This window comes from Squalius cephalus, assembly GCF_949319135.1.
Source record: "Squalius cephalus genome assembly, chromosome: 14".
NCBI classification, from domain to species: Eukaryota; Metazoa; Chordata; class Actinopteri; order Cypriniformes; family Leuciscidae; genus Squalius; species Squalius cephalus.
The window spans coordinates 19,198,155-19,481,715 of record NC_137135.1 but is presented as its reverse complement, the minus strand read 5'-3'; the positions used below and the strand labels follow the sequence as shown (position 1 = coordinate 19,481,715).

The following is a 283,561-nucleotide window of genomic DNA, read 5'->3' as shown; positions in this document are numbered from 1 at the left end:
AATCGGATTATTAGGGTATAATGTAAACGTAGCTAATGTAAATGTCTTTACGGTCACTTTTGATCAATGTAATGCAACCATTCTACAAACATTAACATCACAAAAACATGATCATAGACTTCCGCATCCCCACTACCCTATATAGGACAAGTGGTACAGAGGTAACTTACATATTAAAATCATAAAGTTGCACTCATTAACAAAAGTTTTATAAATGAATAGCTCTTTTGAAAAATGTTTACATGATGTACACTCATATGAGACTGACACCAGTCATGCTGATAGTCTAATAAAAGCATGCATGGAGTGGGTCGCTTTATGGGGGCCACCATGTTGAAATCACATGACCAGTTAAATACTACTCACTTAGAAGTTACTCTTGCTAGGCTTTACACCACAAGTCCTAGACAATTGCCATATTGTCCATCGCAACATGAAGAAGTACTGAGTTCACCTTTAAAGGTACAGTAGCAAAAACAGCTTGTTTACTAAAAGGAGGGTAAATTGTATTGAAAAAATGAAATAATGATGTTTTTGGCACAACATATATTGTCTAAGATTGTTGGGGAATATAATCTCTTTTAAAAAATGCTTTTTTAACAAGGAAAATCGCCATCATGAAAAGGTTCAGCGCTCAGATTTTAATTGAGGTTTATTGTGGTATAATCAAATATGCAGTCTGCTTTCTCCATTTGTACAGTCTCTCTTTTTCTTCCTCCCTCTCCCTTTCTTCCTCACTGGCCAATCAGTAGTTAGGAGACAGCATGAGGCAAAACTTACTCTCGGTTGCCGGGTGTGTTACCATGACGACGCAGAGGAGATCCCTGACCTAGTCCATCCTACATGACATGACTTACAGCTTTTCATCTCTGCAATGTTTCTTCTCGTGGGGACACTTGTCAGAGCCCTCTGCACATTTGTTGCATCTCTCTGTGGTGACAACCTGTGTTGTCTTTATCACTGTGTACTATTGAAATGAGCGGCATGTTCTCATTGTCTTCCAGAATGTTAAAGCTTGGCTGTGAGGCTGGTTCTCATGTGTGCTTTGGCAGGATCACCTGTCTGCTCCTTCGAGACGGTCTGCTCATTACCGGCACACTCCCACAACACACGCCGCTGATGCAATTGCTCTCAATGTCAGTGTGTGAAAGCGACGTACAAGTGTCAGGGCACGCAATTAACAATGTTACACAAATCTGTGACTGTGTACATCCTTGCATGTGAGTTTCTTACCTATGATGGTTTTATGGAGAGGAATTGAAGCGGGGTGGTGTTTGGTATCGTATCAGGCTCAGACGGCACGACCTCCGACCGTCCCATTAACCACTAAACCAGATCGTTCATAGACTGACTGATGCATGTTGCACACAAAAGCAATGGTGTAAAGTATTTGAGTAAATGTAATTAGTTCCTGTACTTAAGTATCTTTTTGGCTACTTTGTAGTTTGACTGAGTATCAAAGCTGTTAGCAACCTTTACTCTGCTTTTCATGTACTCTTTACTCCAATATATTTGCGATGAGTTATGCAATTACTCGTTACATTTTGCATGGCACCTAACTTTTTCTGCAGCAGTTTATTTCTGCTACAAAAGAAGTGATATCGCCATCTACAGGGCATTGAAGGTACTATATCTCGTGTGTTTTGCCCATACCCACCTAAAATTATCAACAAGGCTACTTTATGTGAATGCGAGTGCATTAGCAGGTAGTTGCTGAATCGCAGGTGTTTCATATATATATGAAATGAGGGCATGGCTGCAGCCGGTGATGATGAGGCCGAAAGTAACCAGCACGTCCAGTGCAAGTAGGCTTTTACTATTTAAATTTACTCAACATTATTTTATTTATCCGTTATATTGAAAAAACCTTTTTGAAGGATATTGGTTTACTTCTGTTCTTTTTGAGCACTTGAGCTCAACTGAGACTTGAGTGTTTTAGACGTTTAAGAGGCTGTTGTGTCGACCTTGATTTATTGCAATTTTGAGGTGTTCAGTTTTATTTTGATTGCTCTCGTCATAAATCAACTGTTTCCTGTTTTTCATTGGCATATCTCTTAGGTGTTGCGAACTACTGTATTTTTGAGCCTATCTACATTCAGTACTAGTAAAATACTTAAGTACTGTTAAAATCAGATACTCTTTTACTCAAGTCTTTACTACTCAAAAAACTTTTTCTGAGGGAACAGCCATTTGGGTGTACGAAACCATTGTGGACGTTATTGTTTGCACTTATTCAATCTCACATTCATTACTGGAACTGTGTTCTAGAAATAAATTTGATATTGATATGAGGGTGGGTAGGCAGGCATTGATTCAGAGGCATAAGGTACTGTAAGTATTACATACAACAATGCAACACTAATAAAACAATGCATTGACATTTACTTTTTACTTTTGATACTTAAGTACTTTTAAAAACGAGTACTTCTGTACTTTTACTTAAGTAAAAATCGGTCTTTACAACTTTTACTTGTAACGGATTAATATTTCACTCAAGTAAGGAAGTTGTGTACTTTGTCCACCTCTGCAAAAATATGAAATTTTTTCAACGTTGATAAGAAAAATAAGAAATGTTTCTTGCAGCAAATCAGCATATTAGAATGAAAACATTTCGAATTACTGTTTTTACTGTATTTTTGATCAAATAAATGCTGCCTTATGAGCATAAGAGACCTCTTTCAAAAACATTTAAAATCTCACTGGCCCCAAACGTAAACAACAGTAATGTATAAATGTATTTCAGCTCACTATATTTTAATACATTATACTGTGTTTAGTATGAGTTTAGGTTGATTAAATAATTATTTACTTAATTTAATAACAATGTTTGTGTATTGAAAATATTTAAATGTCGTAGTTTAAGTTAAAGAATACCAAATGCCAATTCTTAGGTGATGTATATGCTTACTCTTCCAGCGGGCTCTGATGGGATTCTCAGATGGCATGATGCAGGGAGACCGATGGATGAACATTGCTTGTTGTGATGTACTTTAACACACTATCACAGGGTTTGCAGTGAATGTCATCTTTATTTATAGAGAAACGCTCCAATTCTAATTATATTGAACTCGCTTCATTTACAAGTGAGCCAAGGGCACAGCTCTTGACCAGAACAGGCTGCGATGTGGACATGACTTTATGCCATCTGACTACGTGCGACTAGGTGTCATATGGGGCTGCCTGTGTGGGAGTTGCATTGAATGATGCAGCAGTTGGATGGTGGAACATCTCCAACTCCTCGACAGCACACATAGATTACACTGTCCCTGGCCTGCATGCTGACACTCCAGACACCCACTCTCATCTCCATTAAGTGCACCAGATCACACTGGCCAGCAAAGAGACACCCCCACACTCACTCACTTCAAATTTTGTTAGGACTTCATCACTGTTTAAAGCCGCCCAGAGGCTACTGAAGACACAGACAAGTGTTTAAATTGCTGTTGGTGGTGGACAGTTATACATCTCATTCATATGGAGTGACAGTTTGACATTCCGTCTGAACTGTTAGCCTTGCACAGATGCCATTTGTATTCATTGTTTCCCCAAATTTCATTTGGATTCCATAAGGGTTGCATCAGAATTCCATTCAGATTCCATCCTGTTGGAACCACGTGTTGCATGCTACGCAGCTCAATTCGATTTGTGAGCCCAACAACCCATTAAAAGCTGTGATGACTTGAGTAAAAATAGAGTCTCTTATCTAACCAAAGAAAGAAAAAGAATGAAAAGTTTTTCAGCAAATCAAATCACTGTTGCCTTTGCATGCCTGCTGACGAAGATAGTTGTAACTCTTCAGGCATTCTTGCAGATGATGTTTGTAAAGAGCAACATGAAGCATTAAGATGTGTTTAAACTCTTCCTCCCTCAGATCTGAATGCATTAAAGGAAGAAATGCAGTGCACCAAACCATGTTTTTTGTTAGTTTTTTTAAGCACTGAAGATTTGCGCTGAAGGAGTACAAATCTTCCTTTAGAATAAAATGTCTACATGACATTAGACTCTTTTCTTTTTTTTTTTCTTCATAGAATATTTGCTTTCTTTAATACGGAATTAATTTCTCTGTTAAATGAAATTGACATTTTTCCATAATTTATTCACCAAACAAGCCAAGTAGGCATGTTTTTTTTCTTTCTTTCGTAAACAAAAATAGATGTTTGACAGTCCAATCTGCTCTTTTCCATGCAATTGCAGTGAAAGACTTGTTCTGTCAAGCTCCAGAAATGAATGGCCATATAAGTAGTCTGCATAACTTATTATTCAAAGTCTTTTGAACCCATATGAAAGCTTAAGTTAGGCCTAAATCTAAATATTGTTGATACCATGGTCACCATTCACTTTTATTGTGTGTAAAAGAGCGACACACATTCTTTTATATCAGGTCTTTGGTTTTCTACAGAAGAAAGAAAATCATTATGAGCAACATAAGGTTATAATAATAAATTATAACAGAATTTTCTCTTTTGGATGAACTATCACTTTAAGAAAGAATGATTAATCTGTCGGAAACATTTGTGTTTGTAATATTTCATCAAATTGTATGTCGCTCCACCTCTGAAACAACTTTCTTTTTCAGCCAATTTCAGCAGTATTTTTTAATTAACCTCTTCCCTAGATTAACATTAATAGGGGTAGTTCACCCAAAAATGTCTTACTCTCATGACACTCCTAACCCATAAAAATGTGGATACACATATAAAGATATCACATATTGTAAACGTCGAAGCTTGTTTAAGCCTCTTTGTTTATCATATGTGACTCTTTTAATGTATGTGTGTTTATATGTGAATAAAAACCTAAATTGAATCTGTTCTTCCTATAAAGCAAACTTATCTCTTCCAAAGACTTGGTTTAAACCACTCGAATCATATGGATGCATTCTGTCTGTATGACCTTTTTAGATATTCAAAGTTTTGGTTTCCTGAACTTTCAATGGAGGGATAAAATCCTCCAAAAGGTTCCATCAAAAATATCTTAAATTGTGTTTTTAAGATTAACCAAAGTTTAATATGTTTGGAATGACATGAGGGTGAGTAAATGATGACAGTATTGTCATTTTTTGGAGAAACTGTCCCTTTAAGTTTTAAGTTTAACAGCTCTATTAGTCGACCGTTGTTACCATTTCCTAATTGTTATAGGCTAGCATGCAATTCTCAGTTCTTTTGTACCATAGGTCTCTGCTCCATTTCTCCATCCCCAAGAGCTCCATAACCTGAAAAGGGTAGAAAATTTAAGAAAAGAAATTTATGTTAAGGGAAATAGAGAAGGTTTATCCATAGAACATCAGCCAGAGTGTTTAACTGTCAGACTGATGGAACGACATCTTTCCCTACTGGGTTATTACAGTACCTACGCAGTGCAGAACAAATGGCATTGCTCCATGGGTTCATTGAGTTTGTCTCGCAGCTAATCGACCCCGCTCATGAACGTTTGGTGTGTGTATTTAACCGTGTCTGCTGCTCGCCCATCAACATGTTGCTCGGACAGCTGGGTGATAAGCATCATGCTATGCATCCAATCCATATGTAGTATGAGTGTGTACAACAGCCACAAGGGCTATATAATCTGTCAGCCGCACAGACGGGCAGAAAGGGAAGGCTGTCACTGTCAATTCATTTGGAAGTAGTGAATTTTTTTGCCCAATGCTGTCATTTTGCTGTTTCGTCTGATCGTTTGATATTCAGACCTTCCAGCACTCCTGAGATTATGCTATTTTCTTTTCATTTTATTGGGTTTTGGATGTTTCTATTGTAGTGAAAAGTTGGCAACGGTACTGTCAAATATCTAGGGATTCCTGTTTAATTTATCCTTTCAATCATGGAGTCCTTATCTTCCTGTCACACTGCACGAAGTCTTGGATCTTTTAGTAGCTGAGATTCAGTGCAATTCATCTCTCTGTCTCTCTCTGTGTCTCCCTCTTCAACCCCTCTAAGGGACGCTGTACACGTGATAACTGTAAGTACCTGCATCCTCCGCCTCATCTCAAGACCCAGCTGGAGATAAACGGCAGGAACAACCTGATCCAGCAGAAGACCGCAGCCGCCATGCTGGCCCAGCAGATGCAGTTCATGTTGCCTGGAGCTCAGCTGCAGCCTATCGTGAGATCAGATTTTCATAACCAATAACGTCACGATCATTTCTGTCGGCTTGAAAACATTGGTTTATTATCCCTTGTTGTCTCCTATCCAGACCTCTTTCCCAGTTACGCCTTCCTTGGCCAACAGTCCGAGCATGGCTTTCAGCCCATACCTGAGCCACATGAGCCCGGGCATCAGTCTCATGCCCGAGCTTCTGCCCAGCGCCCCCGTGCTGGTCCCGGGGAGCCCCACCGGCATGGCCATGGGCAACGGAAATTCAACGCAGAAACATGTTCGCACAGACAAACTTGAGGTGTTGAACAGTTAGTGATCTCTAATAATATCACTATAACTGTTGCTAAACATACATATTTGGCATGTAACTCATTCCACACTGCTACAGACATGAAATATATCTCAAATTGCGTTCTGTCACTTTTCCAAAGCCATCACACTTTTAGTTAACAGTTTGGTGATAAAACAATATATATGCATGGTTTGCAATAAATGTAAAATTTTCTATAGATATAATCAACAACTTTAAATGAATCGTTTTTATTTCTATATATATATATGTGATATTTGCAATGCTTTATGGGATTGTAGTTCTGTATTTTTTTATTGTAGTTCTTTCCCTCACTTAAGCCGTTAAGTACACTTTTTGTTATATTGTGATGCACCTCATAGCTGGTTGATTTGGTTCTGTTTAACAAAGATCTTTTTTTTTTTATTCCTGTGGGAAAAAATTAATGAAAAAAATCCAATGATCCAATGTTACTAAAAAAAGTGTGTGGGCTCTAATGCACTCTATAGCAACACCCTGGCAACCACTCACAACACAGAGTTAAACAAAGGCCACTCACATTAAAATTACTGTCACTAAGGTTAATTTTCAGAATAACTAATGGGTGATAGGTAATCTCTGCTGTCCTGCTCCCAGGTGTGTCGAGAATTCCAGCGGGGAAACTGCACGCGTGGGGAGAACGACTGCCGCTACGCCCACCCAATGGAGGCCGCCATGGTGGACGGCAGTGAGAACTCGGTCATTGTTTGCATGGATTACATCAAGGGCCGCTGCACCCGTGACAAATGCAAGTACTTTCACCCTCCGGCTCACTTACAGGCCCGGATAAAGGCGGCGCAGCACCAAGCCAGTCAGAATGCTGCTGCCATGGTGAGTTACTGAGACGATCCCATTACAATGACAATCACACACACTAATTCTCATAATTACGACAATCACACATCATTTATACTGTACAGAAGGTGATGTTCTGTGTAAAAATGCCATCAGTAAAGACAGTAAGGCAACAATATAAAGTAGTAGTCATATTGAATAATTGGGCTAAACATAATTTAATGCACTGTTCAATGAAACTAGTTTAGCAAGTGAAGACCTTGATACATTTATCTAGAACCATTGTGTGGAAAGTGCTTTATTTTATCTATCCATCTGAATTTTGAAATTTATTTTAAAATGAATAAAATAAAGCATACATTTTCAAATAATTTGTAAATAAATTGTGAATTTTCGCGCTTGGGGGATAAATTAATCTAATCTAATAAAATTGTGTTATATCATAAATGCAAAGTCATTGTTATTTATTGAATTTGTTACATATTTAAATAAATTCTGACCATTTAATCATAAGCAGCTTGTTATGGCATAAATCGAAATGAATCAAAACTCAAACCACTTTATTTTAAAAAATGAATAACGTATTCATTATTATTAACATTCATCATTACCATTCATTATGTAAGGGATAATGTATAGCGAGGCGGTTGTTATAGCGAATAACAACCAAGACAAGCTGAACGGGACCCCGACGCGAAGTGGAGGGGTCTTGAATCAGCCTGAAGGGGTTATTCCCTATAACAACCGCCTCGCTCTACATTATCCCGCTTATTACATGGCTTCCTACAAAATAAATAAATAATTTGACGCAAATTATTGATTTAAAAACGATTGAAGAAAATAGTCCGTTCCGCGTCCATAGCAACGCTCTGTTTTTCATGGCAACGGTGTGTTATACTTAGCAGAATCTACATTGGAATTCAACCAAGCCATGTAATAATCAATGGTATTATATCATATACTTTTTGTTTGTTTTCAAACTCGTAAGTATCACATGCAAAAACCAAAATGCACTGTTTATTTGTAGGTAGGCATTTTATGTAGTATTTTAGCAAGTTTCATCATCATTCAGCACCGTTTTGGTGGAATAGGAGGTTTCGGTTAATTATTTTAATACAAGGTTAGTAATTTATCACATCTCATGTCATAACTGGACTGAAATGTCTTGTACTATGCAATTCTTGTAAGCAAATAGCCATTTTAGCATCCGGTTTTATCCAAGGCAACTTTCACTGCACATATTACAGGGACAGTCTCATCCAAGGCAACTTTCACTACACATGTTACAGGGACAGTCTCATCCAAGGCAACTTTCACTACACATGTTACAGGGACAGTCTCACTGGAGTAACCAAGTGACCAGCAACCATAGTTTCAGCCAGTATGCCATTTTCAATAAGCTCTACTAGTGTCAGATGAAGGTGTGTGTATTTATAACTCACTTTCCACACACCTTCAATGTGAGTTTCAGGAGTGTATTAAATAATTCAGATCCCCCACAGGAGGGTGTGTGTGTGTGTGTCTGTAGGTGAGCTCTTTGTCTCTTGTGTGATGTATGAAGACCAGGGCTCCGTGATCGCTTGCAAACAGTGTCTGCAGTGCAGGTGCAGGAGAGAAAAATGATAAGAAAGGAGAAAACAAGCAATTCATTCCCACAGAAACCTCCACTAGTTAGCAGCCTCTCACACGAGAGCGTACTGCAGCCAATTTCCCTTTAATAATGTGTCATCTTTATCCCAGTCCTCCCTAGTCTTATCATGTAACATTTTTGCAGGTTTATTTACAGTGCACAGATGTGGGAACCTTATCCAGATATCCTCCCCTGCTTCTTGCAGTCACCTGGTTTGCCTTAGGCTTTATCACATGTTGGCTTTATTTGACTCCTTCTCAGTTCATGCTGTCATTCTTTTTGAACACTGCTTGATTGTCTTTACATCCTCACAGCTCTCTTTGTTGTCCTACAAGCTTATTACCCAGCTCTCTCTCTCTCTCTCTCTAACCTCTGCTGCATCTGTTCCTTCACGGCTCATTCTCTTGTCTTGTGTTTATGTCCACTGTCGTTGATTGGTTTGCCATCGTCATGTGGTCACTGCTCGCATACCCAGCCCCCAGTGCGTCCTCTGAAGCGCAGCCTACAGCCAACTTTCAACCTGGTACTTTGATCTTTCACCCATTTTTGTGTCTTTTCTTTGCTAATTTGTTCATTTCTAATTGCTCATACTGCATATAGCTCAGATGCATATGAACGTGTCGATACTGTAAGAAACCAGCCACAACCTCTGTAAACTAATCAGTTAGAAGTGAAATGAAACTGAATAAATATGCAGAGATCTTTTTTTAATTTTTTTTATTAGTCTGGGTTCTAGTATATTTCGCATTAGTTTTCTCCACAGGCACTTCAGAAAATTGAAACTTTGAACCAAACCTACTAGCTCAAAGAGGAATCACAAAATTGGATTCACATTTGAAAAAAAAAGAGAGACACAAGAATGTATTTCACATCTTTTGTATGGATGCAGAATATTTCAGTACCATATTGGCTGTTGTCTGATAATATTTTTTTTATGTATTGGTCAATATTAGATATTTCCATTGCCTAACAAAGTTCATCTTTAAAAAACATCTTTAGCAAATCATAAAATAAATATAAATGTTTCACACTGTACATTATTATCTTGTGATGCAAATTCAAATTGCAGCATTTATAATGATTGGTTTTAGTTTTTAATGCTTTATTTAGTTATTTATTTAGACAGAATTTTAATATCAGACTTTTAATGTTTATATATGCCATAACATATATTCTAGTCTCTAGTCATCCCATAATGCACTGGGAAATATTTGTTCTTTGAAGGGGATAGTGTACTCCAAATAAATTTTTTTTAAAATCTGTCATCATTTACTCACCCTCTCTTCTTTGGAACAGAATGTTGGTTACAAAACAGCTTTGTTGACCACTGACATCCATTGTATGGGCAAAAAAATATATCCTACTATTTTATGTTCCACAGAAGAAAGAAAGTCATTTAGATTTGGAATGACCTGAGGGTGGCTTTAAGTCAAGTCAAGTCACATTTATTTATATAGCGCTTTTTACAATACAGCGTTTCAAAGCAGCTTTACAGAGATAACAAGAAAATAATGCAACAAAGTTTGTTTCCAGAAGAAAATAGCGTCACAGTCCAGCTTAAGTAAGTTCGGTGATGTTTCATTCTTCTTCTTTAGAAACATACACCATCATCATAATAACCTTAGAGCTCATTGGTAGTCTTTCTTGAAAGGTTTGTACATTAGTGTTGAAAATCAGAATCACTATGGAGATTTGGATTGATATTTTAACTTTGTGAACCTGACTGTCGAGTGCTATACAGTACAGCACATTATTATTGAGTTACTTGGGATTGAGTTCACATGTAAATCATGAGGTCGGACTGCTCCCCCATCATCCCTCCGTTAGTGAATCACAGATATCCTCTTTCCTGTTGACCTTGCTCTTATCACCTTGGATATCAGTCTTCAGACAGAATTACACAGTGGAAGACAGCCGTACATTCTCCTCATTATGCCTTCATCTGGGCTGAGCATTCTCAGTTTAATTATCAGAGGCAGATAAGGGCGCTTCGCTTCAGTTTCTGTTTCTGATATCACTCTTCCTCGTGCTGCTGACACCCCTTCTAGAGAAATAGAGAAGCAGACCCAGACATTTCCCAGAGATGGAGCCACAGCATAACATGAATAAAAAAAATCTTCAGTTTGTGTCAAAACTACAGTCAACACAATTATAGTCAAATTTGGTCAGTTTTATTTATTTTGATAGAATAAGAGTTGATGAGTATACAAGCTATCACAAACAAGCTGAGAAAATGTCTAAATAGTAATCCTTTAGATTCAGATCTTATTTTTTTTTTAATTATTGAAAATACATCTTTAAACAAATTCAATTATTTAAAAATACTATTAAATAATCCTAGTAACATAATTATTACATTTCTTAGAGAAAATACCTTGCTCACCAAGGCTGCATTTATTTGATTTATTTGGGGGGGAAAACTATTTATATACCTATATATACTTATATAACAATTTATATAACCGTTTTCTATTTTAATGTCTTTTAAAATGTAATTTATTCCTGTGATGGCATGGCATCATTACTCCAGTCTTCAGTGTCACACGATCTTTCAGAAATCATTCTAATATGATAATTTGGTGCTCAAATAACATTTCTTATTATTACCAATGTTGAAATGCTTAATATACTACTAAATGTTTTTAATGGAAAACGTGATATATATACTTTTTTTTTTTTTTTTTTTTTTTTTTACAGTTTATTAATGAAAAGAAAGTTCAGTATTCATTTATTTAAAAAAAGAAAAATCTTACTGACCCCAAACTTTTAAACAGTAGCATATATGCATGATAAAATATAATGCAATAATAACAAACATTTTCTGTTGCATCCTGAAAGAAGTAATCAAATACATCCCCATCAAAGGTTTGATAATATTTCTCTATTATTTATGACGCATGATTTGCAACACTTAGAATGACATATCCACAATATGTCAGATATAACTGTCATGCAAAGACATAAACACACACAGTAGAAAGTTTTCTGTGGCTCAATATCATGGCTGTCACTGACCTCTCCCTCCGCCCACTTTTTTCTTTTTGTTTCTCTCCTCTTTCTTCTTTGTCATCCTGATCACTTCAGGCTCTGCCACCAGGAGCCATGCAACAGCTACCAAAGAGACCGACCCTGGAGAAGACCAACGGCGCGGCTGCCGTCTTCAACCCCAGCATGTTCCACTACCAGCAGGCTTTGGCCAGCATGCAGCTGCAGCAGCCAGCGTTCATTCCCACAGGTGAGCCTACGCAGACAAATGACTGCGCTCTAATATCACCATATTCCTGTAATAGTTTGGCTTGCATACATACAGCACTTTAAAGACAAAGTGCCCGGCTAGACGAGGACTTGAGCACATTTTCTGCTTGCCAACTCTCTCCCTGTAAGCCCACTTGCTCTCTTTATAGTAGTCCTCCCTATGCCAATGTCATTAGTCCCATGATGCATACAGCCTGGCATTGTCTCCTCATGCACCCGAGCATTAGCCACTTTTGTTCTGATTCTGCAGTGCACAATATTTGCTGTTCTCACATTCGGTAAGAGAAACTAGATTGTATTTTGCCGAAATGACTGTAGCAGCAACCCTTCAGCCTTATAAAAAGGCTCTGAGAGGATAGTTACAGTAGGTTTGCTACCCAGCAGAGAGTTTTAATGACCCAGTAATATCAAAATTGGAATTGTGTGGCTTTTAATCGGAGTCTATAAAGCGCTGCAGCGATGACGTATTTTTAAAGGCCTACCCAGAAGTTAGCATCACCCTGGTTCCCTCGATAAAAACTCAGCATGATTTTTTCCTCTGACTTTTGGATTATTACAGAAAAAAAGCCCTTTGACCAACAAACGTTTGCTTCTTACATATTTCGTTCATCAGGATAATTTTCCAAAATGAACACAAACTTTTATGAATTTTAAGCCTAAATGCAATCGCCGTAGGTAAAAAGGTAAATGTAGGTTATGATCAAAATACACCGCAGTCACATGACTTCAGCGACACTTTCATTAAGCTTCTGACAACTCTTCCCACGTCACAAGGGGGTATTACTGATGATACCATTTCATGAGGTCTTTGTAGACTTCATGAAATCAAAATGGGCCCTTTTAACTTTAACTTAATAAATGTTTCATGGTAGGTTATCCAATGCATGTTATTTTAAAGCAAGGCAATAGGTTTATCCACCGGAAAATGACTTTTATTTTCACTTGTATCATAGCCTAATACACTTTGATCAAATCAAATGGATGAAATGAAGCCCCATTCTAGATTTTATCCTGATTAATATTCTATTTAACTCCAATACACAGCATGTTTTAAGCATGTTGATTTTAATATTAAACAACAGTCAAGCTGAACTTGTTAGCACTGGGCTACTGAGATGACGAGACACAACAATGGATTGGCATCCAGGTTAACATCCACCTCCTGATGAGGACCTTTTTTTTTTTGCCAGCGTGATTCATTTCCTTCTGGTTTCCCCCTGCTTTGTGTCCATGTCTCCATCTCGCCACCATGTTGTCCATAATGACGGTCATCGCTCTTTCGCTGTGTGTCACTAACTCTAAAGTGGTTTTGTCTTGTACTCACGCTGCTTTAACTCCCCCTTCTCCCCATCTCTTCCACCCCTCCATCCTCCTCGGTCTCTCTTCTCCTGGGCTCTTTGTGCATGGTGTTGCAGGCTCCGTATTCTGCATGGCTCCATCTGGAGGCATTGGTAGGTCACTTCCCAGTCTATTTGGATCAACATTTACCTTACATCAACATCTCAGATATGTGGCAGACAGGAAGGTCATCCAACTCCAAAGGCCCAGCAGTGTATCATAGGGTTTCTCTCCAGCTGTGGGCACTTTTATGTCCCAGGGGACATGAGTTTTATTTTATTTTTTAAAGTAATAATCATAAACCATTTCCATTTTAATTGTAAATTTTAAATCATTAATTAAAATCAATAATTTATATGAATATTTACACAATAAGATTGCGTTGTTTACAGCTGCCTTTAAAAAAATCAAGGCAAATATCACTTGTGAACAGAATAGTTTTATTGTGTGGCATTTACAGTCTAGCTGCTGTTTATTTAAAGCCATTCTATTTAAAGAATTGTTTAAAGTTCCATTTCCACCAAAGAATGCTAATAAACAATACATAGGATGGGATGGAAACAGACTTTGAGGAGAATAAAAAAAAGTGTTCATAATTAAATGTGAATAGTCATTAAAAAATAATAATCATTTCAAATTTAATTATCAATAATTGAATATAACTGATTATTCAAATAAATGATATATTAATTTTTACCCATTATGATTGTCTTTTACTGCTGCTAATAAAATATCACTTGTGAACAATATTTTCATTGTGTGGTATTTTTAGTCTAGAAATAAGCGTCATGTTACACAGTTTGCCATTTTATTTTGAAAATGATTAAAATGTTATTTCCATCACCTTAATTTCCAACAAAGAATTCTTTTAAACACAGTACATTGTTTGGGACGTGGTGGAAATGCTCATGACTTTCAGGAGAAAAAGACTCATAGTCGAAGAAACACCTAAACACATCAATATGAGACGTATTTAATGGTCTATACTAAAAAAGACGAGGACAGCTTAGCATATTCTCCTTACACTGTCATTTTCCTCTTGAGGCCCCAAACTATAGGCCTAGCCCTGTCCTGTCTGTCACTGTGTTTACACCCAACCTGTGTGCTTCCACTGCTTGTTATTGTTTGCTCATTATTTTGGCTCAGTGTATGACATGTGCATTTGTTCTTGCATGTGTGCGTGTGATTTTGTGTGCAGCTGACGGCACAGTGCGGGCACAAATAAGCAAGGCCTAAGCCTTCAACGCGACTCATTAAGACTGGTTCCTTTTTCTTTGTGCCCTTTCCTCCTCATCCTCTCCTCTCCCTCACCTCCTTAAATCTATTATAGGCCTATTCAAACCCCAAGGCCTAATGACAGATGGCCGCTGGGAGAGGCGGGACTGGACCAACTGCAGGCCCCCCCAAAGTCGTTACCTGTCAGGGCCTGGACATACTGGTGAGGGTAGAGTCTAGGTCCCCTCCCCTCACTAACACACACTCACAACCTTACCATTTACCTGTTTAGAAAGGTAAAAATCACCCCTCCCATTTCTGACCACTATCGGTTTAAATATTCCCGAACAGAATCTAACAGAAACACAATTGTACAATGAACTTTTTTTTTAGCTGGCCTAGTTAAATTTGTCCTTAACAGTCATTTAGCTGGGAAACAACTTCACCAGTCCTGTCAAAACACTAGATCTGCGTTGAACCAGTGAGTGTGCCAGTGTGTGCCTGTGCGCATGTCTCTATTTTTTAGAGACATAGCATTTTCTCTATTTCTTTTATTTTCATTATTTGACATCTGTTATGCACTTGCTGTATACATATCATGCTGTGTTCATTTGCAGTTTTTCATATGATATGACCTTTATCTCTTTATCTTTATTACTAATAGCTGGTTTTATTAGATAGTCCTAAATTCTTACTTCATATTTACAGGTGTTTTAGAATGATTACTGTATGTCAAATATCAGGTTAACTCAAATAAAACCAAAGAAATAAAGTGTCATATTATTTTACGGCAATATTTGGACGGGAATGAGTTGCATATTTACATTCCCTGCTTTTTTCCCCTACTGTATATTTATCCATTCTCCGGCCCCCATCAAAATATGACAGTCAGACGATCCTGTCTGTTCCAAATGTGTGTGATTTTGATTACGGCCATGTTTTTATTTTCCCCATTAGAGGTTTCTCAATAGTTTTATCTAAAAGTAATTGTGATCGGATAAAACTCTCTAAGCTAAAACGTAATGAAAGTGTTTTTGAGTTCTTTTGCATGTTTGTTCTTGAGTGAATACATCATCTTTGCAGTACATAAAGACGTAGTTGCCATGACTCAGCCTATTCCTCTGGCATATTATGTCATGGTACTCATAACATTCCTCCTCCCCTCCACCTTCCCCTTTCCCTTGTTTCTTGTCTGACTCGCCTGAAAAAAGTTCCCATGATGCACGGTGCCACCACTTCCACTGTTTCGTCGGCTACGACCCCAGTCACCAATGTTCCTTTTGCTGAATCAGCCACCTCCAACCAGGTTTGCCCCTTCATTTTGGCCTCTCCTTTTTACAGCTGTAAGGCATCCGACTGGTCCATAGACCATAACGCTTGATTATATATATATACATTACATTTTGATTTTAAGGTGTTTATATATATATATATATATATATATATATATATATATAAACACTTTAAAATCAAAATGTAATGTCTGAGATCTGAGTAAAGAGAGTGGTAATTCATGTTTTCTGATTCAAAAATGGTAGAACATAATGACCTTGAGTCGTTGAGTTTTCTGTGGACCAGTGAGGAGCCTCTACCTCTTTAGCACAATGTCCCAGTTCAACCATGTCTGTGTGTGTTCACATCTCTGTCTGTCTGTGTCTGTGTCTTCACTGTGTGTTAGAGCAAACAACTGCATTTAAAGAGATAGTTCACCAAAAATGAAAATTCTCTCCTTAATTACTCACCTTCGTGTCATTCCAAACCTGAATGGTGCTATTTTTTCCATGGAACATAATATTAGACATTAATGGTGAATTATTTGCCAGCTCTTTCCATACAAAGACAGTTCATAGTGAATATGTAAAGGAAAATACAACAAAAAAGCACCGTAAAAGTAGCCTGTACGATTGTATTCTTGTGAAGTTTATATGATATCGGTTCTGCTATCCAACTGTTTGATTTGATTCCTAAATTACTTGAATAATTCTTGAATTAATAATTTTTTTCTATTGAGCCAGTTCTTTTCAGTGAACTATTTGATCTGATCATCAAAGACTCATCTGTTCAAGTTCAATTCAAGTGGTATGGACTTATTTTATAGCATTGGTTTGGTGATCGTGTGGTGTTCAGTCATTGTTGGAAATGAACAGATTTAGTCACTATGAAGTATTGTTGTATGGATCAAGAAGTGCAATGATTCTTCACAAAATTCTCCTTTTTGCGCTCCACCAAAGAAAGAAAAAATCTTAAATGTTTGAAACAACATGAGGGTGAGTAAATGATGACAGAAGTATCATTTTTGATACTGTTACTTTAAATGTCAAAGCTCAAAAGTTCATTGTCTTTTCCACCCCCTTCACCCTGTTTTGATAATTTTGCACTGGAGCAAGTTGTTTCTGTGGCTCACACTAGAGTGAGATGGTACACGTGTCCTCGTTTTTCTGTAAATTGGATGTGGGTGTCTGTTTTCAGATGACAGTTCTCTGAATTTTTGTTTGTCCTTCCTTCTTCATTGTCTTAATCTTACAGTTAGCTTCAAAGTACATAATGTGAGGAAACAGACAGTTCACCATTTAGTCTGTTTAGTTCATGTGTCCTGCAGAATCATAGATGAGCCACGAGCTTGACACGGCCAACCTTTTGTTTCGCTTGCCTCTTTATTTCCTAAATAGCTACAATGTGGATTGTTTTAGCATTATGTAAGCTGCCGAGATGTTCAGTGTTTTTTTTAGCTCTAGTTTATAATCTAAAAGCAATTTTAAAGTACAGGTATATTCTGCGCAGACCGGAGGTGTCAGCGCTCATTTCCTGCTTGGCTTGCTTTTACGCTGAAATATGTCTTGCAAAATTACAAATGTGGAATTGCAGGTCTGCGCCCACTGTCTCAAGATAACTGATGCATTGTGTGATGATATGGCACGATATTTATTCATTCTCTTGTAATTCTTTTTCTCATTTTCGGAATGAACTGCGGGTTTGATGTTCGAGTAGATAAGATAAGAATTGACTCTATTCTCTTTGCATATTGCTTTTTTAACCGAAAGAGGTTCACTACCTTATCTGTGGGCTGTATTTGTACCTGTCTTCCAGTAGACGCCGCCGAGGTACTGAGCACCGACCCCATGGACCTCCAGTGTGTTCCCATGGAGGCCCATTTCTACCCCGTTCCTAAACTCATGGTGGCCGCACCTATGACGCTGAATCCAGTAAGCCTCTCCCGCAATCCTACAACCTAATCAGGCCCATCACTCATGCAACGTGTGCCCAAACACAACAGAAAAATGAATGCAACAAACGTGTGCCTAATCAGTAAGTCCTTAACGGGCAATACATTCATCCTCATATCAGAGATGCCCACTTCATTTGACGTCAACAGAGGTTTGTTGATATTGAAACAGGCAATACTTAAATTTGGACCTACAACTGTACAAGGAAGCATGCCATCTCAAAGCAAGGAGACTTAAGGAGCGTGCAGATGCTGAATCAGGAGACGGAACGCTCTCGTAACTCACAGCCATACGAATACATGCAAACCAATTAGCTGAGAAAATGAATTCTCTGGAGGTGAACACTAGATTTGAGAGCCGATGTATGGTAAGAGATGGAGCCGATACAGATCATCAGCAGACAGAATGTTTCTCCGTCGTTGAATGTGACAACAGAGTGTGTGAGAGCAACACCTGCTAATGATATTTTACATAGTTGTGGTGGTGGTAATTTCTTTCACATTTAATTAGAATTAATGAACGTGGCACGTTTTATTTCATGTTTACATTTCAAAATGTAGAGAAAAAAAAAAGATTATTTGAAAATGATTGATTCTTTTGTAAGATAATCTGTTCATGATACTGATTTAGGTTTTTCGTTGAGAGGTTTTCAAAATGTCGTTGTTCGTGCCTTTGAGTTACAAGTGTGTGGATGTCTTCTGTACTACAACTGACTTGCATTTTATCATAGACTAAGAAAGTATACCTGTGTAGCCTTTCAGAATCAATGTGTCGTTCTTCCGTCAACTTAGAGATGTGTGTTGTTGTGAGTGACTTGGTTTTTCTTGGTCTCATGAAAGAGTATTATTTATTTAACCACTGTCTAACAGGCTAAAACTGGTCTACTGAGATAAGTGTTAATATTCATGCCTGAAGTATCTCACCTCGCATTTCAAGCTCCACGTCGAGACGGTCAAACACAAGATTGGTTCACATACTAGTACCTCCGTTTTAAAAATAGAACTGCCTTAAGCAGACTAAATATGAGCACTTCTTGTTTCACAGTGTGTTTCACACTGAAATGTGGTCTGATTGCAGGCCTTCTGGATGTATAAGACGTCTCATTGAGAAGATTTTAACTGGACTTTTTTTTAATTCCAGCTGGACTTCAGTGTTTTTTGCAAAACTATCGTCTGATGTCCTGGATATTCAAATGCTATAAAAATAGTCACATTTATTTGCTTTTTAGATTTCTATGGTTATTAGGCTGTATCTTAATGAAACATGTCCATGTCACCCAAAAAGCAGAGGAAATAAGACAATTGAATGACAAAAAAAAGACAATTAAGCGCATTGCCTCCTATCACCATTACCATGATGCAAAAAAAATTATCACTGTAATACGCAATACATAACTATATATAAATAAACTGTATTTATACATCACAGTTGTATTTGTTTAATGCTAATTTTAACCAAATTTTTTTTTTTAAATTAAATCACAAAAAAAATTCTTGATTTACAGTAAAAAATAATAATTTGCTAGTTACAAATAAATAATTGCAAAAAACTCAAAATTACGGAAATGTGGTTTAATTGTCACAAGAATGACGTCGCTAAGCAATCCTAAAATGAGGCTTCATCTTTATGCAAAATCTAGTTTGCATTGTTCTGATTTTGGTGTGAAATTTGACATATTTTCATGAGATTCACCCTATTACCATGTCTATCTTTTGAAGACAACCCCCTTCTGATGGCTGGACTGTCTCTGCCAAAATCTATGCTCTGTCCCACCTGCTGTGTGACAGTCTGTTCGTCTCTCTTTTTGTTCAGCCATGTTTGGTGCATCCCAGAGTACTATAAGATCTGTTTTCAATGGTCGTTAGTTGCCAAAATGAATCTCGCATAATTAGTTCTAACTGATTATCAATGTTTAGCTGTTTACGCTCATTTCAAATCACAAGAAGGAGATATGCAAAAGCATTTCTAGAAGTTACAGACTGGTACCTGATTTGATTATTCTGCGTCTCTCCCATTGGTTTGCTGTATTCAGCACCATGTGCGCCCCCCTGCACAGACATGTCAAGTGCACTGCTTTTGTGCCAATGACTCTCAGACAGGTCACCCTGTGCCAATCACCGGAGAACTCAGACTGCGCAATCGGGCCTTGTCACGCCAAGGTCACGAGCCAGATGGATTTAAATTGCAATATCGCAAATGTGCCCGCCCGAGCAGCAAATGTAATCCCACTTGAGCAAGCTATTATCTCGTGCTTTGTTTTGAAACATCTCAGTTATTGCTACCGTTCATTAGGCGAGTCCTACAGTTGGGAAACTGACAGTAGGGTGGTTTTAGCAGCTGTTTTCATTACTGCATCAGTGGACGCCGTACTAATAGACTTCCAGTCCTTGCCAACCAAGAGCTCTATTAGATTATTGCTGTAATATATTATTGATAGTTTAGTTTGTCCATGGATGGAACATGAAAACTATGTCAGACAGACGATACACAGAGGCCTGCAATCCATTAGGGTCGTACTGGAGTTTTCTTTGCCCATTTTGACTTCGGGAGAGACAGCTGGTTGAATTTTGACTATTTAAGACTATTTGTGTTTGTGTTTGTTGTGTTCATGTTTAGAGTGTGAACAGGTTTAAATCACTGACTGTGTCCTTACTTTCAAAAGTCGGCAGACTCTAAAATGCAAGGGCGTAGATGACCGTGCGACATCAGAATATTATTCTTGTTTGGACTGTGAGCTGAAAGCTGCGGCTCTCGTGTAGACATGTTACCATTAAAGGAAAAAAAGAAAATTAATTATTTTCAGACTGGGTACTTAAGTAAAGGCCCTCATCAGCCAAAGCTTCATTGACAAGACATTACTGCCCCTCACGGGCCTTTACATGCATAAATGAATGTGACATTTAAGACAGAGAGAATGTCACGAGAGGTTTTGGATGCCTGTATCACCATTTCTCTCGAACGAAACTACAACCTTTCTCAACATATCAAGGAAGTGAAAGCCTCCCAATGCCATCCACTGTTGATGTACAAAAAGACAGAAAACTGAGAAAAAAAAGTGTTTATCATCACTTATCTCAAAGACCCTTCTCTAAACTGTTGTCTCCTTTGGGACAGCCATGTTGTTTCAACAGAATAACCCCAAGAGAGAGCCATAAAGCGTTTTTTTCTTTTCTTTTTGTGATAACCAGACCTTAAAAACCATCATTGCACCTTTTTTGCTGATCAGCACACACTATCTAGGCCAAACACAGCTGAAATGATAGCATACAATGGTGGTCTAAAACAACACAAAATCAGAGCAAGATGATACTATACTGTGTTATAACTGAAATATCTGTATTGTAAACATCTCTGTATACTGTTCATGTGTTTTGAGATTGTTTTAAGAAATACTGGGGCAAATACGTGTGGATTTCTTTAGGAAGGATCTCTACTGTTTATTGATGTGTTGGATTGTGTTTTGTAATTGAGTTCCATTGCCCAGCCAAGGTGTAGATGCTCTCTCTTTCTCTCTCTCTCTCTCTTTCTCTCTCTCTCTCTCTCTCTCTCTCTCTCTCTCTCTCTCTCTCTCTCTCTCTCTCTCTCTCTCTTTCTTATATAAAGAATTATGCCTTCTCCAACTGCAATCCAGCTGGAATCAACGAAATACTTGATAAAGAAAAAACAATGTGCCTCATCAGGGGCTTTAGGATTTTAAGATCTCACTTTTTAAGAAGTGTGCATACCTGCATAAAGTAGTTAGCTAGAATAATCTATGTGTATGTATTACAAATTCATCATCGTCATCATTCTAGTTTTTATCGACAGACATTAATGACGGTACCTGTTTTAACTATATCCTCACGACTTCAGTCATGTTACGGTGTGTTTTGACAACGCTGTCAATGGTAGTTTGCGTTTGATCATTAGCGTTACTTGGTTCCTTACCTTACATCGTAAAGTCTGTCATCGCATGAAATTAAAATAATCTAAATAATCTACATCATAGTTTGTGCAGTTAGTGGTTTAAGATTAAAAAATACTTAATCTATATATCTATATATCAATATACACATTTGTATGTATTACAATGATAGATTCATTGTTACCTATGATAGTAAGTTCTTGTTGCTGTGGCAACAAAACTACAACATGGCTACCTTTGTATATCTTAATTGTGAATTTTTTCACACTTCAAGTGAAATAATGTACAACGTTAACTTATTCAGAAAGGGAATGTGTTCTTAAGTTGTCTTGGAAAAAGATATGATTGACTATTTTGTAAAAAAAAAAAAAAAAGATATATATATATATATATAATACATATATATATACAGACTTGTGAGATACTTTATGTCCAGAGGCCCTTTGGAGACATCATATGTTATTTCTGTTTTAATGATTATTATTTTTCTATTGGGGTTGCTGATCACTTTTAGATAAGAACCAGATCTTTACTTAAACAGCATCTGAGCTTTTGAACCAATCTGATGGATCAATTTGGGGGAAAAGACTTTCTTGTCTTATAATTTGATCAAAAAGGGCTGGCAATGCATTCGCTATGGTGCGTTCCGGTTTTTATAAATAACGCAGCCCTGTGATGTCATAACCGTGAGCCCCTGATTTCGGTGTCTGTCCCCCTCTGGCCCGCCCAGACTGCACCCCAGCTGTGCTGGGACCTGGTGACTCACGTCACCCCATTGGTGTACGAATGTGTGTTATTCACCTTGTTTGCACTTATGTACATAAATGAGTCAAAATATTCAGAATTTATTTTGAATATACATAGAAGAATAAATATATATATATATATGTAGAAGAGCAGATTCAAATCAAATGTCTGTATTGTTTGGAATACAGGTAAACTGTTAAAGAGATAGATGCTGTTTTGCCGGGGTGTTGCGGAGAAATGTGTTGTTTGTTCTGTTTGCTAATGCCCTCGTTCTCATCGTTAAGCATGATATTGCATTTTGCGGAAATAATGATGTCAAAAAAGGCTTTGTAGTTTTGCATAGCTTACAAAAGCGCGCCGAGTTTGAGCACTGTGTCCGCTTGCGTCTGATCCCGATGTGCGGTTGTGTCCGGAAACCAAAGAACGGCCAACTTGATTCTCTTTTACCTCTACATCGTGTGAGTTTCAGGCTCACAGTTTTGTTTTCTGTGTAGTCCCACGAGATGCAGTGAAACAGCGGGTGTAGTAACCGGAAGACCTGGAGGGCAGCATGGGGCAGTTTAGCACATAAAGAGCACCTCAGGATCAGACCACAGCTGGAAAGCATTGCTGCAGGTTCTACAAAATACCGAATTTCAGTTTTCCGTTTGGTTTGGTTGTTGACGGACATTTTCCATTCTTGTGCATTCACCAAGAACAACAAACAAACCTGAAAATCTCACAGGATATCCTTCAAAATCCCACGTTAAATCGCCAGACAAAACCCTCTGTTGAAGAAAACTTGTACATTCTGTGCTCTACAGTTGCTTTGGAAGCCAATAATTTTGTTGCCATGGCACTTGCCCTAATAGTGAGGGAGAGACCGAGTCTTTTGTAGGTTCTTGCATATAGACGCACCTTTGGACCAATTGAATATGGTCCTCAGCCTTTTGACTGTAAAGCTGAGGTAGCACTTAGGACTTAGCATAGACTAAGGGTCCCGACTTGCATCCAGAAGCTGAATGCGAACACACGGGACGCTCCTTTTACCACTGTGCTTGACAGAGAAAATCAACAAAAGCTCTTCTGCTGTCCATTATCCTGTGCCTAAACATTCAGTGTGATGTGAAAGGACTGGTCTGTAAAGAAAGCCATTGAGGTTAGACTTCCACCTAACTGTGCCCTACATTCAGTCACGTCGTCATCATCATACCTGTTACTGGAACACTAACGTCATTGGTTTGTGTTTACATGTCACTAAGTCACTGAGACCGGAGCATCACATTAATGTTGTACAAAGCTGTATAGTTTCAAATGAAATTGCTCGTTGATGCAGAGGTTATGTCCCTTTAAAGGCATCTGCTGATGCCTCTGTAAATGCTATTGTGTGTGTGGAACCGTTCGAAGAATGTCTACATTGTTTCAAAGCCATATGAAATAGATTCCTCTCTCTCCCACTGTAGGACAAGATAAAACTGAATGCTTTGACTCTTTATATGAAATGCTTCTCTTTCTATTTAGCTTATTGTGCTTGTATGTGCTTCAAGAACTGTGCTTCTTGTCAATCCCTTTGCAATATATAAATGTATGGAATATATACATACTTAAGACTTCTGTTCTTTTTGTTTGACATTTTAATAAAGCACTTAAAAGGCAATTTTGGGCTGTGTTTGGTGTGTTTTTTTTCTAGTTGTATTCAAATACAAACTGCTCTAAAGAGATGTAAAAAAAACAAAGAATTATATTTAAAGGAACACTCCGACTTTTTGGGGCTTTAGCTTATTCACCGTATCCCCCAGAGTTAGATAAGTCCATACATACCCTTCTCATCTCCGTGCGTGCCGTAACTCTGTCTGACGCACCCACCGCTAGCCTAGCTTAGCACAAATACTGGAGGTAAATGGCTCCAGCTAGCATACTGCTCCCAATAAGTGACAAAATAACGCCAACATTTTCCTATTTACATGTTGTGATTTGTATAGTCACAGCGTGTACAAATAACAAGGTCACATGAGACACAGCCATCTTCTAACCGTATACATACTGGGAACTATATTCTCAGAAGGCGAAGCACTGCTACTTGGGCGGAGTGATTTACTCCAACTCTGAGTGAACTCTGCTCCTCACCACGGGGCTTCTCAGGTGGTGCGAGCAAATCACTCAGCAGAAGTAGCAGTGCTTCGTATATGTATACGGTTAGAAGATGGCTGTGTCTCATGTGCCCTTGTTATTTGTACACGCTGTGACTATACAAATCACAACATGTAAATAGGAAAATGTTGGCGTTATTTTGTCACTTATTGGGAGCAGTAGGCTAGCTGGAGCCGTTTACCTCCAGTATTTGTGCTAAGCTAGGCTAGCGGTGGGTTGGACAGAGTTACGGCACGCACGGAGATGAAAACTTGTATGTATGGACTTATCTAACTCTGGGGGATACGGTGAACAAGCTAAAGTCCCAAAAAGTCGGCGTGTTCCTTTAAGAATCATTTGCTTAACTGTACAAAACTATTCAAAACACTGTACATGCTAAGATAATGCCATCAGTTGTGACTTTTTGTGTGTTGTAAAGGATGTCCAAGGTGTGTCCACTAGCAGAGACAGCTCCTTGACCACTTCATGATTACACATGCTTTAAATTGCCTAGTTTTGACCTTGTTAATATGTTGAAAACACACTGGCCACTGTCAAATAACTATTAGTCTGCTCATTGACTGTGCCTATGCCTCACTTTCTCTTATCTTTTATCTTACTATAATTATTTTATAATATTAGTATTATAAATTATATAATCTGTAAATGTATATAATTGTAAAAATTGTCTCAATATCTGAATACATAGGGTTATTATATATCAGTATTATTATAAATAATATTAATTATTTAACGAGTCATACACTAATTAAGGTTCCAGGTAGGCCTAGGTGTGGCCGTGCTGGTATATAAAGAGTCAGTTCCCCTAAATCCCTGAGCCTGAGATTTCTGCTATACTCATTTTAAGTTTTCATATCTAATTAGCCTGATTGCCATTCAGATTTACAAAAACACAACAAATGTTAATTACTTTAAAATTGCTGTCCTGCGTTAATACTTTTTGTATTGTGAGAGTGATGTGATTTCCGGCGGATGTTTATTGGTCAGTGTGCGGTGTGAGAGAGAAAAGCGCTTCTCTGCGGGGCCCGCCTCATGTCAGCGAATCGGTTCTTTTGAACAGTTCATTTTATAGAACCGGTTCAGAAAAACGAACCCTTTGCTTCAAACGTAACGTAATTGCGTCACAACATCGCCTCTGAGTGGCGAAGTTGTACTAAAAAGAGTATTTATTTCATGTTTGTCATTTAAGTCTGTTGCACTAATTATTCAGTGTATAAAATATAGTCATTTTAAAACAAATTACCAGCTACTAATTTAGTACTACTAAAATTACTACTGCTTATATCTGTTGAAAAACGTTTTCCACGTTTAAAAAATATATTTATTTAGACCAACTATGTATTGATAAAATTACCATGCAATCTAGTACACGTTTTTAATACGTTTTCTCATACATTTCTGCTATTAACTTTAGGTCTGTCGGTCAAATCCTTGGTTCCAAATGCCGTTTCACGAGAACTACTCGGACCCAATTCTTTCAGATTCGCTCAGTCCGTGAACCAATTCAACCGATTCACTGAAAAGATCCGAATCGGAAGAACTGTTCGTTCACGCTTCTGTGTGAGAGGAGCTCCGCTGCGGGGCCGCTGCTGTTGCTGCTGTCTGGGCCGATATGCAGAGGCGGGCCGGGGGAAAGAAACACGAGAAGAGAAGGCAATGCAGGATTCCAAGACGGCATCTATGAGTTGATCCCAGAGCAAGAAACCTGAAACTGGTTATTATATTCGTCGTTCAGACGCGGTATTAAAGCAGGAAAGGGCCGTTTGTGTGTGAATGCAGCCTCGCTCTTTGAGAAGCACTAGCCAGCTAACGCTAGTCATGTAGCGCTCCATTCACACGGACGCCAAACATGGACACGACTACACTCATTACTTGTGTTTTATATCGCCTCTGTGGCTAACAAACTCTCGGATGATCGGATCTCGATGGAGATAGAGTGCAGATGGAGGGGCGTTGTGGATTTAGCTAGATATTCACTCAGAGAAAACACTCCTCTTGAATCGTGGCTTTGATTTCCTCGAACCCGAGAAAAGTGCTCCTCCGGTGTTTGTTTTGATCGTAAAACGTTTAGATTAGAAGTGCTGTGGTATTTTTATGTTTTTATGGCCGTTGCTGAGCAGATAAAGTTAGCTGTAGCTTAAGCCTGGATCAGACCAAATGAAGGAGTATAAGGTGGTTGTGCTGGGCAGCGGCGGCGTGGGCAAGTCCGCACTCACGGTCCAGTTTGTGACCGGGACATTCATAGAAAAATATGACCCGACCATTGAGGACTTCTATAGGAAGGAGATCGAGGTGGATTCGTCCCCCTCGGTGCTGGAGATCCTGGACACCGCTGGGACCGAGCAGTTTGCGTCCATGCGAGATCTGTACATTAAAAATGGGCAAGGCTTCATTTTAGTCTACAGCCTGGTTAATCAGCAGTCATTTCAGGTGAGTGCTGCATCTCATATCTAATCTAATGTCCTAATCTAAACCTCAAGTGAATATTTGCTGAACTTGTGTAGCCAAGTTCAGCAAATATTCACTTGAGGTTTAGATTAGGACATTATTAGTTACCACTGTTACTTGCGTAATAATACCACAAACGAGGTCAGAAATCACTCTATAGCATGGGAACCTCAGTGATTAGAAGTTTACCAAACCTAAACCCCTTCAGTCCAACTGTAGATGACATAAAATCATAAGGTAAAGTAGTGTTGTGTCATATGCAACAGGTTGAGACTTGATCCCAGGTGATCTCTCACACACACCCATTTGTTTCATAACTTTTTATTTATTTATTATCCAACTCAAACATTATATCGTTCACATAGCATTTTGTATTGGATAAAATAGCAACAACATTGGATGAGATCTGAATACACAAAAGCAGACAAAAGTAGTTAGATAAAATGTCTACTTAAAGCCAGATATAATGTGGAAAAAGTTACTTTTAAATCTTAAGTCATCAGGCCTACACCTCAACCAGACCCTCCATTAATATTGGCATAAAATTAATATTCACCCTATATATTTTGTAATGTATGTTATAGATCAAACTCTGAAAGAAAATTCATCTGGGCATGTTTCATTAAAAAAAAGAAAAGAATACTAATAAATTACCTAGTATTGCCGTCATAACTGGATATTCTGGTGAAGCGACTGGTTACGTATGCAGGACTTCTCCAGTCATTTTTCCCATTTAAACCACGCCCTTCAAGCTCGCATTCATCTGTTTCCACTTTTGAGTGCAATGCCCACATCTCAAAATCCAGTCAACAACCTATGGACAGAATCAAGTCCTCACTCTACATTTTTCTTTTTTAATGATCTGTTACACTCTAATGTATTACAATACAGAAGAAAAGATCTGTTGCTACTTCCTGTTAATTTCTCTGTAAACAAAACTAACTTGGGGTCTTAAAGTGTGTTATCTTATACTTTTGTTTGATGAATCATTCCCATGAACACTTATCTCCATGCTCCGCAGGACATCAGACCAATGCGGGACCAGATCGTCCGCGTGAAGCGCTTTGAGAAGGTGCCTCTGATCTTGGTGGGGAATAAGGTGGACCTGGAGTCAGAGCGGGAGGTCGCGGGTTCTGACGGACGTGCCCTTGCACAAGAGTGGGGCTGTCCCTTCATAGAGACCTCGGCCAAGAGCAAGAGCATGGTTGATGAGCTGTTCGCTGAGATTGTAAGGCAGATGAACTACACCACTTTGCCCGAGAAGCAAGAGCAGTGCTGCACCGCCTGCGTTGTGCAGTGAGCGTCGCGTCCCGGCCTTACTTTCACTCCAGGTATGAGAGGCCGAGACCTTGAGTAAACAAACCAACATTCAGGCTATCCAGTGCACTCACATCTCATTGAGTCTGCCCGATTTTAAAAAACAAAACAAAAAAATCTATATATTTTTTTATAAATGTACACTGCTACTTTGAAATATCTTTACATAAATGTTGTGATAATTGTGACCAATGATAAATATGTATATAAATTATCATTGGATCACAACAAGAATGTGGCGTGAAGAACAATACCAGTGAGAAGAAGCATGAAGAGACCGCGCTGTCTGGAAAATCCTTGTGAAGAAAGGGGAAATCCAAACATCCTGAATGGAAAGTGATGTCGCAAAACAGGAAATGGTGTTCCTGAGAGATGTGGCGTTTCAGCGTTGTCTTTATGTAAACAGTTTTTTAGAGTCTCAGGTTTTGCTGATTGAAGATGATCTTACTTCAAACAGAGACGACATTTATTTGAAAGTTAAATTCTAAAGAAAATCCGTTGTATCGTTTATACATATGATGCTATATAATGTTGTTTATATTTCTTGTAACCGCAGCACATTTCTCATTCCTGTGTTCCTTAGACACATGATCCAGACGGACGCTCTTTTGAACCAGTCTCTGATCGGATGACCCTTTGAGCCACACCTGTGCCACTGAGCCCCTTGAACTCTGACACTTAAGACATCTGGCCGAGGCTTGACTTTACTGCCCGGAAATAAATCATCGCAGGGTCTTCAAAACTCAAATCCTCCAGGGTCTGGATTGTAGAGCACATATACAATATCTTCAAGTTATGTTTTGGTTACCTGGAAATAAGTACAGTCTGTGAATTGGAGCACAGAAAACTTTTGGGTTATTAATAGCTATTTTTCGTATATAGGGGAAAGTTATGACGAGCAGGTCAGCTCAGGGCTATAATATCCCTGGAGAAGCTCTGTTGTAAATGTCCCCTGTTTTTTCTTTTAACATATTAAGTTTGATATCTAATTATTAAACTGTAACAGCCATTATGCAGGTTTGAGACCTCAGTATGTAACATTTCTTTTCTTTTTTTTCCCCCTCTTGATTTTTTTTAAACTACTGGTATGTATGCTTTCTCTCCTAATACTCTATTTATTAAAGTCTTTAATTACCGAGATAGGTGAATATTGCGTTTTTATATTCTTTTGGCTGTTTTGGCTTTTTGTGACTACAGTATGCGTTGTTTCTGAAGTGCAGCATTGATGATGCCTTAAATGATTACAGTCTAAAACCTGTGTTGTCTTTCTTTTCTTGTAATCTTTGTTTTTGACACACATTTCCACCACTGCTTCTATAGAAACGTGTAATGTTAAGTCATTCATCACCGTAATGTAAATATAACTCTTAGCTCTTAAAACTGTAAACACATAAAATGGACAAATGCCAAAGCTGGTAATCAATGACATTTTTGAGACATTTAAACCGAAACAACTAAATAAAGAACTTGAAATTGATGCATGCAATACCTCACAATAGGCTTTTGATAATGACCTTTAAGTTGCCTGGAAATCAGTCATTATCAGTTTCCAACAATCTGTCTTATTGTGGCAGGAAACCCAATGTCTGAAATCTGGGGATCTCATGATGAGCTTGAAGTAGGACACTGGTTGCTTGTTGGTTATGTGGGTCTTGAAAGTATTTTAAATGCAGCATTAAATACAAAAAAGAGGAAGCCTTTGAGTAATTGAACATGTGAAGTCACCAAGGTTCACCCTTTTGCTGTCTGCACATTAGGCCTGTGGTCAAGTAGATGGGCAAGAAAGTAATGGCTACTGTAACAGCTCAAACATTCTGTGTGGAGATGGGAAAACCTGTTGGAATGATGACCATGTGCATCGCTTGATTAGATATCTGTGGCAGAATGACAAGAAAAAGGAGTGGCTTGAGGAGTCATTTCAATGTCCTTGGATCACTATTTAAAGGAAAAAATAAAAAAAGACTAGAACCACTTCTCTAAAGGGTGCTAAATAGGTTTTAATATAAAAGGTTTTAATAATTGTATGAGTCTTTGGTGTTAGGCAGTACCTTTTGAGCTCTGTACATTTTATGCGACTTTGTTTTAGGGACATATTTCTATAAAAAATAAATGCCAGAAAATCGTGGAATTATTTAAAATGATCTCCCCTATGTTCAAGTAGTTGTGATACTATGATAACAGAATGATTTTCATATATATATATATATATATATTTTTTTTTTTTTTTTTTAAGTAATATTTTATCTAATATAAAGATAGATGATGAGATGTGCAGTAAATTACTAACAGGAATGGGCCATGCAAATTAAGTGTTTGTTTGCTTTCATCAAACATACTCATATTATATGCTGATATATTTAAAAAAATAATTTTAGAGACAAATCACACCTTTGACAAGGCTAGGTGTAAATACTTTGAGATAACGGATGACTTGTAGTGCACTTATAAACCAGTCGGACTTTTATTTTGAAGGGTGAAGAGAATCCCCATGGATATGTTTTCTTCACGATTTCTGGTTTCATTTTTTTTTTCCCGAGCCTGTTTCTGTTACATTTAGTAAGACCTGTCACACTTATACAATGAAAACTGTATTTGTAACTGTCGGGACAACAAGTTTTGATGATCTGATTGACACTGTGACTTCAGATGAATCTGTAAAGGTAATAATAATACCATTCATAAACAGTGAGCTGTGAGATTCAGAACGACACAAATAAGTTTCGGTACCTGTGCTTCAGTTTTATTAGCAATAATCCGTGAGTTTTAACTGAAAAACACGTATGTCCTGTTTATGTTTCTGAATGAAGGCATTCATTCACCGTGGCTACACAGACATGGTGCTTCAGGTTGGCAGAGGTTCAGTTGTGCCTGATCCGGACAGCTGTCCTGGACTGACCCTACAAGTGTTTCGCTTCAAAGACTCAATCGCTGAGGACATGAGACACTCAGACCTGGTCATCAGTCATGCTGGTGGGTTAAAGCTCCCTGTGCCCCAAACACTACTCTAAAATACAGTTTAGTTAAAACATAAATGAGGTGTATTCTTTTTGGGGCAAGCAAATTAAGGAAACACTTTATAACAACCATCAGATCAGTTGTTTATATTGACGAATATGAATATCAAACTCCCAGAATTTTTCTCAGAGTCTTTATACTTAATTTATAGATGCTTTTACATTTTTTGGGTGGGGGTCCCTCGCACAAGGATGCTCATATTTATCTTAAACCCCTCATCTAATGTAATATAGTTTGTTGTGGACTTTATAATTACCTATATAACAAAAAGTTATACCCCAGATTAGAAATAAGTTTAAGTCTTAATATCGGCTCTATCCCCATTAGGAGCAGGAAGCTGTTTGGAAGCACTCGGAGCGAATAAACCTCTCCTGGTTGTGGTCAATGATAAATTAATGGACAATCATCAGCTGGAGCTCGCAAAGCAGCTGCAGGCAGATTCACATCTTATCTACTGCACTTGCAGGTTTGTTTTATACGGGAAGTCATTCACTTTTTCAACCATTTAAGTGGTTACTATTGTTATGGTTACATTTGATGTGCTGACGGCAAATGTGTTTTTTTGTGTTGTGTTATCACAGTACCCTGCCTCAGACCTTGCGGGACATGGATCTGTCTGCTTTGTCGACCTATGTGCCTGGTCAACCACAGAACTTCGCCAACTTTTTAGATAAAGCCGTCGGACTTGTTTAAGCACCGCCTCTTGAGCCGTGCCAATTTGGGCTGAGGATGAACCTGTTTTAATGGAAATACCTGCACTGGACCCTCAGGAGTCTAATGGTTGAGAAGAACTGTTTTTTTTACCAAACTAATAACTGACCTTTGATGATATATGCACTGAAGGGTTGAATAATAATGACACCATAGTGGTGAGAGTCATATGCAGCTGTATGTTAATGTTCTGTCTTTTTATTTGCTAGTTATGTGTGTTAAAATATAAAAAAAAGTCAATTGTTAAAACTGAAAAGATGTTATTTTGATTAATAAAAAATTATTATTATTATAAAATTTCAGATCACTGTAATTACTAATAAAATATTTAATACATTTTATTATATCTTTTTTATTGACTTCTATTGTCTATCAAGATATTTCTACTTGAAGGACCGGAAGCTGTCAAGGAAACACGCTGTAATGAACATCCTGTGTAGAATCAGACCTTACTCATTTGTTGCTCAGACGCTCAGAGGAGAGCATGACTTACATTCACACATCAAGACTATATTTTGTGCTTCTGTTCTTAATTTTGTCCTTTCAACTATGCTGTTCAGCAGCTGTTCTGAGTAAGTATATAATTACACACAACATTGTGTGTCTGCACAGCGTTTTTGTGGTTAATGGCATTATAAAGGTACACAAACCTTTATGAGTTATTATCACAAGTCTGGGAATATAATCTTCACTGAAAAATACTGTTTGTAAAAAAGGATTCTGATTGTACGTTTGCTTTTAGTTTTTGTCTTCTAAAAGACAAAAAGTTTGAGAGCTATGTTTGGATGGTTTCAGTGGGGATTTCCACGGTTTTTCTTTTGGATGTCATTTTTGTGTGTATGATTATGATGATGCTCTTGAGGTTTGTGATTCTGAGACTGATTAGCATTCTCTCTGTGTGGGTTATGGGAAACTGTTAGACAATAAAAAGTTCAAGACAAAAAAAAAAAAAAGTCATAATTTTTTTTTTAATTTGTGAATTGTTACATGGATATTTTTTGTAACATGTTGGCCCGTGTAGGTGTGCAGTGTAAGATCATCAACCTCGAGTATGTGGAGTGCATCTGGCACCCAAAAACATCAACAGCGAACTACACCTTCAGCAGTGTGTAAGTCTCCCACAACCCATTTTACTCATATTCATGAATACATCTATGTATGTAAATACATTATTGTGACATGCTGTATGTTGAATGTTGTTTTGTGGTAATAATTGATAAGTGAGAAATAATATTAGATTTTATATTTACTTTGTCAGATTTATAAACCACGCCTCCCATGACTGTACAGAATACATCTTGGAGCACAATTACACTGTAGGCTGCAGAATTCCTCTCAATGGATCTGATCATAGGTTTCCAACATTTGAAACAACTGTATTCACTGAAGGAAACCACAGTATTAAAACACTTTTTGAATCCCTCCAGAGAAATGGTAAGAAAACAAACCGATTTGCAATGTCTCAATGGTGTGTCAAAACTACCGTTCAAAAGTGACAATAAAGACATTTATAATGTTATAAAAGATTTCTAAATGCTGATTTTTTTTTTTTTTTTTAGCATTCTCTACAGAAATATTAAGCAGCACAACATTTCTCAACAATGATAATAATAAGAAATGTTTTTTGAGCAGCAAACCAACATTTTAGAATGATTTATGAAGGATCATGTGAAAATTCAGCTTTGCATCACAGGAATAAATTACATTTTAAAATATGTTAAAATAGAAAACAGTTATTTTAAATAATAATATATTAACTTTGGTGAGCATAAGCGACTTCTTTCGAAGACAAAGTACCAACCCCAAACTTTTGAACTGTACTGTATATTATTAATAAATATACATAATTTCTTCACCCTCTAGTAATCTGAAAATCATTTTATTTATCTCTTTATTTCTTGCTTCTGATTGGGAAGCATAGCATTCTTTTGCCAAATATTTTTCCCATTATGACCAACAATCTTTAGGCTCTTGTGCCAGGGAACAGATTTCACCTGTGCTAGTTACTATATCTCTCATATCACTCCACAGTCTCTTTCTTCATATAATTTCAATAATTTAATTTCAACTCAAATCAATATTTCATGTCCACTTTTTTTATTTATTTGGTTAATATCCATGTTATTAGATAGATAGATAGATAGATTTATTTAGTAATAATGACTCTATCCCTTTATGTATTATAGATATATTTAATGAGTCTATTGTGAATTATCTGACATAACTGATTCCCTCCAAACTAACGACTCATTTGTTTGTTATTGTACATATATTTGTTTAGTGCATCTAAATCCACCCTATAACCTGTCAGTGATGTGGAATGAGCACGACAGCACACTTTTACTACAGTGGGACAGCAATGGCCCCCTCAAAGAAAAGTGTGCAGTCTATATGGTGCGCATTCTGTGCAACCAGAAAGACACAATCCAGGTGAGACGATACGATATCATGACCATTTTACATTCATTCTACCAACTGTCTCATCTTCATCTCTCTTTCTCTCCCAGTCGTCAAACATGACAGAAATGTCATACAGTCTCTCTCAGGTGTCACAGAACAAGCACTATGTTTTCCAAGTCCGGAGCTCTGTTGCTGATGTGTGTGGTTCTTCGGATTTCTGGAGTAACTGGAGCGCTCCAGTGGAGTGGGGCAGTGCAGGTGGGCCAGTGAGGGACACGGGAGAGATTTGCTCTCATTTGTCGTCTTATATTTTCCAATCGTGCTTCTCTGTTTTCTAGAGGACATCGGCAGACAAGGCTGGTGGCAGTGGTTGTATGGTATTCTGTCAGTCCTTCTGCTGTTGTTGCTGGGTTTGTTTTTGTGCTATTGTGAGAGGTGAGGGATGTTTAAGACATTTCACTCAGTATATTAATCTTATTATTTTTTAACAATTTATACTAATAATTTATGTCATATTTATATATTAGTAAATGCTTTATTGTATTAAATAATATAATGTAATAAAAAAAAATCCAATCCATATGATATAGGAAAAGAATCATCTTACTTCCAGTTGTGCCTGACCCTAGCAAGAACCTACAGGATTTGTTCCATAAACATGATGGAAATGTTGAGGTATTAAACCTTTTTACTGTCTGTGCTGTATTTCTGTGAGTAAATCAAGAGTAAATGTGCTTTGAAACCCTCTCAATTTCTTCTCAGAGCTGGGTTCACATCTCCAGAGAGCTGAAGGAAGCCTTTGAGCCAGACTACACAGAGCTGTCCTGCGATGTGTGTGAGGTAACGTCCCCTTGTGACGCCGGTCCCACACCTGTGGCCAGTCCCGCTTCTCAAACTGACAAGTGTGATGAACCAAGCACTGCAGAAGAGCCTGCGGAACAGCCGAGCTCATAAGCCATTCACCTGTACTGTCATCTCATTCTTACTGTACATGTTCACAAGCCACATTTTAATGTCGGTTTTCTTTTGCACATTTACTTTTTACCATTGTATTTCATTTTATGTAGAGTTGAAGTATAAGAAAGTTAAACTGCTAAAAATTCTTACTCAATACTACAGTGGCCATAAAAGTTTGGGGTCGTCACACTCACCAAGGCTGAATTTGTTTGATCAAAAATACAGTAAAAACTGTAATATTGTGAAATATTATTGCAATTTAAAATAACTGTTCTCTATTTTTAATATATTTTAAAATAAAATGTATTCTTGTGATGGAAAAGCTGAATTTTCAGCATCAATCCTCCAGTCTTCAGTGTCACATGATCCTTCAGAAATCATGCTGATTTAGTGTTAAAAACAATTGTGCTGCTTAATATTTTTGTGAAAACAGTGATACATTTTTTTTTTTTTTTTTGTGCGAATAAAAACAACATTTATTTGAAATAGAAACTGGGTATTTTTTGTTTTTTCATTCTAAAACTATATGTTTCAAGTTAAGACTACAGGTATTTGCACACTTTCTAACGGTGAACTTGAAGCAAACCGACTTCATAAATCCACTAAGAATTGTGACCAGTTACCTAAATATAATTGCAAAAATGGCACAGAAAAGGTAAGTTAGTTCTGAGAAAAGCAGTTACAAAAAGATATTACAAAATCCATTAAAGGAGAACTCCGGTCAATTTTAACATTGAGCTCATTTTTTTGTAAATTTGGAGTGCTGTCAATACAGAGAACAACGACAAAAATCGGTGTTGCCTACACCGTGTTATCCTCTTTTTAAAATTTGCACCCTGTTGACTTCAATGGGGCAAGTTTTAAACCTGCTTTTAGCCTCTTAACATCCTTGATGTGTCATTACAAGTGCCCAGCCATGTGAGTGATTCCTTCAGCGTGAACGCGGGTGAATCTGACTGCAGTAGATGTGAAAGATATTAATAAAAGTGATGTTAATTCAGCCAGCGCACATACCTGTATTTTCTTCTTGTTTTCGGTCAAAGTCCACAGTAGTCGATTGTCGAGTTCACGCGCATAGGTTATCACGCGCGTGAACTTGAAGAAAATACAGGTATGTGCGCTTTTATGTGACACAGTAAAAGTTATTACTGTGTCATGCGCGTATTTAACGCAATTAACGTAACATCCGTTTTTTCTGTCATCCTTTAGCTAGCATTATATGATCATGCTCTTATTCACGCAAATGCTTTTAAACTATTTTTAAACCTTTCTTTTTAGTAAACTTTGTGTACACAAACAGTCAATGCTCAAGTTCATGTGTAGAGCCCCTGGTGATACTTCGAGCACAGTTTTATGTTGTGTTGAGCCTTCTTAGTGTTTTAAAAATAGTGATTTTGATGCTATCATATAAGTGCCCCATGCACTCCCATTCAAAAGGCATTTTGACCTAAAACGAAAATACGGTCAATCTTAAAAGTGGCGTTTCTATTCTAATTATGCCTTTAAACGAAAGTTTGACTCAGGTAGATTAACAAAAAGAGCCTAGGTTCAATTTTGGCGAGAGTTACCATTTAAATTTTATTTACACACAAAACATTAATGGCTAACATTTTATAAAATGATTCTCTCAAGTCTTGGCTATTAAACAATAAAGAAAGTAAGACATCTTTTTCTTATACACAGTTTAGTAGCCTACTATTATTTTGGGAGAATTTATCATTATAATCAAATCAGGGGCACTTTGCACTAGTCTTACTCTGATTCCAGGTCATTGTGACATCACAGTCTTGATGATTATGTTACTCTCTGTCTGCTGTGTCACTAATTTGTAAGCACAGCTACAGCAGGCAGCATCTTTAAAACTGAACAGCAAACTGAGGTTTCAAGTTATTTTCTGCCGCAATGTTTATTTGCATTAAACATGGAGGTAAGGATCACAATTATTAATCAACTTGTTTAAATATCAATGCAATAAATGCATTGATATTTGTTTTAGATCTATATATTGCTTAGTAACTTACATAATTTGATTTCTATCTACACAAATTGTTTTATTTCTCTATTTGGTCTGTTGTAAATGTCAAAGAACTGATCAGTGTGATGTTTGTGTATAGATAATGAAGAGTTCCTGGTCAACAACAATTGCCCAGTTGTTGTCCTCATGCAGTACATTAAAACCAGGTTGCAACTTGCTGAGTCAGGTACAGCTCTCTCCATGCTTTCTCTCATACATCAAGATTATGTGGATAATCAAAATACACAATCAGTCAAACTATATGTACTTTTTTTCCCCCCAGTTTCAGGCGCTTTCATTGAACAGAATCTTAAAAATGACATGACTGTCTTTTGAAGATACTTTCAGTCATTCCAGAGCTGTGCTTTTGTTGTGAATATTTCACGTCAAAGAAATGCCTTTTGCCCCCTAAGTGTATCTGAGAGTATGTTAAACTGGCTGTGCTTGACATGCTCTAGAGATCCCAGGTCAGAGGAGGTTAGCTGAGCCTAGCGTGCTCTTTCAAACTCGGCGTGACCTCTGTGCAGGAGGTCACGGATCTCAGGCGTTAATATTTCACACTCTCTCTTAGCACATACTCCTACAACGGTGTCCGATTACATCTGTGGCATGTATTAAGGGACATTACCTGGGATCAGCCCATCACTAATGGAGTGCTCATTACCACTGTCATTAACACTGTCCTCCTCCCTAACACGTCTCTGCTCTTCTGTGTGGGCTTAAATGTTGTACAGAGACTGGAAACACGTATTATGTGACAGTTATTACACATGTGTGAAACAAATACCTTAAGAGGGTGTCTGTGTGTGTGTTTCAGAGCTCATAGACCTGTGTGATGAACAAGGAGTGCTGAAATTCCTCTTTATGCTCCAGAATTCACAGGAGAATGGTAGTGGACTGCTAAATGCTAGAGAGGCATTCATTGCTTGCATTATTAAGCGTGAGTTTGAGTTTTTCGCATGATATTTATTGATAATCTGAAGAGAATAGTTTGTGTATTTTTAAAGTAACAGTCAGGGATGTGTGTGTGTGTTTACAGGTACGTCTGATGGGGCTTATACTTCTGTCACATCTCTACTATCAAGTGTTCACTCTGCTCTGATAGGTGCCATTGCATTTTGTACACTGCAAAAATATTTTTTTTTAATCAGTTTTATAATATATATATATATATATATACTGTATATATAACATTATTTAGCTATAAGAAGAAAATTCTTGAAAGATAACTAATATCATTGTTTTCAGAGAATATAGACTAAATTAACTTGCGTTAATACTAACATGTTGGATATGTAGATTCATGTTTAGACAAAAATACTTGTATTAGTCTAAGTTACAATTTTATTATTATTTGAGCTATTTTATGTAGCAGTTGCATTGTATTTTATATTGCTGATACATTTGTTAATGTGTGTGTAATTCCAGAGACTCTGCAGACTCAGATTGACAATCTTGAGAAAACTCGTCTGAAGCAGCTTCAAGTTGTGGAGGCTCTTATGGCTAAATCAATGGAAATCAATTCTCAACCACTGCTTAAAACCGTGAGTATTTTAGAGCCACATCTGAACTTCACCGTTCTCTCATATTTGTTCGCCTGCTGTCACCTCGATTTTGTATTATTCAGCTTTAAATAAAGTATTCAGCTGCACTGTTCAAAAAAATCTTGTTAAATTTACTGTATACTGTGGCCAGATATTCACTGTAAGACATACACAGACGTACCTGTAAAACGACTGGTAATATAACTTTATGTGAACAATAATCTAATCTTGTGTGTTGTTTTCATGTGGCTGTGCAGACTAAAAAGCGCAAGAAAGTTACGCTTGTAAATGATGACGCATGTAAGTGATGAAGTCCAGCGCCACACAGGGGACAGGAAGAGCAGGAACTGAGAAAACACCATCACTTCAGTCTTCATGCTCTTTTTTAATGTTGAGTCTCAGTTTAATTCATTCAAATACAGACGTGTTCATCATACGTGCTGTATTACTTTGAATTTTTTCATTAGGAGATTCAAAGTTACTATATTGATATAAAACTCAGGTACATCCTTCTGCTGGAAGATGAAAGGGAAGGGAAGGAATTTATGTGTGTATATATTATTTTCAATATATATATATATATATATATATATATATATATATATATATATATATATATATATATATATATATATAGGGTGAATTCAGGTTGATTGGGACACTTTTTTCCAGTCATCAGTGGCAAATGGCAAAAAGTGTCCCAATTAACCTGAATATATATATATATGTGTATCTGTCTTTCTGTCCTTATTTCTCTGTTTTCTTTTTTAAAAAATGTTGGAATTTTCCACTGGCCCCTTGCAATTAAGCAACAGATGAGGTCATCCTCTTGCCTGTGATTGGTTAGTATGAATACCTGTTTGTTACCAAGCTTTTCCCAGCTGGGTACAAATTGAGAGAGAATCTAAGAGGGAATATTTATAGGTTGGTGCGTGTAGTTACTGCACAAACTTTAATGCTTGTATCTATATTTGGTAAGCAATCAACCTGTCTGAATGTTGACGGAGTGGGTGTAAACTGTATTTTTGCAATAAGTTTTATGCCAGAGTCATGATGATATCTTGAAATATAATTCAAGATGAGTATCTTGTATGTCTCTCTCATCCATGCAGCTGCAGACTTTCAGCAAAACGTACGTAGGCCCTGCAGGTGCAAGGAACTTTATGATGTGTTACTCAGCACATAGATTTTTCCTTTTCAGCATTTCACCAGAGCACAATGTGGGCGGAATGCAGCCATTAGACAGGAACGAGTGGGTGAAATGCCAGTTAGCGGTTTTACCGTCTGTGGCCATTATAATCTTTTGTGACATCCTTCCCTGATGTTGTACCGCACATATACCTCCTGGCTTTTTTTTTTTTTTTTCTTTAAAGCCCTGGTTGTGAAATTTGGAAATGTCAAATGTCAGTTATTCTGGAAGGTGCATATAAAGGATAGTCATAATGTGTGATGAGATTGAATGTGATTGGCAATGCTGAACTGAAACTGCCTTACTGGCCTATATTACAAAGTGAAGGTTGCAGCTGTCTTGCCTGTGCTCAATACGTAATGCCTCACTTCCCCTTGTGTGAACAACCATGTAGAGTTTCATTGGGCTTCTTTTGTACATTTAAGTTCTCATAATTAGATATCAGCCAGCATTCCTGTGTGTGTGTAAATAGTTTTTATGAGATGTTTGTGTAGGAGGCTGGTATAAAAGATAAGTATATTGTAATGAGCTCAACTTTTCAAAGTAAACTTGTATAAATTGCCCCCTTGTGGCTGTACTTTGAAGAAAGTCATAAAATGACTAGCAGTGGGGGGAAAAGCATCCTAATATATTAAACATGCCATTTTAGATGTTTTACTTTATTATTATTATTATTATTATTTATTTACCAGAATCTTTAGAAAGAACTTTATTTGTTTATTCATTGCATAGTTTTTACATACATCTTATTTTCAATGTTTCTTATTTGTAATTTCAGAATCCTCTCCCTGGGCCATATTTATAAAAAAAAAATTATAAAAAAAAAAGTTTTTTAAGATTTCTTTCCTTTCATTTTCATGATAATTAGTATATTGTAATTAATTGTAAATACATTTGTAAATATTGTTTTTTGCATCAGTTTGTGCCATTGTGAGTTTCTGTCTTTTCAAAAATCTGCTATTCACTGTTAACACAGGAACACAAGTCCCTTCTCCTTGTGGGACAGAGGGTCTTGTTTTTTAAGCATTCGCTGCACTCTGGGTCACCCTCAGTATTATGATGCAGTAACTGGCACTTTTGAGGGATCCAGAAGAGTGAGGCAGCTGAATCGACTGGTTGTTCTGCTTGAGATAGAGTAAAAGAGGCTTGTATTAGTTTACAGTGCACCATTTAGGAGAATGTACTTTGATTAAAACAAAATGTGATTTGTGCAGTGTGCTTTAACACAGACACAGCAAAGAAGTAGTGCATTTGATATTACACAAATGTTTTACTGCTCTTCAGACACGTGGCCCTACATTTCGAAGAGATTTCATAAATTCTGTTTATTACCGTGTAAATTCTATCCTATTTACCATATAGACACATCGTAAACGGCATGTCAGCAAACTCTTTTACAGCATCAGAAAACTCATCACATTCTGTCCCATTTGTTACAGTTTGCTCAGACAATCAAACAGTGATAAATATTTGTTGATATTTCACCCTTCCACCACCCCCCTTAAGACAAACATGGTAAAACATATTTTATTGCAAGATTGCAATGCTCATTTTACAAATATCAATAAAAAAGAATGAGATGACATTTTCAGTGTCTGGGGTCAGGTCTGATGCACTTCCATTGTAGGACCTAATCTGCAGGTATCACATGTATTTATCCAAAGTAAAAAGAAATCATCTTAGTTTAACGGCATAAATTTGACTGTATTCCAAATACTAAGACCTTTACCAAAACAAGAGCCTATTCATATGTAGTAGGAGAGATGATGGATTGAGTCCAGACAATGAGAGCCCAAAGGCTTTTGTTAAGATCACTCTGACTTGAGGTGAACGGAAATAGAGGACATGGCATGCTGAATAAGCACTTTTGTCATATTTGTTATGAGACTCTGTAATAAGGCAAAATTAAACAGATGACTCAACTTCACTTAAACAGCCTCCACTATATATCATAGTGTTGCCTTAAATGATCTCTACATTAAATGTGATAGAGTATATGGTCACACCGATAGAAGTTTGTCCTAGACCTCATGAGGTAATTGACGGGCCTGCTGTATTCACCAACTCCAAGAATTGTACAGTCTCCTTGTGTATTATGGTCCAATTTCCAGTCGAATATATCTGATTGAACTTTTCTAAATGCATGAGTCATGACTAAGCATATTTCAGTTGTTACAAAGTAAAATAAATAAATAAAAAGCCTTTATAGCCCCCCCCCCCCACCATCACTGAAAAGTCACCATAAAATCAAAACCAACAATTCTTGTTTTTATTGAATATTGCTGTAGCCTTTTTATTATAAATGATTTATCCGTTCACATTTTTTTATTATTTTTTTTATGCTATGTGCCCTTGTAGTCTTTAATCAAAATACTGTCCCCTCCCTCTTGCAACAATATCTCTTCTTTGATGACGTGTTTACTGGCGCGAGGGCTGGACAACCTGTCACTCACATGAACCACAAAGATCCAATAATCCAGTCGATTCCCAATGGACAAATCAAATCCCGCTATATTTTTCTTGTTCGAGAAACAGTTTCACTGGTAGCCTATATACGTCACAGCAGGGAAGAGACTCAACTTCCATTTCATATCGACTTCGATGTTCTTATAAATAGAGCTTCAAATGATTTGAATTAAACACTTTCTCTTGAGCAGTAAGACTATGATGTTGTATGTTGACTATGTATGTCTATTACATTTTTGATCCAGTGAAATAACGGCCAAATAATTAATTCACAACAAGATATAAGTTATTCTCACAGACAGCGCGATACTGTAATCAGTTGTCAGGCTGCATTGCGTCATGAAAGTAGGCGGGCTTACGTGCTTGACAGACAGGTAGTTTTCCACCACATGACAGCGCTCATTGGCTCGCATGTCGGACAAACGCAGCCGTCACACACACACACACACACTCAAAATCCAGTACTGAAAGGTGATTGGCCATCGCTCCACTCTTAGACCCACCTTCCCAACTCTCTGATTGGACAACATCACTGGACGTGTCTGTCAACAGCTTTTTTTTCACCCATTGATACTGCAGCTGTATGTCCGGACATGTAGCTCTCATAGCGGCTTGGCCTTTGTTAGCGAGTCGGTGAGAAGAACCAAGAAAGCCAGAGGAGCCGCATTCATGCACTTACAGGGAGGAAAATGATCATCTGCACGAAAATCATGGATTATCGCATTGGAACCCAGTGTCAGTTTGTTCAAAATCAGGTAACATATATCACTGAAGTGAAGATATTGTCTGTAAACCTTAACCGTATCTAGACTCTTGCTGGGAAGTTTCAAAGTTGACAGTTCATCTACTTAGCAAGTTATATCGTTCATTCATTCATGTTCAAAACGCTCCTCAATCGCATAACGTTACTTATGTCATCATTTTAAATTGCATACATATTCAAAAGACCCTCTTTGAAAGAAAAGACTCATCGCCATAAATATTATCCGTTATTTTTAAGCGTAACGTTACATGAATGTCATGAGTCACATATTTGCAGAATCAAGATGTCTTTCTTTCTTCTGTCGGTTTTGTTCTTCTGATCGCTACTTTTCAACCAGTAACTATTCACTTCGAGGTTTAAACGCTAATTCATTGTTATTTATTCATTGTTCCTGAAATAAAGTTGATTTATGACAAGACCAAAGTGCTTACACGGTGTAAAGCTGCAGTTTTACAGTTAATCTGACTTTGAGGACGTTTGTGCTGCCCTGCCATTCATCTGTGTAACCAAAGTGCTCGCTTAACAATACTGATCCTCTGACATTGTTTTGTCGCCTATTTTGCCTTTTTATGTAATTAAAAGAAGCTGTGCAAGTCCTTTTGCATTTATAATCCCCTTTTATCGCGCATATGCTTAGTTCAGATGACCATTGTTTCATATTGCAACTATTATTTGGACTAGGCTACTCGTAAAAGTGTGCAATGTGCATTTGAAAAACCTGAGGTTTTGCTGTTAATGCTGGAGATATTCTACATTTAAGCTTCTTGGGGAATTAAGACTGCAGTCTGGAACAATCTTGGGAGCCTTTGGTGCAGATTAAGTCATGGTTATGGATTTCAAGAAATGATGTAAACCTACATGACAATAAGCTTTTATGCTGGCATGTTGAAGTTTTGTGGGTTTTGACGCTCTCCGTCATGTCTGAGCCATTTGTTGAATCATTTAAAAGGTGAACCTCTTGTTTCATACATGAAGACAATCGATTTAGTATTTTTCTGTTTTCTTTTTTGTCCTCTGGTATTGAGTTTTAATGTTTAACTGCATGCTTTATCATCCAGTCAAAGCTTGTGTATAAGCATTTGTGAAAATGAAAAGCTGTAATTTGTCTGTAGCGCGGCCGTAGTGTTTTTTCGCAGTTCATGTCGCGCGGACACAAAGCCCTTTGTAGTTACAACCATAAAAGACGTGACACGACAATCTGCACGACTCTAAGGGAAGATGTAACATGTATTACCATTTCTTCATGCTTGACTATTTGGTTTTGGGAAGTGTGAGTGTTTTCTCTTTCTCCATTTATGCGTTGTGATGCTGATGTACTGCCAATCAAAGTTGTTTTTCTCCTCAATCGCGTGCAGTACCCTCTGAAACCTGAGGGTGCCGCTGTTGTGACGGCGCTGTTCCGCATACAGGAGAACAATAGAGGAATGTGTCATTTAATCATTTCTCAGAAATATGCTCTTCATTTGCCAGCCCATAAAAATCCCCCTAGCTTGTACTTGGATTGTTAACATCATAAACTCGTTCCCTTTTCCCTTCAACTAACCACTAGTCCTTTTGTAAGAGACACACTTCAGGAAAATATCTGTAGATGAGAAGTGTTTTAAGGGCACAGTATGTGTTTCAAATCTCCCCTGATGTTTTTCACATAAAGAGCATCTTTAATATATATATATATTTATATATCTATTTTGACCTTGTCAGAACATTATGGTAAAATTTGTTGAAAACCATTGTAATGCAATAGTAATCTGTTATGCATCTTACGTAGGAGGAAGGGGATAAAATAAGAGGAATAACTGACACCATGATTCACTTCTGGATTATGAAAAACACATCGCTGGCAAAATAACGTAATTAAGCGATTTCACCAGCAGACCAAAGCTTGGACTTTCCAAACAGAAATGTGATTCATCAATAATCTGCCTTCACTTCACTGACAGTCATGTGCAAGCTGCTCAATGTATGTCACCGTCTGTTTATGTAAATGTCAGTCTTCCTGGTTGTCTGACTGCTTCCATATGTGCCTTGCCATGTTTGTCTGTTTGTGTGTTACTGTGTGTGTGTGTGTGTTTGCTGCAGGGCTTGTTTCAGTCCAACCCCCAGTGAGGTGCAGCTGGCTGTTTTGTTCTTCCTGGCTTCCAGGTTGGCAGGCCAAAATAGTGTTTCCTTTGTAGAGAGGCAGCAGAGCGATGGGGTTTGTGCAACTGCAGTTGGGACATTTGCAGCGTGTCAAGGATGGAGCCCTCCAGGCCTTCTGAGAATGCAGATTAAATATCGCATCTTGCTCTTATTCTGGACTCAGGCCCTGAACTGAAGCCCCCCGCCATTTAGAGCCTCATGTTTAGACAGTGCTCAAATGACAAAAGACGAGCAGTAGGCTTATATTTATCTGTTTTCACTATGTCTGCTGTCTTGGTTATTTTGGTTTAGTGAATGACAAGATGTTGCACATTTAAAGAGATAATTCACCCAAATAATCTGTCATCATTTACCCACCCTCATGCTGTTCCAAACCAAACCTGTATGACTTTTTCTTCTGTGGAGCGCGAAAGAAGATCTTTTGAAGTATGTTTGTAACCAAACTGTTTTGGTGACCATAGTTTGCAAAAAATCTAATTAATTTCTCAGAATGTCTTTTATGTTCCACTGAAGAAAAAGCCATAACAATTTCATTAATACGTATTCATTTTTGAGTGGACTTTCCCTTTTAGCTCTCTATTCCCCTATTACAAAACTTTTTTTTTTTGTGTGTGTGTGTGTGTGGTATTTAGACCTTTTGACCAGCTAGAATAAGCACATTAACTCATTCAAATCTCAATGCAAGGGTACATGCAAATTTATTCAAATCTAAACGCTGTTTTGTTTGTTCATGGAGTGATCATGCACTCCTTTTTTTTTATCTGTGAAACATAGATTCTGCTTTCCTTAGCACATTAACTTGTTTTTATCTAACAAATAATTGATTTATTATGTAAAGACCATACATGGCATCATTATTTTCACAGAAACAGGAATTATGATGGCTGAAAGTGGCACTTTTTTTACCCAATAAATAAGATTTCAGATGAATTTGAGCGACTCACCAAGAGGATATGAGACTGACTTCCTGTTTCGTGTTGACTGTTGGTAAAGACATGTCGGTGCATGTTACTGGTGCTAATGAGGCATACTGTATTAACAAAAATCACCCCAAGTTTCAAAATAGCCCTACACAGTTGACCATGAACTGGGAAGGCGTTATTTCTGAACTGTATACTCTAAATATCAAGTTTAACCTTTGTTGATCACAGTTTTGGTATAAAAAACTCCTCAGTTGACAGCATCTGCAGCAGCGTTTCGTTGAGCCGCATCTGTGTGGGTGTGTGAGCGTCTCTCAGCCTCTCATCTGACTTGCATTAGTCTCTAATTTCCCTCTGAAGTTTCATTAGTAGTTAATTACAAATTGTTTTGTCTCGTTCCAGGTATAGAGACTCCCCTTGTGATTTTTGTGAAGCTGCCGATACAGGCTATGAAACTAACACTCTGTATTGAACCATGATAGCATGTTGAATATATCTGTATTTGCAGTTGCCTGTTTTTCTGGGTCACCGCTGAAAAGTTTTGGGCATTGCGAACAGACTCTGAGACATGTGATCTGTTTACCAGGGAAAGTGCGTCCCAATGGAAACTAGTGTTTGATTCGTTGTTTGAAGCTGACTTCAACATCTTAATCCCATTTAAATGACTTTTCTCTATGGCTTGTGCTATATTGCCAATATGGCCCTTAGTCGACCATATTTTCACTTCATTAGTCTTAAAACTTAGTGCACTATACAGTATCTAAACAAAAGGTGCATCCCAATGTTATGTAGTACTATTTTCTGCCATTTTGTAGTATGAATAGTGTATTCATACTGAAAATTAAACATTAAATACCTGGATGATGCACTTAATTAACTGAAAAAACGAAGTGTGAAATATTGAAAACTTGGTATACACTCATCTGCCACAGTTTTCCTTGCGTACCGGAGGTGGAGGGTCGATCAGACTCTCATGACAAAATAACCTTATAAAGTTCATTCACTTGAAGGTATAGTGTGTCATTTTGGACACAACAAATGTATGGAAGTTATAAAAATAGGCCTTGATAGCCTCTTGATCTGGAACATGTATCAAAATGCCTGACTTTCTAGGTAACTGTAATGTTAGTCCATGGTGCTCGCATGTTTTGCAAGCCTCGACTCTGTTGAATGACAAGACACCTTTTCTCAGGCAGAAACATATCGTACTTTCAGCGCCGACTTGACACAGATATTTTTCTTTGATAGAAGAAGAGTGTCTTTGTTCTTGTTTCATCATTGTGTGATCAAAATCTGTCATCAACCAGCTTTAGTGTCTTTTTTTAAATGGTCTAAATGTTGAGCTTCAGTCATTCAAATACCTCAGTAAACAGGTTATGCCGACACGTTTTCCAAATAGAGAACAAACCACAGTTTGCACCTCAATGCAGAACTCCATTTCAATAAAAATGCACTTTAAATTGGGTTAAGACACAAATATTGACTGAAGGTTTAGTCTAGTGTTTAAGTTCAAGAATGTTTACTCTTAAGAACCTGTCTGGAGAGATGTTTACTATATCTCGCGAAAACGCTGGGATCTTTGTTTCTTCGTGGTGTCCCTTGCGCAGGAATGGCATTTCTATCTTATCTATGCAAGTGCTATCTCAGCTGTCCTCCAGAACTATTTATAACCCTCTCCTTTCTGCCAGCCGCTGTATGAAGAGCTGGGAAGGGAAGGCCAATCTGTAGTCCTAACATAATTTATTACCCACATACTTTCCCTCACAATCAACATTGAAGAAAGTGAGCAGGCTTGCAATAATATCAATTCTTTTTGTTTTTGAAAAGCTTGTACGTTTTGAGCATGACCAAAACATATGTGAAAGACTGGCTTGTTCTGTTCCTCACCTATCACATATTGCATCTACTTTTGTTGTACATTTTGGCCAGCTTCATCTTAGACCAGTGCAATTTATAAACTTTTTTTTGAGCTGAATGATTGTGTGACGCATACTTAATGTATCTTTTCTAAAGCATCTTGCCAAGACGACTCTGGCATTTGCACTTTAAGCGTATCTTTCCAGTGTTTTTTCAATAAGGTCATGAAATCTTGGTTTCAATAATCTTCTCAGCATGTGGTTTGAGTTCTAGTACAGTTTCTAAAGTAGATATAGGTGGTGGTAATGGATATGTTTTTTAGCATGATATAAGACTACTACATGATTGCAAATATCTAAAGAAATGTGAATGAGGGATGTTAAACTAGGTGCCGAGTTGTTCAAAAGAAATAAAATCCTCATCATCATCATACAGATCCTGTTGACAGTCCAGATTTTAAAGGCCCCATCGGTTTGTGAGGGCACGAAGTGAACATGTTGTTGTTATTCTTCAAGTGAAAACGCTCAACGAAATTGTGAAAATGTTAAGAGATTGCTATCAGTGTGAATCTTCAGTAGTGTCAGGAAGAGTTATGATGGCCCAGGGCTGTTTTGGCAATGACCCTCAGTTGTCCCCCGTAGCTATGAACAAGATTTCATTCGTTCTGTCAGAGCTCATCTTTTTCTCCCCCCCACCCCCCCACCCCCCAGAAAGTGTAACCGAACTCCAGCCAGACCCACGGAGCAGCGTTTTACTCGAAGGAATAACTTCTGCCAGTACGGACAGTCGAACACTAGAATTGATCTCCTATCACGCACTTGCAATGATAACTAGCCCACATCTGGACGATTAGGTGCTGTCTATCTCTTTGTGAATGAGCGGCTCAGTTTTGTCATGGTTCTTTTCAGGGTTTGCCGTCTCACTGTATGTGGACCGTACACATGAACTTCATCATCTCCAGAGCTGCTCTGAGAATTCACCTCTGAGCATTTCACCTTTTCGTTTGAGAAAAGCTATTGTCAAATTCACATTGAAACTGAAAGGTCTTCAGGACAAACTGCCTAAATGAGTTCAATTTATCTTGAAGATAATGTCAAATATATCACTGTTTTATTGTAAAATGTACTTATCATACATTAGTTATAATAATGATAATAGAAAATAAAAAGTGTTTTTGCACATGTTGTGCAGCCTTAGCCTAGACCCAATGTAGTTTCACTGCTTAGTTAATCAAAAATCTACCATTTCCACAGAGCTGTTATTGTGTCAAAATGCACTTTCGAAATGTTGAACTTCCATAATGTGACGTATTTCTGTGTGGAATTGTGAAATTGATATTAATTGGTTCATAGTTTTCCCCACCACCAGAAAAAAAAGTAGTTTCAAACTGGAGAATAACTTAATATTAGTGAACGATCTCTCTCTCTCTGTCTGTGAGTCGCAGAAACAGGAGGGGAGTAGGCAGGATTTCCATAATCCCGCAGTCAAACACAAAGCAGGGCAAAGGCAGAGGAACAAGGCCTCGATTGGCCTTCACAGTCAGCATTTAAGAGCATGAAGACATGAGTCAGCAGATCTCCTCAACACCGATTAAACAATGGCATCAAGGGATTACATTTGCTATATTCACATCGATTTCCTTTCCACAAGGTGTCTTAATTGTGTAAATTAGACTCCATATGCTAAATACGGATGATTGAGCCATAGATCTCAAGTTATGTCTGTGGTTATCCATGGGTATGGTGTCCAGTTGCTGTTTTTATCATCTGGATGTATATTAAGCATCTTGGGGCGTGAAAGTGGGAGATTGAGGTCGACAGACGTCTGTCTAGTCTGTATACTAAAGGAGGAACTAAGTGTGGAATGTCTATTGCTGTCCCTCGAAACCCACAGGACCCGTGGCAGAAGCAGTGTTTGTTTGCTAATATTCCTTAACTCGTTTTTTTTTTTGGGAAACTATTTGAGGAATATTACAAGGAATTTTATTTGAAAGTGGTTCCTTTTGAGATTAACAAACTTGACACACAAAAACTGCACTGAATAGGTATGATTTATTCACTAAATGCTCTTTTTACCTTCTCTTTGTATGTAAATTTCTGTTGTTTTTTTTTATTCTGGCAGGTGATGGTGAACTCTGAGAAAGACCGTGCTTCTCTCTTGTGTATGAAGGCTCTGGCCAACAGGGGGCGTCTGGACACGGTGTCTCAGCAGATGGCCTCTCACCCACAATACCTGGAGAGTTTCCTGCGCACACAGCACTACATCCTCTATATGGATGGCCCATTGCCCCTGCCCTACCGCCACTACATTGCCATCATGGTAAGAACAGAATGATCAGGCATTATGGCCTAAGTCTTATTTCACATTACGAGAAATTTTATTTCACAAATTTGGTTTTGTTTGTTTCAAATTTCAAACAATGGGACAAATACAATAGAACTTGTACATAGTGTTTATTTAACGTAGTAAGAACTGCTAAAAAAAAGAAATCAAATGTAAAAATAAAGTTGTTTGATTAACATTAATGACACAGATGGCAGTAGGAATATTAGGCTGCTGTTACTTTAAGACCTAATGTAAAGATACAATATACTGACACGCATCCAACTGTTTATGTTCACTTAAGACACAACTTCTAATTCACTTACATGAATAGTCTGAATTCAGTCTCATCACGATGGGCATTCTGACATAATATGTGTATTTGACCATTTAAGCGTAATAAGCTGCGAAAAAAATGGATGTGAATTCGAGAAGTGGATGTGAAGAAATGAATTCGAGATCGCATGCTGTCTGAGAAAGGCGTCTTTTTATGCGTTTGCTTCAGGTGTGTCAGTCAGCGCGATCACCGCATTGAACTCTTTATTTCACGGCCTATTGCACTCAATAACTTTTTAACATCTTGCATGTGCTATTCTTATTCTCATTCATACATGTTTCTTTATCACTAGCCGCGTTTCCATTACAGATTTGCGCAAATGTTTTGCGCTATTATCTAAATATCGATAAAAAACTATTGCGAAATGACGGCGTTTCCATTAACCGATGTTATGCGACTAAAACATCTTTTTTTCTCTCGCGATAAGTCATTCCAAAAATCACGGCAACGGATGCTGGTTATAATATCACAGCCACCGCATTAGACATTATTATTATTATTAATGGAAGGAGACGTGGCGTGTTATCCAAGCATTAATGGCAGGGAAAGACCCCCGAACGACACATATAAGGAGTTTCTGGGTGTTTCGCCCTAATTTCTGCTCCGATTGTGGCATTTCTTTGAGATTTAGAATCCAGTATTCCTAGGCTAATTATTGTTTCTTTTATGAATTTAATAAAGAATTGTGTCTCGTATTCTGTCCAAACGATCCATGTAGGCTACTTTTGTGTCTATTTGTTTTTCCTTTTTTAACCCCTAATTGAAAAACGAAAAATGAACGGTTGTTGTCTTTTTAAAACGCAAAGTTGAACACCAAAATTTTCATTTGAACTGGCTACACACAACTGCTGTGCTTTGTTTATGACTTTTTGCCCCTTTATTAAACATTTAAAATATTCACAAATTAATATGGAAAACATGTCGATTTTACTGGTTTTCTAAGGCCAAATTAGAAACTGGAATTGATGTCTTTCCTGCAGTGCTGAATGAGAAGAGCCATTAATATAATTAATAAACTATTGTTTTCTAAGTGTCGGCTAAAATCACATCTCCATCTCCGCAGTTAAGCAGATGCGCTTTTAGAGAGAAATGCAACTTTCATACGGATTAGCCTACATAATCAGAAGGTATTAGCTTTCGATTCGAATTTGTTCGTTTTAAAGTGGACATTTCAAGCTTTAGCCTACATAGGCTATATTTTGTTTCAGTTCTCACGCTCCAGTTTACGGAGATCATGAAAGTGCGTCTGATTGTTTCTTTTATTTTACAAAAGCACAGCGTTTTCTTGTTATTGTGAGTTTACACAAATAAAAGTGGTTGAGAATAATGTATTATTATTTTCTGTCTGACCAGAAATGATAGAGTATTTTAAGTTGTTTCCACTGTTGATAGGAAAATGCAAGTGTTCGCGGCCGCGCCTCCGTGTCATGCAGTGCGCGCTCCACACTCAGCTTTGTTCCTTTTTTGCATAAAAGCGTCTTCTAAATATAGCCTATTAAATGTTATAATAAAATAATATAAAATTATTATTATTTGCGTAGCTATACATGGACTTCAAACACACTGCGTCTTCTAAGTCAGGTGACTGTAAATGCGCAAAAACTGTTTCCATTGCAGTTTTGCGAAATATTCCTTTTTCGAATTGCCTGAAAAACCACCTCATGAGAGCGTAAAAACTTTTTTGCGATAAATGGGAGTTTTTGCGAAATTGACGTGTTTCCATTAAGCGTATTTTCAATTCGCAATTTCAATTTGCGCAATTTGAAGGGTAATGGAAACGCGGCTACTCTTAAGTGTCAAGAACTTTAAGTAGTACTGTGCTACGTGGACATATTTGCATACCGCAATATTAACGATATAGCGAAATTTCTAACGATAGGTTTTATATTGTTGTTGCCACGATAAATACGTTATCATACTGCCCAGCCCTACTTGCACGTGCTCTACAGTTGATCACAGGCTCAAGCAATATCTGGATTTTATTGCTTTTACTTGATGACACATATTTGTGTTTCAGGCTGCAGCACGGCATCACTGTAGGTACCTGGTGTCTCTGCACTCAGCTCAGTTTCTGCGTGTGGGTGGAGACCCGTTATGGCTTCAGGGGCTGGAGGCTGCACCCCCACGTCTACAGCACCTTGACCACATCAACAAGGTCCTGGCCCATCAGCCTTGGCTCACGGCACGCTCGCACATACAGGCTCTGCTCAAGACGGGAGAGCAGTGCTGGTCTCTGGCTGAGCTCGTTCAGGCGGTGGTTCTGCTGGCCCACTGTCACTCCCTTTGCAGTTTTGTTTTTGGTTCTGGTTCTGACTCTGATGGCACTCCCACTCCCAGAGTGCATCACGGCACGCCCCCCGGTTACTGTCTCTGTGATGCTGCTAACGGCAACACGGCCTTATCACCGCCCCGTGCCGGACCCACAGAGAAGACATCACGCCGAAGGGTATAAATGATCATTCACAACAGTTTCAGTTGATAAAAGATTAGATTAGATTTGTTCGGGTTTTGAAGCAGCTGGTAAATAACAAAAAGCAGATAAAATATACAGCATAGAGTCATCGCAATATCAAAAAAAGTTCTTCAACCATTAATACACCACTGAGCACTTTTAATTTGTTAATATTATTCAATTAAAGCAATACATCACTGATGTAAATGAAGTAAACAGTGGAACATTTTTGTATTTAACTGCAGTGTCAGTATTACGTTCAGAAATGTAAAAAAGTATCAAATATACACTGTTTTTTTTTATAAAGTTGACAGTTTTATCAAAAGTGCCAGCAAACATTAATATTACAAAATATTTCTATTCCAAATGAAAGCTGTTCTTTTAAACATTTCTTCATCAAATAATCTTGTATAATCTGTATCACGGTGTCCACAAAAATATTAAGCAGCACAACTGTTTTTAACATTGATAATAATTAGAAATGTTACTTGAGCAGCAAATCAGCATTTTTTTTTTTTTATTGTAAAATTTTACAATATTACTGTTTTACTGTATTTTTGATCAAATAAATTGGTGAGGACAAGAGACTACTTCAGTTATATTACAAAAAACTACAAAAACTGAATTCTACAAACATTCATACAGCACCAGTACGATATTTCTACTCATTTTCTGATATTCACAATAGGCACACACATATTTTGATCGTGGCTGGCTTGATCATGGACATACCATTTGGATACTTTGAATTGGCACTATCAACACTGTAGAAATACTGCTATCATTACTTATTTTTAACTATCAGCATGATTCTTAAGTAACAATATTTTTGACAACCCTAGTACAGCAGTGTGCAAGCGTTGTGAAGTCAGTTGTAATTTAGGCAAAACCAGAATGTCTTATTGTTAACAGTGGTCTGTTTTTTTGCAGTCTCTAGACTCCAGCTGTGAAGTTGCTTGCCTTCTAGAACAAATTCAAAAATCACAGGAGGAGATCAAGGAAAGAAAAGGAGACCGACTTCATTCACAGACACTCCTACATTCTGGTAAGATGTTGTTCACCAGTTTAAAAACTGTTGTGTAACCATGTTTCCCAATGCTGCTGTAAACAGGAAGCGTAATTTTGGATTGGGACGAATGTTTCGAGTTATTTTTACACAAGCGCATTTTCTTGTGTGTATATATCTCTCTCTCATGGACCCTCTTTCGTAACCTGCCTTTCTCTTTCTCAAATGCAACTCCATATTAGATGTGGAGGAGGAGGAGGAGGCAGTGTTCTCTGCAGACCCCTCTCGCTTCGTCACAGATCCAGAATTCGGCTACCAGGAATTTGCCAGACGGGAGGAGGACCATTTCCAAGTATTCCGGGTGCAGGTGGGGACGGAGAGTTTGCATTGGGTGTCACCTACCAAAAGTAGTAGCATGAAAGGGTACTAAGGGTCAGAAATACAGCTCATGCCCGCCCTTCTTAAGACTGTCAGAACTTAACGTTACTCTCAAAACCTTAAAAGGAGGCTTTGTGCCTCTCAAATGCCTGTTAGGCTTCCTACATTTGATTTGAATGGGAACTGGATGCAACTCCTGTAGTTACATTTTTTTATGTTAATATAGTTTGTTTTATTCCAACTTACTACTTTCTTACTTTTATCCTAACACTATTATTCAAAAGTTTGGAGTAAGAAATAAGTAAATACTTTTATTCAGCAAGGATGCATGAAATTGATCAAAAGTAATATTATTACTAGAGTTCTTTTTTATTCTATTCATCAAAGAATCCCGAAAAAACTATCACAGTTTCCACAAAAATATTAAGCAGCGCAACTGCTTTCAGCACTGATAATAAGAAAATCAACATATTAAAATGATTTCTAAAGGATCATGTGACACTGAATACTGGAGGAATGATGCTGAAAATTCAGCTTTGCATCACAGGAATAACAAATATTTTAAAATATATTGCAATAGTTATTTTAAATTATAATAATATTTATATATAATATTATATACAGAAATTACCTTTAATAATCTTTAAAATTCTGTGGTAAAGTTGATGTTATGAACTCTATTTATTTGTCTTTCTGTGCAGGACTATTCATGGGAGGATCATGGTTTTTCGTTGGTAAACAGGCTCTACTCTGATATAGGGCACTTGTTAGACGAGCGATTCCGCAATGTGGCCTCCCTCCCTTTCCCTCACAGTCCCGATCTCAAACGGGCCATCTGGAACTACATTCATTGTATCTATGGAATCAGGTACAGTTCTGGAAAAAAATAAATATATATATATATATATATATATTTTTTTTTTTTTACACTTTTGCAATTTGGTTTTAGTTTGCGCTTTTTATGCAAAAGAAACATGAAATGAAATTAGAGTTTATTTCTAGCCTAGCTTTAAACTACACACTCCTACATTAAAATTTTCTTGTGACTCATCAACTTGAACATGCTGAAAAAGGAAAAAAAACAAAACAAAGCACTTACATTGACATGTTTGCCTTCAGATATGATGATTACGATTATGGGGAAGTTAACCGGTTACTGGAGCGTGGACTGAAACTTTACATTAAAGCTGTGGCCTGCTACCCCGACTCCAGCAAGACCCCTATATGTCCGCTGTCCTGGGGCCCTGTCAAAGCTTCAGAGAAGGTAATTTCCTATCAAAATTTGTGCTGCGTACACTTCAGTACCATCTGCTTAACCCTATTAAGTCTACTGTATCATATTTAATATGGAAATCTCTAAGGCCTCTAAATGATCAACATGATCTTTGCTTTGAAACTATTATTTATTTATTTTTAAATCATGTTAAAGGAGAAGTTCACTTTTAAAATGAAAATTCTGTCATCATATACTCACCCTCATGTTGTTTCAAAGCTGTATGAATTTCTTTCTTCTGCTGAACACAAAGGAAGATATTTAGAAGAATATCAGTAACCAGACAGTTTTTGGGTCCCATTGACTTCCATAGTATATTTTTTTCCTACTATGGAAGTCAATGGGACCCAAAAACTGTCTGGTTACTGACATTCTTCTAAATATCTTCCTTTCTGTTCAGCAGAAGAAAGAAATTCATACAGCTTTGAAACAACATGAGGGTGAGTATATGATGACAGAATTTTCATTTTAAAAGTGAACTTCTCCTTTAAAGATAGGCAGGGTGATTTGTTCCATAAACATTTATTGTTATGTTGGTTGAAAGTCTCTTCACATCCTGATTGCAATCACTAAGTTTAGTGGTCTAAATGCATTTACTATATGTGTATTATTGTCTGTGGAAGGTGTAGGACCATAAAATGTCCGTCCAATCATTTGGTTCGAATGCAATGGTACAATGTCCTACCTGCCTGTCAACATATGTATTGCCTGCTCACGCAGCAGACATCACATGTCATCAGCGCGTTTCATGCTATGCAGAGTTAGACAGACGTCAGTCACAGACCACCCCAACCGAAACAGCAGCCACCTTTTATAGTTCCTCCTGAACCAAAACAACAAGCTTACGATGCGTTCACGCCATAACTACTGTGATTTGGAAGAGATGTCACTGAAACTCTGTAAACGTAATTTTTTTTTCTCACGCAGACAGTACTCGCGCTTTCAATGCAGGTTTTCGTTGGATCTCTTACACATACAATCCGTGCACACACAGACTCTCCCTGTGCTTGCTGTGTCCCACCTCTCCCACTATTAATGCACTATACATATAAGAATATACCATCTAAAATGTTTTAAATAATCGTACTTCTACAACTACATGTGATATGGTGATTTAAATGATGTTAACGGAGTGCCGTTTCGGCAGCGTGCACAGTTCTAATCACAGGAAAGCATGTCAAAATGACTATTCCCAAACTGTAAATGGTTAGTTCATCCACAAATTTTTTAATTCTGCATTTACTCACTCATGTTGTTTTCGCTCGCCACGCAAGCATTTGACTGTCCGTGTTTACTACAATATGAGCGTCATTGTAAATCTGTTCATCATATAAAGCCATCGTGTCTCTTCAGAAGACTTGGATTTGGATTAAACCACTCGATTGATTATTTTTACGATGCCTTTATGACATTTTTTGGATCTTTTAAGTTTTAGGGGAATTTACTTTAAATGGAGGGACAAATCTCTCAGGTTTCATAAAAAATCTCTTTAAAAATCTTATAGGTTTGAAACGACATGAAGGTGAGTACATGATGACAGAATTGACATTTTTGGGTTAATTATACCTTATAAATACAGTAAGCTTAGCCTTGGATAAAACTAACTCTATCCTGAATCATATCGTTTACATCGCATTTTCATATCGCGGTATCTTAATATAACAATGTATCGTTTCACGTCTACTTTTTGACCATATAAATATCAGCAACTGCACCAAATTGCATATTATGTTCAGTTTGAACATTAGACATACTTTACTGGACATTGTATTGTAAATGGACAATGTTTTTACTTTGAGATAACATTGTAGTCAAATACATCTGAGATGATTAACTGATGTATTTATAAAAATAAAAAAAAGTATCACCTGAATGTATTTTAGTTATTTACTTTGTTCTCGCCATGAAGATGCTGCTGACTTGGCATTTTATATATATATATCATCTACTTTAAATGGCTGTATGATATTTTATAATAGTGTTTTGATGCAAATCTTTCTGTGGTTTTAGGTTCATGTAAATTTGTTAGTGATGGAGGCCCGTCTGCAGGCGGAGCTGCTGTATGCGCTCAGAGCCATCACCCAATACATGATCGCATAGGACAGCGCCACAGAGGGACGTGGTACAACGGAAATCAAGGCAAAGAAATACAAGCAGAGATCTGTCTCTCCGTCTCTGTATTTGTTGTCTCTGAGTTGATCAGTGTGACGTAAGGTACTGCTGTGAAAAGTTTCTTTGCCAAAGGTGAAACTTCAGAAAGAAAGAAAAAAAGTGCAAAGCAATCGCTCACCCCTACTGTCATTTTGCATGTGTTTCTCCTACGTGAATTTGTTAGATGTTCTTTTGTGTGTGTACAATTTCTTTCTTTTTTCTTTATCCTAGACGGTTAATGTGCAATTCTTTTTATTCACTTGTTGTTGTTGTTGTTAATATTTTCCCATTTGTTTTTTTTGTTTTTTCTGTTGCTATTCAATTGAGAGAAGTGTCCAACTGTCCGTTTCCAAGGTATCAAATTCTGGAAAGGTCACGGTTTACAGGAAATGAGTGACTGGACAAAGGTGCTTGCTTAACATGGCTTCCAGATATTTCATTTGAATGTAGAATAGTGAGACCAGAGCAAAATTTAACGAAGGTTCAACGGCTGCAACTTTCTTTTTTAATGAGCACTTTTAAGACAGTATCCATCTAAATAATATCTCAATAAGCTTTCGGCTGTGGCTTCGTTCGGCACACAGCAGGTCCTCCGAGTACTGATTTCACTTATTCAGGGGTGCGTTTCACAAAAGCATCATTAGCCAACTTTGGTCGCAAGTTCCATCGTTTTCAGCATCAACGAGTCCCGAGTGTTTCCCGAAAACATAGTTCTAACGAACATTCGCAAACAGCATCGCAAAGTTGTGTGGTTGGAACCGTTCTCGACCTGTGGTTAGAAGCAGAGTTTCTTGTTTGCATGACGTGGACTCAATAAATCCGTATCTTGAGCCAAATAAGCAAGCTAACATTCAGTACAATCTATATATTTTATTTAGAATACATAATGTAATTTACGTATTTTAGTTTGTCGAGATTTAAAGCGTTGTTTTTGAAGAGTGCGCATGTGCGTACGAGCTCTACTACGCAAGTACGAGCCTACGATTAAATCTGGAAATGAAGCAAAATAACTGAGAAAAATGAGAAATAGTCCTCAGAAGCCATGTCCATGATTTGTAGCAAAACATCTAGCATTAATTCGATCTCAAACAGATTCATTAAAAGTAGTTATTACTCCACCGCCTGCGTGACATCATTTACCAATGTGGTTGAACGACCAATTTACGACAGTATGGTTTCGGGAAACAGTCGTGACTAGCTAGTTGATTTCTTCAACGATGCATCGTACTATGGTAGTTAAGCAGCGAGTTACATCATTGTACGGGAAACGCACCCCAGATCGATTAGCATTGATGTTTTTTTCCCGAAATCTTCCACATGCTTTCCTCTCTGCATGGGTGCTATAAAGATAGGATCCATAATAATTCATCTCAGTAGTCATCTAAACAGCTTTACAGTGTGCATTTGAAAGGAATTGCATTTTCTAAACTACTTTAAATTGTATGTTTGCTTTGTGGTAGTGTTCTCAGATTTTCTCAGTTTCTTAGGGCAGAAAGTCGGTTTCACCTGCTCTTTACGGACTGGCCAAATTAACACAGTATTTGAAATCCATTATGTTGTATACTAATTTTGAAAACTGTTTAAAAAACATTTAAAAGTCTTCAATTTGAACAGGTCCTAAGTAATTCACACACTGAATGGATTCTGAAAGGAGCAGCGATCAGTGAGAAGCACTGGTTGTCCAGTGTAGACATTTATTCACGAGAAATTAATATCCAATAATTAGGACTTGTTTTAAAATATTTTACCATGTAAAAATGAAGTCACCTTGTGATGTATGTGAGAAGGGGCTCAGAATAAGCTTATAATTTGTGATTTTAGCGTCGACACGTTGGTATAGATCAAATGAAGGCTTCTGACAGGACTATAAGATGCAGAAAGGTTTGCAGTCAGCCTGTCATCACTATCTTTCCCACAACTGACCTGCACACAATTATTATTATTATTATTATTTTGCACTGAACCTTTTGCACAAAACCCTTCAAGTGTGGTTGCAGCTGTCATTGTTACAGGGCGTTGAGCCCTCTGATGCCATGAACATATATATTCAATGTCCAGTTTTGTTGACAAGGCCAAATACCTGTACTGTGTTAAACTCTCATCGCTCTGGTTAACTAATTGCAGTTGGCAGAATGACTTGGGCAACACCTATGGTTGGTTTTGTGTGTTTTTAATATTTATCATTTGCATTACTTTTGTCCTTGTTTTTGAGGGAGGGTGATGTTGTTGTATCAGTTTTGCTCTTTTCTGAACTGTTTTGATTTAATACTAAGATATGTAAATCAGCAGAAATGTGTAAAGTAGTACATGAGCCGCAGTCTGTGTTGGACGCTCTGTGCCTTTTGACTTTTGGCTCTTGGCTCATCAGTATGGCATTAAACTGCATTAAATCTAGCTGAGAATGGAAGACAAGCCAAGAGTGTGCATCATCCGGGCTGACCAACAGCAACAGACAACCGGAGACATTTGTCAGGAGGAGCAGAATACAACTGCAGCACAGCCATTCTTACCTTAAGCAGGACTGTCTTAAATGCTTGTTCTTGAATGGCAGTCTGCCAAATCCCTGAAACGTGGAGACTTCCAGACTGTCTCCACCACCTCCTCAGCTGGAAGACGTGAAGGATGGTTCCTCAGCGATGCTGACTGAACGAGCCTGGCTATTGCCAAAATGTTTATTTACCACGTAAATGTAGGAACTATAAAAATTTAAACTGACCAAAAAGAAAGAAAAAAAAATAAAAGACACTGAAAAACCAAGCAAAAAAAAAAAAGTTTTGAAATGTGAAAGATTATTTTTTCTATAAAGATATGCAATATTATTGATGTGTCTTGTTTTTACTTCGTTTTTAAGTATGAATGTGTATAAGTTTTATCAGCCTAGATTCAGTAAACTAGCGTTATGGTTACAAATAATTTAATCAAAGTAAATGTCTTCAGCATGACCGCGCATTTAAGAATTATTTTTTTTAATAATGGCGTCTGATACTGCTAACTGCAATCCTGCCATCTAGTGGTAGATCTCCCTTCACAATCACTTTGAGAAAATAAAATAAAGCATTACAATATTCCTGGATTAATAAAATAGAGCGTTTAAAATGAGAAATGTGATACTATAAAATGTTATAAAGTAATGTTTATAACTAATGTTATAAAATCACTAACATTAACTGTTCCTTTAAAACGCTTTGTATTGTTTGATCTGTAAAGCTGTTCAAATTTAGAGTTTACTGCGGGTTCTTTTAAATATCCGCTGGCCTGGAGGGCCACTGTTGCGCCCTGAAGCATTGAGTTTAGCTCCAACCCTGATCAAACTCACCAGAACAAGCTAATCAATGTTTTAGGATTATTAGAAAAATTACAGACAGGTGATATTAATAAAGACTGGAGCTCAACTCTGGGGGACTGTTGACCTCCTAGGCCAATTTTGAAGAACCGTGGTGTATATAGCATTGTCAATGTCATGGTGACAGTTGTATATATTTACCTTCTACCTTTACCGTTTACCTTCTTTACACGGAAAAGGCTAAATTTGATTATTATTATTATTTATTTATTTATTTTAAATCATGTTGATATGCGTATTATTTACGTCTTGTGGCTACACTATGGAAACAGTGAGGTGTGGACTAACGCTTAAACTTAAAGGGATAGTTCACCCAAAATTTTTTTTCATTTTTTACTCACCCTTATGTTGTTCCAAACCTGTACGAGTTTCTTCTGTTGAACTAAAAAGAAGATAACCAGACAGTTAACTGCAGCCATTGACTTCCATGGTCATTTTTTCCTATGGAAGACAATGGCTATGGTCAACTGTCTGGTTACCAACATTCTTCAAAATATCTTAAAAAAAATAAATAAAATAAAACTCATACAGGTTTGGAACAACTTGAGGGTTTGACAGAATTTTAATTTTCTAATAAAATTAGAATGATTATTAAAACGTTATAGTTCTCGTTCTTGGTGGGTCTCATTGTAACCAAGGTTTTAGCCAAAGGAGGAACAAGTAGCCTAGAAATTAATTTTCAAACAAATTAATTCACATTATGCCACACTGTCGATTGACTTTAAATTTTACTAAACATGGAATATTCTTTTAAGGTGAGATGCATTATCAGCTCAAGTTTCTGTGCGACCATCATGCCAGCCAGGTCATTTTAGATTTAATATGTTTAATTTCATGTTTAATATGGTTACTCTGAGCCTCAGTTTATCAAACTGCTGTAATGTGAATCATGTTTAGCCTACTACTGCTTAATTAGTCTGGATTTAATGAATGCCCTGCATGTGTGCTAATGTCAAATGAATGGACCAATGACAGAATGAACACATCAAAACAGTCTCCGTTAAACAGATTAGGTTTATTTCTATTGCTTTCAATGGCCTCTGACTAACAAAATATGGGGGGGACAAAAAAAACAAAACAAAATAAGCAATCAAGTACATATACAGTATATTGGCTATGCACAACTCGTCAGTCTTACATCCCGCCATAACCCAAAACAAAAACGGAGGAAAAAACCCAACCCAGACCATAAACTAATGTCCTGTGTTATCAACTGGGATACTTAGCAAACTCTTGGAAAAATTAAAGGAACTAAAAAAATGAATACTAAAGGGAAAAAATGATAATATCAAACAAGGAAAGAGAGATTTTGATTTGGAAAGAGTGTGGAATTCCTGCATTTCATGCAGCAGCCCTGTGACATCTGTCTGATGGGGCACATACAATATTTGTACTTTGAGAAATGAAACTAAGGGTGTTAATCATAAAAATTCAACTTATATCAACACATTTAAATGACAAAAGAAAATGCCAAAGGTGACTGTCAGCCTAAAGCTTTCTGGAAGATGTACCATGCAGGTATAACAACCACATAAAGGTTCTGCATTACAAGTACAAACATAAAAACATGAGAAAAGATGCCCCAAAAGACAAGAACATCAATGTAAACGGTTGATTGGAAATCATCAGTTGCTGTATCAAACGTTACACCACGCTGACACCATTCACAATATGTGGTGAGATGGCAAAGTCCCTCCCTTCCCATTCACAGCTTCTTTTATAATGAAGAGAAAAACTGAGAGTCTGGGAATTAAAACAAAGGTACATTTATCATACTATGTTCTACATTAAGAAATTGTATTCAATATGTGTTGCATAAAATTATTAAAGGCCCTGATATCTACATATGCACCAATAAAATATGGCCCTCTTTAATTGTCATTTAATATCTAGCACCAATGAATAGGATCAAAATTATTCCTTTGTAAGGAGAGAGCATTTAAGTTAATCTAATGTACTCAGACCATTACATTGATGTCATAAGAGTAACTAATATCAAGCTCTCAAACTGAAGCCAATTCATACACTCCTAAAATGAATAAACCTTCAGACTGCTGGTTTTAAACTAATAGAGTAAAAACCATCTGAGACAATTATAAAATAAAAGTTAACCCTTCTATTACAGAAAAGGTAAAAGTTGAAAAGAAAAGGGCATTAAAACTGTATGGTTTGCTCTGGAGCGACATGCTATAGTGTTCATTGGCAGTTTACAAGTTTTTGTAGGAACTCTAAAAAAAAAGCATACATTAAATCTCTCATTATAAACTGCGACATTAGATATATTTCTCCAATGGTAAAATATCTGTGACATTGGCTTGCATAAATGACTCATAATTTAGACAAAGCCGTGAGCATTTAAGTCATAATATGATTATCTCATTACTTCCTTACAGAAGTTGTTTTAATTATTATTGTTCATAACCCTGAGAGTGAAACATTGGATTAATCCTTTTCGGTTGGACCAGTCTAGCATTTTGAGATGATGTTCATTGCCTAGAAAGTTCATGGGCTTTTTTTTATTATTTTTTTAGCACAAACAATTATAGCATATTTCAACTTTTGGAGCATTGTATTCTGATAAACGTAATCATGCAACCAATCAAATTAAGATTTAGTTTACATGTTGATTTTTCGGAAAGGTTTTGTAAAGCTTATTCGCACTGCAATTCGTCCATCCATCCAACATGCAGTCCTTAGTGTTCCTTTGGTTATTGTATAAAATCTACATGCATCTCATCTTTTACAAAAATAAAAGATTACATAGAAAATGACCGTTAAAAAAAGCTAATTAACAGCATGGTTTTTTTTATTAGTCTGTTAAGGATAACTCTCCAATCTAAATTAGAATTATAGTCGTTATATCCAACTGTTTTTGTTCTTTAATAACATTTTTTTAAACAAAATATGAGTAGTGCTGTTTATGAAAAACTGATCAATGAGAAAATAGTTTTTTCTTCTGTGCCTCTGTTGACAAAGTCAAACATGCCAGAGGAACCATAACATCTCATTATCGTAGCCATGTTTCTTCAAGATTCGCTTCAAACTCGCATATAACTCAGAAAACAAACTTTCTTTTGTGCCTTATTGAAATGATTCACCATAACTTTGAATTCTGTTGTCAGTGTGTTGGAATCAAGTTTCTGGAGCATTAAACATATTTGCACACACACAAATGTACACACACACCCTCCAGCACACACAAAAAATCTTCAGATATTGCATTCTGCAAAAGGGCACCGAGTTTCCAACAATAACACTATACCATTTAACCTGTTGGCAGGATTAAAAATGCATCAAAATGCCCTGTGGAAAAGAAAAAAAATCACATTTCTTCATACTGTTGTTATCACTAACAAACACTTAAGAGCAGACAGTTAAATCATCATTCAGTTATCAGCCTCTTCAACACATCACAGGAAAAAACCCTTGAGAGCTGAGGTCATAAAAGTCAAGCTAATTGCACATTGAACCACAATGAACACCTTGAAACTTTCAGCAACGTTTCAGCCCTTTGATGCACAAGTATGCATCATATCGTTGAGAGAGCGTAAAAGTTCAGCCGCTCTGTGTTCAGGGGTTGTTGCGACCATCGCCACTTAATGTTGTTCTCAACTTAACATTCCTGTGGTGCCATGTTGTTTTCATCCTCAAAGGGGGGCTGAGAGCAACAGCAAGTCACTCCATCAATGCAGAATCGCGGCTGCTCAGACTTCTCCACTGCTGTTCAACGAGCAAGAGTTCACATCAAGAAAAGCTGCAGAGTTTGATCCTCCTGGCTGAATGACTTGCATTATCAGTGTGAAGAAGATCAAGGAGTAGTACCATCTCCATCTTATACTACACATCATAGGCCTTAATGCAATAAACATGATTAGCTGTTTATTAGTTGTGCTTCTTTAGTCCAAGATTGGCCGAAAAACAGCACCTTTCAAAAAAAAAAAAAAAGTTCCACATATAAGACAAGTGATAAAACTGTGTTTCAAGACCATGTTCTCTGTGTCCAACAGCACACTCTTCAGTTGACATTGGCACTTGACATGTATGAGGTTTGATTTTGTCATCTAATTGAAAATTCTGACAAAGACTTCTTGGCTAAGTGTGTGTTGTCCTTAGCCAAAGCAGTTTATGTATTTGAGGTACAATGGCAAATGCAGAGGCAAAAATTTGAGAATATTTTCGGGCAATGTGCCACATCTGTTTTCGAAGTTGTTTTAAGGATGAGGGATAAACCTGTAAAAACATAAAAAACACATAGAAAAAACATTAACATATTAGGAGACAAAGAGGAGCAGCTTTATATAAATAATGCAAAACCATACACTCAAAAACAGAACTCAAAAGAAGATATCTGAAGGATGTTTCAACCATTTTTGTTAAATGAATGTCAATGGGGCCAAAACAGCATTTGACCCAACTGACATTTTATATACATACATATACATATATACAGGTGCTGGTCATATAATTAGAATATCATCAAAAAGTTGATTTATTTCAGTAATTCCGTTAAAAAAGTGAAACTTGTACATTATATAGACTCATTACATGCAAAGTGAGATATTTCAAGCCTTTATTTGTTATAATTTTGATGATTATGGCTTACAGCTTGTGAAAACCACAAAATCAAAATCTCAGAAAATTAGAATATTTCATGAAATCACACAGTAATTACACAGTGATACCATGGTCATTGAGCCAGGTTTTGGTTCTTTTGGCAGTGTGGGCAGGTGCAAATCCTGCTGGAGAATGAAGGAAGCATGAAGTGCTCTGGAAATGTCCTGGTAGACGGCTGCGTTGACTCTGGATTTAATAAAGCACAGTGGACCAAAGTCCTCTTTTCTGATGAGAGCAAATTTTGCATCTCATTTGGAAACCAAGGTCTCAGAGTCTGGAGGAAGAATGGGGAGGCACACAATCCAAGATGCTTGAAGTCCAGTGTGAAGTTTCCACATCTGTGTTGGTTTGGGGAGCCATGTCATCGGCTGGTGTTGGTCCACTGTGCTGTCCACTCAACGCAGCCGTCTACCAGGACATTTCCAGAGCACTTCATGCTTCCTTCAGCAGACAAGCTTTATGGAGATGCTGACTTCATTTTCCAGCAGGATTTGCACCTGCCCACACTGCCAAAATAACCAAAACCTGGCTCAATGACCATGGTATCACTGTGTAATTACTGTGTGATTTCATGTAATATTCTAATTTTCTGAGATTTTGATTTTGTGGTTTTCATAAGCTGTAAGCCATAATCATCAAAATTATAACAAATAAAGGCTTGAAATATCTCACTTTGCATGTAATGAGTCTATATAATATACAAGTTTCACTTTTTGAATGGAATAACTGAAATAAATCAACTTTTTGATGATATTCTAATTATATGACCAGCACCTGTATATATATATAAAATGTCTTCTTTTGTGTTCTGAAGAAAAAAGTAAGTGATACAGGTTTGGAACGACATGAAGGTGAGATGTCATTTTGGGTGAGCTATCCCTTAAAGCAAACTAAAATTCTGATACATTACCTGTTCTCATCTTAAAATGGAGTTAGCTGGGCACCCAGTTATGGGAGGAGCTCTGTGTGGTCGCTGGCCCAGAATAGCCCTGCCCACCCTGTATGATGGGGTCAAAGTTGAAGTCAACCAAGTCTCCATCCATTAGATCACTGTTGATAATATATTCCACATCACAGTCCAGGTTTTCAGTGAACATCTCAATATCCAAGTCTGTAGGTAGACGGTCCTGGGAGGGCATGAAGCAGGGTGCTGAAGCAAATTGGCCTAGACCTTGCAGGCCTCCGTTCCCACCAGGTGACGGGATAGCTCCATGCTGCAGAAGCCCAGCGCCTGGCACATGATGCTGGTTCTTTATGGTTGCGAGCTGAGGCGGTTCCTGGTTCATGGGTGAGTGCATCATTCCAAAGCCCATCTGTGAGTGCTGGAGTTGGGATTGAGGTTGAAGGCTCATCTGCCCCACCGTGCTTGTGTCAATGCCTTTGCTCAACATCATCTGACCTGCTTTGCCTTGGCTGCTGGAAATAGATCCTGCAAGCCCCAAAAGGCCACCACCTCCTTGGCTAGGCATGAGAGGATCCATCTGGGTCATCATGACGTCACTTGGTGGGGGCGAATCAGAGGTCAGGAGAGCTTCGAGGCTGGAGGGCACGCGAGCACTGAAACCACTGTGACCCGGACCAGGCAGAGGGCTGAAGAGGGAGTTTCCAAAGCTGGAAGGGCTTGTGCTGGATCTGGCGGTGGGTTGAACCGAGCTCTGCGAACTTGATGGAGTGGATCCCTGCAAAGCATTCGTTGGTTGCAGCTGCCTAAATGAGGGAAAGCTGGACCCTCGAGGCAGCAGAGTGGATGCAGAGGGTAGAGGTTGAGGCGGGGCAGGGGGAGCCGTGCTTGGGCTCGCACCCCCTTGCGAACCCGTCATTAAAGTGAGTCCGTCAATCAAATCCAGTTCTTCCATGAGGGTCTCAGTTAGTGTTGGGGGAAGATTCCCTGTAGAATAGCCACCAAGAAGACCGTCCTCGGGTAGGTCATCCTCGTCCTCCTGCCCCGTGGCAATGGGAGAAAGCCTACCGCTCAGGGTGCTGGCATTGGAGCTTGTACGTGGCCTGAAACTTGTCCACATGTCAGGGTCATCCAGGTTGCCACGAGAGGAAGGGCTGCTGCTGTTCACTCCCCACTTTCCAAACTGACCCGGAGTCCCGGGACTGTCCGCACCGCTGGCGCCGGAAGCACCCTCACCCTGCAGGGCAGCTCCAGAGCCTCCAATCCCAGTTGCTCCAGCTTGCTTTTTAGTCTGCTTTGCTCGCATACGACTTTTAAGCAGTTTGCTGCTGTTGTCCATGGAGGCGGCGCGGCGGCGTGGGGCTTTGCCGGTCTTGCCACCCTCAGGGTTGAGCATCCACCAAGAGCTCTTTCCCGTGGACTCATTGTGGACTCGCAGGAACTTGTTGTGGAGTGATAAATTGTGGCGAATGGAGTTCTAAATAGGACAACAAAAAAAAAAAAATCAAATCTCAAATTTAAAAAACATGAAATAGAAACAATGTTATTGCATAACAAGGTTAGGATCATCAGGGTTTGAAATTAAATCCCACCAATCAACCTTCGCGTGCCACTATACAGACGCCAAAAGTCCCTTCTAGCATCTTTACTGTGAAGCATGAACATTTTAACATTATTTAAAGGGATAGTTCACTTTGAAATTAAATTTTGGTATGTTTTAGCTTACCTCAAGGGCATCCAAGATGTAGGTGTCTTTTTTTCCGCAGTAGTTTCAATTTTGATATTTTTAGGTCAAACCGTTCTTGTCTGTCAGTCATATGCAGGTCTGTGGTCACTGTCTCAAAGAGCATGCACAGAGTCCAAATTAAAACAATTCCCCATCGTAAGTACACATTGATGGCCTAAGACATGAAACGAGCGGTTTGTGTGAGAAAACGAACAGTATTTATATCGTTTTTTTTAGCTCTTATACACAGCCACGTCCAAGTGATCTGAGGGCGCTCGCGCATCCTGGTGTGTGACGTGTACGCAGACTGGTGCATAGAAATATACACTAGATGTCGCCTTGGCTACGGCAGTTCATTGGAACGAATGTCTTTAAGGCGACATCTAGTGTATATATATCTATACTGCGCCCTCAGATCAGATCACTTGGACGTGGCTGTGTATAAGAGGTCAAAACTATATAAATACTGTTCGTTTTCTCACACAAACCGCTCATTTCGTGTCTTAGGCCATCAATGTGTACTTACGATGGGGAATTGTTTTAATTTGGACTCTGTGCATGCTCTTTGAGACAGTGACCACAGACTTGCATTATATGACTGAGAGACAAGAACGGTTTGACCTAAAAATATCAAAATTGAAACTACTGCGGAAAAAAAGACACCTACATCTTGGATGCCCTTGAGGTAAGCTAAAACATACCAAAATTTAATTTCAAAGTGAACTATCCCTTTAAGTAATATTGCTTGGGTATAACTTTGTCATCATGATGATATTTTGGGGCATGATTTTAATGATCATTAACTTTTTTAGTCAGTGGAGGAGAGGCTTCAATGCTCTATAATAAATAGATTTCAATATGATATTTCAATATAAGTTTTGATTTTTGAAAATGTGGTTTATTTCTGATATTTTTGTTTTGGCCGGTAACTTAAAATTTGTGTAGCTAATTAGGTTGGTGAGTGAAAAGGTTCATTTCAAACCCTGATTATTATTACTCAAAATGATCAATCAATACTTTCTTCTACGTACCTTCCACCCAGCAGAACTGTTACTGTCTCCTTTGTCCTTAAAATACGGCACCGTTTTCACCATCCAATCGTAGATCTGCGCCAGAGTAAGTCGTTTTTCTGGCGAGTTTTCAATGGCCTGGCTGATCAGATCTGCGTAGGACTGATTACCCCAAGCATTACGCCGGGAAGTGCCTTTTCGAGGCGTGGCCCCGCCCACTCCAGCGACGACCCCGCCCTCAGAGAGCGCGACTTTCTCAGGCTCGGATATGATTGGCTGAGGCTCGTGTTTATCATCCTCGGCGGGCGGAGTTCCAGCAGCGGACTCTGAGCCGTCTGCCCCCCCGGCTTTGACAGATGAGATGTCGGGTCTAGGCAATGGCCATGTACATGACCTCGGTCTGCTCTGCGGCTCAAAATCTGGGTCAATCGGGGGTACGTTTTCTTCCTCCATTGTGCGATGCAATCCAGATAATTTCAGACGAAGGCTGGGATTTAAGTGAAATAGTTTTGGGGCGATGCTTTTAAAAACACGGTTCAATACACCAACTGGGCGATGAAAGTAAGAGTATGACTATTTATAACTAAATAAGTCAAATAATCTTGATTAGAATTTTTTTCTTTTTGCTTGATATATTACACTACAGAATCCAGACTAAATTTAACCGTGACTGCCTATGGTAACAGCACATTCGTAATAATCTGAACACACCAATATAGCGTCAGTTAATCCTCAGATTGGAGATTAAAGGGGGCAAATAATCTCCTTAATAGTAACTAACATAAACCATCTGATTTACATAGAGCAAACGAGGACAGAATGGGGGTCTCTTTGTTTATGTAGAAAGAACAAAGGAAATTCACTACACATCAAAACAGCTGGATTGTCAAGAGCAACTACTGAAATAAACCTCAGGAAAGAGGACACCCTGGAGTGACGGGATAATCTATGAACTTTTCATGGAAAAATAAACACCTTTTTACAGATAAAAATTATTGCCGAAGCAGTTAAATAAGTGAAATAGCAAAACCAATCATAGCATGCGCCGTAATTGCTAAAATATCAACCTGCAACTGGTTCCTATAATAGCAGCGAATGGTTGATTGGTTTTCGCAATTAGACTTGAACAAGAAAAAAAAAAAACAGAGCAGACAAATTGAGGAACTCTACAAAAAGCGATAAACCACCTTAATACGGGTTTTACAACAACCCCTCTAGTAAACTGAGTATTATATTTCTGTACAATGTAGGAATACTGTACTTGTAAACGAAATCAAGTTAATGGAAATTACTTGTCAGAGCTGCCTGTCAAAGTCAACAAAGCCATATTATTTTTTAATTGGGATCCATTATTAAGTTAAAGCAAATAAATCCAAGGCTTAAAGTACATCCTAACTCAATTGCGTTGAGCAAGAATGTTAAATCGCCAAAAGAAGCACTACGGGGGAAAAGGCTCTTTAACTTAATTAATCACGATCAAAATTTTACATTTAAAAAAATACCAAGATAACATCTTACAGGAGTGCTCGATCATTACGGGTTGTTTTATGTTTTTTTTTTTACCGTACAATAAAAAAATCTGTTACTGTCGTTCAAGTTTGCACGGTCCTCCACGCTGTGTGCTGCTGGCGCGTGTCACCATCTGCCATGTTCCTCGAGACGCAGCTACACACGATGCTTGCGCGGGCACAGCTAAGCCGAACGTGTCCGTCCCGTTGAAGCCTTCCCAAATCACACTACAGTCGATGTGTTCTTCGAAAAGACAAAAAGTTGTAGCCCGTCCGCTTCTTGGCAATCACCGGCACCTCGGCCTCTGGGAGAAAACTCGAAAGCGTAGTTTTACTACAGAGAGAGTAACTAGTTAGCCAACTCCAGTTTTTATGAGTTAAAATCCCTCCGGTAAAAGTCGAAGAAACCTGCTTCTTTTCAATAACTCGGTCGTCTCTTGAAATCAATGCGAAATCGTTTCTCTTCTGCTGTTAATGGAGATAGACAAACAGCCATTCCTCGTAGATCTTACTTGTTTTGTTTTGTTTTGACTCGAGGCGAAGACTCCCTTCTGACGTCTGTTTACCACTGCCAGACAACGCGTCGTGCGCATGCGTCGAAGGGATTGATGGGAATTGAAGTCAGTCATGTGATGAGAGTCGTGTACCGTGTCCGTAAATACACAACCAGAGATAACCGGGATCCCGAAAAAAGACTGAGCACGCAAAATGTTATGTAATAGTTTCTAAATATGTGTGTGCGTGTGAGAGGGAGTCCTGACTGTGGCTAAATGGTTTTGTCATTTAAGAATCTCTGTGTTTTTATGAAGATGAAGATCCTTAATCCCCTAATAGATTTCCAATGGAATGCAATGGAATCCCCTTACCTCATGCTGTCCAAATGGTTCCTGTTGAAATGGCAATCTCATTTTTTAATTAAGATCAATTGGATGGAAGCTATTTTTATGTTAGACGTTTACGCCACAATGTCGTTATCGTTAAGACGCGCCATTATTTGAAATCGCCCCGTGGCTAGATTTCTTACGTAGTTTTGAAATTAAATTCAAGTTTATATACAATACATTTACATTTTGAAGAGCCCCCTCAGTGGTGTAATGTAACCTCCACTGAATGTACTCATTTTAAAACAGACTTTCACTTGTCACTGTGTTGTTGTTCATTCTAGGTCAGCTGTTGCTCGTAAGTTTTTTAATGCATGTGTTTGTCTGGTCACGGATCTACCATGAGAACTACAATACCCACAGGACCTTCCGAGGCATTACCCCTTTTCCCAGAATTGCTGTGCGCAGTATGGACACAGCATGATGCAACTCTTCCTGGTGAAAACCAGTAGGCCTATTAGATATGTGATTAAGTCATTCATTTATTTTGAAAACATTTTAATTGAACAGTCTTTTTGACCAAAAACACATTATATTTTTATTTTTATTAATGTGTTGTTGTTTTTTTAATCAGTAGTTGACACCCCACGGTCCCCACTAGTACTCATTATCAATTAGATATGTATGGAATAAAAAGTGATGTTAACTCTTTTAAATTGAAAATAAACAATAAGATATTTTTTCCTTTTTATGGTTTCATAATTCATACTGAAAACATGTACTGAAGATTGACAAAGAAAAGTAAAATAATTGTTAAAATAAGTAAGTGTTAATAGCAGATCATAGTTTTGTGGTTGAAAAAAATAAATAAATTTACTTTGTAGTTAGGAGTGTAAATCACTACATCGACTCTACCAATAATCAGACAATCACTGACACTATATGGTCCATGTCTGATAACTTGCCTTTGATGTCACATACACATTAAATAGTCAAAGTGATTTATTTCATTATTTACCCACTTCATCCCAGATCCCATGGTTGTCAAGGCTGTAAATAGGCACATGCAGATTTCATAAAGAAAAACGTTAAACGCTTAAACATTTGCAGATACAATAATATAACTTAAATTACATCAAATTGTAGTTTCTCAGGCAAAATGTAATGCATTTTTAACCTGTATGGCAACTCAAAGTCAATGGGAAGGTCATTTGTGCCAAGCAGCAAACTTTCACCACTGTTATAGACACACAATCTCTCACACACATTTACACTGTTTTTTGTTTTGTTAGACTTACATGTTCTTTAGACAGGTACACTGAGTTGAGTGTTCATTACACTGTTAAGGGAGTTTGTTCGAGTAGACTAATTTACACACACCTGGCAAACAGGATTTGATATGGTCAGTCACAGAAAGAGAGACACTGTTTTGTGTTGTTCTCTTGGATCGTTTCAAGCTTATTGCATAATGTGGCCTCTGGTTTTGCATCTTTTGTTTAATTGTTACAACTTACCCCAGCAGTGGGCTAGATTGTAACAAAGGCACAAAATGTATATGACATCAACTCGTAAGGGCTGTGATATTTTTGTAGAGGATTGAATTAGCGTCTTTTGTAGTAACAAATATACTTTGTATAAAAGTTTGAGCAATCTAGTTCAAGAATTCACTGAGTTACAGATGCTGTAACAAAATGTGTTACAACCACGCCCTGGTCTCCCCTTACCTTTTTGATGTCTGGCATTTAATGTTTTTCTAGACATGTTCTAAAAATAAAAATAATAGCCTAATAATGAATTTGTCACATATAATTCTTACTGATGTAAGCACATTACATATGTCAATAAAAGTATAGCCTATGCATAATTTAAATGTTATATGGATAATTTAAGTGTAATATGGAATTTCACATGTAATATGGAATTTTAAATGAAATACGAAATTTAATGTTGCCTAATATTTGACCCTTTTTACCCAGATTTTACAGAAACGAAAGTTAACAAGAAAAGAGTAAACCAATAATGATGTTAATTAGTTAGATATTTTTTTACAGTCTATGGTTAATACTGAAAAGTAGGCCTATTTCTCTTTTTTAACAACCTATAATGTATGCAATCAATCATAACAAAGTTTATAAATTTACATTGTCTATATCGCGAATTCACTGACTACCGTTATCTGTGACAGCCATTTGTTATAAATAAATAGTTCACTTAATATAGCCTATCGAAGGTTGACAAGTATGTAGGCAATTGTTTTAGAGCACAATGAAACTACAAATAGGTGTGTGCGCAGTGCGCATATCTATGTTAAATATGCAAATGTATAAGAAAGAACTGAGGTCTTCGTTCTATATAACTGCCAGCACTGGGGGGCGCTGTGATGTTTCTAAACGCCTCAAAGATCGTCGCTCTGATTGGTCAAGGTCTGAGCGTCCTGTCCAATGACTAGAATGTCGCCGTTTTCAAATCGTCAGACACGGAAGTATCTAACACTCAGAGAGAGTCAGCCTGAGGCTGTTTAGAGACCTGGTAAGAAGATGATAATGCTTCCTAATGATTATGATATGTTTATTTGTTTAGAAATAGTATTGAGTTTGTTAGTTCCTTATCGAAAGTAGGCTCGTTACTAATTTTCCGGGTTATTGTTTCCATAGCAAAACATTCGTTGCAGTTGTCAGTTAACGTTAGTTAGTTCATTCTAGTATTTTTAGTCTGTTGTGTAATGTTATACTTCCTGAACTATTATCAGATGTTTAAATAACACATTTGGGTTTCTTCAATGCGGTACTTTAGTGTTTACTTTTAGATCAGTATTTAAGGAATTTAAACTGGTGCTATATTTTGTATTGTATATTATAATTGTTTCCTCGTGTGTCATCCTCTGTGAGATGTGTGATTGTTAGTAAGTAGGTTTCAGGAAGCCACAAAAGAATTCCCAGACTTTTCAATTTTTTTCAGAGACCTTCCTGCTATTGAAATGGAGAGCTTTCTAAGGCAAAGGCTTGCCCAGGCCGGTGGCAACCTAATGGGTGGATCATCTCTTCAGAAACCCATTTCTTCTTACCAGGCTATCAAATTGCCAGATGTGTGTTCTAGTTTCTATTCAATTGCAGATGAACCTTTTCCCCAAGTGTCTGGATTTCTTGATGACACTGTCGGCCCGTCGTTTCTTTCAAATGAAGCCGGAACTGTGTTGAATTCCCCTGGTTGCACACCATCAGAAAATCAAACAAAAAATAAGGACGAGGAAGTTTTAGCACCAAGTAAAGAGGCTGCCATCAAATCCGGTCTTAGTTGCTCTCTTGTAGCACACTGTCAGTCAGCAGATGGAAGCATGTCTACTAGATCAATACAGAATGAGAAAGACATTAGTGCAACAGCAGATAAAGCAGATGGGCACTGCAATGAACCCGCGGTATCCACTACATCTTTAGAGAAATCAGATTTTGTGAATGAAGTGTTGAAGAACAGCACTTTTAATGTGACTCAAGATTCGAAAGAACGGTCTGACACTGATGTTAATGTGACTGTTGATCTACACAACGCCAGGGAGAAGAACAGCACTTTTGAGTGCCAAGAGTCAAAGGAGAGGTCCGACCCTAGACTTAATTCAACAGTGGATATTGATGTCCCCAATATTAAGACTGAGTCAGGAAATACCACTGTTGACCTGGTCCAGTCACATGACCCTAAAGAGAGTCCTGACACTAGGGTTAATGCAACTGTGGATATTCCTAATCTAGATAGTGCACATTCTAAAACCAATTCATCTGTGAATAGTGCACCCTTAAACACTACAACAGAACAGCTCAATGAAAAGCTTGAAGTAACCGTAGACATTCAGCCACAAGAAAAACCAAGTGGTAATCTTAACTCCACTTTGGATGATAATATAAAAAACACAGAGGAAGCTAATTTAAAAGACAATGTAATGGTTGATATTGTGGAGCAAACAGCCAGTGCACCTCATCTACCTTCTAGCGAGATTGAACAATCGAGCTCAGATATTTTAAAACCAGCTAAGATGATGTTTACTAAACATAATACAACCACTGATCTTCCTATGCCAGAAGTTCCAGTTTTGAAGGACACCACTCTAGAAATTAAGCCCTCAAGCACAGATTTAGCTTTAGAATTAGACCTGGTCAGTGGTGCTTCTAACTCGGTGGGAATCACTAAACCAGTCTCTAACAGCAGCGAAACAAACGTTGAGATAAGCACCTTAGCTTTTGTTTGCTCTGTAGATGCTCCCAATGATGCTCCTGAGCTCAAAGCAGAGGAGCATCACAAAATAAAAGAGAGACCTGGATTAGCTGAAAGTGAGTCCGTTCCCTCCTCTGATATGGGAAACATCAGCAGAAACAGTATTTTTTGTTTGGATGATAGTTTGGACATGAAAACAAGCTTCATGGTTACATCCACACCTATCATTTTTGGCAAAGAACCCAGATTTGAGATACTGAGAGATGCAAAGCCCACACCTATGAGAAAAAGACTGTCTGTGATCCACAGTATGGAGGCCCAATCGAATGATGAGCTTGTTGGTGTGAGTAATCACAATGGAACTGGTGCTGTGCAGGCGACTGAGAGCTCAAGTCAGAAGGTCACATCAAACTGCATTTCAAGTCACAGTACATCAGAACCAGCAAATGAGAACAAGCCTCCCACAAAACTTCCAATTAAAAGACAGCTTCCTCAACTTTCCTCTAAGCTCAGTTATCCCAAATCCAGTCTTCCACCAAGGCCACAGTCGTCCATGCACTCCTCAGTAGCGGACAAACCAAAGACTATCCAAGGGACACAGGTTCCGCAATATCGCGACACAACATCCACCACCCTGCTTGGCAACCGGAAGTCAGTACAGATGAACAAGGGGAAGAACATCGCATCTGTCAAGAACACAGCGTCAGCTAGCACTGTTAAGGTAGGAAATTCTATGCTATGAATCAGTCACTTGGAAACATAAAAATTTGTTGGGTTTAATTGGGTTAAAATGTGATTTATTTATATATATATATTTTTTTTTTGGTAAATAGACCTCTATGGTTTCTTCTGTCACTGGATGTAACTCTACTGCTGGTGAGTGGCTTATACACATTTTTTCATTTTCTTTCTTTTTTTACACATTTTATACATGCACAATTATATTACTGTTCAAATGTTAAAGGTTTTTGTTTTTATTTAAAATACTTTTATTCAGCAAGTTTGGATTTAATTATTTAAAAGTGATACATTTATAATGTTACAAAAGATATAAGAACTATAAATGCTGAACTTTCTTTTTGAACTTTCTATTCATCAAAAATTCCTTTATATATTAAGTTCCCCTCAAAAGCAGCTCAACTGTTTTTAACATTGATGATAAATTCGCAGCTAAGCACCAATCTTGAGCATATTATACTGAATTCTGAAAGATCATGTGACTGCATTACAGGGATAAATTACATTTCAAAATATATTAAAATGGAAAACAGTGAAATTATAATTTTACAATATTATTGTTTTTACTGTATTTCCGACCAAATAAATGCAGCCTCTGTGAGCATTAGACTTTTCAAATTGAATGATAGTGTACATGACAGTACTTTTTTTATTACTATGGTGTATTATATAGTAATTGTGCTTTCTGTAAGCTGTAATGTGGTTGCAGTTGCAAAGCCTTCAAGCTCTGGTATACCGCAAAACAAACCATCAGGACTACAGCCCCCAACCCGTAAAAGACTGGCTCTTAAGACGCCTCAGACTACACGATCCACTGTTGAAACCTTTCTGACTCAGCCCAGTAATAAACCAACAACAGGATTACAAGGTACGATTCATTATTGTTTTTCCATGATAGTTTTTCCTTTGTGTATCTTCAGATTTTGTTGCTGATTTTATACTTTTATGCAACATGGATACATGGTAAATACCTAGACAAAATTATTATGTAAATGAAGGACTCTGGTTTTATGTAATGCTTTGTCATTCCAATCATGTTTCCTCTAATTCTATCTATGAAAGGTATGAGGACGAGGAATTCACTGCTTCCCAGTGTGGGCCAAACGCACTTGAACAATGATGGTTTGCCTTCGGCAAAGAGAAAAAGAATTGGTGCGATCATTTGTCCTTATTTTTTATAATGATTGTTTACTTTTAACAACTATAGGAAATAAGTGCATTAGTGAGACTGGATGAATAACAGGTATATCTCTAATACTTTCAGAAGGTCTACAACACCTTTTAAACACTAAAACACAAAATGTTTTAAACCAATGAAGTTTAGTTGGAAAGCCAACTAAAGTAATAATTTAATGTAATTATGAGTCTCTGGTGTATTTTCACTTGTGGTGGTTGGCAGGGACTGTGGTAAATTTGAGATTTAAAAAAAAAAAAGTTTTTATTATACCCTCTTAAAACTAGTGTTATTGTAATGTTTCCATCAACCTGTTTTTATGCGCATTTTGGGACATTGCATAACAAAAAATGGATGGAAACGCCAGGATGCGCATAAATTATTAACATGCGCAAAAAAACGTGCTCAATTGAGGCAGATAAATGTCTTATTCGATATTAAGACATGCGCGTAAACTATGATTGAAATGTATGGTATTATTTACTGAATAAATCCCTTTATTGTGCAAAAAAAAAAAAAAAAAACTCATGTGACTTTGCATCAGCAGTGGATGTGATAACTGAATTAAAATTTTGAGAAATAACAACTTTGGATGGAAACATATTAGCTACTGACAATATTTTGTGATATTTAAAAATTAAAAGACATTAAGATATTGGGCCAGATTTACTAACAGCTTACACCAGCGCAAACCCTCTTTTGTTGTTAAGAATTACTGTCAGTGAAAAATGAGCACTGAAAAATCATGGACAGGGTTATTTTTGCGGCTGACCTTATTACATATGCATTTGTATGAGTTTCCCTTTCAGATGCAAAATCTATGGGAGGACAGTATTTAAATAGTCAATTTACTGGTATTTGCGCCATTATTACCAGTTGCACCCCAAAAAAAGCATGTTTTAAAACAGACACTAATTTGCGCTGCTCTTGATAGATTTCGTTGGTCATTATGGAAATGACGTGGCTGAGTCTGTGTTCTTACATTTGCGCGTCTTCAGTAGATCACTTTTCATTCCCATCTGCGGTTTTATGGGATTGCGCTCATGCTAATTTGCCCTGTTTAGTAAATCTGGTCCATTATGAACAAAAAAGCATTGGGTGTGTCAAAGCAATGTTCAAGAACATTATAGTGTCTAAAATGTGGAAAATAGCCACCCATTGCCTTAAGCCACACTGACAAATCTCAACAGGACAGCTCCTGATATAGCACTGGAAAATAGAAGCCGCCAGGAATCTGGGCAAGAAAATTGAGTCATTAAATTGACATTTCTTATTTGCAAGGTATTTTCCCTGCTTGATCAGATGTAATCCAGGCGGATTGATATACTTGTGAAGGGCGCAGTAATAGCCTTACTGAATAGATTGGTGCATTTGGGAGCTTGTTGTTGAAAGCTTTTTAATTCATCCATGTGAAGGAGTAGTGTGTGCATGCCTTCCCTTTGAGTGTTTTCATTCTTTTTGAAATGGAGATTTATAGGTCTGTTCAAACTCAATTATAGGATGGTACATTGGCATCCGTGCCACCATAATGCACTGCATTAATTATGAATGTAAAATAGAAAATATATATATATTTTATAAAATGTTGCAAATGACTATTTCTGTTTTAAATAAGTTCTGTGTTCTCCAAACTGTTCATTAAAGGATCACACTAGACACTTTTTATGGATGTTAGGATCAAGCTGTTTTGACCAACTCAAACATGGATTTATTCCCTGGTTAATGAAGCTGCAAAATGAGGACCTCAGAGGAGTGTTTCTCAAACTAGACCCTTTGATGTCCTCTGTTGTCCACTTCTCTCTGTCCTGGTTTGGTCAAGTTTGCTTTCTCCTAAGAACCAATTAAGAGCCACTTTCATCTGTGCTTGTATACGAAGAAAGTGTCCTCTTGTACCAAATTACCACAGAAGTAGGTGACAGTGTTTTCTTAGTAGACTGGGGTAATGGCTGTTGAAAATGGCTTTGGCATCGCTGGTAAAGATACAACTTTTTTTTTTTGAATACTAATAAAATTTGCAGCATTAGAAATGTTTTGATTTATCAATTACATGCTAATATTAAATCCTTTTAAAACAAAATGTCTTTGTCATTCCCAACCTTTTAATGGTAGTGTTCATATGGATGAGCAAGTGTGAATGGTGAGCAAATACTTAAGACAATAAGATATTGGTTGGTATAGTTTGTTACCGTCGTATGTTGTTAAAAAAAAAAAAATCTTGAATGGACAACTGTATAGTAAATGTTTGTGAAATATTCTAACACTTTTTTGTTGTAATGTATTTCTATATTATATATGTGTTTGTTTGTAATGTATTAATGTGTGTTTGTATCCATAGCACATGCTGCTCTTTCTACAGTAGAGAGTGATGCTGTGCATCCAGCTGACGGAGCACATGAATCAGGTGAATTTTGGTGGTTGTTCATGTAGTAAGTTTTCTAATTCACAAATAGTGTCTAATATTTTCAAACCTACCTAATCTTTTTAAACCCCCATCCAGGCTGTGTTAATTGTTTGCAACTTCAAGGCAAACTTGAGAGCGTCCTCCAAGAACTAATGGGTTTGCGTTCAGGTATCTCTATTATTATTTTTTCATAAGTTGAATATTTTTTCTCCAATAATTTTACCCTATTATAATGTCTTATGTTTTGCATACCTTTTTTTTATAGAGTGTAAAAAATGGGGACCATTGCAGGAAAAACTTGAGATGTGTGTAAAGGAAATGAAGAGAATTTAAGTAGGTATTCTGTGTCTCTTCACAATTTATCCCTGGCATTTTGTTCTTTTTACAGATAAATATCAAATGATTGTATTATGCTGATATTAATATAAGCAATATTGTATACCTCTGCCTGATTCTGTCTTTTCTCTCTCCCACACTTAGAGGAGAAAAGAAGAGAAGTGTTGACAAAGAAAGTTTTAACTTTAACCAGTTGTGGAATTTCTATGCAGTTTTATGCATGTTTATGTGCTTCTAAAAATGAGACACTGTTAATAAAATGTAACCCAAATAAAATTGTCTCTAGGCTTTCCCTAATAAATTATGAAATTATTTGAAATATTGAAATATGGTTTATTGTTTGTTTTAAAGGCATGTGAGAAGAGTCATATTTTACATTTTCCACTGTAACACATTGCCTTAGTTAGGTCATCGTGTGGTATTACAAATAAATGCAGCAATAAGCAGAGCAGGACTTATAAAATGCTGGAAAAACCATCGCTCTCTCAAAACAATGATTGTCGTCGATGGCAACCCGTCCTACTACGATTGACGTCAGAAAAGAAAAAAACGACCCTGCCTGGGGGGAAATTACTTTTCCTTAAAAGGCTTGAATTTCCGCCTGAGTTTAGTATTCACGTCCTGCCAGTCAGCCACTCATTCTTCTAGATTAGATCACACACGGTGCATCGTCTCGTCTGGCTTTCCAGTTCATCGTCTCTAGAGAGGGTAACTACCTTTTTAACCTTTATTCTTTATAAAATGTCATTCTTAATCTTCACATGTGTGACGTAGGGAGTATTCGTGAAGTAAAAGATCTGAATTGTGTTTTCTGTCAAGTGTTGAGAGCCTCTTTAACAGTAAAGCGGAAATCCCATATGTTTATCATTGCATTACACATCCTCGTGTAGAAATGGCGCGCGATGTTTAATGTACTCTTCTATATTATTACCGTATTTGTATTTATTTATACTAGCATAATACATTTCAAACAATCCGAGAAAATTATATTTTTGTTATCGTATCACCAAAACGTATTATATTTGTCTAATAATGTGAAAAATATACGTTCATGTATATTTTTTTCAATTTACATCTACATTATTATACTTGCGTGCGACACTATGATAGTTTCCATCATGTAGGCAGTCATTGCACATGTTTCTTGATGTTTATTTTCCCAGGTACAGTTTTACTTCATTTAAACATGGTTTAAATAAAACCTATTCGAATAGTTTTAATAAATCATCCCAAACTGAATGCATCAGTACATGTATATGTAACTCATGTCCTGTGGGTCTAAAACTATAGTATTATTAATGGGATGCTGAGCTGGAGTGTAAGTTAGTTTCATTAAGTCATGATGAAATTCCATGACTGTAAAGGTGTCATACAGGTGCTGCTGGTCTATTCAGTTTGAAAAGTAAAAGATACACCAGTAATTGTGCAGTATTGGACTTCATGTATGTAAGTTAAATCACTGGCTTTATCTTTAAATCAGTGTTTTCAATGTAAATGCTTAAATAAATAAATAATTGTTAAGGCCAAGTGAAATGGCCACTTTGCTTCAAAAACCTGGGCTGCTGTCAGACATCATCTTGAAATATATGAATCTGATTCTAAGACCAGCAAACTCATCAGTAGGGTGAAGCAGGTGCCAGGATAGTCAGATTATAGACAGTGGACCTGTGAATTCACCTTGTCCAAACCTGTTTAAATTGCCTGCTTATTACTTGGAATTAGTTATTTGCTTAATTGCTTAGGGTAGAGGAACGTCTAGGACAGGGCAGTGCATTATGTGAGGTTACTGATAATTATCGCAATTTAACAACCATTTTCATGGGCTAGCTAGATTTATAGTTTGCTTTTTGTTTTGTGTGTGTGTTAGTGGTTTTATGTAAAAACCCTGGAAGGAAGTCAATGATTTCCGTGTAGTGACGTCGTGGAGTTAGCAAAAAGAGTTTAATAGTTTAAAAAAAAAATATATATATATATATATATATATTTGTGTGTGAGTATCACAAAAGAAAATGTGGTAAGAATGCTTAAAGATTAGTGTTAAAAGTTTTTAACTGTTAAATAGTCATGTAAGCAGGTGCAGGTTTACTTCTAGTGTTCCATAGACAGGACCTGATCAAAGATGCATGACTACTCAAAGCTGCTGGTCAGAAACCCACACAAGAAGACCTTCACTGCATGTTCTCTTATTTCCTTATGAAAGTGTGCAACGCTTTGGACTGCCACTGCTTATCATCAGTCGCTACTATTTGTCATATGTAAACATTGTATTCAAATAGCATTTTTAAAATATTCACCAATCTGCATTCAGAGGGTGAGTTACCTCCCTATTCTTTTTTTCTTTTCTTTTTTTAAATGTTTCCTATAATTTTTTATTTCTTTGACTTCCGCCATGATACTATTCCCATTTCACCCAGTCTGCTCTTTTCATCTAGCCAGTAAATTGTGACTAATCAGTTTGGTCTTGCCTGAAAATTGTTTCCGGCCACACCAATGTCAATGCTCTAAAGCTGTTGTACTTTATGAATTATGGCTCAATAATGAAAAGGCAATATAAACCTCTTAGATATTAATCTTATTAATGATGGATCGAACTGCCCTGTGGTGAAATGGGTTGTTCATAAAGTGCTCTGTCTGTGTCTACGGGTGTGGTGTGAAGCAGACACCCTAATATTTATGCCCTTTACATGTAATGACTTGGTTAAAAGGCGTTTACACCAAGGACAAAAACTATAAAGTTTTAATAATCATTCTAATTCAATGAAAATAGAGAATTCCACACCACACCTATAATGATAACCATATAGTTTGAATCACTTTCCGAACAATTTTTTTCCCCAGCTAATGAACGATAAAAACATTGACAGCCAGATTTTAAACATTAAGCAGTACGTACTTATAATAAACATAACAGTATGGTGCGTTGGTGTGGAGGCTAATATAGTTATCATTATAGTTATTGTAATAGCCAATAATAGCCAAAAATAGCCCTAATTAACAAAAAAGACAGTATTTACTGAAAATAATACTTTTTTTGTATTATAAATAAATAAAAAGTGTGTTTGTGTGTGTGTCTATATATATGTGTATATATAAATGTATATGTATGTGTATATATATACTTATATTGTTTCTCTTCTCCTTTAGTGCCTTCAGCTTTATTATCCCAGTCTTCTCAACGTTATCCATCATGATTGAAAATAAACTGGCCTCCTTTGGGAAGATGCTGCTTAGGCGCCGCATGCTGGACACCTCTCAGGACGAAACCCGCTTTGCTCGCTGTCTCACCACTCTGGACCTCATAGCCCTCGGTGTGGGGGCGACACTGGGTGCAGGTGTATACATCCTGGCTGGGCAAGTGGCCAGAGAGAAGGCTGGGCCTGCAATCGTGCTGTCTTTCCTTATTGCGGCCTTGTCCTCTGTCCTCGCTGGCTTGTGCTATGCTGAATTTGGTGCACGTGTTCCCAAGACGGGATCCGCTTACCTGTACAGCTACGTGACAGTTGGGGAAATATGGGCCTTCATCACAGGATGGAACCTCATTCTGTCGTATGTGATTGGTGAGCGTTTTGACTAAAATTACTTTTTCCCTTTTTGAATTCAAATATAACAATTAATTGTCATCTCCCAAGAGTTTATTCTGAATGCAAGCCCAAGAGTTTGACCAATTATATGCGATTACGAATGAGCTGAAGTGGTTTTGAAACTGCATGAAGTGTTTACTTCACTTGAGTGAAGGACTCTTGAGCAGGTGCTTAAGTTTAACTTAACAAGTGGACGTTCTGAAGTCTTTTTCATTTACATATGTGCTCCTCTCTTTGTCACAGGCACAGCTAGTGTGGCACGAGCTTGGAGCTCAACTTTCGACCATCTAGTGCAGAAAAGGATCTCTGTTTTCTTCAATGGCTCCATGTCATTTCCAGACACTGGAAATGTGTTAGCGGAGTATCCAGATCTGTTTGCCCTCATCCTGGTGTTGTTGCTCACTGGTAAGAAACTTTTATCTGACTACTTTTTCTGTCCAACACGATGGTGCCTAGTTAATTCTTAGTTGACTCAAAGTGTTGTTCAAAGTCAAGACTTCCATTATTCCATTAACCCAGTGGATCTTTGTTCCAGAATTAATCTTCTTGACTTCACTTCTTATCCAACACCTGATTTTTATTGGTTCTACTACACAAACTACACTGAAGGAATTAAATCATTTTAAATTATCCACTTAACCAATATATGTTAGTCTTAGGACTGTTGCTCACTCTTTCTTTTCACCATTGCCATGCAAAAGACCATAATGGTGTGAATTCGCTGCCTCTCACCTCCCACACTACAGGATTGTTGGCATTTGGAGTGAGTGAGTCTGCATTTGTCAACAAGATCTTCACAGGAATCAACCTGGTGGTTCTGACATTTGTCATCATATCGGGCTTTGTGAAAGGCGACACTGCCAACTGGAACCTTACTGTGGAGGACTACCTTAATGGCACCAACAAATCTGAAGCACAGTAAGTCACACTTCCTCAACTTTTATATGTTGGCAAAGCAATAGTAATCTGGAAAGTACAGTTTCGAGCATAATTCAAACTTGATCAGTTTGTTCATATTTACTGAATACAGATATGCAACTAAATTCCAAGAAATATAAAATTAATAAATCAGATAAAAATGACAATTAAATGAATGATAATGAAAGGGTAGTAAACAAAACAAAAATACTTAAAAACATTATTTATACTGTGTGTATATAAAAATGTATATGCATTATGTTGTCTGTAAACTTAAAGTTGAAATATCTTTCATGTCTTAGCAACATTGAAAAAGAATTCGGCTCAGGTGGCTTTGCACCGTTTGGCTTTACCGGAGTCCTTTCTGGCGCTGCTACATGCTTCTATGCATTTGTGGGCTTTGACTGCATTGCAACCACAAGTAAGTTCAACAAACTTCTCATGTAAAACCAGAATGTCCTACTTTTAAAACCAAACTCACCCCAGCTTTGTTGATGATGTTGTCATAGGTGAAGAGGCCAAAACCCCCATGCGTTCCATCCCGATCGGCATAGTGGCCTCTCTGCTCATCTGCTTTTTTGCCTACTTCGGAGTCTCTGCAGCACTCACACTCATGATACCCTATTACAAGCTGGACGTCCTGAGTCCACTTCCTGAGGCCTTTGATTATGTGCACTGGGAGCCTGCTCGCTATATTGTGGCTGTGGGGTCTCTGTGTGCCCTTTCCACCAGGTACATTTATGAAGCCGTAATTACATTACTGACATTGACATAAAGTCATCATGAAACAACTAATGTCTTTTTGACTTTTTTGTTTTGTTTTGTTTTTGGTGGGGATGTTCTTTAGCTTGTTGGGCTCCATGTTCCCTATGCCTCGTGTGATTTATGCTATGGCTGAGGACGGTCTGCTCTTTCGCTCCCTCTCCCGCATGCACAAGAAAACCAAGACACCCGTGCTGGCAACCATTGTGTCTGGCATTGTAGCAGGTAAAACTGCCTTCTTATTCATATAATGTCTGTCAATAGATAACTCTTTTAGTAATTTTGTCTAACTCCTATAATCTCCTTTATTTCCTCCCTGTAGCCCTGATGGCCTTCCTGTTTGATCTCGCTGCCTTAGTGGACTTGATGTCAATTGGGACCCTGCTGGCATACACTCTGGTTGCTGTCTGTGTACTCATTCTCCGGTGAGTATTTACTTAAATTACCATTTAAAAGTGAAAGAAATATGGATGCAATTAACATTCAATTCATCAGATGTTCTTGAAAAAAATGTTTCATGGTTTCCACAAAAATATTAAGCAGCACAGCTGTTTTCAACATTGATAATAATAATAAATGTTTCTTGATCACCAAATCAGCATATTATATTGATTTCTGAAGGATCATGTGACACTGTAGACTGGAGTAATGATGCTGAACATTCATATTTGCCATCATCACAGGAATAAATTACATTTAAAAATATATTCAAATAGAAAAGTTATTTTAAGTTGCAATAATATTTCACTCATTTTTTAATCAAATAAATGCAGCCTTGGTGAGCCTGGATTAAGATGCTTTTTTAAAATGTGTCTAATTTATTTTTTAAATCTGCAGGTACCAACCAGGCAGCCTTAGCTCCAGGGCTGTGGATGAGAAGCCAATGGAACTACAGAGGCTGGAGGCTAAAGGAGCCATGGCAGATGTGGATAGTGGGGATGAGTACGGCCAGGAGCTGGAGACAACGCCCCTTAAGGAGAGGTTTTCCTTCAGGATGCTGGTGCAACCTATCCATGACGTACCCACCAAGATTTCGGGCAACATTGTTTACTTTGCCACTGGCACCATATGTAAGCATTTCCTTTGGTCCCGCTTATGATACCGTTTTTGCTGCAACATGTAACTGTAAAGTTAAGCCCAGGGAAATGTAAAATAATACTTTTGTTGTTCATAAAGTGAACAGGCAGATAACCACCTTCTCTTTTGCTCTTCAGCTGTGCTGTTCACTATACTCTGTGTGGTGCTGTCAGTGCAAATTCAGCAGGAGGGGATGGGCAACCCTCTCTATATCACTTTGGTTGTTATCCTGTCTGTTCTGTCTGCTGTCTGCATTGTCGTCATCTGGCGACAGCCCCAGAGTAAAGAGGCTATCAGTTTCAAGGTACAGAGACTTACATTAACAAAGCTGCGTTATTACCCTTGTGCTTGAAAAATTGAGAGTGTCAGATGTTTAGGTACTTATAATACTCCTCTGTCTACATTTCGTAGGTGCCTTTGCTCCCCATTCTGCCTTTGGTCAGTATCTTTGTAAACATTTACCTCATGATGCAATTAGATGGACCTACATGGGCTCGTTTCGCAGTATGGATGGCTTTTGGTAAGTTATGGCATATCAAATCGTTGACTTGGATAATTGATGTAATTGTGTGTTAAATGTGCACTACCATTCAAACGTGTGGAGTCAGTAAGAAAGAAAATAATCCTTTTATTCAGGATGGATGCATTAAATTAATCAAAAGTGACAGTGGAGACATTTATAAATGTAATAAAAGAAGTATTTTTCAAATAAATGCTGTTCTTTTGAACTTTCTATTCATCAAATCCTGAAAAAAAATTTTTTGTTTCCACAAAAATATTAAGCAGCTCTACTGTTTTCAGCATTGATAATAAGAAATTAGAAAATCCAGCTTTGTCATCACAGCAATTAATTACATTTTAAAATATATTCAAATTGAAAACAGTTGTTTTAAATTGTAATGTTTTCAGTATTACTATTTCTTAATAAATAATTGCAGTCTTGTTGAGCATTAGAGACTTCTCTCAAAAACTTAAAAATCTTACAGACCCCAAAATTTTGAATGGTATTGTAATTGAACACTAATATGGATATTTTGCCAGGTTTTCATTCAAAGTTTGACTTCATTACATGTCTCTTTTAGGTTTTCTTATTTATTTTGCGTATGGAATAAGGAACAGCTCAGAGGGTAAAAAATCTGAGCCCATTTTTCAAGGAAAGAAGCCAATCTACCTGTCTGAAGATGACCGTGAACATGAGGGGCCCACTCCTTAAGAAGAACAAACTAGATTGGTATGGCAGCTGCGTAACAACCAGTTTTGTAAAATGCAGTCACTTTCATTTTTGCACCATATCATTTTTCTGAAGTATGCATCAAAAAGCGACCAATTTTATTCAGTAGGTAAACTGTATTCCCTACTAATAGTTTACCTTGTGTCAGTGCATAGTGGTACTGTGACAGTGTTACTTATGTATGTCTAGACTTCATTATGACAAGACGGTCTAGTCCTACATGTACTTTGTATGCACATGTTTTTTTGTTTTTTCTGGTACCAGTTAAGAGATGGACCAGAACTGTTACATTTGTGAACTGGGTGTCTCTGCCTGTGGGTGTTCTCTGGTCATAGGATGACTCATCTCGTTCATAATAAATACGTTATTCAAAGACTTAGTTCAGACAGGCAGCAAACATCTCTTTGGGTGTATCCAACTGAAGTTTTTTTGTAATTCATGATGCAACGTGTGTTTAACTTCATGTCCAAATTCACTCATTTTCTCTTATAGCACACTGACATTCACTAGTGAATGTGACTAATTGCACAATGATGTTCTCTAATGTGCCTCATGAGTTCAGCACTGTGGCAAGATGGCAAAATTTAAACTGGTCTGTCCTCTCTTTCCACCCCAACAGGTGTTGTATGAGCCTGTTTGCATTATGCTGGCGTTTACATCATTACTATAGCAAGTTTAGCAACCAATGTCGGTATTTACTAGCCTATCTACTGTAAGTAAACGGATCAGAATTCATCCCTTGCAAAATCACAGTGAGCACACTCAGTCCTAAATTCACATTTAAAGACGACTCGGATTTGTGTAAACAGAACCAAAATATGTTTACTGGACCAGAGATAATTGGGAAAGTGTAATATATTTAGTAAAATATTATGTGCTTTATTGTTTTGAAATCAAAACGTCCTTGTAGTACTTAAATTTATAAACTTGATATGATTTGAAAAAGTGATACATGAAAAATATTGGATTTTATCAGTAGATTTCTATATGTAAAAGTATATTCTTGTACATTTTTGTAACTTTATGGATGTATTTATGTACCAGTTGGAGGAAAATATATTTATTGTTTATTGTACTGTAAAGTTTTTTTTAAAAGTTGTCACTATTGAGCGTTACATTTTTGGGATGTAAAATAGGAAAACCTCATTGTCTTAAATGTGCTTAATAGCAAAATCAGGCATTACATAATTGTCTTATTTTCTAAAATAGTCTTTTGTTTTTTACTTGTGTGACAAAATTTGTAATTTTTCACATTGAGCGTCAGCCTCTAAGTGCTCTTATTTGTCATGCAGATTTTTGCCATTGTAGTTATCTTCTTAAGATAACATTGTTTATGCTGTTTTCATGTTTTTTGTAAAAACATTGCAATGTAAATGCTTTTTCTTAAAGGAAAAGTAGGTCTGAAAGTGGAGATTATGGAGCTTTGGGAATTTAGTGGCTTTTTCATTTGTTGCTGTGATACTGTATATTTTATTGACATGGACAGAATAGTGTATGGCTCTTTACACTACACAGTTGTTTGTACAGTATATTTTTCAAAAGTTATTACAATTTGCTGCAAGTATTGTGACTTTAAAGCATGTTTTACAGTTAATTTTTACACAATGCTGCTGTGTACTTGAGCTGGGACTGTTTCCTCCAGTTTATTATAAAGTCATATCTGTTACTTGTTTCTACTAGTTATGATGGGTCCGTTGTATTACCTTTGAACAGACACTGCCTTCTTACTTCTGAGGAAATCTACAATAATACCCATAAGGGTCTATCCCTTATGGGTATTATTGTAGATTTCCTCAGAAGTAATGGTTTTACAAATCTCAGTGTTGTGACTTGCTGTTTCTCACTCTTTCAAAGCTGTTTTACATTCAATTTACATCATGACTGAATAGCTGTATTGTATTGCTACTGTAATTGAAAAGACATCACTGTTTACTGTATTGTAAGACTTATGGTTTCATATCCATGTACATACTTTCTCTCTAAAGCTGAAGTGTGAAGTTTCTGTGCCACTAATGCCAGCAAATGAAATTTCAAAAATAGTTACTGTTTTCAAACATGTTTCCAGAACGCACCACCATCTGCCATTGGTCAAAAGTAGCAGACGCAAAGTATCCGTCGTTACCAACACAATTCAGTGGAACTAGCGACCATGCTTTTGGGAAACGCACCCCGGTTGGGATGCTTAAGCAGAGGAATGTGTTGATGGCTACATAGATCTGCAGTATTTACACTTTTTGAGTACATAGGAAAACAAATCCTTACTTTAAATTATCTCTGCATATTAGGACGAGAAAGTATTTTGACGCTGAAAAAAATTACACACTTCAGCTTGAATTATTCCAATGTAAATAGCCTATTCCAATGTAAATAGCCTATTCAATGTGCCTTTATTGTGTGCTATGCTGTCATCAAATAAATATATGAAGTATTGTCATTCAGTTGCTTTCTTTTAAAAATGAAGATTGCAGAATAGAGAGTCTATCTGTGAAAACAATTAAATTCTATAAGGAATTTCATATAGAAGATAAAGTCAGTATTCATGCCAAATGTTGAGTTTGCTTACATAATGTTTAACATAATGGCAAAGACAAGCAAAAGATGAAAAGCTCATTTAGATATAAAAGAGAGAGAGAGAACACCCCACATTCCATCACACAGCATGTGAAATGACTGCCATTCTGCAAGGTGCGAACAAAATGGAGAGCTGCATTAAAACTACAAGTCCCAGAAAGCCTTGTGCTCCGTTTCCTGCATATATGGCCAGCTGACTTCCGGTGTCTTTAAATTCTCAACCATTAATCTGATCGAACGCTGCGAGTGATTTTGGCTACATCTAATCTGATTATAGCGATGGATATACCCATCAGTTAATATATCACGAAAGCACTGGACCATCAAACGACCGCGCCTGATTTGATAGGCGTCTGTAACTCGATCAAAGCGGTCGTTTTAGTTCCTCTTTATTTTGCCGCAGTCAAAATTATTCCAGCTCAAGGCCAGCGGTCGCGCGCACTTTCTCTGCTCATACAACCTTTCACATCTCTCGCATCACAATCGACACATCTCTCTTCTTTAATGGTTCGTGTATCATCGTTTTGATGTGTCTTTAATTTTGGACTATATATTTTTCCTGATCGGCAGTCGAGCTCATCCTGGTTTGGTGTCTGATTCACAGGCAGGGCTGGATTCCTAACACGGATTCAAGCACTCAAGCTGATATATATAATGCTGATCCAGTAATACAAACAACAGTTTGGCTTCACGTCAAGTAGAGCAAAGGTATGTGATGTTTGTTTTTGTTGCATTTCCCTATACCATCTCCGCTGTTAAACGTCTATCTGTTTATAAGCCATATACACTGTATTGTTTATATGGCTGCATATTGTTTAGGTGATTCATTAATCAGTATATCGGATAGTCACTACCTTACTCGCTAAACATTCACCAGGATCTCGTGAATTAGTGTTTGTCTAGTGTTTGTAATGTCTTGTCATCTCACCTGTATTTTGTAATACTTTGCAGTTTTTCTTTGTAAAGTATGTCACTTAAGATAGTAACTAGTTATATCGTGTTATTGCTGGTTTGACCACTAGACTGTGTGTAGTAAACAAATCTGTGTGGCATGTTGTGAATAATTGACTTGGTGTTAGGCTGTGCGAGGCAGTGAAAGGCCTGAGGGAGAAGACACATACTGAGTCTTTGTGCCAGGAGTTGTGCTGCCCTCTCACTGCTGGTCAACCATCGATTCCTGGCTGCCCTCCACCTCTGATCACAGCCATGACCTCTCAGAGAGACCCTGACACAGTGAGTATATCAGGCCAGATCTCTCTTTACATCCTGCACCATTGCACAATATCAATATGATGAGCATCATCAGGTGTCATTTTAGAATGCGTTCAAATATGTACATTTTTGTCATCTATTTTTACCTTGTTGCTCCACAGAACTGATTATATTTTCATTATTTTGTCTGTTAAATGCAATAAAAGTTACTTGGCACAATGTTCATGCTGCTCCTTTCCATGCTATGAAAGTGCATGGTGACCATGGCTGTCAAGTTATAAGACGGGGGAAACAATGATTCTTTAACTATTTGTCAAAACTTCTGAAGCCTTTGATGGCTTTATCTGATGAATAGACTAAAATTTGCATTATTATTCACAAAAATCTACATGCATCTTGCATGTTTTATTCAAACCAAAGACAAACAGATGATGACCGTTTTCATTGTAAACTCTTCCTTTTATCCGCATTTGTGGGGAGACGTCATTGCATTTGTCTGTGAAATCATTTATTAGTTTAAGCCTAAAAATGTTATATTAAAAAAACAGTTAGTGTTATTTGTAAACCACTAAGTTACTATTGTAAACTTAATTTTTGTTTATTGAAACTAATGAAAATGACAAAAGCACATCAATTTTGAGAAGTTGTGAATTTGAAATGAACAAACTAAATGAATCTTGTATGTTACAGTCTCAGTCTAACTGTTGCTTTGAGATTACTTGTTGTTTTCTGAACCTGTTTGTTGTTTTAAAGCCATTATTTGGGGATGGGGCAAATGGTGATGCCTTTAAGCTCTGGATTTGAAAGTGACATGACGTGTAGCCAAGTATGGCGTCCCATACTCGGAATTTTGGGATGAAAGCAACATGAAGTTATTGCAGACAAATATATAAGCCGTGAGATTATAGAGGTGTTTGCGTACTGTTTCTGGGGCATTTAGGCAGATTTGGTGTTTTGTATTTGTCAAGGCTTTAAGAACTGGGGCAGCAGGGAGTGCTTATTTGTTTGTTATGCTCTCATCTATATTATCCATCACAGATTTGCTGATAACACCCTAAATCCACCGGAGCAGGCTGGAGAAGGGCTTTCTGTGCCTTTATCGGGGGTTTGTAAACAGTCTGTTATCATGACGTCATGCATCATGCTTTGACCTCTTTTGTTCTCACTGCTGGTCCCCATAGGTGAAAGCCGAATACTTTCAAGAGTGTCTGAATGGGGGTGGGGTGCCCTACATTGCAAATGCCCTCGGCACAGGAGCCTGATTTCACAGTAGGTTAGGTTAGGGCATTGGGGGGCCCTTAGTAAGGATTTAGCTGGCACGTGGTGCGAGAGGATGAACACATTTTTGTGGCTGGAAGAGGTTGTCCTTTTCCTGTCATGTTATTTGATTGCTTCCACTATTTGGGTCATGACCTGGGCTGCTGTCAAGGTGGGGTGGAAGGAAAACTCGGGCCCCCTATTGCGAGCTGGTGTTAATGCCACGAATATAGTATGTTTGACTCAAATTAAATAATAATGTAAACCGATTTACTCAACTTGTCCTCACACATTTTCAGTTGAAGCTGAGAGGAACTGAATGTCTTCTTTCACTTCCACTTTCTCAGAAACATGTTGAAAGTTGTTCCTGGTCCGCTGACTGGTTGCAGTGTCTCCATGAAGCTAGTTTTCCTTCGTTTTTGTGCTTTGTCGTATGTGGCTTTATACACAGCAGTGCCAGGGCCAACTGGCTCACCTTCTTAGCCCCCCCTCCCTTTCTTCATCTGATTCTGAACGAAAGCATTAATGCCCAGCCAAGCTCTGTACACTGAGTTTGGGTGATGTAATTTAAAGTGCAGTCATTGAAAACCATGAGGCGGCAGGGGGACGTGTAAACCCTGGAAGAAATAAACTGAACAAGAGACTCTTTGGAATCTCAAAGTTCCTGGTCTGATTTTAATTATGGTTTGATATAGTGGCACTCTGTGTCTTTTCTGTGCAGACATTGAGTCTTATGGTGCTTTTTATATTCAAAGAGGATGCTGCCAAATTTATTCAGTTCAATTCCTATATTGGGCAATGTGGCGAAATCACTGTCTTGGGTTGGTTGATCAAGGTCATGTCATCATTGCAAGGCTAAACTTTTTTTTCTTGTTTTTTTTCTGATGTATTGAATATTGTTGCAAACTGATTTAAAATTGAAACCACTGTAAAATTGTTTAGCTGGCTAACATAGGTTAGATTTATTTGTTATTATTGTATTTAAGCATTAATTAGAATGAGTTAAAAATGCTTAACAAATCAGTAATGTTTGGAACTGTATGTTATTGTTTTCCAGCAAAATTATGTCTGAATTTATAGCTGTTGTATCTATTATTGCTGGAATTTATTTAAAATTAATTACAATTATTATAGTACAATCATTATTATTATTATTATTATTATTATAAAATAGTAATTAAATAATAGTAACAATTTTTTTATTATTATTTTTTTTATTCTGAGAAATGTTTTCTAAGGCTTTGAACATATTGGCAATAAAAATCAAATAATCCTTATGTTTTAGGCAGCATGATGGATCTCTTAAACGGATGAACATTGGCCTTTGTGGTGTTAATACTGATTGTAGAGGCATTGTGTCTGTCTGTTGCTTTTTAATAGGACTCATGCATGGGGCAAATTTATTGTGCTAATCCACCGTGCTGCTCCCCTCGTCCTGCTAGGGGTTATGCATGGGCCATGTAAATTTAATAACTCAACCCTGGGTTGTCTGGGACACCTGGGGTTATCGCATTAGGGTGAAGGGGTGTCTAGGAAAGGGGGGGCTGGTATCACTACATGCAAACGAAAAGGCATTAGCACTTCCTTTCTGCCCTACCCTGCGTTTCCCCACTCACCAGACCATTTCACAGGAACCTTTAAAGAGGGTAGCCACTAGTTTCACCCTTAAAGTTGAACATAAATCTAATTAGGAGGGAATGCCCATTTCTGCAAAGGACTCTCCAGGTCGTCTCATGTTTTCTGGGGTGAGCACAGATTAAAGGGTCATTGAGGTCTATTTGGTGGAAATGTCACTGTGTATGAGTTATAGGGCTCTGCTTCACGATTTAAAGATTTAATTAGTTTCCTCTCTCCTTTCACTCGGATACAGGTGAATCTACGGCTGATCCTTGTAAGTGGGAAGACACAGGATTTCACTTTCTCTCCGAATGACTCTGCCACAGACATTGCCCGCCATGTTTTTGAAAACTGGCCAGCAGGTATGTTTTGAGTGTATATTTTAATTGTATTTATAGCTAAAGTATTGTATTTGTGTTTGACACACTTTTTTTGTGCACAGAACTTTTTGTTAAACTCAATAATATATGTGGAACTGCTAAACATCATCCACTGTAAAATGTTAGTTATTTTTGGTGAACAATCACTTTGAAATGGCAACACTATCATTCAAAAGTTTAGGGTCCGTAAGATTTTTTTTGAAAGAAATTAATACATTTATTCAGAAAGGATGCATTATATTGATTAAAAGTGACTAAAGAGTTTTCGATTTCAAATAAATGCTGTTGTTTTGAACTTTCTATTCATTAAAGAATCTTTTCTCAAAAATATTAAACATAACTTATAACTGTTCAACACTGATGGTAAGAAGAAATGTTTCATGGGCACCAAATCAGCATATAAGAATGATTTCTGAAGGATAATGTGACTGAAGACGGGAGTATTAATGCTGAAAATTCAGCTTTGCCATCACAGATAAATGCAGCCTAAGGTGAGCATAATAAAACCTTAACTTTTGAATGGTAGTGTCTATCATAGATGTATATGGAATAAATATATGGATTAGATACTTTTCTTATTGCTGATTTACTTTAACTGGATATCATCTGTGACCACATGCGGTCCAACTATGATCTTGACCATTTTTTTCATAGTGAAGCTTCATACAAGCCTGTTTCAGTAGTGAATGTAATGACTTGCATTGCAGGCTGGGAGGAGGAGAGTGTGAGCAGCCCCAGCATCCTGAGGCTGATCTTCCAGGGCCGCTTCCTGCATGGCAATGTCACACTAGGAGGTGAGCACCAGACCTTGTCTGCGTGTCTGTCACAGTCAACGCACTTTGACAGTCCTGTTGTTTCGCTCTCTTTGTCTGTCTCTACGTTATTGTGAGGACAGTGAAAGTGGATGTTAAAATATGCTGGAGGTCAGAAGCTGTTTGTACTGGGCAAAGCAGCCAAGTTGTTTGCAGATATTCAGAATGCCACTTCTCTGTTGAATAGCTCTGAAGTTGCCCCCTGGCCGAACAACTGTCATGCACTTGGTTGCCAGAGAGACGCTGCCAGAGCCGAACTCCCATGGTAAGTCCTGATATATTCCTCCGGCAAGCTCCTACTGCTCTAAACACGGCTAAATGTCTTTGGCTTGCCTATCCACATCCACTTTTTGTTTTAAGGACAAGGACACAGCAGTAATTGGAGGACTGATGCCAGGTAGCAACTGGCTTAAATCTTCCAGACACATTATAATAATAAAGATGCAAACAGTCACATTAACACTGAACTTTATCCAGTCACACAATGCTGAGTCAAAACTGTAACGTAAGATCTGTAAAGTCTGTAACTTTCTTGGTACTTCCAGTTTAACCAGTTGTGCTGGATTTATTGAAGCAAGCTTCTTGTTCACTATGACTTGTCATTATTATATTTGGAATGAGGAAGCAGGTTGCATGCTTTGATGTATTGATAATCAAAAATAGAAACACTGGCTTCAGAGCAGAGGTTTGTTTTAGCCAGCATTCACACTGTCGCTTCACAATAGATAAAGTTAACATGAACAAATGGCCCATTTGTAGCCCACAGTCTTTGTGGTTTTAAATTCCCTTGATTTCATGCAAAGTCAACATGAAAAGAGGATATATATTGATGAAGTCTTCAAGGCTATATTTATATGATCCAAATACACACAGCTAAAATTTAAAATAACTTTATGCATATTTTAAAATGTAATTGATCAAAGCTGAATTTTCAGCATCATTACTCCAGTCTTCAGTCACATGATCATTCTAATATGCTGTTCAAGAAATATTTCTAATTATTATTATCAGCGTTTTATTTTTGTGGAAACCGTGATACAAATTTTTTTTACAGGATTATTTGATTGAAAGTTCAAAAGAACAGCTTTTATTTTGAAGTCGAATTTGAGGCTGATTATGAACTAGGCCTGGTTCCTATAGAACGCCCACTTTGATCCAATCCATTCCTGATGTATAAAATCAAGTCCTGTATTTGCATTTCTCATCGAATACTCTTTCACTCTGAAATGCATTACATTACCGAAGCAACTCTGTTGATTTTAATTCCACCCTTCACTGTCATTCAAGGAAGAAAATGAGCTATTTCCTTCTCTGTCAAGTCATCATAGTGTCATGCTTTTCCCTCGCATTCTTGTAACTGAAGAGTGTTTCAGAGGAGGACCTGTGATTTCTTTGATTTATTAGGTGTCAATTAATATTTGCTCTCTTCTCGTAGGCCAGAGGAACAGGGAGAAGACTACAGAGAGCAGCTGCTGTCTACTGCTGTAAAACCCAGACAAAGCTTTCCCCACCTCCTCCTGTCCTTCTGCTCCCCGCTCCTGTCTCTGCTCACCAACCCGTGGTGCATTCTGGATGATTACAGAACAGCCCCAGGGACAGTGCGACTAGGTTTTCGTTCAGTGTTTTTGCTCCTTATAGTAGCTGGAGACTCTCTTGTGCCAAGTTTATCAAATCTCATACGTTTGCCTTGGTTTGGTTTTCTCGTTTCGTTTGGTTGCCAAAATTGATTTTTGCTTGGTAAAGTGGCCATTTGTTTATAGGCCGCCTCCTCTGAAAATATTAAACTGTGCAAATATGACATACCTGAATCATTGAAAGGAAATTATGTAAGCGGATGTGCGAACAGGTTTTCAGAGGGACGTCCTGTATTCGAGAGACCTCCTGTTCTCCCAACACCCAAGTGTCAGTTTTCACTTGGCATTACACGCCTGACTCAGATGAAGCTTAATATGCGTCATTATCACAGACTTTGGTTTGCACTTAACACGGATCCTTATCTGAAGTCACTGTGTGTGTTGTAGTCTTAATCCTCCTGCCTGCCTCAAACAGAAGGAGCTTACGGAGAGAGAGGTGTGATGACACAAGCACCAGTCTGTTGCTGTGGACCGAGGGAGTCTGCTATAGCGCTGGTGGATTTGACTGTGCCATGGCCACCTGCGTTTTTTGCCTTTGTCCTAGGACCAATCGAGAGTGGATCTCAAAGTCGCCAGACTCCTCTTACTACCTAGCTACGTCAACATCTGTGCATGACCCTAGTCTAGTGTTTCCTCGCCCTGGGTGTGTACCAGCCGCCTTTGAAAACCATTCACCCTGTGTCTACTTGAATAGAGTTTTTTTTTCTTTTCTTTTCCTCGTCTCTGCTGAAGAAGCATGTGTTTGATGTGAAGTGACACAAACTGTTCTTCTTGCCCAGTCAGGATATATCATCTGTATCCTGTCCCATGCTTGTCTAAAATGCGTCCTGAGGGACACAGTCCAGGTGCAAAGAATAAGGAAATCATCCGAAAGCCTCTGTCTGGAGCGAAGGGCTGGGCTGGTAAAAGCCCCCATTATAAGCGCTATGGATTCATGGACCCCCTGCTATGTTGTTGCATTAGAGGTAAAAATGTGCGTTGGGGATGGCCGGCCCTAATGGCCTCCCACTGGGCCAGAAGAAAGAAACAATTGAGTGTTTTATTTCCTAATGTTTGTAAGCCGTCTGTTTTGTTTGCCTTTTGATTGTGGGAAATTAATATTATTAATAATGGAGTAATAATTGGGACCTTTTTATCTTGTCCATGTATGAGTTTTTATTAGTACACATCAGATGGCTGACTCGTGTTAATTGTGTGTGTGTGTGGGAGTGAGAGTGGATGAGGATTTTTTTGGAAAGATAGTGAGTTTGTTGTGGAAATGTCCACAGAAACTGTCTCCAATCTTCTTTTGTTTGGCCAATTACTGCAAGAGTGTTTTATCATTGTCACTGCTATGAAAATTAGCTACAAATTATTACATGTAAAAAAAAAAATCCCTAAATCTTGTATTATAAATTAATAAAATCTTTCAAATAATACCGTGTCCCTGTGGATTTTAAAATATTGTTATTTATCCTTATTTATTTTTATTATTTTTAGCATATTTATCTCCCCAAGCCTTTACTGGCCAACAATGTTACAGTCATGCAGAAATCACGATATTACTAAATAACATATGACGTAAATCACAATGTGTATGTAACTGCAACACCAATTAATTATTACTGCTTTTAACACTATTTCAGGAACTAAATCTTCTGGCACAGTATTGTATACAATATACATTATTATATACACTTTGGGTCTAGTGATGCATTCTGTGAATAATAACACGTTGAATGTCATTCTCACGTCCTTTATAAATGAATCCGCTGCACCGTGTGTTTATGTTGTGCTGTGGTTCTGCCTCTAGATGGCGATGTGGTTCCGGTTCTCTGGGTGGTTCTGAGACGTTATATCTATCCTTTACGGAGTGCTTTTCCTCATGATTTTGGCCTGTCTGTCTGACCACGGTTTAATATTCGCTAGCTCTTATGTTGAGGCAATTAGCATTCTATTAAACATTTATTAAATAAACGAGCCAACACAAACACGGTTATATCCATGATAGTATTCACTCTGTAAAGTCAGTATCGTCGCTTTGTTTATGACCATCAATTTCCACTGACCTTTCGACAGCAGGCCCAGTCGCGTGACCTATAACATTTCTTTCCTCTTTTTAATGATTGCAACGAGCCTTAATTTATTGTAGACCTTTTCTCGTTTAATAAAATTTTCCTTCTGTTTTTGAAAAGTCCTTTCATGACTTATTGTTGAGACATGTCCAGGTTTCCAGTTGACTTTGGCAGAGAACTGGAGGAAGAGGAATTGTCCAGATCGTGCACTGACTCCAGCACACACACTCTTAATCGCTTTATAGTGAACTTCTCGTGGTGTTTCTTTTTGCACTGACTGGACCACACAATTATAATAACACTAAAGAGTTGCGAAAGACAATTAATTATAAGCTAAATAGCCTATCTGTTGAATATCTAATAATATACATCCAATGTAGCCTAATATACTTGTGTACACTAACGTTCAAAAGTTTGGGGTCGGTAATATTTTTTTTAACGTTTCTTATGCTCACCAATGCTGCATTTGATAAAAAATACAATTAAACCCTGAACTTGTAAACTATTAAGCTATTTAAATTTTAAAATAACTTTTCTTTTTTAATATTTTTAAAATGTAATTTATTCCTTTGATGTCAAATCTGAATTTCCAGCATAGCTGCAGTCTTCTGTGCAGAAATCAGACTATGCTGAATTTGGTGCTCAAGAAACATTTCTTCTTGGTGTTGAAAGCAGTTATGCTGCATATTCACCCAAAAAATAAAAGTCTGTCTTTAATTACTCACTATCAATCTTACTGTCCCAAATCTTTGAACTGTAGTGTACATACTGTCATATTTATTTCCAAAAAAACAATCACAGCCCAAAAGTTAATATATTACAGCATTTTTAGTTATGTTTATTGAATATATACTTGTATAGGCCTATTTGTGACTTGCTCTGCTTTAGTCAGTCTGAATCCTGTCAATCTTCTAAACCTTAGCTGTAATAATATACTTAACCTGTGTGAGTTCAGGTCTCTGTTGCTTGTTATGTGTGAAGGGATGGATCAGATCCAGGGTCGACCTAAACAGAAAGCTCCACTAATGGTTTAGCAGGAAGTCTCGTGGGTGATTTGAAAGAAACGACGAGAGTGACGGAGCAGCTGCCTCAACTTAAACCCCTTTCTTTATCCTTCTGTTTGGTTTTAGGGATTCCCTGAGGTCAAACACAAATATGTATGTGGTCAGTCGAAGTGGTGTGATCTATTTAACCCCTTGAGACCTTTATCCAACAAGCTCTATATATCTCTCACTCTAAAATGCACAATCTTTCATGTGACCTCCATGTTAAATGAGTGGAAAATAATAAACGCACAGAATGATGGATGTGTCACATTCAGCAGCATGGTTCTGTTTTTGCTTTTTCTTCAGGTTCCAATTCTGTCAGTCTGCGAGACTGTCATTATGGCTGATATTAAAACCAGCTGTGAACAAAGCAGGCTACCGTTAGCCTGGACTCTCTGACCGTCCATCCAGATCATTTGCTCTGTGGTATTCCGTCGCTTATCAGAGAAGCAAGTTGTAGTTCATCTGGGAGAGTATTGTGTGTCAAGCCAATTTCCCTGCCACAAAGAGGGCATGAGTGTGTGTGCCAGCGCCGTCATTCTGCACGCATGCTTGCGTCCTCTGCCAAGTTGCTGCTCGAGGCATGAGAGAATCTGTAGCTGGCGGATACACGTCCTGAATGTGCGAAACTCTTTCGTGGCTGCACTAAAGGTCACGCCCCTCACCACTCACTCCAGCTCCTCCAGAAGCCATTTTCTCAATTACAGGAATGACACGAGCGAATACGACTGTGGTTTGACATAGGAAATTCTGTAAAGTAAGACCCGTGAGCTGGAGCTGCCTGACTGGAGTGGGAGGAGAACCGGACACGCTTCTTTATTTTCATGGCAGGGCCGGAGGAGGCAACGGGGCTTTGTTACATCTCCCCTTTTATTTGCCTGTTTATTTTCCCAGGTGGTCCCTTGAGTTTAATAACATGCCACCGTAAAAAAGTAGGAGCGAGAGGGAGGGCTGCAGGGAGGGCCGTTTAATAACAATGTGAGCTCTGTACCTTGTGGCGATGGAAGGAGAGAGAATGAGGGGTATAGAGGGAGGCCAGCTAAAGAGGATTTGCAGACATGTGCCACAAAGCATTCTGGGTGGAGAGTTTCTCACACAGTTTTAGTACAGAAATGTGATAAACATCAGCTGTTGTTGTTCATTCTGTTAGCTGTCATGCAGCCATTTCAGTATTATCGCTTATCCTCTTTAGACAGTGCCCTCATGTGCTGCAATTTCTATTTGATTGATTATTCTTTGCTTTTTTGTGTGGAATTTGCACATAAAATGTGAAGGCTGAATGTTTCAATTGAGCCATTTAGTACAAATTACGAATGTATAATTGTCTTAGCTATAATTTGAAACAGACTTTATATGAGGGTGAAATTCTACCACTTTTTTGTATTAGACTTAAAGGCACTTGTTTTGAAAGCTGGAAAACACCAAATAAGTGTCAAGTTGTTGCATCTAAATCATCAAATTGAGTCTGGAGCCCTTCAAGAGCCCTATTGCCTGGTTTTCTTTACGGCAGGCATTCAGGGGATCTCCAGTACAGGAAGTGCACAATTTCAATTTTTAGGGGGTAAAAGGAATAATGCATTTTTGTGTTCGCTGCTATGGGTTTACAATCCAAACAAACATTATTTTCTCCTTGTTAAAAAGTTGTGAAGAATATAATGAGAACTATAGGTCTTAACGAGAGAAGATCAGCGCACAAGCGCTCTCGTTTTGCTGCCTCGCAAATTACTCACAGATGATGTGTGAACAATAAGCAAGTCTTTTTTGTTGAGGTTTTGGAACATTTTCTTGCGAACTGTCTTTCTTTGTGTAGTGAGTAAGCGTTAAGAGCACTGAGTTCTCTCCTCTTGTTTTTTTTTCTTCTTTGAGGAGATGGTGCTTTAGATGTATGACCCTCAGTATAAAGCTGATGAGAGGGAGCCAAATGCTCAGCGAATAGCCTTTGGGATCACTATGGAGATTTCCAGCTAAGGGGTCAGTCACAAACAAGGAGAAGCACAGACCACAGAAAATCTGTTGACTGCCTATTCCTCTCTTGAGATATTTTTTGCATTTGGCTTCTTTATCGTTTATTCACATACTGCTAAGTTTAGTGGCCACATTTGAAAGCCATTAATTCATTCAGTGGGGCCCAAAGGTCTGAGACCACATTGAAAAAGTTTTAATAATAAAACAATTATGCAATATCACATGAGCAAGACTGCTGGCCATCAAAGTCTGCTGATACTTAGACCAACAGCACGATTGTTAATGTGAACGAGAAATCAATATTGACTTACATTTTAGACCCAAAATAGCCAGTTATTTTGTCCTTAACCACAAAATAAATCACACTACTGGTGTTTAAAGGGATAGTTCACCCAAAAATGAAAATTCTGTCATCATTTACTCACCCTCAAGTTGTTTCAAACCTGTAAGAATTTCTTTTTTCTGCTGAACACAAAAGAAGATATTTTGAAAAATGTCTGTAACCAAACAGTTGATGGACCCCATTGACTTCCATAGTATTTTTTTTTCCTACTATGGAAGTCAATGGGGTCCATCAACTGTTTGGTTACAGACATTTTTCAAAATATCTTCTTTTGTGTTCAGCAGAAAAAAGAAATTCGTACAGGTTTGAAACAACTTGAGGGTGAGTAAATGATGACAGAATTTTCATTTTTGGGTGAACTATCCCTTTAATTCCTGAATGAATCAGTGTTGAGTTCTCGAATCTGTTGAGTGAATAATTCAATGACTCACTCATTAAGACAGAGGCTGCATCTGAAATCGCATATCTCTAAGTACTACTTTTGAGTAAGTAATTAATTTGCATCCATTAATAAAGTATGTTCTACTATATATAATGTGAATGTGTGTACCATGAATGTAATCCAGGCGTACAGCATTCGCCATGTTGTCATTGTATGTGACCTACCAGCAGTAGTTGTTTTTCGCCTACTATACATAGTAGGGAAGTATGGATATTTGGATGCAGCCGGTCACTTGTTTTGTTATAGTGGCCTCAGATTTTTGTATTCTACAGATTTAGAAATGATTAAAACCACAAAATTAAAGCTGTTAAAATCAATGTGAGCTGTTCTTTGTGGCTTTATACTTCATTGCAACTGCACATGTCGGGGGATCCTTTGCATTTATCATCTCTGAGATGTAAACAAAAACATCCCCCATTATCCATAACTCTTCATTAGGCTTCTTCTAAACAAAATATACAGACACATGCCTAAACCAAACATTAGCTCAGTTGCTATGTTTGTCATAAAGATTTTGTTGTGTGTTTGTTTGCGTTCCTCTCTGCTAATCTTTCTCAAGCATTTAAAGTGGATCCATCGAATCTGTGAAAGCAGCTTGCCACACACAAACACACACTTATGACTTAATATGACGTCTTGCTTTTAGATGTGGTATGTGAGGACTAAATCCATCTGTGCGCATGATTTATGGAGGCTTGTTTAGAGTAGTACATTCTGACTTGAGAAAGCTTGCCGAATTATTTCTCACATTGTATAACTATGGGACTTTTTTTTCGGAAACCAAATGGCCTGCCAACCCTCAGGTCACTGGAGTCTGTCATTCCATTTTGTCATCCAGCACTAAAAGTCCATAAGTGCCTTTATGTGACAGTGTATTCAAAAGGCGTATGAAGGATTTTGTTTCTGTATGTTACTTAAGACATTTAATAAATGAAGGATCTGCTGGACAAAACAAGTGTGAACCAGGAGTAGGTCAAAGATTGCTAGTCAATTCTCCATTTGATTTCTGCAGGACAAACAATTGAATCCAAAAACATTATATTTCACAGTGTGAGATTTATTACAAGTCTTTCTGCAAATTCAAAATGATTGTAATCCATAATGGCTGGAATCACTTTTTTTTTTGTTAACAAGGATTAATGTTGCCATGCTGTCCTGCTGTTTTAACAGCACAATATCTCTCACAACACTGACGATTTAAGGTCAGTCATTAGGAAAAGAGCTGAAGGATTACAAAGCGCTGAAAGTTTTTTGGACTCGCTTAGGCATTCTGCGGCTCCACGGATGTGCTGTACCTGCAGCTCCAGCCAAAATGAGAAAAACAGGTCAAAGAGAAACACAGAATGAGAGCTTGCTACATCCATACACTGCCTTTCACTGACCTATAAAGAATAAACATTCTGTATTCAGTTCACTGTGTCTCTCTGGTTTGAAACTTGAGTCATCTGTGCTTCATATGGCCAATAGGCAATTCTGTTCAAAATTCACTATATGGACTCAACAGATGATATTAATTCAACCTCTCCCACTACTTTGTCACAGCAACATCAGTGCTTTCAGCTAGTCTCCTTTTTTTTGTTCCTGGAATTTGTCGTGCTCATCAAAGCCTTAACTGGTTCCTGTTGTGTTTGATTTATATACTAAAGATGTGTACAAAACATATTTGCAATGTTCAGTCAACCTTTCATGCTCTTGAATGCTTGTGGTTAATGTTTTTTAATGTTTGCCTTTGTATATAATGGAATCTCTGCAGTTTGCCCACCATATTAAAGTGAATGTGTAAATTAATTTCATAATAGCCTGTTGTAGTTATCAAATGAATTTATAATGCTATTATAAATTAACCAGTTTAATGCTTTTTAACACTGAAAGTAAACAATCCCAATATACATATATACAAATTGCCTATATGGTTTTATAACATAGATAACAAAACAATTTGTTCCGGTCCTCGAAATTGATTGGCCGCATTCCAAGATTTCTGATTTTCATTGTTTGTATCACTCCGCATGTCTGTGTATTCCAGACAGACTGTGACTATTATTAACGGTGGGGAATCTGGGGATTTTTGGGATCCCTCTGACTCTGTAGGTTAGATTGCTACACACATGTTGCGCCAGGTGACATGATTGAGCCGTTGAATCATTTACTTTATTATAAAACACTTTTATTTATATAGAGTGAAACACTACTGTCTTTCCTCAGACAAGCAGGTCGAGTCTGCTTTGGCTTTGTTTGGAACTTTGTTGAAATGTTCGTTGAGGGAACAAAAAACACAAAGAAACTTACAATATTGTGTCTAAAATGTAAGTCAGTTCAGTTTCAGTCAATGTAAGGTTTATTTCTTGAGCTGTCCTATAAAAGCAATATCAAACTTGCAATTGTTCCATTTTTCAGAATATTAACACACTTGTTAGTGTGATATTGAGTGTTATAGAGATATGAGCAAGGACAGCTTATTCTACATCTGGGGATTACGTTTCGGTGCTGTGAAACGTGTCCAGACCAGCCTCCGGACTGATGTGGAAAATTCAGCTCACTTTATCATTTACTGGCAGACAGTTCATGACTCCTCCACTGAAAGAACATGTCAGAAGTTCATGTTCATCTGCATCCAAGAAGATAGTGTCCATGGTTCAATCTAATGTGTCATGGAAGCTTTTTGGGGGAATTATGAGCTTGAAGTAAAGTGAAGGTCAAGGAAATTCATCTTTCCTTCATAAAGATCCCTTTTTGTACAATGTGCTATAAACCTTCACAGGGATGCCCACAGAAATGTGTGCAACCCCAGACAGGTGGTCAGTTTGTTCTGCTAGGTGTTGGCTTCCATTACGGTTGCCTGTTAAAAAACGCAGAGGAAGCCCTTGTATTATGATCATATAAAGAGCAGAGACGCCCTGCTATAAATCAACTCTGCTGTCGGATCTCCCAAACTCTGCTTCAGGCTCCACTCTGCAATTTTCTTCTTTACAAAATCTACATATTGCTGTGCTGTCAAATTTTTGCCAAGCTTATAATATTGTCAGATTCTATATAGTAGATTCATATCAGCTTGTATTTGGTTATTTTAAACAAGGTTTTTAGATAAATATTTGACTATTTTTGGCTTAGCATTCATACATAATGGTCCCGATGTAAGAAGATCAGTGGAAGCAACTGAATATTCTGGGTTCAATACAAGTTGAACGGGTTGAGCATAATGTTGATAATAATAATCATATTGACTTCCTTTACTAAAAAAAAAAAAAGGCAAAAACAGGGTATGATAAGAAATGTACAATGTACGTAAATCTGGCCCGTTTTTGGAGGATTTAAAAGCATAAATGCAAAGCTTAACATTTTTAAAAACATTTTCATTGTTCTATTAAAAACTGTTTTTGAGGTTTAAAGCAGTTTGAATAATCATTTTACAGTTGTTTTAGGCTTTAAAAGGTTACAGCTTTACATGTTTTTTTTTTTGTATTATTTTTTTTTTGCTGAACTGTTTATACGCCATTGGTATCACTGGTACTCCTTTTGCCTGGTTCACTTCATACCTTTCAAATCGCACATAGTTTGTACAACTAAATAATTTTCAATCTCAACCTATTTCTGTTAGTTGTGGTGTCCCCCAAGGTTCTGTCCAAGGTCCCTTATTGTTCCTAATTTACCTTCTCCCACTTGGTAATTTCTTCTCTAAATTTGGTATTAAATTCCATTGTTACGATGACAATACACAACTTTATGTATATCTACAAATCCTGATTCCTCCGCCTTCCTGTCTTACCAACTGCCTTCATGAAATAAGAGTTTGGTTTTTTGCCAACTTTCTTAAACGTACTCCTTATAGGCACTAAATCTATTCTCTCTAGGTCCTGCAGTTTTTCATTATCCATTGACGGTTCTTCCTTACCGCCAGGTTGGGAACTTGTACAGCACACTTTCATTTGAAGCTCACATCAATAGCATAACCAGGTCTTGTTATTTTCATCTTCGTAGTATTGCTCGCCTCCGTCCATCTCTCACCCCGCGCAGTACCACTATTCTTGTTAATTCGCTTGTCACCTCTCGCATCGACTACAGTAATTCTCTTTTATCTGGTTTCTCTAACAAGTTTCTTCATAAACTCCAGCTGATTCAGAATTCTATACTACTCGTATCATAACCCGGACTCCATCTATATAACATATATTACTACCACATCCCTTCAACAGTTTCACTGGCTCCCTTTTAAATTCCGCTTTGAATTCAAAATTCTTCTCCTCACTTACAAATCTCTTCATAACCTCTCTCCATTTTACCTTTCAGATCTTTTACAGCCCTACACCCCAACTCGAACTCTCCACTCCTCTTCATTGGGTCTCCTCTACTCGTCTAACCAACCACTTGCCTTTGGAATTCTCTCCCAGTTCATCCGTGATTCAGACTCACTATCCCAATTTAAAGTCAAACTCAAAACTCACTTATTAATAATAACTTATCCTTCCTGATTACTGTCTGCACTCAGATCAGGCTTTTTTAACAGTTGTTATGTTTGTAATTGTTGCTTTCCTCTTTTATTGTTTATTGACATTGTTATTTATTGTTATTTATTACTTCGACATTGTTATTGCTATACCTCTTGTTCTTGATGTATAATAACCATGAGTGATTTGAAAGGCACCTTAAATAAAATGCATTATTATTATTATTATGGTATCCAGTTTCTAAAATTGGATATATCTTTACAAAAAAAGGTTACAAAGCTATATTGCATGTCTTTTGGCTAAACTGTTGTAGAAAATGTTTCAGTGTTTACAAACGGCCAGATTTTTTGCTTTTTATTTTTTAAATAAAATGAGGGACATGTGAAAATGAATTTATTTTTATGATAATCAACAACATTATACCACAAATGCTGTCTAATTTATATAGTGAACCCGGAATATTCCTTTATTCTGTCAAAATATTCCGTCTATGCTTCAGCACTGCAGGAAGAAGTTTAGTTTGACAGCTTTCAGTGTCCTCTTCACTTAACACCCCGGAAAACTATGCACATTAATCTGCAACACCTTCCCTGTAGATTGGCTCAGGAAGTCTTCAGATGGGATTGTACCTGTGAGGTCAGTAGTTTACAATCTGCTCAGGTTGTGCCAGCCACCCTGGGGCGATTTCTGTGGGTCATTTAGGAAGTATTGCATAATAACAGCTGCTTCACATTTGGTCCTCACTGACAGTTATTGGCCTTAGAACAGGACTGGCTCTGTGGCTCTGGATCTTCACCATAAATTCAGACACGGCACTGGCAGCAGTACATAATATCTAAACTCCTGGAGATGATTCATTTACCTTCATCATTTCTCATATAGGTGTAGAAGGATGAGCTGGATTTCGTCTTTAAAGATGTTGGAGCTCTTGTTCTCCCGCATGCTGGAGACTGTTGGCTCCGGGAATTCGCTGTTGGGGATGTGCCGGGGAAAATTGTGAAGGAGGATGTATTAGCCTGTGCTTGGCAGAGTATTAGGGAGACTAGGCTTTCTCTTGGGATACTGGATTTTGCGCTCAATCGGACCAAACAGAGAGATAGAGGTTGAACAAGAGGACACGCAGCTGCAGCCCAGTCTCTGCATCATCTCATCTCAGTCTCTCATGCTATTAATTAAGGAGCAGCGGGGCTGATCTTCGAGTCTGAGCGCTGTTTACAGCTGTGCCTGCATGCTCTGAGCTTAAGTTTGATACACAAGAGGATAACAGAAAGTCAGTGCGGGACATTTATTGCACATCTTTGCATCATTTATCTTTAATGTTGCACAACAGAAACTGGATTTGTTATGAGTGGCTCATTTGTGTTGCTGTGAGTCTGCTGTTAATGACATATGGGGCGTTTAAAAATCCAACACCTCATGCACCACAGGCCCAGATCACTGTTAAAATACTAAATCATAGCACTGTTTTCAGATCAAAGCTTCATGCATCAGAGCTGTAGCATGAAAGACTGTTGAGAGCTATAACAGCTCTCAAAAGATTTTTCTTGTATATAATATTGTGGATGACATCCATGTTTTTCATGTTTACTTTTCTATTATTTATTTTAATAATATAATAATTTTGCCAATTTGTCCTGTGTATAGCTATCAAATGAAATATGGCAGCAAGCATCAGGTTTTATGTCCAGCAAGAACAAATATTTTTTATAGTGCTTTTTGTGTTTTTTTGTCCTTTTTTAATCTAATATGGGCCAGACAACAACATAGTGTTGGCCCACATCTGGTATACATGTGGATTCCACACGTACCAGATGTGGGCCGGATCTGGGCTACACAATGTTGCTGTCTGGGTATGAACTGCCAGTAAGAGCTGCATATATATTCTGCAAATTATCCATGCAATATAAAAATATAACAAAATGTCACAAAATGACATGAGGGTCAGTAAATAAAGTAAATGAAAAAAATTCTATATAAAGAGCTTTTTCAACCAAGCATGACCCTCAAAGGCACACTATGCAGTTTCTGTTTTTCTCAAACAGCGACCCCTAGAGTCGCTGTGGCGTACTTGTATTTAACGTTACTGTCGTAAATACCACTCACGCAGAGCCGTCATTTTCTTTTCCTTGACTCTTCCGACCGCGCTTTCTTTGTCGACTCTGCCATGATTCACGTCTGAAATGCGTGCTATAGAGGCTGCTTCATATGTTGTTGATGTATGTGACATCGTGCCGTAAAGCAAGTCGTGATACTCGCGAGATTTGTCAGGGTGCCACCTCTCAGACCTGCATTGCTGGTTTTGCCCAGGGTGGTAATCCATCAGCCGGAAACTGAAGCTTCCCCGGGGGCCGCCATTGATTAGCAGACCATCACCTGCTGTTAGCATTCCATTGACTCCCATTCATTTTGGCGTCACTTTGACAGTGAATAACTTCACATCTGAGATGTTTAAAGACTCCATTTGTCCATTATTTCTAAAGAAACACGAAAATGTATAAAAGGCTCCATTACCTTGTATCTTACGTTATGGCCCCGTAGAAGCAGTTTTTGAAAAATAGGCTAATGATTTTTCTTTGCGTCATAGTAGAGAAATTACCGTATGGACAGGAGGAGAAGCTCGCGGGCAATTGGGGGGGCGTGGAGGCAAAATGACAAAATAATTAATCAGAATACTTAGCAAAAGTTGCTCCTGCTCCTAGCTCATGGACAGCTCCTACTCACGATCTCCGTCTCTGCAAGTTTCGGAAGGGAATGATTCAGATTTCTCTTGGCACAGCTACTAAAGACAGACAGGTTGCTCATGTCACATCTATGTCGTCAAGCTCAGTTTGAGTCTGCGCAGTACGCTCAGCCATCAGGAAGTGAGAGCTTCTAATTGACTTCACTTTTCTCCGTTGAATCGAGTGGGGTCGCTGTGTCCATTTCTTTTACTGGCTATGGTTTTGCCAGCGGCGTATCCCCTCCCCCCCCTATCGGGATGATTCGCCCTACTATGAGTTCGTTTACCATCAAAATGATTTCGAAGATGTTATATTAAGGTACAAATCTTGCATGGTGTGCCTTTAAAATAAAACTTAAAAAAAACCTTACACTTCAGCTAATGTAGTCAGATTGATTTGGCTAAATGAAATATTATAATAAACCAATTATTTTATCACATGAAGTGCGTTTTGAGTCAACCTGACAAAACAGTGAAGAAAAGCTTACTCACTTCAGCTGTGAAGTATGGGAAGGCACTAGAGAGCTTCATTCCCATCGTCTCTTTATGCAAGTGTAACGGTCTTGTAACAAGCTCATTCTCTCTGTACTTTATGTCCTGAATAGAGCACAGAGCTTGTGTCAAATGCGGCTGTTCTGAGCAGATTCATGCGAGGATGGGATGTTGGTTTTGTTGCTGATACAAACCCGCTGTCACAATCCACTCTTTTATAGCACCGTCGCTCTGTTTTTATAAGCTTCTCTCAGATAGATTCCTGCTGTCATGGACAGGGATGATGTTTTCCCCTCATGTTTTCTTTGGCCAGACACTAAATGTTTGAGATCGTGCATGGATCTTCTGCTACACTGACATGCATTAACAGTGCTGATGTGATGAGCCTGGTCTTGCTGGTGCTAATGCCCCAGAGGAGTGATGCTCGCGGTACAGCACTGGAATCCACATCAGAGGGAAAGAAGTGGATAAAAAAACACGTCAGGGCAGGGCTCTTTGAAATATATTGAAATACCAAAGGTGAGATTAGTAAAGAAGATTAAATCAAAATCTCGAAGAGGTCACATGTAATCCTAGAATATTATTTATTAGATGTTTTTATCACCAGGAGTGTGAGGTTGCTTTGACCCAGTCTTATGGCTGTTATTTATGAATAGATGGAGTAGAGAGGTTATATATTGATTTACACTTCAGTGTCCTGCACTGTTATCCCAGCACTCTCCATACAGTCTATCCTTCACCAAGTAAAGCAGATAGACATAAAAGCGTCCTGCCAAAACCTCAGAGAATTCCTGATGAAGGAAAGAATGCAGCAGGAAAAGAAGCCACATTTTCTTCCCTCCATCCGACTCACTGTTTTTTCTCTCTTGATAAAAAAAACATAAAACTGTCCTATCCATTGTCCCCCCTGTTTCACAATTTTGGCAGGAATAAGTACTCCAAATGCTTCAGGCTGGAAGAAAACATTGTGGCAGAACTGAATAGCTTTGCATCATTTTGAATGAAGCCAAAAAATTCTTTCTAATACTCAGTAGTTCAATGTTTTTTACTGATGTGTGGTGTCTACAGCACCTAAAGGGAAAGCAGTTGTGTTTGTATTGTTGTGAAGTGTCAAAGGGGAAATGTCTCATTACGCAGTATCAGAGACGAAACGCAGGCTGCAGTTTGTTTGGCTTGTGAAGTACGTCTGGTAATTAGTTTGAGCTGTGGTGAAGGAAAACTGCCGTCGTGCAGACGAATGCAATGCACTGGGAGGCTCAAACGTGTCTTTGTGGTGGATTAGAAATCCCATTTGAAACACAGGAGATGAAAAAGTCTTTGTTCTGTTTGTCTCTTTGTCATCTTGCTAATTTACGAGCTTATGATGTATATATATAGATATATATTAATTCTGACAGCTTAGAAAATAATGTGGTTGAGAAAGGAATATATTTTTGAAAACTGAAATGTTGGCCTTTCATATTTCAGGCAGACTGCTCTAATCATGAGCTGTGGTTTATATTGTAGTTTTCTTTTATGTGTGTTGCGTTAGTCATTCCAGAACAATCCAGTTGCGGAAGACAGAGATCCACTTGAGTCTCGCTCTCCCTCAAGAGGTTTTCAGCCTGCTACTCGGGTCACTCCCTGTTGTCATGGTTGACGTGTAAATTGTTAGTCATTCTTATCAATTCCCAACTCAACTCAGTTTGCTATTCAGCTTATGTCTCTTTAGAGTGGTGCAGGTATGACATCACTTTGTAGGCCAAAGCGCGGAAGCGAGTTAACGTTTTACCACTTCCGGTTCCATCGTCCCGAAGTCAATTGTTTTTTTGAATAGGGTTTTGGTTAAATGGCTGAAATAATGTTTGTGGTGAACACAAGCTCAAGACACTTTCACGTTTTGTTCTACGACATAAAATACGTCAATATTACCTCACTAGTGATTTTCTGAAGCTAAATGGGACTATAGAGGCTGTCAAGGAGATTAAACGTCATCACGCCGAAAAGGTTCGCTTTTACAACCTCGTTATGGTTATAATTGTGCTCTTACATTTTGGGAAAATGTTTTTACATAAAAACTGAAAGAGTTGTCGGAAGCTTTAAGTGATGGTGACGTTGAATTCTTAGGACCATGGTGTAGTTTTTTTATACCTTTAGCTTTTTACTTCTGGCAACTACATTTAGGCTTAAAAATTCATAATAATTGTGTTCATCTGTTATAATTATCTTGATGGACAAAACGTGCAAGTATCAAAAACTTTTGTTGATCACAGAGCTTGTTTTTAGCGATAATCCAAAAGCCAATGGGAAAATCCTATTGGGTTTTTGTCGAGGGAACCAGCGGGATGCTGACTGCCTGTTGGCCTACAAAGTGACGTCATACCTGCACCACCCTATTGGGTGGGTGGCACTGGCCCACTCAGATTGACGGCTGCTCCACCCAATCAAATGAGACACAAAATCATTTTTTTATCACGCATACTGGACAATAATAATCGCTCAAATACATGGATTTAGCTGATGCCGCTGGTCAAGCATGAAAAACTAAATATTTATCCAAATTCTGGACTTATAAGGCTCTATATCACCTAGGAAGTGCGCAAAGAGCGCTCCCTTTATAATTATAATTATAATTTCATAGCGACAATGCGATCTCACAAAGTTCCTATTATGATCAACGAAGCTGTCTACACTGCACAATGAATCTCTTATTTACATCATGTAAACACGTTGTTATAATGAGAGGATTTGTGAGCATGCAGAGCTCAGCACTGAACAAAAACTCGAAAACTTCTAACTTAAACACCTCTGGTTGGCCATTGTATTCAAGAGATCAATAGATATGTCCGCGATTGGCTACATTGCTCAATGCTGCAAAAACACGTTGCAAATGGAAACCCAGATGTTCTCCAGAGTGCAAACAAAGATCGTTTGGCAAATCGGCAATATGCTATTATGATGGAGCAACTGATTCTAGACCAGCAAATATGAGCAGTTTCTCCCTCTAAAAGCAATCAGAAGCAGCAGCAGGCAGTGATTTGAGTGAGAAATTTCCTTCCGCCTCATGTCCGTGGCCAGGGGAATTAAAGCCTTACACACGCTCATTTAAATGTATTGTTCTTATTCTGTTGTTTGGTTAGTTTATTTATAAATGGATTTAGTGGTTTTCAAGACACTTTTGGCTGACAATAAATAACTAATCCTAATTGTCAAAATTATTTTTATCCCATGTTTTGTAAAATGATGTATTTTGAGAGTAGGCACTGAGGTCCACTCACTTTAACATTTCTGGCCGTGCCACCGCCGGAGACTGGGTGATCCTGGCAGTCAGTGTCTGATAATACAGAGCAAATACACGTGTGAGAGACAAAGAAGCAGTGCAAAGCAGTTCACCGTGAGATCCACCGCAAATATTTTGGATTGTTTATAGAGAGCCTCAGAGCATATTTTTCTCCCTGTTTTTTTAAACAGGGATTTTTCTGAGTCCATTTGTCTGTCATAACTGAATACCGGTTTTGACATCTTGATTTCTGCTCTCTTCCCCAACATGGCCATAATACTGCTGTGTTAAAGCAATAAGCTCAATTGATTGCTTTTCAGTGTGTTATCAGTTTCTGTTGAAGGTATGTGGTCAAGAAGGCAGAAGACTCTGATGTTTACTAAATGTTGAAGATGAAAATGGAGATGATATTTAATGCAGGCATTTCATTCAACGTGGGTAAAAGTGTAATTTCATTGTTTCATTTATGTTCTGTGTGACATGATGTTTTCTTCAGTTATTGCTCTGGGAATCTGAGTGAATTAAAACTGACTCAGAGAACTGAGAAACTGAAATTCCTTTATACTCTTTCTTTTTTCTCTTTTCCTAATAATCCTTCCTCTCATTCTCATAGCATGAACCATAAATTAACCCAAAGTGGAGAACTATTATCCCAAATATGTGCATTAATCTGCCATGATTATGGCAGAATTTTCTATTTGCTCAGCTGTTTGGGAAGTCCTTTTCCCAATCATCTCACTGTCCTTATATAAAAGCTCTCAGTGTTTCAGTGCAATATTTATGACATTTATAAAAGTTCTTGCTCAGAATGACTTGAAAACAGCACGCATTCGTGCAAGGCTGACGTGGATCACTTTAAAGTGGCCAATACTTAAGGAGTCCGTTCACAAGGTCAGGCGTCCAGATGAGTGTTGGAGTGTGTCTGTGGTAACATCTGCACAGCAATCACATCAGACTCTCTACAGCTGTCTCTGTCTACCAGTCCTGACATTATGACTACACTCAAAACACTGCTGGGAATCTTCAACATGGCCAAATCATTTACTCAACTCCTCTCAGATGTGGATCAAGCTTGATGTTCAGCAGAAATCACTTTTATACCAGTTAACAATAGTCATTTGTTTGTTTGTTTTCGTGTATGAATGTATTAGTGTACACTAGTGACAGTAACAAAGTACTTTTACTTGAGTACTGTACTTATAAGTGCACTTTTTGAGTATCTGTACTTTACTTGAGTATATTTTTTTCTGGAAACGTTTTACTTTAACTTCACTACATTTGAAAGACAAAAATCATACTTATTACTCCACTACATTTCTGTCAAGGTCCTTGAGTAGAAAGTAACGTCAGTCAGGGGTTGGATTTTGGTTGGAAATGAAAGTCGGGTTGCCGTCAGAAACCAACATCAGTCGGGTTCTGACGGCAACCTGATTTTCATTTTCAAGCACATGGAAAGAGTGAACAAACATGAAAATGTTCTGTCGTAACTTACTTGCTCTTGTGTCTTTCAGTTTGGTTTAATGTTTAACACAAAGACTGAGACTATGTTTAATGCGGGAATTTCGAACCTGTATGCATTTTTGTCTTTAAAAGACAAAATCTTTCAACTTTGTTTGTCAGTAGAGCTTAGAGAAGAAGAAAGAAAGTCAATTTCGAGATATACAATACTTTCAGGTGCTGCTTTTTTGTTATTTTTAAAGCAACCACCCACTTTTGCTTTTATAGGAAAGAGCAGATTGTACATTCTGCATAACATATTTCTTAATACAGGGTTAGAATGACATTGAAGAGAGTAAATTATGACAAAATGTTCATTTTGGGGTGAACTATAGTTTGAAGTGCTGTTTGAAATGTGTTTCTGTTTCACAGCTACTGTAATTGGAAAAATAAACATTTATGTAAGACTGCAAAAAGCAAGACATTTCTTTTGCAGACAGCCGGTTGGTTCAGTAAAACGTCTCTTTTTCTTGGCTTCATCTCTCACCATGAGAATCATTTTCCAGCATGGTAATAATGCGTTCATTTCCATCATGCCAGCACAGTCGGATGTCACATTGCTGCTCTTTCCTTGTTTTTGTTTCTAAATGGACAAATCAATCAAATAAAGAAACATCATTTTTCTGCATTTATTTAAAAAGTCTGGATCTCATAATGCTAATTATCTTGAATTATTTCTCTAAAGATTTCTAATGACCAAACATAAATTCCAGGTTATCGCTTAGCGGCTTATCATTACAGAGTTGTCCGAAGATTAGGAAAAGTTAGTATTAATAACTTTTTATTTAAACAAAACAGTGTAACTCAGTGCTTGGAGCCAGTTACATGGTCGTTATAAATGTTTTTGCGATAAGACTATTTTGTTCTGCATTCCTCGACTTGTTTTTGCAAACTGTGTGTTTTTGTGTCGATTTTCCCCTTCACTCCTTCGAGCTGCCAAGTTGGGAATGAGCTGATACTGTAGGGAAGCAGAGCTGCATTTATACCCCTCTGGAGCTCCTGGGGAGAACTGGGGAGATGAGGAGGGGGAGTACAGAATGAGAGAGGGAGAGATAGAGTTTGTCAGAAGAGGTTAGAGAAGAAGAAAGAAGAAACTGTGTAGCACAGTAGTGGTCAGAGTCGGTGGACAGCTGTGTTGTGGGAGAGGAGATGTCAGACCCATTGAAGGGGAACAACAGAACAGATGAGGACAGTCAAGAGCTGGTGTTTGACATATTGATGAGGTCCAATAAAATAAAATAAAACTTTGATTAAAAAAAGATATGATGGAAGAGCAAAAAAGCTACATTGTTTAGGTTCATAAAGGTCTGGTGTCATTTATGGAGGCCATGCATGGTTACTGACGGGTATGGTTCTTAGTTCTGATATACTTTTAGCATTTTTGCCATTTTAATTATTACAGTTTTTCTCGATTGCTTAAACACTATAACCAGGCTTTTGAATTAAAATTGCAAAACCATAACGCCATTTATCAAAAAGCACACCCATTTCACTAAACTATAAACACTATTCCCTGTTTTGACACATGAGTCAGATTTGTTGAACTTTCACTGCAAAACTCTACACACAAATCCCTTCATTTCTCATTGCCTACACCATGTTGTCATTTAGAAAGCACTAGCATTCAATATTGTTCACTCAAGTCAGCACAGCTTCAGCTCAGTTAGCACACAATTACCCAGGTGGAAACACTAAGAGTCAAAATTTAACACACATCAACCAGATCCTTCAATAGATAGATAAAAGGGCCCAAATCAGTTTATTGTGTTTTGGAACAATGGATCCAGAAAGACATGAAGGAAGAGATCGAGGATAAGGAGGAGGAGGAGGAGGAGGAGAAGGAGGAGAAGGAAGGGCAAGAAGACAAGCAGTCTCAGATGAAATTCAAGCCACTCTAGTTGCCCATGTCTTTATCAGTGGTATGACTATGAGGGAGGCTGGGCTACGAGTAAGGCCAAATTTGAGTCGCTTTACCGTCGCCTCGAGAACCTTCAGGGAGGAGTGGTGGCAAACAAAATTCACTGAATAAAAGACAAACATTTCCAATAGTCTTTGATGAGGTTTATTTTCTTGCAAGAAAAGGCCAGCAGTCGTACAGTCAGACAGTGTGGCTGCAGAGTGTGACAGTGAAGGGAGTGCATCCTTTCTCCTTTATAGTCTTGACTCCCAGAATGTTATCTTTCTAGGCAAATTATGGTATTTCAACCATGTGTGGAACATTCTTAGACGTGTCCATCATATTGTCTCCTTGAGTGGAGGCCCTCCTGTCACGTCCCAACACTCTTTACCATTCCAATACAATTCCATATTAGAATAAGGTTTGTGTGTGCTCTTTTACTGTCATATGATGGTCACACACATCTTAAGTAAATATAAAAAAAAATTTAGAGGAGAAAAAAAAAAAAGAAAAAAAAAGTAAAACAGGGAAAAAAAGTTTTTTTTTGTTTTGTTGTTGTGTGTGTGTTGTACTGTGTAGAACATGGATGAATAAAAATGTGCCAATGTATCCACTGGTTGTGTCTTTTGTGTTCATCATGTGAAAAGGTTTGTGAGGGGGGGAACCACAAGCAACATAACTTACCAGTTTTGGAAATGTTGTTTTGAATTTATTGCACCAGTGTGTTAGACTATGTTGTAAGTGTGTGTGATTTTGAGGGCTTGTGTGTCCTGTCTGAGGGCAAAGTTTGGTTTTTCAGCAAGAGTGAATGGTTTTGAGTGTAGAGCTTCATTTTGACCTGAAAATAGGATGTTTGGGGAATTGGGTGAGACATTATGGATTTGTGTTTACAGTTTTGAGAATACGAGGCATAGTTTCAAGAAATGTGTTTAAGCAATCGAGAAAAACTGTAATAGTTATTTTACTTCCATACTATTTAAAATATGTATTAATATTTATAAATAATAAGTTGTAAAGACTGATTTTTACTTTAGTAAAAGTACAGAAGTACTCATTTTTAAAAGTATCAAAAGTAAAAAGTAAATGTCAATGCATTGTTTTATTAGTGTTGCATTGATGTATGTAATACTTACAGTACCTTATGCCTCTGAATCAATGCCTGCCTACCCACCCTCATATCAATATCAAATTTATTTCTAGATCACAGTTCCAGTAGTGGGATTGAATGTGAGATTGAATAAGTGCACTCAATAACGTCCACAGTGTCCAAAACCAAATGGCTGTTCCCTCCAATAGTGCCCTATTTAAAGTTTTTTGGCTTTTAGTATTAATGTTAGCCTTACTGTTATCTATAAGCTAGTGGGCTCCAAACAATGACAAAATTCGCATTTAGAAGATCAAACCCAATGTTGAAAATGAAAATCAGTTTGATGTCAGAATCCAACGTCAGATTGGATTCTGCAATGTTGCAATGTTAATCTCCAATGTTGGACAGATGTTGTATTGTGGTTGAAAATGTAGAACAGATTGACGTCAGAAACCAACATCAGTGGGGTTCTGACGTCAACCTGACTTTTCTTTTCAAGCAAAATCCAACGTCTGTCTGATGGATAGTGACGTCAATCCGACGTCGGGTTCAGACTTCAATCTGACTTTCATTTCCAACCAAAATGCAACCCCTGCAACTAAAATCATCCACTGACTGACATTACTACTTTCTACTCAAGGACCTTGACAGAAATGTAGTGGAGTAAAAAGTACGAAATTTGTCTTTCAAATTTAGTGAATTTAAAGAAAAAAGTTTCCAGAAAAAATAGTACAGATACTCAAAAAGTGTACTTACAGTACTCAAGTAAATGTACTTTGTTACTGTCCACCTCTGAAAATTACAGATTAAAATGTTAACTGATCTAATCAAAAATATATACAAGACAAACTAACAAAATTTTTTTTTGATAAAATATAGCCTAATTATTAACTTTTTCATATAAAATAATGGCATTTTTTTAATAATTAAAAATAAACTAATTTTTGAGTCTGACAATAAAGACACCACAAAACACAGCTATACAGCATAGTTCACAACATAATAATTCATCATTTCTGAACAGTGACTCTCAGTCTTTATTCACCTTGTTCTCATGGTTTCTCAATAGAATTCATAAAAGTATAGAATAGAATAGTTCTAATAAGGGCACATTGTAACACAGTGTTACAACATGCCCCACCTGCACAACTGGGATTTAAACCCGGCTAGTATCTTCTGCTGATTAGCGAAGAACCATCTCAACTGTTAAATAACAGATTGGGGATTAAAATAATATCAGATGTGTCTAATTTTAAATAAACACAAAAAACAGATATAAAAAGTTAGAAATTTACTTTTGCTGTGGTTAAATAAATGTTCAGTGATATCTTCCAAATATTTCTGAATTTTTGCACAATTTTTTCTCTATATTGTTGAAATGGCAACTAGTAAATACACTAAGTTTCGTCATCCTTGTATGTGTGGAAGTATTTAAAACAAGTGTGTTACAACTAGCCCCGCGTTAGGTTGTGCCTCGCTCACCCCAGTCCATGCACACATTGTCATGACTCTGATTGGCAGTATGCTGTGGAAACGAGTCAAGCACAATGACTATTGTTATGAAAAGATTTTTCCACTGTTGTGAGTCCAAAGCACTGGGTTGAACCAGAAGTCAATTAATGGATTAAAGAGTACAGAGGGAGTCTCTGATCTTGTTAACAATACTTATTTGCTTGGATGGCTACTGTACACTCAGCCTCAGTGTGATGGGAATTAAGAGCTGGGAAAGAATGGGACTTCTGTACTACACCCTAATGATTTGAAACTGTGCGCTAACCACACCTGTGTATGTAAGACAGAGTTCATACATACATTGAAAGTGCAGTTAACAGGAGTGCCACTGAATAGGTCTGGGTCTTTATTCCTGTATTCCAGAGAAGAAAGCATGGCCCCCTAAAAGGGATTGGATACTATTGAATACTCTTCAAGCTATTGTGGCTTCTCAGCTTACAGTCCAAGACAAAAAGTGTGCTATCATCTATCCCCATACACATTATCTGTCAATCACACATTATCTGTAATCAGGGATAAACAAAAAATGGAGTGATTCTGGTTCCTTAATGGTTCCATTCAATTTTTATTTTTATTTTTAATTTGAGGAAGAAATATGATAGAAACTGAAATGCAAATCTGTTGCAAACTGCGGGAACCATTTCAGTGATCAATCTAAAACAACAAATAACAATGTAATATACCACTAATAAAGTGAATCTTTAAAACAACATGTCAGTAATTACACTGAATTGGTCTCACTGGCCATAAGTACAACAATTTCAGTTCTTGGTTCATGGCGTCGAATAGCCTGGCTAACGTCAGACCTCTTCTCATTGAGACGTGGTCTGGGAACCACATGTTCATTTTCTCGTATTTGAGGCGTGGTTTACGAATGCCCAGAGCCGTTTATTGGGCGCTACGAATGTCTGTCAAATGCGCCTGTACGTAGCTCATAGCCAATCGTTTCAATTATACCAGATGACGTATGTAGAGCGACAGAAATTCAACGAGGAAGAAGACGAAATTAACTTGCGTTCTAAACTACTTAGAACACTATCTAAAGCTGCATCGAAAGGTAACTTCGCGTCTGATGCCATGTTGGATCCATAGATATAAACAAACTGCTTCGGTGTGTCGCATAGACGTCGTCATCGTCTTGCTGCTCCCTCCCCGTTCTGTGATTGGTTCCCTTTTTGAGGGGAAAATCTGGTCCATGGTGTCCAGGCTGCCTAGCAGCGTGAATAAAATCGGGAAACCCAGGCTAGGAGTCGAATATGATGATTCAGATACTCCAACTGATTCAAGTGTTTGTGATTCACTGAAAAGAGTCTTTGCTTGGAGATCAGACTTCACTGGTCTGTCACGATAGGTACTGAAGCGCCCGACAAAGGAAAGTATAGAACAAACAGTCTTTAATTGATAATACATCTGTTCGACTGGGAAAAAAAAGAAATCCACTAGAACATAACCACATCACACGTAAACGATCAACAATGGTAGACAACCCAGACAGCAACATAGTGTCGGCCCAGAAGCGGCCCACATATGGTACATTTGGATTCCACACTGACCGGATCTGGGCCGACACTATGTTGCTGTCTGGGAAAAGACTGACTGAAACAGAGGGCTTGAATGCATGGGCAAACGAAGGAGCAAACGAGATAATTGACAAGATACACCTGAACAGAGTCCAGGGGAAAGGTGAACTGAACTAATTAACAATGAAACTCAGACATGAACTGAACAGAAAAACAGATAAAAAACAAACTCTAAACATGAACAAATAAAGTCAAAACGTGACATGGTCATGCTGTGTTTTTCATTCACTAAAAAGGACCAGAATGTAAGAGTTTTTTGCTTGTGAATCTGAAGTTTTTGAATAAAAAATCACCTTCAGTGGGCACATGCTGTATGTTTTGGATTACAGCAATCAGACTTCACAGGTATGTATTGCGCTGAATAGTAATAAATGGAACACATTTGAATGGAGTCTTCCATCAGCTGTTACATAAATCATTCAGTTATGTTTTTTTTTTTTTTATGTAACCGGTTCTTGGTTCCAAACCCTGCTTAAAATGTATTTAGCTGGAAAAGTGTTGTTTCTTCTCAGCTTTACTTGAATTTGTGTTTATTGACTTTTGAGATATGTCAACACATGCCTCAAAATCTGTGCTTCAGTGGCTTTATACTGAAGGTTGTGTATATGTCTGTGAATTGAAAGAAACCAAGTGTCTTCTTCATTGACTTATTTTGCTTCCTTTGGTGAAAGAATTTCCCCCTTTTCATTTCATAGGAGCTTCAAAGCCTCTGCAAATTATCTGGTGTTGCTGGAGAAAAGGCTTTTCAGTTTGTCTAAAAAACCCAAAGAAGAGAAGACAAGAATCAGTTGTTCTGAAAATAGACAGCCTGGTGAATAGAGAAAAGGCCACAGAGGCACAGGACTGGAGCTGGAGCTGGAGGTGATAAAAGATCAGCTTTGGAGGAATGGACACACTTTCAAAGGCCCCTCCTCATGGCGAACCCCCCGCTCCACCTCCCTCCACGAGGCATGAAGCCAGGACAGGTCAAGAACAAGAGTCCCACTGTAAAGAGATCTGGGGATTGTCCAAGGTAGCAGATTCCTGTCGAGTGAATGAGCTTTAGGCTGCATTTCCTATGTCCTAACCCCTTATCGCTAACTGTGAAAGAGCATAGCAAATATCAGTGGCTTGTCAGCTAGAATGATATCCACTTCAGTCTCTGGTGGCTTGTGATGTTAAATAAGATATATGTCTGGAAGTGTCTGAAAGAAAACCAGGAGAAAGGGGAGCAGGAAACAGACAATGAGAACAGCGTGTCAGTGCCAGCGCACATCAACCAAATCTCGCTCACCCACAGTGACACTCAATGTAGCACTGATACCATCACTGAACAGTGTTTTGCTATGGTATTAGACATTTACAGCCTTCCAGAACCAAGACTTCAAGCATTCCTTAACCTAGTGCGAAACCGCAGGTTGAGAGAACAGCCCTGGGGTATTGTGGGGGAAAAAAATCTTTTGTATTGGAAATGAAGCAGATGTAACATTAACTTTAGTATGGGAGCCTCAAAGTAAAAAGTAAGTGATTGAAACTTATATCTACCAGTTGTGACTATGTATCACAATGTGCCTTTATTTCTTGCAATGTGCCTTAGAATCTCACAATTGTAACTGTATTCCACAATGTGAATTTGTTTCTTATTTTACATATTATCTCACAATTACCCCCTTTTTTTTTTACTCTGAAGCTGCAGGCTTGCATACTTTGGCACTATGTGTTGCTAGTTTAGTCGAGCAAATTTGATATGCTTTTTGCTATGCACTTGAGCAACAAAAGCAATTGAAATGCTTTTCCCCCTGCAACATTCACACGCACGTGTTGGAGACTGTTTAAAGCTGTGTATTTTAGCCATTAAAGTCCCTAGAAATCTTTTGACCAAAGTAAGAAAGGAAGGAAGAACGAAAGTGTTTTGTGCAGGTTAGGGCAAGTGGTGTGAGTGCTTGAGGTAGATCAAGGTCAGAAGGTTATATTCAAGCTTGCACTATGGGTCAGTCAAGACGCCATCACGACTGAAACACACCCAAATATTTCTGGAATGTGTCCTGCCATGAGACCAACCCACAATAATCTGTAATTTGAACCCCTTTAAACCCTAACAGGTAAGATTCGTTACACCTATAGATTTAAGGAGTCACAATAAAAAATACATGCTAAAAGAATTACCTAAACACATGTACATGTGTTCGTACTTGCGTTGAGTGGCATAGTAAATGCAGTGCAATTTAACTGAACTGAGAAGGAATGTATATCCTAAAGACATGCCTGCCTTGACTGTCACCTATGTTTGATAGACAGCTTAAAAACACCTGTAGGAATATTTTAATGTGTGCCAAGACATGCCCAGAATAAATGCTCTGTTAGCGGACAGGTTTGTCATTACATTTAAAGAATCACGAGATAACGACGTGCTGTACTGAACACGTACCAGACTGTTCACACATTGATGTTGGTTTAGGACACACCATCTTCCCCTTTGTCCCTGTGACGGCGGCACTAGGACCCCGCAGGGATGCGCAATATTGCGCCTCGGTTATTGGGCTTGGACGACCTCAGTTTTGCACTACCGCAATCACCATTCAGCGGAGAGTAAGTGTGCTGTCTGCTTTGTTGAAATAAGGACTCTTGAAAAGAAGCCGTTTTTGAATAAAAGCTGGGGGTTAAAAGGATTGTGTATGTTTTTGGTGGACCTGTCACGCGCTCCAGCACTTCACAGTGGAGATGGGAGTAAACCTGGAGAATGGGATACCCGGTGAACTTCCTGGAGACGAATTTGTGATTTGGATTTAAACAAGCCTTGATCATTATTAACACAGCTTGAAGTTAAGTATCCTCCGCTAATTCCGAAACTGTTTTGTGTCATTTTCTCGGTCAGACGCGCGCGTAAAGCTCTGGCGCACGGGTCAAACACTGTTGCTCTTGTTGGCTGTACACAATTAAATTCCCGTTTAATTCGAGATGCCTCTACAAGCTGCAAAAAAAGAGAGTAAAAACCGAAAAATCTATTTTATTTAACCCACTTTTCCATTATAAAATGCTCAGTTTGTGTAGAGGCTGTATCTCCTGGCTTCCATTGGCGCAAGTGCATTGTAGTTGTTGGTTTGTACAGAGCGATGGGAAAGTGAGGGTAGGTAAACACAGTTTGTTTTCCTTGAGTTTAACAACAACGCAAGTTCTTTGGACATTCATTCATGATGTGAAAGACAACAAAAAAGACGAAATGAGGGGCTTTCGGGACAAAGGGATGTTGTATAGGAAACAGGTTGTGTCCAGGGAATTCCTCAGGTGTCACACTGGGTGTCCATGATGAATAGAGCAGATGAGAAGTGCTAGTATAAAGGGACAATATCAAGTAATTTGTATAAGGCCTATGTCTTGACTATTGTGTGCGTCGCGTATTGATTTTTTTTTTTTTATCGATATTTTCCACCAGAAAAATTAATAGGCAAGGCACGTATTTGACAAAACCTAGGGAATAATAAGTACAGCTTTTTTTCCCTATATAAACTTACAGGTGAAGTCAGCTTTTTATTTTATTTAGCTAATTTTACACATTAAGTGATGTACACTCTGAAAAAGCTGATTTATTCTAAATGAAGTGACTTCACTCATATACAATGCATAAAGTAGGCCTACTAAACAAAACAATTAAATACAATATAAAATTACAATTCAAATTACAGAATGTAGCATGAGACAAAATGAAACAAAAAAGATAAACAAGCAGCTTTGGTATGAAGTGACAGTAGCTAGTAAACAAACTTTATTTATCCAGGCAGATGGGTATCAGTATGATAAGTCCAAAACCACTGGTACTATTAGAACGGATAAGAGCCAGCTAAACATGTCAACGCTCTTAAAAAAATAAACGTTGTAAACGGGGGTTTTCACAGCAATGCCTTTTTGGTTTCCTTTCAGTGAAGTTTTTTCTTAAGGCTGAAATACACTCCTACACAACATTTGTGCCCCAATTTACAGCCTGGACAAGTTGACACTCCAACCTTTAGAACATTTTAATAATCTGAAGAACCTTTTTCCACTATAAAGAACCTTTTGTTTCCATGGATGATAAAGGTTCTTCATAGCACCATAGATGCCAAAAAAAAAGAGTGAAGCCATTAAATTTCTATGACCTTATATCTGCAAAATTAAGAACATCTTGAGTTTTATTTCATGCTTGCATATATGTTTGTGTTTGCTTTTAGGTTGCATACATCTTAGCCATGGTGCCTAACCGCGCACTGGGACTGGCCCATCCTTGCTGTGTTGGCCTGCTGTTCTTACTCCTCCTGCCCAGCTCGGTTTCAGTGAGAGAACCTCGACATCAGTCTCCCGCCCACCTCCCCTCGCTGATACCTCATGCCACCCTACCGCTGTCCCGCTCTCGCTTCAGCGCCAAAGCTCAGCTGGACCTCACTACTCACTGCAACGAGAGCTGCTACCACAAAGAAGAAGACATGGATAAAGAGCACCTAGCTTTCGAAACACTTTATGCAGATGGCTCCCGAACATTAACTACTGTTGACCTGGGTGAAAATGAGACTGAACTTCCTTTCAGGCAGCCCAAAGTAACCGCTCCCGGACACAAGCGGCTAAAACGGCAGATTTACGGTTCAGATGGGCGCTTTAACATCCGCGGTGACCACTTCCTTCTGGACTACCCGTTCTCCACAGCTGTTCGTATCTCTACCGGCTGCACTGGAGTCCTGGTGTCCCAGCAGCACGTCCTGACCGCAGCCCACTGCGTGCACGATGGGAAGGATTACGTCAAAGGAGCGAGGAAACTCAGGGTGGGCTTTCTGATCCCTCCGTCTATTAACGGTACAAGGCCGGGTCAGGCTCCTGTGAAGAAACCCTTGGTGCGCTGGGTGAGAGTTAAACGGACCCGAGTTCCTAAAGGTTGGATTCAAGGTCCTCAAGAGGTCAGCATGGACTTTGACTACGCACTTCTAGAGTTACGTTGGCCTCACCGGCGTCCCTTCATGCGGCTGGCTGTGGCACCCACCTCAGATAATTTGGCTGGTAAACGCATCCACTTCTCTGGATTTGACAGTGACCGGCCCGGGGAACTGGTGTACCGCTTTTGTCCGGTGGAGGATGAGTCCAACGATTTGATCTACCAGCACTGTGACGCCCGTCCGGGTGCGAGTGGCTCTGGTGTTTACGGACGTGTGTGGGACGATACTTTAGAGCGATGGGAGCGCAAGGTCATCGGGATCTTCTCGGGCCACCAGTGGCTGGAAATCAATGGAGAGAATCGTGACTACAACGTGGCCGTTCGCTTCACTCCACTGAAGTTTGCTCAGATCTGTTACTGGGTTCATGGAAATAAGGTGGACTGCAATCAGGACTGAAGACATGACACAGAGGAATGGGACAATATAAAATCATAGACAAAATACAACGTGCCTGATTTTGGAACCTGCACTTTACAGTCTTTTACGGGTGTGGCTACTGAATCTGAGACGAAAGAAGGTCCATTGCTGGTAGATCACTACTCACATGGGTTGAGCTGGGACTTTATTTAACCACTACCTTTAGTTTTTGCTCGCCATACTGCCAACGTTACTCAGCTTTAGACTCTGAGGTCGACAACACCAACAGATTTATCTTGTCAAGTCTTTGATCCCCCTTCCCAGACAGCAACATAGTGTCGGCCCAGATCCGGCCCACATCTGGTACACGTGGAATCCACGCGTACCAGATGTGGGCCGGATCTGTGCCGACACTATTTTGCTGTCTCGGTTAAGTGATTCTCTCCACAGCCTTCAGATTCCACATTACAGAAGCTTTAAACTGTTGTTTGCACTTTTAGAAACTAGAATTGGGATGGAGGTTTTATTCTGATCTCATCCCTTGGGTTTTGTGTAACACTAGATTAACATACGCTGAGTTTATTTGGTGACTTAAAGTAGAGGAAAAATGGCTAAGCTTCCTTAATTTCCATCCCTGAACATCACAATAACAAAATCGATGACTGGAGATGTAGTGTGGGTGTTGAGAGTTAATAGAAATTAAAAGCATAGATCCTTAGTTTATTTTAATGCATACATCTGGATCTGTAACCCATGAATTCAATTCACTCTTCTACAGTTACATACTCTTTTTCAAGATAGATAAAGACCTCGTATTGGTAAAATTACAGTATCTGTTTGTAAATTATTTTTCTTATTCTTTTATGTTGAATTAATATAAAGACCAAACAAACACAAACTAAGAGAAAGGTTGTGGGGTAAATGTTGATTATAGGGTAAATGTTGATTATAGTTCTATTTTTAAAAAGCTTTTTATTTTAATAAACTAAAATGTCTCTTGTTTTTGCTTTTTTCATTGCAAATTGGACTTTTTTATGTTGTAAAGAAGTGGTGATAATAGCATATATGATTCTGTGTTGTATATTTCAAGTATGATAAAAAGAAAAAAAAGAGAAAAAAATCTGAATATTATTACTGTATGTAAAATGTGACACTGATACCCTCTGGTGGTAAGCAGAGGAAGACGTAAAAATACTGCCAGAAACCATTGGCAACCTTTAAACAGCAATTACAGTTACACTTTTTGGCTTGTATTGTTTATGGTTAGTTTATATTTCATAGAGAATATATGAGTTCAGTGTTGTAATAGCTACTAATAGCTTGTGGTTTGATTCATAATTGCAAAAATACTGGATTACGAAAGGCAAAGGTGCAGACAGACGATTGTAGTTCAGCACAGGAAGTAGGAAGGTTCATTTTTTTCAGTAAGGTTTTGAAATGAATCTCTACTGCCCTCCAATGGTTGTCGTGTACATCTTTCATTGAGTCTTTCACAACATGGCTGAACAGTCCTCGCGGTTCGGTCAGTCAGTCAGGAGCGATTATACTGACGTGAATACATTACTCAACAGTGTTGCAGGAGCTCAGCGATTTAATATAGCACAAATTGTCCGGTAAGATATGTTTTAAAGAACAAACTGGAGCGTTTCATACTACACACAAACATCATTAATTCATTGAAGTCATTCAAAATTGTTCACAGACATCCCTGTGGTACTTTTAGTGAAATAAATGTTTTAATAACGGTTTATCAGCATGTTCTCAATTACTGATACCCATCCTCAAGCAGTTTACTGGCAATAGCTTCATCCACATTTATATTCTACATTATAGATGTGACATACGGTGAATGCTTTTTCCCCCCCGTCAGTCATCCCATCTACATCTCTCTTCTATGTGGTATCTATTCTAAATGTCAAAAAATGACAGGCATATTGAGATATTGAGGAAACATCTTTATGCCACAAATATCAATTTGTCAGTGAAACAATACTGCTGCCATTTCTCAGAGATTTAACCAATTAGCCTGTTATGGAATTGATTTGATTGTTTAAATGGAATTGCATGTTTAATAGTATCCAATGCAGTTGACATGCCATCATCTTCAAATACTGAATTATTGTACATGATGGATTTGCAATCATAGTTTCAATATAATCAGCAATTTTTATTATTGGCTTGTAGTCTACCGAACGACATTATTAAAAGCCAAGCCACCCATCAAATCTATATGGAGGATGACAAAGCAATCAGAGTCTCTTTGTTTGGATCCATTTGAACTTTATGAATTTTGCAACCATCACATATATCAGTGCATAAACCATGCTGAACACTGATAAAACAGCAACAAATGCAGAATAAGCAAAATGTAAGCACATATATATATATATATAAATATAAACCAATATTAAAGATCAACTCGAGATTCAAAGACTTTAAAAATTAGATTCACCTTGGGGCACAAAAAATAAATAAAGCCAGCCTTCACACTGATGATTTGCCAAACATGAAGAAACAAACCAGTTGTAACAGCAGAGTTGTTTAGTGCTTTTTTTTATTAGAGATAAGGAGACGATACAAAACATCCACTGACCAATATCAATCAAAGCTCTGTACACAGGCTGCCCAAATATATCGCTCCCCATCTAAACTTCATACGTGTCCATCAATACACTCAATCCAATTCATCAACAGACCGCTCACCCACTAGGTCCCAGATTTTACAGGTAGAAGGAATGTGTACAATTTCTTGACACCAGTGCCATGGTTTTGAATTACATTTTGAAATATTTAAATCAGATGGAATCATTAAAACAACATGTGAACTCAAATAAAACAAAAGGGGGGAAGGGGCAAGTAAACTGTTCCCAGAATGGTCCAATAACATTGTGTGATTTTGGAGGAAATTTTGTACTTAACCTAGTCAACACACATACTTAGAAAAACTGAACTATATGTTTGGCAAAACAAAAACAAAAAACCTAAATCTTAAGAACAAAGAGTATGTTGTATAGCTGAATTGTAACGGCTGCTGTCTCAGTCTTTTCTTTCAACAATCCCATGGAACTCAGAAAGAACGAAAACCTGCCAGTACACATTTACAGTTATATTACTTTGTTTTTATAATCATCATCCTTCATTTTTGTCTTTTAAGATCTTTTTTTTTTTCTCTTTAATGTTTTTGTTCTTGTTCATTGTATGTGTGAACTGGAATGACAGCCTACATCTTTCATCAAGTGTGGAGTTTGGAAACTGTCACTTTTGCCCAACCCTCCCCACCCACATTAACCCACCCCGTGGCCCCACAAACAGTCGTGCTGGCCCACCTGCCCCACCCACGTCGGAATGAACGGCTAACCCCTGAAATGTGTCAGCCTCAATCGGACAGAGGCTTCCCCTCGAGAGTCACCACTGATGAACCCCCAAGCTTCTCAGCAAGGGTCTTTCGGTCCTTGATATCATCCAAACCGTTCACTTGCCACTCGTGCTTGATACCTGTGAAACACAAGAGAGCAAAAATGCTTCAGATCTCACATTCATTTATACATTTTATAATTGTACATTATTTTGATTTTCCTTTTTTGATGGACAGCATTACCTGTAAACTTCTTCTTGATGGCATCCTTGGAGCTGGCGTAGATCATCTTGCTTTTAAGTGGGGCACTCTCCGGGGCCCTGGACAACACAACAAGAGATCAGATCATCTGTTTCACACAAGCATTTGACATAAGTCTACATCAGAGATGTCCAATCCGGTTACTGGAGATCCAAGTTCAGCTTCAACCCTAATCAAACACCTGAACCAGCTAATGAAGACCTTCAGGAACACTTGAAAGTTACAGACAGGCCTGGAACTGAACTCTGCAGAAAGCCAGATCTACAGAAACAGGACTAGGAGCCCCTGGTTTAAACGAAGTACATTCGCAGACTTACCAGAAAATGAAAACCAGGTCCTCTTTCTTGGTCTCTTTAGTCTCATATGTGGCATCATAGAGAGCGTAGCGACAGTCGTTGGGAGGAAGCATCTTGACAAACTTGAGGTAGGGATCTCCTTCATCTCCCTGCAGGATCTCCTGGCCCTCCTCCATAATGATTTTCTTCTTATCCTCACTCAGGCAGAAAAGAACAGCCTTCTTCCTCTTGCTCTTCTCCTCCTCATTGCTATGAGCCTTGCGAACCTTCATATCGTTGAAGACCGTCAAGACATTCTCTTCCACTGTAACTCCGGAGGCCTGCGAGAACACAAAACACACACAGGATAAGGTCACATGGGTTTGAATAGAGGGAAGTGAGTGAGCTGATGAGCAAGGAGGCATGAATGTGTGGGTGCAAAACGAGAAGTGAATGAATGGGATTTTGCACCAAACCGTCTTGTCTGATCTAGTTAGACGGGCTGCCCTTTTAACAAAACTGAATACTTGGACCTCATTTGGCTGAATCCAAACTACTGGGCCTGCAGGTTTTGCAACACAAGACAGAAGCGAGTGACTAAACAAAAAACCCAGCCATGGGAGAAACAGGACTGCACACTTCAAGGGCAGTGGAATGAGAGTCATAGCAAAAGAACTTGAATGACATTCTGGGTGCAAATTATCCATTGTTGCAGTGATGTGGTTTCTACTCCCAAAAAAAAACTAAATAGCAAGTTAAAGAAAAAGGGTGGTTTGAACAAGGCACCATTCTTCCCTGGTCACACGACTTCAGACATCCTCCAACACATTTGAACAGAGGGATGGTTGGGCACTTCCTCATAAGAGTTGATTCAATTTATACTGAGCATCTGATTTAAAGCAGGATCATTAAATGTGAATAAAATTGGCCGTAGAGAATTATAAGAGAGCCATGTCATTCAAATCTGGTGTACAGCTTTAGATTGCAAAACAATGATTCTTCTGTGAAAAATCAAAATGGCCTCAGTCACACCAGTCCCATGAACCTACTCAAGTCCTCTGATTTCCATTAGAAACAGGGATCAGTGTAATGCTGCACTGCTATAACCAAACATTCAACAGAAAACATCTCAAAGAAATGAGAAAACCTGAACATTTAGTTCTCTAGAGCAGATCTAGCTTCTGAATAGCACATTAGGACATGTGAAAAGGTGGAAACAAAGAGCCCTGTGGGGTAGATGTTTGAGTGGCCCACTTACAGGAAACGCATGTCTAAAGGGTGGAAACCGGGTCTGCTTAAGGTGTGAGTGTCAGGAATGCATTAAGATGCCTCATTACCTAACAATCACAAATAATGAAAGAAATAGGACATTACAGGCCCAAGGGATAATCAGGATTCCCACACCTTTTGACCAATGAATCACGACTTTCAGTCTTTTATGACTAACTGTATAAATACTTTCCATGATTGTGGGATCCTCGTTTCGGGCGAAAATGCCCTTTAGATACTCATCTAAGAATCATCTACAAATGTTTAAGACAAAAGCTTAAAAAAAATTAAAACATTAAGTTTGTTTTGAACGAGTCACCAAAGATTCTAGATCTTCCGCCAGCATCTTAAGAAAAAACACGCCCTCATCTGTCATCTAGTGTCATAAAAAGAGTAAAAGTCCAAAGTTAAAGCACAAGGACAATAATGCTGCAGGTAAATCATCCACGTTCACTGAGAAGTGAAACCCACAGTAGAAATGAGATACAGGAAATGACATCGTGGGTCCTTAAATGAAAAGAGAGCTTGTACGTTTTAAAAAAGAAACAAGATGTATAACGAGTCATCACTTGCCTCTCACAGAAAGAGATTTTGTTTGTGGCCTATGACGTGTACATTGTCCTAGTGACGAGGCTACCGAGACTGCTCACACCGGAACCGGCATTTCCTTCAGCCTACACGCGACACGAACGCAATTTCCTCTCAATTTCTCAAGTATCTTCCGTGTCTACAGAAACAAGTTGACGAAAGCGACGCAGCAATAAATAATAAAAAAGCAAGCAAAGCATATTCAGCCAAATATCCACAAGCACTGCGCGTCACAGACAAGAAACGTCACGTGCTTAAAGACAAAATGCCGATAAAACGAAATGCATATACATTATGGAAATTAAACGCGTCGAGCAAAGATAAAACGTCCGATACGCTACGATTCACCAAAGTTACGTCCAACCAGGAAGAGTGTAGTCGTGCACACGTTGCCTGCCGATACGCAAACGCACAAGTAACGGTTCTTAAGCTCGGCTTCCTCCCTCCCAGCGCATATATTTTATAATGTTTCATATAAACCCGAGCTGCAATCGACCTAAAACACTTTTCCTAGTCGAGGTATCTTTTTTCGGTCAAAGAAATAAACCTCCACCATCTGTGCATCAAGAATTAGGGTGGGGCCACGGTTGCGGTGTTCCTGCATGCGTTACAAATATCCGCAAAATGAACGCGTTCCGAAGACGAAAAGCGGAGTATAAACACGCGGGGCTTCGACCTCAGCAGGGAATAATCTGCGTTTTCACACACGCCCGCAGTCTCTCTGGTGCGGCAAACGTGAGCGATGGTGTTTTCTGGCCGTGTTCAGACAAAGGACAGACTCAAGAAAGCGCTTCATCTGGCAAACGAAAAACGCAGTTAAACACACACCGGTTTGCGGACATTGATTTATACACATCCTCTCTTAATTTCGCCGTGCGATCTAATGGTGTGTGGAGAGATGGGGCCTGTAGGTAGAGTGTAATGAAAAGCAGCGAGGCCTTTCCTGGGCCTCGACTCACGGAAATAAAGGAAGCTGAGCGGGGAAATGGCGCCAGTAGTTTTTGGGTCTCATTTTTTGCCAATCTCATCGCATCCGAATAGCTGAAGGCCACGCACAACCAAAACATCGAGAGCTGTGAGATTAACTGCAACGTTATATATATATATATAGAAATAAAACTGCTCAAAGAACACTGCCACAAGAGCCAAGGAAACGTTTTTCTAACAATTTACGGCACTTAACGTAGCCTGCAGCTATAGTCGGCGGAGGCGTTAATTGACAGATTTGATTCTCAGATTATTCATTCACCCTAAAAAGCCCACAGCCTAGTCATTAAACTCTTCAAACACGTTGGAAATAGCCGTAAATCGTATAATTATTATTTAAATATAGACATACCATGGTTGTTTCTCTGTGCTAGTCAGCGTCTGGATAGGAATTGAATGAGCTGTGATGCAGTCCTTCGCTCTCACACTTGATACAACGCTCGGGCGCGCCCTTTTGCGCGTGGCCGCGCGGCAGATGGGAGCGAGCATCCATGTCACGCGCTTATTGAGGTGTTATGGGAACTGTAGTTTTGGGCTCCACACAAATGGTCGTGAACACATAAAAATATATTCACTGTTGTCAGTAGTACATTGGCACAAACGTATGGTCGTTGAAAAGCGTTTATACAAGGTTGTACATTTTAAAGTTGCACTTTTTATTAAGCATTTGTTATTAAAAAAAATCAGTTATATTTTACAACATAAATACAATATATAGCACATAATGTGTCGTTTAACAGTACTCTAAAATGTATGTCAACTCTTTTATATATGAATTATATATGAGGAGCTCTTTTCCAAAACGGGATAAATCCATTTCAGTAGTTTTCAGGAAAATTACATTTTTTACCTAGACCCACACATTTTGTGAATATTCAATTTATCCTAATTAAAATGTTTTTTTTGGCTCAGTCTGAACACGTTGAACAATGATTATTAAATCAAACAACAATATTGTTGATGATAAATTCAAAGTTTATTTATTTATTTTTCAAAACGCTATAAATCCATCAATTTTTGAAAAAAAAAAAAATGATGGTTTGTCTTTTAAAAAACAAACAAGAGAACATGCAACATATAATCAGGTACTCATAGTATAAATGAATATAAATTAAATAAGTGCAAATGCATGAAATAAATAAAAGCCAAATAAAATAAATAGTAAAATAAAATAAATAGTAAAAATAAAATACATATTTCCAGTGATATGTTCTAATATTGTCCACCACATAAAACAAATAATTTAAAAATAACACACATACAAATACCAGTCCTTAAATACAACAATGTTAAAAATACATTCAAATCATTTAGTAACACATTTAGGCTATTAGAACTATTCAGTACTTTTAATGTCACGTTAGCAGGCTTCTTTACAGGAAAATATCTTTATCGCGAGGGGGAAAACCTACAAAACAGTATTATACTAGTCAATTCTGAAACGAAAGTTGTACTCACCAAAACACTTTTATGAAGGTCGCCTTGCAAACGGGCACATTCTCCGGATGTCTGTTGCACAAAAGACTGTACTTAACAGATACGTTCCGGTCTTTTTGTTTGTTAATGTCCTGGACTTTCGGACGCTTCCTTGTCACTTGCGTGATGTCCAGGAGATGAAGTATGGCCTGGTCCTGGTCAACCTTGTTTTGTTTTTCATAAAAATAGTTGAAATTTACCATCAGATCGTCCGGCGACAGCCTCTCGGCCTGACAGAAACCTTTGGCGGCAGCTTTGTGTTGACATCCCACTGTTGGTATTAACGCGCCACCCGAGTGACGAACCTTCTTTTTTTGTTGTTTTTTGTGATTTTCTTTGTCCAGTCTGCATTTTCTACCCCCAGGTGTAGGTCTCACTGGCTCATCAAGGCCATCTAAAGTGTTACTACAGTTTAAAGCACTCATTTTGAGGAATGAATGAACATAAACAAAGTAACAAACCTCTGTTCAGATCGCCGCCTATTTGGATTGCGTAGAACGCTCACCGAATTCTGATTGGTTGAGAGGATATATCCCGTTTAGGCTAAAAATAGGTTTGGCGCTTATCTCGTTTTGGAAAGAAACTGCATCTTGCAGTACATTTTAAACAAGTAAATATAGCGATTTGTCATGAAACGTTGATGGAGCAGTGAATAGGTCCAGTACACAGCAAAATGACATGACAAACTCATTTTTTTTTAAAATGGCGTTTATCCCGTTTTGGAAAAGAGCTCTTCATATATATATATATATATTCATATACAACGCTCGGGCGTATTCATATATATATATATATATATATATATATATATATATATATATATATATATATATATATATATATGTGTGTGTGTGTGTGTATGTATGTGTGTGTGTGTGTGTAATTATTATTATTATTTAATCTTAAATCTCAGATCTTAATTATTAAATCTCAATATTTAACACGACTTTTTAATTAGTTACTATATTTAAATGTAAACATGAATATATCTAATATTTAAATAGGTTTGGTAATAGGCGCTGTTGGTCCCACTAATTCTGCGTTGAAAACATACTACACCGATTGCAATATTCGTTAGTGGCTCGTAGGGCACGCTGTGGTCTGAGCCTAACCCTTTGTGCTTGTCTCTGCCCCTTTTTAAGGTTCGCTTAACTCGCTTCCAAATAAGGAAGCAAATGGTGACAGTCGTGAGCGCGCTTCAGCCAAAGCCGCGCACATCAGGCGGCTCGCGACTCCGATCGCCATATAAGGAAACAAGGACATTTCATTTCTATAGACAAAAATTCACACAGTAAGCGCTAGAGGGAGCGGTGTACAGCAGCAAAGAAAGAATGAAACTGCAAAGGGGGAAGAACATATCTCGCAGACCAAATAACACACATTATAATTTATTATCTTCAATTTGCAATCAACCATAATAGTTAATAGTTCCATTTACTCGCTTTTGCTCATTCGTAGACTCTTGCAAATTAACGGCTGTTCAAAACGTGTCCATGAATGAATGCTTACGGTCCTCACTGAAATGTTCTCACAGTTCAAATCAATGCTGACACCTAGTGTACAAAATTGACATTTCTGCTTCCATCTGAATACAAACAAGACCCATGAGTGCATTGCATGCTTAAATCTTTATTTTTGAGGTTTATATATGTAAAGTGTATGTAACAGTAAAAAGTATAAACAGGGACAGAGAATGATCCCTAGTAGGTCAGTTTAGACAGGTCCATTTTTTTACAGTCTATGAATGTGAAGAGATCACAGGACACATTCAAAACCCCACAACCGAGGCTCTGGTGGAATGCAACAAAGAACAATGCCACAAAGACACATTACAGACATGCCTTGGGGGGCAAACACATATTGTCATTGGCTGTAAAAATCTGGAAACTGAATTCTCCAGGTATACTCTTTCACTGCCACATCATACATGAAAGAAGAATGTCATATGACAAAAATGAAAACTAAATGAAAGTAAGACGCAACAGAGCTCAAACCACTAAAAAAACAGAATCAAATCAGGTGTTTACTAATATGATATGCAAATATGAACATGATTACAGAATAGTGCACAATGACTGAGCTTTCCTCAAGGCATTTTTTTATAGTTAATATTGGCTTTTCTATCAATACTATCAAGTCCAACTTAATCAAAGTGTCAGGATGGTTTTGAACACCCAAAAACATGCCAGCAGTTAAAAAGGGGTGTACAGGACCAATCGAGCACTCGAGATAATTGGAATGGAATACAATATGTTTGTTACCCCGATGAAACAAAGTAAAACAAACTCATTGACAGGATTTATCATAGAATTCATAAATGGATGTATACAAGATGGAGAGATGGAATGCACAGAAAGGCCACAATTTGGTACAGAGATAATAAAACAAAGGTCTTGCAAAGATCACATAATATAGTGTACTTACACTTTTAATACTAAACATCATTATCAAGCTCAAGCCTTACTGAAATAATGGCAGTTCATGTGCAAAGATATTCATGGCTAAAGACAACAAACCAACAACGTGTCTACAGAGCGCAATGCAAGTGCAATCCAAAAGTTACACGACCCTGACCTGCTATGGAGGATGTATTTGGCTGTACAGGAATGAACAACTGTAAACGTATCAATGCAGCTCTGTGGAGTTTAGCCCTTGTGCTAAATACATAATTAGTTTGCATTTTACATAATTGTCCCTGAAAAACTGCTGGTTTGTGATATTTGGTTTATATTCATATTTGTGTTGATATTAAAAAATCTGGTTTAAGACATCTTGCAAAAAATCAGTCAACCTGCATTATAAGGAGAGATTTAAGTGCTATATTCGGAGATCAGCGATATTTGGTATCATATCATTGGTCGCGTCTGTGCAGTTTACATCTTGTTCTGGCATCTTCGGTTTGATTGAGAAGCTATCTAGTCTTCTTATGTTGTGCAGCCACCTGACCCTGGCTTCTTGTCTTGTTTACCACATCTGTAGCCTGGAAAAAAAAAAAAAAAATTGAGAAAAAAAACTTTAGAATTAAAAATTTCTAACCATTAAGGACATTTTTTAAGGTGAAGAATGTAAGATTTTTATGTTAAAATACATTCTCCTAATCAAGATAATTGTTCATTGACTATTATTAGTATGTCATTCATGGGTTTATCTCCCCCAAAAGTGTAAATATTGAGCCTACCAGGCACCATACACAGAGCGGTCTGCTTAGATCTGTCAGTCTCTAACCAGCTCAACCTATTGCAGTGTTGCCAGATTGGAAATGTCCAAGTATCATACCAGAAGCTCAAAATTATCATATTTGGGAGAAAATTATCGTACACGAGTCAAACGTACAGAATACAGCTATTTCACGAGTTCACACTTACATACAATTAGAGGGGGTAAAGTTTAATGCGTATTTGGCGTGCTGTCCTTTTTGAAACGACATGAAAATGACTTTATTGCTAAAATATCGACCTCAGCTTGGAAAAACTGACCTAACGTGGAAGGAACGTTAACTTTTTTTTTTTTTTACTTTTTTCTTCTTGCAAAACATACAGATATGACATGTTAATGATATCCAACTTTGTATACAATATACAAAAAGAACATTAACTTGTGCTCATGAGAGAGTCATTCTCCACGATGATTGGCCGAGAAGACATAACGTGAGATGAGACGGAAGACGTGCGTAACACCACGTTCACGTTCTTCTCACGGTAGACGTAGAATCCACAACTAGATCAATAAGTATAGAAGCCCTATGATTACAACGACCATCATTTGAAGTTTCACACAATTCTGAAATTATCGTACATTATGGGATTTTTTTTATTATTGATCGTACATAGGTCAAAATTATCGTACAAATACGATCATTATCGTATGTCTGGCACTATAGCGAGAGTTAGGGGCGTGGCTTCTGTAGCAGGCTTTTTTTTCTGCATTAAGACCTTCAAAGATTAAACAGGTATTGAACTCTTAAAGGGATAGTTCACCCCAAAAAGTAGATTCTGTAATTAATTACTCACCCTCATGTCGTTACAAACAATCTTCGGAATAAAAATTAAGAGAGCTTTCTGACCCCACATAGACTGCAATGTAATTACCCAGAAAGGTAGTAGAAAACTCTTGGATTTTACAAAAAATATCTTCATTTGTATTCTTAAGATGAACGAAGGTCTTACTGGTTTGGAACGACATGAGGGTGAGTAATTAATGACAGAATTTTCATTTTTGGGTGCACTAACCCTTTAAGACAAATGTAACCGACCGTATATAATGTTTATTTAGATGTGTCCAGCGTAGAAAGCCTCAAGTCAAAAATGCGCCCTGTGCAGATACGTTGCATGGGTTTATTATAAGTGAGACGTTAACATTCGCTCAAGACAGTGTTATTAGACAACTCAATTGCTTACTCATGACACACACCAACACCGCTAAAAGTATTCTTAATATTTTGGACCTTTTATTGAATGTAGCTACATTTACCAGTTGAGACATGCCTTCACAAGCACCCGTAAAAGCTGTGATTGTGATGTTCGAGTTGGGGGAGACATGATGCGCAAGGGGGCATTTGCAAGGTTGTTTGAAAATATGCTTTTGTAATTCTGCTAGGTGCCACTAGTGTCGCAGAAACTACATGCTTCACCTTTAAATAAAAACATTTATTAAAGGAATATATTTACCTGCTCTAGTATTACTCCAGCAGCTTGGTCTATGGCTGTGCCTACTTCTCTGTACTGGCCAGAGTACCGGATACAAGCCCAGGTCAGCATCGCAATCATGGCTAGACCAACTACACAGTCACATGCAAAGGAAATAGTTTCCAGGCCAATGAAGTGCAAAATTCCTGACAGCACATACAGGAGGCAGATCAGGACAAACAGCACTGCAGGTGTCCGGAAAGCACTGAAAACATTCTTGGACTGAGAGGAACAAGAGTACAAAAAGAAATTAATAAAATCCTCTAAATATTTTTCTCACATCAATTCTTTTGATTCTTTTCCACAATGCTGCCGTTACCTCATTGTGCTTTCTTAAGGACTCCCACTGCTCCATCAGCTCCCTTTCCAACTGTTCCTGGTATCGGTGACAGAAATCCCGCCCACCCATCTTCTTAGTGCCGGAGAAGAGCTGAAGGGCCTCCTGCAGGAAGAAGCGGTGCTTTTCCTCCAGTGAGTCAGGAGCCACATAAGGCAGATCTCCACCACATACCTAACAGAGAGAGGGAATTTATAAAAAAAGAAATAAAAGGACATAATATCCATTTACCCTTTTATATAATGTTCGAACACCACATGCCAATGCAAATGTCAATAGTTTGCAACACAGAATGTGTAGGGTAACATGGGGTAAGATGCCTTTTGATGAATGGCTGTGCAATTTTTAAATTTGTCATTTCATCTGAATAACAAGTTTGTGAGATTTAGTCAGCCGAAAACAGTTTTGAGGTTAACTGATCTAATTTTGTGTCTCTGGAAAATACTGTTCTATGACATTATATTATGTTGAATATCATATAAGTTTTTGTGTCTATTTGTTAATGAGGGATTTGTGGACACCGACACATTCATGTTTATAGATTTGTGGAGTAAAAGTTATAGTAAAAAGATAAAACGAGACCCTTGGGGAAGGTAAATAGAATAGTTGATTTAGTATTTTACATTAATGACAATTTAAAGCATATATAAATATTAATAATAAATATACATTAACAGTCATTTATACATTCTGTAAAGGTTTATCTGGCAGATTTGATATTTGACATTTTGTGCTATAACAACTAAATTAGCAAATGTTTCTGTTTCTTTCCTATAATAACACTGACCGATGCATAATCATCCTGAACATGCTAAACTTATACCAAAATGTTACAGTTAATACAGTTAATAAACAGTTAAAGGTAGGGTAGGTAGGAATTTTATAAAAAAAAAAATTTTCAAAATTGGTTTAAACTTTCTATATATATCAATACATAATTAAAATGTAAGTACTCTGAAAAAAAAAAAATAAAAAAAAAAAAAAAAAAATAAGAGTATAAAAATCGAGTGACTCTAGACCGTTTAATCTGCATTAAACACAGCTCATTATTTCCATTCGGGACGAAACAAAGGATTGGCTTAGGCGACTGTCACTCTCTCTCGCAACCATGGCAACCACCCTTTAGCTAAAGGATCTGCCCACTTGCGCGCAACCAGCCGTTTGATTTGAGGAATTCAAGAGGCACGGAACCTAGGAATAGGAGATGCAAAACTCGACGCAGGTCCTCTTGTCCAAGAAGTGCTCCTTGCCCTGCACTTCGACCACCCCGTCCTCGGCCTCTACTTCCTCGGACCTAGTTGCACGGCCTCTTGCACGACCTCCTCTGCTTCGCCCTCGACCCCGGACCTGTCCTCGAGCTGACGATGCGGTACTTGTCTCTGGAGTGTAGTCCTCATCAGAGTCAACAATGCTTTCATCATGGAAACTCTTACATGCAGAACAACACCATATATGTTATGAATCTTACACGAAATTCATCTTCATCACAGTGTAACTGATGGTAATGGAAAAACGTGTATCAATGCAACCTGTTTTTAGCTTTGTCTTATAGATATAACTAGCTCGTTAGCGAATCAAATTTTTTTTTTTAAACTTTACCAATATCGATATGCTAGCTTGATAGTGAGTACTAAAATACATCTTATTTGTTTAAATTCATAATGATAAAGTTAGATTTTTTTATTACATGTGATTCTGACATGATGTCACTACATGCATGGTGCTCCTTCCTCTCCGCTCGTCTCAGATAAATAATGCGTCTTCCAGCTCAGCGGTCGGAGTCGCACGTTCATGTGTTTTGGGGGCGTGGCTTTGGAAGGAGCCCAGAAGGGAGGGGGTGGAGTGAATGGAAATAATGAGCTGTCTTTAAAACAGTCGTGAGAGGTCTACAGACACTCGATTTTTATACTTTCTTTTTCAGAGTACTTACATTTTAATTATGTATTGATATATAAATAAAGTTTAAACAAATTTGGAAAATAAGTTTTTTAGACAATTCCTACCTACCCTACCTTTAAGTTGTAAAAGTAAATCCACATTGTTCTTGAAGGGGGCATCTTCCCCCATGTTACCCTAATTTGTGAGAATGACAATTTATCTGTCTCTTGCTTATTATTTAAGACATTTGATTATTTCTCAGAATTTGTAGGAAAATCTTATTGAATCCAAAACACAGATCTTATACTAAGGTGAAAGTTAATGAACATGAATGATTCGTGATTTTCACAAGACACAACATATTCAGCAGTTGCATTATGCATTGACCTTTTGGGAGGGACTGTAATTATTGTACACATAACAAGAGTTCAACACATTCCAGGTAACATACCTTCTCCATATTCCTGTAGTACTGGTCTTTGGCTGACGCCACCGCCGCAAGGTTATTGGCCTCTGCTGTAGCCTGAATGAGTCAAAACATTACATCAAAACCATGAAATCTTGTGATAAAGCAATACCAAATAAATACCAAATATTAGTAAAACTATATTATGTTACCTCTAGCATGGATTTAGGTTGTGGAAGGTCTTCTCCCTGATATATCTTAATATATGCCTAAAAAATTACAAACAAAACTCATGAAAAATTCTGTTCAACCAAATATGGACCAAGATGTTCATAAGCCAGTTGTGTGCTCACTTTAAAGAACTCCAGCAGGCCTCTGCAGGTCACCTTATTCCCATTGATCTCTTTCACAGCCAGCTCGTCAGTCTTGAGCAGGTTGGGAATGAGTTCACGCAACTGTTCCTTAAACTCTGGAGCCACATCTAAGAATCGAAAATGGAATGATTGTTAAAGAGAGTTAGTACATGTAAACACAACAAATAACAAACATGCCAGTATAAAATGAGGCACTGAAAATGCAAATGAAACACAGTAACACACACAATGAGATACGCAAATATCAGTAAATGGAGTGTTGACAAATATACACTACTTTACTACGGTTTGGGGTCAGTAAGATTTTTTTCTGCCTGATATTTTAATTTGGCAACAATGGATTAAACCGATCAAAAGTGAATCAAAAGTTCAGCATAGAATGATTTCTAAATGTTATTTTAAATACTTCACAATATTACGGTTTTTACTGTATTTTGATCAAATAGCCTAAATGCAGCCTTGGTTGGCATAAAACGTTGAAGCATTACAAAATATCCAATCGACCCCAAACTTTTGAATGGTTGTGCATGTCATTTTTGTGTGGATGTGTAACAGCAGAATTAGGAATGGGCACTTTGTTCATTTTGCCCAAACAGATAAATGAAACAAATTTGGGGGTCCGTCACCCAACTTTTAAATTGTGGGTGTTTGTTGCATCCCACCACACTCTAGCATCTCTAATAATTTGTCAAACAAATCTGAACACAAATTACTGTGAAAACGTACTGTAACCAATCACAAAATTGTTGTAAAAATGTTTCAAAGTTAAAAAACAAAAATCAATTATTGTGCTTCCAAGTTGAATCTTTGCTGGCAGTATCAAATGCTCTGGTACTTGTGCCCATCTCTAGGTAGAGTGTTTAGTGTGAGTAATAAAACATGAATGAAGTCTAATACCACACAGCTGTCCCCTGAATGCAGGGCTTGTTGCCACCTTCAGGCCAGGGTGTGGTAAGAGAAAACAGGAAATGGAGGTGAAACAGGAGTGAATGTGCTCTCTCACTGTCTGAAGCTCCTCATGCTGAGACTGCTTCACCTGAACATCACCACACAAACACACAAGAGAGAGATCACTGAAGACAAACACACAACTGAACAAATAGTGAACCTTAAGTCATTCTTAGTCACATACTTGAAGACGTTTGTCCAAGAAATCGCTTCCTCCCTTAAACCCAAATTTATACTCATATGGGAAACTCCAGTCTCTGACCAGGAACATAAGCGACTGTGGGCAAGAAAGAGTTGCACTGAAATTAAGGAAACACACAATAAAACGCACAAGCACAGACATGTCTGTCTAGATGCACTCTGATATGCAGCTTCAAGTTTCTGTCCTGAGCTCTCAAGATATTGTTGTCCATGGTTTCATATTAATGCAGTAATTTTGGATAGGTACCACGGTACTACCACTGTTTTCTCTGAAGAATCTTGGTACGGATATAAATACAATGGGATGTAATTATGATAATCATTCAATATAATATTTTGAATAACATGATATTGGCATCTGATACCATCATTTTAACACAGTGTCAGCAGAGGTGTTTTTAGGTCCTGAGGTTATTCTGCTCACAAAGTTAAATGAGTGCCAAGCAAAAAAAAACCACAAATTTGAAATGCAAATGTGAGCACAGAAGGCATGCATCACTACAGGTACACACAGACACAAACACATTTAAACTAACAGAGATTACTACAATGTCAGTATCAGAAAGGTGTGTTCATACCTGAAAAGGCTTCAGAAAGATTTCGTCCATTGCAAGTCGGCCGTACTCTGTAAACAGCTACACAAACACAAAAAAATGACAGGTGTAATAAAAAAAGTTAGAAAAACCATAAAAAAAAAAAAGACTAATGACTGTGATATACTGTATGGTCGGTAAGGTTAAGAACAGAGATGCATCAGAACAGATGGGCTTTTCAGTTTAACGCATTAAAAATATTTAACGCAATTAACACAGCATCTGTTTTTTCCCCATCATCCTTTGGCTAGCATAACATAGGATCACGCTGTTATTTATGTAAATGTTTTAAATCATTTAAGCGCGATAAGGATTCTTAAAATAATAAGGAAAAATCTTAAAGCACTGTTTACAAGGTTACATGGGTCAAAAAACAATGTAAACAATAACGTTTTGTGCATTTTGACAGGGCAAGTCAAAATCTGAACTGGTCTGACTGGGCCAATAGACAAAAATTAGCCCTGATACAGTGTTATGCATAAGTTTAGACACCCATGCTAAAGTTGACTAAAAAGAGGAATAAAAAAACATCTTTTGGAAATTGAACTTAATGCCTTAATGTTTTTTTTTTTTTTTTTTTTTTTTTTTTGTTTGTTGGCATGGAGTACTTTCCATAAGATCATCTCTCAATGCAAACCAGCTATTAGGCTAACTGAAATAAAACCATGCCAATCTCTAGGTATGGTGAAGGCTATGTGATGATGTGGGGCTATTTTAATTCCAAAGGCCAAGGGAACTTTATCAGGATGCATAGTATCCTGGATCCATGAAGTAACTGGCCTTTAAAAATAAAAATCTGCCTGCCTCTATGGGAATTTAACATAGGGGTGTCCAGACTTATGCACCCTGTATTTTAAGGAAGAACATGTATTTATTTACGATACATTATTCATTCACAAAGAAAATTGGTGTCCTTAAAGGTTGGATTTTTCCTAATTTTTTAAATTAAGGCATTAAGTTCAATTTCCAAAAGATGTTTTTTTATTCCTCTTTTTAGTCAACTTTAGCATGGGTGTCTAAACTTATGCATAGCACTGTATTATTGAAGAGCACAGGTATGTGACGTTTATTACAATGAGTTTATGAGAAGATTGTTGTAAGTCTAATAAATGTTAAAATGTTTACCTTTTAATTATACTGTAATGCTGAATGGCTATAATTAATGGCTAAAATTGAAGAAAAAAAATCAATTTCATAGAGACATCAGTAGCAGTATTGGTATCGATGATACTGACCTTTTTCATAAAAAGATGTCATTAAACAAATATTTAAAATATAGGCTACTGTCTTTATGTTGTTTCTACATTCATTTGGAGATTAAAAATGTGAAGCAATATAAATATATATTACACACGTTAATGTTAGGTGCAATTAATCATGATTAATTACAGAAAAATGTAATGTAAATGTTTTTTAATCGATTGACAGCACTAGTTACAAAAGATTTCTATTCTAAATAAATGACTTTTTACATTTGCATCTCAAGTAAATGTATCTTGATTTAAAGATGTTTTTAGATATTTGTATTGGAAAACAGGACAAAAATAGCAAGATATTCATTATATTCACAGAAATTCATGACTTTATGAATTTAAAACTTTCTGCTCTGATTTAAGACCTTTTAAGGCCTTAATTTGTGTATGGATGACTTAAGACTTTTCAAGACTCGCAGAAACCCTGATTTTAAACCATTAATTGCTCTGTGGTGTAATAAAGACAATGTTTTCCACATCAAAAATGCAGGACAGTCTCAAGACAAAACAGTTGGCTAGTTGTGACTTGACTAACCTGAAGTTGCTGTAGATCATCTTCCTGAATATTTTGTGACAGGTTATAAATCTAGAGGAAGAAAAAAAGTAATTATAATTATGACACATTTCCAGTCGTCTTCTTTCAAGTCATTTGTGGCAAAATTGTTAAGATGCAATGTGGAAACCTGGATAGAACTGGTCATGGTGCTGAGGGCAAAGATGGTGGCGCAATCTCTCACTGTGGACTGATAATCAAAAGCTCCTTGTGTGTCCATTAAAAGCACTGCAACCTACAGAGAAGAACAAAATGCTCCATTTTAGTACTAAGGTTCTCCAAACTCAAGAGAGCAAGTGACCGGAAGTGATCAAAGTGTTTTGACGATTTTTTTTTAAACATTACGCATTAAGCATCACTGACGATAAAATCTTGACAGGAAATGACCACAAACTTACTATGAATCTGATTTCAGGGCTTGTGCAAGTACCGATTGCTGAACAAAAACCACTTAATAACATTTCAGACAGTAATAAAGTTCATAATGCAACCGGCGTCATAATAAATATCTAGGGAACTGAAACTGACTAATGCTAGTCATTTAGTTCTTCATTCAATCTCAGTTCTTTATTCACCCCATTTATCTCAAACATGCAAGACCACTAATGACAGGAATTGTAGGGAATTCCACTTAATGATTTTCAGTATATCTAAGAAAGCAACAAATAATTGATCCAACTATTTTTGGTAATATTTAAAAAAGTTCCATTTATTACAACAAAATCATAAAGTTCCTAACAAAAGTTAAAACTACACAATGTCATATAAAGAACCAGTTAGTAACACTGATCTCACAAGCCTTAAAAATAACCTAACGCCACAACAATTTTGATTTATTTTGATGCAGATATGACCAAAAGTAATGATTTGCAGTTAAAAAAGTCATTCAGATGTAAATTCAGTAACTGCCAAAGCTGATTAGTGAGTGAAAAGGTTTTTGAATGATTAGTTAAAAAAAACCCAGCTTTGAATCATTCAAACACATATCGGACTACACTGGTCATGCTGTAAGTTTGTTTTGTGCAACCAGCAATGGACAACAAAGTAGAAGCAGATTTTAAATATACAGATACAAATAGAAACAACATTTTAATGCACTATTTCTCTTTCACTGACTTCAAGTTCGCAAATCTAATTGACTGCAGTGTTCCCTCTGCATAAGCGAAAGAACTCAAAACACAATCATAAAAATCATTGGGTCTCATTCACTAAGCATGCGTACGCATAAATCTGTGCGTGAAATCTGCGTACAGACGTTTTTTTTTTTCTGAACAAATCATGATTCATCAATAACTATGGAAGTAAAATAATGTCAAATGTTTTTGAAACAAAAAGCCTGTTGAATTGCACTACTTGAAAAAAAATAGGCATTGCATTAACCATGCTTGCATTTTAATGCATTGTATTTTTAGGGCTTGCATTTTTATGGGCTGAAATTCAACATGGTTGAATATTTAAGCTGTGAATATTTCAATTAAAAACATTTCAAACACATTTTCATTATTAAAAATTCAATAATCTATATTCACCTTTCATATTTCACTTCCAAATTATTCAAACTGTTTAAAAATACAACCTATAATATTCAACAGGCAATTTTCGGTCCATTTTATTTCGCTTTGAAAATTCGCTTCCACAAATTCGGTGGTTCAAATTCGACAGAAAATATTACGTTGACATCCATGAACTGCAGGAAGAGCAGTAGATTACCGAGCGTACTCTCCATCTGCTGTTAGTCGGCTTCACCAGCAGGTGGTGCAAAAGCGCGTGTTGTTGACGAAGACAGAGCAACAGTTAGAGCAAGCCATTCATTCATAAAACTCATTTAACAGCAATGCAAGTGTATTTGTGATTATTATGACGGCGGTTTTATGTTAAATTCAGTGTCTTCACAGTTACTTTCCCTGTGTAGCCTACAAGCATCTTTCTCTACCGTGAACAAGATTATAATGTTATTCCCCGATGCGGATACAGATCCAATATTACATTTTTGAGGTTGACATATATTTCTCTTGGTTGTTTAGTTGCCTTAACTTTATATTGTGGCGATGTGCTGCATGCAAGCTATTAGGGTTTCCCTCAATACTTAAGGATTCACCAGCTGGACATATAAAACGCTTAACGTATAGCTTAATGGACTAATTACAGTGATATAAAAGACCAAACTCGTTTAATGCTGAGCGTTTCCCAGTGATCGACTGGCATAAAGTTGGCTTGACGTTGGACATTCGCATATTTAGGGACCGTCTCTAAAGTGTATACGACTTTACACGTTTCTAACTTCAATAGCATTTGAATAGAACGACTTACAGTCAAAAACCAACTATAAAGTGTTCATGTAGTGTCAGGCATAATGCGCACCCTTTGGATTTTTTATATTTATTCAATTAAAGTTTGCTATTGAAGTTAGAAACGTGTATGCCAGTGTTTTATGCAACTTTTGAGACGGTCCCTAAATGTGCGAATGTCCAATGTCAAGCCAATTTTACATTTATTAGGCTACATTTAGTCATTTATTTAGCAGACGCTTTTATCCAAAGCGATTTACAGTTAAACTAACAATAGGAGGACAACAATATGCAAGTGCTATCTCTTCCCAGTTTAAGCTAATGCAATACACGTAGGCATAGCCTACTATACTATAGCCTACTGTGAAGAGAAGAGAAGAGAAGAGAAGAGAAGAGAAGAGAAGAGAAGAGAAGAGAAGAGAAGAGAAGAGAAGAGAAGAGAAGAGAAGAGAAGAGAAGAGAAGAGAAGAGAAGAGAGAAAGTGTTGATTTTATGCCAGTATCACGAAACGCTCTGCATGAAACTTTGCGCGTTACGTTCATATTCTTAGTCCATCGAGCCTATATAGTAGCCTACAGCCTACATCCCCAATAAGGTGCGAGTTTGGTCTTTTATATCACTGTATTAGTCCATAAACTACGTTAAGCGTTTTGTCCCGACAGAAGGGGAATCCTCGAGTGTGAGGTATTGAGGGAAACCGATTATAATCCTGTTCATAGGTTGAGAAAGCTGATGACATGTAACGTTAGGCTACACAGGGAAAGTGACAATGAAGTTATTGAATGAAACATAAACACAGCTTTTGTGTCTTTATCATCTTTTCCGCATATATACTGACACAGATAATCATTTTCATTTTATGAATGAATGGCTTGCTCTAACTGTTGCTGGTCTTCGTCAACAACACGCGCTTTTGCACCACCTGCTGGTGAGGTCGAGTAACAGCAGATGAGGAGTATCTCGGTAATCTACTGCTCTTCCTGCAGTTCATGGATGTCAACGTAATATTTTCTGTCGAATTTGAACCACCGAATTTGTGGAAGCGAATTTTCAAAGTGAAATAAAATGGACCGAAAATTGCCTGTTGAATATTATAGGTTGTATTTTTAAACAGTTTGAATATTTTGGAAGTGAAATATGAAAGGTGAATATGGATTATTGAATTTTTAATAATAAAAATGTGTTTGAAATGTTTTTAATTGAAATATTCACAGCTTAAATATTCAACCATGTTGAATTTCAGCCCATAAAAATGCAAGCCCTAAAATACAATGCATTAAAATGCAAGCATGGTTAATGCAATGCCTATTTTTTTTCAAGTAGTGCAATTCAACAGGCTTTTTGTTTCAAAAACATTTGACATTATTTTACTTCCATAAATAACTTTCATTCTAAAATGTATTCTAAGTCTATGAAAAAATGTAGGAACATCTAAAACACACATACACTTGGCGGCCTTTTAAACACGTTAAGATGAAATTCTAAACAGATATAGGTCTTATATACATTATAATATACCGTATATATATTACTTGCCTCTGGCACGCGGTCGCTCATTTAGAATATTCCGAATTCATCAACATTAGAATGAGGTTGCGAACAAATTCATGTGGCACAATTAGGCAGAACGTTTTTGTGAGAAGTTCAAATGCGTGAATAAATACGAATAGTGTATGCAATTATTAGTGAATAAATAGTTTCTGGTATTTAGTTCTTAATAACACCACATGACCGCAGTGCGCTGGCTGCTGTTGGGTGCTTGTTACCTCACTTCCATCCTTCTTCCGCACAATGAAAACTTCACTCCACAGATGGATGCCGGTGGTCTCTGGTTCGGAGCCTCCTCTCCAGGAGAAACCTGTCAGGGGCTCATTTTCCTGCCCAAGCCAGTCCTGACCAGGCTGCAGGGGACAAAATAAGGAGAGGTGAATATATTGTGGGAACCTGTTCAAGAGTAGCACACCAAGAGGGAGCCAATGATCTTTCAAAGTGTTTAGAATCTAACATCCTAAAACATCCTATCTGGGCAGATTTTTGCCTTAAAATTAAATTATGTGCAGCATTACATGATCTGAATATTGAATGCATTGGCTTTCTTTCTGACCTTCCTATACATGTATCGGAGCATGAAATCCAAAATGAAACTTTTCCCTTTTCGGAAGGCTCCAGCGACAGACACCACCACAACATCCTTATCTCGGACCTCAGGCGCCAACAGAATTCGACTGAGAGCATCTGTATCCAGGTCAAAGGAGTGATCCTCCTTGTTGACTGTCACAATTTGAACTGGCCCCGGTTCACCCCGCATCCTCTGTCCTATATCACAGGCTTTCTGTGGGCGACAATAAATATGTTTCAGCTTAATACCAGCAATACAATAAGGGCACACATTCATATTTGAGTGCATGACTATTTGTTTTGACCTTTAAAGCTAGCTGTTAATATCTGTTTGGACATATCAAAGAGAGTGTATTAAATCCATTTCTGGAAGGCATTATTGAGACAGTACAGGCCCTGTTGGCCAGCAAGGCAGGGTTTGTTGGGAAATTGCGATGTGGCAAGCCAGTTAAAAGGTTCAAGCATGCTCTTCTCCATTGACTGATTCGCCAGCTTGAATGTGACTTATTGTTTCAATCATTCTGACTGCTTTCACTCATGGGCAAATAACAAGAACAATCAACACTGCTGTTGAAACATCTTAAGAAATACACAAATTTACACAAAGCCAATGAGATCTGCATTTGGTGGAAGAGTTTGTGCACAAATATGTGTACAAGCAGAACAACACACCCTGAGGAATAAAATGCACAACTGGAACCGATCAAAAGAGGTGTGGAACAGAAAGACCTGCTGAAAAATGTCAGAAATTCCTGACTGTCTATTAAAAGAATATGTTATACGTACAGACAATTGCAGTACTGCTCAATTTGCTTGTAGTAATTAGAAACGTGGCAGTTGCCACTAAACAACTTCTGCCAAATATGATAAAAACAACCAGTGTTGCTTCAAAATGTGTTCGGGGTCCTATCAAACAATAGTAAATATTTATGAGTAAATCTGAAAAAGTGCAGACACCTCCTCCTCTTCTTGTTCAGACTGGCTGAATTCCAGACCCTTTATGTAATATTTTCCATATATGAACCAGAAGTTGTTTACGTGGTAAGATCTTAAAGGATGCATGAATATTATTGGAATATAAAATCAAACTAGCTGATATTAAACTAACGTTAGCTAGTTACTGTCGCCTCGCCCCAACATTGAGGAGTTTCTTAATCAAAGCGACAACGTATTTGAGAAACGGACGAAACAGCCATCTTAAAAGTGTCTTGAACTAGCGTACATATTACTGACTTTAAAAACAACTAATTCATTCCGGTACCTTATGCTTCGCTTTTCACTGCAGACCTTCCGCGGGTTCTGTTCCAGAGTATGAACGTCCAGTTTTAATAAACACAACTTTGTCAGTCAAAGAACATCCCACCGCGCGTGTTGCCAGGAAATGTAGTTTTTACGGTAATAAATTTGCATACACTCCAACTGTAAACAGGCCACACAAGAACTACAACATCCATGAGGACCCAGAGTAAAACTCGCCTGACTAGCGGGGTTTGTTTTTATGGTCCAATCAGAGGACATCGATATTATTGAGCCTTAACCAATTTTTAAAACTCCGTTTTATTAAAAAGTCTATTGAATATTACCTCTAATATTACATCATTGTACGCACATTCAGACCTGTTTTACTGGTATGTCAATGCATTTAAAATCGTTAGCTCATGCCAACATGGAAAAAAAAAAAGTCAAAAAAGTTTTGCCAGACATCTAGGGAGTGTCTTCTAGTTTTCTCGTAATGAGTCATCATACTAGTATGGCAGCCTTCATAGAGTAGCCAGGACCAAGAACCACTCATGAACACTTATTCACTACATTACACAACAGCTGGTATGCAGAGCTTAACCTAAATCTGTATAGCACATGTTCATGATTAAACATTTCTAAAGGGACATTTTTACCTGCACTTTCAAACTGATTCTATATTGCAAAACTATAACAAAAAAAATATTTATACATTTATATTTATTTACTTTGCTGCTTTTCATATGTACATTTGACAGTACATCAATCCATTAGGATTATATAACTATTACATTTAAAAGGAACACATACAAGGTGTATTGAACATCCAAGCCACCCTCTCAGGATGATTACCCAGACTGCATACATATGAAAAATGCTACCCACTTTTGCAGCACATTTATTACATCAGAAGCACATCTGGACAGTTTTTACTGTCTCGCGCTGTTCAAGGTGTATCTTAAATTATGCATTTAAACCGGTAGGTCATCTTAAGTAGGACGGCTGTCAGAACACTGGTGTTTTTCTCTCAATTACCCACATTAACAGATGAGACCACTGCAGACCAACCAGTATCTAAAGGTTAAGATGTGTAATTTTCATAAATTAAGCCATGCGAGAAATTGTTATCTTCAGTGTTTCACTCCCCAAAGTATTCTTGTTATATCTGTAATATACAAAGAGTTTGCTAATTGAAACTACGGTAAACATAATTTCATGGCAAATCAGGCAAAGATTTCATCATAATATTTCAGTACTTTATTGCTAAATGAGTTGCACATGAAGAGAATGGGTTCAGAGTGTAATTTAGTGTTTAACATACTAAACAAAAGCAAAAAAATAAACGTGAATAAAGAAAAATGTGACATGCATCATACTACACAGAAAACTAATCACTACAGAATGCTGTAGCATAACAATAAGGATAGACAATAGAAATAAGGGTTAGATATTAATCTTTCCATCTACCGAAACTAACAGCTGGCAGTTTGTCTCAATAATACTTGAATATGTTCATAATTTTGAACAATTTCATACAGTAAAAACCTAATTTTCTTTACAAAAAAAAGTACATCAGAACTTTATCCCTCTTATTTGAACCTAGAATACAACAAATCTTTAAATGAATTTTAATAGGAGGGACTTAATGAACAATGGCATGGAAGTGCATTACATATAACTTGTCAACCATGACAATAAACAATAAATATTTTGTTCTTAATGACCGTTCATCATTTTCCAGATGCTTTTTTCAACCAAAGTTACCTGCAATATACTAATACCAAGGATACTCTCACAGTGCTGTTGTCAGTCGCTACAAATGACTTTTCAAATCACTACATTATTTGGGATTGCTTATGTTGCACCTTTTATGACAGTAAGTAAAAGTTCAGGCAGTTATAAAGTGCCAATAATACATCAAGCCTAGAGTTTTCACAGTGGCCCATCTCCCCATTAACCCTCCATGCTTGTACATAGCACACAGGCAACCTCTCAGTGGTTTCCTCCCGCGAGATCAAGCAGTGACCCTGCAGCCTCCTGAGCCTCTGCGTCCAGCTGCAGTATCTCAACCGTCTCCAGGTCCAGCTCTGCGTCTCCTGGAAGAACCAGGTACTGATATTGCTGATACTGATAATAGTGTAACTCAATGTAACCGCTGTCTGCCAATGGATCTTTCTCCGAATCGTCGCCAGCAACCTCTGTAAGCTCCACAGACTCCATGGGGACCAGCTCCTCATGATCTGGTATCAAAGAGCACGGCGGGTTTGAAGACAGAGAATCTAGATCTGAGAAACAGTGAGAAAGTGATGGAATTAAGAGAATTGTACCATACAGAACAGGAATGTGACAGTCACTCTATGTGACTCTTCTATATGAGACTCACAGTTGCATCATTTTAAAAAAAGGGATAGATCACCCAAAAATGAAAATGTTGTCGTTACTTACTCACCCTCAAGTTGTTCCAAATCTGTATGAGTTTCTTTCTTCTGTTGAACTCAAAAGAAGAATGTTTGCAACCAGACAGTTGACGGTAGCCATTGACTGTTATAGTAGAAAAAAAAATACTATGGAAGTCAATGGGGTTACAAAACAATCTTCAAAATATCTTCTTTTGAGTTCAACAGAAGAGAGAAACTCATACAGGCTTGGAACAACTTGAGGGTGAGTAAATGATGACAACATTTTCATTTTTGGGTAAACTATCCCTTTAAATAAATGTCTTTCATTCACACACACACAAAAAAAAACACACACTAACAAATACCAATTACTGTACTGTTGCATTATTGTTTAATTAGTAGTATATGGTAAAAGATGTGTGCAAATGAAGAGTAAACTGTCCATTATGCGAGACATCTTTACTTAAGTGACCCTGTAGTAAAACAGCCTGACGCAGAGAGGACGGCCATTATGTCAGTGGCTATAAGTTGCTAGGGTAATGTCTGGCTGTTACCAAGGCAACAGCTCACAAACATACTGTGTCTGGGAAAAGTGGATAAAGGCTAACACAAAAAAAGAGCATGCGAGAGAAGCTAGCACAATATCATACACTACCATTTAAATTGATCAAAAGGGACAGTAAAGGCATTTATATTGTTACAAAAGATAACCATTTCAAATAAATGCTATTGAACTTTCTATTCATCAAAGAATCCTGAAAAAAAGGGTATATTGCCAGCACAACTGGTTTGATCATTGATAATATGTTTCTTGAGCAGCAAATCAGCATATTAGAATGATTTCTGAAGGATCATGTGACACTGAAGACTGGAATAATGATGCTGACAATTCAGATTTGCCATCACAGGAATAAACTACATATTAAAATATATTCAAATAGAAAACAGTTATTTTAAATTGTAATTATATTTCACAATACAACTGTTTTTACTTTATTTTTTATAGCATTTATACAGCTTTTGAACAGAAGTGTATATACTTGTAAACATTTATTTTACATGTCTGTTTTATGCCACTAGATTATATTTTTATTATTAACCTCTATGGATGATATTCTAGGTGTTTTGGTCTGTTGTGCTGTAATTGATTGTTTGTTAGTATGACAAGCTAAGCAAAGACCAATTTTTAGCCATGACTGGACACTAAACTAAACTATAATAATTGTGATTAAAAGAATAAGTGGTTAGTAGATTTTCATTAGAGTTAAGTTCAAAAGTTGTGTTGTAAACTTGTGACTGACCTGAAATTTCCATGGTCTCACTCAAAATGTTCTGCCCATTATCAGTCGCCTCCAACCTGTTCAAAATGGAGGTCAAATATGCTTGTATCAGTATCATATATAAAAAATGAAAGAGTCATTTGTTCATCACGCATATTAAATCAGATAATTCAATATTATGCATCATACAGGTGGTGTATTAAAAGAAAGCGAATCATACTCACAAAACAGGCTTGTTCAACAAGTTGCTGTTGGTACGATGGCAATAATGTGTTTTCTTAAGAACTTCCAGAAGAGCTGGCCGATATTCTGGACAAACACGCCACAATGAGCCCTTTCCAACAGCCTGTAAAACAATACAGGAATATTTGATTAAACAAATTAAGCCATCTATATGAGAAGAGATCAGAACATTCTGATTAATGTGTTTTGGAAGTAAAGGGGTCTGACGCACCTGACTCTTGTCTCGATGTATTCGTTGGAAGCTCTTGCTCAAGGACAGGTTGTGTCGGACAGAGTTCCTCCATCCACCCGGAGCCTCTCTATAGTAGGGAAAGTTGTCGACAATCCACTCATAAATACTTTTCACAGGGAGTCTCTTCTCAGGCGAGTCTTCTATTGCCATGAAGATGAGACTGCTAAAAGAGTATGGGGGTTTGGCAGGGGAGGGAGGCAGCTGTTGGGCAGGAATGGGCTCGAAAGTCTGAGGCAGTGTCATGATTCTGGGCAGGGGCTGCAAGGGCAACAGGTTCCCTCTTTGATGCAACCAGCTGAGGCAGGTCAGGTCATCCTGGTCAGATACTGTGGAGGGACTGGGGCAGTGTGATCCTCCATATACCTGAGGGGTTGATGAAAAGTGAAGATAGGAGGCTGGGGTGGTTGGGGAGGAAGGGAGGGAGGTAGGCAGAACAGCGGCAGGCTGTGGAAGAGAGGGGGATAGAGAAAGAGCTTCTGAATGATTTTGGGGGGAATGTAGAGGAGAATGGGGTGGCAGTGCTTGTGTGTCTTTCTCCATCTGTTTCCCAGCAGCAAGATACAGGTCCACACATTAACCTGTTGAACTGTAGAAACACACAAACATCTTAATATTAATGCACTGTGCATATTATGTACACACGTGCAAACATGTCCTTTAAAAACAATTCTTTCTCAAAACAAGCACACCGATTTAGAAATTGTTAAATAAATAAGTAAACAAACTTGAAGGTATTAAACTCAGGAAGGAGACTGTAAAAGTCATTGCCCTTCCACAGAAGTATAATTTCTTTTACAGTACTGAGTACACAAGCGAGTAAATCATTGAGCAAGGTAACGTTAGTCAAGCGAGAAATTACATACCATTCAACTGGTGCTAAACAAACACAGCCTAATTAATGCAAAATATGAACAGGCTTTATGAAACAGAAATAAAAATAGTTCGACTATTCTACCACAGAGAGCAAAGCCACATGGCCTATACACCTGAGAAAATGGCGCAAGAATATTAAGTTACATTTAGAATAATTACCCAAGCATTCATGCTCGCGTGAGCGCTTTATGTCAAGACAAAAGAGCGAAAGAAGGGCGAAAACTTACCTAAACAACTGGGTCTGAATTTATAGCATTCAATCTCCTATTATTTTCTCTTATAACTATAAAGTTTCTGTCAAAGAGTTTAAATATCTGCAAAATAAGCTGTTATGCCTCGCACTATCCCGTCCTGTCTGCGCTGTCCTTTCCCACGTTGCCTTGGAAACCAGAAGGACGCTTTGCAGCCGGCGCGCCTCCTGCGCGACCCCTCCTTAAAGAGACAATCAGCTGGATGAAATAAAACGCGTTTGGTTTGATGTTTGCCGTTGGTACTTATCTATGCGATAGAAAAACATCGTTTGTAATTCTAACACGGTTGCAGGATTTTGCCCCCAGAGTGTACAGCACATGATCTGTCACAACAAAAGTCAAGTATTTTAATTTTCAAGATGAAAACAGTTCTACACACCTCAAAGGCCTAAATTATGGACTTTATTTTGCTATAAAGAGGAAAACACTGCTATTCATGCACAGATAACCAGAAAAAGGGCACTTGAGTTGACCATGTGTTCACCAATTACACACCACACAAGAATCACAGCACTGGGCAGATAGATTAGCATGCTTCTTAAAGGGATAGTTCACCCAAAACATTTTTTTTTCCCATTTAATCACCCTAATGTTTTTCCAACCCTGTATGAGTTTCTCTCTTCTGTTGAACAGAAAAGATGATCTAAATAATGTTTGTAACCAGACAGTTGACAGCTCCCATTGACTTCCATAGCATTTCTTTTCTTGGAAAAACATGAGGGTGAGGGTGACAAAATCTTAATTTTTGGCAAACTGTCCCTTTAAAAAGAAGTCTGGATTTTGTGACACTAAAGCAGCATGGCAAAGTCACAAGAGCAGTCGAATGGTCATTTTCCCATTTTCTCCATGTGAAAATGGCAGAAAAACACAATCCCGTAAAACTTTTAGATTATATTTTCAACAACTGATCTGCAGATGAAGCCAATATTGAAGATCAGTCCACATAAATCCTCTGTGAAAAAACGCAATCATGGTAAGTCACTTTTTTTTTTTAACAATGCCAAAGTTTGAAGCCATCCCAGTCCAGCATTGTCATTTTATAAGTTCCTTCATAGTATAAATACTGTAGGTCATCTGACCAAATGAGCGGTGAGCCAGTAAATGATGATTGGCTGAAAGGCAGCAGATGCCACAGTTATGTACAAGCGAAAGCGGGGCTTGACACTCCCTCCTGCACCTATGGAGTCTGCTGAGATTGAAGAAAGGATCTTCATTTTTAGAGAACGAACCTGGAAAAAAAATTTAAAGAATGAAAAACTTAAATGCGTAAGCATCACTTTTAAACAAATTCCTAAACAAAACTCACAATAAAAAACATGAGGGCACAAGAAGACCAAGCAAGAGCAACAAAGTAGCCATCACTGCCAAAGAGCAGTCCACACAACACTGTTAAAATCATCCTGAAAGACAAAGACAAAAATAGTTTTTAATTCTATATAAAAAAACACATAACCCAATTACAAACTAGGCTCTAATACAATATAATATCCAACAGAAACATACCCCACATATTTGTATCCACTGTAGGCAACAAGGTCAAACGTTGAGAGGTCTGTGTGAACGGTGAGCAAGTAAAGACTGAGCAACATGACTAGAACTTCAATAATGATCCACACCAGAGCTGTGCTTGCACACAAACCCAGAACCTCTGGACTGAACCTGAACATGTAGAGAAAACAAACTAATTCATGTCATATGAAACATTTATGAATCCCATTTAATAGGGTCACATCAGTGTTACTGAATGTAATAGGCTAGTTGACTAATTATTGTTATACAAATCCAACAGGATGTCTGTAAAATGACACATCAGTGTGCTTCTCCTATGATAATCACCATTACTCACCGTTTCTGGATTCCTAAAGCCATTCCTGCCAGCAAAATGTAGGTGATAAAAGCCATTGCTAAATGAAAACAAACAAAAAAAAATTGATGAGGAAATCCACACTGAGCAGACAACTCAACTAATAATTGTAATATAATAACTAATAATAACACTACAAATCTATAAATTCACCAATACACTGTTTCTGATCTTACTATTATGCATACTATATGCAAATATGTGACAACAGATGCAAATGCAATGGAAGCATAGTTTTGTTGCGCACTCTTAGGTCCAGTTTCACAAAAAGGGCTTAGATTAAGCCAGGATTACACCTTAGTTCAATTATGGCATTTATGTAGCCACAATGGCACTTACATATTGAAAAAGATATATCAGTGCAAGTTGCTTTCAGTTAAAACAGCTCAAACATGCATTTTAGTCTGGGACTAGGCTGAAGCCTTGTCTGTGAAACAGGGGGAATACATCTTTAACAAAGCCTAGTACTCGCCTAGTACTCAAGGGAGCAGTAGAGTTCCCTTCAAATGTCTGTGCCATCAGGACGTGTAATTATTCGGGTAGCCAGCCAGTTATAAACATGTTTATAAAATCTAACTTACTTACAAAGATTCTCTTCAACTGCTGCTCTGCCATTACCTGAAAAAAGTGACCTGGCTGACTGGAGAGAGAATACTAGCCGTAGGAGGAGACAGTTTATGGAAATGTCCACCACATCGGCACTTGTGGTAATGCTGAGAACGCAGTGCATACTATGAATTCTGCTCTGACACATTTTTAGAGTGACACAAAATTGAGCTTGAGCTTGCATTCAAATACTTGCTTAATGTTTGTTTTGGGCCTTAGAGAAACTCTAAAATTACTTTCAAGATGTTTAATAATTTATGTTGTACGCATAGATCAATGATTTTTCAGGTTGCTCAAAATTAATAATAAACATCAATTACTGGGTATGTAGAGATCTGGAGCATTGACATCATGGCGTGGTGTGAGAGGAGTGTCCCTGTGGTAACGTACTTCCCAGTCCTGATCATATCAGAGTAAACGTACAAAAAAAAAAAAAAAAGCAAAAGATTATATTAAACCCGTTCAAAGAAAGGCAAGACAAACCTTTTGAATAATTTTAGATTTTCTGAATGAATTTGGGTGATGCAAGACAAGTTTGAAATTAATTTATGATAAAGGGACAACATATTAAAACTGATTAAATAAACTTTGTGCTCCATTTAATCATTTTTAGTTTTAAGAATATTAGGAGACAAAAAAATGTCCAGCAAAGTAGTAATTCTGATTCAAATGAGAAAATAATGTTAATAAACATGAATTATCTATTTGATTTAGGAATTAACATTTTACCTGATGTGTGTATGGGAAAATGAGAATCATCAGTTTCTTCATGACATATTTGGTATCAACTGCAAATAAATTCTTCAGCTTGTTCACTGGCATGAATCGGTTAATCTGCAGAAGAGATTACAGGGTGGACAAAAAAAAAATCAATTACACAATTCAAATTAATTAACATTTTTCAGAAGTCAGATGCAATGCATGATTAATATCTATAGTTAGATCAGTTGTTTTCACACATTATCATAACATTTCACTGTGTACCTCCTAAGTCAAACATGGCATCTCACCTCTTTGTTCACAATATCCTTGCCTTGATTGGCAAGTGATGAGCCATACATCATGGCAGCATTGGCCATCGGATCTGCAAAGAGGTTGCCCACTCCAGGCTCTTGACCACCCGCTGACACTTCAGCCATATTATAACCTGAACTGTAGTAGTTCTGATTGTTCATTGGAGGAGGCCCAGAAGAACTGGTGTCATCAAAAAGAAGTGGACCCCCACTGGGTGGAGATGCTCGGGCTCTGGGTTTTGCTGCATGGAGAAAAACAATTGCTTGTTTTTTGTACGATGAGAAATGACGGATAAAGCAACATCCCCTTTGCACAACTCTCACATAAAATGTATGGCTATGCTTCTCAAATAATAGGATCCTAATTTCCATTTAATTTCTTTTTTACTATGACCTGTGGTATAAAAGCAGTCCATACTAATTACATGTGATGTGGCAAGAGTTCACCCAGCACGTCAACAAACTAAGAGATATAATTAGTTTAAGATAACTAATCAGTTACTCTACAGTCTGCATTGTACTTTGGTGCCAAACTGCACGTGATGTATTCATTTCAGACTTTGCTGATTTTAAAGTACAGTATGTAACGTTAGTTGTCCACGTATCATGTCAAAGAACAACAATATTTTGCCACGTTTATTCATACGTACTTGCCCGGTGTCCATGCTGTTGAAAATCCATCTTCTCTCCTGCTTTGAATTCCAAAAAATAATTTGATCAGCTTCACCAGAAAAAAATCTGCAATCTAAGCGATTAAAGTCTCCCCACTAAAATGTTGCATCTGATGTCAGCATCAGACAAGTGATAATATACTAGCTTGCTATGTTGCTAATCTGAAAGATGACTACCAAAACATGTCGGATTAATCTTGAATGTGATACCAAAATGATTACAAATACATGTATCTTCATGCGGATACAAACGACTGGTAGTCACGTATAATATAAGTTTGAAATAATGTTTTTTTTAATAAGTTCTCATGTTAGCTTATACTCACAGATACGCCTTCACCCTAACACCCTCCTCGCTTCGCTTCTCATTGGCTGATGACAAATGTGCCTGCGTGGCAGAGATGAAAAACATCATAATTTCATTGGTTAGAATGACGTTTGCGTGGACTGAAGTTCTTGCATTTTGATTGGCTGCAAACAAAGCAATCAAAAAGGTAGTAGCGCTGCGCAGTACTAGGCAACCGAAAGGAAAATACCCCCCCCCCCTTTTTTTTTTTTTCTTCCAGTCTAGGATTTTAACACAGTAAATCAGTTGCATACATCCCTTTTTATTTCTTACGTTTTCTTATACGTTTAATTAAATGTGGACCATGGCTCAATGAATATTTAAATATAATAAAATAATATTTATTTAAAAAAAATAATAATAATAAAATAATGGTCTAATTAAACTCACTCAGCAGGGGTTAGCTAGAAAGCTGGGACCAAATGTTGGTCTGTAGTTATTGATAAACTAGTTTATATCTAAACATTCTCATAACAAAAACATGTGATTTGTGCTTCTGATGCTTAAAAAGAATCATATGATTTGTAGAGCCACATTGATTAAAAAAAATGAAACTGTTGACATTTAATTGTCAGTATTATCATAAAAGTGTCAAATTACAACTTCATAAAAACACAGCTTCAACTTTTATGCAGGAAAATGGTCCTCAAAAACTCTTTTGTAAGTCTCATGAATGTATCATGATAATAATAAAGCCTATATTGAACAGATATTTAACTGATTTGGACATAAAGAGAGAGATTGTCTTAAAGATTTAACCGCCACAGAGTTGGCCTTTTTCATGATTCACTGTTTTTTGCAGTCATGAAGTTGAGACACCCTAATATATTTGTTGTAATAGGCCAAACAATTGAACAATTTTGAATCTTTTATGGCCTTTCTCTTATGTTGAAATGATGCTTAATTTATGTCTTTAATGTCACAATTAAAGTCAATTACTATGAGAATGAAAAAAAAGAAAAGAAAAAAAGCATTAATACATCATAATATGCAATAATGACACCTAAGTGTGTGAGAAATAATAAGCTATTTATTTTTATATATATATATATTTTAATCTGGTAAACTGTAAATTATCTGGTAATGCTGGTAATATTTTCGTGATAAATGAAAGAATAGCAACATATTTGGTTGTATACGTGTAATAACTGGCATTGGGGAGTGCCCTTAATTTCTTAGTGTCCAGAACTTCAACATACGTAAATAGCTTGCATCAGTACCAAGCCTTGGGTAATAGCACATCCTATCTCACTGGGCAAGAAGCACCTTGCCTGCATGTTGAGGCATGTTGCGGAGAGTTGCAAAAGGGGTGTGTCATCACAGCATTCCATTCTGCTTATGTCATAATACACTTAATGAGGCACTAACACTCTGGATTCAACCAGATTTTGCCAGAAGAAATCTGAAACATATACTTCAAAATACCATTTAATAGGGGTGGGGAGTCAATTTTTCCTCAAACACAGAGAAAGCAGATAAGATATCTCCTGCAGCCTTGCGGTTTCATTTTTACAAACATTTCCTTGGGCACAATCAGATCAGTGTACTGAGTGCATTGTACTGGCCAGTCCAAAATGAGTCATAATGATGCTGAAAATTATGCTCATATGCTTTGAAAAATGGTCATAAACAACAATGACTGTATTTGAATGGTAATAAAAATAAAACTTGAAATAAAAAATAAAAAATTGTGTGTTTTCACAAAAAAACAAGAAAAACATATTTACAGTATGTAGAAATTGGCACTGTAAATTCATGAAGTATGAATGATGTCAGAGGGACCAGGATAAGAACTTAACTAGGTCAAAAATGCCACCAAATGTATACAAATTACCCAAGGAGATATTAAAATGCCCCTGGTAATAATTTTTTACAATTTTAATACTTGGTGATGTTAGTCTTAATTGTTTGGATTTAGAATTATTTCAGATGATTGACTCAGAAGCATTTAACAAATGGTCACATACTGTGTTTTTATATGGTGAGGAAAAAAGTACTCTCATAAGATGCAAAAATATTTTTCTGACACTGATGTGAACATTGTAACAGGAATTGGACTGAGTGAGAGCAACTTACATAAAAAGCACAGGCTTGCTTCAAGTACCTTCTCTGATTGTAAAATGTTTGCGCTCAAAATAAACCAGATTGCAGGTCTACTGTGAACTGCCCAATCATTTGTGGTTTTCAAAAGAGAGAAGGAAAGGTCATGAATCAAGATTTCACTCCCTGACACGATGAATCATTTTCCCTTTCATTGCTGTAAGGATGATTCAGCTAAATTGTGAAAAGCAGTGAAAATTGTTTCATGACCCTTCATTCATTCATAGCATTCATTCAGTGTATAGTGCTTTTAAGTGGTCTCTCCACAGGAACGTGCTGAAACCTCAATGTACACACACGATTTCCCTTGTGGAAGATCAACCACTCTCTTAACATTTACTCATCGGAAGAGTACGTGAGCTGCTGTGTGTGACCAATTAAATGTAGACCACACACTGCTTACTAAGTGTTAACATAAACCCGCATGCTAGTTCAGGGGAAAAAAAATTCTGAATAGATGTATAAACTAAAAACTAAATTATACAAAACAAAAGTAGCTGTAAAAAGCTCAAGTTTCGGTTTAGAGATGAGAGCGCCTATCACTAGCTCAAGCAGGAGTTCCCGGAAAAATCCAAATATGGTCATATACGTAATCTTCCATGTGACTATACGTCATTGAAAAATATCAAATATACCGGCTGCACCATTTCCCGTAAGATGGGAGGGGCGAAAACTGTACGGCTCTCGATCACATATTTATTCTCGTGAACACATGTAACCACCAGTCTGGCAGAAAAACACAACTGCATTATATATATTCTAAAACTTTAATTTTTTACATGTTATCCTATCGCTGTATGCAATATGAACATTTTGAATGTTGACAGAAACTTCTAGACTCCCCCAGGTGTATCGTGTTGGATTCTACCGCTTTCCCGCAATAAGGTGGATTTTTAACTTGCTTTTGAATTTCGCGTGAACTGTCAGTGTTATAAGTAGGAGGAACCTTTTCGGGAAGCAGACCCAGAAAAGAAAGCAGCAACACAGAGTTTCACAGACTTAGACAACAGTTTTCCTTGGATTACTAAAGAGTAAACGGCATACATGTACAACTACGGAAACTTGGGCAGAGGAATTGACCGGACCTTCCCAGATAGTAGCTCTGGATCAGGCTCGAGCTCTGCTTCTCTCACTACAACCACTGTCACAACTCAACAACAACAACACCACCACCATCAACAACAACAGCAACAACAACAACAGGTAAGCGTCTTTTATATCATATCTAACAGGATAATATGTTATACTCTTTCAGGAATTTAAGATTTCAAAACAGTTTCAATTAACATTTAACCAAGTAACGTTAACGTTATATATAATAATTGACAGTTACAGGGCCATTTTCATTGTTCATTAAAGATAAATGACCTCAGTGATATTTTAAAATTAACATATCATTATACTTAAAATGCTTAACATTATGTATTTTAATTAGAAATTAGTTGTAATTCATATTCATGAAGTAGTCTGGCATGTTTGAATTGTCATGAAAAATTAAATTCCATACGTTTTAAATATCTTTGTGGACCCCCTGGAGTACAGTTAGAACCCATGGTTTAAATTGTATTGACCAAATAAGAGCATAGAGTAATGAAGTAATGATATAATAAAAAATGTTATTGTCTTTATAAGTGTGATTGCCTATTCAGGTTGGTGTTTATATCTGGGTGTTTCAGCAAATACAACAACAATGGGTTTTTGCGTCATAGATATAATAAAGTCTCCTCCTTAAATCTCTGATGCCAATGCCTTGGTAACTGATAATATATTATCTGTGTCTCCTGTACTTTAAAGCAGAAGTATTCTGTGGCAGGATCCAGTCAGTTTGTGCCCAGTCTTAATGCTATAACTTCAAACCAGGACCTTCAATGGATGCTTCAGCCCTCCCTTCTGGGCACCCCGGGGCCATCCAGGCCACTTCGACCATCTTACCCACTGCCACCAAGAATCCCATCTATGAATCCTCAACTTACTCTATCACATCTATCCCGGCCAGGTGTTATTAGAGCAGCTACAGCTGTCGGCAGCTCAACAAGAAGCAGAAATAATGAACATGTAAGTTTAATTGTCAGTCTGTCTACGTGATGAGTCATGACGGGAGACTGTGACAGCATGGTTTGTCACCATGTTCACCTGTCATCCTCTCCATTTTTGTCAGTGGTCTTGGCCAAAACCAAACCCAAACCCAGTCATGCGTGTATTCTAAATCAAAGCGTGGAAGACACAGATTGTGTAATATCCTGTTGTGAGTCTTTAGTGTGTATGTGTGATCTGTGAACGTGTTTGCTGATACATACAGGGTGTGAATCTCATTTGGGCTTATTGAAGAGTGTAAACTATGTATTGAGCTGTAAAAGCATGTTTGAATAAGACTCTTAATAATGAGTTTATAATATGCTGGATACTAGACAGCATCTACCGAAGATGAATCGCAGAGATGCTCGTTCAATATTAACTCATGAAATCCTTCTTGACTCATGCATCCAAGTCTTGAGTATGGCAGCGTGAGACTGAAATATTGAGACAGGAAATGGGATATCATGTGATTCACTGGAGTAAAGAAATATGACTCATTCCTGAGTCACTAGGGTGTTTGCAGGTGATTCATCAATACAAGGACAGGAAACTGCAAATGATGCTCACAAAAGAAAGACAGCGAGAAATGAATTAAAGGAATATAAATAGATTCATAATAGAGCATTTACAGAGATGAAAATGGCCATATTGCCTTAGAATGTAAGGTAGTTGATGATTTTTGAAATATAATTAAAAATCTCATCCCCTAGATGGCAGTATTTCCACAAGTTAACAACTTTGAGTTGACAATGGTTCCAATTAGACACTGTTTTATAATTATATTTATTTTTTATGATTTATATATATTTTTTTATTTTATATATTACTATAATCAATTATTATTATTTTTTTTATTATTTTTTTTATTTTTTTTTACATTTCCTACCTGTGTACACAATGTCAAACTACCTCATGAATATGAATTTATTTACATGTTTCTTACATTTGCTTTACTTTCTTACTCCAGCTATCCACTGAGGAACTTGAGCGGCGTAGAATTAGAAGGGAACGTAACAAAATGGCTGCGGCTAAGTGCAGGAATCGTCGACGCGAACTGACTGACACATTGCAAAATGTAAGTTCATTTAGCTTCATTTGACATTTCCTTTCATTTGAAATGTCTTTGTATTTCTTGGACCCAAACACTGAACGTTTCAACTTTTCACAGGAAACTGACCATTTAGAGGATGAAAAATCACGTCTGCAGAAGGAGATTGCAGAGCTTCAGAAGCAAAAAGAAAAGCTTGAGTTGGTCTTCGAGGCCCATAAACCCATCTGCAAAGTCCAGGACTCTGACTCGGACTCTGACTCCAACAATGACCTCCCATCACTGAGTGGAATCAAGATTGAGCCTGCGGATCCTGATCTTCCTGGACCCTCTGGAGAATCAAAGAGTTACACCAAGTCTAAAAAGCCCAAACCCAAACCCAAAATTACCATCCCACCTCCAGCTTCAGCCTCCACTGTTACCAGCGTACCTCTAGAATCAGAGTCTCTTCATACTCCTGTCCTCATCTCCACTCCATCTCTGACTCCCTTTTCTGCCAGCCTGGTCTTCAGCTACCCATCTTCAATGGATACCAGCTCAGCGACTTCATCCCAAGCCCTCAGTCTCGCCCCCTCTCAACACGGTACCAGCCAGCCTTCTCGTAACCCTCAGCCGTGTGGTGTCGCTCATCGCCGCAGCAGCAGCAGCGGGGATCAGTCAGATCATTCTCTCAACTCACCAACCATCCTCACCCTTTGATTTCTCAACGTGTTCATGACTTCCAAAAGTGTCCTTACTACTACACACAAGCATAAGCAAGTACGGCATGTGTTATGCTTTTACCTGTGTATTCTGTTTACCTTTATTTATGGCTATTATCAAGTCACTTAAATGCATTATAAGAATACAGAAGGACAAGTTAAAGGTGATGTGTATAACGGTTTTGACGTTGAAACACTTTCCCCTGTCCCAGCTTAATAGGGCCATTCATTGGCTGATCAGTAATACTGGCTAAACCAGGGGCATCTGTTTGTCCAACCTATGACAGACAGTGTGGTTTGTTTCAGAACACGGTTTGAAAATGGTCTTTATTTTTGCCATTTGAGTTGGTGAAAGAAATAGTGGCGCAGAAATTACACACTTCACCTTTATGCATGTGTAGTGCAAAACGAGAGGTAAAGCATCTTTCATATGAAGTAGACTGAAATAATCACAGCACATACTGCATATATATATATATATATATATATATATATATATATATATATATATATATATATATATATATATATATATATATAATATATAATATATAATATATATATATATATATATATATATATATATCACTGAAAAGAAAACTGACTGACATTAAAGCCCATAACGTTTGACTGTAGTGGCATTAATGATAATATTATTGATATATATTCATTTATTTTAACTACAGATTTAGTATAAAGAGTGTCTATTAAGTTATTTATTAGTATGTTCATTTTAGAAATGTTATGGGTTCAATTGATGGATCTGAATTTGTATTGGTTACTGTCTTGCTGTGCACGTTTGTGGATTTACAAAGCCAGCGTAATGCTATTTCTTTGTCATGTCATTTTATGTTTTTAACCTTGGTTTTAAGAAACATAATGTTATAATAACAGTGTGTGCTGAATAAGCTAGTTTGAAAGAAACTGAAGGGATGTAGCCTACCTGGTTCTTTACATACAATGTCTGCAACACCACATCTCAACACTGAGAATGTACACTTCAATGACCGGTTTACTGTTACACTGGTTAAATTATATCTGAACTTCACTGAACACTTCAGTGGCTACACTACAGTGGGTTTTCCCTACAAGTACAAAAGTGAATGATTCACAGGCCAGTAGAAGTAGGCTAACTTATTAAGATGGACTCTTTATACTGTATTGGATAAACTATGTTAGATTCTACTATTGCTTGACCACATATAGTTTTGTATTTATTTTTGAAAACAAGATATTTTTTTAAATACTTTTTACTGAAAACATGTTGCATGCTGTTTAACATCAAATAAACAATTACTGAAAATATGTGCTGCTATTGGGAATACTACACAATATTATGACTTCTGAGATGTTTTGTAAAATAATAGTGCCTTGAAATTAGGAATTCCATTTATTTCTATTCTGTATGAAAAAACTGTTTAAGTTTTGCCCCTTCAAAAGTCTATTTGTAGCTGTAATGTTATTTCAGGGGGCACACGGATATATGCAATGAAGTAAATGCTTAGTAAGTTACATAATGGAAAGTGAGCAGGGGTGTGAGGAGGGGTTAAGCGCGCAGTTTCCTAATAGGATGTCAAAAAAAGTTCAATGAGTCACAAACACATTTGCCTCTGAACTGGAAACAATTGTTAAACACCCTCCTCTAACAGTGTTGATCTTAATGTGATGTTTTGAAAGAATAAACAAAAATCTAATTTCTACTCAGGACAAAGTTTCCGTGTTTTCTTTTTTCGTGTCATCTGCATGCTTGTGCTTATGGGGGAAAAAAATCATGTGCTCTGCATGACAAGTGTGCGAGGATTATTAAAATAAAAAAATTATCATCACAATTAAAAAGGGGGTTTTCAAAATTTTAAAAATCTGAAGAACCTTTTTCCACTATTAAAGGACCTTTAGTGCAATGGAAAGATTCAATTGATGTTAAAGTTTCTTCTTGGAACAATTAAGAACCTTTATTTTTAAGAGTGCAATTAATAGCCTATGGTGACAAAAAGATGGAAAATACATTAAAAACAATTAAAGATGAATAGTCTGGATAAACAAAAGTGACAAAGTAAAAGAGCGCGTATGAGGTAAAAGAGGCAAAAACATCATAAATATACAGAGAGCATATTAAATAAACATGGCGACCCTATTTCCTCCACACTGCGTCCTCTGTTATCGCTCGGATTTCAAGTGAGTCACTTAGAGGCGACATGAGAACATATGATTGAGATAATGAAGAGTTTGTACTGAATGAACCGGCGAGCACATGTTCTGCTGAAAGGACCTCTTTATGCCAGTCACAGTGAAAGTATTTCTGGCTCCGGTGCTGCTGTGCAAACAGCATGCCAAAAATAAAACAGTGATACATCAATAAATTAAGGCCTGAGCTACAGCATGACTACGGCCTCGTTAAGCCACGACTGGGAAAATTTCATTATATGTTTTTTTTTTTTTTCATGCAAAGTGAATGTATGAGGAAAAAAAGATCAGAACAGAACATGGTGTGTCAGTCAAGTGTATTTAAAGCTATCTCAATTACTATGAGCATAGCCTGAAACAAAGCAATGCTAATCAATCAGAGAGCTGGGTCTTGTAGCTATAAACTGAAGTCATTGAAATAATACTGATCATATATTTGGAATAAAAACATGTACAACAGAACAATCCTAGGTAGGAGGGGTCTTGTAGAATGCAGCAAATATAACAAAAATGACTATAATAATAACAATATATAGCACAATAATTTTAAAACTACATTTCTTTCAATGTTTTCCCCTCCAAACATCAGTGTCAATTCAGCATGTATTAATTAAAGTCTTGTCAAAGCAACAACTGAACACAAAAAGCTTTGTACAGTACAGCTATGGTTAAAGTGGGGTTAATGCAAAAGAAAGTTCATTTTGGATTCAGTGCAGAGCACAGTAACACTGTTTAGTGGAGCACACGTCACTACATCTAGTGAATTATACTGTCCAGTTCAAAATAAACAAGAAATAACAATCTCATACTGTAGAAAAGTGGTCTAGTAACATGTGCATTTCCAGTGAATCATTCTTGGGCCTCCGCAATAGCGAATCAGCCATATTATTTCACAAAAAATCTGATCTGCTTACAATGGAGGCTTTGCTTTGCACAATCATTTGATACTACCAGTTCCTCTCCATTGTTGAAAATGATTCAGTGCTTTTTGTAAATGATCTCAAACAGATCATTATAGTATATGGCTCTAATCAGTAAAAATGTGAATCTCTAAAGATTGAAGATTCATTGCAGCCCTGTCATAGTGCATCGTAGGAGAAACATCAGCCCGTGAACAGATCAGTGCACAGTAAAACCTGGTAAAAGTTATCAGTTTCTCCCAATGTTGTTTAAAATGTCAACCCCAAAACTAAATCCTAATTTGCCCCTATCTACAACCCCTGTAAGAGATGAGAGGAAACATTCCAGCAACACTTGGAAAAACATACATTCAAATAATGCTACTAATACGATAAATAAGCCTGCAGGAAAATTTAAAGATTTTGAAACATGGTGGATGGTTTCTAGAAAGTTCAAGCCGGTAGGCCGTCTTAGACCAGAATTAGACCAGTTTGTCATATCATTTTAAGGTAGTCCAGATGGTTTTCGACTAGCTTAGACCAGCAAGAAACCAGACACCATGTTCAGGAACACAGCTTAAGGGGAAAGTGATGATTTACTCTCATTCATTCCATACCTGTATGACTTTCTTTCTTCAGCAGAAAACAAAAGAAGATATTATGAAAATGCTTAAGTTTCTGTCCAAACATAGGGATTCCCAAACATTTTTGTCAGCTGAAAAACTTTGCCCTAAAATATTTTTTTATTTTGTCTTATTTTAAAATTATTTATTTCAACTTCACATTTTTATAATTTAATTATTAGCTTTTCACCCACTCATGAACCCCTTGCAGTTCCCTCACAAACCTCCAGTTTGTGAAGCCTGTACGTTAAAAGTCAATGGGGTCCAATTCTGTTTTGGACACCTATGAGTTTAGACAGTTCTTCAAAATAAATATCTTCACAATATCTTTATTTGTGTTCTGCAAAAGAAAGACAGTCTACAGGTTTGGAATGACATGAGGGCGAGTAAAGGAACACAGATTTTGCATTTTTGTGTAAACTATTTCTTAAAGATGGATTTTCCAGCAGGAGGACAGGTTTTGAAAGAAAAGGCTGTCACTTTAAAGCTTAAAAATACTTCTATTTTGCCTGGCACCCAATAATTTCCCTCAAGTTTTAAAGGTCTGCCAACTATAAAATGTTAATCAATGAAATATAGAGAAATTGTACTTATGGCATCAAAAGGCCATGAGTAAACTAGCCTACTGAAGTCCTGGTCTATTTTTTTCACTGAAATCTGAGATGTCATTGCCAGAAAATGTAAACTACTTTTGTAGACAAAAAGTCTGTCTCAGCATCAAGAGAGAAGGTTAAGTAATATGGCTCTGCTCCTCTCCTTCAGTCATCTGGTGAACACACCAAGTGCAGCTGGTCTGGACTGCCAACACTCCCGGTGCTGGAGCTCCCGTCACCCACATCCCGGGCCACCATACACGGTATGTTGAGATCCGTGGAGCCACCCGGGCTGGAATCACTTCTGCTCACGCACTCTTCCTCAAGCACCAAACAAAGTTCCTTCAGATCCAGATTCTCCTTCACCAGACCGTCCTGCATCCGCTCCAGGTCGGCGAGTTTCTTGAGGTATCCGCCGAGGTCCTCGCGCATCACTTTGGCCGCGTGATGGCCGAATAGTTGCCACTCACGCGCGAGCTTCTTCACTTTCAGACGGTCGTCGTCCAGAAAGCAGCATAAATCCCGAAGTTCCTGGTTCTCCTCTTGCAGCCGCTGGTTGATGACTTTGAGTTCCCTGATTTCAAGCAGATGTCCCTGCAGTTGTTTATTGACCTCCTTTATTAATCGGCCGCGCTGTATGAGAGCGGACATCTTATCCGATTCTTCTTTGCGGAGTCGATTCACCAGCTCTTCCTTAGAACAAGTCAGCAAGTCTTCATCGGACATCTTTGACAGCTCCCGGTTCAATATTTCACTGTCGCTCCCCATGTTGTACACAAATTCACCATCAATTGATATTACAGCGGTTAAACTACAAAATAAGTCTTACGAGGCACATGAGATGTCTGTCACTGTAAATGAATCGCAACATTCCTCACCCAGGCACGAAGAAAACGGCCATTTCCTCTTCGGTCCGGTATTTATAACCTACAATAAGGGAAAATCACAGTTCTTATATGCAAACAGGCGTGTCTTTGGCCATGTTTAACGATTAAAACAACAAGCTCATCCCGACTGAAACACACTGAACAGGCCTAACGTTACCTCTCTCTCCTCGGTGTTTTAAATCGTATTTGGCAGCATTAATTTCTCAGTAGCAGCTATTTGGCTTCTGGGAAGCACTGAAGCTCAATCGCGTTTGTTCCTGCTCCTCGGGATGGGATGAGAGGTCAACAGAGAGGTTTAAAATAATCCCCGTGGAGCATCTCTTCTCTTCTGTATTATCAGGGATCACAATGTCCGTCCGCATCCGTCTCTCTCTCTCTCTCTCTCTCTCTCTCTCTCTCTGTCTCTCTCTCTCCGCCCTAACTTCCACTCATTCCAGTGCAATCCACGGCATAACCACGTTATTATTTACTGTCTAAATAGGCAAGACATCCAATCGCTAGCGTTCCTAAAACGCGTTATAAATATGAAAAATAAATAAATAAATCAGAGTCAAAATGTAGGACAGGCTGGTTACACTAGTGCTGCATGCGATTGGTCGGTTTTTACAAAAAAAAAAAAACTATGCCGGATAATCCGAATCAACGAGGTTGAAATGTATAGCGGAAGCCTGCGGGTTTACTTCGTGGTGATTCCTGAGGAATTCGCTGAGATGTTCCTTGAGATTACAGTGTTTCCTTTGGCGGTGGTGGTGGTTGGAGGCAGTGATGTCTTCCCTCATCTCCTCCTCTCCTCCCCCTGTTCTCTTCACCCCCTCCCCTCTTCCCTTACCGTAAAATCTGCACTGTATCCTGGCTAGTGAGAGTTTCCCTCTCACAGCTGTTTCTAATGTCTAAAGCTTCATCATACTCCTACCACTGAAGATACACTGTATTTCAAAGGCTATTAATACAAGTTTATGTTGAAATATCTCTGGATGAGGTCTTCCCACTGCGGCGATGAGACTGCATACACACGGGACACACACAAAACTAACGGAAAGGGTGACAAAAGCTTTTTCTCTACTTTAAGCCATGGTATTTAGCCACATCCTTCCTCCCTGCTCTCCAGCACAATTGCTCGCACGAGGACATAACAATGTGGGTGTTAACCAGGGCCAGGGGTGAGAGGGGGGTTGCTGGAGTGAGAATGGAAACAGGCCACACTTTCGGATAAACGAGCGGGAGGGGTGAACAAAGGCATGCAAGACAATAGGGGAGAGGTGCAGAATAATAAGGACATGTCAAAAACACGCTTGCGCTCCTTTGGTGGATTCAGTTAATTAATTGCAGTTTGGGTGCAAGGAAAACATTTAGATTTATGTTGCCTAAACTGCTGTGCAGGGGATTAAAAAGTAGCCTATACATATTTAACATTATTGTAATGAAATATCCAATAATAAGCTAATGATGGAATGGTTATAGGCTACTTGGAAACATATTGAAAGCAGAGAATATGTCTTTGTCAGTCTAATCTTCTTCTTGGAAATGTAAGAAACTATTTGAAACTAAGCACTCCTGTTTTAAAAATGTGTGTTTTTACTATTAATTTCCAAACCTGTTCCAACCATCCACGAAGTGTGTGCTCTTCAGTCTCCTCCAATCACCGGTCATAGTCTCCTCCCAAGCTACCTGGTAAAAGGAAATTACTTTGTTATTCACTATTATCAATCATCAATGACTCTTTATTCACCTCGCTATTCACCTGTGCATTTTATATGTCCAATAAATACCTGTTTGATGATAATCCTGTCTCTGAGTCTGGTTATTTCATTATAATAATAAATCAGATCATGTTCTCATATAAAATCATCTTATAAATGTTATTTCCCTGTCAATTTATGATTCAAAATACATTTTAAAATGTTGAGGGATTTTGGTGAACTAGGGAATGTCAGTAACTTTTTCTTGGTTATCTAGGTTACCTCTACCTGAAATTAAAGCTCTTGTTATTAGAAGGCTACCACTATCACCATGTAATGATGGATTCTTTTAAACCACACATTCCATTTTAACAATCAAATTGTAGGATCTATTCAATGTAGCAAAATCTCTTTTTACTCCTCCTGACATCTATATTTTTTAACTTCAAAGTTTCAGTATTCCTATTCAAGTCACAAATATCACTATTTGTCTATAAGACCAGTTCAGTTGACGGTGGGCTCATATTAATATACAGTTGTTGTGATACCCGAACACTCACTACCCGAAACTACAGTCACGTGAATGTGACGTAAAACGCATGCGGCGCACACCCGGAAGTAATCATAACGGTGTGTGTTGTTGCTATGGATGAAGCGAAGTCGATCGATTTGACAGTTTGTGTTTGGTAAACATAACTGTGATGGTTACTAACCATATCGACTCGTGATAATTATTTCTACGTACGTATCCGATAAGCTTATGTTTTCGAGCGAGTCAATTTTGAAAGGAACAAGAAAGAAACCTAATGTTGTGATATCTGAATGTGATTAAAAACCAGCCGTCGCGTTAATACGCTTGAGTGTCTGGTAAGTCCACTTAGGATATTTGGAAAATACGTCATGTAGCATGTCTGAGATGTGTGGTGTGTTAAATTGTGTTAGGGATTAGTTAAATGGTTAATGATTAGTTAACGGCCGTAGCTTCGGTTACTGTAACTTAGCTAAGTCTTGTTCTTGACTTGCAAAAAGTGCCAAAGAGTGAGACTATCCTTGCAACTCAAAGTCACTGGATGTTAAAAGCATCCGTTTGGTATTAACTTACCATGACCACCATGTGCCTCTGTACAGCTTAAACATACATTGCCGATGTCAAGATGTCTGTGGAGCTGGATGTATTTGTTGGAAACACCACCATTATGGACAAAGAGGTGTATCAACTGTGGTTGAATGGATATACAGGTAAAGTATAGTGCATGAGACTATGAACTACTGTAAAACCTGCTTAGAAATTGATGTTATATTTATAACAATGTGGTTGTCTTCATAGTGAATGATGCAGTGACGGTGCGGATAGAAGGAGGTGTAATGGAGGAGTGTGAGGTGAGTGCAGAGGTGCTGCTCAGTGACACCATGGACCAGTACAGAACTTTCCAGATGTGCGAGAGACTTTTACACCACCCAGCTAAACTAGCCAATCAGCTTCTGTTTCAGATACCGCCAGACCGACAAGCCATGCTCATTGAACGGTATGCACTGATTTGTGCCTTGCCAAATGAAATAGTTTATTTATTGAATAGTTTTGTATTATTGAGTTTAAAGTACATTTATTCACATTTTCTTCTAGGTATTATGCTTTTGATGATTTGTTTGTTCGAGAGGTCCTGGGAAAAAAACTCTCCAAAGGAACAAAAAAAGACCTTGATGATGTTAGCACAAAAACAGGCATTACGCTGAAGAGCTGCAGAAGACAGGTGGGCTGAACTACTCTATTTGAAACTATATATTTCTCATTGATATGATTTATGCTTGGATGCTTTTCTAAGACACTTTTGGGAATTAAATGATTATGATCTATCTCCTCAAATATAGTTTGACAACTTCAAGCGAGTGTTCAAAGTGGTGGAAGAACTCAAGGGCCCCCTTGTGGAAAACATACGGCAGCACTTTCTGTTACCTGATCAATTAGCGAGGTGAGAAAGAAATGAACATTTGCTTAAATTACTCTGCTTAGATCTATTCCTTGAAGTTTCGGTAACACATTACAATAAGGTTTCATTTGTTAACTTTAGTTAATCTTAATGCATTAACTAACATGAACTAACAATGAGCGATATATTCTTAGAGCATTGATTAACCTTTGTTAATGTTGGTTTTCATGTAAATAATAATAACAGATACACTTGATCTTAAACATGTATTGGTAAATGTTGAGTGATATATTCATCCCATGAACAGTTGCTTCAGTGCTGATTTGGTGCTTTTTCACCTTCTCTTGCTAAACGATCTTGCCAATTCCTCCTCCAGAGACTATGCTGCAATAGTGTTCTTTGCCAATAATCGTTTTGAGACGGGGAAGAAAAAGTTGCTGTATCTAACCTTCCAGGACTTTGCCTTCTGTGCTGGGCAGCTCATCAACAACTGGACTCTAGGAGCTGTTGGTAAGACCAGTTACACAGCTCTTACACAGCCAACTGCAATACTTGAAATTGGTCAATCATGCCAATCAGTGGTCAAATATTCTTGTATAATGGCTACTAAACTAAATTTCACAATCTCATTTCCAATTTCGATACCACTGCAAAAACTACTAGTATAACTAGTATAAAGTTCAAACATGTTTAACGTCCCCCTTCCCTTAAAACTCATCTTTGATCACCAAAATTACATATTTAAAAGTTTGTGACGTCAGAAACGCCAGCAATTTCAAAGACTGCGTTTTTGAGACTGTCCTTGGTTCACTGCAGTTTCAAAGAGAAAATACTCAGCGATGGTGTTGACTTATGAATTTGCACATGGTTTGTCTTAAAGCATATTAAAAACACATCATAGACATATAAACAACATTAAAAGCTTGATTTTAAATAAAAGCGAACAGTCAGTAATACAATAAGAACAAATAAACTAATTATGAATGAAATAAACAGTGCTTTTAAGTTTTTCAAGTAGGAAGTAACAGAAGTACTCTGGTACAGAAATTGAATAATCAAATGCAAAACAACACTGTATAGTCTTCACTGTATGAATTGAATATAGATTAATCTATGTTAAAGCTACAAAAGTTATTCAGTCAAGAGCAGTGAGTGATTTTCTTTTTGTCTTTTGTTGTTTGATATAGCGAATTTTTTGCGATAAAGCCTGGCTGACTGCACATTTTCCCTTACATAAATGTCATTCCCCTGGTTTCACAGACAGGGCTTAAGACTAGTCCTAGACTAAAATGTAAGTCTGAGCTGTTTCCACTGAAATAAACTTGCACTGACTGATCTTAAAAATATATCAGTGCCTTTTTAGTTTTAAGATGCACATCGGTAATGTTTTTTTCTAAGCATGTTTATAAAAATTACTTAAATGTCCTAATTGATCTATGGTCTAATCCTGGCTTAGTCTAAGCCCTGTCTGTGAAACCGGGCCCTAATGTTTAATTTTACATCTGTATGTTCTTGAGCATCTAATCTGAGGTTATTAATGGACATCTTCGATCTCTTACTATTAGATAACATGATGGAGGACATGGATGTAGATCTGGATAAGGAATTCCTTCAAGACCTCAAAGACCTCAAAATTCTAATCACAGACAAGGATCTCTTAGACCAACACAAAAGGTGTGTGTTCAGCACTGTGTGTGAGTGAGTGAGTGATTTGGATGGGGAGAATAGAGATTAGAATAGAGTCTGAGGAGGGCTGTTGTAAATGTCCAAATGGTGCATAGTTACTTCCATTTGTCTCAGCCATCTGAATAATGAAACCTCTCATCCACTCAGTTTAGTGTGCACTGCTCTGCGGGGTAAAACTAATGTCTTCATCGAGATGGAAGCCAATTTTAAGGTAAGAGAGTTGGTCATGTGTTTCTTGTGAAATAAATGCTTTACTACATGAGTTTTGATTTCAAAATGTCTTCTGCTGTAGAATCTCTCAAGAGGCCTTGTGAATATCGCTGCCAAATTAATCAACGCAAAAGATGTCCGCGATTTCTTCATTGACCTTGTTGAAAAGGTACTTTTTTAAGTTTAATAATAGCATCTATCATGTCTGAAGCACTCAAATTTTTCACAAAGCATTTATTCTTTTTTCTCTTCACAGTTTATTGAACCTTGCCGATCAGACAAATGGACATCAGTAGATGTGAACCTCTACCTTACTCATTATACTAACTCGGCACATATCCTTGACACCTTCAAGTAAGTGTCACTATGGCTGTTGTATATTTTCTTTTGGTATTTTTCTGGACAATTGCTTTATATGGAGGTCTTAGTTCAGGGGAAATTCTCTTTGCAACCAGTGGGAGTCACTGTATGTATGCACATTGCTTTATCTGTAGTCACCTTTGTTTCCTGTCCAGTCATTTATGTGGTTTAACCACTGTGGAATGTGTTTTTATGTTTATTCAAACCAAATCACAACACCTCAAATCACTTGGAAAATATGTGGGAAAATGTTTTTTCATGCTCACCAAGGCTGCAGTTATTTGATCAAAAATACAGTAAAACAGTAATATTATGAAATATTATTACAATTTAAAATATCTGTTTTCTTATGTTTCTTATATAACTGTGATAGCAAAGCTGAATTTTCAGCATCATTACTCTAGTCTTCAGTGACACACGATCCTTTAGAAATCAGTCTAATATGATGATTTGCTTAATAATAAAACATTTATTATTATATTTATTGTTGAAAACAGTTGTGCTGCCTAATTTTTTATAGAAACTGTGATTATTTAGGATACTTTGATGAATAGAAATTTCAAAACAAGAGCATATATTTGAAACCGTTTTTTTTTTCTTGTAACAGTGTAAAAGTCTTTTGATAATTGTAATGCATCCTTTCCCCAAAAAAGTTTTGATTTCTTAAAAAAAAAAAAATCATACTGACCTCAAACTTTTGATTGGTCAAAGCGAACATCACAAAAACAAGCTCTTATAAGACCAAATAGATAAAAAGTGTATGTTATGACACATTTTTAAATCTCTCTCCGGTTTTTTCCTCAGGCATCATTCTGTCTGGACCAGGTACATGGGAGTTATCAAAAGTTGCATCCTTAAAATGTACCACGAGTAAAGAATCTTCATTTACACATTCTCTCTCTTCATGATAACTCAGTTTAGCATCTGATGAATTTGTGGCCTGGTGTTTAATATCTCCTGTCTATCATCATCTTTCTTTAATCTTTTCTCAAATATACCCAACCCCCCCTACCATCTGTCCATGTCTTCACCTCCCTCTCCCTCTATCCCTGTTTCATTCTTTCACCCCTTGGCCTCCAGAACTGTATGACTTGTAAATAAACACAGCATGATTTCCACAGACACTGTCTGCATTGTGTTTTCATTAACTCTGCATTGTGGGTTTCCCTTTTAGCAAACTCTCTGAAAAAAAATGGTGTATTTGGTAATGATGGATGGAACAAAATTATGCCCTGAACATACTTGATTTGACTGACATAATTTGGGGGTCCTAATGATAATTAACATGCAAACAGTCCAAAGGATGTTGTGGCTTGAGCCCTTATGGTCCTTAAACTCCTGACCCCTCTGGCTTGACCAGAATAAGTGGGCGCATGGCGCACTGATGGGTGTGAGGTCTGTGTGTGGGCCCATTGGGTGGTGGGAAAGCAGTAGGGGGCCACAATTTGTCAGGTCTTGGTGGCACAGTTTACATGTGTGTTTTTGCAATAATGGTGTGTAATGACAGCTGTCAGCCCTACCACATTACTCTAGAGGGTTTTTTTGGTACAAGAGTAATGGCAAACAGATTTGTTTGCCATTTTGTCATTTGCAGAGCAAAACAATGTTTATTTCTTTGTATAATTTGATAAAGCTTGAATGCAATGCGTCCAACATCAACTGATTTCGTGACTTGACAACGGAGTTTGGTCAATGTCTACATGCTTGTATAAATACAAATATATTGTATATCTACTAACATACTATTCTTACTATTTCTGCCAAATTAAGTATGCTTTTCTGAATCCAGCAATAATAATTATTATCGAAATTATTAGTATTAGTGGGCAGGACATTCTCATTCTAGACTGTAAACAAAGAACTGTTGAGAATAGGCACCAATGTATTTATATATTTTTTTGTTTTCAAGTTTTCTTAGTGATTCTTTGTTTTGCCCAAATTTGGGAATTTGTTTATTAAAATGCCTCATTCTGCCAATACATTTGTGAAGGCAACTACAGGTTTAGGTATTCACCTTATAAACCAAAGATATCTAAGTTTTAAAAGGTTGTATACTATATACAAAGACCTCAACACTTGACACATAAACCTAAAGAACGGTGACATTGAATAAAAAGAGGAGCTCTTAACATCACAACACAGTTCATAAGGACAAAAAAAAAAAAAAAAAGTAAGTCGTCAAATAGCAAATTAATAATCATTTAACAGCAGCAGCAATATTTCAAAGATATTACAATTCTAAGTTCAGGCAAGCGTGCTTGAATACATTTGTCAGAATTCTGTTTATGTAGTTACAAATAACTTAGATTTCTTTGGAATTTGTTGCTTTTTTTTTTAGTGAGCTTTTGATTAGACAAAAATTTGTGTAGTGCAGGATGAGTCATCAATATTTTTGTTGGTTTTCCCAGAAGAGAAATTATGTTAAAGAGTGCATTAGATCTGGTCTTCAAGCCACAATCTCAAATTTTTTAAATCATGCTATGTTGTTTGAGTTTGTGAAGTAAAAGTAAAAGTCTTTCCATTGCCTCTCATTTCTAGTAATATCAGCCTGCGAGCACCTCCAGTTTCAATATTTAGACTGCAAAAAAACGAACCAGCTTTTCCAAGTAGGACGTGTGTCCTATCCTCCCTTCTTTCACTCTACCCTTGCCTCCTCTGTCTCTCTCTCTTTCTAGTTTGCTCTCCAATTTTTGTCTACATTCCACTAGCTTCTCCCAAGCTATAAATATCCAGCCGAATGAAAGGAATAGAGAGAGCGAGAGACCGAAAAAGATGGGAGAGATGAAGGGTGACTTGAGGTGGAGGGGAAAAGAGAGAAAGAAAGTTGTAGGCTGTGGGGGGCGAGTTTAAATGAAACCAGGTGGGGTCTTTGCCTTCGTGTTTGTGTGTGTGTGTGCGCGGGGTCTGGTTCATATGTGTGTATGGAGGGGGGTTGGCTGCATGTGTGTGTGAATCTGTATGCTGTTTTTTCTGTCGTTGAGCTGGACACATTTGGAATTTTGGAATTTGGGCCGCAGACCAGGAATTTTCATCCTGGGGGGTCAGACGAGGGGGGCACAGGGGGCGGAGGATGGCCGTGCAGGGGGGCTGTATGGGGGTCGGAATGGGCCGTCCCTCTCTCCTCTCTTCCGTCTTTCCCTCCCTTGCATACATTCACAGTCCAGCTGTCCGTCTCCACACTCACTCTATCAGGCTGAGGAGTGAGGATAGAAGAGAAGACGTGCCACCACTGCACAGAGACAAGCAAGAGAGGGATCCACCGGAACAAAAGAAGATAAACCACTGAATTCAAGAACACAGCAGGAAGAAAGAAAGAAAGCCCGGCCTGTGAGTATAGCGTGTTTACGAGAGAAAATCTAAAATTGCACTGTAATATTATGTCATCTTGTACTGTACTCCAATAGCTGTTGTTTGCATGGAGTCTTTGGGCATTGTGGATCTGCTCATCTGAAAGCAGAAATGTCAGGCTGAATTGAAGTTATGCCACAGACAGTGGGGCACAGGGAGAAAGCGATTAAGGGCAGACTAAGGAAAATTTCAACTAGCCGGGTTGCTCCAGGCTGTTTGAAGGGCTGCACACGTCACGCTCACTCTCCACGACTACAGACACCACACTGCGCTCTATAGAACGAACAATCAATCACATTATTCAGCAGATTCCTCATCTCCTACCATATTGTATCATCTCGTATCTTCCAACTTTCCATGCTCATACATAGTGTTGTATTTTCCTCAGCATTTATTACTCAACCATCATGATGGTTTTACACATCTCTACATGTCCGAAGTGTTGCAAAACTTTCCAATCTCTTTTCCAAGCACTGTTTCACAACCAGACTAATGCCATTGACTGTATGTTGTTACTCGAGCTCTGTGAACGTAAAATGGGGGACGTTGTTTAGATAATGTTTCTATTTTTAAAGACAAAAAGCTGATTCATACTAACTCCCGTCTGTTTGTACGAGCTGGTTTGATGTGAAAGACACAGCAGAATGGGACTATTACGCACAGACTCTCAAAGGTTTCTGAGGACACACAAAGGTTGGGGAATTTGTGGTAACACTTGTGTTTATCTGAAAGCGTTCTAAACTTCTCTGGAAGCACAGGTGTTATTATAAGAACGAAGGCTCAATAAAATGCCTATGTGACATCAGAACAGGGAACACTGCTTTACTGTACTTATATAGGCCACTGCTGTTACATACTTTTTGTTTATGTGTTCTGCTAATTACTTATGTTAGATGTTTTATTTTATATGGCTGGATGCTGACTTGAGCGTTCATTTAAAAGCAGAGAGTGTGACAGAGAGCCGGGATATGCCAGACTGGGGGCCTCTGCTATAGCCACATTAGTTCTCTATTTTTGGAAATATTAATTTGTCATCTCAGGGCAGAACTGCTTAAGTAAGCAACATGAAAGTAGTGAGCATCACTGATGATGGCCAGAAAGAGTCTAGAAGTTGTATAATGTACACACTATCATTCGAAAGTTTGGGGTCAGTAAGATTTTTTTTTTAAAATTTTTTTTTTAAGAAATTAATACTTGTATTCAACAAGGATGCATTAAATTGAACAAAAGTGACAGTAATAACATTTATAATGTTACAAAAGTCTAAAATTAATTAATCTTACTAAGTAAACAAAAAATAATATTAAGCAGCTCACCTGTTTTGAACATTGGTTTCTTCAGCATATCAGCATATTAGAATGATTTCTGAAGGATCATGTGACACTGAAGATGGGTGTGATGATTTGTCATCACAGGAATACATTACATTTTTTTATTAAATTTTTTGAAACAGTTATTTTAAATTGTAATAATATTTCACAATATTACTGTTTTCACTGTATTTTGTTCTTCAAATAAATGCAGCCTTGGTGAGCATAACAAACTTTTGAAAAACAACAGTAGTGTACTTGGCTGGTTTCAAGTTGTCGTAAAACCTAAGACAATCTTTGGTCTTTGTATACAGTAACACTGTAGCAATAAACAAACTATTGGTATCTATGGTTCCTCTGATAGAAGACCAGAATGACACCTGTGAGAACTGACCCTAAAGAAAATTAGCTAAGAAACAACTAATACATGTGTCTCTATGATGTCTTTGTTGACAGTCTGTGTGTTGTTGGGGCCAATAGGGGTCCTGACATAAAAAAAACCCACTTAGGTTTGCACAGGTGGGAGGTAAGGAGGTAGTATTCATAAAATTATAAGTGCACCAACCAGCAAGGTTTCAAATTGGGGACCCTACATGAGTGCTTTGGCCACCATGTCAGATTTGGAGTTTAATGTCCAGCTGAGCACACCGAGCTAACCGTAGACATGACACTGGACTAGTTTATAAGGTTGAGAGAGAGGTAGGAGGAGAGCGTTTGTCATTACATGTGTGTGGTCTCTGCAGTGGTCTGCTCATGAAGTCCGTTCTTTATTACTTGTGTTATTGGCGGTCGTATAATCACTGCAGACTTTACAAAAGTCACGGCACTACCAGCCAGCAAATGTTAAGCAAATAGACGCGCTGCTTCCCATCTAAAAGCACACGGTGCATCTGGAATGCCCCACGTTTAATTTGTAGCCATACTGACTTATCTGCCAAAGAAAATTATTAAATAAATCTAAAAACAGTAGAACAGAGACTGGGACTTATAAAAGGGCATTCTGGGTAATCACTTGACCTTACCAGTGAACCTTGGGGGGTTCCCGGGAATGTGATACTGTGGGAAAAACAGCGAGTGTCTGGCTGACCGTTATTCAGAGTGGTGCCCACATCCTCTCCGCTGGCATTCCAGAAGGTCAAGTGCCACTCAGACAACATGGCAGACGATGTTACCCACGCCTCCACATTGCCCACACTCCGGCCAAGCGACTGAACCGTGCTCTCGCTGGCCTCAAGTTTGTTTATGATGGTTGATTTCAGGTTTTTCCCAGTCCGATGCAACACCACAGAGACAGCCTGATTCCAGATTTTAGCAGGATGCCACTTAACTATAATAGCACGTATAGGTCAGTATAGGAGTGGGTAATTCACAGATGAGGGATTTGTGAGAGTGTTTGGATTTCAGTGTGTTTGCGTGTGAAGTCGCAAGTGTTTCTTGTACGGTGACTCCTGTAAATCGCTTGAATCATTTCTTGTGGTTTGGGAGGAAAAGCACAACAATTCTATCTGGAGGCTGATGCAGCTGAGCTAGAACGTGCAGATTTGCACGTCATCCAGTGGTTTGCGGTTTGTCACACTGAGTCAAAATGACAAATACTTTTAGATTCTCTGAAAAAACAACAACAACACACAACAACTCAAAGAGCTACTGTTGGGCTCTGTGTCATGCTGGAGCAGCTTTTGTGTTTCCATACAGCACCTGCAAACAATGTAAATATGCGTGCATTTACAGAAAACAACGCCAGGAAAATAGTGCTGCATTTAATGTCTGTGTGATATTTTGCTCAGTGTAAACTGAACAACTTTTCACTCCCCTCAAAGAATTACAGTTAATATTTAGATTTTTCTTGTGTTGTGTGAATGAAGAACATTTTACAATAAGGGGTTACATTATTAATGCATTAGGTGTCATGAATTAACAATAAACAATGCTTTTGAAGCATTTATTAATCTAGATTACCATTAGCCTACATGCTAATACAGTGCACACAAATGTATCATTTCATAATAATTAAGAATATTGAATTATTTAGTAGTAGGCTATTAGTTTTAATAAACTAAACATTTAGTATTTAAATAGGTCTAATTTTTATGTTTAGCACATGTACCATTGCTATTGGTACTCTGTGAAGTACCTTGGAGTACTGTGTAAATAACATTAACATGATCAACATTCAGTGCCATGGTATAAATCATCTAATACAATCATTGTACCACAGTATTACAACATTACTTTTGTGCACAGGTAAAGAGCCTCGGTCTTAATCTTTCTGTCTACCTCACATTGTCCACAGCGAAACAGACTAGGATCAAGTCTAGACTATTTGATTTTCCATCACAATGCTACCAAAATTGTTGCATTTTTAATACAACCACTAGAGGGAGTCTGGTTATCAAGCAATTTCAGCGGTCGTGTGCATTGAGTGAGTGAGCAGCACCACTTGGATAAATGAGAGGTCCTTATATTACATTAAAGTCTGATATACTAAATAAAGCCGAAATAAATCACAGACATCCGTTCTGACTTTTAGTTATGATTAATACAGCGGTATAACTTAAATGTGTTCAAACCTGAAAGTTTGTTTCTGAAGTTTTCTGAAGCTGTTTGTTTCTCATCCACAGGTTCCTCAGTGAACTTTATCGCTGCATCATCACTGTACCAGCGCGCGCGCGCGTGCACGTCTGTCTGTTCTCAACACTCTTGGAAGGTGTTTTTGTGTCTGCTCATCAGAGCCTGTTGAAGGTGTGTGTGAGGATGCGGCCCGGGTGTGTTTTGGTCTTTTGTATGTGCATCTCTGTGTTTCTCCGTCGCGCTATTTCACAGCCACCCACAGAAACTGACACCTACACGGTAAGGAGGAACGAAACCTTCCCCTGTCTCTCTCCCTCCTTTTTCTCTCTCTAAATAAATCTTCATATCATAACCTATGTTACATCATTTAATATCATCTTCATATCTTATATTACACATAGGTTACTGTAGCTACTGTATAACTATTCGATTTATAGATCACCTATATAACGTTTAATGAACTAAATCATGTGTTTTTCTATAGGAATGTACAGATGGATATCACTGGGATCCACAGACTCAGCACTGCAAAGGTAAAACATTTTCAATTTCATGCTGTGCTCAATGCTGATTACGGATATTTGTAGAAGTTCACTTAACTTTAATAATAAAAATAATAATAATAAAAACATTCATTTGCAACACCCTGGAAAATCATCAAACACAGACAACATTTAGTTAAATCACACAGATTAAGAGTTTTGGATATGATAGATATATGTAATATACGTCATATATAAGCCTACTTAGTTATTACACATATAATGTGTATTTATATAAAATATACTCTTCCGTTCAAAAGTTTGGGGTCAGAAATATATATATATATTTAAATAAATTATTACTTTTATTCAGTAAGAACATATTAAATGAATCACATGTGACAGTAAAGACATTTATAATGGTACAAAATATTTCTTTTTAACTTTCTATTCATCAAATATTATTAAGCCATATTAAGTTTTTTAAAAATAGAAAACATTTTAAATTGCAATTATATTTCACAATATTACTGTTTTTACAGTATCAAATAAATGCAAAAACCTGATGATTATAAGAGACTTTTGAACTGTAGTGTATATTATTATATCTTTAAATTAATATAATTTGACATTCTGAAAAATGACTGTTCCAATAGTAGTTTACGTCTTCTTAACAGTTTTGTGACCCATGGTCATGGCATTCAAACAGACTGTATATCCTGCTTATCCTGTCTGCAGATATAAATGAATGTGAGACAATCCCAGAGGCCTGTAAGGGAGAGATGAAGTGCTTCAACCACTATGGCGGGTACCTGTGCCTGCCTCGCTCTGCCTCGGTCATCCCCGCCCCTGATCCGCCCAACCAGGTCCATCCCAGCCTAGAGAACATGGCCAGCGAGTCATTCAACCTGTGCCCTTCAGGTTTTGAGCCCCAGGGAGACAGCTGCGTGGGTAAGTGTGTGAAAACGAGTGTGTGTTTTCAGAACAGATGTCAGGTGAGTGTGCAGGAATCAGCTCTTGTAATCAATAGCATGCCTTTGTAGAGAGTCATGTGTGTCCAGGTCAAAATCAGTTATGTGAATGGGATGGTTGTGGTGGGGGTTATTGCATGCAATGTTTTAGTTTTGACTGTTAGCGCTTGAATGACTCAGGCAGAAACAGGTGGTCAGGGGAAGTGGTCAGCTAGTTTTTGCGCCCTGACAACTATGCGAGTCATGCTGAAGTCTTGGCAGGTGGCTGGTCTGCAGGGGGCCGAAGAATTTACTAAGACTGAGGCATCCCAGCTGTCGTCTATCGTCAAGAGGAAGCAAATACAGATAACGTTACTCAAGACCGCAATGTAGTTTTCACTTCCCATGAGCAGTAAACCAATAAATGCTGCAATAACTACATTCCAGAGTTATGCTAGCTCCAATGCCATAAACTGAGAAGACAAAGAAAAGATAAAAACTGAACCAGAGATGTGTCCACAATAAATTTTCATTATTGTCTCACAAAAACAGATGTGGATGAGTGTGAACGGGACAGTCACGACTGCCAGCCCAGTCAGCAGTGTTTCAATACAGAAGGCTCCTTCTCCTGCCAGTGTCCAGATGGGTATCGCAAAGTGGGCACAGAATGCATCGGTGAGAAATTAAACGCCCATCTAATTCTGTAGCAATACAACAACAGAGTTCACGTCTCCAAAAAAAGCAAATCACAAAGATCTGTCTTTATTTATTCATACTCATGCCGTTCTAAGCCTTCACATTGTGAAAAATAAGTTTGCTTCATTGTCCTGAATGTGGACTTGTAGAGTACTTCAAAACTTAATAATTATTTTTTAATTACACTTATTTTGGTGTGTCGACTAACGTATTAAAGCACACATGAAGTACTTGATACATTTTCTAATAACGCCTATAGTTGTTACTAATGATAGTTATTATACTTTAAATGTACTAGATTGTAACTTCATAATTCTAAATGTGTAATTATAATCATATGTAAATGCATTACATACACGTTTCAATAAAAAATACATTTAAGTATATTTCAGACATACATTCGACTGTACACAAGCATATTCTTTTAAAGTGTATTATTTGCACAATAAGTTCTGTTTTGAAAAGTATGCTAAGGTGTACTTTTACCAGAAGGGTTTCTTTGTTTCAAAAACGCTTCAGAAATTACACAAATCACCATACACATTTTTTTAAAGAGTATTACATATGGCTTGTGTACATTGCAAGTCTTCTGAAGCCATACAAAAAAATTTATATGAGGTTCCAGTACCTCAAATGTTATTACTAGCTTGACAAATTAAGAGATATATGATCTTAATTTGGTATATATTATTATCTTGATATTTAATATTTAAAAATATCTATAAATATTAACTTTAAAATACTTTGGAACCTTAGGAATCTTGTATCCACACATATTAATATAATCAGTTCAATTTACTAAGTTGTTCTCATGGTTAAGAGTGGATACCACTGTTTGAGTGAAGTGTGCCTTAACTCACATAAAATGGAGAGGTAATCTGTCATTGTCTGTCCAATCATACCAATGAGGAATATCATTTTTTTAATTTGTAATCTAATTTAATGTTTTCATACTTTTCAGACATTGACGAGTGCCGGTACCGCTATTGCCAACATCGCTGTGTTAATGTCCCTGGCTCATTCTCCTGCCAGTGTGAGCCTGGTTTCCAGCTGGCTGGCAACAATCGCTCCTGTATTGGTAAGCCAACCCACACGCTTACTCCCACGCCCCGTTTTGCCATACCCTGAGTCATAGGCCAACCCACCCCACACACACACACACACACACACACACACACACACACACACACACACACACACACACACACACACACACACACACACACACACACACACACACACACACACACACACACAAGCACTCAGAATCCAAACCCACGTGCTTACACAACTGCATCCTACACCTCATTTTCTTTAAGTAAAAGCCAAAATATAAACCAGTAAAAGAGCACTCTGTGCATGGAGGAAAACGAATAATTGAGTCATTAAAGTCAGTGTGAACAGCTGTTTGCAGCACTTTATTGGATGCATTTCCAAATGAAACAAGCAGAAAAAAAAAAAAAAAAAGCAGAACGTGACTTTATTTTATCCAATTGATTGGCCCAGAATTGAGTCATGCCAGTTTGCTAAAACAATGTCAAAATAGCCATTTTGCTATTTTATAGTATCCAAGTAGCCTGAGAGGCCAAAGTAACTTCAGTAGAAAATGAAAGTTTTTTTATTTTTATTATTAATTTTATATTTTTTTCTATTAAACTTTTATCATGTTGATTAAAGGGATAGTTCACTCAAAAATGAAAATTGTGTCATCACTTACTCAACCTCGTGTTGTTCTAAACCTCTATGGGTTTCTCTGTTCTGTTGAACACAAAAGAAGATATTTTGAAGAATGTCAGTAACCAGACAGTTGATGGACCTCATTGACTTCCATAGTATATTTTTTTTCCCACTATGGAAGTCAATGGGGTCCATCAACTGTTTGGTTACCGACATTCTTCAAAATATCTTCTTTTGTGTTCAGCACAGGTTTAGAACAACACGAGGTTGAGTAAGTGATGACATAATTTTCATTTTTGAGTGAACTATCCCTTTAAGTCTTTTAATTTCAAATAATTATGGTGATATTATTATTAATATTTTTTGTCTGTAGAATAAAATGCCCTACATTTGCGTCTACATTTCTGTAGAATAATGTTGTAACGAGGAGAATAGGATGTGGAACAAAGCCTTTCACCTTTTTTTCTCCTCCCGGGTGATGGGAATGTACAGTTTGCTAATAGCATGTGCCTCGAGCCTCACATGTGTGCGGGAATCGAATGATACATTTTATTTGTGTTGCTTATGAACTACTTTTGTTTAAGTAACACTTGACAGCTGAATGCTTATAGAAGACATCTTGTAGGAGTGTTCCTATTGAAGTAGTGAATAAAATACAAACGGTGAAATGCCAACCTCCTCTTAAGTTTCTACTATACTTTCTTCTGCTGCAACTCACGTTGGCGAGCTATTCCCCCATTACCAACGCAAGACGTGTTACTGTGTGCATTAAGCATCAGTAAATAGGGTCAATTTTGACTTAATAAAATCTCATTGGGTGCTTCAAAATTAAACAGAACATTTCCCTAAAACAAACAATTATGAACTGAGATTTGATTTGCTTAGCCACTTAAAATTATTAGACAAAAATGGTCAGTCCACCTCAGAATGTATTTCTTTTCTTAATTATCTGATTGCCTTTTTGAGTGACTGCAAGTGCCTTTTTGAGTGACTGTTTTCACATATGATCCCGTCTGCTTTGTCATTCTGTTGCACTCAGATGTTGATGAGTGTGGCATGGGGGCCCCCTGCAGTCAGAGGTGTTATAACACGTACGGGACGTTCCTGTGTCGATGTGAGCAGGGTTATGAGCTGGGGCCGGATGGCTTTGCCTGCAATGGTAAGCTGGGAGCAAACATAAACCAAAATAAATACACATATTTGTGAAAAATATTTATGCTACTTACAACTAGAGCAACTGATCAAATTCCTTCTCTGTCTACAGACATAGACGAGTGCAGCTACTCCAGTTACCTGTGCCAGTATCAGTGTGTTAATGAGCACGGCAAGTTCTCCTGTGTCTGTCCTGATGGCTATCAGCTCTTGGGCACACGCCTCTGCCAAGGTTCGCCTCAATTTATCGCTCTCGTTAAACGCTTTGCTTCCCAATTCACTCATAGGAGAAAAGAAACATTCTTTTCCCCACTTTTTCTTTCAATCTAGACATAAACGAATGTGAGACAGGAGCTCATCAGTGCTCTGATGGACAGACTTGTGTGAACATTCATGGAGGTCACAAATGTGTTGACACCAAAAGCTGTCAGGAACCCTATGTGCAAGTGTCCGAAAAGTAAGTTAACAATTTGGTATTACCACAAGCACTTGCAGGCCGTTCAGTTCACGCATTGGAACTTCGGAGAGATTGTCCTCTTCATTAATTGTCCATTGTTTTTCATTACTGCCTATTTGAGACATACCTAACATGGTTTCTCAAATCACCCAGTTTATTTTTCCATATCTCAGGCCAGTTCTTGAGTTTGTGCCTCTGAAAAGGTCTCAAAATAATCTGCAAAGTTCCACAAGCTTTTAATGAAAAACAGGTGGTCAGGCATTTCTGAAGAAATATCTGGTTCGATGGATGGCATCCAAAATTTTAAGCCAATTTGCTGGACATATGGTACACATTCTTTTATAATTTGGTACAGTTGTGGCTAACACAGTCATTAGTCATGCCAAAACCTGACCTAGTGAGTAAAAACAATACTATTTAGTATATATTCAGTCTAAATCAGTCCAATCCTGTACAATTTTGTTGATTCATTTTAGTGCAGATCAGTTCATATCTATTCAATTCACTTTTGTTTAGTGCTGAAACCTTTTACAGTCAATCTTTCCTAACTGATATAATTGTCTCTCTTCATTGCAGTCGCTGTATGTGTCCTGTCACAAAGCCCAGCTGTCGAGACATGCCCTACTCCATTGTGCATCGCTACATGAGCATCACATCCGAGCGCTCCGTCCCCTCAGATATCTTTCAGATCCAGGCCACCAGCGTCTACCCTGGAGCCTATAACACCTTCCGCATCCGTTCTGGAGATGACAATGGAGATTTTTACATCAGGGTATGTTCAGATTTTAATTACTGCAGATTCTGAAACCTTATTTTGGTGGTGTGCTGTATAATATTATTGGTTTTTGCAATTCATTTGGCTTGTTTTCCAGTACAATGATATAAACACCCTCAAAACAAGCTAGATTTATATCTTGAATCAAATTTAATTTCTTACCCCATTGGCAAAATATATTCTTGGATGCACAGTATCATTCTTAGGTTTTGGGACCTTGGAGCTACAAAAAAAAAAAATGTTTTAGAAGTCTCTTATGCTCACCAAGGCTGCATTTATTTAATACAAAATACAGCAAAACCTGTAATATTGTGAAATATTATTACAATTTAAAGTAACTTTTCTATTTTGATGTATTTTAAAATGTAATTCAGCATCACATGATCCTTCAGAAATCATTCTAATATGATGATTTGCTGCTCAAGAAACATGTATTATTATCAGTGTTGAAAGCACTTGTGGGAACTGTGAGACATTTTTTTTAGGATTATTTCAAAAGAAATATTATCAAGTTATTTTTAAAATAGAAATCTTTTGTAACATTATAAATGTCTTTACTGTGACTTTTGTGCATCCTTGCTGAATAAATAAAAGAAAGAAAAAAAAAACAGCAGTGTATATATACATTTTAAAAGTCACAGTGTTTTATCCATGAAATCAAGAAGATTAGTGTCATCACGACTAATACACATCTCACACTGCCAAGTTTTGAAATGATCTTGTGCCTGTCATGTGTCTTTCCTCAGCAAATCAACAACATCAGTGCCATGCTTGTTCTCGCCCGCGCCGTGAACGGCCCCAGAGAGTATGTGCTGGATTTGGAGATGGTTTCTGTCAACCCACTCATGAGCTACCACACCAGTTCTGCCCTGCGCTTAACCATCTATGTTGGGCCTTATGCTTTTTAACTGAAAGAGATGCAGAGATGCCTAGAAAGGTAAACGGGGTGGAAGAGTGGAAGCACTGATTGATTCATCCAACAAGGAGGGCTTATGAGCTGGATATGTCTGCCAAATGAAAGACATCATTTCCAAGATTGTACAGAAGTCATGTACCAACCTATTCAACTTCTACATCGTAAATAATAAAAAAGGCTGGCATTATATTTTAAGGACAACATGTCTACAAGATAACAACTCACTATATTGTGTCTTATGGAAAATGGCGAAGTTACCAGCTGCACTATGATCCCAAACCTGCTGTACAACCTATGTAAACTGTCTTTTGTCATTTCTAAATGCCTGTTTCTCAGGATGAGGGGTGCAGCTCTGTTCCTTTCTTTCCTATGGTTTGCTCTTCCAGTTCAGAAGTCAGCAATAATGATTAATCCCTCCTATTCAAATAGATGTAGCAATAACAAAACCAAGGCTGTAAAAAGTATCTCTGTATGTTCTTAGTGTCAAAAGCCTCTATTAATGTTCCACTATGTATAATCCATCTCTTGAGTTCAGTATTGTTGTTATTCATTATTGTTATTCAGTAACCACTCAGTCATTCCAAACCTCTACCCCACCACCATCAATAATGCTCACATTTCCTTGTGCTGTTTTTTTTTTTATACCACGGTGCCATTGTTGTATTTTCGATCCTGGATTTATTACTGTAATAAATTTGATGAGACCATAAAAATCTGGCTCCAGACCCACATATGTTAGCATTCCCGCTGGGATGTTTTCTTGGCATTTCTCTGCTATGCATCTTCTTCCGCCAAATGGAAAATGCTCACGTGCCCTGCTTAACCCTTCCACCCACCCTTCCTATCTCTTGAGTCATCTAACCATGGGATAGACTGAACCCCATTGAGGAGCTGTCCGCCTCTCTGTAGCCGTATTAGCACAAGCCTGACAGAGAAAGAGATCTGATTTAGAGGTGAGAGAATTATATATATATTCAGTATAATCTACAGCATTTTACCTAAACTATATAGGGAAAACGTTTAAGGTGGAAAACAATGGCGATTTATTATTTATTAAGTCAAAGTCCAAAACTCAATACTATGTTGTTTCCACTGAGTCACAGATCCAGGTTAATAGAACTTTCTGGATCTGATCCGGATCCAACACTAGCAGCAAGAGGGCCCTTTCTCAGAATAGCAGAGAACTTCTCTGAATGGCTTGAATCATAAATGGAGTTACTGTATTTGAGGCTAATGGGGTAATGATGTCACAAGACTTACATGATTTTGTGTAGGAGGTGTTCTTGTTCGTGTTAGGTTGTGCAAAATATTTAATATTTAAATAGCAAAAAAAAAAAAATGTACATGCTAAAATGCATACTTTTTGGAATAAATGTTAAGTACTAATATGTATAATAATATAAATAATATAATATAATACAGAATTAAAATAGTCCTCGTTTGACTGAAATTTCCCTTTTATTTTAAATGTAGACTATTGGTATTATTTATAATAATAATAATTATATATTGTATTTTACATATTGTAATTAAATAAACAAATTCTGCACAACCTAATATGAACAAGAACTTCCATCCATTCTCCAAACTGCTCATCCTCTAGACTAGAGTCTTAGGATACACTATATTGTATTATGTTAATATTATGCTATTATATAGTAATAATAATAATGATAATAATTAGTAATATTATTTGCCTATATATTGTATATTATAGTATATCTGCATTTAAAATGGTCTTATTTTGACTGACATTGCCAGTTTATTTCAAAAGTAGACAAATATATAGTGTTATATTATATTATCTATTGTCTAATACGCTTATCCTCTAGAGGGCCATTACATTATTATGACAATAATATACTACAGATTTTTCTTCTTTGGATTATGCCTTTATTTAAAAAAAAAAAACTTAAAATATGCATAATGTTCGATTTATGCTGCATTACACAATTATAGACTGATCTGGACAGCAAAATCAAGATCATTCCAGCATCCAAGATACATTCAGACTATTTGCAGTAACAAGAATGTAGTTCTAGAACCTTCCACCAGCCATCAACAGCATCACTGCTTACGTTTGTTCTTTAGCAGCTTCTCAGGAGTGACCACTTGCACTGATCAATCACAGCCGAAAAAAGCAATGGGAAAATACCCACTTTTGCGTTTCATCGTCCCCGGCGCTGCTCGCCCATCCCACTACTGTCCTGTCTCCAGTTATCTGTGCCCACAAACACACACAGAGTTCTACTCTCTCTGATACAAACCAGTGATGACTCATTCCCTGCAAAGTCTTACATAATCGCAGGTCTGAAAACTAACTCTAGTCTGCCACTTGGGGGCAGTGCAGCACACAGAGTCTCAGGCCCAAAATAGACATAACTTGAAGTGATGGAATCTTGCAGCTGGTTTTGTAACCTAATTGTCCAGTGAACCAGATTCTTTACCTCCTTCCTGTAAACTGACTGGCTACATGTTCCCGAGCTAGACTGTTCAACTGTGAATGAGTGGCATCTCGTACACGCATGTAGTCGGTCACACACACACAAACATGCACACCTGAGAATCTAGGTGAGTAATACAACGGGCACATTAATTCGGAAACGTAGATGGACACAGATGGCACCAGCAGGTTGCTTCGATCATTACCTCACAGCAGAGATCACAATATAGAGACGTGTTCTTTAGGAAGTGGGTGATGGGGATATACGTGGGTGAGAACATGGCATTCTCGTGCCGTTTCCTGTTGGATGGCAGACAAACGGTAAACCCAACTGTGAGACAAACGCAGGAGCGAGATGTGCTGTACCCACCCAGCAGGCACAGAGAGCGAGGAGGGCTGATGAGCTCTGCCAATATGCCTCCGCATGTGGAGGTGTCCTTCAGAAAAGGTGTGTGTGTGTGTGTGTTTGCATGGGTGTGTGAAAATGTTACTTATACAGACTCATGTGTCATGGTGTCCTATGGAGTGGAGGAACACACCACAGTTCATGCCAAATGTGACCTCATTTATGGGTCAGGAACAGGTGAGTGGGTGGAATGGGAATGGACCAGATGTCCTGGGATTGAACTGTTCTCTTGTTCAAGTGCTCTTTTTATATTGAATCATGTAAACTTTGATTCTTTTGAAACGACTGCTGGCTATGAACGAAGGCCAAATGTGGTTGTAATTCAATCAAAAACAGGCTTTTCAAAACAACGTAACATATAACATGACATATAACGTCATATAACATAAAACATTATAGAACATAAATTAAAATATTTCTGATTATCCATCTTGAATCATGTGGTTCTTTTCCGCTCTCTTCTGAACCAACTGCTGGCGATGAACGAAGGCCAAATGTGTTTGCCATTCAACCAGGCTTTTCAAAATAACATAATGTATAACATATAACACATAACATAGCATAACATAACTTCATATAACATAACATTTAACAACATATGTTATAAATTGTTATGTTGTGTTATATGTAGGGCTGTCAAACGATTAATCGCATCCAAAATAAAAGTTTGTTTTTACATAATACATGTGTGTGTACGGTGTATAATTATTTTCTATATATAAATACGCACACATGCATGTATATATTTAAGAAATATTTGCATGTATATACTGTGTATATATATTTATATTATATATAATTTATATTATATATAAATATTTTACAAATAAATAACACATTTTCTCATATATATATATATATGCATGTGTGTGTATTTATATATAGAAAATAATTATACTCCATACACACACATATATTATGTAAACACAAACTTTTATTTTGGATGCGATTAATCGCGATTAATCGTTTGACAGCCCTATTTTATGTTATGTTATATGTAATGTGATGTTATATAGTATATGTTGTTAAATGTTATATGTTCTGTTATAATATAAACATAACATAAAACATCTCTCTCTCTCTCTCTCTCTCTATATATATATATATATAAAACATAACACAACACAAAACAAAACACACAACACATAACACATATTTCTGATCATCTTGAACCATGTGAACTTAATTCTTTTGAACCGACTGCTGGCTATGAACGAAGGCCAAATGTGTTTGTTATTCGACTTAAAACAGGCAGTACTACTGTATTAATTCATCACTTTCTCGCTGTGAAGGTGATTCTTAATGCTCTGTCTGCAATCTCTCCTTTTGTCCTCACCATAGTGAAACTGTGGCAAAAATTTTTTTGGCAATTCCAAAAAACAAAAAACTGCTGATCAGATTATTTCTTGCACAGCCAGGAACGAATACATTTTTATAGCCAGGAACGAGAGCGTTTTTCCTTCACGCTTGAGTGCGCACATTAATTGAGACACAGGACCCCTCAGGAAATTCCCCACAAACTCTGCTGCTGTCAGTCATTGAGAAAGAACTACTATATTTACCTGGACATCCATGGTTATTTTTGAATGAAAAGAGGAAACACTATTGCCCCCCACCAGCTTTTTCAAACACATTAAGCCATTACAAAACAAGCCCTCACCGTTCGTGACATCCACTGCATTAATGGCATTACAAACAACAGATCAGTATTCATGATATCTATATTCGCTAAGCGTGTGTGGGGAAGCAGTGGGCAAAGCAAACAGGACTTTTACTTTTAGTCCTAAATATAAACAAAATAAACATGCCAACCTCCCGGATAACAATCCAGTTTAAACTAGCTCTAAGTGGTTTATATTATAGCTGGATTTTATTTTCTGTGGAACATAAAATAAGATTTTTTGCCCAAACACGAACACTGGACCTCATTGACTTTCATTGTATGGACAAAAACACATCAGGCATATTCAGAATATAATTTCGTTTCATACAGGTTTTGATGACGGAATTTTCATTTTTGCCTGAACTACACCCTTGAAAATAAAGGTTCTTTATTGACATCAATGTTCCATAAAGAACCTTTAACTTTTTTATGGAACAATTACATTGTACAAAATGGCCTTTGGATTATATGATGTTTTATTAACAAAGTTCAGGAGGAACACGCTCAAATGATCTATCTATCTATCTATCTATCTATCTATCTATCTATCTATCTATCTATCTATCTATCTATCTATCTATCTATCTATCTATCTATCTATCTATCTATCTATCTATCTATCTATATGGCCGACTCACCTATGTTCCTATGTCCTAAGGCACATCAATACAGATTGAACTGGATTTCCCAGCAGAGTTGTCTAATAAAGCTAATATAAGATTAGAAATAGCCTTTATAATCAAAGGTGTCAACTGTGATGTTTTGCGACCCTCGATGGACAGTTGGGTGATTGGGGTTTACACAGTAGCTCTATTAGCAAGTGACATTAGCTTCAGTCCACTGCGTCCTGATTAAAGAAGGATCTCCACAGAAGAGCAGACAGGGGGCTCTTTCACAGATGGAGAGTAAAAAGGGACACATGTTGGTCACTGATAATTGGGCCATTTGTTTAAGGGAATTAAACTGACCTCTGAATATTACCAACACGCCTTGATTAGGGCCTCGTCTGAGCTGGAGTGACTTTGATAACAAGAGTCGTCTACCTCATCTGCCACTGATTGGCTATTCAGATGAGCCTAACGAGGATGGCTAATTACATTATATGGCTCACAACCTGGGAACCAGAATCTGGATTGACAGGTCATTTCATATAAGAAGTTATAGCGAATATGTGGTTTAGTGTGCTACATTTCTTTATACTGTATGCTTTCATAATCTCACCCTTGAATACAAGGAGCCATCATCAAGCTTCATGCTCATTGTGGTCAGTGAAAGATACCTCTACAACCCACCCTAATTTTTTTCTCCCTGCGCAAATGTGGTTACTATGATACGACAACGTGTTGCTATGGGCGCGTGGGCGTGCGAGCAGAGGGGACGGCAATAAAGAGACAATTCCTTCAAAGAAGGGAGCATACGTTTTTAAATCAGTAAAAACATATGAAACGCTAAGCATCCAGAATCATCACTGCACTCTCATAATGAGCAAAACCCTTTATTGCTTAATGTATTTCATGCACTTATGGCCTAAGGATGCACATATAGCCTATTTTGATTTGAGGCCTATTGCTTCAAATTGAATGTCAAGAGAGGGGAACAACGTCTTTTCAGACTAACACTGCTAATCTCTGTCAGAGATGGAGAGAGAGACAGAAAAGCGACTCTATCCTCATGATGAGTGAATGAGTAATGTGTGAGAGACTGTCACCATGAATGAGCCTGCGGGTGAGAGTCTGAATGCTGAGTGTTAACATAGGGTGTTAAAAAACAGCTTCTGTGGCAAAACTAAATAACGCATCAGGCAGATTTAACACCATATTGCAAAAATGCAAATCACACTCACATTCCACTGATCCTCCAGATGACTTAATTCTGTTCATGAAGCATTAAGGCAAATATAATGTACAACTCTTTTCATGGTTATGCTCTTCATCAAACCCCGTAAAAAAAAAAATCCAAACATTAGACATCATCCTGTCACTGGGGAAGTACCCTCAACCCTCAAAGTACCTTTACACGTACATGGTTATATTGAAAAACTGAGACATTTCCCTTCGTTTGTGCCCTTCGTTTACACGCAAATGGAGAATTCGCCTCTGAAAACGATTCTTTCTAAAAACTTCGGCCAGAGTGGAGATTTTGGAAAACTTCGTTTGCACGTTTTAGGCAGCCGACGTCACAGTGTGCGACAAAAGTGCGACCTTGTTCAAAAGAGAAAGAGGAAGTGATTCGTTGCTGTTGTTATTTTCAGGATTCTGATTGGCTAACGTGGGCTTGAGCTTCTCGTTACACTGCCACCTACAGGTTTGGCATGCTCTTGACGGCATATATACACGGGTTCGTGTAAACGAACACTTTTCTGAAAACTGACAGGTGTGCACGATGTTATTTTTGAAAACGGAGAGGGTGAAATGTCCATTTATGAAAATAGTCGGCCACGTGTAAACGTAGCCATATACAGGTGGAGCTAGGGAAGGTGGAGGGTTTCCTCAAATGTTGATCAGCGAGCTGATTGACTACTGATACAGAAGGAACCAATCAGCTGTGTCCTATAGATAATGGTGTAATTGCAAGCAGACTGAGTTAAAGGGATAGTTCACCCAAAAATGAAAATTCTGTCAGTAATTACTCACCCTCATGTTGTTCCAACCCCGTAAGACATTCGTTCATCTTCGGAACACAAATTAAGATAATTTTGATTAAATCTGAGAGTTGTCTCCAGAGGCCCAGAGGGAAGGAAATTAAATAAAGTCGTTATTTTTGTTTGGTTTTGCGCACAAAAAGTATTCTCGTCGCTTTATAAACTTAAGATTGAGCCACTGGAGTCACTTGGACTATATTAACGATGTCTTTAATACATTTTCTGGGCCAGCAAGTTTCAGTCCCTTAGAAGCCTATGGAGGAGTGAGACAACTCTCAGATTTAATCAAAAATATCTTAATTTGTGTTCCGAAGATGAACGAAGGTCTTACGGGGTTGGAACAACATGAGGGTGAGTAATTACTGACAGAATTTTCATTTTTGGGTGAACTATCCCTTTAAGGACATTTCCTCCTGCACCTTCTAGAGTTTCTTTACAGAATTTGTATTTCAGTCTTTCAACATCCAAATTTCACATTTAATTCAGTGAGTTACTTGCCAGTTCATGTAATTATTTGGGAAACTTACAAGCAATTTCTAAGTGAAAATTTTTCAAAGTAAACCTTCACCAAATCTTTTTCATTAAAGGAGTTTGGAACAATCCATTGCGGCTTACTTTCAATAGATTGTCTTTGTTTTTGCTAGGGAGGAAATTTTGGGTTCTGAAAGTTTCTGTGCATTCCATACAGACGCACTAACCTCTTATTTCAGAAGATGAAGGAAAATATGATTCCTTATCATATGACGCTTATAAGCAGATTTGGTGTTCGTTCGGCACAAGTGATTCAGAGCGCGAGTTGAGAAACTGTCAGGTAATGGACTCCCCATTCATAAATTCATACCAATGATTCAGTGAGCCAAAAAAAAACTTTCCATTGTTCAAATCCAGCAATGGTGAATGACACAGGTCATTCTGCTTCTCTACTGCCAACTGTGCGGAAGCGTTCACGCTGCTGAAATGATCACTAATCATGGAGAAAATAGCGGTTCCTAGGGGGAAATACATATTTGCTTGCAAAGAGAGGGAGTCGAGGGGAAATTGAGGATGGATAAAAGCAATAATCGTAACTTTAGCCTGGAGCTAAAAAAAGGCACTGAAGTACCTTACTTTCTCCCTCCCTCCCTGCTTGCGCCTCATTCTCTTCCTCTTTCTAACCATCTCTGCCCACTCTCTTCTCTTCTAATAGTTATGCAATGCTTTATCAAACTTCATGTTCTCTCGTTTTTCCATTGATTTGTCGACCTTGCATTTGCATTTTTCTAATTTAATATATATTCTCTAAGTTGTATTTTAATCAGCATATAACAATTTGAATGATTAGTTGAACTGACAAATTAACACGTACATCGAGATTCCTAGAAATAGTCCACAAGATATTATTCTTATTTAACAATATATTAAAATATATTCTTATGCATTTTAGTCATTTCTTTTAGGATTTTTAAATCCTAGATTTTCAACATGTTTCAAACACACTTCTATGAGAGGGATGAAGAGCAACCCTGGGTACTACAAATATTGTTTTAAAGACAGCTGCACTACACATTGAGAACATTACAGTCAGATTTGAAATGCACAGAGATGGGCAAGGAGAAAGAAGAAGCACACGCTGAATCACTGATCATTTTCTTGCTACTATCAAAGGCAGACCTGAATGGCGAAGAAAAATGATCTCTTATGGTCACTAAGAGCTGCATTATTTTAAAAGGAATTGCATCTTTCTTACTTTTGTGAGGTTTAGATCAGAAGCTCATGGAGGTGTTTTGTAATGCAATGCCTTTGGCGTAATATGAAATGAGATGGGAGAACAGAGAGCGAGCGACAGACTGAAAAGGGAAAAAAATCTGCTGCTTGAGGTCTGTTTTGATGTCACATCTACATCACGTCGCCATGGCAACCTTGCATCAGCAACAACTTATGAAGGGAGAGAGGGAGAGAGAGAGAGAGAGAGAGAGAGAGAGAGAGAGAGAGAGAGGGAGCGAAAAAAGGAGGGTGAGAGCAAAATGTGCTGGCATGTAGCGCTAGAACTGAGTAGTGAGCTTAAACAGTAAGAGGGAGAAAATAGACCGTATGGAATTAAAGAACGCTTTTTCTAGACTATTTATAGACTGGTGGAAATGATTCTTTAAAAAAAAATGGAGAAAGTGATTTAAAGGGAAAGATATGCAAAAACGAAAGAATGTACTGACGTTTGTCAATGAAAATGTACAAAAGAGTCATGAATTAGTACAGTCACCATTCACAGACACTGAAAAAAACAAGAGAGATAGAAATACTTCAGCAGAAGTCATTTTCCCACTGTTCTGAGCCCTGGGTCTAAAAATACACTGCACACAAAAAAAAAAAAAAAACTCACCCGGCTGCAGGCTGGGGAAGTATCTCTGACAGAGATGGGGAAGGGAGGGAGGGAGGGAGTGTGTGGGTGTCTGAGTGTTACATCTGCTCACTCACAGTAGTTTATATGAATCAACCAGCGCTGAACCACGGCTGAACAATGCATTAGATAATTTATTATACTTAAATCTAGATTATTTAAATACCACGACAGGTGCAACTTCACTGGCCTCTCAGTAGGATAGACAACGGAAACATACCGGCACATGATGTGCTGGACTCTCTCGCCTTTAAAGTCAACCCCACACCTTACTCTTTACCTCTATCTCTCTCCTCAGTTTCATAGACTGTTTCAATCCTTCCTCTTCCTCTCTTCTCTTACTCTGGCTTCAGCAGGAGTGGGAGGTGTTGCTAGGCGACAGGTTAGCTCCTTTCTTTCAAGAGGCAGAGTGAAGACCTTGATTCTCTCTGTGTAAAAATAAACAGCAGTGCGGAGAGAAAGAATCTTGAGATAGAGGAACAACGTACTTCAACTGCACAAGAGGCCAATGACATTTTGTTTCTCATTAAAGCATTTTTCCCCCTCAACTCTGTTCTTTAGCGCAGTTTGATTGCACTCACAAAAGTCTTTGACGGAAAAGCAGGATTAAACTTGCACAGATGACTTTAGAATTACCTCAGCTGGGTCCAAACATAATGCATTTGTATTTTAATGCATGACAAGATGGGTAATATAAATTTGCAATAAATCGCATTATCTTTTTATCTTGAAATGTCTTGAAATGAATTAAAAAGTAACCATTCATACTTGAAGAGACTAGAATAATTCATTGTTATTTTTGTCCACTGTGTGTAAAATCATAGGAGGCTTCAAGTAGGCACAGTCAACTCAGTCATGTACTCTGGGCACAGGCATAATGACTTCTTCCTGTTCCCTGGGATATACTGCTAACAGTGGGATATGTATCATGCTGGCCATTATCCATTTACTCACATCCGGCAGTCAAACACTGAACGTTTACCTTCTGCCTTCAAAACCCAGATTGCAACATAACAAGTACAAAAAATTGAACACTTTGAAAAGGCCTAATATGCGTTTTATCCTCACCTTTAACATAGCTTTCCTAGATTTTGTGTGAATGATTCTGAATTAGGAAGGAAATGCATTATTTTGGTATTCTTTTGAGCAGTTCTTCTTATTAAGGTCCGTAAAGAAAGCCGAAGGATTATTAAACTTTATCCTCACAATAGGTCTTCCTTATAAGAATTTGCTCTCAGTGGTGCTCTTGGACTGCATTCAGTTGAACATAAATGGGTGATGAAGGCTGAACACTGGTGTTCCATATTGTACTGTCCCTCTTTTGAAGATGCCAAAGAGCAGAGGCTATTCATACAATCTATACCTTGAGGAAGCCACACAGAAAGCCTGGCACGCTTCAGTGTTTCTGAATCACTCTGTGGGCTGGCTGAACAGAAAAACCTGCCAACTATTTTAAGAGGTGAAATTTGTTAAAGGGTGACCACTGCCAGGGTTTAATCACGGATGGTGCACTGAAGGGTGGATCATTAGGGATCGGGTTGATCTATCTTCAGCATTAGCTAATGCATGATTCTGCCACTGATTTTGAGAGCATCTTAATTAGTCTTAGCAAGTACAAGATGCTTTAGGAACTAAATCAAAACTTAGTCAACTAGGGCCTACCAAACAAGACATTCATTTGGACAATGAGATCCTAAAGGGAAATTAAGAGTCCTGTAGCAACACTCTCTGGATTCTTTTGCTATATCCTCCTGCTAATCCCACTATAAACGCATTTGCACAAGTGATTGTTTTTCATGCTGCATGCAATTTCTGTATTAAATGTGATCCGAGCTTATTGAAAACTTCTCTTATGCTGAAAATAATTTCTTAAACCAACGTAAACCGGTTAGCCGATCTCCCATCCTGCTCTGTTTAAGATGCGTTTAAGATGGAATTTGGGTTGGGAGAATTCTAGCCGAAACCAACAAAAACAGAAATGATAGATTCTCGCATAAATCTTCTTCGAACCTCAATTACTCATTCACAAATATCCACAAATGTATTATTAAAAAGACTAAATGTGTCGCCGAGGACGGTGAATCTCTTTGAGTGCGTTTGTCAGGCACTATCCAAAAGCTAATTTTAGAAAAGCGAAACGGTCATCTCACGCGCGCAACAGGTTTCAGTGATGTGCGCGTGCCTGACTGTTACAAGAGTAATACTTCTAAAATAGCTTTGTATTGATAAATGAATAGATATTCCTATCCAGATGTATATTTTTTAATGATTGGGATTGGTTATTTATCATGAATGAAAATGTAACGTATGATATTGCATCGTTGAACCTCGCCAAGCCACATGGATAACACTGTAACTTTCCTAAAAGCGCTGGAGTTTCTGCATGATGCTAAAAATAGCTCACCTTCAGTGAACAGGCTACCTCGCTTCCTCTTCTGAAAACGAATCGACTCGAATGGTAGGACCGCAGCGAGCGCACGAGACTTTTGTCTATGACACTCTTCTTGTCCACATTACGGATGGAACAAACTGTCCAAAGAGGATGCAAATAGGCGTCAGTCGAGCTTGCGACTTAAACGAGCCATTTTTTGACAGGTATTTGAAGTTAATTAGTGGAGTGGTGCAATACAGAGTGTGCAACCAATTAAAAAGAGCTACAGAGGTGAAATCATACATGACCACCACACTGAGGTGCAGGAGAACTTGAAAGTGAAATTTCAAATGTGGTTTATAATATGATTTGTGATCATAATGGATATTGGATTACAGAAAATATGAGAGTGTAGCCTATATATAGACCACATGACAACTGTGAGAGCGATTAAAAGTCGTTCATCTGTTTTATGCATTTCTATTTGCTTCCAATGTTCAAATGTTTAAAACAAAGCGGGTTATTTAACAAGTAAATTTGATTACAACAATGAGATAGCCTGTACTTTAGCCTAATTCGAAGCAGACAAATATGGGAATAGAGACAGTGCACAAAACAACTGAGTTTATACATTTAAACAAACTGTAGGCTTCCCTTACAGTTACCATTTTCTGAGAAATAAGAATCACAGAATCTATTTAGTCAGTTGTGATGGATAAACCTGATGTCCATTTAATTCGTTTCACTCAGACTGCGCTCGTTCGGGAGCATCTCAAGTTCATAATGAAGCAACCAATTTTGTGTCCCATATTACTGAGTCTGTGACTACATATTGCGCTGATAGATTCTGAGTGAGCCATTGGCTCTTCCCCACAATGTCGCCTTACGCACACAAACTCATAAGACATAACTCAATACAGCTGCTGTCCTTGTCTATGATTGCCCCATGTTTCCCTTATAAGGACAGAGAGAAAGCATTTATGTAACAATAAAGCAGATATTTCAGTGTTCTCGTTTACACCGTCTGGTTCACTGGGGCAAATGCACTGCTGAATTTAAAGCCATCACAAGTACTGCAGTGTCCCGCATGCTGCCAGAGCTACTATAATCTGCCTTTTTTTTTTAATGGAAATCTGTTTAAGGGTTCATTCTGTGGTCACGGAGCTTGTAAAATGTGGAAAATGATGCAAATAACGCAGTGAGACATGAGTTAACAGCAAAAATGTCAGGGATTGCATCCGTGCTTCCATGTAAACCCTTTTTGCATCCATGAACATGCAGTGCAAGACATTGTAATACAATATAGGAATCAGTTTCTGAATCATATCTGAATTCGGTCAGTTGGAGGCAATCAGCAAGAGAATTCGGGTAGAGTGGTCTCGTTCGTATGCAGCTCAGAAACAGCCCCCCCTCCCTTTCTCTACACACGTCTTTACACTGGAGTGCGGTGACTCCGTCTACGTTTCACTCTCTGTCCCCGCCCATTGCTCGGTTTTGTCCAAATCGGGCTTTTTGCGTCGCCGGAGCTCCCGATTTCAAGCCAACGTCATCAATGGAGAGAGGGGATGCTGACGTCGGAGCAGAGTCAGAGCGCAAGGGTTGGGAGGGGTGAGATGAGTGAGTTTCAGCATTGCTTACACTGATATGAGACCTATAAATCCCCCTCCCCTCCCCCCTTTTTACTCCATTCCCCCCTCCCCTCGCGCTCTTTTTTTACGTCGGTGTTGGCGCGTTGGGAGCCCCCCTACACTGGTGGAGTCCCAGCCTATATAAGTTACTGGCTTGCAATGTAACTCTACCAGATTTACGGACTCCTGATATCTGGGCGAGATACGGCTTCAGCAGCAGCCGACTGACTCCATCCATCCTCCGGTCCGCAACCTGAGCCAGGCGCTGTGGCGGATCCGCAGGGGGAAACCCGGGAGAGGCAGGTGAAAGGAGAAGAGCAGCCGTACTCTGGACATGTGCTGAGATGACACACCTGTGAACACGCCTGAACTCTTTTGGGAAAGAGCATCACACTTTCCTCAACTTGCACCATAGTCAACACTTTCAGCGAACCTCAGAAACAGTCCTCTTCCGTTAGTAACCACAATGTATCGGTCCACTAAAGGAGCTTCTAAAGCCCGAAGGGACCAAATAAACGCGGAGATTAGGAACCTGAAGGACTTGTTGCCTATCTCCGATGCGGACAAGTCTCGGCTGTCCTATCTTCACATCATGTCGCTGGCTTGCATGTACACGAGAAAGTCTGTCTTCTTCAGCCAAGGTAAATATCGTTTGTTTTGCAAATATAGTCGAATAAAAGACTGTAATGAAATTAGAATAAAAGCATGAAATTAGAAGAAGCTTTTTAGATTTGAGTTTGTGTTGAGACATTGCTGTGTATTACTCTTTTATTGCCGCGAGTAGATGCAACAGGTGCATCTTACATTTTTTTTTTTTTTTTTTTTTGTAAAAATATCTGCGCTGCTTATCTGTTTGGTAATATGAATTAAGAAATATCTTTAAAGATACAAAAGAACGTAGTGAAAACATCGCTTTAGAACGCAATTTCTCTCCATGGTACTGAAACATAAACGCTGTCCATGGTTCTGAAAATAGTGCTAACTAACTTTTCTTTCGTACTAGACGTTTTATATATGGATGAAGTTTGATAGTTTATTCAGACCTGAAATTACTTCTTTCAGATACAGCTAGCAGTGCTGAAGCAACCACGGGATTCCTCTCATTTCATGAACTGAATGAGTTGGTTCAAGTTATGCCAGGCTTTCTCATGCTATTGACTGGTGAAGGAAAGTTACTGTACCTGTCAGACAGCGTCTCAGAGCACCTCGGACACTCAATGGTGAGTAAAGCAGACATAACAGTTATTCTCATTAAATCTTTATAGCCTTCCTCTCCCTTTCATCTCATGTTATGTCAGTCTTTTTATAAGCAAAATGAATTAAAAAGGACATTCACCTACAGTATATTCTCTTTTGAATATTTAGGTAGATTTGGTCGCTCAAGGGGACAGTGTGTACGACATAATAGACACTGCAGACCACTTTATTATGAGGAGTAACCTGGTGCCTCCAACTTCACCTGACACAGGTAAGATCTTTAAAATTTGACACACATATAGATAATACATGTCAGATATGCAAGGACTCATTATTTTGTGCCTCTCCCCCTTAGATCGTCTGTTCCGCTGCAGATTCAACACCTCCAAATCAGTGCGTAGGCAGAGTGCAGGCAATAAGCTTGTTTTAATCCGAGCCCACTGCCTGTCAGAAACTCCCGATGAGTCTTCCCCAGGATCTTATTGGACTTCCAACCCAGTGTGGGTATGTTTCTGTGCTCCTCTGGAGCCTCACACTTCCCAAGGGGGAATTGCCCCGGACAGAGAACAATCTTCAGCTCCAACACTAGAGAGCAACTTCTTCCTGCCATGTTTCCGTTCTCAGCATAGCCGTGACATGAGACTTCAGGAAGCACAAGACAGGTGAGGTTAAATGACTAGTATTTGTTATAAATAAAATTATAAATGTTATAATAATGTGTTTTTAAAAGATAAAATTTTCCTTACCATTTATCTTTTTCCAACTTTCAGTGTGAATGTTTATTTGGGACTAAATGTGGAGATTCTGCGGTCCCAATCTTGGTACAGCTTCCTGCATCCTCAGGATCTTTCACACGCCTCAGCTCAGCACTGCAGCCTATGTGAGTCTCACTCCTGAATGAATAAACAAAAAAATATTCTCAGCTTCATTTGCTTGGTTAGGCTTAGCATGAGCACTCTCGTGCCTCACAGTTCCCTATCAACATTTGACACTCACAGCGAGCAATACAGAGCAATACGCATCAACAGTGGAAAAGCATTTCTGACTACCCACCAAGACATGACATTAAATCTCACAAGGAGTTGAATATGTTTTGACTCTCCCATCTTTTCTTTTCACCACACAGTGAGAGAGGGAGGAGAGGGCAGAGCTGAGATGGTGGTTCGTGTAGAGACTACAGATCACTCATGGGTCTGGCTTTATATGGTCTTGCAGCTGGAAACTGGGGAAAACCCCATTGTCAGTAACAATTACATCATCAGGTAAGGCTCAGCCTACATCTATCAAGTCAAGTATATAACCCAAGTTGAAGTAGGAATATCACTAATATCACTCTTTTTCTTTGCCACAGTGAGACAGAGGCTTGGTCAATCAGGCAGCAGCTGAGCTCTGAACAGACCCAGCTCTCCTTGGTGCTGGGTTCAAGCACTTCCCAACAAGAAAGCCTAAGCTTACAGAGTCCAGAAACACTCTCAAGCCCTGACCAAGTGTTCACGCCAGGAAGTAGTGGCCTCTCTGGGCAGTCATTTGACTTCAGCACGGCCGCCTGCAGTGCAGGATCTACTGAGGAACAAGGTGGCAGCTCCTCAATGGAGCCTGTACAACTGGAGAGTGGCCCACGTTCCAGTCTCTCCTCTATGGAAGAAGAGAGCTTCTTCCAGCATGAGCCAAGTGAACCTGTGGCCAGTCCATCTTCTGCATCATCTCCCATTCCAGTCACGGTTGCAACAGTGTCTGACTTGGACTTCCTCACTCAGAATATTCTGCTGCCACCGGCATTCCAGATAGATCCTCCTCTACCAGCCTTGCCCCTTCCTCTTCCACCTGTACCTACCTCCGAGACCCAACAGACCAAGGAGTTTGTGTGCACACCCCCATACACACCTCAACTAGGTGGAAGCAATTTTCCCTTCGGGGAGCCTCATTTCAGCTTCGACCCTACCGGTGCCACCTCACCATCTCCTCTTGCTCCAACTGCAACAGCAACAACAACGACGGCTCCATCTCTTTCTCCATCTGAGCCATCAAACCCACAAGGCAGCACACCACCTCCAACGACAACACTCTCGACTCTTTTGCCACTCACTATAACATCTCCAACCACAGATATCCTCTTCCCAGTGGAGCCTTGCAGTGGGTCGCTCTATGAAAAACTCCCTCCTACTCCTGACAGTCCAGGTGATGGCGACTGCACGGTCATGACTTTACCAGAAGTCCGTGGTCCACTGTATGTTGACGTCCCACATGGGCCACTCACTTACCCACCAGACGGTCTCCTCACACCTGAAGCCTCACCTGGAAAACAGCCCAGCCTGTCCTTCTTCTCCTCACTGCGTGAGAGAGAAAAAGAAAGAACGGAGATCTCGCTTTTAGCCCACCACATCAGCACACTAGCAGAGGGCTTCTACTTAGATCCATTCCTGGCCAAGCTGGTTCCTTCCACCATTTCTGAACGCTCTCAGTCTCCGTCTCTGAATTCTGCAGGACTTGATACAGTCCCACTGTTGGGTGAATTCTACACACTCAAGTCCTGGAAAGGCCTGGACCTGCCCATCTTCTCTGATGACGAGTCTCTGTTTGAAGAGAGTATATTAGAGACCCTTCTCCAGGACCTCGCATCCTCCCCTCCCCTCTCACCGACTCACTCTTACTCCTCTCACTCCAGTCCCCCCTCCTCTCCTGAGTGCTGGTGCCCACCCTTGCACTTTGACGGGATCTCTGCTGTGAGTGCCGGTCACTTCTGTAGCGTCCAATCGGCGCACTGTAACAATGAGGCCGGGCGAGGGGCTATGATGTCGCCAGTCAACGCAGACAACATGGCAGATGGGAAGGCGGCAGGCGAAGTTGCGATGGAGACAGAGGTAGCATCATCGCCTCTATTCATGGGCATACCGACATCTCCACCACTGCAGCTGACCGCCTCCCCCGCTTCGGTGCCTGTCTCGTCGCCTGTCAGCCCTGCGCCGCCCGGCCTGCCCTGCGCCCAGTCCCTCCTCGAGGAGCTGGCCGCCCTGGAACCCATATTTGGGGCAGGTGCCTCGATCGCCCCCGGCCTGGGGCAACAACCTGAGTTGTATCAACTCCAATGTCATGCACCGCAACAGTGCTTCCGCAAAGGTGAGAGTTGGTCTTTTTGCTGATCACTCTGCTGCGTTGCCACTTTTGCCAAACTGACATTATTATTATTATTGCTAATAACATTATGTCCTCTGTTCCTTCTTTTTGTCTTACAGATGGGAGTGGAAGTGATCCTCCGTTCTAAAATAAGTCTGTGACTTACTTCATTAAGTATGGCATATTGTCATATTTCATGGAGCTACTTTTGCTGAAAAGTGAATATTAATTAATTGTATAAATATATACATAATGTATATAATGCCAAAAAAGACTTGAACTTTCTCAAATCCAATGAGAGTAAACAGTCATGTTCACAATTGTTCATCTAATTATCCATTCATTTATGTTAATAATAGTGCAACCCTTTGGTAGCAATGCAATATACTAGTGTGTAACAAGTCCTAAGAGGACTAAGAGATCAATTTATGTCTTTCTGCTATAATGTAACATGAGCTTATATGAGTGAGAGTTACAGCTCTGACTATGTAAGTGTAAACCAACTTACAGACTTGCATTTGTATTCACTTGTAGTGAAAACTCAGTTGTGAACTTTGAGGACATGAAAAAAAAGATTCCAGATTCCATTGAGAAACAACAGATAGCTTATATGGCTCAATGCTTGTCATCCAGCATCACACATACACAAAGTCCAATGTGTGGAAAGTATTCACATTATAGATCAATATTTGGTCATTTCAAAAAGTGAACAGTTTGTAAAAGTAATAATATCAGCATGCTTACCACAGCTGATTGACTTTCCAGTCTAATCTTTCAGCTCAGTAACTAATAATATAAATGACAGAATTCAGACTACATTGGGCTTCGAGTTTGTGAATGCAATTCTTGAACATATCATTTCACATGTACAAATGTGAACAAATTCCACTTTGTGTGCAAGACAAGTCAAGTTTTCACATTGTTCTCCTACTGGCCGGTGGACAAAATCTGCAGCGGAAGCCGCCAGGGAGAGGGAGAAAATATTGTGCATGGCTTTGCATGCACGGACATTCCTGGACTTATTTCTAGCTACTACTGAGTGAAGGAGTAACGAATCCATTCGGTCGGCTACTCTGATGGGCATGGCTAGAAGGAATTGCACTGGACTTTTGCAGCATCAATATTTGTAATGCTTGCAATCTGCAGAAGCTCTTATGTGCCTGGCACATCAAGAGGTTGCAGACCTAAAAGAAACAGCACCTTTATTTAGTGAATACCACAGTGACATCGTAACTTTGCTGTCTGCGGTGTGGAGTGGTGACAATGACTGTGTGAATGATTGATTCTTCTTTTTTGAGAGGGGTTATAAAAACGAAGCAAAGTTTTGTTTTAAAAAATGAGCAGGAAAATAGGGATGAAGTTCTATTTCTATTCAGTTACTAATCGACACGGGTTGAGAATGGTTCTATGCCCATGGTGTCGACATGCTAACGTAGAGTTGTCTACGGTCAAGTAAAGGATTGATTCCTATGTTCTAGCTATTTACATGCTACGTTTAAAAACAAAAAGTATTTTATTGTATGTATGCTGATTTACTGGGTGCTTGGTGCACGTGCCTCTAGCTAGGCATGATGCGGAATGGTTAAAGATTGTAATAATTTGTACATTTGTACAAACAACAGTCTGTACATATCAGAGACATTTGTATCATATGAGATGAAAACATACTTGACATATGCTATTTATGAAGAATGGACATTGTGGATCAGTGTTCTTTTGTGTCGCTGATAAGTGTATTTGGTTTGTCAAAACAGAGGCATTTATATTAAAGTGCACTTAAAAGTACTCATGTGTCAGTTTCTAGTTCCTCCTTTCCTTCCCTTTTGCAAACCACTGTCCTTTCCTCGCTCCCATTCCTCCATCATCCCCGTATCCCTTGTTTTAAGAGCATTCTCCTCACTCTTTCCCTGGAGTGCAGACTGCTCAGCAACACCACTGACGCACGCTCGCGATGAGGCGCTATCTGACTCAGACTGACGTACGCACTTGACACAGAGGCGCTCGCACAGACCGTCAGCTTCCCGCTTTGACGCACTCACGTACTGAATGCCACACGCACGTAGCCCCCCCCTCCTCTCTCTATCTCTTTTTCTCTCAGCCCACACTCAATGTACCTGCTATTTTGACGTCGCATGACAGCATTATCAGACTCCATATATGGGCTTTCCTGCTCAGGGGCACCAATATTAGTCCCCTCCTCCCTTTCCTCACAGCATCCTTCCCAAAAAGGAGAGAGAGAGAGAGAGCGAGATGTGAGAGAGAGGAGAGCTGTGTTGCTATGCTAATGAATTTAACGTACAAGAGCCAGTCAGCCAATTAAAGCAACCGATGTTAAGTCACCAAAAGCTGTGATTCAAAGCCTCCTCCCAATTCTAGATCTTTTATGTAAAGCGCAATCTCCTCTAACTCTTTTCTTTCTCTCCCTCTTACCTTCTATTTTTAGGCACAATGCACCTTGGGGAGCTTAGAAATAATCAAGCATCATAAGTATAGTAACCATCTGCCATAAAAGAGTAGAACCAAGCTGTGCGTCAGCATGGGAACATTTTGTTCCAGCCTCTCATCGCTTCTCCATTGCAGCTTATTGAGACAAAACAGTGTCACAGAAACCCAGATTGGCTCTCTTACACCATCTGGTGTCAAATAAAATGCATCTCTGTAGTAATCCTAAAAATGTATCATTGAAAACTACAGTTTGGATGCATGGATGGATAGAGCTTGACCAACTTAAGCTTGTATGACTGGTACATAGTTTGTTGCTGGTCCAAGATGGTTTACCAGCTTGCACCAGCTGAGAAACAGCAAGGAATTTTATTAAGAAAAATTATAATATGTTACCTAGAAAATATTACTTCTTCATTCTGGGGTTTCTGGGTTGGTGGTCCCTGGGTCTATAGCACTCCTGTAAAAAAATGATGGAATAGAAATCATTCAGGAGTCTGAGTGTTTATACATATATCACACAGACAAAATCATTTTTTTAGTCTCTGAACATATATTGTTATCAGTGCTGTTAAGAGATTAGTAAGGATACATATAATACATTATGAAAGATATAAAATATAATATAAAACAAATTAAAACGGATTCCCCCTTGTGGAAACATACAAATACACACACATTAGGAAGTGGAAGCCTGTGGTTTTTACCATGGGTGCTTCTCATTCTCTTGCTTCCTTTCCTTGCGTCTCAGCTCCACCCCCATAGGATGCGAGGGAAGGAAACACCTGTGTATCCTCACTCATGACTCCTTAGGAAGATTTCTCCATATTCCTCGCCTCCTCACGGTGCAATTAGAGAACTGAGATGTCCTTCAAGATGGTCGAGTTCGATCGGTTTCCGGGTCACTGGCTTAAGGACGTAGGAGTGAGGAAACAAGGAAACATCAATATGAGTATTAAGAAGCACCCATGAAGCCGGTTAAGGTGGATAAGCCTAGCCAGGTATGTTTCAGTTTAGTTTGTGCCAACCTTGTGTTTTAGGCACAATGAAAGTGGCTTGGCTTTTCATCGCCATAATAACTTGCACTCCATGGCAAACCTGTTCCAGGGCAGGTTATGTTCTAGGTAAGAGATCTCAAACTGAAATTAGACTTGGTGTGAACAAAGAGAGAGACAACGAAGCCACTCCCCCAGTTTCTACTCTAAATTAAAGTTACTACACATACACAAAAAGAGATTTTAAAAGACAATATTGTCTGTCTTTTAGCGATGACTATTCATAATAATTATTTTGTGTGATTTGGATATTATTAATGTAATTATTAGTCTTAATCTATTACACATTGATTATCATTTTTAAATTATCAATGTCATGGGACCAACAAAGTCTGATTGGTTTTGGAAACTTGAAACTAATCCTGTAACACTGAGCTCATTCAACTACCTCATGGTACAGACCTTTGGACCTTCACACAGACCTTTGGGTTCATCCAAAAATGAAAATTCTGTAATCATTTACTCACCTCATGTCGTTCCAAACCTGTATGAGTTTCTTTCTTCTGTTGAACACAATTGAAGATATTTAGAAGACTGCTGGTAATCAAACCGCTGTAGGGCACCATTGACTACCATAGTGTTTTCCCCCACCACTATGGAAGTCAATGGGTGCCTGTTTAATTACAACATTCTTCAAAATATCTTCTTTTGTGTTCAACAGAGCAAAGAAACTTATACAGGTTTGAAACAACATGAGGTGAGTAAATGATGACAGCATTTTTCTTTTGTTTTACAAACCAGACAGATTAGTATTCTACCTGGTTTCTTTCAAAATTAGATCATCTAAACGTATTGGCGAGTGACTTTTACATGTATATTTGGATTTGGATTGTGACATCGACGTCACATGAAAACATGAATTACAGCACGCCCGTCGCGGGGTGGCATGATTTTCATTTATCATGTAGCATGACACTCCATTTTGTCTCTTTAAAGCAAACTAATTTTTGCATTCGTTATGCAGAAAGAGACTTTTGAAGTTGGTAGAGGCAGCTGACAAAGGTTAGTTCACATCAAAGTAAAGCCACTCACTGGGGCTCGAAGACGATCAGTCAGAAGCCAAGATCAGAAGAGAAGCGTCTGAGAAATTTGTCTCAGGCTTTAGACAAAAGCATCTAGTTACGCATGGCGTGATTATAAATTATATGCACAAAGGGACACAGATCTGACTGGTTTCTCGGGCTTTACAGTAACTGTCGAGGATGTAGTGTAGGGAGTTACTCACCATAGGATGATCACCCGAGTCTGTGAGCAACCTGCAACAGTCTTTAAACATGCAGTGCCATCGTGTGGACATTCAAAGAGCCTTGTGGATTAAATCGCAATTTTAGAAAAAAATAAATAAATAGCCTTTTCAATAAAATTGGCGTTCAGAAGAAGCATGTAACATTTTACAATAAAGATCCATTTATTAATAGCATACACATTAACTAACAGTGAAAAAATACATATAAAAAATGTATTAATAGTTTATATTAATTTCAACATTTATCAATACATCATTAAAATAAAATGTTATATCTATAAATAATTGAATGGACCTGAGCTAACATGAACAAATAATGAACAACTGTATTTTTATTAACTAACGTCAGAGGAGGACAGTAACAAAGTACATTTACTTGAGTACTTGCGTAGGCCTACTTGCGTACACTGTTTGAGTATCTGTACTTTACTTGAGTATTATTTTCTCTGGAAACTTTTTACTTTAACTTCACTACATTTGAAAGACAAATATCATACTTTTTACTCCACTACATTTCTGTCAAGGTCCTTGAGTAGAAAGTAGTAACGTCAGTCAGGGGATGATTTTAGTTGCAGGGGTTGCATTTTGGTTGGAAAATGGTTGAAAGTCGGTGTGACGTCAGAACCGGACATCGGATTGACGTCAGAACCCGACGTCGGATTGAAGTCAGAACCTGACTTCTGACTGATGTCAGGACCCAGCGTCAGATTGACGTAAACATCCGACGTTGGATTTTGGTTGAAATGAAAGTCGGGTTGACGTAAGAACCCGACTGATGTTGGTTTCTGACGTCAACCTGTTTTTCATTTTCAACCAAAATACAACGTCTGTCCAACGTTGGAAATTAACGTCAATCTGACGTTGAATTCTGACATCAACCTGATTTTCATTTTCAACGTTGGGTTTGGTCTTGTAAATGCGAATTTTGTCATTGTTTTGGAGCACACTAGCTTATAGATAACAGTAAGGCTAACATATTCATACTAAAAGCCAAAAAACTTTAAATAGGGCACTATTGGAGGGAACAGCCATTTGGGTGTCCGAAACCATTGTGGACGTTATTGAGTGCATTTATTCAATCTCACATTTAATCCCACTACTGGAACTGTGTTCTAGAAACAAATTTGATATTGATATGAGGGTGGGTAGGCAGGCATTGATTCAGAGGCATAAGGTACTGTAAGTATTACATACAAAACAATGCAACAATAATAAAACAATGCATTGACATTTACTTTTTACTTTTGATACTTAAGTACTTTTAAAAACGAGTACTTCTGTACTTTTACTCTTTACAACTTTTACTTGTAACGGAGTAATATTTGACAAGTAGTATTTTGAACTTTCACTAAAGTAAGGAAGTTGTGTACTTTGTCCACCTCTGACTAACGTTAATTAAAGGAATCTTTTTGTAAAGTATTACCAGAAAGCATAATTTATTCTCCAGTGAGAACTCAGTGGAAACAAAGAGTAGGCTAACTGAAATTAGAAACAACGTGGAAATTCAGGAAAGGAAACCGTTTCCAAGATTCATATTCATGCTGAGATTACAAAAGGGGACTAATGAAAAATGCTGAGAGAAATGCAATAGGTACAGAAGGGGTGAGGTAACACTTTATTTAAAAGTTTCTAGCATGACTGTTCTGTCATATCAACACTCTATGGAGAAAAAAAAACGTTGGAAGATATCGCTGAACGTTCATTTGTATTTTATTGACAGAATATTTTAGTTTGCATATTTTTTAATTATTAGATAACATTTTAAAATATGGTCATGAATTAGTCAAATTACACTTCAATTTTTTTAAGGTAAATAAACAAAAAAAATATACACTAATAATGAAACAAGACCACATATTTGTAGACAAAAGTAAAAATGTGTTAGGTTGTGGCCTGCTCTCCTCTACACAAATAGGTATCAGAACATATTCGGATACCTTAATCGGAAACTTAATCAAATTACCAATTAAAACTAACTAATTAAAGAAAATAACATTTTTATTTTCTTCTGGGTTTTTGTTGTTGTATTGGAACAAATTAATGTATTATGAGTGATGTACATCGATTGAAATATTGACAAAATCTTGACAGACAGACAGACAGACAGATAGATAGATAGATTTAGATTAATTGAGGTTTCATTTTAGCATTCAGCTAACCTGAAAAGCTTTTTCTATGAAGTCTCCACTGCACTGATGTGTATACATATCTTCAAATTGCTGCCTATTTGGAAACACTCCCCCTCTTCAGTAGTTCTTTGAAGTGGAGCAGACATTATCTTTTAGCCCTAATGGCATATCAGCTGATGTTGCTTTTCTGATGTCTGGTATTTCTATGAAAATTGCTGAATACAGATTCAAAAGGCAAATATTTTTTTATAGCAGCATGTACTCTCACTTTTGTACATGCTGTGGCATTCACTGTCACTTTTGCATGGACACGGCCGTTAATATGCACAAGAGTTTCTCTGTTTTTTAGTTTATGCCCCAGGCCATTTTGTATTAATGTGAACTAAAGGATGAGGGCAAAAACTGAATTTTTGATTCCTAAGTGGGGTTCTTCGGTCTACTTTCTGCAATATTCATGAGGTAGTGTAAGTGTGGGGTTCACCACAGGTGTATAATAATGAAGAAGGGTTGGATTACGTAACAGCAAATCTCATTTGTAAAGCGAAAACGCACTGCGGATCTCATATGACCACAAGACCGTGTCTGAGAAAGACTCTTGCCTCTAAATCCCTTCAGGGCTCTTTTGAGATTCTGCACTTTGACAAGCTTCATCTAATGCATAAGATATAGATTCTGATGCCTTTTGCCCTTTATAACCACCAAATATAACAGCCATCATTCTATATTTGGACCATCATTCTATAAGTGGGTGGGGCCATGATGCCACATGAAATCACATCCTCTTCATGTTATTGTCTCTTGTGCTTCCGTTCTTATGAAATTGCAGTCAGCGACATGGAGAACACTCTGTCACTGAAGCCTAGATAGAGCGCAGACACCGCAATCTCGTTTAAATCAAAGAGAGAGCCAAATGGTCTATTGTGATATTCGCAAAGGGGAAAAAAAATCTCTGCCCTTCACTCACTTTAGACAAACGTTTTGGAAAACAATCACGAATGCACTTGACTTTGAGGAAAGTGATTTGGCGGTGCTTGTGGAGTCTCTCACTGTTCAATGGGTCAGTGCCGGGCTAGTCCATTATGGAACAAATTACCATCCATTACACATCTTCTGTTTGCCTGCACAGTCTGGCACTTCAAGGTTTCTTTCCCAAGCTCTATCCCAAAAGTCAAATTTTCTTATATAGTGCTTTTTTTCTTATTATCAATGTTAATAACAGTAGTGCTGCTTAATATTTTTGTGGAATGATTTCTGAAGGATCATGTGACGCTGAAGACTGGAGTAATGATGCTGAAAATTCACAGGAATAAATTACATTTTAATATACATTCAAATAGAAAATATTTTTATAATATTTCACAATATTACTGTCTTTACTGCATTAAAACAGAAAATAGTTATTTTAATTTGTACTATTTCACAATATTACTGTTGAGAGAATCAATTAATCATAAACTGTTTGCTGCCATTTTGTGTGAATATTAAGTAAAAAAAGTAACAGTAGTCTGAGTATTTTAAAATGTAATATAATCTAATTACAAGTAATTAATTTTTGGAATCTGATTACATAACCCAGATAAAATATTATCAGTTATGCAAGATAAACATTAGAAACTATAGCAAAGGCACTGAGACAAACTTTTCTACCAGTTTGGGTGCATACAATTGCTTAAAATAAGTATTAAACGTGTCCTGCTTTGACATTTGCATATCAACCCAAATTTTTGTGTCGTTTTTTTTTTTGTCACCGTGTTGCCAAAGGGCAATCTACTTCAGCACAGGTGTCAAAGACATAGCAGTTATTAAAAAAAAACCTGAATTATTACCCAGAGATGGCTAAAAGAGATGGATGCGAGAGAAAGAGTAGGTGAAAGTGTCTCAGAGGCCTAAAAAAAGGTTGGAGGAGGCAGAGAAAAGAAAAGAGCTAGTGGGAGAGTCAACAATGAGAGAAAAAAAAAAAAATACACTTCAATATATTTGGATGTAAAACAGCAGCATTTTATTCGAAAAACACATCCGGAATAGTGGGACGAATTTGTGTGAATGGGGGTTTTGTAATGATAACTAGCACACAGCAGCTCTTCATTTCTTCTTTACTACCGCAGCCTCGGCAGCGGCTGCCTGCGCTTCTGCCTTCAGTCTCTCCTCACGCTCCCGGAGGAACTCCCCGTACTCCAGCGGTGACAGGCTGACAGAGGGATGACAGAGAAGACGGAGATTAGAGGCATATCAACAGATACATTACATTAGAATTTCAAACATTTCTAGCGATCGAGCGTTGCTCTTCCTTCAAGTATAATGGTGGGTCTGAGCATTTGCACTTAGGTGTCATGGCTCATTTATTAAAAAAGACCAGACTCTGCTAACAGAACAGGCTGTCAAAATGTTGCCAGATTTCAACGGTGCAATGACATTTGACGTCGCAGAGACTCAGGATAGAAAAGGCTCTGGAAGGTGTCAAGCAAACACTTCTCAAACGAATAGTGTCAATAACTAAGCTAGCAGCATCCCGTACAATCTCTCAGTGTTATTAAAGCATTAATTATACATAACATGAATTTTATGATTCATTTTTAAAAGCCTGCAAATCAAGCTCAATTCTCAACTGTGAGAAATGGCATAAATGAGCACAAGAACTGAAGTCATTGGCGAGAGTGTGAAGTAAGACTTGATTTATTCAGCCATTATTTATTCACATCTCTTATTAAGGTCTTTACTAGGTGGTGGGATGTCTGAAATATTTATACAAGGAAAAGACGGATGTTTAAACCTCACAGTAGAGACCAGACATGAAGAAAACATTGCTTTGTATATAAATTATGCCTAAATATAAATGTCTTTATAAAACTAAAATTTGAATTAGATTTTTTAAGAGATACACTACCATTCAATAGTCTGGGTATTGGTGAGATTTGCAGAAAGTCTCTTATGCTTAACAAGGCTGCAATTATTTGATCAAAATACAGTAAAGACAGTAATATTGTAAAATATTATTAAAAATTTTGTATTTTATTGTTTTAAAATGTAATTTATTCCTGTGATGAAAGCTGAATTGTCACTTTTGATCAATTTAATGCATAAATGATGAATAAAAGTATTAATTAAACAAAACATTACTGTCCCTAAACATTTGAATAGTAGTTTATATTTGTTTTAATGTCTTTGGTCATTACATAACGTCCACTTCTGCTATTCTCTAGCTTTGAAGACATTACTATTGTTATAAAATGTGGAAAATGGCAAGAATGAGTTAGTGTATTCAAACCGGTGTTGTATGTTGTGAATAATGTGGTTGAATGAAGTTTGAAGGACTCTCACTCATTGACGATTTTGATGCCGAGGGATCTGGCGGAACCGATGATGCTCTTGACAACGTTCTGCATGGAGGTGTCCTGCAGCTTAAAGCTGTCGTCCTGAGATTTGACCTGTGCAATCTCATATACGGCCCTCACAGTCACCATTCCAGCGATCTCATGCCCTGATAGATACGGGAAAGTGAAGGGACAAGGTGAAAGAGAGAGGTGATGAAACACAGCAGCACAGAAAGAGAAACCAGCAGGAGGTGTGGTTGGTCATGATTGAGCAAATCGGAAGTGGAGATGGGGTGAAGGCGAGAGGTAACAGAAAGAGGGGGAGGGAAAGAGCGGGCGCATAAGAAAGAATAATTGAGGTGAAGTGGAATGTATGAAAATGAAGCAAATCCATAATTCTCCTTTTTTAAAATGCCACCTTCACCACAGTTCCCCTTAGTAATTGCACGGCTCCCTACCAGTGCTGCTCATCATCAATATATCATCAGTCAAAAAATTCAATCTGAACCAAAACACCCCGCGGGGGGAGTCTGTCTATTACTGAAACATAAGGCAGTGGCAAGATATACAAATAGACTGCTGAGAGATGGAAGGAAGGATGTATGGCCACAGCTGCCCTGCTCGTAATAGGGTTCGCTTACCAGTCTTTCCGGCTCCTTTTTCAATGCCGGCGGCCTGTTTCAAGAAGTAAGATACAGTGGGCTGCCCAATTTTCAGGTCATACGTCCTGTCCGACTGAGGAAAAAAAAAAAGAGAGGTATAAGCTCAGCCCATTCAAAATGACCCAGGATCATGCTTTTTCAGAAAAAAAAAAAAAAAAAAAAAAAAATTGTATATGTATTTATATATATATAAAATATAAAAAAAAATGTTTTTATATATATATATATATATTCTAGAAGAAAATTTCAGATGGCACTTAGAGGCTTTTGCATCTGAACTCTTCATATATATATATATATGAAGAGTTCAGATGCAAAAGCCTGTAAGTGCCATCTGAAATTTTCTTCTAGAATGATCATTTTTATCAAGCTCGTATATATAAGTTTAGTAATTTCACTGAAATGGCAATGCAAATTACCTATTAAGTATCATTTAAGTGAAATTACTGAACTTAAATATACAAGCTTTATAAAAATGATCATTCTAGAAGAAAATTTCAGATGGCACTTACAGGCTTTTGCATCTGAACTCTTCATATATTATATATTTGAGGAAAATTGTTTGAGGAAAAGAAAGTTAAAAAGAACAGCAATTATTTGAAAAAGAAATCTTTTCTAATATGAATATCTTTACTGTCACTATTTGATCAGTTTTATGTGATTTACTTAATAAAAGCAAAATAAATAAATAATTCTTACTGACCCCAAACTATTGAAGGGATGTGTATATATTTGTATCTGTGCTAATTAAGTTTTTCTAAAACGTTGTGACCGAAATTTCTCGTTCTATTCCAAAACAGTCAGTCCTATTGAGTTGTACATGCTGCAGATTATTTGCTTTGAATTTCCATTAAACTTTGCTTAAATTCCCTACCTTCACTCACGTCACTTAAATGACTTTTCCCCTTAATACAAAATGAATTATCAAAAATAATTAGAATTTTAAATCAGACTTTTAAACAGACTTTATATGTACATAAAAATGTACATGCATATATGGATAGGGTTAGGGTTAGATAAAATTCACAGAGCAGGAAGAAAATAAGACAATACATAAAAATATATATAATATAAATAAGGCAAATCAATCAATTTAATTGCCTGAGAAAAATCTGCTGGTTTCTATACAACTAAAATGCATGGTGATCCCTGGCTGTCAAGTTCAGTGGCAAGTTTGTTTAGTACATGTTTGTTACATATAGAAAGAACCACTAAAAGTCATTAAGAAGCGCTGTTTTTCCCCATTGGTGTTGTATCTCGCCTAAGGCACTAAGTGAACCAGGACTGCAACTGCTGATCCCTCAAAAAAAAAAAAAAAAAAGAAAAAAAATATTAAAAAAAAAAAGAAAAGAAAAAAGTGTGCTCACTACACATGCATACATTTAAAAATAAAATGAATCCTTGATTTCCATCAAAAGACGAAAATGTGAATTAAACCCATGTTGTTTGAATAGAATCTAAATGAAGTAAAATGAAACCATAAAAAACACATAAGAATGATATGAATAAAATGAAAGCTTACAATATTTGAGAACACCCTAATCTACTGCAGTTATTCTGAAACATTATGTGTTGAGTTGATGTTTTTGACAATTATCTGTTGAGAGTGGGAACGAACTGTTATGTTCGTGTTTGGGTTTGTGGGCGTCAAGCTATCGGTCTCAGTCTCTCAGTCTCATCGCACATAGCGGGTGGTATCACAAACACAATTCTCTTCGAGTGCGAGAAGAGCTAAAATCCTATAGCATCCAATAGAGTCTCTGGAGCCTGACAGAATCTCATTGTCATCCATAGACACTGACAGCCTCTCATAAACTCAAAGTCGAGTCGAGTGAAGCCAGGCGCATGCATCCACACCCTCCATTCCCCCGGCACACACCCTCGACTGTCAGGCCTGCCGAAACCAAAGCTTTAAGGCAGGGATTAGTCTGCATAGAGAGGCTCAAAAACAATGAGTGTGCAGCAGACAGCTTAATGGGACAACTGGGACTTCACAGGCAGTCTGACTTGGGGAGACAGCCTGGCTAAAATGCATTGCAGCCATCCGGCTCAAGCCTAAAGCAAGCATTGTGCTGCAAACTCGACCAGAATTTCCCCCACACCCCCTGCAGCTAAAGATCACGTAGCTCAGGCTAATCTTCAATCCCTGTCGAATGCTCATCGTTATAGTGAGAGGACGCTAGCTTTAGGGCCTAATCTGCCTGTAGGACTCGAAGAATGAATCATAAAAAGACATTTCCCTTTGTTTGGTAATGTTAAAGTTAAAGGGATGTCTTAAAGGGATTCACCCAATATATAAACATTCTGTCTTTAGAAACCAGAATCTGACTTTTGCTTGTGGAATACCAAAGATGTTATTAGTAGTAGTAGTAGTAGTATGTCCAAACTACTCTTTTCTAAACAATGAAAGCTGTTGGCTTGCAATATAGCACACAATATTGACTCATCTTGATTTTTTTTCTTCCTTTTTGGAGCTTGACAGACCTTGGTCATTATTTATTTACACTATATGAAAAAACAAACAAAAAAAACAAACAGATGAACTTATCAAAATGCCTCAAATGAAGAAAGAGTCAAACACATTAGGAACCACATGGGTGAGTAAATTATGGCAATTTTCATTTTTTTTGGGGGGGGGGACCTGTTCCTTTAAGAGTTTCATAAATACTGCAAATAAAAAGAGTATGTTGCTTTTTTTGCTAATTTTCCTTTATGATTGACTTTTTTTTATTAATATTGTATTTCTTTATGCACATTTTCTATTTCTAGAGTCTAAGAGTTGGGTGAAGGCATCGATCGATCGATCGATCGATCGAGAGAGAGAGAGAGAGAGAGAGGGGGAGAGAGAGAGAGAGAGAGAGAGAGAGATACAACTGGTTAAGAAGTATTACATTTCTAAGCAATCAGACTTAAAAAAATAAAATAAAATAAAATAGTCGATATGGATTGAAAGAGCTGCTAACTAGCAGTGTTGGTATTTTTTATAAAAACTAAAAATATTCAAATGCATTTTCATTAACTGAAATAAAGCAGAACTAAAATAAAATATGAATATTAGATGAAAAACTTACAGTAAATGAAAATGGGAAATCTTGCCATAGCAACTAACTGAAAATAATAATAATAATAATAATACAACTAATAAAAATTACAAAAGCACATAAATTAAAATATGCAAAAAGGTCATTCAGAATATTAACAAATGCTATAATAGAATATAAATAATACTAAAAAGAAGGAAAACTTATGCATTTTGGCCATTCATTTACACGACGACAGTGTTTTGGGGGCCTGAAAATGCAAATTGTTGAAAACGGGTTTCAAAGTGAAAGTATTTGAAAACAATGCCAAAAATGTGAATTTGTGAAAATGGTGATGTCATGTGCATATTAAGTGTTAAATCATAGATCCATAGTTTTTTTTACAAAGTGACATCACCAACTACCGGCCTGGCATGAATAATACAGCGTTTTTAATTTTAGATGTCAAGGATACTGGGGACGGGCTCTTATGACTTGTCACACCTGGCTCAAAGATGCGACATTAGGGGAGATGACAGTAAAATTAAGAATTTATTACATTAAAAATGACCAAAAACAACAAATCTAAATATCAGTAATCAATAATGTTGGTCAGTCGTGACTGCAAGTGAATGAGTGAATAACTGTGAGTGTTGTCAGAACGATGGATGCGAAACAAAACAAATATTCTCACAACTGGAGCGCAGGTCTGGCTTAGGAGCGGCCCCGACTAACAACTGCACGTTGTTTAAATAAGATGCCATGACGAGATTCAGGTGTGCTCAAGTCATGCCCCAGTCACCAATCAGACCTACAAAAACTAAAAAAACAAACAACCAGAACCGCAACAACAACCGAGCAACCACCTAGCAATGTGCTAAAACTGCTGAGAGCACCTTAGCAACCATGCACAATAGTTGTTAAGTTTAGGTATTAGGTAGGATGTAGAATATGGTCATGCAGAATAAGGCATTACTATGTGCTTTATAAGTACTAATAGACGGCCAATATCCTAGTAATATGCATGCTAATAAGCAACTACTTAATAGTAAGAATTAAGTGTTACCTAAATAATTTTTATTGCAAAAAAGATGAGAAACGATCATGTCAGCAAGTCAAATCACAGTGAGCTGTTGCATGTGTATTCAAAGAACGAATGATGAATGGCAACAGCACTGAGGTGCACATTTTCCTCTCTCTCCCTCTGAAAATGTCTTGCAGCTGGTCCTGGAACGAGAGCTGATGTACCTGCAGAGGAGCGCCAACAACAAAGCCTGACAATTCCCACCCTCGGGCAAGCACAACTGACAGGACAACACAAAGGGATGAGCTAGATGAAGGTGACATTGTTGCCAAAGATATCTAGTTCTACTTTATGCAACAGAAGCCTTTAGATTCAAACTGTGGCAGAACTGGACCACGGACACTCACTTAATCATCCCAGAAGAAAAGATTATGTGTTTGGATTCTGACTGAGACGGCGCATTAGACATGAGCCAGAGACATTAAAACACCCTAGATTGGGTGGCAGTGCCGAAGAGCATAATGTGGTCATATAATTTACTCACAATGTCTGGACTGCCACGGCATCTCCCATTTCGCTTAGACAGAGAGGGTTATCGAAACTGGGACTTCCAATTGAAAACCACACAAGAGCTTTTCAACAGTTCTTTAATGTAAAAGAGATAGAAACCTGTAATGAGAACTCATTTCACACAGTCGTGCCACTTTAAAAGTTGTGATCAATGACCCCTCCATAATAAAAAGCCATTTCTCACAACCTTTATAATGGGCCTTTGCTCAAATGCCCCAGCAATCTGTCGCCGACTCGGCAAGCATTACTAACAGCCTTCAATCCATCTTTATTTAAGAGACTGAGAATATGAGGAGAAAGTGCTAGACCTCTCATTTTGTTACAGAGGGCGGGTGAAAAACGGGAGAGAATAGATTAGAAGAGACAGAACGATTGTACGAGAGAAACAAAGACTAAAATGTGTCAGGAAAAAAAAAAGCTGCTAATGCACACAAGTGAGGGATCCATCAGACGGCCCTATTTCTCCAAGAAACTTCGAGTTGGAGTACATTTACGGTCTTTGACTTGCATGATGGAAAGTGTGTCCTTGACAAAACATTATAATAAACGTGCTGAAGCTCCCTGAGAAGGTGAGTGGGGAGATAAACCTAGGCCAGACGAACATTGCATACGCCGCATCAGTGACTATTCCTCGTTTTCGAGTCACGCTCAGATTGGGAAAGCTCTGTTCATCTGTTTAATCCACTTCGCTCAATACCTTCATTTGATCATAATGTCAGTAGAAGGCCTAATCCGCGCTTTGGCATTCGAGGAGCATCTAATGCTGTTTGCTAATGCGACTGAGATGCGAATGTAAACGAGCACCCCCGGGGACTCATAAACTGAGAAAACAAGCGGCAAAACAAACGAGAGCAAGATTGATTGAAAGCAATAAGGTGTATTATGAGGCCCCCAAGACGTCACTTCTGTGACTGATTGGTAAAGTGGTGTTGACATTGAGAAAACGACAACAGTATTCCTAATTAGTGGTTACATTACCTTCACATTGATCTTGATGGGAAGAGGGATGCCTTCTTTGAGGTCTTTGGTTTTCTCATTGAAGTCTTTGCAGAAGGCCCCTATGGGAATCCCTTTCTGGAAAAGAAGGCATAGAAAAAACATTCAGAAAGGTTTAGACCCACACGCATTTTAGCCTGTTATTCATCGTGGCAGTCTTTTGATGAATACCAATATCCATTTAGAGTGGCTGCATGGTGTCAATCATTCGATAACTCATTGGTGCACTGTGAATGCCTCGGCATGCTTGGATGCCTGCGTGAGTGAGTGAGTGAGTGAGAAAGTGAACGAGAGAGGCTGGTGGAAGCCTATTTACCCAAGGGTGTGAGTATATGTGTGTGTGTATGTGTATAATGTCAGAGTATGGCAGTCATCATGCCTCTGAGACTCCAGATAAATTAGATTCTCTTTCCTGGCCCTTGCCAGGCAGAAAGCTAAATGTATAGCTGACATTAAGTCAACACTGGCTGCCATTTCTCCTGAGCAGCTTCACCAGAGCATGAGTGTTTTCTGTGGGTTGACTGCAGAGGCAGCTGCTAATCTGTAATCTTATTACAGTTGTGAAAGTTTTCCTTGCACTTGGACTTTTCAAAGGATCCACAGTGACTGGCACACTTGTTTCATCTTGAGGTAGATGTTACAGAGCTTTATTTAACAGTCTGACTCTGATCTATTAGGAAAGGGCTGCTGTTGCAGTTAGCAGTCTGGTTACAACTAGGCACAGAACCCATGGATCACCCTCGGTTCATCCACTGACCGTTTGATGCATATTGCCCTAAAAATGCCAAGAACTGGTAAGTTAGTGGCATCAGTTCTTTTGTTTGAAGCACCTACTACCCAGTAAAAAATATATATCCATGAGCAGAATTGTATTATTGGATGTTTCAGATGTCTGTGAAAAAATCTGTACCTATTATTTTTGGATAGACATAAATTCTGTCATATTAACATACACTACACCATTCCAGTGTTTGTGGTTAAGATTTTTGATTCTCTCCATTGCTGCATATGATCAAAGCTGGATTTTCACCATCATTACTTTCACCATTCTAATATGCTGATTTGCTGCCCAAGAATAATTTGTTAGTATCACTGCTGGATGATAATTTTGTGGTGACCTTTTCTTTTAGGATTCTTTGATGAATAGAAAGCAAATTGAAATCTTTTGTAACTTTATAAATGCCTTTACTGTCACTTTTGATCAGTTTAATGCGTGTTTACTAAATAAAAGTATAAATTAACTTACTGACCTCAAACTTTTGAACGGTGCTGTATTTCACATTTTTCTGTATATTTTTTACAGTCTTCTACTGGGGTATCAACCAGGGCTGTGTGGCATTCAGAATTAAAATGAATTGAAAGTCAAATAAATTCATATAACTGGAATTTTTAACTTAGAAAATAGAATAAATAGATTTATTATCTAATAAATAGATAAAGTAAAATGGATTTCTGAATTTTGCACAACCATGCCAATTATTTCAGATAAACAAAACTGCCTCAAAAACAGCATGTTAAAAGATAATTATTTGAGTTTGGTAACATTAAATGAAAGTCAGACCTTTCCTGTTTAAGTAGTTGGTTCTTGGCCAAAATGAGCTGCAAAACATAACAGACTGTTTGCCAAAGTCGAAGTTACCTCCCATATGTGATATACGGGCCAAGATAAACAGCACTTTTTGGCATAAAGTATATTTGCAAAGAACTTCTAACTTATAAATACTGATGCAATCTTTTCAGATTAGTTAAAGCAAACACTGCCATGCGAGAACAGCAAATATTTCCCCACCACATCCAGAGGTATTACTGTTCAGCAATTTCAATTTTAACACGAATAAAATGAAAAACAAAGCCCTGGATGGCAGGCAGCCTATCTCCCTCCTGACTTGCTTATTAATAGTAATCCCATGTCAACCCCACTAGCATCTCCTCAAGCCCCCCAACTTCAGCGAGAACAACACATCTAAGTAAACAAGAAAGGCAGTGGGTGACTCCTAATTAAATATGGATTAATATTAAACCGAGGTTGTAAGGAGAGCCTCAAAAACCCTTGGGTGAACACTGAGATTCCACACCGCTTCCACTCCGGTTTTTGCACCCGCTGCTTTATAACCCTTTAAAGTTGTTGTTTTTTTGTCTGAAAAGGAGTTCAAACAAGTAGAGACATGCAGAGGATAGCAGACAGATCTGAGAGGAAGAGGTTGTCCAACGATGGAGGGGGGGAAGCAGGCAGGCAACAAGGATGAAATGTGATGGAAGTGTACTGACAGTGTACTGATCAGACACACAAGACATTCAAACTGTGCCAAACAAAGACGGTACAATGGAAGAAATCGTAGCAATTGAGTTTTACGTAACGCTTTTAATATCATAAGTGAGGCCATTATAAAAATGGAAATCTGTTGTTGGTTGAAAGGACAAGGCTCGAAGATGAAGATTGCTCTGGCAATCCTTACGGAATAAAGCTCCGGATGACCAAGACGCTTCGCGTTTAATGGCAGATACATTCACTTTCAAGTGCTGGCCAAATTGCCAGTATAGCTCTCTAAAACCCAAGATCTAATCATCCAGAAGTGAAGCGGTCCAATTAAACGTCCTCTTTCTTCAATAGTGTCTGATAAAAGCAGGACTGCGAAGAACAAAATGGCTGCAGTACATCACCATGATGGAGGCGTGCTACCAACCTTGGACAGTGCACTATATTTATCATATCAGATGAATATTAAAAGTGTTTATCATATCAATATTCTCTAAAGCAGCCATTCCCAGTGAAAGTCCCGACGGAAGACAAATCCTGCCTGAATTGTGCAAGTGAACTCTAAAAGACTGAATAACTTAACCAGACTAAAAACCCCACATGTTGTGCATGGTATCTGCATCCGGACTGTATTTGTGATTCACAAAACATCTCCTTTTTCCATTCTTTTCATCAGTTTTCCCACTTTGCATTCGTTTCATTATTATAACGTAAGCTTTCAGCTTCAGCAATTCTTTTTAACGAGATGGCCGCTGACATGGATGAATGACAAAAAGAGTGAGAACAGACCGGGAAAGTAACCGTTGTTTCAGATAGCTGAAGTAACAGCTTGAAGGGCCACATATATAAGTGATTCTAATAATACTGCACACATGTGTGTATATTTCTAGTGCAGGACAGAGAAGAACAGTGTTATGTTCAAGTCATGTCCCCTATGAGAACAATAATGAAGATCAATACTAACATTCAGGAGGTCCATTTGACAAAAGCGGGTGAAAGGCTTCAGAGCGCTGATGTATGGAGAAGCCATAGGGGACCGGCATGAATAAAGAATGTATGTGTGAGGGCTGTGAGCTCATTCCATTAAAAAAAAAAAAAAAAGAAAAAAGAAAAATAAGCACAGTGGTGGGTTCAAGTGGTTCAATCACTTTACAGCAAAGCCTCTGAGGAGAAGGCATTAGAGGACAGTGTGACTTCCAACTAAGTGAAAACCTGTGTAATTAAATGCATGAATAAGAAATTAAGCAAATTAAAATTGTTAGCACTTCATATAAGGAACAGAACATTGTATGGGTCAGTACTGAGGATAGAAGCTGTTGGACAAAATACCTAATCAGTGATGGGGACTGATATATAAAAAATAAATTACAACAAAATGAGGCACTTAATAGAGCACCAATGTTTAATTGTGTCATAATTTATTCTTTATTCGCCCCATGTCATTCTAAATGTCATTGTGTGACTTTGGTGAAATCTGTAAAACACCTAATAAGTTTTCCATTTTTTTTTTCATAGCATTAAAAGGAGCTGAAGGTTTCAAGCTTCAATTTTTTTATTTTTTTTATACCGACTGCCATTATAGTATTCATTGATATTTTGAATTAGATATTTTCAGTTTATTCATTTTAAAAATATATATTTCATTTGGCTTTACAATTATCTCAATATTAGCTTTTGTAAATTTAGTACTTCAACTTATTTTATTTCATTTAATTGCCAAAGAAACATTTCTAATTTTCATTTAAGTTTTTTTTTAAGTTTACGTTGTTCATAATATTTATTTGCCTAGTTTCACAGACAAGGCTTAATCCTAGTCCTGGACTAAAATGCATGTTTGAGCTGTTTTAACTCAAAGCAACTTGCTCTGACATATCTTAAAATATCTCAATGCCATTCCAATCCTGGCTTAATCTTAGCCCTGTCAGTGAAACCAGGCCATATTTTATTGTATTAAGCTTTTAAACTTATATAAACATTTTTAATAGTTCACAATAACAAAACTGCATTAAAGTGTCTGTACGACTTGTGCGTTATATTCTACGTCTCATGCAGTCTTCCGATAATTGAACTCAGAATTTCTCCTTTTGTGTTCGATAAAAGAAAAGTCATACAGGTTCAGATTCAGAACAACATGATCGTGCGCAGATGATGACAGAATGATGAATTGATTATTATAATAGGTTGGACTATTCTTCTACATTACAGACAATACAAAACAAAAGGAAAGAGTAAAATGGAGAAAGAGCGAGATGAAGAATTAAAGCGAGCGAGAGAGCGTAACAACAGTTTCTTTCAGAGGGCTCTCTCAGTGTAAGATTTAGAGGACACGGCACCGCATGTTCCTTCCTTGTGTGAACTGATATGTAACGGTGAGTGAAACAGAAGTGCAAAAAAGGTTGTGTGTACACAAGCATGACAGGGGACGTGGCCACAGGGCAGCAGGCAGGATTAATTGCCCCTGGCACCCAAGGACGAGCAATTCATTGCCCACGCCAGCGTCCTGAAGGATGGGGGTGAGGTGGGAGGTGTAGACGAGGGGTTAATTAAACTCTGCGGTGTGAGACACTCTAATTAATTACTCCAGTTCCCCTTCCCTAATTCAATGTGCTGAACTCTTCCCATTTTATTACGTTCTTCCCCATAAGGGCGTCATACAGCTGATTAGCCCTCCAACCGTTTTGGCCCATCTGGAAGTTGGAGACTTCAGAAGAGGAAGGGACAAGGCCTAGTACAGGGAAGGGTCCTGTTTGTGGGTGCACAGAGAATTATTAGCCATTTGCTTGAGCCATGAGTGATCACAGAATGTTTGCATCAGACATTGTGGAACGCTAACATGAAAGTTTGTCAGAATGGCTAATGGCTTTATCTTTGATCATCCCAAACTCCCCTGGAACTTCACTCATTTAAAACCACATCACTCTCTTTTTTAAGTATATGCAGTGATGATTAATGGGTTCAAAGCGAAGGCTACAGGGCGAGACGTGCTACTGGGGACACATTATTTTCGGGTCAATTTTACAGCCAATATTGATAGCTATACCTACTTCAGTTGGAAGCAAAAGTAACATGTTGCGCCTCTAAATGAGTGTGCAGCCCCGCTGGTGAACCGCTCCGTCCTTGAATATGGCGGATTGTTGACTTGAAATCAGTTTATTAAAGCAGAACAAATTTATTTACAGATAATAAAATGCAGGGTGAAGGTCTGAGACACAGCATGAGGCTATGTGGCAGAGAAAAAATTAAAAAGGACAATAATTTTTTTGACGGAGCCGCATCTGTGCCAATGTCCAAAGTCTGATGGAAATCAGCGAGTGTGAAAAGATTTCATTAAACTTATGTTATTAAAGGAAAGAGCTCAATTCCTCAGACCCACTCTTTAGAGAATTACATCGCATCAGAGGATGTCTTATCTTATCAGAGCTCTGCAACATCCCAGTCAGTTAATAAGGAAGACTCATAATTAACCGATTACCATTATCAGTTCGCCAGGGTTCGTTTTAATAGTAAGATTTATAGCTATTTTAAATTCCAGACATAAAAGCAGGAAGTTAAGGTGTGGATTTATGATCAAAAACAGCACTGAGCTGTGCGCTCATTGCGAGAATCTTCCAGTCAGTAAGACGGATTGTTTTGCTGTGGCTGGAGCATGTGTGGTGTCAGCTAAGTGCTCTAATGCGCAGCAGATGGATGCAGTGAGGAATGTCTTGGGACAAGCTTCTGCCAGTGCACCTGGGGCACCAATCAGGCCTGCAACATTTCCAAAAAGCATTTTTTGAAGTCTTTACCAACTTTATGGGGGCGAAAGTGTTGACTGTGCACTGCTGGACTTTTGTTGTCTCGTTTTCTCCGCCTCTCTCACTCCCTCCGTGCTGAAATCTAGCCAGATCAGAGTGACCTTCAACCACTTCAGCCCCACGGGGACTGAAAGGGAAAGAGCGAGTGAGAGAGGAGGCGATAGAGATGGAGAGATAGAGTGGAGTAGTGGGTGGAGCTAACAAAGGCAAAAAAAATATTGAAGGCAAGGAACGGAAAATGTCTGGAAACCAGTGGTGCGTATAGCGGACTGTGACAAGAAAGATGACTTTGCCTTCAATGCCTTTCTTTCCCATCTGGCTGATTAAAACTCCAAGATGACCCCTCACCATGAATATATGAGGTGCACATTGTGAAGAAAAGATACAACCTTTGATTTCAATAAAGAGAGTGGAAACTGTCCTGTCAGTTGTAGAAGAAATTTAACAGATAATGAGATTCAGCTCGATCTCCAGTCATACTGGTGCTCTGATCATGCAAGAGCAGATACCTCAAACTTATTAATAAGTGTCCTCCTTATTCTACATAATAAAATAAAATAGACTGTGTATTTTATCCAATGGAGTCAGTGCATGTCAAATCAGATGTTGTAATAGCAAACATTATGTTCAAAGCTGGTTTCACTTTTAAGCTTTTCATATTTTTTTCAGCCCCCCTGAAGTATTCATTATTTCTAAAAAATGTCTTATTTAGGAAGCTATGTTTAGGGTGTGATATGTCAAGAATTATGATTGTGTGGCTCACAGGAATTGGCAGACAGATACATCGAAAAACTTGTTCCATTCAGGACCAAACAGATCAGCGTCTTTGGGGAACAAATACTTTCATAATTGGCCCCTAAAGTTGCAAAAAAGTTAAAACATTTCTAGGAGTGGGTGGTATTTGGGACCTAATTGCACCCATAAAGACACCCAGGATACTGATGAAATTATTATTATTTTTTATCTTAAAACATAAGTATTGATTCCCTATGGGAGAAATGTGAATCTCTCATTTTAAAGGGACTCAATTGACCATGCTTACTAGCATGGGAGTATATATGTCTTTAGTGACTAAAAAATAAATCAGCTTTTATTTATTTATTAAATCAGATTTTACGCTGACATAAATGTACATGATTTTTTTTTATTCTATTTTTTACATTTTTCAAATGTATGCCTATTCATCCTTCAAAAAACGTAAGATTAAAAAAAAAATACTGAGTGCACCTTTAAAGATCTATGCTTACAATACAAAGACTGCAGCTCATTTGCAATCTATGCAATGCATGAACACAGTCACCAGTCTTCAGTCAGGCATTTACCCAGGGGACTGTCCTTGCAATTAGTTCTAGATTTATTTTTTTCCCCAAGTATTTGTTAAATGACAATAGCCAATCTGATAGCACCTTCTCATCTCACACCACACAATCATTCGTCACTAACAGCAGGGACATCGGGGGTGTCGTTTTCTCCTCCAGGCTAGAACAATGTAATTATCATAGCAATGATTGCACTAACAGCAGTAATTAGCAGCACGGACCCATCCGGATGGTGACTCGCAATAGGCACGAGGCCATTCAAATATCCCCGCCTGCTATCTGAAGTGAAATCCAAGAGGTTCAGAGAGAAGCAGCAACTAAGCGTTAGAGTTGGAGAGCGATCGGAGGGAGGGGTGCAAGTGCACGTAAGCTGCCTACAAATGACACACTGCAATCATAAACTGTCTCGCGACGCGTTCTTTCGTTAGTGAAGTATGAAGACGACGTCGAGGCACTCGGAAAAACGGCTTCAGTTACGGAGTCAGCAGTTATAACGCACTTCTGACCGACTTCTACTGCTCAGCCCGCAAAAAGCTTCATCGCAGCCGCCTGAGAGTCTTTATGGACCGGGAAGGAGCCTGCTCGAGTCGAGATAACGGAATAAACCACATGCCGATTATATAAGGGTTTTGCGACAAAGAAAGTCAGGAGGCAGAAAGGCTTGCTTTCCTCATCACTTCGCCCGAATAAACTACACGTCGGGGCTTAGCCTATGTTATGGACAATGTAGCCTTTGAGCGTGACGTGGTTGACTTCTCTGGATTATTTTCCACGTTCAGTTTCGTTAAGAAGCAGTACAGTGTCATTACTGGACGAACAGCACGATTTCGGACACTGGATTCAGATAACATCTTCTTGATGCCTGCAGGTTTGCGCTGGTCATTAGATTGAGACTGCTCTGTGAAGTCTTCATGCTGTGGGGTAAATACACTCTCTACTTCATCCATTCCTGCTTACATGAAGTTGAGCTGTCTTGCAACTTGATATTCAATTATTCATGCAGCCTTCAAGTCCAAAAAGTTCATAATATTTTAGATGTCACCGTTTCGCCGCTGACCGAGCTCACTGGTGAGATTGACACCTTGCCAATTCGGATGTGTATCCTAATGCAATGACACCTGTCGCAATATGGTGATATATTGAAGTGGCACAGGTCTGATGATCACACGTGTACTGCAGCAGCAGCAGCTCGACACTTACAAGCATCAAGACAGATGATGCCATTTATTTCGCGAACACTGATAGTGTGAGCCACTGTGATGATATTCTCTGTGTGGGAATGATTCAATGGCACATTACCGACGAACATTTTCAGTCGTTTACTCGTAAATGAGGGCATGTGGCATGAGTCCAGCAGAGAGCATCTCCAAGAATGAGAGGTAGACGCGATTATGGGCACTTGCACACAGCAATTAAACATTTACAATATTCATCACACTATATTTAACCTAGACCATTAATAATGACCATCACTTTAGAGTGTTAATTATGAGAAGCTTTTACATTTCTCCTCGCATTGTCGTACATTACTTCATTACATTAGCCTACTTATTATCCTCTATAAAACATTACAGACATGGTTCAAAATTCTGTCATAATTTATTCACCCTATATCATTCCCTTTTAGTCCATAGAACATAAGATATTTTGAGAAACGTCTGTTTTTTTTAAACTGTTTGCTTAGGCTACTATTATTTTAAAAATTATTATTATTATTGGTGACATCACTTTAAAACAACTGAGATTCAAATAATTACATTTGCAAATATTAATGATCGATAGGTTATTTTTATTAAGTTTACAATAACAAATATGGAGAAATTATTCTGTTGTTTTATTTCTGCTTTTAGACAATTCCATGACCATTCGATTACAACATTAAAACAATATAATATTAAATAGCCTAATCAATTGACCAATATTGCTTTTTAACAAAAAAAAAAGAAAAAGAATAAGACGCAAGAATTTAGTGTCTGTACATTGCTCATCTTTTGTTGACGTAGCCTATAAAAGCACAGATCAAAGCACACATTTGTACAAAGCAAAACTGCATGAAATTATTCACTGTAACCTGTGGCCTTGAGCAATTACTCAAGTTAAGGATGCATTGGCTGTCAGTAGCCTACTGAAGTCTAGTCTACTGCACATCTAGTATTGATGTGCTTGAAAAAAACAAAAAAAACAGTATCATCCAAGTGACTTGATAACCTGATGAATTATGTGCTGACAGTGGAGTCAAAAGATAAGCTCTGCACCTGCAGGCAAGCCTTCTGGGTTTCAATTCCTTTTTCGTCCAAAAATAACTCTTCTATCATTTTTCTGATTGAAAAAGAAAGATGTGTCCTGTGCTGAAGAATTTTTCTTCAGGAGCATGTGGCTTCTTCTAAATTCAACACTCAGTCTGAGATTATTGGATTCAATTGAATACCAAAGCATGAAAATCAGTAACAGAGATAAAAAAATAAGATCTTGCAGTCAAAATCAGATATTAGTGACGCACACTCCATTTTCATTCCACAGAGCTCACAGAAGATTAATCATTCTAGGTCATTTACCAACATACTCCCTTCATTTCCTCACACTTAATGCGTTTAATTTCTACTGTTCCCAAGCTATGAATATATTTCCATTCACATTCTCATCAACACAACATCTCTTTTTTCCCAGAGCAGGTCGCCTGTGCTTTTTGTGTTATACTCGTCACTCTTTCCTTCTTCATTTCCCTCAGCTTATTTATGAACCATTACCATCTTGCCATAACACTTTATTAGGTCTGTAAAAAGCCAAGGGAATGAATCACCATCTTGCTCTCTCGGTTTCTCTCTCACCCCATTCAATTTCCATTTCACCTCACGATTTAACACTTTTCCTCCATGTATCCACATGTATACCTAATGGGTCTTTAAAAGTTGCAAGAGTTGTGATGGGATAGTTCGCCCAAAACATTTCTGTCATAATTTACTCTCCCTCTTGCCATTCCAAACCATTTTTGTGTAAACTATTATTTTATGTAGTTATAACATTTAAGAAAAATCCAATAAAACAAAATGTTGAAACCCTGTATTCCATAACCCTGTTTGTCCTCAACAGTAATGACTTTCTTATTAAAAAAAGTCATCTATCTGAGGTGTTGACACTCTACACCAAACACAAATGGTTAATTGATGGCTATAGTGCATCGGACATTGAGTTCATTCGGCTGAGAAGGCCTGCATTCGATTTCACCATAAAGCCCACAATCATTTCTCTATATTAATCAATACCCCAGTTTTACACTGTCTGTTGCTGAAATATGGCTTGAGGAAACATGAATAAAATCAACATCAGTATGCAGTGTTATGACAACACCTTTCAGACAGTATTAAGATTGAGTGTCGCCATTTTGCAGGTGGCCAATGCACTTGAATGGCCAAAGAAAACGAGCCAGAGAATCAGACTTGATCATGTCATGCTTACTGAAACCAAAAACCATTAAATACTGCAATATGTGAAAAAAAAACAGCATGGAAAGCAAGCCACGAGGAAAAGAGGCTTTGAAAGTGTGCCTTGGTTCCCTTCAATATAATTAATTAATAAGGGAACAAGAGTTGACATGAATGCTATATACTATGCTATATACTATGCAAATAACAGACACTTCCAAAGACGAAAGGACTTAAAGTTTCATGAGTTAAGAAATCAGATTAAAAAAAAAAAAAAAAAGAGATTCTGGTGTAAGACTGGAAGAACTGGAAGAGAGATTCTGGCATATTCTATTATATTCGAGGCGTCAATTGGGAAAAATACATTAGATTGAAAGCAGAAAGATGTGCTTGTTTTGGAAGTAATGAAAAAAGACCCTGGCCACCATAAAGCCCTGTCTCAAACAAGCAAAAGCTTATATTCAGCACTGCCACAAGCCTCATTTTTCTAATCCTGTCAATGTCACCAGCTTTGTTTGTCAACTATACAAAACCTCTGAAATGCCATGAATCGTAAAATCTCCAAGGATTGCAAACTACATTTATCAAGAAAAACCTTCGGTACAGACATTCAACTACTTTCGAAATGAAATTTAAAAACTCTCCTATTTTAAAGGTTGCCAAACAATGAAGAGGTATTGAGGGAGAGTATGAATAGTCTATTGTTGACCTGCACATTGTAGAAAATCATGCAATTTGCTTAGTCCATAAAAATGGACTGTTCTGCCTTAAAGTATTACGAACATGTACATCAAAAGCTTTGAAGATTTATGGCTAATTCACTCAGAAAGTGCACATTTCTCTGTATATTCCGGTCTTGTAATAGCACATAATCATGCAGCTCATGTCCTTATCAGGAAATGAAGGATGTAACCTCTTAAACCATCCTCATCTCTTTCCTTAATGAGCCATCAGAGTCTGACTATGTCCTTGTTTCTCCTTCTACTTCAAGCATGTTGCCCTCGCCCCAGGTGTGCGTGTCTACTCTGGTGACAGTGAGCACGATGGCCGTGGTCGACCTCTACCTGCTGGAGCAGAGCATGCTGGGACCTCGAAGCGGAGCCCGTCCTGCGGTATGGCCTTGTGTTGCCGTCGCGCTCGGTGACCTGTGTTTCCTGCTGGCGCTCCGCTTTGTTTCTGCCGGTGTGGTTTCGGAGGCTCGCTCTCCCCGTCGGGGCTTCGCCAATGCTCTCTGGTTCCTTTTCCTCTCGCTGCTGCAGCTGAAGCTTTTCTTTGTGTGTCAGAATTACAGACAGGAGAGACGACCCCCGGATCCTCTCGCCCGCAAGACTCTGACTCTTTTACTTTCGGTGTGCCTGCCCTCGCTTTTCCTCATCCTGACAGGAGCCGATTACATGACTCCCCTCCGTAGGAAGCAGGAGGTGCGCAGCCGGCTTCTGTGGGTGGTGGTCGACTTGCTTGATGTGTTGGATCTGCAAGCTGGGCTATGGGAGGTGCAGGGTAGCGTAGGGGTTCCTCTTTGGGTTGAGGGTATAGTGTTCTTTTACTGTTACGTGCTGTTGCTGTTACTGCCGTGCGTGTCGCTCACAGAGCTGGGTGCCACTGCGCTGCCTGGGCTGCAGGCGGCACGGAAGGAGGCTATCTATCCGTGGCTCAGTTTGGTGACCATTAATGTGTTCACGCTCGTGCCCAGAGGGGTCGGGATGCTGTGGTACAGGGACCCACGGGTGTCCACGGTGTTCCTGGGGAAAAACCTGCTGGCTCTTGCTGTAAAGCTGAGCTCCGCCTGGGAGAGGCACAGAAAGGGCAGCAGAGGGACGCAGGGGACAGGAGCCGCCACAGGAACTGAAAACCAGACTCGAGGTGCGGCCTCGGAACAAACCACGGAGCAGGAGCAAGAGTGCACATCTCCAGTGCCGTCCTCAACGCGCTACCACACGATTTCACGCAATCACGGACACAGCCACTCGCTCTCTCACGTCAGCCTGGACCCCACCGAGACCTCTCTGGGACCGGCTTACATTTCCCACGAGCTCTAGAGGTCACGGAAAAGACCTGAATCTGCCAGCAACTGGAATTTATTGGCACATAACCAACCAACTGTCTCTGTGCTTTCCACAAGATTAGCAGAGATAACTTATCGTATTAGCACACTTTGTAGTTTGAACAACTGATGATTTGTAAAGCCAAACACGAGTAGCCTACTGTGGTGTGAAGCTCCCAGACAAAATGATAATGAAGCTGGAGCTGTTTTAATTAAGTGCCTTCTTTAAAGAGCTACAATTAATATTGTTACTCTTGTTTATTTTTCATCAAGGACTTGAATTAAACCATGTACTGTGAAGCATGACCACTGTTAATATTCTACTCTGTAATAAAAATGTTTAATATACACCTGCCTCTACCATTCAGATGCAGCTAGACCTATAATCTGTTGGTCTGACATGCGAGACAGAAGCAGCTCCACAGTAAATTTGTGGAGACCTGTCAAACCTAATGACAACATTTCAAAAATGATATGTCACAGAACTTCATTTAAATCACAATTTTTATGGTTGGTCTTCACAAACAAATTAATCCATTCCTCCAACTAAATGGATATTTCATGGTTGAGAAAACGCAATAACGAAAGTATCTGTCAAACACTTAAAACAGTAACATTTTCAGCACATTACTCCAGCACAAAATTAAAATGTCACCAATCTTTCAAAATCCTAAACCTTTGTTTATTTTCAGATTACTGAGTCCCAGTTTCTCAATGTTGTCTCAGACTTAGACCGTTTTGTGTGCAGCAGGCATTTGTACACAGAATGGACAGTGAGAGCTCACCAATCTCCACCTTTAAATGTATCATAGTTACCACAGCATGAACCGAAGCATCTTTCCCATTGTGGTTACCAATGACAGATCTGTACATAGGAGTATGATGTTAGGGAAAGACATTCTGATGTGGTGATAGAGAATGAACCCTGGTGCGGATTATGATGATGGGGGGTTGGGCATTATTCACTCTCCATCAGCAGCCTCTAAAGCCCTCTACAATCCCCCCACCCTTTCTCTAATAAACCGTTATTACTCATATTAATTGAAATGGGACTAATTTTTCAAGCTAAGAGCTTATACCGCACTTCATGATTTACAAGGAATATTTACCGAACGTAAAAGGGGACAAACTTGCATGATAAATGCTAAAAATAAGCCTAGCTATAAATTAATTGAATTACTGAGAGCAGCTCAACTTGAAGCTGATTTCGCTTTAGAGGTATATCAGACATATGAACCAGACCAGAATGGCATTTTTCAGCCTTTCATCTCACTCCCTCTCTCGCTCTCGCTCTCTCTTCATTTTAAATGCACACCCTCCATGTTATGTTCACTGTAACTCTTCAGCTTGCCCGTAATGAAGAGAAATCAGAGAAAAGAACAGAACTAATTTCACCCTGAAATTAAAAATAAACAAATAAGTAGTTTGCTTAATGAAATAACTTTTTTTTTTGCATTTTGAAATGACAATTTTTTAGCACATTACAACAATTCTGTATCGCAAAAAAAAAAGAAAAGAAAGAAAGAATCTACAGTTAAAAGCAATACAACCATTTCTAAAATTTGTTTTTTAAACTAGTAATATTGTGAAATATTATTACAATTTAAAATAACTTTTCTATTTTAATATAATTTAAGCTGTATTACTGTGATGGTGTCATGTGATCCTTTAGAAATCATTATAATATGCTGATTTGGTGCTCAGGAAAACATTTCTTTTTTATTAGCGTGGAAAATATTTTAAATATTTTTGTGGAAACATTTTTCAGTATTCTTTGATGAATAGAAAGGATGGATAGATGGATGGATGGATGGACGGACGGGAATAAAGAGTTAATAATTTTCAGGTGAACTATTCCTCTAATTGTAATGAAAATATTGCATGGTGCATTAATATTTTCTATTGATTATGGAGTGAAATGTGATGTGGACGTGTTTCACAGATTCAGCCATTTCCCTCACAGTTTTGGTATGCTTGATCTGAACGTAAACACTTGAACTATTGTCTTGCACGCCCCTCTTTTATTCCGTCCCTGTTTCTCTCCTCCATCTGGCTGAGTTAATTTCTCCCTGGACTGTAATTACTCTCCTCCACAGAAGCTGTCAGTTTCCAGCCTCTCCTCCAGAACTCCCTCTTTTATTTCTCTCGTTTGTTTAAATTTGCCCCCCGGCCGACAGGCAGCCTACCTCTATGCGCTTACCCTGTCAGGGATGGTTAGGCAGACGAGAGAAAAAAGCGAAGAAGGGAGAAAGCGGGAAGATTAAAGGGCCAGAGCTGTAAGCTGAAGGCCTGCTGGCTGCAATTTATTTACAGTTTAATACACATAAAAGTAGAGCCAAAGATGGCAGAGCTCAAACAGAGCTTACAAGAGCACGTGTAGACACATGCACAAACACACGACTGCGTGTTTCACGGACATATGGTGCTGCTTTGCTTGATTGAAACTCATTACACCTCATATTTAGTTCATTACAGCTTTCTTCAAAGGCAAGATCACTCTGGAGGCCAGGTTGACTTGCACTGGCAGAAGAAAATGTGTCTCATTTATTATCATCATGATGGGCAAGGGACTGTAATGACATCATTACAGCTGTAATTAGCTTGTTAGTTATGAATGTGCTTTACAAATGAGAGCAGAGGTAAGCCTTTGTGAACTTTGGGCTAAATGACAGTCCCTATGTGGTGGAGAAAAAAAACAAAAAACCTTTAGAGAAACATCAGATCTCTGTGAACAAGAGGGATAAAAAGATTTTCGTTCTGAACATTCAACTCCTGCAGAACTTGAAATGGTCAAAGCTGTGGAAGCTGTGTTTTTTTTTAATAGGCCAACCCGGAAGTTGGCATCACCCTTGTTCCCTCAACAAAAACACAATAAGACTTTTCCATTGGCTTTTGGATTATTGCAGAAAATAACCTCTGTAACCAGCAACAGTTTATGATTCATTCATCATGATAATCTTCACATATTAACACAACTTTTATGAACTTCAAAGCTTAAATACATTTGCCAGAAGTAAAAAGCTTTTTTCTTTTTGAGACAAGCAAATGCTTAAAAAACATCACAAGGATATTTCCGATGTATTTTATGTTGTAGAACAACACGTGAACGAAACTATCTTGAGCTTGAGTTAACCACGTACCTTATTTCAGGCATTTAACCAAAAAAAACATGGACTTCAAGACGATGCAACCGGATGTGCAAAATGGTTCCTGTTTTTGGTCTACAAATATCATCCCAGCAGCACTCTATGTTCTTCAGGGTTCCCACTCTTTTTAACCAATAATTTCGCATGGCTTTGTCCAATTTTTCATGATTTACTGGATAAATATTAAAGGGATAGTTCACACAAAAATGAAATCGATGCTGAAAACGAGAGGTCTAAAAGCTTACCTGTCCGAGAACGGGGCCCAGGGGAGGCCCAGGAGCCGCCTGTCCAGACCTTACAATCGCTCTGATGACGCCTCCAGTATCCAACTTTTTCACTGCCTTGGCCGCTTTAGATATCTTAGACATATTGTCTATGTGTCTGGCCTGCCACTCGTCTGTCCGTCCCCTTTGCCTGTTAGGAAAGGTAATTATTGAGGTTTCCTTAATCCATTAAAAATTTAACACAAAAAAATCAATACATGTCCAGAGGTTGAAAAGTGAGTCACACAAAAGCTCTATGATCCATAAAAGCTCTCCCAGGAGTGCACAGTGGCCTTATCTCGAGATGCTGTGTGTGAAGACAGTCGTGAGACGAAGTGCTATGAAACCTCAGGACCTTCAAAGATAAGGGATAAAAGCACATGTGTGCCGTGCACTCGAGGAGCTTCTGTGCTTGGCTGCCTTCAACAATTCCCTGCACTCTGCTGATCCATTACAGTTAGCTAGCGCTCTGTGGGTCTACATCAGGAAGGGTCGATGGAGAAGATTGGACGGCAGCCACCAAGAACCAAAACGCACAGATTTAATGTCTCACGCAAAGGGCGAAACGGTAATACCTGATTTTTTCCATTCAAGACTAAATTCAATTACATGATTCAATCAATTAGTGGAGTGATGGAAATGGCCTGAAATGTATGCACATGGGGAAGCATGACTCATAAAAAACACGCCCTATAATCTGATATAAATCAAATGGAATAAAAGCCACTACGTGTTCGAAGCCATTCGCCAGACCACAGCACAGCCAATTACAAATATGACGTTAGAACTTGACCCATTTTGTGACTGTTCAACCCAGGTGAAAACGAGATCTCTAAATTATTCACAGTGCCCTGTTCCCAGGTTAACCTCACTATTTATATATTCATAAATGCAAGGGGGATGAGGACAGAGGTGAAATAAACACACCTCGCTAGCCACATGTTGGAACGCGCCATTGGTTTTAATGCCAAGTTAATCCTCGCATCTGTGCGCGCAAGGAGACAAGCAAAGAGAGTATTTCACAAGCACTGAAACGTCTTGGATCTCAGAATACGCAGGTTATCTAAGGAGAGCAGAACCAGCAGATTTAGGCTCAGCAATCCCCAGTTGTGGGAATGCATTGCGTTAAAAATTACTTTCTGTTTTCTTCAAAACGCCAATCACATCCTGCCCTTCTTTTCGCTGTTCTATTTCACGCTGTTCTCATATATTTTTGCTGTTTTAAAAAGCATGTTGAATCAATTTAAGAGGCAGTCAGGGACGGTGGGGCTGCTGATAAACCTCTACTTCTTGGCAGGAGGTCCAAGTATCTTAACATATTCAGAAGCAAAATAGGACAATCAACAATCCTGAGTTGAATTGAAGCAATTTATTTGTATTTGGCACCAATTTACTTTTTTTGGGGTGGGGGTTACTTGGTGCCGAAAATAACAGAGTGTCTGACTGTTTTGAAGAAACATGCATGAAATTTCTTTTCCATTTGAAAGCAACTCTGTTGACGTGATGGGGATATAAAATACATGAAAGAAAAGAAATTCAGTGAATATGGACTGCAGGCATGTTCTGTCAAACTTCACTGTGCTTCCTGTGTTTACTGCTTTGAAGCTCTCATCAGCTTTCCAAATTAGATTAAATGGCTTGAGAATAATATTTGATATTTTCAGGGGGGGGGGGAAACATGTTTTGTTTGAATCATTACAATTAAGAAATAAGAAATGCCAGAAATACAGTCCCTTTGGGGCTGGTAAAATTTGTATGTTTTGAAAGAAGTCTCTTATGCTCACCGAGGCTGCATTTATTTGACCAAAACTACAGTAAAAACAGTAATATTGTGCAAAATTATTATAATGTAAACTAGCTGTTGGTTTTCTATTGTGTGCATTTTAAAATGGAATTTATTCCCTTTATGACAAAGCTGAATTTTCAGCATCATTACTCCAGTCTTCAGTGTCACATGATCCTTCAGAAATCAGATTTGGTGCTTAAGAAACACTTCTTATTGTTATATCAATGTTGAAAACAGATTTGCTGCTTAATATATTTGCAGGAACTGCTTTTTTCTTTCTATTTTGTTTCCTATCCAAGTTTTTGTAACATTATAAATGTCTTTACTGTCATTTTAATTAAATAAATTATTTAAATTCTTGAATAAAAATTAATTAATTCCTTGTAAGCAAAAAACATTTAAAATTGTGTTTGATTAAAAATAAACATTAATTCCCTATTTTCATTTGACTGATATTTTTATATATATATATAAAATTCAAACATCTTAAAAATATATTTATTTATGGAATCATGAAAATATACTGACTCAGCTGCTATGTCTTCATCTGTGAAAATTAAGCTTTGTTTGCCTTTTATGATAAAATGATTTCAGGCTAATTTAATTTCCTGAAAACACTGAAACATCATTGCATAGTACATTCACATTTGTTTGTTTACTATCCAACTCAGTCTATAGCCAAAGTGATATTTGATTTTTTTTTTTTTCTGCATTGTTTTTACAGAGAATAATGAATTAGGTGTACAAACAATTGGCGCCTGAAAATGAGTAGTTGCAGTGTTTTACACTGAAGTATCTTGGCCATAACAATGATAAAAGGTAATGCCAACTTCTGGGATTTTAAATTGCACTGGAAAATAGGGCAATATACCATTAGCAATAGATGAATGTGGGCCAGGTTTGTTTATTTATTTTTTGGACCATTTTGTCCATTAGCCAAAAAAACTAATCCCTAGACTCTGTAAAGAGAATTAATATGCAAATTCAGAGAAAGCCAAAGTACTAGAAAAACCTCATACCTACCGCTGTTCTGTTCAAACTTCAAACTTAACATCAAAGGGATAAAACCTGGTTTATGGAAAATGAAACACTCGAGGGAGTCAATGGCATTAGCAGGGCTACATCATTCCTGATTTAAGATCACAAAGAGAGACAGGACTCTCTTTATGAAGTGATTTAAGAACCTCAAAATCATTCCCTCTGCAGTTTCACATTTACATATATAGATTTACAGCCCGACTTTTGAAAGCCAGCCAGTTCATTTGGATTCTAACTCTCTTGATATATCTGTTTTTGGTTTGAGACAAATTGAACTTGCAGACATGGGAAAACATGTTTGTTGAGGCAAGAATAGCCATTTAGAATAATGCTGAACAAGCAATTGTTGTTTTCGCAAAGTAGACAAAAGCTGGAAAATAAATGAGGAGGAAAGTATATAAAACATTTATGCATAACAGAAATGACTGGTAAAGTGATTTAGTTTCTTCGACCAGCTTGCGTTTTGCACAAAATGGGAAGATATTGGAAAATTGGCTTTCGCAAAAAGGTTACAACAGTGAATGAAAATGTGCTCTGCACACTATAAGCAATTAAATGATTTGAGAACAAGAAACAAAACTGAGATTCTGTTATTCTCTTCTCAATAACAAACAATGGTGCAACAGACGTCGCAATTCAGTGAGCAGGCTGGTGTTTCAGAATTCTGCTCAATTCCTCTGATACCCTCCAGGTGCATATTGATTTCTGACAACACCGCAGAGTGCAATTTGTGATAACCTCAGCAAAGAGCTAAACTACCTCCTAATTTACAACAGCAAACTAGAAAAAAGCGGAAACACTCAAATGACATTGAAGTATCACCGTGTCAAACGTAATGCCATTATCGCACTCATCAGCGCTTGATTCAATGATCAAATTTAAAAACAAAATCATCAACATGTGGGAATGTTATGGTCCAATTAGCACTAATTTCAGAGAATTTAGTTTAGGTCAGGTTTCTGATTAGTATCACAATTTTTCCTCTTTTTTTCTGTTTTAGTTTTGAATGATCATATTCCATTCTCTCTCTGGCCATCAGAATAAAGCAATCCATTTTTTTTTTGCTGTTTTTAAGTAAGGCCTCTCTTGGCATGTAAAATGAGCAACAGCACTGAGTACTTTCTCAGGCTCTTTCACAAAACAGGTTTGCTATATGGTGTCAAAATGTGGTCTTTTACAACAAATCAGCTCTAAAATGTGGCACACAATCGAACTTAAATGATCCTAAATAAACTTCAGTCACTTTTTTTTCTAACAGATCCTTCAGAAGAATATCCAGAACGACAGGTACAAGATTCTCCTTCTCTTTTCACCCTATCGTTTAGTCATTGGTGGCAGAAATAGCATCTAATCTGGGGACAAGGGCTTATAATGACCCCAGTCAGAAGCTGTTCAGTTTCTGTGTGATGTCATGCATGCTATCTATGAACTAAACCTACAGTATAGACCCTTAAAGTCATCATGCAATCAAAATGGACAATTCTTATTATTTTATGGGATACTGCAGTATTTATTAAATGATTTATCCATGCACATTTTATTCATGTGCCCTCGTAATCTTTAACCGACATCTTTTCTCTGATGTGAGAAGGCGGGACAACTTGTCACTCATCATGACATCACAGCAATAACAAAACAACAACAATCCAATCAATTCTTAACGGACAAAATCAAGACCTGCCCTACATTTTTTCTTGTTTTAAAAGCTGTTCCACACCACAATAAGAAAGAAGACTATCGCATCTTACATTTAATGACGACTATTATGCTACCACTCCTGCACAAAACAACCTGTCACTCTGACTCACCTCATAAAATGTTATCTACATAAGAATCTGACTTTTCAGATTTATGTATTCTTGATTAACATTACATTACTACGACACAGAAGTACACTATCATAAACACTAACATATAAAAAACACAGTGACACTGAGTAAAATGGGTCATTCCATGTCAAATCAACCAAATTTTGGAAACTTCCCCAGCTCTAATTTTTGATTTTGTTAAAGCTACACTGTGTAATTTTTTAAGATGATTCTTAGCAAAAAACACTTTGTTCTTTCAAAAATATATGTGTTCATTAATGTGTAATTACTTGTACCAACTAATCAAGTATTCTCGTAAGTGTAGAATCTGCCATTTAGAATACATACGAGCGAGTCGCTGAATGGCGGCAGCCATGTTGCGCCTCCATCTTGAAAATACATTAGCCAAAGAGGGACATACCTGGAAATTCAAGCTTCGCCTTTCGTGTTTTTACACTCAGTGGCACCGTGACGAATGCGAGGGGGAGATTACTCACGATTGCCGGCAGATTTGAAATAATACGGCCACCGTAGGAGTTAAAACGCCCTCGGAATGGGAGGGGCTAGAAAGTAATATTCAGTTGGTAGTCATAAACAATTTCACCGCTAGATGGAAGAAAATCCTACACAGTGTAGCTTTAATATTTTTTCTGTAGAAAGACAAACATAAATAGTGATGAAAGCCACAATATTAAATGTCACAGGTGTATATTTACGGAGTAATCCACTATTTTTTAGAGGGGGGTCAAAATGAAAATTTTCACCTGAGATTTGGAAACATACGTAGGAAACAAATTTTAAAGGCCCTCGATGGTTCAATCCCAGAGGTATGGAGATCTTAATGTGGCTCCATGAGTAAATTCTACACATTTTCAGTGGTCAAAAACCAAATGTGGGTCACTTTGCAATGCATACAGCTGATAATTTTTTTTTTCTTTTAAAGAGGAATATCTGAAGAACAAATAATGTTGAAACTAGAAATGTATCTCATGTTTTTTTCTTTCTCATGTAATCAACACAATTGCATAGAACACTTGTCTGAGTGCCATAAATATTCCTTTTGCAAAGTTTGCATGCCTGTAACTCTAAAACTATTCAAGATGTCTTAATATCCTTTTAGATTCTCATTCTTCATAAACTTTTCTTTTGAAATCTTCATTTTCAAGGCCCTATATAGTCCAGTCCCATTGATATGGGGATCTCAAAACAGCTCCATGTTCAAATTGTTGAATTTTCAGTGATTGAAAACCAAATGTGGTTCACTTTGCACGCACAGCTGATACTTATTGCATTTAAAGTGGAATGTCTGAAGAATAAATAATGTTTAAACAAGAAATGTAGCCTATCTTTTTTCCCTCGATCAAAAGAATTGCATAAAACATAACTCTGAGAAAATCTACTGAAAATGGTTGATTAACTCTCAAAAGTTTATTTATAATAATCTATTTTTGAATCAGCTTTAGGGATATTTGGAAGATGGATTTGTTCATTTTAACAGCTTCTGAAGCTACCAAGAGTTCAAATACGCAGTATCGTAACTATACGTTACTGCATTGACATCCCTATATCTATGAGAATGAACCATATAGGGCCTTAAAAATTAAGATTCCAAAAGAAAAGTTTCATAAAAAAAAAAAATCTAAAATGGCATTAAGATATCTTTAACACTTCTTCAATTAAAGACATGTAGCCTAAACTTTTGATTTTTTTGTTTTGTTTTTGGCACTCAGAGAGGTGTGTTGCATTCAATTGTTTTGATAGAGGGAAACAAGATTTCTAGTTTCAGTATTTGTTTTTCAGACATTTTTCTTTAAACACAATAATTATCAGCTGTTTAAAAAGTTCTGTCTACATCTAGATTTGTTTCTTGACCATTGAAAATGGGTAAAATTCAACAATTTGAACATGGAGCTGCTTTGAGATCCCCGTATCTATGGGACTGAGTATATAGGGCCCTAAAATTGAAGATTTCAAAATAAAAGTTTATTAAGAATGAGAATCTAGAAGGGTATAAGATATCTTGAATACTTTTAGAGTTACAGGCATGCAAACTTTAGAAAAAGAATAGGTAACACTTTATTTTACAGTGTCCTTGTTACATATGTTACATGTACTTACCGTAGTAATAGGAGTAAATTATGCATAATTACATACATTTAACCCTAAACCAAAACCTAATCCTACCCTAACCCTATAGTAAGTACATGTTGTTAATTATTATTACTCAGTACTTAAATATAGAATTACACTGTAGCAATGACACCTTGAAATAAAGTGTAACCAAAGAATATTTATGGCACTCAGACAAATATGTTATGCAAATGAGCTGATAGAAAAACAAGATTTAAAAGGCATTACAGGCATGTAAACTTGAGACAAAAAAACACAAGAGTGATCAAATAGTGAATTAACAAAATAGTGGATTACTCAGTAAATATACACCTGTGACATTTAATATTTTGGCTTACATCACTATTTATGTTTGTCTATAGAATTTTTTATTATTATTATTATTATTTTTTTTTTTTTTACCAAAATCAGAGATTTAAGCCAGGGACCTCTGGTTGAGATGACATGACACGGAATGACCCATATCCAGTTAATATAATAAAAATAACCAATTTAAAGGGATAGTTCACCAAAAAAATGAAAGTTGACAGTAGCCATTGACTTCCATAGGAGGAAAAAAAAATCAATCGTCAACCGTCTGGTTATCAACGTTCTTCCAAATATCTTCTTTTGTGTTCAACAGAAGAAAGAAACTCATACAGGTTTGGAACAACTCGAGGGTGACTAAATTATGATTTTTTTTTTTTCTTTTTTTTTTTTTTTGCGTGAATTATCCCTTTAATCCCACCACCAGTAACATTTGTGACCAAAATTTACTTTTGAGTCTGAAAGGACAAAAAAAAAAAGCAAAAAAAAAAAAAAAGCAAAGAGGAGAGTTTCTAAATGAAAGTGCAGAGTGACTTGATTTCATGTTAAGTCGTTTTTTACATGACTGGTGTAGGGCTACATAGTCACATGACCAGAGCTGTTTAAATTCCAGTTTGTGGAAGGATGCTGACTGTAAAAACGTCAAAAAGATAAAAAATAAATAAAGAAGAAAAAGGATGTATCATCACATAATACACATTACACTGACATATTTAGTATGCAAACATAGATATCAGTGGTCACGTTAGTAAATAGTGGGAAAACAGAGAATTTTGAATAAGTGACTGACATTATGAAACAGTATAACTCAAGCATTGAGTAGTAGTTTACACCGGTTACAGTTGTTAAAAGAATGGAACTTTTTAAAGAAAAGGTAGTTATAATAATAATAATAATACATCATAGCATGCATATAGCACATTAATCTAACGATGGTTAATAAGCAGCTTCAGGTACATATTTAAAACAAACAATACATTTGATTGTGATACAAAGGATAATGAAATTCACATTACCAGCAAGTGGGATAATATGTGTTCACGTACAAGCGAAAAAGACCTTCACGTTTGTATTTGAACCATGCGCGCTGCCATATTGGCTTTACTGTCACTACTGGTGGTTTGATGAAAGCAGATAGACTGCCCCTATACGGACAGGAGGGGGACTACGCCTGTGGTGGCATCTAGTAGTGTTTATTATGAAAGTTATTTATATTGACCACTACATAACATATTGTAATATATTGGTAAGTAAATGAGGAAAAACTATAATTTCCTGATTAATGGCCATTTCAAGAGGTTTATTTGAAGGGGCGAAAATGCTTCATTTCAACACTAGATGGCGAAGTGACACTGTCAAAACACGAAGAACATTGCGTCATTTCCTCTGCGCCCCAGACAGACTGCATGATCCGTGTGCTGCTGACTGCTTTTGTTGTAAGATATATATTTTTGTTTGTAGTTATCCAGATAAAAAGTGCTCCGAAATCAGAATAACTGGTGTGATGGCTGAAGTGATTCAAAAGAAATTACAGTCTGAGCTGGAGAAATATCAACAACTGCAAAAAGGTATACATCACAACGCTAGCTATCCATGTTAGCAATCCTTTCAACACTCTCTGCATGTGCATATTAACATCCATTTTCATAAAATTGTATATATTTAACTTTTTTTTTTTTTTTTTTACAACGCACTTAGAAGTGTCTTTATGTCACTGTCAGTTTCTCAAGTTGGACTTGATTTAAGTTAGTTATTCAGCACCTGTTCAGAGCTGTCATAGTAATCTGCTTACTCAATAAAGAAGCGTTTTCCAGTGTGTGTGTGTGTGTGTATAAACATGTTAGATTCAAGTAGTGCACATTTTAAATTGGTTTGCTTTGCACTTTTTGCGCACACAAAAATGTCCTTTCTCTCATTTCTTTATTGTGAATATGTAGACTATTAACTCTATTTTCGCAGATGTCAGTAAAAGTATGTCAGCACGACAGAAACTGGAGGCACAGTTGACTGAAAACAATATTGTTAAGGAGGTAAGAATACAATTACAATACAAATATCTTCTACATTTGCAAGTTAACTTATTTATGTTTGTCATGGTTTACCACATATGTCATCCCTCTGTAGGAGCTTGCCTTGTTGGATTGCCAAAATACAGTTTACAAACTAATTGGACCAGTTCTGGTCAAACAAGATCTAGATGAAGCCAAAGCAACAGTGGGCAAGAGATTGGAATACATCAATGGTGAAATGTATGTATGAATAGTGACCCCTCATATTGCATTTGATTCTGTTGTAAATGAGTGAGTAGTTCACATAGGCCAACCACTAACTGATCTCCTCTTCATCTCAGTCAGCGTTATGAAACTTTACTGAAGGAGATGGAGAAGAAGTCGGATCAGCATCGGGAAGTTCTGTCCAGCCTACAGCAGGAGTACCAGCGGGCTCAGGGTCAAGCTGTTGGGAAGGCCTAAATGGATTATAACTCAGTCGGGACACTAGTCTTATCCAGTGAAACTCAAAGACTGAATGTACCTACTAATAACCCATGCTTGTTCACATGTCTATTAACATAATTCTGTAGTTTTTTTGTTTGTTTGATGCTATTAGGCTATCAATAAATTTTGTTTATTTATGTTCAGACTCATTTTTTACATCATTGTTTCTATTACAAACAGTGAACAACTTTGAGATAATTTGCTGTGCTGATTTGAGATTTTATTAGTCTGCTGTCCATTGACAGTTTTAAAAGTTGGACATTTTGGGGTTGGGGTGATACAGGGCTGAACTGAACAGAAGAAATCATTTGTTTCGCTTTTGACTAAGCTTTCAGTTCACACTATATTCATGAACGTGAATTGTTAACATGAAAACGAGTGCACAAACTAAAGACAGCACTACAAACTCAGTAATTCATACTACAAACTTTAGTAAAGTATAGTATAAAGTAAAAAGCACTACTCGAAAATACATGATCTTTATGACATTTTATACATTAAACACAAATACATGTTGTTCAACAATACATTGAAAACAAAATTACATTTAGAAATGTGTAATACAACAAGTGATTCATTTTAAGGAGGTAGAAACATGAAAAGTGCTAACGAAGTTTCAAGCATTGTTCGGAATAGTGCAAGCTTGAACAGGGAGGGATTTAAAAACAGTGAAAGCATTGAATAATATTTTTTTTCCCAGCCAGATGCAGTTAAGTGTTCACACAAGAGATGAGTTTTGATGCTTTTGGGGAAAATGGCAATATTACATGTAAATAAGCACAATATAAAGTCTCCTGGATGTACAGTTAACCAAGTTGAGTGAAAATGTAAAAAAATCAAGTTGAGTAGAACTGTTGTTCTTAGCCTGCCTCGTTTGCGCTTGCCAGGTGGTGTCCAACACAAAGTCACTTTAGGTATCCTTTCCTGTGACATCCTGAGTACATGTCCGAGCCATCTTAATCACTGTATCTGGATCTCCTGTCATATGCTCTTGGATCTTGACTTTTTGTACATGTTGATATTAGAGATGGTTGGGCCAGTAGATGTTGCAGATCTTCCTAAGGCAACTGTTATGGAAGGCGTCTACCTTGCTCATGCCTACTTTCACTATTCTCCAACATTCAGAGCCATACAGAAGCACTGATTTAACATTGCTGTTCTAAAGCTTAAGGCTTAGCTTAGACTTCCAGATGGTTCTGCTAAAAGCTCCTCTTGTTTTATTTATTCGGGCCTTGATGTCTTTTTGGGCTCTGTTATCAGTGCGAATGACGCTACCAAGATACATTAAATCATTCATATCCTCAATGGTAACTGGGTCAGAGACAGGAGCATTGATACGCATGACCTGTGTCATCTGCTTGTTTATGTGTAAGCCTGTAACCCTAATTATTCTGGGTAGGCCTGCATAATCTCGCTTGTTTCTTGCCTCTGATATAAGTAGCAAGGGAACTTAGTAGATCTTGGTATGTCTTAAGGCAAACCAGCGCCATTAAAAGCATATTTTCCCTTCTACCTTCCATGACATGGTCATCAGCTTGAATGAAAACATTCATAGTTCTTTTAGAAAATGAATGGTGGGAAGGTTTTTTTTATGTCATAGGCTATTTGACTTAAACTATTTATGAATGTATAGCCTATAAAAAAATAAAACATGTCATATCCTCCTGAGACCCAGAAAAAAAAAAGTGCATGAGAATTTTTTTTTTTTTTTTTGAAAAAATATATTTTATTCATATGCTATGTCCTCTGTAGTGGACACCAGGACTAAAAAAAAATTAAAATGTATAGGCAAAAACAATCGGATTTTTTTTCTATTCACCAAACAATTTAAAGGTTTCAGGATTTTTTTTTAAACCAAACTTTGTATAAAGATGATTGTCAACTGTTATGAAAGATATAACTGAATGAATATGGATATACCATTTTATTTATGCAATATGTGTCTCAAATGGCCATAAATGGTATTAATTTGCATATATGTGTTCTTCAGGTAAAATGTAATGAAAATGTGTAATAATAATAATAGTTGTAGTAATAGTTGGCAACATTTTCATAATAATATTACATATTTCATAGGAATATTGATGTAGAATTTCTTGCTTTAAAACATGCTTTAAGTCCTGGTGTCCTCTACAGAGGACATGTATGAAATCAATGCCCTGTTTTGTAACAGAAAGTCATATTTTGATTAGAAACCCCATAACATTTTCCTGAGATGTTGATTTATGACAAACAATTAGACAATTTGTACATTTAAAAGATAATTACAAAATATCATATTTACATTAGTGTGTTCAATTTGATCACTAAATGAATGTCAGTCATTTTTAAAGACCAAGGAGAAGTTTTTGTCATGGTGAAACCTCCAAACCTCGCTTTTATCTCTGAAAAGCGCTTTGTATGCATACAAACTTCCACATTCCCAAAAGCACAAGACCTTGGTCAGGTAATACCTCACAGTGGCTGCGCATCACCATTTATCAAGGCCTTGAGAGTTGAGCAGTGAGGCGACTCGTTTTCTAATTAAAGGGGCAGGCGAGTGGTGCATACGACCAGATGTTGCTCAGGGTAATGTCATTGAAGAGCTCGGTCAACAGGGTGTGCATCCGCCCCTGCGCAACAGGCCATCAGACGCGCAATGGAGAAGCGCTGAAGCACAGACGTCCGCATTGTGGATGCTTACCTCCAATTAATATCCCGTAGAGGGGGACTTGTCCCCCTTCATTTCCCACCCGCCGGGGATTAACTCGCATGAATAAAAGGCATTAAAAGAACGGCGCTACTTGTAAGGGACCTGTATACGCTTTAAAAGCAGGTTGCCAACACACCCGCATTAAGTCCAAACCGTAAACTCTGGCGAAAAGCTTCTAAAGGGATTAGCTATTTATTGAAGCAATAATATGCAAAGCTAATTAAACAGACAGACTTTAAAGGTATTGTTCGCCTTTTTGAAGTAGACTTTTCTGGGCTGAGTAGGGTAAATTATGCAAAAGTTGGGCGGTTTTGAGTAGATTCACGTTGGAGTTCTGATATAGGCCCTATTTGAGATTTTTAAATGCCATATACACAAGCCTCCAAAATGTAAATAGGCCTATACAAAACAGTTATCTATTTTATGTGTGATAATTATAGACTATATACTTATTCGTACTCTTTATACTCATAGAGCAGTTATATACTGCTTTTCACTTGAACTGTCCCTGTTTGAAGTAAGAGTGACAGTGTTTCACGTTTACGCCAAATATGCCTGTGCGCCTCGATCGTCACCTGAACACGCTCCAGGCTGCGCGTGCTTCCTTTGTTTTTATAACCAGGTCAGGGCACGCGTCGGCTTTTGACAATTTTTACAGGTTTTGACAAATGGCCAGAAAGACCACATGTTGAACTAGCGAAGTGGGTTGGTGGCGTTGCTATAAACGTTGGTTGTTCGTTCCCATGAGTGAGGTGACAGTATGAACTTTAGCACCTCGCGCTCGTGCGTAATTTGGCAACAGCTGACAGTATGTCGACAGCGAGACCTGTCACGATATGGCGCGAAAATTAACCACATAAGGCTACAACTTGTTTGTTTGAATAGAGCATTTGATTGACCAGATTTAGAGACACATCTCATAAGAGTGAGGTAGATTTTGAACACGCCACCACAAGCGGTTAGGCCTAAATATAGTGGAAAATGTCAAGCCTAAGTTTGGTGCAGTTTGCCCTTATGAAGATGCTCCAAGAGGCGTCTGATTCACACCTCCTGAGAAAACAATAATATGACACATCCAAAAGTTTCAAATACAGAAAATGTATACATGGACACTATACGTAAAATGTTTTATTCATTCCTAATTGAAAAGTAGAAGTTCTTTAGACTTGTGATGAAATCAGTATGTGCCAAAACAGAAACTATTTAAACAGCCTTTAAAAAAAACAAAAAAACATTAAGTAAATTCTAGGTAATAGTTTGTTTGTTAAACAACTACATTACATGGAGCTGAGTGAAATGGATGAGAACAGGAGAGAGGAAAATATTTAAGGCCTAAATTAATTTATATGGATTCTCTTAAAAAATATATTTTGCCTAGAAAATAAAAATAAATAAGAGTGTAGCCTATTTAGTTTCAATATTTATAGCTAGCTACTCGCGTAAAGTGAAAAATAATGTTCAAGTAGCCTATTGTAATGAAGTATAATTACTGAAGTATACGTTTAAATGTCTATAGGCCTATTATTAAAACGAGTAACAATCCTGTAGATCAATACAAATATAACCTAAGAACTAATGGCATCAGAACATTCAATAGGCCTATAGTCATAATTAAAAATGTATAGAAAATACTTTTCGTCACATCTGCATTTTATATAGGCTATTTATATACTTGGCTGCTTGCATTGCTCTTTGTTGATCAGAACAGACAAAAGCACGCATCCGGTAAGGATAATCTATTTACACCTTTTGTGTTGAATGGCATTTGGGAGACTTAGGCTATCTCTCTGTAATAACCGGTTCAGGCATCAGTCGGTGCATGGCATCTCTCAAAGGTCTAATCTCATTTCAGCTGAAACTCGTTTATCTAAGAGCTTATCCGGAGCGACAAAGCGAAACAAAGCTGCACGTGAAGGTTGATTTAAGGGAGAGTATGAGCGTTAAGTAGAACTAAGCCATTCTATCTAGTGGTAAATCTACTTTCCACAGGTCGTTTTGAGTAATGATAACTTTTAGCCTCTAAATATTTGTATGGTTTCCATTTGATTGTGATAGGTAAATGAGTATTAGTTATGACAACATACGTTTTTACATTGCTTTTACTCATCAGAATAGCCTAAGTTACGCAATTTTCAACTTTTATATAAGTTATATCAAGTCTATTTTTAGTCGGTTTAATGTAAGTTGGAATGACTTAAACTACAAAGTTGATTGTACTTATAAATTTAAGGCAGCAACTTTCTTTTTTTTTTTTTTTTTTTTACAGTGTAGACTTTAACTTTTTTAACTATTTTAAAGTGGCTTATAGGCTGTGAATTATCGAAAATTGATCTCATGACGCAGTCCAAGTTTCAAAAACATTTGCTGGCATACATTCATTTTAACATATTGACAATAGTGCTGCACCCAAACAACTGTTGATTGGATAAAAAAAAAAATCGTTTATTCAGAAAAAATGTATGCTAAACAGACGTATTTAACTGCATAACAACATAAGGGAAATACAATAGTTTAAATGGACGTATTCTTTATGTTAGACCCTTACAGTTGGGGTTATTTATTTCTTATATAGCCACTTATAAATAGAATTAACCGTATAACCAAAAATTACTTGAAGTATATTTTCAAACTCTGAACTTTTTTTAAAAAAAATACGCGTGCGAGTCAATCGTGGCTAAAACTTGAACTTTTTGTTGTCATAGGACAGGCTATATCTACCATCTTTGATCAAGTCTAAATTGCTACAGATTTTTTACGGGGTGACTCATTAATAGACAGAGTACTATTAAATTCCAACAACATGAACATCTGAAATCAAACCATTTAACGTGTGTTATGACAAAAGCCCGTAAAGACCACACCCACGTTTCTAGCAGAGCGGTTAAGCAATCTGCACCTCAATACTTTATATCTTCCATAGATTAAGTGCAACATCATTGAGATGACCAAATGATTGCCCAATGAAAATCTGCAAATGCCAGGTCTGTTATCAAGTTTTCAACTGCTATCACATTGGAACGCTGAACATTCACACTGAAGAACAATGCTTTTTAATGCTGAATATCTCTCAGGAAATGAATTAAAGACATGCAAATATTAGGAACGGGAGCAGACCAAAGATAAAAGAATATATCCTCAAAGAGGTTTAATTCTTTGTTCAAAGTAAAATACTTTACGAACAACATTTCACATTCTGCTGACAAGAAAAATAACAGCTTGCTATATTGTTTAAAAAAAAGACAATCTCTACCTACTCAAAGTAATGAAATTAACATTTTCAACGGTTCATAGAAGAACACAAATTTATGGCAATTACAACAATTACCAAAAAAAAATAAAAAAAAATAAAAACGACTTTAACTTGTGCTCTAGAGTTTCCACAAGTTTCCAACATTTTCTTGGCACTAAAGAACAAAACTCTTGAAACATTCACCTCATTAAGTACAATTCCCCAGTCAAAAATGGATTTCATAAAAGTTTTGAAAGAAAATTTGTTGATATGAAAGTATTAAAAGGCATCAATGTATCAACTAAGAAATATATACATCTCAAAACAAGTGTGTATCTTTTTTGTTTGTCTGTAATATCACCAAACACACTATACAGGCACAGATTTGTCAGTGCCTTTTTATAACAAAATAAATCTTTGGCATCTACTGTACAAAATCCACATATTTACACATGCTGAAAATTTACACAATTCACATAGTCTATTGTCCCAGAGTTGTTCCAAGACTGCTGAATCATCAGAGATGAATCGCTCCAGGCCGTTCCAGTCTTTGGGGAGCTACGCAGGAACTTAGGACATGATCTTCTACCAAGGTCTCCAGATGGAGTCACAGAGCATAACAGGTTGCTTGGGACTTGAAGTCATGGTGGGAGCAGACAGGACAGTTCTTTGTGCAAGCTTTGCACAGCCAGATGGTGTGCAAGAATTGCTCAGTTGGGCATGAGTGAGATGTTGCTGTGCTGGCAGTGATGGATCCTCATAGAGATGCACCTGAGTCTCTCTGTGGGGTGGTGCAGAAAGTAGCATTGCATGTGATTTGTGAAGGTTTCCACATGTATTTTCCACTTCGTGCCCATACTCATGGCTCTTGCTAGCAATAAAATGGCTGACTCGTAAGAGACATGTCCTCATTCCATCACTGTAGCTCTGACGTTTGCAAGGTGAGCTCAGGTCCTCATCATACTCCTCTGTGCGTGCCCTTTTTCCTCTAGTGATTTGAAAAGGGTCATTCCCTGATCCTTGTTCAGCTTTTAGGAAGTGCACAACACTTTCCAGGATTTCAGCCTTTTCCACTTTAGGGTTTTTTAGCTTCTATTAAAAGTTAGACAAAACGTGATCAGATAAAGACATAAGGGCAGGATACAATAAATAGAGTCTTTAAAAAATAAAATAACTTACCTCATTGTGTGTATTCTCGAATAATAGCATTCTCAAAGTTTCTAGGCTTTGATTAATGCGATCTCTCCTCCTTTTCTCCATGAGAGGTTTTGGGACCTGTAACAATCATAGTAGTTTTTGAATATTATTATATGGTCAAATATCATTCTTAGCAGCCTTAACATGAACACGTCTCCATATCAAACAATCTACAGTATTTTGCCAGATTGCACACAAAACAGAAATACAGAATAGCCCAATATCGAATGTAATATGTGAATTAGAATTACTTTTCAGAGGTCTGAAAATTTCCAGGTAAAACAGATATTAAATTAAGTTTTTACCCGTCTCGAGTCTTTTTGTTCCGATATGTCAACAGCTTGTTTGCTCATTCTGGCGATTCACCAAATTCCCTCTAAACTGAGATTATGAGCATCATTTTGGAGTTCACATGACTTATGGTACAGTCCGTAGGCTACTACACGCCTACTCTCCTCATAATGAATAACAAAAGAAGACGGACCAATCGCGTGCGTCCCTCAGCAAACCCCCTCATTAATATTCACATGCGCACTGATGAAAGAGACAATGCCTGTAGATAATGTCGATTGTGAAGTAAGAGCCAATAATGACCCATTAAGACCCCCACTGGGATGTTTAAACGATGGCTATTCAGTTAAAGTATTGCCAAAGATTATCAAAGAAGGTTTGAGCCATTCATGCGTTATATTTAAAAGAACCACTAAAAGGCGACTATTATACCTGTTGGAATTTCAAATAGTTTGATTATCGACAGGCTATAATAGAAAGTGCAGTTTAGCCATTTGGAAAAGTATATATAACACTGCAAATTTTACTGTTTCTATTGCTTGTAGCCTACTTAACAATAAATGTGTGAACGCCTATAGCCTAAATATAAACTACTCTACCTCGCATAATTTTCTACCCTTATGAATGTTGGATAGGCATATTACCTTGCAAAATCCAATCATTTTTTAGGTTTAATCTCACAATGAAAATGAAGTAACGTATATCTGTTGGGTTACAATCACTAGGCTGCTTTTTCATGTGGCTGTCTCTATACACCAATGCGTAACAAAGGAAGACGTGCTTTTGGTTTGGTTGAGGCGCTCGAATGTGGCTTCAATTGAAAGTGGTGTTTTTGCTGTTCTTTTGATGTCTGTGATGTCTTCTCGTGTGTCCTTAAATAATTCTCCTGCTTGACGAATGAAAGCTAATTGGAAGTGACTGTATTATCAATCTAAATTTTATAGGCTAATTTGTGGACGTGCCGATTACCAAGCTAAAAACAAACAAACAAACAAAACTGCAACAACAAAACATGTCAAAATTACAATTAAATAACCATTGTATTCTCTGAAATTAGGCCGTTACATAAATCTCAGAAAGTTTCAAAAACAACCGCGCCATTAGGCTACTGGTGATCCATTCCAAAGTAGGGCTAAGTGTGGGACAATAATGGTTGGCCTAATCGCTCACACTTCTATCAAAACACTCCCATACAACACACTTAACAGATTTGCTCTAAAAGCCCGGGCATCACACCTCCTCACATCCCCCATTTCAACATAAAGCAGGATGCGCGTGTACTTTTCACTGATGGCCACGAGCTAATCTCGCTTTGGCGCGCGACTCCAAAATGCATCGTATTTTCTTATTTTTGAGTATTTCCTTAACTAAAACCATTTGTCGAAACACGATTAAAATGTTTCAATAAGGACATAGGCTATGCCTGAATCTTTGTTTTCAGCCAATTTGTCAACAATTATGTAGGCTAATTTCTGTAAGATCCCAACTCAATTTTCTTTATCAGTAGTTCAATTTAAAATGGTTTTAAAAAAAAGTTAAGGTGCTCTTCTTACCCCTGCAGGTTTTCATATTGGCATCACTTTGAAATTAAATTTTTGTACGCCTACTTACAAAAATGTTGTTATGGTGCTTACTTTAATCACCAAAATCTCAGGTTAGATGCCATTTGCCCATATGTGTTATCCTTTGGCACTTTACCTCAAGCATTGAGCTCAGCTGCTTATTCAAAACCATTTGCTGACATTTGCATATTGCAGTAGACAATCAAATGGCAAACGCTTATTTTTTTACCAGAAAAATGAGACTTTTTAAATAGGCGTCAATATAAAACTTTAATCTATTTATTAATGACTGTTTTAAATATACTATTAGGCTTTTATATTTAGATATAGCCTACTATTGAATGCGGTTTTACTTTGCCATAATACCTCTGTTTACTGATTGTTTAGCAAAGGCCAGATAGAATGGGGTGGAAAGCTCACGCTGCCTACGTCACGACCAACTCTCCGCCAATCAAATGCCATTCCATAGGCTTGAAATTCCCGTTTGGTTAGATTTCAGCAGTTTCCCACATCCTCGAATTAGCGTGAACAGCAGACTGTTTAACTCTCAACATGGCGAAGACAGAAGGCATCAAAAGGGTAAGATCTTTAAAAGCTTTCTTTCAAAGGAACATTTAACTTTTAGCCTATATTTAATATAATCTGCATATTTTTATTTGATTCCACAAATCTTAAAAGTTGTTTAATGAAAGCATTGGGAAATTGAAAACATTATAACAATTAAAAAAAATGTATTTTACTTTTAAGAAGTTAAAACCTGTGATAGAGAAGAAGAGAAGAGATCGAATCAACCATAATCTGGACGCGTTAAGAGATCTGCTTTTCAAGAACACCGCAGATTCGGTGAGTAGACTACCTCGGTTCAACTCAGTCAATGATCAGTTGCTTCACTTTATTTCTTTGACAAAACCTTAAAATGACAAAACCCTCTCCCTCAATTCCATCCCTCCACAGCGTTTACACAATCCTAAACTGGAAAAAGCAGAGATTTTAGACCTTGCAGTTCAATACATCAAGAAGACCACAAGAAAGACTGAGACAAAAGGTAAGTTTTTACTATTTTTACCTTTTACTTCACCCCTCTGAATTAAGTATTAAAGGTGCACTATGTAACTTTTTTTGTTCAAAATGTACAATTTAAATAATGAGTCAATACACTATCAATCCTTCCAAACATGTTTTTGCCTTACCCTGATTCACTAAGTGTTAGATGAGTTTAGTGAATGATTTATGAGCAGTAGGATAATCTCTCTTTTTTTAAGTTATGAGAAAGAACCACATTCATACTCAGTCACACAGAGTCAAAGCACAACCAAAATAATGTTCTTCCGCAACAGTTTTTTTTTTTTTAAACCGATAGAGGGACAAAAGTAGGCTATATAGTGTACCTTTTAATAGCTATTATTTATTGTAGAAATATTTTGGCTAATTTGTGTCTAATTTTCTTCTCTCTTTCTGCAGTGACGTCTAATCAAATGGATTCTAAGACCACTCTGAATCAGTCTGATAGGCTTACATCTGTTTCTGCAGGCCCCGTCCATGCCAATGACTTTTATTGGAAGCAAAAGGAGGTTCTTCTGAAAGTAGGAATCAGTCTTGATGATAACCTAACTGATGCTTCCAAAGCAGGAAATCAACCAGTGGTCCAGACAGGCTTTCTTCTATCACCATCAACCCAGAACTACCACCAGGAACTTCTTTTACACCCTGAATCGTCTTTGTATGGCTCTAAACTTTTGTGTCAGTTGACTTCTCCCTCCAGTTCTTCATCACAATATAGTTCCCCGCCATCATCTCCCACTTTTACCAGTGTATCCTCCTCCTCTCCCAATAATTCTCCTGCACATCCTTTCACATCTTGTTCTCTACCTCCTCCTCCTGACCCATTGTCTCGCCTCATAACACCACTTTCACTCCATAGACCTGTTATTGTGCCTCAGCCCATTCTGCCCCACATGGCTAGAGATTTCACCCCACCTCAGTCACCTGTCCTGGCTCTTAGACATGAACTGTTTCCTCTTCCAACCCAGTCCACATGGAGACCATGGAGCTGAACCCTTACCATTTGGGGGTTTTCCCTTTATTTAGGCACTGCTCCAATGGAGAAAGGATCATGGTCTCTCAGAGGGACCTACTGGACATATGGTGTGGCTTGTGCACAGGGTTGTCACTTGTCACAAGATTGTTTGCCACCAGATACTTTTGTCATGTTTTCAATGACATGTGTACTTTAACTTGACTATTTATTGTTTTATCTAATGTTTGTCTTCATTGGTACCTGTAAATCTAGCAGAGAAATAAATCAATTTCATCAGTTCTTGTTGTATTATGTTTGTTTATTTAAATATATAAAATTCAGTCCTTTCACACTATAAGGTCAACAACATGATACTATAAGTTTTTGGACCATATTGTTTAGGAGGAGCTATTGCAGCCAAACCATTTGGATCCTGAATGAAGATATAACGTCAGTACTTTAATAACAACCCATGAATTAGAAAGTAATAAAATAAATACACAAATGAACACATAATTTAACCCATAAACAGGCAATGTGCATTGAGGAGAAAGGTTTTTTTTTTCACCTAAAACTGTTATTACTATATAGTTGATTCTGTTTTGAGTATGTGGGTCACATTACTTGGTTCACATTTTCTGTGCTCCTTTTGTCAGCCTAACCTAAATCCAAAACATATTAGCTCATGGTGCTGGGCATTCTGACTTTTTGGAAAATAGTTGAAATTTAATCGTACTTTTCTTCAGTAAAAAAGCAATAAAACTGATAATATTAATTGTGAACATTGTCTTAAGATGCTGAAAAAATAAGGCATATGTTTTTCTTGCTGTTATTTAGCACATTTTGAAACATTCGCATCCCCTAAGATGCTGAGATAAACTTTTGAGTTTAAAAATTGCACAAATGTTAATATTCACGTTAAACTAATATTATTAAATTTAGTTGACTACATCTTTTCATTTTAAAAAATAGATATTTTTTTTGCAGGGATGAGCAGGGGTAGCCAACCTTGCTCCTGGAGGATAGAGTTTAGCTCCAACCCCAATCAAACACACCAAAACCTGCTAAAAGTCTTCAGATTTTCTTGTAAATTACAGCCATGTGTGTTTGATTAGGATTGGAGCTAAACTCTGCAAGACAGTGGCCATCAAGCCAGAGCTAAGGTTGGGATGAGATAGTTCAGCGGTGTAAAAACACAAGAAATGTATATGCCTCAATTTTAGGACACTTAGACATGTCATACATGCTGTATATTTTGCATATTATATATTTTTTGCATCACAAAACACATAAATATTGATGAAAGGGATAGTTGATGGACCCAATTGACTTCCATATTATGGAAAAATATAAGTATGGAAATAAATGGGGCATATCAACTGTGTGGTTACAGGCATTCTTCAAAATATCTTCATGTGTTCAGAGAAGAAAGAAACTCATACAGGTTTGGAACAACTTGAAGGTGAGTAAATAATAAATGATTTAAAATTTTTGGGTGAACCGTCCCTTTAATAGGGCAAAGTATCCTGGGAGATACAATTCATAAAATCCAAAATATATATTATATATAAAAAAAATATCCTTTGAATATGATTTACTTAAAGGGATAGTTCACCCAAAAATGAAAATTAGCCCATGATTTACTCACCCTGAAGTTAGGTGTATATGACATTCTTCTTTCAGACGAATACAATTGGAGTTATATTAAAGAATGTCCTGGCTCCTCCAAGCTTGATAATGAGAGTGAATATGTGTCTGTCTTTGGAAGTCCATCAAAGCACATCCATTCATGATTAAAGTGCTCAACGTGTCTCCGGGGGTCAACAAAGGCCTTCTGAAGTGAAGCGATGCGTTGGTATAAGAAAAATATCCATATTTAAAACTTTATCGACTAAAATAATAGCTTCCGGCAGACGGCCTACGCAAGCCAACTTACTTAGGAGTAAGCTTTGACGCTTCTCGTGGTTCAAACAAACAGGTCTATGTTCGTTAAAAGTGATCTTCTTTTAACTTCTTTTTTCTTTTTACTAAGCGCCGTATTTTTAGAACGCCATGTGACGCTACAGAAGACGCAATTAGCGCAACGCGTCCGTAAACACGTCAGTAGCATGTTTACATAGAAAACAAACGAAAAGCGTGATGCTCCGAAAATAATCATGATTAGAATGCACACAAGACATTCATTGGAACGAGCCACATTGAGGATCATTTAGAAAGGTAAAAGTTTCCAGATTTCACTGGCATAGTTAAACAGTAGGCTATATTGATATATAGGCCTATAAGCTGGATACACTGGCTATCGTGGCTGGTACTAATTGAATGGAATCTTTCGCCCCGATGGTGGAAAACCACATATTGTCTTGGCTCAGTTAAACGTTTAAACTTTACATCAGTCAATATGCACAAAGCTCTAAAAGGGATATATTATTAGACAGTTATATCATAACAATAGAAAATAAAAATAAATGCGTCATTATTATTGAACGGTATGTCCTTTTTCTGCACAAATACTTACTCTTTACAGTACTCTGCTGCCATCTTGTGGTGTCGTCAGTGACTGCAAAAAAATATTTTCTTGCAAGACTCTGAGTCTATAGCATTTAATGTTGATACATTTAAAAAAAAAAAAAAAAAAAAATTCATTACTATCCATTATTAGATGATTCTGCTGTAGATAATCCACAAACAACATATTTTATTCAGCTCGGTGTCTTGCCAAACATTCATTGTGTTGAATATATAGTTCCTTTTATAATGTTGAGACATGTGACATAAAATATCTGCCATGTTCAACCCAATACTAACAAAAATATGAAGTGGTTTTACATGGGCAAGAGTTAATTATTCTCTCCAAAGATTTGCAGAGATTTTCAGCCTTATGGTCAGTAGAGGGCAACATAAGATAGTACTAACAGATTCAGTCCATAATTGAGCTCTGACTTGTGGACACAGAGAGCCTGGTGTTGTTACCGGTGTTCCTGGGCGGTAAGCCGAAGATGCATGACTTGTCTGTCTCTCATAAATGTCAGAATTTTTCTCTCACTCCTTCAGTCTTGGATAAATCCGTAACCTCTTCCCTATCTGCCATTCACATCTCCATTACGAAGCCTGAATATTTTCTGAGCAAGGCACCAAGGGATTTGGCTGGAGAAAACAGAGTTTCTGACATGATAGAACATGACTTTGGATAATGGTTATTTTCTCTCTCTCTCTCTCTCTCTCTCTCTGCGTCTGCCATCTTTACATTCAGAAGCTTCTCTCTGTACCAGTGCCATTACCTATGAGATGGCCATTGTTCATTGTGAGGTAAAAGAAGCTGGCACATAATGGCAAGTTGGTGTCGTTCTACTTGTTTTGATCATTATGACGACCAGCAATAAAGGACTGAAGTGCAAATTAAAGAGGACGTCCTGCCTGGACGGAGGAATGCTGCCTCAATATTCACGATTAAACGTGTTGGGGAAGAAATCACCTCGCAAATTTCAGTACAAAAGCCTGAAATCCCCTCACAAGCTTTCTCTGGTCACACTGATTAGAGCTGATCCTGTTACCTGTGTAGTCTTAGTCTTGTTAATAGTGAATGCAACACATGCATTCCTGATCTGGCACAAAGCAGGGAGGGAGAGACTTAAAGAAAACATTGACAAGGATCCAGCACAGAGATGTCACTGCTCTTGCCACGGTTTATTGGACTCAGAGTTAAATACATTTGTGTTGGCACATCTCAAAAGCAATTTGTCGAGGCAGGGCTGCTGTCAAACACTTTCATCACACGTGCACACACTTGTACATGCCCCGTCCTTCAAAGCACAGGCATCCTCGTCGGCACGCACACGCACAAATGGTGTAGTTTCATTGAAAACCGATCCCTACTTTTGTGCAAAATGTCTTTGTGTTAGGGATATCCAGTGAGTGGTGTCCCATTAATGTTATTTTAGTCAGAATCCACTGTTCTAACTTGGAAAAAGAGATTATTTCATTTCTAAACCTTACGTCATTTTACCGTGCTGTAGAGTTCATTCTTAAAGGGATAGTTCACTTTGAAATTAAATTTTGGTATGTTTTAGCTTACCTCAAGGGCATCCAAGATGTAGGTGTCTTTTTTTCCGCAGTAGTTTCAATTTTGATATTTTTAGGTCAAACCGTTCTTGTCTCGCAGTCATTTGATGCAGGTCTATGGTCACTGTCTCAAAGAGCATGCACAGAGTCCAAATTAAAACAATTCCCCATCGTCCAAATTAAACAATTCCCCATCGTAAGTACACATTGATGGCCTAAGACATGAAACGAGCGGTTTGTGTGAGAAAACGAACAGTATTTATATAGTTTTTACCTCTTATACACAGCCACGTCCAAGTGATCTGAGGGCGTGCGCGCATCCTGGTGTGTGACGTGTACGCAGACTGGTGCATAGAAATATACACTAGATGTCGCCTTGGCTACGGCAGTTCATTGGAACGAATGTCTTTAAGGCGACATCTAGTGTATATATCTATGCACCAGTCTGCGTACACGTCACACCCCAGGATGCGCGCGCGCCCTCAGATCACTTGGACGTGGCTGTGTATAAGAGGTAAAAACGATATAAATACTGTTCGTTTTCTCACACAAACCGCTCGTTGTGTGTCTTAGGCCATCAATGTGTACTTACGATAGGGAATTGTTTAATTTGGACGATGGGGAATTGTTTTAATTTGGACTCTGTGCATGCTCTTTGAGACAGTGACCACAGACCTGCATTAAATGACTGACAGACAAGAACGGTTTGACCTAAAAATATCAAAATTGAAACTACTGCGGAAAAAAAGACACCTACATCTTGGATGCCCTTGAGGTAAGCTAAAACATACCAAAATTTTATTTCAAAGTGAACTATCCCTTTAATGTTTAGCTGTAAGGTTAATGAGTCTTCATTAATGATTTCAGCTTCCTTGTAATGTTGACAGGTCTGGTTAATACGGCAAAGGGGTCTATTTCATTTCCTCATTCCACAGATCGAGAAAAAACTTTTGTTAGATTATGTCAGATCTGTAAGGAATTATGTTTAAAATGTGTTGTTAGAGAAGCGACTCAATAAATAAACAAATAAAAAAAAAAGAGGTCAATTGTGTCTTTCAGCCACGATTATGATCACTGCCCTCATTCTATTTAAAACATTGACATAGTTGAGTAGAGGAGGAGCTTTAAACATATTGTTATTAATGGTTTTAAAAACATTTTATAAAAGAGAAATTTGCTGAGCATTGAAGATAACAACTGCACTCATATAGTAAGACAGACATTAAAATGTAATTTGTCCAGTGATTTTGCACCACATGACATTTTATAACCTGAATTAACTTTACCACATGATATCTTAATTATCTGATATTTTAAAGTCACCATGAAATCAAAATTGACAACTCTTGTTGTTTTTGATGGAATATTGCAGTATTTATTTTAAATGATTTAGCACAACATTATTACATGTGCAATATACCGTCTCAGATGGTGTTTACTGGTGCAAATGTGGGACAACCTGTCACTCAGATGACATCACAGTAAAAGCACAAAATGCATGTAGACATGCAGAAGATCTGCTGAAGCAGATGGGCTACTACAGCAGAAGAAGATCACACCGGGTGCCACTCCTGTCTGCTAAGAACAGGAAACTAAGGCTACAATTCACAAAGTCTCTGAGGAATGTTTCCAGCACTTTGTTGAATCTGTGCCACTAAGAATTATGGCAGTTCTGAAGGCGCAAGGTGTACCTAATAAAGTGGCCAGTAAAGACTATCGCAACTTCCGCTTCATGCCGATTTATTGACCTTGACACACAGTCATGAGGGTCTGCTGGGGTCCTCACTATGATATCGTTTCCTGTTTTATGCTTTTTTTTTCTGCATGTTGGTTGGACTACAAAACTTTGATTTTGCCAAAAGTTCTTCAAATGTTAATAAGCAGTGGAGCAGTTTTGTTATATTGATATATACAGTATATATATTATACTTTATGACCCCCCCCCCCCCCCCCCAAAAAAAAAAAAATTCCAAAGTGAATTTGAATTAATTTCAATTAAAAATATGATCATCACATAAGTGCTGTATCAGTGCTGTATCTTGCTGACTTGCAAGTCATTGCAAGTATTAAATCAATTTTTAATGTATGTTTGAATAAATTATTGAGATGGGATAAATACATTTGTGTCATATCATTGAACTTATTGGTTTAAAGGATTGGTTCACTTTCAAATGAAAATTACCCCATGATTTACTCACCCTGAAGTCATCCTAGGTGTATATGACTTTCTTCTTTCAGACGAATACAATCGGAGTTATATAAAAAAATGTCCTGGCTCTTCCAAGCTTTATGTACACAACTCCGATTCTATTTGTCTGAAAGAAGAAAGTCATATACACCTAGGATGGCTTGAGGGGTGAGTAAATCATGGGCTAATTTTCATTTGAAAGTGAACTACTCCTTTAAAGTTTCATTAGAACTGATTGCAAGGGCATCATTGAGATTTGGCTTGGTGTACCTGGAGGAAGACACCTCTTCCTGAGATCTTCCCAGACCTCAAGAATTCAATCTTTCGCTACTCACAACTAAATACCATTTTCCCCTCTTTCATTTGTCTGTTTTCCCTTCACAGGAGCTTTTGAAGTTACCAGAGAAAGGAGCGCTGACTGTAGCAAATTACCTGGGCTGAAACATTTTTGACATAAGTCCTAAGATGCGAGTGAGCCACTTCTCCTGGAGGCCCCATCGGGAGCGTTTAATCTCGGGCCATGAGAGGCAGCATTGCTGACAGAGTGACAGGACAGCTGGACACGCTTCCAGGACACGGCAGTCTTCGGAGCAGGGCCCGTGCATCACCCCAAAGGTACGCACCGGACAGGGTGTGGAGACCAAGACTACTATAGCAGTGATAACACCAAACATTGTTCTGTTTCAGCATATTGCAGTTTAAATACTGGTTTAGGGTTTATATTTACTCCATTTAGAAAGCTCTAGGTCATGGCAGCTTCCTAAGAACTTGCAACAGAGGCCTATTTAGCCATTGTTCATTATCATATTTCAGCCAGGAAGTCTTGCTAAATATTGTCCTTATCACAGATCCCAAGTCCTTAATAGCTGTTCTGTGGGCAAAAACTGTTTTTATAAGCCACTGTAGTGGAGAGCACCGCCCCGGTTCTGTAACAGAGAGTAAATAGATGCGATATACTCCTCTATTCCCAGATAGTCAAAACAAAAACGCGTTAACAATAGCTTTGGAGACTAGCAATTGTGCTGCTGAGACACTATTTGACATTTTCATTCTGCTGAATAATGTCTTTCATCGGGGAGCCATACAAATGCTCTATTAATTTAGAGAGTCAATTGTTGTATAATTTGTCTCAGAATGCCTAAAAAATAAACTCTTTCACAATGTTCAGCACAATTAGTCCCCCGTACTGTATAAATAGCTCTTTTGAAACCAACAATGTGCAATTGTGTCCATTTTGAGTGGTGAACTCACAAATACGGAGCTCTTTTCATGTTTATCGCTTCAAGCTGCATTGTTAAAGCATGTGGCATGAGCAGAAGTTGTGGTAGACGTGGAGTTTATCATGCCCTGAGGTTGTGTGTTAACTGAGGAGTCTCTCTGGTGGCTGGCTCCTCTGACCTGGCACCCCCTGCAGTGGGTGGGCCATGACCCAGGTAGCCTAAAGCCATGCTGGGTAACAACTTCTGCTCTGGAGCTCTTGTAATCCGTCAGGATGTACTTCAGCTCAATAAGGAGGTTGCACTCTTCTATGGTCACTAACACCCTTTTTAAAAACCAGGAACAACTTAACAGTTCAGAGGTCAGCGCTGGAAAAAGCTGGCGGCAGTTAAAAATAGTGTGTGATTTCTATTTTAGCTAAAAATACTGAGATAGATGGTTTTGATCAGGTCTGAAAAGCAACGTGAGGTGAAGTAGATAGTTTCATTGAAAAATTAGTTTTCTCCTATAATGGGATTTAAATATGCTATTGTTTTTCTAGTCATCTTGCAAGTGTGTTTGAAATCATCTCCCAGTGTTCTGACAGGAAATGTTCGAATGTAAAAATTTTAACATACAAAGTTAAATCACATTATTATTATTATGTTGTGTGCAAACTTGTGTTTGTCATCCACGGGAAACGCGCAGTAGAAACTGGTATTTAAAAACAATCAGTTAACACCTGGCATCTTTGCTGTGCAGACTGTATACTTTGAGAAAACAACCTTTGGCCTGGATGCGGGGTTTCCCAAAGCAGCATTAGTGAATCCAATCTGGAAAGTGCCATAGTTACATTTGGAAAGTACAGGCTGGCTTTGAGCCAAGAACAAATGCCTTTCATTGTATTGTAAGTGCATACCGCTCATCATAACCACATTACAATTCAAATTGTTTGTGCAGAGATTCAGCAGCTATATGGGGAATGGTTGCAGTGGCATGCAGTTTTTTATAATTTTTTTTTTATAGAGGGACAGTTCACGCCAAAATAAAAATTCTGTCATCATAATTTACTCACTCTCACTCTCATTCCAAATCTGTATGACTTTATTTCTTCTGTGATATTTTAAAGAATGTTGGTAACCAAACTATTTTGGTGACTTCCTTTGTATAGACAAAAAAACAGACATTCTTCAAAATATCTTCTTTTTTGTTGCCTAGAAGACAGAAAGTCATACAATTTTGGTAATGTATGAGGGTGAGTAAATGATGACAGAACTAGCCCTTTAAAAATAATACATCTGTGATTTAGTTCTTTTCTTTCATTTTTTTATTTTATAATTAAAATGTTTTAATTTTTTTTTTAAACGTAAGAAAGTAAAAAAAAAAAAAAAAAAAAAAAAAAAAAAAAAAATTAAAACTGCTGCTTTTTCAATTAACCCTTAAATGCATACCTCGGGTCTGTAGTGACCCGAGACATCATTCACTATACCCTCCTCCTCATTCATTTTTTAAAGTTAGACATCAACCTTCTTAGTTTTCCTCAATTAATTAATTATAAACCATATAACAAGAAAAAACAATACAATTTACAAAGAATGCATGTTTTCGCCAACGACCCGATGTGTGTAACAGTGCAAGTATATTTTTCTGCACAACAATTATTGAATCTTTTATGACTGAATAAGTTCAATTTACATTTATTCCACAAGGTGTCAATGTCTGATACACAATGATGAAGTGACGTTGCACTCATAGTTACCGCAGGCAGAAAACAAAAGAATAGGAAGTATCATCAGCAAAACTTGAAATGGCTCAGAGATTTACTGCAGAGAAAGTACTGCACTGTCATTTGATGGTGGATCTGGTGAAGAAGCTGTCAGTGATCAAAATATTGATTTTGAATATGTTGAAAATGATAGTTTTGAGAATATGTTTGAGATGGCGAATATGAGCCAGATACTGAATATACTGGGAAATGAGCTCTGACGAGGACAGTGATGATAGTACAAAACATCTGCTCAAACTGAACCCTTCCAAGCTACAAAAGGTGAGAAAATATGCTTTATTTTATTCTTCTGTAATTGTTACTCTCATGTCAGGAGAGTTGTATATTATCGCGACAGGTAGAGATCCATTCGTGTTAGATATAGATCCGGGTCGTTAAAGACCCTAACATGTCATTATGATTGGCGAAACACTGCATTTAAGGGTTAATGAAGTATACTTACTTCCGATGTCCAAAACATGGCCTATTAATAATGTCAATCAGATGCAGGGAGATAATTCTAAGAAATTATTTAAAGATTTAAATGGACTTTTTTTGTTTAAATTTTGTGACAATTATTAAACAAAGTAATCTCAGACAGTGTCATGGCTTCAGAATGCAGAGTGATTTTCTCTCTCTCCTTGCACTCCATTTGAAGAGAGCTTTACATATGAACTTGAAACAGCACCTCCAGGCAGATCCACATTAAAACTGACAGGAAAACACCTTCTAAGAGGAGCTTTTAAACTCATGGGGTGGCTTTGTGATCCATCTCAACCCCAGTCACCTTCATCTTGCCCTCTGTGTTTACGATACACATCTTCTAACAGCCCACAGAGATCAATGGTCAATGCTGGATGATTGTGCTTCGGAGAAGGCTTTACAGACACGGATACTTGTCCGTGAGTATAAGAGTCACAAAGATCTCAAAGCCTGTTTAACAATATAAAATCATCCTCCAGGTGGTCCAGATGGAACACACTCAGATTGCTAGTCATGAAACTGAAGGTGCGGCTGGGTCTTAAGAGTGTGAATGGAGCTTCACTCGTCTTTTGAAACGGCTCATGCCCACTGTTTTTGCGGTCCTGTCTCCTTTGATGTTTGAGGTTGAGATGTTTCACCAAAGAAAAGCTTTGTGGAAAGTTTTCCATGTGCTGGTATGTCAGCTGAAATAATGGCTGTTTTGACATGACTGGTGCAGAAACTTTAATCTTGGCATCATTCATGTGTCATTCATTGGAATGAAAAAATGATGAAATTGGATTTCATGTCAGTTTACAAAAAAAAGAGCACATGCCGGGTGCTCAGTTGTTCTGACTGCGGCCCGCATTTCTGTGACATCGTATGTGCCGATGAAACATATGCCTTTATTGTCCTATCTTGAAACCAACACCACAATGTATCCATCAGCGACGTAAGAGTAGCGTGCAAGTGTGTGTGTCTCTGAGGATCTGCGGCAAGACTTTGTTCTATTTGTTAAACCAAGGTTAAAACACCAAGATATCTCTTTGGGATAAAGACAAGCATCATCATGCGGCATTCAGGCTAGATGTGTGGACCACCAGGCGGAGATCCTCACTTACAGGAATAAAGGTAGTGTGATATGAGCCTAACTCCTTATGCTGAGATTGATTACGCTCTGATTTGTGGTAGAGGGACTGGTGGTGCTTTGTCTGGCTCATCTAGATTTTAGATAGAATGCAACGATAAGTGTCATGAAAGGAGCTTGTCATCAGTTTTTTTGTGTTATTTTTCCCCCACAGCACCATGATGATGGCAGCAGGGGGCAGCTGAAAGGGCTTGGATTTGGCAGAGATGCAGCATGGGCTGACAGGCAGGCACTCGCTGGTGACAGAGGACCGGAGCTTCTGTCTCTTTGAAGTGTGTTTTCTTTGAGCATTTCTATTTTTTCAGTTACACTACCGTTCAAAAGGTTGGAGTCAGTATTTCTTTCTTTCTTTTTTTATTCTGCAATAGTACATTAATTTGATCCAATGTGACAGTAAAGCCATTTGTGATGTTCAAATAAATGTTGTTCTTTTGAACTTTCATCAAAGAATCCAGAACAAATTTATCACGGTTTCACAGACTAAAACTAAGACTAAGACTAAAAGAGGGTCAAGTCCGAGTCAAGACCGAGACTAAAAGAAGGTCGAGTCTGAGTCAAGACCGAGACTAAAAGAGGGTCAAGTCCGAGTCAAGACCGAGACTAAAAGAAGGTCGAGTCTGAGTCAAGACCGAGACTAAAAGAGGGTCGAGTCCCGAGTCAAGACCGAGACTAAAAGAGGGTCGAGTCCGAGTCAAGACCGAGACTAAAAGAGGGGCGAGTCCCGAGTCAACGAGTCCAGACCGAGACTAAAAGAGGGATGAGTCCCGAGTCAAGACCGAGACTAAAAGAGGGTCGAGTCCCGAGTCAAGACCGAGACTAAAAGAGGGTCGAGTCCGAGTCAAGACCGAGACTAAAAGAGGGTCGAGTCCCGAGTCAAGACCGAGACTAAAAGAGGGATGAGTCCGAGTCCAGACCGAGACTAAAAGAGGGTCGAGTCCCGAGTCAAGACCGAGACTAAAAGAGGGGCGAGTCCCGAGTCAAGACCGAGACTAAAAGAGGGATGAGTCCGAGTCCAGACCGAGACTAAAAGAGGGTCGAGTCCCGAGTCAAGACCGAGACTAAAAGAGGGGCGAGTCCCGAGTCAAGACCGAGACTAAAAGAGGGTTGAGTTCGAGTCAAGACTGAGACTAAAAGAGGGATGTGTCCGAGTCCAGACCGAGACTAAAAAAGGGGCGAGTCCCGAGTCAAGACCGAGACTAAAAGAGGGATGAGTCCGAGTCCAGACCAAGACTAAAAGAGTGTTGGGAACAAGTCAAGACCGAGACTAAAAGAGGGATGAGAGCAAGTCCAGACCAAGATTAAAAGAGGGTTGAGTCTGAGTCTAGATCGAGACTAAAAGAGGGTTGAGAACAAGTCTAGACAGAATAAAAGAGGGTTGAGTCCGAGACAAGACGGAGACTAAAGGAGGGTTGAGTCCAAGTCAAGACGGAGACTAAAAGAGGGTCAAGACTGAGGCTAAAAGAGGGGCGAGTCCTGAGTCAAGACCGAGACTAAAAGAGGGTTGAGTTCGAGTCAAGACTGAGACTAAAAGAGGGATGAGTCCTGAGTCAAGACCGAGACTAAAAGAGGGTTGAGTTCGATTCAAGACTGAGACTAAAAGAGGGATGTGTCCGAGTCCAGACCGAGACTAAAAAAGGGGCGAGTCCCGAGTCAAGACCGAGACTAAAAGAGGGATGAGTCCGAGTCCAGACCGAGACTAAAAGAGTGTTGAGAACAAGTCAAGACCGAGACTAAAAGAGGGATGAGAGCAAGTCCAGACCAAGATTAAAAGAGGGTTGAGTCTGAGTCTAGATCGAGACTAAAAGAGGGTTGAGAACAAGTCTAGACAGAATAAAAGAGGGTTGAGTCCGAGACAAGACGGAGACTAAAGGAGGGTTGAGTCCAAGTCAAGACGGAGACTAAAAGAGGGTCGAGTCCGAGTCAAGACCGAGACTAAAAGAGGGTAGAGTTCAAGTTAAGACAGAATAAAAGAGGGTTGAGTCCGAGACAAGACAGACTAAAAGAGTTTCGAGTCCAAGTCAAGACGTAGACTAAAAGAGGGTCAAGACTGAGGCTAAAAGAGGGATGAGAACAAGTCAAGACCAAGACCACAAGCTCCCGAGTCCATGACAGAAAGTATATTAAAAATAAAAATATGGTTTTGGACTTTGACTCATTTTCACTGTCTTGGTGATATTCTCGATATTCACTTGGCCTCGCCCATAACACAGTATTCAATGTATAAAATAGAATTTTTTCAACCCCCCCCCCCCAAAAAAATAAATAAATTTTCCCCTAGATTTTAAATAAAAAAAATAAATAAAACAAAAATAAAAAAAAATAAATGAATTCTAAAAGATAAATAACAAAAAGAATACTAGAGCACATATTATTGTAACGGTCCTTAAAATTGTGCACTCTTAAAAATAAAGGTTCTTTATTTCCTTTGATGGTTCCATTAAAAACCTTTAACATGCATGGGACCTTTCCATTGCAGAAAAGGTTTTCTATATTTTTAAAATGCCTTTCACAGTAAAAAAAAAAAAAAGGTTATTTTAAGAACTGTTCAGTAAAAAGGTTTTGTGGAACCCACTGCACCCACGGAACCTTTATTTTTGAGAGTGTAAATGGTTTTATTCAGGACCCCTTTAATGGTCTAAACTAAAGCAACCAATTGGAGTGTACACTTTCACAAAATAAGATGTTTGCTCGTCTTCTTCTTATCTACGCTGCATAGCACAGCATTAATGTCATCTAATGTTTCCCCCTGCATATATCCCACAACACACACTAACCCTATGTTATCAGTTCTGCATGTCAATGTCAAGCTTAAAAAGGCTATTTCCTCTTACCTAGAATGTTACCTGTATGTACTGAGGCCAATATTATAGCTGTCATCTCTGCCCAGTGCTCCCTGCATAAAAGAATCTTTTGTTCCAGTTGTAATTTAGACATTATTCAGCTCTCAGGTGCACACAGCAGACTGCAGGGTGGAACACTATATCTGCTCTTGAACATGGTGTAACTGTTTCTTGTTGACAGAGTGGGATTTCTCAGCAAGACATCACTACATGTTTAATTCCCTGCTTGTTTTTCTTGTAAACGCTTCATGGTCACCACATACACAGAACTGTACATACATGACTAATGCTGGTAAGGAATGCATTCCCATGATCGCCAATGCTTTCAGAGAACATTTACAGCAAATACAAATTTCTCGCTGCTTTCTTTTTTGACAAGTGCTCAAGAATGTAAGCAGAAACACTAAGAAGAAAAACATATGATGTCTTGAAAGTGACAACATAAACCTTACTGTTTCTTGCCTCGGGCGATGGATTGTGTACACTGTTGTGATTGGTCACCATGGCTGAAGCTCATCTTGGAGCTCACACCCCTTCCTCAAGAGAGAGAGATGCTTTTGTTTGATGGTGACAGGGGGAATGTCAGACTAAGCAGCGCTTCAGCTCTTGAAAACCTCTGAAAAGCCTTAATGTGCACACAGATCTACTTTGATCTGCTGATTCTTACACATCTGCATCAAGCTTGGAATACATCTGAATAGCTGCCACTCTTCTTCATGTTAGGGTGGCCCATGTGAAGCCAGAGCCCTAGATTTTCTGGAATTATTGGCTGTGAGAGAACATTCCTGCAGTCTAGCTGCTTTTTGGACTGATAAAAGACTTTTTTTTCTTTGAAACAGCTCAAAATCAGTGTAGTTTGGTACTATTTATGGCACCAAGCAATCTCATGGGACCAGTGCTCGCAGAATAAAATCCTATATTTTTATATTTTTTTGATGCTACACAAATTTTCAGCTTTTTTTGTGCAAAATATGGTGTCATATTTGAAGTCACTCATTCCCTGAATCTAATTTTAGGGATGTAGTTGTCCGACCTTTTTTTGTTTTTTATTCAATGCTAAGACTGTTCTGTCTCTCATGCTAAAAACATTTGTATTGCTGACCTGTAAATGGGTGAAGGTGCCCAGGCTGTAATAATGCCTGAATTCATTTTATTTTCACACACCTCTGAGCTGATTTTTACTCCTTTTTAGTGCTATAATAAATGTGAATGAATATAAAAACAAAGCTATAAAAATATATTTTAGAGAGCTTGGATAATTCATCTGCCTGTTTTTTTTACTACATTCACACACTGCAAGTGGTTTTTTTTTTTTTTTTTTCCGACAGGGAATAGCAGGGCAGAGGGCAGAGGGGGGTGTGCATATATTACTGTGGGATAATTAACATCTAAAGCACTGGGTCATTCTGAGCCCTGCCGTGTAAGGAAACGCTGGCACATGCATTCTTCAGCTGCTCACTCGTCTTTAATCAATCGCGATATCTCCACTGGATCTATATAGGAAAGGGTATTAAAAGATTAACTGAAACTTAACCAGTATAATGACTTTTGATTTAAAATCTCTATTTGGAGGAAGAGGATGTCATTTTACCACTTATCTCTTACGCGGGACCACTATATGTTGGTGGGAACTCCATCTATACCTGCCTGCCTAACAATTTCCCCTCCAGATAATTACGGCTGGGGTCAGATTGGTCTCAGGAGCCAAACTTCAATTCAGATGACAGGAAGTTTTTCTAAGCACTTCACAGAAATAACATTTTAACCCCCAATTAAAGCAATCCAGTTCAAAGGAAGAAAAACACAATAAATCTAAATAATCTTTTTTTGAATAACTGAGTAATAATCTATACATTCTATAGCTAGTGTTGGTGCACTGTAAAGAAAAAGTTGCTGCATTAATTTTTTAAGTACAATCAACTTGGATGTTTAAGTAATTTCAACTTAAATTACATTAAACTGACAAAAAAATGCCAAAACTTAATGATCATATAATTTTTTTAAAAGTGAAAATATAGAAAAATGCTAATTATAGCTGCCATATTATATACTACTGCTCAAAAGTTTTGGGTCTGTAAGAGTTTTTAATGATTTTGAAAGAAGTCTCGCCTACCCAGGCTGCATTTATTTGATCAAAATATAATAATATTGTCAAGTAGTATTACAATTTAAAATAACTGTTTTCTATTTTAATATATTTAAAATGTATTCCTGTGATGGCAAAACTGAATTTTCAGCATCATTACTCCAGCCATCAGTCTCACATGATCCTTCAGAAATCATATGAATATGCTGATTTCATGCTCAAGAAACATTTCTTATTATCAATGTTGAAAACATTGCTGTATATGCAGTAAATCTTTGTAACTTATAACATTATATATGTCTTTTCTGATCAATTGAATGCCTCCTTGCTGAATAAAAATATGAAATTGTTTAAAAAAAATGTACTTTTTGTGAAGTTAATCATATTTTAATTACTTGAAATTCAAACCCCGAATGTAGATATTAGACTGGGAAATACCCTTAGAGAGACCTGAACCTGACTTGAACTATATCTAATGAGTGACCTTTCCATATCAGAATCTCACATTTCTAATTCACCAGGTACCCTTCAGAAATATTTCTGCATGTCAGATGGTATACATCTTATCACCTTGTGCAGCATCTTGTTGTGGTAGCTTGTGTTGCCTTTGATATCGGAGAGCATGGAGGTTTCACCAAAATAAAGGCCTCCTTTGTACTCTGCTGATTAACTTCTGTACCTGAGCTCTCTGATAAGGCCTGAAAAAAAATCCATCCCCAAGAAGCCGACAACCGTGAATCCTGTTGGTTTTATTTATTGAGTTCTCTGTGACGGCTTTGGATTTTGTTCAGCGCGTGAAAATGCCACACTGTGTTAGTCTGTTCTTTCTCATTGGAAAAAAAACATTAATGCATCTTTCAGCCAATGTTAAATCTTGTTATTTTCTTCTTTAAGTATGCATGTGGTCTTCTGAGCTCTTTAAGAGACTTTAATGTGTTATGAACTACATTCAACAGATAAAAACTACAAAGCACATGTAAAAAGAGCTACCTTGAGAACCTGCCTGTGCACATTTAATCTCAAGCCATTTGAATTTGTCTCTGTTATTCGTTCCAATGAAATTTACAGGCCTGAGGGTGTGTGTACTCCAGCAGCACAACACAGAAGGGAAATCATGTTAGTTTGTCAAAAAAGCCAATGATTTGGTTTGACTCGATCTTCTATTTTATAAATAATATGTGTCTTGACAAAATGAGTATAAATATGGATGTCAGCGATGTCAAATTGGTCTGCATCATCTTTGCAGTATAGTGTGATTGCACAAGCCATTTTTGTTGAAGTCAAAATTGACAATTCTTTTTTTTTTGTATGGAATATTGCAGTATTTATTATAAATGATTTGTCTGTGCACATCAATTTTATTTTTTTATTCAAGTGTCCTCGTAATATTTAATCAAAATATCTCCCCCTCCCTCTTGCAATGACATCTATCTATCTATCTATCTATCTATCTATCTATCTATCTATCTATCTATCTATCTATCTGTCTATCTGTCTGTCTGTATCCTCCCATCAGTCCGTCCGTCCATTAAGTATTATTTTCAAATATTACAGCAAATCTTTAGTAAAATATTCATATTAAACATATCAAAGGACTAAAAACTGTGATAATATCATCAGGATATTATAATTTAACCTCTGACCCCCTCAGTCATCTTCCCATGCTGGCTCTGATAGTGTTTTCATACACGTCTGATGTCTTGTCAGAACCTGCGGTGCTCAGCCCTATGATTTATAGAGTGTCTTGATGGGAGCGTTTTAATTGCATATGTACACTTTGACAGGTGGCCACTCTTTTTGATATTTACACTTTGATCTCTGTATATATGATCACTGCAGGGCATGTCAAAGAAACACATGGGATTTCACCAAGTAAAAACATCCTTTGAAATTCAGGTGCCAATACAGCTGATGATGCTGTAGACGGAAAAGACAGCAACACAACATCTTGTGTTTTGGTTTAATTAAATGGAACTGTGCCATAAAAATCACTGTCATCACAAAGGCATGAGCCTTATTTGCTCTTTGTACATACGTTCTAAAAATGGCTTGGTTAAAAGCAACCCAATTGGCAACCCAGTGCTGGGTAAATATTGCACAGAACACATGCTGGCTTAAGGTAAGTTACAAATTTTAACAAAGCAGGGTTGCGCAGCTAATCCAATATCAGCTCGTATTGACTTAAATCTGCGCTAATTTTATCTCATAAATGGTTCTCATTCATATTTTTCTTGCAGGAAAATCTGTAAAATGTGATAGATAGATAGATAGATAGATAGATAGATAGATAGATAGATAGATAGATAGACTATTTCCTTTGAAATTCTTTAAAGTACAAAAAAACTCAATCACGTTTTTTTTCTTAGAATAGTAAGAGAATAAGTGCTAGAAGGAGTGACTGATTTCTCACTGAACAATAAAATCAACCACCAGCCCAATAAAGGAGGAGACTATTGATTTAGGCAACTGGAATCCAGACAAGTGCTTGACAAGCGGAAATAATTTCTCCTCAAGAGACGTCAATAGGTTCTGATGGGGTTATTAAGGGGAATCAAAGATATTTGCATTTAGACAACGAGCAATTTGTCATGTAAACTGAAATCCGTTCTCACCCTTGAATGCAAAGGAACTCTAGCAGGAACCAAATGAAAGTTAATCAGGAATGTATGGCACAAAACACATGATGAACACTTGTGTGCATTAATGCTGAGCCAGGAAAACAAAGTAATCTCTCAACATCCTCATCAATGTAATGGGTTTATAGGACCACACAAACAAACAAG

The 283,561-nt window shown here is 37.9% G+C and overlaps 24 protein-coding genes and 2 long non-coding RNA genes across 49 annotated transcripts in view; 17 read left to right on the top strand and 9 right to left on the bottom strand.

Annotated features, from left to right (window-relative positions):
- The window catches only part of mbnl3 (muscleblind-like splicing regulator 3), a 40,495-nt gene extending 19,686 nt beyond the window's left edge, over positions 1–20,809 (top strand). The window contains exons 3-10 of one of the 9 annotated variants that reach the window (XM_079892583.1): positions 5,934–6,098; positions 6,190–6,390; positions 7,018–7,251; positions 11,930–12,080; positions 13,516–13,551; positions 14,769–14,876; positions 15,865–15,959; positions 17,741–20,809. In XM_079892583.1, the coding sequence (XP_079748709.1) occupies positions 5,934–6,098; positions 6,190–6,390; positions 7,018–7,251; positions 11,930–12,080; positions 13,516–13,551; positions 14,769–14,876; positions 15,865–15,959; positions 17,741–17,743 (993 nt within the window). In that variant the 3' untranslated portion in view covers positions 17,744–20,809. The remainder of the gene's footprint in view (positions 1–5,933; positions 6,099–6,189; positions 6,391–7,017; positions 7,252–11,929; positions 12,081–13,515; positions 13,552–14,768; positions 14,877–15,864; positions 15,960–17,740) is intronic. The other 8 variants (XM_079892582.1, XM_079892585.1, XM_079892584.1 and 5 more) reach the window with 8 other exon arrangements.
- Positions 20,810–26,208: 5,399 nt separating this feature from the next.
- On the top strand, positions 26,209–29,677 carry rap2c (RAP2C, member of RAS oncogene family). The gene is made up of 3 exons (XM_079893431.1): positions 26,209–27,088; positions 28,128–28,437; positions 29,007–29,677. Exons 1-2 carry the CDS (start codon positions 26,816–26,818, stop codon positions 28,404–28,406), a joined length of 552 nt encoding a protein of 183 aa, XP_079749557.1. The 5' UTR covers positions 26,209–26,815; the 3' UTR covers positions 28,407–28,437; positions 29,007–29,677.
- A 1,240-nt stretch (positions 29,678–30,917) lies between these two features.
- Positions 30,918–32,488, top strand: LOC307171253 (UDP-N-acetylglucosamine transferase subunit ALG13). The gene is made up of 4 exons (XM_079892761.1): positions 30,918–31,083; positions 31,231–31,393; positions 31,766–31,904; positions 32,020–32,488. Exons 1-4 carry the CDS (start codon positions 31,003–31,005, stop codon positions 32,129–32,131), a joined length of 495 nt encoding a protein of 164 aa, XP_079748887.1. The 5' UTR covers positions 30,918–31,002; the 3' UTR covers positions 32,132–32,488.
- Positions 32,489–32,550: 62 nt separating this feature from the next.
- Positions 32,551–35,989, top strand: il2rgb (interleukin 2 receptor, gamma b). Its single transcript, XM_079892760.1, has 8 exons — positions 32,551–32,721; positions 33,171–33,258; positions 33,408–33,583; positions 34,431–34,579; positions 34,657–34,807; positions 34,888–34,984; positions 35,140–35,224; positions 35,312–35,989. The coding sequence occupies exons 1-8, from the start codon at positions 32,634–32,636 to the stop codon at positions 35,501–35,503; spliced, it is 1,026 nt and encodes a 341-aa protein (XP_079748886.1). The 5' UTR covers positions 32,551–32,633; the 3' UTR covers positions 35,504–35,989.
- Positions 35,990–38,559: 2,570 nt separating this feature from the next.
- On the top strand, positions 38,560–39,482 carry LOC307171060. The gene is made up of 3 exons (XR_013823485.1): positions 38,560–38,625; positions 38,949–39,064; positions 39,322–39,482. It is a non-coding gene; the product is annotated as an uncharacterized lncRNA (long non-coding RNA).
- A 3,803-nt stretch (positions 39,483–43,285) lies between these two features.
- sesn4 (sestrin 4) lies at positions 43,286–61,136 on the top strand. Its single transcript, XM_079892575.1, has 8 exons — positions 43,286–43,474; positions 50,520–50,717; positions 53,075–53,503; positions 54,440–54,554; positions 54,758–54,882; positions 55,595–55,761; positions 56,013–56,157; positions 58,177–61,136. The coding sequence occupies exons 1-8, from the start codon at positions 43,409–43,411 to the stop codon at positions 58,264–58,266; spliced, it is 1,335 nt and encodes a 444-aa protein (XP_079748701.1). The 5' UTR covers positions 43,286–43,408; the 3' UTR covers positions 58,267–61,136.
- A 1,518-nt stretch (positions 61,137–62,654) lies between these two features.
- On the bottom strand, positions 62,655–72,974 carry foxo4 (forkhead box O4). 2 transcript variants are annotated; one of them, XM_079892480.1, is made up of 4 exons: positions 71,480–72,008; positions 69,933–70,398; positions 67,185–68,652; positions 62,655–65,890 (listed from the first exon to the last, which is right to left on the bottom strand). In XM_079892480.1, the coding sequence occupies exons 2-3, from the start codon at positions 70,362–70,364 to the stop codon at positions 67,207–67,209; spliced, it is 1,878 nt and encodes a 625-aa protein (XP_079748606.1). In that variant the 5' UTR covers positions 70,365–70,398; positions 71,480–72,008; the 3' UTR covers positions 62,655–65,890; positions 67,185–67,206. The 2 variants fall into 2 exon arrangements, with proteins under 2 accessions (XP_079748606.1, XP_079748605.1); XM_079892479.1 differs by having other exon boundaries at positions 69,933–72,974.
- A 1,298-nt stretch (positions 72,975–74,272) lies between these two features.
- On the top strand, positions 74,273–81,416 carry LOC307171092 (uncharacterized protein). 2 transcript variants are annotated; one of them, XM_079892477.1, is made up of 9 exons: positions 74,273–74,769; positions 75,199–77,164; positions 77,277–77,319; positions 77,891–78,049; positions 78,244–78,333; positions 80,691–80,756; positions 80,853–80,924; positions 81,022–81,089; positions 81,237–81,416. In XM_079892477.1, exons 2-8 carry the CDS (start codon positions 75,218–75,220, stop codon positions 81,087–81,089), a joined length of 2,445 nt encoding a protein of 814 aa, XP_079748603.1. In that variant the 5' UTR covers positions 74,273–74,769; positions 75,199–75,217; the 3' UTR covers positions 81,237–81,416. The 2 variants fall into 2 exon arrangements, with proteins under 2 accessions (XP_079748603.1, XP_079748604.1); XM_079892478.1 differs by lacking the exon at positions 78,244–78,333.
- Positions 81,417–81,720: 304 nt separating this feature from the next.
- On the top strand, positions 81,721–91,094 carry slc7a3b (solute carrier family 7 member 3b). Of its 3 annotated transcripts, none has more exons than XR_013823437.1 (13): positions 81,721–81,800; positions 84,237–84,649; positions 84,917–85,078; positions 85,420–85,591; positions 85,894–86,012; positions 86,101–86,323; positions 86,439–86,578; positions 86,676–86,778; positions 87,191–87,423; positions 87,568–87,734; positions 87,842–87,950; positions 88,513–89,570; positions 90,449–91,094. XR_013823437.1 is itself a non-coding variant. In XM_079891965.1 (13 exons), the coding sequence occupies exons 2-12, from the start codon at positions 84,280–84,282 to the stop codon at positions 88,641–88,643; spliced, it is 1,929 nt and encodes a 642-aa protein (XP_079748091.1). In that variant the 5' UTR covers positions 81,721–81,800; positions 84,237–84,279; the 3' UTR covers positions 88,644–88,661; positions 89,281–89,364. The 3 variants fall into 3 exon arrangements, 2 of the variants coding, with proteins under 2 accessions (XP_079748091.1, XP_079748090.1); XM_079891965.1 differs by lacking the exon at positions 90,449–91,094 and having other exon boundaries at positions 88,513–88,661; positions 89,281–89,364; XM_079891964.1 differs by lacking the exon at positions 90,449–91,094 and having other exon boundaries at positions 88,513–90,187.
- Positions 91,095–91,443: 349 nt separating this feature from the next.
- On the top strand, positions 91,444–98,965 carry ubl3b (ubiquitin-like 3b). Its single transcript, XM_079891830.1, has 7 exons — positions 91,444–91,739; positions 91,837–91,940; positions 92,312–92,465; positions 95,572–95,680; positions 96,406–96,492; positions 96,698–96,775; positions 97,946–98,965. The coding sequence occupies exons 3-7, from the start codon at positions 92,439–92,441 to the stop codon at positions 97,996–97,998; spliced, it is 354 nt and encodes a 117-aa protein (XP_079747956.1). The 5' UTR covers positions 91,444–91,739; positions 91,837–91,940; positions 92,312–92,438; the 3' UTR covers positions 97,999–98,965.
- Positions 98,966–125,729: 26,764 nt separating this feature from the next.
- Positions 125,730–130,703, top strand: prss23 (serine protease 23). Its single transcript, XM_079892736.1, has 2 exons — positions 125,730–125,813; positions 126,667–130,703. Exons 1-2 carry the CDS (start codon positions 125,781–125,783, stop codon positions 127,813–127,815), a joined length of 1,182 nt encoding a protein of 393 aa, XP_079748862.1. The 5' UTR covers positions 125,730–125,780; the 3' UTR covers positions 127,816–130,703.
- Positions 130,704–130,923: 220 nt separating this feature from the next.
- cfl1 (cofilin 1) lies at positions 130,924–135,015 on the bottom strand. Its single transcript, XM_079892737.1, is given in 5 exon segments — positions 130,924–131,271; positions 131,375–131,451; positions 131,710–132,008; positions 134,864–134,883; positions 134,886–135,015. Coding segments are annotated over 5 exon segments (630 nt in total). The 5' UTR covers positions 135,001–135,015; the 3' UTR covers positions 130,924–131,152.
- Positions 135,016–137,596: 2,581 nt separating this feature from the next.
- Positions 137,597–152,989, bottom strand: LOC307170920 (atlastin-3-like). Its single transcript, XM_079892229.1, has 14 exons — positions 152,883–152,989; positions 151,608–151,835; positions 151,270–151,404; positions 147,346–147,450; positions 147,198–147,248; positions 145,395–145,451; positions 144,800–144,892; positions 144,565–144,703; positions 143,647–143,774; positions 143,506–143,562; positions 143,339–143,410; positions 140,992–141,183; positions 140,655–140,894; positions 137,597–138,967 (listed from the first exon to the last, which is right to left on the bottom strand). The coding sequence occupies exons 2-14, from the start codon at positions 151,809–151,811 to the stop codon at positions 138,899–138,901; spliced, it is 1,542 nt and encodes a 513-aa protein (XP_079748355.1). The 5' UTR covers positions 151,812–151,835; positions 152,883–152,989; the 3' UTR covers positions 137,597–138,898.
- Positions 152,990–154,096: 1,107 nt separating this feature from the next.
- Positions 154,097–158,192, bottom strand: LOC307170560 (uncharacterized protein). 2 transcript variants are annotated; one of them, XM_079891695.1, is made up of 5 exons: positions 158,115–158,192; positions 156,994–157,600; positions 156,764–156,885; positions 156,561–156,616; positions 154,097–155,145 (listed from the first exon to the last, which is right to left on the bottom strand). In XM_079891695.1, the coding sequence occupies exons 2-5, from the start codon at positions 157,552–157,554 to the stop codon at positions 154,853–154,855; spliced, it is 1,032 nt and encodes a 343-aa protein (XP_079747821.1). In that variant the 5' UTR covers positions 157,555–157,600; positions 158,115–158,192; the 3' UTR covers positions 154,097–154,852. The 2 variants fall into 2 exon arrangements, with proteins under 2 accessions (XP_079747821.1, XP_079747822.1); XM_079891696.1 differs by lacking the exon at positions 158,115–158,192 and adding an exon at positions 157,878–157,950.
- Positions 158,193–158,521: 329 nt separating this feature from the next.
- Positions 158,522–162,676, bottom strand: yif1a (Yip1 interacting factor homolog A). Of its 2 annotated transcripts, none has more exons than XM_079891697.1 (9): positions 162,619–162,676; positions 162,272–162,313; positions 161,619–161,863; positions 161,338–161,442; positions 160,929–161,007; positions 159,985–160,042; positions 159,642–159,797; positions 159,445–159,538; positions 158,522–159,367 (listed from the first exon to the last, which is right to left on the bottom strand). In XM_079891697.1, the coding sequence occupies exons 2-9, from the start codon at positions 162,300–162,302 to the stop codon at positions 159,209–159,211; spliced, it is 927 nt and encodes a 308-aa protein (XP_079747823.1). In that variant the 5' UTR covers positions 162,303–162,313; positions 162,619–162,676; the 3' UTR covers positions 158,522–159,208. The 2 variants fall into 2 exon arrangements, with proteins under 2 accessions (XP_079747823.1, XP_079747824.1); XM_079891698.1 differs by having other exon boundaries at positions 162,272–162,310; positions 162,619–162,674.
- Positions 162,677–165,402: 2,726 nt separating this feature from the next.
- On the top strand, positions 165,403–169,036 carry fosl1a (FOS like 1, AP-1 transcription factor subunit a). Of its 4 annotated transcripts, none has more exons than XM_079892994.1 (4): positions 165,403–165,941; positions 166,539–166,793; positions 167,782–167,889; positions 167,983–169,036. In XM_079892994.1, exons 1-4 carry the CDS (start codon positions 165,783–165,785, stop codon positions 168,559–168,561), a joined length of 1,101 nt encoding a protein of 366 aa, XP_079749120.1. In that variant the 5' UTR covers positions 165,403–165,782; the 3' UTR covers positions 168,562–169,036. The 4 variants fall into 4 exon arrangements, with proteins under 4 accessions (XP_079749120.1, XP_079749119.1, XP_079749118.1 ...); XM_079892993.1 differs by having other exon boundaries at positions 166,536–166,793; XM_079892992.1 differs by having other exon boundaries at positions 166,533–166,793.
- Positions 169,037–171,047: 2,011 nt separating this feature from the next.
- ccdc85b (coiled-coil domain containing 85B) lies at positions 171,048–174,666 on the bottom strand. The gene is made up of 2 exons (XM_079893430.1): positions 173,907–174,666; positions 171,048–173,789 (listed from the first exon to the last, which is right to left on the bottom strand). The coding sequence occupies exon 2, from the start codon at positions 173,628–173,630 to the stop codon at positions 173,028–173,030; it is 603 nt and encodes a 200-aa protein (XP_079749556.1). The 5' UTR covers positions 173,631–173,789; positions 173,907–174,666; the 3' UTR covers positions 171,048–173,027.
- Positions 174,667–176,034: 1,368 nt separating this feature from the next.
- fibpa (fibroblast growth factor (acidic) intracellular binding protein a) lies at positions 176,035–181,759 on the top strand. 4 transcript variants are annotated; one of them, XM_079892757.1, is made up of 11 exons: positions 176,035–176,169; positions 176,557–176,667; positions 176,756–176,954; positions 177,053–177,179; positions 177,298–177,398; positions 177,733–177,866; positions 178,922–179,030; positions 179,190–179,253; positions 179,335–179,421; positions 179,509–179,606; positions 180,417–181,759. In XM_079892757.1, exons 2-11 carry the CDS (start codon positions 176,583–176,585, stop codon positions 180,484–180,486), a joined length of 1,074 nt encoding a protein of 357 aa, XP_079748883.1. In that variant the 5' UTR covers positions 176,035–176,169; positions 176,557–176,582; the 3' UTR covers positions 180,487–181,759. The 4 variants fall into 4 exon arrangements, with proteins under 4 accessions (XP_079748883.1, XP_079748882.1, XP_079748885.1 ...); XM_079892756.1 differs by having other exon boundaries at positions 176,035–176,295; XM_079892759.1 differs by having other exon boundaries at positions 176,040–176,058.
- Positions 181,760–182,363: 604 nt separating this feature from the next.
- On the top strand, positions 182,364–194,247 carry efemp2a (EGF containing fibulin extracellular matrix protein 2a). 2 transcript variants are annotated; one of them, XM_079891693.1, is made up of 11 exons: positions 182,364–182,939; positions 186,892–187,120; positions 187,326–187,374; positions 188,062–188,274; positions 188,826–188,948; positions 189,931–190,047; positions 191,686–191,805; positions 191,911–192,030; positions 192,129–192,255; positions 192,832–193,027; positions 193,777–194,247. In XM_079891693.1, exons 2-11 carry the CDS (start codon positions 187,025–187,027, stop codon positions 193,936–193,938), a joined length of 1,323 nt encoding a protein of 440 aa, XP_079747819.1. In that variant the 5' UTR covers positions 182,364–182,939; positions 186,892–187,024; the 3' UTR covers positions 193,939–194,247. The 2 variants fall into 2 exon arrangements, with proteins under 2 accessions (XP_079747819.1, XP_079747820.1); XM_079891694.1 differs by lacking the exon at positions 182,364–182,939 and adding an exon at positions 183,635–183,653.
- A 13,515-nt stretch (positions 194,248–207,762) lies between these two features.
- Positions 207,763–213,561, top strand: npas4a (neuronal PAS domain protein 4a). The gene is made up of 8 exons (XM_079892228.1): positions 207,763–208,113; positions 208,535–208,692; positions 208,838–208,940; positions 209,025–209,331; positions 209,440–209,549; positions 209,796–209,931; positions 210,021–211,786; positions 211,903–213,561. The coding sequence occupies exons 1-8, from the start codon at positions 207,939–207,941 to the stop codon at positions 211,929–211,931; spliced, it is 2,784 nt and encodes a 927-aa protein (XP_079748354.1). The 5' UTR covers positions 207,763–207,938; the 3' UTR covers positions 211,932–213,561.
- Positions 208,879–216,543, bottom strand: LOC307170919. Its single transcript, XR_013823458.1, has 5 exons — positions 216,506–216,543; positions 214,933–215,134; positions 214,622–214,685; positions 209,416–209,562; positions 208,879–209,311 (listed from the first exon to the last, which is right to left on the bottom strand). It is a non-coding gene; the product is annotated as an uncharacterized lncRNA (long non-coding RNA).
- A 1,676-nt stretch (positions 216,544–218,219) lies between these two features.
- On the bottom strand, positions 218,220–252,690 carry mrpl11 (mitochondrial ribosomal protein L11). Its single transcript, XM_079892596.1, has 6 exons — positions 252,568–252,690; positions 244,466–244,634; positions 228,221–228,316; positions 222,608–222,701; positions 221,974–222,133; positions 218,220–220,843 (listed from the first exon to the last, which is right to left on the bottom strand). The coding sequence occupies exons 2-6, from the start codon at positions 244,586–244,588 to the stop codon at positions 220,738–220,740; spliced, it is 579 nt and encodes a 192-aa protein (XP_079748722.1). The 5' UTR covers positions 244,589–244,634; positions 252,568–252,690; the 3' UTR covers positions 218,220–220,737.
- tmem265 (transmembrane protein 265) lies at positions 235,788–241,421 on the top strand. 2 transcript variants are annotated; one of them, XM_079892593.1, is made up of 2 exons: positions 235,788–236,529; positions 240,022–241,421. In XM_079892593.1, exon 2 carries the CDS (start codon positions 240,023–240,025, stop codon positions 241,067–241,069), a length of 1,047 nt encoding a protein of 348 aa, XP_079748719.1. In that variant the 5' UTR covers positions 235,788–236,529; position 240,022; the 3' UTR covers positions 241,070–241,421. The 2 variants fall into 2 exon arrangements, with proteins under 2 accessions (XP_079748719.1, XP_079748718.1); XM_079892592.1 differs by having other exon boundaries at positions 235,970–236,987; positions 240,022–241,420.
- Positions 252,691–252,931: 241 nt separating the features above from the next.
- pfdn6 (prefoldin subunit 6) lies at positions 252,932–254,183 on the top strand. The gene is made up of 4 exons (XM_079892990.1): positions 252,932–253,119; positions 253,511–253,581; positions 253,676–253,800; positions 253,902–254,183. The coding sequence occupies exons 1-4, from the start codon at positions 253,056–253,058 to the stop codon at positions 254,020–254,022; spliced, it is 381 nt and encodes a 126-aa protein (XP_079749116.1). The 5' UTR covers positions 252,932–253,055; the 3' UTR covers positions 254,023–254,183.
- Positions 254,184–260,303: 6,120 nt separating this feature from the next.
- Positions 260,304–266,742, bottom strand: her5 (hairy-related 5). The gene is made up of 3 exons (XM_079892786.1): positions 266,683–266,742; positions 261,147–261,242; positions 260,304–261,059 (listed from the first exon to the last, which is right to left on the bottom strand). Exons 1-3 carry the CDS (start codon positions 266,704–266,706, stop codon positions 260,553–260,555), a joined length of 627 nt encoding a protein of 208 aa, XP_079748912.1. The 5' UTR covers positions 266,707–266,742; the 3' UTR covers positions 260,304–260,552.
- On the top strand, positions 263,481–265,334 carry her11 (hairy-related 11). 2 transcript variants are annotated; one of them, XM_079892754.1, is made up of 4 exons: positions 263,481–263,596; positions 263,765–263,860; positions 263,972–264,062; positions 264,479–265,334. In XM_079892754.1, exons 1-4 carry the CDS (start codon positions 263,570–263,572, stop codon positions 265,069–265,071), a joined length of 807 nt encoding a protein of 268 aa, XP_079748880.1. In that variant the 5' UTR covers positions 263,481–263,569; the 3' UTR covers positions 265,072–265,334. The 2 variants fall into 2 exon arrangements, with proteins under 2 accessions (XP_079748880.1, XP_079748881.1); XM_079892755.1 differs by having other exon boundaries at positions 263,768–263,860; positions 264,479–265,292.
- Positions 266,743–283,561: the final 16,819 nt, after the last annotated feature.

What these genes read in the sequence shown, in the direction of transcription:
- fosl1a (XM_079892991.1), top strand. Translation starts at nt 165,783, where the DNA reads ATGTACAACTACGGAAACTTGGGCAGAGGAATTGACCGGACCTTCCCA. An exon ending in AACAACAACAACAGGTAAGC is followed by an intron (nt 165,948 to 166,532) that starts GTCTTTTATATC and finishes TGTACTTTAAAG; the next exon opens with CAGAAGTATTCTGTGGCAGG. An exon ending in TGACTGACACATTGCAAAAT is followed by an intron (nt 167,890 to 167,982) that starts GTAAGTTCATTT and finishes AACTTTTCACAG; the next exon opens with GAAACTGACCATTTAGAGGA.
- LOC307171253 (XM_079892761.1), top strand. Translation starts at nt 31,003, where the DNA reads ATGAAAACTGTATTTGTAACTGTCGGGACAACAAGTTTTGATGATCTG. An exon ending in CTTCAGATGAATCTGTAAAG is followed by an intron (nt 31,084 to 31,230) that starts GTAATAATAATA and finishes TTCTGAATGAAG; the next exon opens with GCATTCATTCACCGTGGCTA. An exon ending in CTTATCTACTGCACTTGCAG is followed by an intron (nt 31,905 to 32,019) that starts GTTTGTTTTATA and finishes GTGTTATCACAG; the next exon opens with TACCCTGCCTCAGACCTTGC.
- pfdn6 (XM_079892990.1), top strand. Translation starts at nt 253,056, where the DNA reads ATGGCTGAAGTGATTCAAAAGAAATTACAGTCTGAGCTGGAGAAATAT. An exon ending in ATATCAACAACTGCAAAAAG is followed by an intron (nt 253,120 to 253,510) that starts GTATACATCACA and finishes CTATTTTCGCAG; the next exon opens with ATGTCAGTAAAAGTATGTCA. An exon ending in AAAACAATATTGTTAAGGAG is followed by an intron (nt 253,582 to 253,675) that starts GTAAGAATACAA and finishes ATCCCTCTGTAG; the next exon opens with GAGCTTGCCTTGTTGGATTG.
- slc7a3b (XM_079891964.1), top strand. Translation starts at nt 84,280, where the DNA reads ATGATTGAAAATAAACTGGCCTCCTTTGGGAAGATGCTGCTTAGGCGC. An exon ending in CCTGGTGTTGTTGCTCACTG is followed by an intron (nt 85,079 to 85,419) that starts GTAAGAAACTTT and finishes CCCACACTACAG; the next exon opens with GATTGTTGGCATTTGGAGTG. An exon ending in CTTTGCCACTGGCACCATAT is followed by an intron (nt 87,424 to 87,567) that starts GTAAGCATTTCC and finishes TTTGCTCTTCAG; the next exon opens with CTGTGCTGTTCACTATACTC.
- prss23 (XM_079892736.1), top strand. Translation starts at nt 125,781, where the DNA reads ATGAGAAGTGCTAGTATAAAGGGACAATATCAA. An exon ending in GTATAAAGGGACAATATCAA is followed by an intron (nt 125,814 to 126,666) that starts GTAATTTGTATA and finishes GTTTGCTTTTAG; the next exon opens with GTTGCATACATCTTAGCCAT.
- fibpa (XM_079892757.1), top strand. Translation starts at nt 176,583, where the DNA reads ATGTCTGTGGAGCTGGATGTATTTGTTGGAAACACCACCATTATGGAC. An exon ending in TGAAGAGCTGCAGAAGACAG is followed by an intron (nt 177,180 to 177,297) that starts GTGGGCTGAACT and finishes CCTCAAATATAG; the next exon opens with TTTGACAACTTCAAGCGAGT. An exon ending in AGATGGAAGCCAATTTTAAG is followed by an intron (nt 179,254 to 179,334) that starts GTAAGAGAGTTG and finishes CTTCTGCTGTAG; the next exon opens with AATCTCTCAAGAGGCCTTGT.
- her11 (XM_079892754.1), top strand. Translation starts at nt 263,570, where the DNA reads ATGGCGAAGACAGAAGGCATCAAAAGG. An exon ending in AGACAGAAGGCATCAAAAGG is followed by an intron (nt 263,597 to 263,764) that starts GTAAGATCTTTA and finishes TTTACTTTTAAG; the next exon opens with AAGTTAAAACCTGTGATAGA. An exon ending in AAGAAAGACTGAGACAAAAG is followed by an intron (nt 264,063 to 264,478) that starts GTAAGTTTTTAC and finishes CTCTTTCTGCAG; the next exon opens with TGACGTCTAATCAAATGGAT.
- LOC307171092 (XM_079892477.1), top strand. Translation starts at nt 75,218, where the DNA reads ATGGAGAGCTTTCTAAGGCAAAGGCTTGCCCAGGCCGGTGGCAACCTA. An exon ending in CGTCAGCTAGCACTGTTAAG is followed by an intron (nt 77,165 to 77,276) that starts GTAGGAAATTCT and finishes TTTGGTAAATAG; the next exon opens with ACCTCTATGGTTTCTTCTGT. An exon ending in TGGATGTAACTCTACTGCTG is followed by an intron (nt 77,320 to 77,890) that starts GTGAGTGGCTTA and finishes ATGTGGTTGCAG; the next exon opens with TTGCAAAGCCTTCAAGCTCT.
- her5 (XM_079892786.1), bottom strand. Translation starts at nt 266,706, where the DNA reads ATGTCATATACACCTAACTTCAGG. An exon ending in CATATACACCTAACTTCAGG is followed by an intron (nt 261,243 to 266,682) that starts GTGAGTAAATCA and finishes TGATTGTTACAG; the next exon opens with GTCCCAAAACCTCTCATGGA. An exon ending in TCGAGAATACACACAATGAG is followed by an intron (nt 261,060 to 261,146) that starts GTAAGTTATTTT and finishes AACTTTTAATAG; the next exon opens with AAGCTAAAAAACCCTAAAGT.
- mrpl11 (XM_079892596.1), bottom strand. Translation starts at nt 244,588, where the DNA reads ATGTCTAAGATATCTAAAGCGGCCAAGGCAGTGAAAAAGTTGGATACT. An exon ending in TGGGCCCCGTTCTCGGACAG is followed by an intron (nt 228,317 to 244,465) that starts GTAAGCTTTTAG and finishes CTTCTTTTCCAG; the next exon opens with AAAGGGATTCCCATAGGGGC. An exon ending in CCATCAAGATCAATGTGAAG is followed by an intron (nt 222,702 to 228,220) that starts GTAATGTAACCA and finishes TTTTTTCCTCAG; the next exon opens with TCGGACAGGACGTATGACCT.
- LOC307170920 (XM_079892229.1), bottom strand. Translation starts at nt 151,811, where the DNA reads ATGCGGGGTGAACCGGGGCCAGTTCAAATTGTGACAGTCAACAAGGAG. An exon ending in ATTCAGGGGACAGCTGTGTG is followed by an intron (nt 143,775 to 144,564) that starts GTATTAGACTTC and finishes TTCGATTCTTAG; the next exon opens with ATGTGGCTCCAGAGTTTAAG. An exon ending in CTGGAGTAATACTAGAGCAG is followed by an intron (nt 138,968 to 140,654) that starts GTAAATATATTC and finishes TTTTTTTTCCAG; the next exon opens with GCTACAGATGTGGTAAACAA.
- ccdc85b (XM_079893430.1), bottom strand. Translation starts at nt 173,630, where the DNA reads ATGGGGAGCGACAGTGAAATATTGAACCGGGAGCTGTCAAAGATGTCC.
- efemp2a (XM_079891693.1), top strand. Translation starts at nt 187,025, where the DNA reads ATGCGGCCCGGGTGTGTTTTGGTCTTTTGTATGTGCATCTCTGTGTTT. An exon ending in CAGAAACTGACACCTACACG is followed by an intron (nt 187,121 to 187,325) that starts GTAAGGAGGAAC and finishes GTTTTTCTATAG; the next exon opens with GAATGTACAGATGGATATCA. An exon ending in CAACAATCGCTCCTGTATTG is followed by an intron (nt 190,048 to 191,685) that starts GTAAGCCAACCC and finishes TGTTGCACTCAG; the next exon opens with ATGTTGATGAGTGTGGCATG.
- rap2c (XM_079893431.1), top strand. Translation starts at nt 26,816, where the DNA reads ATGAAGGAGTATAAGGTGGTTGTGCTGGGCAGCGGCGGCGTGGGCAAG. An exon ending in TTAATCAGCAGTCATTTCAG is followed by an intron (nt 27,089 to 28,127) that starts GTGAGTGCTGCA and finishes CATGCTCCGCAG; the next exon opens with GACATCAGACCAATGCGGGA.
- yif1a (XM_079891697.1), bottom strand. Translation starts at nt 162,302, where the DNA reads ATGGATTTTCAACAGCATGGACACCGGGCAA. An exon ending in ACAGCATGGACACCGGGCAA is followed by an intron (nt 161,864 to 162,271) that starts GTACGTATGAAT and finishes TTCTCCATGCAG; the next exon opens with CAAAACCCAGAGCCCGAGCA. An exon ending in TCCAGATCTCTACATACCCA is followed by an intron (nt 160,043 to 160,928) that starts GTAATTGATGTT and finishes GTTTTCATTTAG; the next exon opens with CAATGGCTTTTATCACCTAC.
- LOC307170560 (XM_079891695.1), bottom strand. Translation starts at nt 157,554, where the DNA reads ATGGAGAAAGACACACAAGCACTGCCACCCCATTCTCCTCTACATTCC. An exon ending in TACATCGAGACAAGAGTCAG is followed by an intron (nt 156,886 to 156,993) that starts GTGCGTCAGACC and finishes ATTGTTTTACAG; the next exon opens with GCTGTTGGAAAGGGCTCATT. An exon ending in TTGTTGAACAAGCCTGTTTT is followed by an intron (nt 156,617 to 156,763) that starts GTGAGTATGATT and finishes CATTTTGAACAG; the next exon opens with GTTGGAGGCGACTGATAATG.
- il2rgb (XM_079892760.1), top strand. Translation starts at nt 32,634, where the DNA reads ATGACTTACATTCACACATCAAGACTATATTTTGTGCTTCTGTTCTTA. An exon ending in CTGTTCAGCAGCTGTTCTGA is followed by an intron (nt 32,722 to 33,170) that starts GTAAGTATATAA and finishes TGGCCCGTGTAG; the next exon opens with GTGTGCAGTGTAAGATCATC. An exon ending in AGTGGAGTGGGGCAGTGCAG is followed by an intron (nt 34,808 to 34,887) that starts GTGGGCCAGTGA and finishes TCTGTTTTCTAG; the next exon opens with AGGACATCGGCAGACAAGGC.
- npas4a (XM_079892228.1), top strand. Translation starts at nt 207,939, where the DNA reads ATGTATCGGTCCACTAAAGGAGCTTCTAAAGCCCGAAGGGACCAAATA. An exon ending in GTCTGTCTTCTTCAGCCAAG is followed by an intron (nt 208,114 to 208,534) that starts GTAAATATCGTT and finishes TACTTCTTTCAG; the next exon opens with ATACAGCTAGCAGTGCTGAA. An exon ending in TCCAACTTCACCTGACACAG is followed by an intron (nt 208,941 to 209,024) that starts GTAAGATCTTTA and finishes TCTCCCCCTTAG; the next exon opens with ATCGTCTGTTCCGCTGCAGA.
- foxo4 (XM_079892479.1), bottom strand. Translation starts at nt 70,364, where the DNA reads ATGGAGGAAGAAAACGTACCCCCGATTGACCCAGATTTTGAGCCGCAG. An exon ending in ACAGTTCTGCTGGGTGGAAG is followed by an intron (nt 68,653 to 69,932) that starts GTACGTAGAAGA and finishes TGTCCTATTTAG; the next exon opens with AACTCCATTCGCCACAATTT.
- tmem265 (XM_079892592.1), top strand. Translation starts at nt 236,938, where the DNA reads ATGAGGGCATGTGGCATGAGTCCAGCAGAGAGCATCTCCAAGAATGAG. An exon ending in AGCATCTCCAAGAATGAGAG is followed by an intron (nt 236,988 to 240,021) that starts GTAGACGCGATT and finishes TTCTACTTCAAG; the next exon opens with CATGTTGCCCTCGCCCCAGG.
- sesn4 (XM_079892575.1), top strand. Translation starts at nt 43,409, where the DNA reads ATGATCATCTGCACGAAAATCATGGATTATCGCATTGGAACCCAGTGT. An exon ending in AGAAGACATCACGCCGAAGG is followed by an intron (nt 53,504 to 54,439) that starts GTATAAATGATC and finishes GTTTTTTTGCAG; the next exon opens with TCTCTAGACTCCAGCTGTGA. An exon ending in CTGTCAAAGCTTCAGAGAAG is followed by an intron (nt 56,158 to 58,176) that starts GTAATTTCCTAT and finishes CTGTGGTTTTAG; the next exon opens with GTTCATGTAAATTTGTTAGT.
- ubl3b (XM_079891830.1), top strand. Translation starts at nt 92,439, where the DNA reads ATGACCTCTCAGAGAGACCCTGACACA. An exon ending in TTTTGAAAACTGGCCAGCAG is followed by an intron (nt 95,681 to 96,405) that starts GTATGTTTTGAG and finishes CTTGCATTGCAG; the next exon opens with GCTGGGAGGAGGAGAGTGTG. An exon ending in GCCAGAGCCGAACTCCCATG is followed by an intron (nt 96,776 to 97,945) that starts GTAAGTCCTGAT and finishes CTCTTCTCGTAG; the next exon opens with GCCAGAGGAACAGGGAGAAG.